We start from the raw sequence: 220,579 nt of genomic DNA, 5'->3' as shown, positions 1-220,579 counted from the left end.
CTGGAGCAGAGATGGATGGCCCGCCTGTCCAATTATGAGTTCACGATCAAATACCGGGCAGGACGCTCCAATACCAACGCGGACCCCCTGTCCAGGATGCCAAACCTACCGGATGGAGGGGAAGATCCAGGAGAACTGGAAGAGGTCGAACTCCCTGCGTTCCACCGTCATGGGGTTACCCAGTATTCCCACCGTGTGAGGGGCCAGCGATCCGCTACGTTCAACCCCTTACCCCACTACAACTGGGCGGAGACGCAAGACCGTGACCCCGCAGTCCGTCTGGTGAAGGAGATGCTGACCCAGGCTGACGCCCGCCTGGACCCAGACGCTCCGGAAGAGACCAAGCAACTGTGGACGGAAAAAAGCAGACTGTTTCTCTACAAGGAGAAGTTGTGCCGCAGAATGGTCAATTCCCGGACACATGAACTGATCTGGCAGGTTGTGGTACCGAGACGGGATGCAGCTATGGTGCTGGAGGCCTACCACAATGGGGCAGGGCACTTCGGATGGAAGAAGCTGGAGTTCCTGCTGCGTGAACGGTTCTACTGGATAGGCATGAGAGGAGCCATTGAGAGATGGTGTAGAGACTGTGGCCCGTGCAATCTAAGAAGGAGGGACCGTGCCAGCCAGAGGACTCCCCTGCAGCCCATCCTCACCAGGCAGCCGCTGGAACTGGTCGCTCTGGACCATGTTAAACTGGCTCCAAGCAGAAGCGGGTATGTCTACGCCCTAACCATCGTGGATCACTACTCCCGGTTCCTGGTGGTGGTCCCTGTCAAAGACTTGACGGCTCAGACAGCAGCCAGAGCCTTCCAGCTGCACTTATGCCGCCCACACGGGTACTCGGACCAAGTGCTGACGGACCAAGGACCAGCCTTCGAAGCGGAGGTCTTCCAAGAGTTCTGCAACCTGTATGGCTGCAAGAAGATAAGAACAACGCCCTATCACCCCCAAACCAATGGACTCTGCGAGAAGATGAACCAGGTGGTGATAGATCTGCTAAAAATATTGCCCCTGGAAGAACGCAGTCTGTGGCCTGAGAAACTGCCCGATCTGGTGGACCTGTATAACCACATCCCGGTAGGTTCCACCAACTGTACCCCGGCTTACCTAATGCGAGCAAGACCTGGTAAGCTGCCTGTTGACCTGGATATGGGAGTCCTGACACCCGAGGACACCTCGCCAGAGGCAGACTGGGATACAGAACGGCAGCAGCAGTACCGGAAAGTACAGGAGAGCGTCGAGCGAAGTCTCTGTCAATCAAGAGAAAGGCAGGAGAGGACTTATAACTAACATGCTCCCGCTGTTCCCCTGGTACCTGGAGAGCAGGTCTTGAAAAGAAAAAGGCGGCTCCGTAAGTTGGACGACCAGTGGGAAAAGGACCCGTACACCGTACTGCCCTCAAGCCACAATAATCCAAAGGTGTACGTCATCAGCAAGGATGGAGGAGAGACCACAGCCACTGTCTCCAGAGACCACCTGAAAAAGTGCCCCGAGAAGTTGCAAAGCACGGATGAAGATCAGGAAGACCCTCAACCGATAGAGGAAAAGGAGGAAATGATCAGCACCGTACTCGGAGACTTTCCCCGGTCCTGGACACAAGTAAACAACGCTATCGTGGTGCCCGTCCTCACCTTTCTCCAGCCAGCCCCTCAAGTGCCTACAGAAGACCAGGTAGAGCTGGAAGAGCAGCCGGCCCAGGAGGCAGAAGAGTCCACACCAGCAGCGCAGGAGGATCAACCCTCTGCTAGTAGTGAGCCTGCCGTGCCCCTAGTGAGCCAAAGAGTATACAGACAGCTGCCCAGCTTACCCATAACACCTCCTACACCCTGTAGTGCAGGACCAGTTAGTGAGCTCCGTAGGTCCACTAGAGTCACTAGAGTACAATCAAAGTTTCTCAACAGGTGCATATTAAATAATAATTAAAGCTCCATAGCTAGCACCTAATGACATTTACTGTAGACAAATCGCCAATCATAGATATACAGCGAAGGGAAAGATACGATCAAAGCTACACAGCAGGTGATTTAATCATAAAATATAGCTTTTATTAAATACCGCATATTATGTGGTGTACTTTTTTCTTAATTATATATTTAATAAAAGCTATATTTTATGATTAAATCACCTGCTGTGTAGCTTTGATCGTATCTTTCCCTTCGCTAGAGTCACTAGAGGTCAGATGCCCGCTCGCTGGAGAATATAAAGTAATGCACTGTAAATTTACCTGTTTCTTGAAGATGTTTACGGTTTTTGTTGTTGCCTGTTATTAATTATGTTTCTCAGTTACCCTGCAGATTTCTATGGACTAACAGGTTATGGACGCTGGATAACCGGAACAATTTTGTAGATAGTTGCACATTGTGCCTCTTGCGAAGACGGCCGCGGAAGAGAAAACCTGTCTGGCGTGGACTCCTTGCGGCCAAAAGTAGCTAGCTTCAGCCTTGCAGCCACGCCCAAGGCCAACGCAAGGGGTTTTCTTTGGACAGGTCCCCTACCTCACTTAAAACTTCACCTTGGGTGATATGGACACCCGGTTACGGAAACGCCATGACCACAAAATGTACTTTTTCATGTTGTCTTGTTATTGTTATACCCTGTATTTATGTTTCTTTAAAAATATGTTTAGTCCCAGAGTACTAAATTTTACTAGGGGGGAATGTGGCACCCCAGGGGTCTGGTTACCACAGTAATAGAAATATTACGTCTGAGAGCAAATGGGAGGTTTCTCTGGTCAGGAGCCCTAAGCATGCGACACTGCCCACCAAGACCTGGGAGGGGAGGAATCTGCCCTTATAAACTGGGTCTGCGGCGGGATTAGGGAGTCAGACCCTGGAGACAGTTCCAGACACAGGGAAAGTGTCAGCAAGGAGCTCTGTAGGAGCAGGAGCGAGTGCCAGGGGCTGGAAGCTAGATAGCTCGCCCTGGATGAAGACATTAAGACCGGACACGGAGTCCGAGGCTGTGGGGACATCCAGGTCCAGCAGCAGAATCCAACCGGCAGGGGATTCCATGTCCTCTGGCCAGAGAAGCCCGGAGGCACGGTCACAAGCAAGGGACCAGCACCGCCATCGTGAAGCGGAGGCTAACAGAAAGCCCCAAGTCACCGGCCGTATGGGTGAGCACCACACGGTATACTCCGGGACGTGGGCTACTTCTACCCGCACACAGCAAGGTAGCCAGGAAAGAGTACAGATAGACGGGGAGGCCTACAACTCCACCTGGCCAGGGGAGATCCTGCTAGCTCTCAGACTGACCAGGCCTCTACTGCTAGCCAGTACTCCCGGGAGGGTCTGCTTTATAACATCAGTAAAGACCCTGAACTGCACTGCACGGACTCTGAGTTATTCCTGCTGCGCTCGTGCACCATCACTCCCATCATCCACACTAACTGCCCTGAGGCTATACTCCTCCCGTGGGGAGTCAACCCGTTATTAGCTGCACACACAACACCGGCCTCAGCGGTCTGCCTTGCAGCGGCGGTCCCCACTGACCGCAATCCACGGGTGGCGTAGTCGGACTATTATCTCACTAATAAGACTGCCACTGAATTGACCACCCTGGGCACGGACCGGGTCAGCGCCACGGAGACTACAACCCCCAGCAATCCGGCTCCGGGTATTCCCTGCACAACACAGGCCCAGGGGGCGAGTCACATGTGCCAGACTTCACCCAGGACATGCAATCCCTCTTGTAGCAGTCACACTACTCCTTGGGATTCATGCCCGTACTTCTAGCACCAATTGTAGGGTTTGGTACTCACTCAGCCGCCTTAGAGGTAGGCACAGGATACTGTTTCTTTAAAAACGTCCAAGGCAGGTTTATTATACCTTCATAAACTGCACTTTTAGAAGTAAACAAAAGACAACCTTGTCCGACACAGTGTAAGAAACAGAAAATAAACAGTCCATACAATTTGGCGGGTTCACCCGCTCGCAGTCAGTGTCCTTTAGCACAAACACTCTGGATGTCTCCACACCTCCAGCCACAGACACTGAATGAGACACTCGGTCTCCATTTTATACACACGCCCTGGGGTGGGAATATGTGAGCAGCCAACCCCCCCCCCCCACGTCCTCTTATGACTGCTCGTAAAAAAACAGCCCTGATACGCCCTATTAACCCTCTCAGCACTATGTGTGCTGGAGCATGCTTTTCCCGGTTTTACATCACTGTAGCTACCAACCTCAGCGATACATATCTCCCCTCAAGGAAATATCGGGCGGCCATCTTACTCGATGTTAAGTTTTAGAAATCTAGCAGAGAAGAAGGATGAAATAGCAGACAGACATTGTGGGATTCTGGTTAGTAGGGAGGAGATATCGGGTCCAGAGAGGTAGATCTGTGTGTCATCAGCATAGAGGTGATAATGAAAGCCGTGAGACTCTATGAGCTGTCCCAGGCCTAAGGTGTGGATGGAGAAGAGCAGGGGTCCTAGAACTGAACCTTGGGGGACACCGACAGATAGGGGGCGAGATGAGGAGGTGGTGTCTGAGTGGGAGACGCTGAATGTCCGGTCTGTTAGGTATGAAGAGATCCAAGATAAGGCCAAGTCTGTGATGCCGAGAGATGAGAGAGTCTGTAGTTAGAGGGAATGGTCCACTGTGTCAAAGGCAGATGACAGGTCTAGGAGGAGGAGGACAGAGTAGTGTCGCTTGGATTTGGCGGTTAGTAGGTCGTTGGTGACTTTAGTCAGTGCAGTTTCAGTAGAATGGTGCGGTCGGAAGCCAGATTGTAAGCGGTCAAAGAGGGAGGGGGAGGAGAGGTGGGAGGACAGTTCAAAGTGGACATTTTGTTCCAGTAGTTTTGATGCATAGGGGAGAAGTGATATGGGGCGGTAGCTAGACAGAGAGGATGGGTCAAGGGAGGGCTTTTTGAGGATGGGTGTGATCGAGGCATGTTTGAAGCATGAGGGGAAGACTTTAGTTGTTAGTTACAGGTTGAAAAGGTGGGTTAGGGTTGGGATGAAGATAGTGGTAAGGTTGGGGATGAGGTGGGATGGGATTGGGTCAAGTTCATAGGTGGTGAGGTGTGATTTGGAGAGTAAAGAGGAAAGTTGATCTTCCGTAATGGTGGAGAAGCTGGTTTTGGAGGAGGAGGATTGAGTAGGTGTGAGGAGGGGCTGGTGGGACTTTAGGCAAAAACTTTGTCTGATGGTGTCAATCTTCTGCTTGAAGAATGAGGCAAAGTCTTCGGTGGAAATGAGAGGAGAGCGAGGAGGTGTTGGGGGGCGGAGGAGAGAATTTAAGGTGTTGAATAGCTGTTTAGGGTTGTGAGACAGGGAAGATATGAAAGATGAGAAGTATGTTTGTTTTGCTGCAGTGAGTGTGAATTTGAAGGTAGTGAGGGACTGTTTGAATGCGATGAAGTGCTCGTTGGAGTGGGACCTTTTCCATCTACCCTCAGCAACGCTGGAGGCCTGTCGCAGTTCTTTGGTTAGGCTGGTATGCCAGGGTTACCTGTTGATTGTGCCAGCTTCGTTATGTGTGAGGGAGGCGACCGAATTGAGAGCTGCAGCTGTTGTGGTGTTATATAAAGTGGCAGCAACATCTGCATCATGTAAGGAACTGATGTCTGTAAGAGGGAGGAGGGATTCAGAGAGTGAGTGTAGGTCAAGGTGTTTAAGATTTATGCGAGGGTATGCAAGTTTGTGGAGTGGGGATTGTTGTTGTTCCAGAGTGTGGTCATCTTTGTGAGTGGCTGCGGAAGACCATTGGGAAAGGCCGAAGGAGTAAGTGAGGGATAGAAGCTTGGATGCAGCTGAGAGAGAAGTGTCAATGGGGATGTTGAAGTCGCCCATGATGATAGTGGGGATGTCAGCAGAAAGGAAATGAAGTAGCCAGGTGGTGAAATAGTCTAGGAAGGTGGTGGCTGGTCCTGGGGAATGGTATATGACAGCCAGTTGGAGGTTGGAGGGGGAGTAGATGTGCACACAGTGCACTTCAAAAGAGGGGAGAGTAACGGAGGGTGCCATTGGGATTTGGATGAATGAGCAGTTATCTGACAGGAGAAAACCTACTCCTCCACCATGCTTGCCAATGGGGCGAGGTGTGTGGGAAAGGTGGAATCCACTGTATGAAAGTGCAGCAGGAGAGGCAGTGTCAGAGGGGGTGAGCAAGGTTTCAGCGATGCCGAGGAAGGAAAGTTTGTTAGTGATGAAAAGATCATGGATGTAGGAAAGTTTGTTGCAGATGGAGCAAGCGTTCCATAGAGCTCCTGTTAGTGGGACTGGGGAAGCGGGGGCTGGGCGGATGTGTTTGAGGTTAGAAGGGTTGTGAGAGTTTGTGATAGATTGTGGATAGGAGGTGGACGTGACTGTGGGAATGTGGCGATGAGGGCCAGGATTTGGGGATATTTCGCCAGCAATGAGGAGGAGCAGAGAAAGTGTTAGTAGGTGAGAGCAGGAGAGGGCATGAGGTGGCTGTCTGTGCTTAGAGACACAGGATTGAATGTTGAGCAATAGTTCTGAGGAGGAGGTGAGATGAATGGGGAGGATGGAGGGAGAGATGAAGAGTTCATTGCTAGGTGTAGGAATTAGGGGTGGTTGTAAAAAGTGAAGGATTATAGGGTGAGTGAAAACAAACGCAAACATTGTTTACAGTGTCCAAGTATCCAGTTACCTTCAGTTCCAATTCAGGTATAATTCATATTTCTCACACTTAAGCAATATACTTAAGACAATGCACTGCAGACTCGTCTATAGCAGACTCCTTGTTCACAATATATGTGCTACAGAATGCGTTCAGGTGTGAACCAGAGGGCAGTGGTCTATGCTCATCTTGAACAGCTGATCAAGGCTAAGCCAGATGTAGGGTTTTCAAGGGCCAAGTAAAAAAGGTTGTAAATATGAGTGGGGGGTAGTAGTTGTTAGTTGAAAAACATACCATGTGTATATAGGAGCAGAGGAAGGAAGAAATCAGCATGGGAAAGTAGAGTCACGTACCATGTATATGTAGGAGCAGAGAAAGGAAGAAATCAGCATGGGAAAGTTGGGTCACGTACCATGTGTATGTAGGAGAAGAGGAAGTAAGAAATCAGCATGGAAAAGTTGGGTCACGTACCTGTAGGAGTAATGGATAAACAGAGATGCTGATTAGAGTGCAATGGTGGCAGATGACACGGTACAGTCTGTATACATCATATTAATCAGGTATAATTCATATTTCTCACACTTAAGCAATACACTTAAGGCAATGCACTGCAGACACATCTATAGCAAACAGATAATTGAGCAGTTACTAGTGCCAGGACTGTACAGACGCAGGGTGTTAGATATGGCCCATGCACATGTCTTGGGTGGTCATCTGGGGGTAGATAAAACCCAGGAAAGGATCTTCCAGAGGTTCTACTGGCCCGGGTCTCACAGAGAGATGGTGAGTTATTGTAGGTCATGTCCCACCTGTCAGCTGACCTCCCCGGTGGCTCACTTCCGTAGCCCTTTAGTGCCTCTGCCTGTCATCGAGATCCCGTTCGAGCGCATTGAGATGGATCTAGTGGGACCCCTGGTCAAGTCCGCCAGAGGACATCAGTACATCCTGGTCGTACTGGACTATGCAACCCGTTATCCGGAGGCCGTACCACTATGAAACTCCTCCTCCAAGTGTATAGCCCGGGAGTTGGTCCATATCTTTTCCAGGACTGGGTTGCCTAAAGAGATTCTAACGGACCAAGAGACTCCGTTTCTGTCAAAGGTGATGAGGGAGTTGTGCAGGATTCTGAAAATCACACAACTCAGGACCTTAGTCTACCACCCACAGACAGATGGCTTGGTGGAGCGGTTTATTATACCTTGAAGGCCATGTTGAAGAAGGACGAAAGAGAAAGACGGCCGGAACTGGCACTGCCTACTGCCGTACCTTCTGTTCTCCATCAGAGAAGTCCCACAGGCCTCTACTGAATTCTCCCCTTTCGAGCTGTTGTATGGCCGACACCCCCGTGGACTCCTGGACATAGCAAAGGAGGCTGAGTCTACACCCTACAGGAGTGTAGTCGAACATGTGGCACAGATGCAAGAGAGGATTGCCGAAGTAAGGCACATTGTGAAAGAATACCTCCTCAAAGCACAAGAGGCACAGTCGAGGGTGTAGAATAGGTTGGCGAGGGTGAGACACTTCAACCCTAGAGGTCGGGTACTGGTGCTGGTACCTACAGTGGAGAGCAAATTCTTGGCTAAGTGGCAGGGCCCCTATGAAGTAGCGGAAAAGGTTGGCGATTTCAATTCTAAAATTCACCAAGTAGGGAGGAGAAAGCCCTACCAGGTGTACCACGTCAATCTGATCAAGCCATGGCGAGATAGGGAGCCTGTGGAAGCTCAATGTTTGGTGGCAAAGTCTGAAGCTGATGTGGAAGAAGTTAAAGTGGCTGAGTCACTGTCACGTGCCCAAAAGCAACAGTGCCGAGAGTTGCTGCAGCGGAACAGAGACCTGTTCTCCAAACTACCAGGTTGTACCCAGATCATAGACCATGAAGTCCTTATGGAGCCTCATGTCCGGGTAAACCTGAAGCCGTATCGGATTCCCGAAGCCCGCCGAGAGGTAATCTCGAAAGAAGTGAAGCGGATGCTAAGTCTGGGAGTCATTGAAGAATCCAGGAGTGGCTGGTCAAATCCCATAGTTTTACTGCCGAAACCAGATGGAGAATGGCGGTTTTGCAACGACTATAGGAAACTGAATGAGGTCTCTAAGTTCTATTCGTACCCAATGCCCAGGGTAGATGAACTAATTGAAAGGCTTGGGCCGGCCAGGTACATTACCACCCTTGACCTCAAAAAAGGGGATTGGCAAATTCCTATGGCCCAAGATGCCAAGGAGAAGACGGCCTTTTCAACTCCAGATGGGAGTTTCCAGTACACCAAGATGCCGTTTGGATTGCAGGGAGCTCGAGCTACCTTCCAGAGAGCCATGGACAGAATCCTAGCTCCCCACAAGAAGTATGCAGCAGCCTACCTGGATGATATCGTGATCTACAGCCAGGATTGGGGAAGCCATCTGAGCAAAGTCCAGGCGATATTCAATGCTCTAAGGAAGGCGGGGGTTTCCATCAACCCAAAGAAATGTGCCATGGGCAAGGAGGAAGCCAAGTATTTGGCTATGTCGTAGGTATAGGCGTGATCAAGCCCCAAATAAATAAAATTGATGCGATCCAGGGTTGGCCACAACCTCTCTCAAAAAAGCAGGTCAGAGCGTTCCTGGGCATCGTGGGCTACTACCGCTGGTTCATCCCCAACTTCGCCATGGTAGCTGGCCCTTTGACAGACCTCCTTAAAGAGACAAAGTCGGCTATGGCTAAGTGGTCTGCAGAAATGGAGACTGCTTTTCAGGAACTAAAGCAAGCCCTGTGTAAACAGCCAGTGCTGGAGGCACCAGATTTCTCAAAGGAGTTTGTGGTCCAGACGGACGCGTCAGATGTCGGACTGGGTGCTGTCCTATCACAAGAGGTGAACGGGGAGGAGCACCCCATAATGTATCTAAGCCAGAAGCTGACATCTTGTGAGAAGAATTACTCCATAGTGGAGAAGGAATGTTTGGCCATTAAGTGGGCCTTGGACACCCTAAGGTACTACCTCTTGGGCAGGAAGTTCAGGCTTGTATCAGACCATGCCCCTCTAAGGTGGATGAGCGAGAAGAAGGGGAATAATGCTCGAATGACCAGGTGGTTCCTAGCCCTTCAGGATTTTAGCTTCCGTGTAGAGCATAGGCCTGGGAAACTGCATGCAAATGCTGACGCATTGTCGAGGGTCCACTGTTTATTAGCGGAAGGTGCAAAGCCCCCTGGCTTTGGGCAGAGGGGGGGTATGTAAGATGGCCTCCGGACAGGTCCTTGATGGGAGATATGTATCACCCAGGTTGGTAGCTTCGGTGATGTAAAACCGGGAAAGCATGCTCCAGCACATTTAGTGCTGAGAAGGTTAATAGGGTGCGTGAGGGCCGATATTTATGAGCAGTCATAAGAGTTGGGCGGGATTGGCTGCGCACATATCCCCGCCCTAGAGCCTGTGTATAAAATGGAGACCGAGTGTCTCATTCGGTGTCTGTGGCTGGAGGTGTGGAGACCTCCAACTTGTCTGTGCTACAGGACACTGACTGTGAGTGGGCGAACCCGCAGCACTGTATGGACTGTTTTCTTGTTTTGTTACTTTGTGCCAGACAAGGCTATGTTTCATTTACTTGGAGAGTGCGGTTTATGAAGTCTGAATAAACCCATCTTGGACATTTTAAAAAAACTGACTCCTGTAAATACCTCAAAAGCGGATGAGTGAGTACCAAACTCCTAAGGCTAAGTGCCCATGTAGCGTTTTTCAAGCGTATATGCTGTGGAATTTCCTCAGCGTAAACGCTTGTTAAACGCTAGGTAATCCGCACCCCATGGTCCCCAAGGGGATTCCGCAAGTTCTATGCCCATGCTGCGGATTTTTCCGCAGCGTTTATGCTGCGCTCAAAAATCCGCAGCATGTTCATTAATTTTGCGGAAGCGCAGCGGAACTCCCGCCATTGACTTGCATTGAGACGCATATAATCCGTGTCTGTACATTTGTACTCACGGATTATATGTGATTCAATGTGCGGATGGTACCCAGTTCTGGAGGAGAGAAGACCATTGTACCTGTAAAAAAAAGAATAAACTAAAAAATAAAGTTTATATTCACCTTCTGACGGCCCCCGGTCTCCTTCCCTGTGCTTGCGGGCAGGACTGTAGGACCTGTGGTGACGTCACAGTCATGTGACCGCAGCCCCTTCAGTGCAGTGTCCCGCGATCAGCTGGCAGACAGGAGCGAGCGCAGCAACACACGCCGGACCATCAGAGGGTAAGTATAGGTTTATTTTTTAATTTTTAAACATTCTTACGGTCACACTATATAAATCCATGCTGGTTGCATGGATTTATATAGTGTGACCAAGTTGTCAAGCACTTTCCAAGTGATGCTAAAATTGTTATGTTCTGCTACCAAAGCTAAGGAAAGAGAGGAGATCTGTCCCTACTATAAGACTCAGCTGAATCCCTACGATGTAACAGGGAACCTGATCCTGCGATCAGACCTGCTAAAGTCCTAATCTAGTCTGTACGGAGACCTATAGATTTGGGGAGGGAATCCCTACAAGTACTAAGGACTGGGAGGAATATGGGACACCTCCTAACAGAAATAGCAGCAGACAGACGAACAAACAAAATAGATAGAACCTAGAGGTCCGTAGACCAAGCAAACTAACAGAGTTAGATACAGAGCACAGGCTAGCTAGAAAGTAGATATACAATGAAGTCCAGCAAAGCCAGAAGGGCGGAGCAGGATTAAATAGGCCAACAAGGTCATGTGACCAGCAAAGGAAAAAAAACCTAACAGCAAGGTTCTAACAGTACCCCCCCTTCTAAGAGGATCCTCCGGATCCCCTAGGACCAGGCTTATCAGGAAATCTCCTGTGAAACGCTCTGATAAGTCTGGACGCGGAAACATCATCTGACCTCACCCAAGAGTTATCCTCGGGTCCGAAACCTTTCCAGGCCACAAGATACTGCAAACTACCTCTATACCGTCTAGAGTCAAGGATGCGAGAAATTTCATATTCCCCGTCCTCCACCACCGGAGGAACAGAGGCAGAGGCGTCACCATCCGACACAACAGCTTTTTTTAACAGAGAGACATGAAAGACCGGATTAATTCTCCAGGAGGTAGGAACCTCCAACCTAACAGCAGATTGGTTGACAACCTGAAGCACCTTAAAGGGCCCTACAAACTTGGGACCCAATTTCTTAGAAGGAATCCTCAACCGCAGATTCCTAGAGGACAACCAAACCATGTCACCAACAGCGAACAAAACCTCCTGTCGTTTCCTATCAAAGTAGTCTTTAGATTTTCTGTTGGCCTCCTGAAGATTACCACGCACATCCGTCCAAACTCTTTCCAAATCACCGGAAAAATTCTCCTCCTCAGGCACGGCAGATCCCAACTTGGAGAACGACCCAAACGACGGATGTCTCCCAGAACAACAAAAAAAAGGCGAACAACCAGCAGAAGAAGATGTATGATTGTTCAGAGCAAATTCGGCAAGTGGCAGAAACTCAGACCACCCCTCTTGATTGTCTGCCACAAAACAACGCAAGAACTGCTCAACATCCTGGTTTTTCCTTTCTGTCTGGCCATTAGATTCAGGATGATATCCGGACGAAAACGACAAATGAATTCCCAACCTGTCACAAAAGGCACGCCAAAAACGAGCCACGAACTGAGGACCCCTATCAGAAACAATGTCAGTAGGAACGCCATGAAGTCTGACAATTTCCTTGACAAAAGCCTTAGCGAGAGTTTTAGCGCAGGGCAGTTTGACGAAGGGAACCAAGTGACACATCTTGCTAAAACGGTCCACGACCACCCAGATGACAGTAAAACCCTCAGAGGGGGGAAGGTCAGTTATAAAGTCCATAGCCAAATGTGTCCAAGGAGCACTGGGGACCTCCAAAGGACAAAGCAACCCCGCAGCAGGAGTATGTGAGGACTTAGATCTAGCACATATAGTACATTGGCGCACCCACTTAATGACTTCCTTCTGCCATCCAGGCCACCAAAAACTGCGACCCACCAGTCTCTTGGTCTCAGAGATTCCGGGATGACCTGCCAACCGAGATTCGTGACACTCAACAAACAAATCTCTCCTAAAGGTCCCAGGCACAAACAACCTCCCATGAGGAGTGTTAGATGGGGCATTCTCCTGAGCTTTAAGAATCTCATCTTCCAAAACGGAGTCTAAAGCAGCTATCACAACACCTTCTTGTAAAATGTTTTCCTCTTTCTCAGCACCGACTATGGGAGAAAAACTGCGAGACAAGGCATCCGCCTTAACATTCTTAGTACCAGGGATGTAAGTAACGGAGAAATTAAACCGCGAGAAAAACAGTGCCCACCTAGCCTGACGGGCATTCAGGCGCTTGGCAGCGTCAAGATATATCAGATTTTTATGATCCGTAAGAACCTGAACGGGAAATTCCGCACCTTCCAAGAAGTGGCGCCAGTGTTCAAATGCGAGTTTAATAGCCAATAATTCCCGATTACCAATATCGTAATTCAATTCAGTCTCCGAAAATTTTTTTGAAAAAAATGCACAGGGATGTAATCCATCCCCGTTATCCTGAGACAATACTGCGCCAACCCCCACAGAGGAAGCATCAACCTCAACCAAAAACGGCTTAGTCACATCAGGCTGCATAAGGATGGGAGCAGAGGTGAACCTCTCCTTGAGATACACAAAAGCTTCAATGGCCTCAGAAGACCACTGAACCGCATCAGCACCTTTCCTGGTGAGATCGGTCAGAGGTTTGACAATACTAGAAAAATTTTTTATGAATTTTCTATAGTAATTGGCGAAACCCAAAAACCTCTGTATTGATTTCAAACCAATAGGCCTAGGCCATTCCTGCACAGCCTGAACCTTAACCGGATCCATCTCAAAACCTTTGCTGGAGATAATGTAGCCCAAAAAACTAATTCTCTGTACAGCGAACTCACATTTCTCCAGCTTAGCAAAAAGCGAATTGTCCATTAATAACTGTAATACCTCACGCACGCTCCGCCAATGAGACTCCAGATCTGGCGAATAAATCAAAATGTCATCCAAATACACAACCACATTTTTACCGATCAAAGGTCTAAGGATGTCATTAATCAGATTCTGAAAAAATGCAGGAGCATTAGTAAGACCAAAAGGCATAACCAGATTCTCAAAATGACCCACAGGAGTGTTAAAAGCAGTCTTCCATTCATCACCCTCCTTCATGCGCAACAGATTGTATGCCCCCTTAAGGTCAATTTTAGAGAACCACTTGGCCCCCAATAACTGGTTAAACAGATCAGGAATCAATGGCAGTGGGTAAGGATTGCGTACCGTAATTTTGTTAATCTCACGAAAATCCAGACAAGGACGTAAACCGCCGTCCTTTTTTTTTACAAAAAAAAATCCAACCGCCACAGGAGACTTAGAGGGCCTAATGTGACCGGCGGCCAAACTTGTCTGTATGTATTCCTCCAAAGCCTTCCTCTCAGGAATAGTAAGGTTAAATAAACGACTTTTAGGAAGAGTCGCTCCAGGGACAAATTCAATAGAACAATCATAGTCTCTATGGGGAGGCAAAACCTGCGATTCCTTCTCAGAAAAAACTCTCCAAAAATCCTGAATAGGAACAGGCAATTCTCCCCTATCCAAAGCTGCAATACGCCCGTTACAACACTTGTCATAACATTTATGGCTCCAGGATTTAATTTCACTGGTAGACCAATCCAGTACAGGATTGTGAAATTTTAACCAGGGCAAACCCAATATTACTGGAGAAGGCAAGTTATTCAACACTACCAAATCCAATTTCTCATGGTGAACACCATTAATAGTGAGAGGAAATTCACTGACCTTGAGAGTAATATTCTTCAAAGGGGAGCCATCCACAGAAACCACAGCAATGGGGGATGATAAAGGTTCAGGTTTTAAATTGAGTTTTTCCACGAATCCCCCATCAATAACATTCAGTGTAGACCCGCAATCAACAAACACCCGAAATTCCATTAATTTTTCCTGAGCAATCGTGGAAGCAGCTAAAAATACACCCTTGGAATTTAAACAGGCAATACGGGCGTGACTGACCATTTTTTTTTCTTTCTTCATACGAAGCTCACAGCCTTTAATCAAATGACCAGATTTTCCACAATAGAAACACAAGCCTTCTGAAAAACGACGGTGTTTTTCTTGAGAGCGAGGTGCCACCGATCCAATCTCCATCGGTTCACCACTGTTAGTACACACATTATCATAACCAGAAACTGACATAGCAGAGGATTTGCTCTCATTAACCCTAGCACGCAGTCTTCTGTCCACCCGTATAGCTAATTGCATAGCCTGTTGCAAATCCTCAGGTGTAGGATAAGCAATTAGCAGGTCTTTAACCTTTTCACTGAGCCCAGCAAGAAATAGACTTTTCAGAGCAGAATCGTTCCACCCTGTTTGAGTGGACCAACGACGAAAATGTGTACAATATTTTTCCATATTACCTGATCCTTGTTTTAAACGTCTCAACTCAGTCTCAGCTGATGCCACACGGTCAGGATCATCATATAATAGTCCTAAAGCAGAAAAAAAACTATCCACTGATCTGAAGCATGTATCACTAGGTTGCAAAGAGAAGGCCCACTCCTGAGGCTCTTTGCGCAAAAGTGACATTATGAACCCTACGCGCTGGGATTCATCCCCAGAGGACTTGGGTCTCAAACGAAAATACAATAAGCAAGCATTTTTAAATGAAAAAAATTCTCGATGTTCACCAAAAAATAAATCCGGCAAACATACCTTAGGCTCCAAGAAATATGCTCCAGGACAGTTACTCACGTGCTGACGGAGCTCGGCCACTTCCAGAGAGAGTCCCTGCAGGTGTTTAGCCAAATCCTGAACCGACACCATGATGGAACAAAAAAAAATCTTTCCTTAGAGAATTTACAGGCTGGACTTACTGTTATGTTCTGCTACCAAAGCTAAGGAAAGAGAGGAGATCTGTCCCTACTATAAGACTCAGCTGAATCCCTACGATGTAACAGGGAACCTGATCCTGCGATCAGACCTGCTAAAGTCCTAATCTAGTCTGTACGGAGACCTATAGATTTGGGGAGGGAATCCCTACAAGTACTAAGGACTGGGAGGAATATGGGACACCTCCTAACAGAAATAGCAGCAGACAGACGAACAAACAAAATAGATAGAACCTAGAGGTCCGTAGACCAAGCAAACTAACAGAGTTAGATACAGAGCACAGGCTAGCTAGAAAGTAGATATACAATGAAGTCCAGCAAAGCCAGAAGGGCGGAGCAGGATTAAATAGGCCAACAAGGTCATGTGACCAGCAAAGGAAAAAAAACCTAACAGCAAGGTTCTAACAAAAATCGCCTGGAAAGCGCTTGTCAATCCGCATGCAGAAACGCATGTGAAGAACGCTTCAAATCCGCATTTACAATCCGCATGCGTTTTTTATGCAAGGGAGATGCGGAAATTCTGCAGAAATTTTCTGCTTCATTTCTGCATCGTGGGCACATAGCCTTACACTACCCTAACAAACCGCTATTCTGCCCTAACAAACATTTACTTCTACTCTAGCAAACACCTGTACTACACTAACAAATAGATGTTCTACCCTAGCAAACGTTAAGGCTGTGTGCCCACGATGCATTTTTTAAGCGTTTCCGCAGCGGCAATTCCGCTGCAGAAATGCTTAAAAAACGCTTGGTAAAAGGTCTGCAATGTTCCCCAATGATAATCCGCATGTGCTGTGCACATGCTGCGAAAATTTACGCTGCAGATTATCATTGCGGAAAAAAACGCAGCACTACCAATTATTTTGCGGAAGCGCAACGTTTTCGCTGCCATTGACTTGCATTAGATCGCATGGATTCCGCTTCACTAGATAAGCACATGCGAATTCCATGCGTTTCAAAGTGCGGATGGTACCCGGGTGTGGAGGACAGGAGACTCTCCTCCTGACCCGGGTACCATAGAACCTGTAAAAAAAGAATAAAATAAAAAATAAATATTATACTTACCTTCTGATGCCGGCAGATCGCGGTGGACTGAAGGACCTGCGCTGACGTCATTTAGTCATGTGACGGGTCACGCGACCGCTGACGTCGGCAGGTCCTTCAGTGTACCGTGAACTGCCGGCAAGCCGAGACGCATAGAATCAAGACTCCGGGGGCCATCGGAAGGTAAGTATAGATTTATTTTTTTAATTTTTAACATTCTTTCGGTCACACTATATAAATCCATGCCGTTTGCATGGATTTATATAGTGTGACCAAGTTGTCAAGCACTTTCCAAGTGATGCTAAAATTGCTTGGAAAAGCGCTTGACAACCCGCATGCAGAAATGTATGTGAAGAACGCTTCACATCCGCATGTCCCTGGCAGGAAAAACGCATGTACAATCCGCATGTACAATCCGCATGTACAATCCACATGTACAATCCCCATGTACAATCCCCATGTACAATCCGCATGTACAATCCGCATGTACAATCCGCATGCATTTTTTCTGCCAGGGAGATGCAGAAACGCTCAGTAAAAAATCCGGAGCATTTCTGCATCGTAAGCACATAGCCTTACTTCTACCCTAACAAACTGCTATGCTACCTTAAACAGCTGTACTACGCTAGGTAATAGCTGTTCTTCCCTAAAAACAGCTGTACTAGCCTAACAAACAGCTGTATTACCCTAATAAACCACTGTTCTAACTTACCAAATAGCTGTTCTACCCTAACAAGCAGTTCAACCCTAAAAACAGCAGTTCTACCATAAAAAAGTGCTGTACTACCCTAACAAACAGCTTTACTATCTTAACAGTTATAACCTAACCAACAGCTGTTCTTTCCTAACAAACCGCTATGCTACCTTAACAAACAGCTGTACTACCCTAGTTAATAGCTGCTCTACCCTAACAAACATTTACTTCTACTCTAGCAAACAGCTGTACTACCTTAACAAACAGCTGTACTACCCTAACAAACAGCTGTACTACCCTAACAAACAGCTGTACTACCCTAGTTAATAGCTCTTCTACCCTAACAAACATTTACTTCTACTCTAGCAAGCAGCTGTACTACCTTAACAAACAGCTGTACTACCTTAACAAACAGCTGTACTACCCTAACAAACAGCTGTACTACCCTAACAAACAGCTGTACTACCCTAACAAACAGCTGTACTACTCTAACAAACAGCTGTACTACCCTAACAAACAGCTGTACTACCCTAACAAACAGCTGTACTACCTTAACAAACAGTTGTACTACCTTAACAAACAGCTGTACTACCCTAACAAACAGCTGTACTACCCTAACAAACAGCTGTACTACCCTAGTTAATAGCTGTTCTACTCTAACAAACATTTACTTCTACTCTAGCAAACAGCTGTACTACCTTAGCAAACAGCTGTACTACCTTAACAAACAGCTGTACTACCCTAACAAACAGCTGTACTACCTTAACAAACAGTTGTACTACCCTAACAAACAGCTGTACTACCCTAACAAACAGCTGTACTACCCTAACAAACAGCTGTACTACTCTAACAAACAGCTGTACTACCCTAACAAACAGTTGTACTACCTTAACAAACAGTTGTACTACCTTAACAAACAGCTGTACTACCCTAACAAACAGCTGTACTACCTTAACAAACAGCTGTACTACCCTAGTTAATAGCTGTTCTACTCTAACAAACATTTACTTCTACTCTAGCAAACAGCTGTACTACCTTAACAAACAGCTGTAGTACCTTAACAAACAGCTGTACTACCCTAACAAACAGCTGTACTACCCTAACAAACAGCTGTACTACCTTAACAAACAGTTGTACTACCTTAACAAACAGCTGTACTACCCTAACAAACCACTGTGCTACCCTAACAAACAGCTGTACTACCCTAACAAACAGCTGCACTACCCTAACAAACACAGCTTTTTCACATATATGTCTCTATTACACTGAGAAACTAAGCTCTGCTAGACTATCATACAGCCCTACTGTATGGACATAGTCATCTCTGATTCACTTAAATACTTTACTTGTGCATCTATAAGCTCAGCTCTGCTGCATTAACAAACTGCCCAACTAAATTGACATAGTCACCTCTGCTACACCAAAAACACATCTCTGTAAGTTGAACTCTGCTACAGTAACAAATATATCTTTGCTACACATATGTCTCTACTACACTGAGTAACTCAGCTCTGCTACACTAACAAACAGCTAGTTTCCAATCCAAATCATAAATTCCCTTCTCGGCACAGACCTGTTCACCATCCATATACTTTTCCTGACACCTCACTGTCAGATACACAGAGAAGGGCTGGGACACATGAGCAGAGCGGCCAGATGTCATGTTGTTTGTGCTGGGAATCTCTGCTGTGAGAGGGGAAAAGAGAGCAGCTTCATTCACCCTCCGGACACAGAGCTGATCACATCTAGTGAAATACTAAGGAAATAAGTAGAAAAAAAACAGAAGAACAATGGAGTATTTCTGGTATAGTTTTATCTTTATTAATTTTATTGGGGGTCTCATGAGTAGAAAAAAGACCTTATATGAACCGGCTGCGGTGACGATCCTGGGGACTATCCATTTGTCAGGTTTATTAATTCCCGTTCAGCAGCATGAGACGTGTTCATTACGCTTTCAGTGCTCTCTGCCGTCTTGTGTCATTGATCTGGAGGTGGTCTGGGCGAAGATCCAAGATCCTTGTACGCCTCGCACTCTTATTGTTTTCTCCTTCAGAACGAATGTGAAGAAGACCCTTTACCTATCCATGGTCACATATGTTTTCCCCCTGTGATGTCTGGCTCCATGAAAAAGAAAGATCATTTAAAGGGTTGAATGAGATTATTTGTTTTCAGAAACAGCGCCACTGTTGTCCATGGCTTTGCCTGATATTGCAGCTCTAAGTGAATTGTAATCAGATGCAATATCAGGCATGGCCAGGCACAAGTGTGGCGCTGCTCATCGAAAATAAATGTTCAAATTATGTAATTCCCAGACTTAAGCCAAATTGATCCCTATAGTAATAAAGGGACTGAGACAATACAGAACAATCCGAGCAGGAAATTCACAATTCAGCCCAACGCTCAGATAAATAAATCCGCCATATACGGCAGTAATTTTCCTGTGGACAGATTGTCATGTTCTGCCTGTGGATTCCCGGTGGGCGGTTGCTGCTGCCCACAATCCAGGCCCAATTTTGGATACTTAGAAGCGTGTCAGACTCTTGGAGCCCATGGGGACCCGGATGTGCCTGAAAATCACTGCTGTGTAGGCGACAGCAGCGACGCAATGTATCCCTACCTCTACTGACTGACCTAGTACAGCATATTCCTACTACAACTCCCAACATGCGAATTCTCCTGGATGCCATGATGAGTTATCATACGGTCAGGTCCAAAGTTTAGGCTTGTGATCAGCAACCTATGGATCTCCTTGCTGCTCATCAGGAACAGCGATGGGAAGCAGTAGCGCTCCCATATAAGCTTCATAGATGTGCCTGTGTGTCAGTCTTCACTGCAGTTCTAGCATTGCATTCATGAACTAGGATCTATAGAGACTTGTAGAGATACAGAACTATCATATATACTAAATTTTTCTTAAAGGGAACACACCAGGCAAAATAGGGACAAGGAGAAAGAATGGAATTGGGCTCAAAGTATCAGCCAGCAGAGCTCCTGATACTTTGCTCTTGCTTTCTTCACTTTGCTTGATGAACATCTGCCACCTGCTGGTCAAGTGTGGAGTTGCAGATTAATTTGTTACAGTTCACAGATGAATATATTTAACCTTTGATAGGAAATGTGCACATGTGGTTAGGGCAATGCGGGGGTTAATGTCTGTATCCATTATTCATGGGGGCTGGTGTAAGATAATGGAGGGGTCGGTATCTGCATTCCTGGTGGTCTAGGGTAGCAAACAAATGGCATCATCTAATGTCATCTATACAGTTCCTCCAATTTCTTGAGACATTCATATGTCACTTGACCGCTGCAGCCAATCAGCAGCCACTGGTCGGCCGGTATGTATTTTGAGGTCTGGGGCCTATATTTAATTAGGGGTCTGGTTCTCCCCGTATTTCTGTGGGTTTCCTCCCACACTCCAGAGACATACTGATAGTGGATGAAGATTATGAGCCCCATTGAGGACAGCGATGATGGCGTCTCTACAGCGCTGAGCAATTCATGTTTTTTTCTTCCATTTTATGTATGGAGTGTTGCCCAAAATAATATGGAGGAAAAAAAATATTATTTCTGAGTGAAACAAAAAATGATTTTCAAGCCTATTATTTTGCCAACCACAAGGTGGCGCCATCGGGCAGGGCAGTATAGTTCGGGCACACCACGTGACCAGCTGCCAACCAGAATTGGTCGTCATTGGGCGCGGCGCTGAGTAGAGGCCCCCTAGCTCCTCCCCCTCGGGCTGTCTGTCTCCTGCCTGCGGGGTCCTCGCAGTGTGAGGGGCGGGGCTGGCGGTGTCATGGCGCTGCACATTGTTCGCTGCTTCCTGCTTGTCCTGCTCCCGGCTGCTCTGTTGGCCAAGAAGGGGGACGTGATAGAGATCACAGACGGCAGCTGGAGGGACATCCTGCAGGGGGAGTGGATGATCAAATTGTAAGCGGCTCTGACCACATGGCGGCGCACTACACGTCCCAGGGAGCAGAGAGGGATGTGTGCGGCTCCTGGGTCGCTGGTAATTGTAGTTCTGCAGACATTAGTCTCTCCCCCGCTGGTAGGTTTTCTGAGATTTGTAGTTCTACAATAACAGCCGCTGACTGTTCCTGCTGTGCTACACCTGCTGGCACTTGTAGTTCTACAGCCAATCCCAGAAAGCTTTGCGGCAGGTGCTGGCTACTGAGAGAACTACAGGTGACCGCAAGGCTAGAACGGTCCTGTAGAACTACAAATCCCAGGAAGCCTAAGGCTAATGTCTGTAGAACTACAAATACCAGGAAGCCACAGACATTGGTAAGATATGCTGGGACTTGTAGTTCTACAACACCAGCCGCCTCCATGGACTCGCTGTCCTGCGCTTCCTGAGGCTTGTAGTTCTTCAGCAGGGATTTTCCCACTTCCTTCCTTTCTGTCCTGCTGTCACTGAGCGGCAGGGTCTTGTCACATCCCCCCCGTGTGTGGCGCCCCCTGTGTGTACCGCGCCCGCCCCCCGGACAGCCCTCCGCAGGATGACTCCTCTCCCTCCTGTCTGTTACAATGTGTCGGTGCAGCTGAGGCTTCGCTCAGTGATTGTCCAGACTGGATACAGTTGTAACAGATCTTCAGCTGTGACCGGTGTTGGGTCCAGACAGGATTTTCAGTCTATAGCCGGCAATAAACAGTTTCCATGATCTCGCAGTGCTCACTGCCCGGAGCAAGGCTGCATTCTCTGGAGCCCCTGTAACCAGTGTTGTTCCCCCGCAGCTACGCCCCCTGGTGTCCGGCCTGCCAGAAGCTGCAGCTGGAGTGGAAGGAGTTTGCAGAATGGGGAGATGATCTCAATGTGAACATCGCCAAGGTGGACGTCACCGCGCAGCCAGGTAATGGCGCTCAATCTGGGGTCGCCGCCTCCTCTCTCTGGCTCCGCGCCGCCCCCTCTCTCTGGCTCCGCGCGCCTGTCTCAACCCGTCAGTGTGCAGACAGGCGGCAGTGACCATGGCGGTGGTCACTGCTGTTGCAGAGGTCCCCCCGCAGTCCCGTGCTGCCCCTTTTGCACATTGCAGGCTTTAGCTCTCCACCTAGTAGAATCCCTTTTAAAGAATTGTGGTCCCAGCGGCCGGAGACCCCCTATCTCCATCTGCGCGATTGTCATCAATAGCCAGAGCGAGGCCCTCCCCTCACACGGACCCCCGCACACTCATCCCACCCTTTTTATCTTCCCAGGTCTGAGCGGCCGCTTTATCATCACCGCGCTGCCGACCATCTATCAGTGAGTATCGGGGTCCTGACGGTGGTGGGGGGGTATACAGGGTGCAGGGGTACAGCCACATGGAGTGCACATTATGGGGGGGTGTATAGGGTTGCAAAAACAAGGCTGCTCTCAGAGGCAGCGCCACCACTGTCCATGGGTCGTGTCCGGTATTGCAACATAAAGGGAATGAGACTGAGCTGCAATACTGCATGCAACCTGAGGACAGGTGAGGCGCTACTTTGGAATGAAGATTTATTCTTCTAGTCTTGAACTTATACCTGTACTGTATACAGTGCCTGACAACTGGCCGACAGCCTGAGAAAAGATGAGGTTCATATACTATAGGGGAGCTGACGCCAGACCCCCTGAATACAGACAGGGTGAATGTGGGTATGATCTCTCTGTATATGTTATTCTTCCTGCTCAGTGACGTCCCCTGTACCTGTCTCGCCAGCACTATTAGTACCGTATTAGATAGGTCAGGTTTCCCGTCATTAAAGGGCACTGCCCGTACGTGTGCCCCGTAGTGTGCAGATATACAGGCCTTAAAGCAAACCCCTTTTAAAATGTGGACCTCACGGACCATCCAGGTGCAGGGCAGGGCGTTGCTTTAAGCCCTGTCATGTCCAGCCATGAACCCAGTTGGGTTTTGGAATAAATCTCAATCAGAACCAACATCCTGAGCAGCCGCATGTTACGGTATTAAAGGGGTTGTGTTATTCCGTGGTGATCATCTGATCGCCTCCGCCCCCATTCTTGCCAGAGAAAGCCAATGCCAGCCGGGCATATTCCCTGCAGTGACCTCTGCTGGAGAAATGTAGTATTACATAGCAGCCATTCAGATGGATGGGCAGGTAAGTAAGATGAAGAAGGCTCAGCAGCTCGTGGAGAGGGGGGGGGGGGCTCTTGTGTTTGTTTGTTTTTTTGTGTGTGTTTTTTTTATATATATATATATATATATATATATATATATATATATTAGTTTAATGCCCCCCACCCCCTAATTCTTATATGGACAGGTGATCATTTTTATGAAGCGACTCCTTTTAAGGTAAAATCTGGAAGCTAAGAGGCCATGATGGATCCCCTGGAATCTCCTTTAGGGGGGCACACTGTGGGACCCATTAGTGGGGGCATTAGCTTTGGGGGGGTCAGGGCGTCTCTGCAGGGACAGGTAGCAGCCGGCGGAGGAGTCTCATCATTTCTTACCTTCTGTCTAGCTGTAAAGATGGCGTCTTCCGGAAGTATCAGGGTCCCCGGACCCATAAGGATTTCATCAGCTTTGTGAATGAGAAGGAGTGGGAGGCCATAGAGGCCGTGTCCTCCTGGCTCAGCCCCGACTCACTGCTGTAAGTAGATAGAAGCATCCAGCCCCCGGGGAGGACCCCCGCTATAATGTAGCTATGGGGTCTCCTGGTAGCGGGGGGCTCGTCCTCCATCCATCTGCCTCGGCCTTGCAATATACTAATATATTGTATCCCCCCGATCTGCTTCCCTGCAGGATGAGCGGCATGTCCACCTTGTTCCAGCTGTCGGTGTGGATCCGGGTAGGTACATTCAGGTGGGGTCCGATGTACCGACATCAGCCGTGGGGGGCCACAAACGTCCCCCTCCTCCACTGGTGTAGAGGGTTTGCTCCAGTGTAACAGTCTGGGCTGGATGCAATTGCAGCAGACTCTCAGCTGGGAGGTCCGTGCGGGTTTACAGCACAAATGCTCCGTTACTGACAGCAAGCGGAGATTCTGAGAGTTATACTTGATGCTGGGAGTTGTAGTTACTCAGCAGCCGGGGGATGTTGGGGGTCCGTCACGTCCTGATGATCCGTTTCTTTGCAGTACTGCCACAACTATTTAGTGGAAGACGTCGGCCTCCCCGTCTGGGGGTCTTACATCATATTTGGCTTCATGACCCTGTTCCTCGGTCTGGTCTTGGGGATGGTAAGTATCCTACAAGATCTGTGACATGGGTATTGTGATTATCTAGGGGGGTCTGAAACCCCCTCTGATTCCACAGGACCCCAACAGTCTGCAGAAAGTAGTATCCGCCGCAGTGCTGCCCCTATCTGTAGTGGTCTGGTATTGCATCAGCACTCATCAGGCAAAGAGCTTTTATGGAGCTCAGGCGGCACAACTAACCCCCAACCCCAGTCTGTCTAGTTACTGGAGACCCCCATGAGATGTTATATGCCTGTATGGCATCATCAGCGGATGCCAGATTGCAGCGGGGGTCTTGCAGAAATAGTGGGCATCACTGTCGTCCACCATGACTGTCCGGGGCTCTAAGGAAAATCATTTCTTCGCTTGGTTGCAGATTCTGGTGTTTGTTGCCGATTATCTGTGTCCGACTAAGAGGCAGCGACCTCAAGGCTTCAGCTACCCAAGTGAGTGCCCACATCCGCTGCCAACGCGCCATCCGCAGGAGAGCGCGCTGCTTGTGTATTTTGGCCTTAAAATAAATTTTTGCAATTGGGTTCCCATAAAAATGTTGCAGCGTTTGGCTGTTACAGGCTCTTTATTTTGCTGCAGAAGGAGTTAACTGAGAATCTGTCAGTGAGATTTGTAACTCCTTTTTTTTCCTTCAGTTTTTTATTTAGCTGCTCTCAACTGATCTACCACCACATCAAAGCTGCGCTCCTGTGTGGTCTGTGGTCGTAAATCGGCTGAAAAGGAGTTCAGAAATAATAAAAAAAAAAAAGTTATGAAATCCCACTGACAGATTCTCAATTAACTCATTCTGCAGTCAAAGGGAAACCAAGAGTGTGTATAAGCCGTACAGTGGAAAAATCTTGGGGGAAACCCAATTGCAAAAATTATTTAGATGCACGATGAAAGTCCATAATTTATTATTATTATTTATTTATTTATTTTATTTTTTAAGATTTCTGGCCTTAAAATAAATTTTGTAATAGAGTTTAATTAAAAATGTTGGAGCGATTGTCTTCTACAGCCGCTGTGTATCACAGTACTTGCAGTCTATGGACGGTGATGCATAGAGGATGCAGAATCCAAACACTCCAGCATTTATAATGAAATCCTATTGGGAAAATCATTTCTGGACAAATATAAAACCTTCTAAGGAATAAAGTCGCCGCCAATAGTTCTCGTATCCCGGGTAAAGTCTGCAGGTTTGGAGTAAATGAGATGGAAATGTCGGCATCTACCCAGTAATATGCAAAGGCATATAGAGAAGGCTCTCCACCTAAAGCATACATAAATGCTACTGTTCCCTGTTATCTGCCATTTATTTAGAGTCATTAGGACAAATAACTAATCGTTGTAAAAGTTTACATCCCCCTTTTTTATTGCAGAAAATCTTACTCCTGAAGCTGCAAGACTCCTAAGAGAGCTGGAGGAAGAGCAGGATGTGGAGGAGGACGGGGAGGAGACGGGGGACGAGCGCGCCAAGGAGAATCTACGGAAAAGAACCGGAAAATCATAGCTTTCTATTGTCATTTGTAGCAGGTAACTCGTCAGATCAGAAGTCACCGCTCCTGATCGTTTACTACATTGTATCTGAGGCGAGGAAATGTGCAGAGGATTGTGTGTGCTAGATACAAGGGAGTAAACCTCCAAGTACTGACTGTAGACTGGATCTCATCAGGGAGCTCCCCCTAGTGGTGACTGCAGACAGAATCTTATCATGTATCTCTGTATACAAGGAGCTCCCCCTAGTGGTGGCTGCAGACAATCATATCATGTATCTCTATATACAGGGAGATCCCCCTAGTGGTGGCTGCAGACAATCATATCATGTATCTCTATATACAGGGAGCTCCCCCTAGTGGTGACTGCAGACAGAATCTTATCATGTATCTCTGTATACAAGGAGCTCCCCCTAGTGGTGGCTGCAGACAGATTCTTATCATGTATCTCTGTATACAGGAAGATACCCCTAGTGGTGGCTACAGACAGAATCTTATCATGTATCTCTGTATACAGGGAGCTCCCCCTAGTGGTGGCTGCAGACAGATTCTTATCATGTATCTCTGTATACAGGGAGCTCCCCCTAGTGGTGGCTGCAGACAGAATCTTATCATGTATCTCTGTATACAGGGAGCTCCCCCTAGTGGTGGCTGCAGACAGATTCTTATCATGTATCTCTGTATACAGGAAGATACCCCTAGTGGTGGGTGCAGACAGAATCTGATACCTCTGCATACATGGCGCTCCCCATAGTGGTGGCTGCAGACAGAATCTTATCATGTATCTCTGTATACAGGGAGCTCCCCCTAGTGGTGGCTGCAGACAGAATCTTATCATGTATCTCTGTATACAGGGAGCTCCCCCTAGTGGTGGCTACAGACAGGATCTTATCATGTATCTCTGTATACAAGGAGCTCCCCCTAGTGGTGACTGCAGACAGGATCTTATCATGTATCTCTGTATACAGGGAGCTCCCCCTAGTGGTGGCTGCAGACAGATTCTTATCATGTATCTCTGTATACAGGAAGATACCCCTAGTGGTGGCTGCAGACAGATTATCATGTATCTCTGTATACAGGGAGCTCCCCCTAGTGGTGGCTGCAGACAGGATCTTATCATGTATCTCTGTATACAAGGAGCTCCCCCTAGTGGTGACTGCAGACAGAATCTTATCATGTATCTCTGTATACAAGGAGCTCCCCCTAGTGGTGGCTGCAGACAGATTCTTATCATGTATCTCTGTATACAGGGAGCTCCCCCTAGTGGTGGCTACAGACAGAATCTTATCATGTATCTCTGTATACAGGGAGCTCCCCCTAGTGGTGGCTGCAGACAGAATCTTATCATGTATCTCTGTATACAGGGAGCTCCCCCTAGTGGTGGCTGCAGACAGAATCTTATCATGTATCTCTGTATACAGGGAGCTCCCCCTAGTGGTGGCTACAGACAGGATCTTATCATGTATCTCTGTATACAGGGAGCTCCCCCTAGTGGTGGCTGCAGACAGGATCTTATCATGTATCTCTGTATACAGGGAGCTCCCCCTAGTGGTGGCTGCAGACAGAATCTTATGTATCTCTATACAGTGAGCTCCCTGCTATAACTATATTATATTCTTTATCTTTAACCTATAAATTGTTTGCTTTCTCAATGTTTTCTGTTTGCAGTCAGATAAGAACGAGTCCCTGGAGCCGGTGATGGAGCGGCAGCGTTTTCCTTTCCATTAGGAGCCGTCTGCTCCCAGTCCCACCTCCTGACCTTGCTCAGCAGCCCTGTGGATGGCGCCCCCTCCTGGCAGGGATCGTCCTTCCTGCGTCTTCCTGATCGGACCCGGTACATGATGGTGGCGGCTCCTGGATGTCTCTGTGTCTTCTGTCTGTATTTATAGCTTTATACGACCCCCGGCAGCCGCCGCGCTCGTCCCGTCTTGTCCTCATTATCGGCTCGCTGAGCTTTCTGAGTATTTCTTGTACATTATTTACCTTTCTCCATGCAACATACATGACAGCTATAGGTGTCTGTGTAGAAATTAACCCCTTACTCCTGCTACACCTTATTCCTTGCTGTGTAGCTGCGCTTCCACCTCTGATGGTCGGCCGTGAAGGATGACCTTCAGTGTAAAGTATTCACACTCCCTGTTAGCCAATCAGCTGAGAGGGGAGCCCTATTTTGCATATAGCGGGGGCTTTGTCCTTTTTGATTTAAGAGGTGATCTAACGGTATGAGTGACCTCTTTATACTCCTCTGGGGAAAAGGATCAGGCATACTGAATATTCAATATGCCCCATCTTTACAAGGGGGTCTTCAACTATCAGCAGACCCCTTCCTGCTGCCCCATTTGTTCCCTGACCTTCTCTGATTATGTGGGGAAGGGACAGAGAATAATTTCCAGGGTAAGTGTAATACATCTTGCCGGTATCTGGGGGGCTCCTAAGTGTCGGTACCCCTATAATTAATATTAAGGGGTCCTCTGTAAGGGGCACGGACCTCCCCGGATACTTTATAGTATTGTTTCATGTTACATTCTGCTTTGTATTCGTGTGCTGACTGTGACTCGTCTGACAATGTTAGGTACACCAAGGGTTAAAGTTATTTATTCCTCCATTCCTTTTATTTACCTGAGCTCTTCACACCAGTAATGTGAACCGACCAATCAGATCGCTGCATTTCACCTGCGCTGCAGAGCGATTGGTTCATTCAGAAACTCTTCTGACTCTGCGTGCACGGTCCTTACACCCGGACCCTCGTCTGACTGTGGGGGGTGGGATCTCGTCTCTGCAGGGTAATTAGACATAAACCAGTGCGCACAGAGTATCAAAGACCCTCAAAGCTGATATTTTGTATTTTTGTAACAGGTTGGATGCAATTAATAAATGGAGTTTTCATTTCGAGAATCTTTTGTTTATTTAAGTTCAGCAACAATGTATAAACGGTCCGGGGAGGGGTCTCGTCTAAAGGCAACGGTCCGGGGAGGGGTCTCGTCTAAAGGCAACGGTCCGGGGAGGGGTCTCGTCTAAAGGCAACGGTCCGGGGAGGGGTCTCGTCTAAAGGCAACAGCCCGGGGAGGGGTCTCGTCTATAGGGAGCCGTCCTGGTAACCGTATATTTTATTGTGAATGGTGGATCCTGTGTGATCTACTGTATAAGAAATGATTGGTGGTCTGAGATTAGACTTCACTAGTATCTGTGACCATTTCACAGGGTTTACCCCAGAGAGCGCTGCTTATAATGTTGGATGAGCTCCTTGTAGCTTATATGTAATATAACATTTCACCACTAGATGGCGGGCTGTACCTGCACTGAGTGCTGTGGCTTGTGTGCATGGAGCGTCCTGCAGTCCTGTGGGCAGTAAAGCGTCAGACCCATTCGCTGTAATCTGGCCATTTTTCATATTTCTTGTTATAAGCCTAAACTTTATAATGGCACCATCACTGAGCCCCCAGCAAATCCAGGTTAACATCCAATGCAAACATTTGGAAGTTCTCCAGCCTGATGGGGTCCTGGGTTCAAATCCCACCAAGGACAGCATCTGCAAGGAGTTTGTATGTTCTCCCCATGTTTGCGTGGGTTTCCTCCGGTTTCCTCCCCCTCTCCAAAGACATACTGATAGGGAATGTAGATTGTGAGCCCCGATGGGGACAGAGATGATATTGTCTGTAAAGCGCTGTAGAATTAATAGCGCTATATAAGTGAGTAAAATAAATAAAAATGTAGTGCAGTGCTAATACAGAAGCCATGAACACTTGGGGTTAGACTGGGCCAATATTATGTGTCTGCTTCTAGGCACAAAATAGGGATTATTGGGATTAAATATGCAAATTGCCTCTTCTGAGATGAAGAGGACTAGAACTCTATAGCGCCACCTGTTGGAAGCAGCGATCCTACAAGTCACAATCAACCCTTTAACGAGTCGTGCAATATGACTTAGGATAATAGCCAAATCAGAATCTCAATTTGCAGACACGGTGTTTCGGGCTGTTTTCCCTCATCAGTGCAAAGTACGAGAACTGGTTTGGCTAGGTGATTAAATGGCATTTATTGTATAGTGCTTATCATATAAATCCAGCTCTGTAAAGAATAGTCACTTTCTATCACCCTACCAAACAGAAACGATTAGGGTCCATTTATCTTTTCAGCTCAATTCAGGGCCACTTTTCCCCCTTCGGTTGTGTCCGGTCCGGCTTCATTCATTAGAATAGGGCTGCAGTGCCAAAATCCGCCACATGATGGCGGTCTGTCCATTCTGCAGAGTCACCAGATCTATAAGATTTTGCATTCTCACTTAATCTCTCCGCATCTACATTAAATTTGCAAAAATACCCAAGGGAAGGAGTCGCCGCAGGAGATAGTGATGGCTCAGCAGCGTCCCGGGCGATTTAATTAGAATAGTAATTTGCTGCACATTTATCTCCGCACACATCGATGCCAAATCAATTCACCGCCTAATTGTAACCAATGGCGAGAAGGGGCAGGAGGTTCATCAATGTGACCGAAAAGACAATTACAGAGGAAGTAGAGCGACATCACCTGTCCTCATTGCTGCGGACAACACCGCTGTGAGTGTTACCGGACCCCCAAGATCTACAGTCTGGGGGATCAAAAAGATCCTATAGCCCCCATTCTCATCATGTATCACTCTACAGGGGTCATCTGCATCAACGCCTGATCACTATATATACATACGTACTGTACATATAAAAATACAGAGAGTCCTGGATGGAGAAGTATAATCCTAGAGTGCTGCCATAATGCGCCAATCTACCGCATACAGTGCCCAGGGACTGACCAAGGGACTGTTACAATGTCGGCCCGTGTAAATTAGTTTTTAATCATGAGGGTGGTTGCAGATCTAAGGTTGAAAAAATGGCAACAAACAGATTGTAACTTAACAGAGGAATTTGGAGTTGTTACTCACCGATCCTGGCTCCAGTGCCGGGTCTTGCTCCTTTCCCATGTGGTTGGCTCCCTCTGGCAAGCACCATTGATGTCATCACCCAATTCCTCTCTAAGGAATTAGGGCTGGCTCATACACCCATGTACGCCTGAGTATCTAGAAGCCATAGTTCTTAGCTTCCACTTGTTTGTCAGGAGTTTGCTTCTTCCAATTGGCTCTGTTTCAGTATAGTGTCTAATCATCTCCTGTTCTGTTCTGCCATCGGTGCTATTTTCAAGCTTAGTTCGCACCTATCACTCTGCATCCAAGATTCCTGATTACTAACTTTTTGCAACTGTTCTCAGCACTGTTCACACTTCAGTCTCTGCTATCAAGGTAATGCATCTGCAAGCAAGTTAACAGTTTACCAATAGAATTCTGCTATTTGTGTGACCTGCTCTGCAAGCAAGTTTTCCAACACTTCACTGCTATCCTGTAGTTAACCATTTCCCTAGATTTCATCCATCCCTGCGCTTAAGCATATACCTGTTGTAAGTTCCAGATTGCCTATATATCCAAAGTTCCTGTGTGTATCCGCATACCTGGCTCTGTTTAATCTGCGCTACCTGCTCGGCTTGTTTGTCTTCTGTCCTGCATATGCTGCTGTGCTGATTCTCACTGATCCACGTGTCCGACAAGACCTACTCTGCGACATCATCGCCTCTGTTCCCTGCCACTCACCAGGACCAACAACTCAGACTCCATCTTACCAGGTAAGTGCCTAACGGGGCAGTAAACTAATAAATATTACACTGATTGGTTTACTAAACATGTCAGTGCAGTGACACTTCCAAGGCATTTCCTAAGACTGGTGGGGGGGGGGGGTCATGCTATAGACTCTTAAAATCCCCCCACCCTCTATATTAGACATACATTTCATACATTAGTAGTAAATGTCATTTCAACTAACTTTGTATCAATCGATAGTACGACAAACAAAAGAGACATAGTATATCTTATGAAAGAAACATGCTACTTTCTCCATTTATGAGCCACTTCAACTCCCCATCCATCCCTTCCTGGCTCCTAAACTGTAAAAAAAAATGCTAGCATCCATCGTGGTCAAAGTAAGAGTGACTGCCAGCTCAACAAGGGATCAGATTAAAGCTGCTTACTGAAGTCTATGTAAAGGAGAGGGGTAGAGACTCACAGAAGATGCTTCTGTTTTCTAGTAAGTGTTTCATCTCACCTCTGTATAATGTGCTCCATGGTGCTGCTACATGTGTTACACAGAGACATGAGCAGGAATCCCACGTGTCTGTGTGTGTGTGATGTAACTGGGAGATATCATAGCACTTGAGTTGGTCTCCACTCACCAGCTCAGAGACAACTGAACATTAAGAGAGAGGGTCTGCAGAGGGGAAAACTGGAGATACAAGATCTATAATGGCCAGAAGTAGTGTTATTCAACCTGTACACACAACTTGTCCTGGTAAGCCCCCTGCACACAGGTCGGCTGCAGTGGATCCTCATGGCACTATTGTCAGCAGCTTTGGTTCCTTTTGGTTCCGAGTCCAGTGAATTGTGGTCATTGGTGTCTATTCATATACAACCCCTGGCAAAAATTATGGAATCACCGGGCTCGGAGGATGTTCATTCAGTTGTTTAATGTTGTTGAAAAATTAGATCACAGACATGGCACAAAACTAAAGTCATTTCAAATGGCAACTTTAGGGCTTTAAGAAACACTAAAATAAATCAAGATTAAAAATGTGGTACTCAGTAAGGGTACTTTTTTTCAGACCAAGCAGAGGGAAAAAATTATGGAATCACTCAATTCTGAGGAAAAAATTATGGAATCATGAAAAACAAACACACAAAAGAACACTCCAATACATCACTAGTATTTTGTTGCACCACCTCTGGCTTTAATAACAGCTTGCAGTCTCTGAGGCATGGACTTAATGAGTGACAAACAGTACTCTTCATCAATCTGGCTCCAACTTTCTCTGATTGCTGTTGCCAGATCAGCTTTGCAGGTTGGAGCCTTGTCATGGACCATTTTCTTCAACTTCCACCAAAGACTTTCAATTGGATTGAGATCCGGACTGTTTGCAGGCTATGACATTGACCTTATGTGTCTTCTTTCAAGGAATGTTTTCACAGTTTTTGCTCTATGGCAGGAGGCAATATCATCTTGAAATGTCATCATCCCCAAACATCCTTTCAATTGATGGGATAAGAAAACTGTCCAAAATATCAATGTAAACTTGGGCATTTATTGAAGATGCAATGACAGCCATCTCCCCAGAGCCTTTACCTGACATGCAGCCCCATATAATCAATGACTGTGGAAATTTGTATGTTCTCTTCATGCAGTCATCTTTATAAATCTCATTGGAACGGCACCAAACAAAAGTTCCAGCATCAGCACGTTGCCCAATGCAGATTCGCGATTCATCACTGAATATGACTTTCATCCAGTCGTCCACGATTGCTTTTCCTTAGCCCATTGTAACCTTGTTTTTTTCTGTTTAGGTGTTAATGATGGCTTTTGTTTAGCTTTTCTGTATGTAAATCCCATTTCCTTTAGGCTGTTTCTTACAGACATTGACTCCAGTTTTCTCCCAGTCGTTCTTCATTTGTTTTGTTGTGCATTTCCTATTTTGGAGACATATTGCTTTAAGTTTCCGGTCTTGACGCGTTGATGTCTTCCTTGGTCTACCAGTATGTTTGCCTTTAACAACTTTCCCATGTTGTTTGTGTTTGGTCCAGATTTTAGACACAGCTGACTGTAAAACAACCAGCATCTTTTGCAACATTGCATGATGATTTACCTTCTTTTAAGAGTTTGATAATCCTCTCCTTTGTTTCAATTGACATCTCTCGTGTTGGAGCCATGATTCATGTCAGTCCACTTGGTGCAACAGCTCTCCAAGGTGTGATCACTCCTTTTTAGATGCAGACTAACGAGCAGATCTAATTTGATGCAGGTGTTAGTTTTGGAAATGAAAATTTACAGGGTGATTCCATAATTTCTTCCTCAGAATTGAGTGATTCCATAATTTTTTTCCCTCTGCTTGGTCTGAAAAAAATTACCCTTACTGAGTACCACATTTTTTAATCTTGATTTCTTTTAGTGTTTCTTAAAGCCATAAAGTTGCCATTTGAAATGACTTTAGTTTTGTGCCATGTCTGTGATCTGCTTTTTTTCAACATTAAACAACTAAATGAACATCCTCCGAGCCCGGTGATTCCATAATTTTTGCCAGGGGTTGTACAATAGAGGGCAATTATGTCAGCTGTCTCTCCTGAGATCCTCATACACAGGAACTCTGTGCTCAGCTGAGCGCTCCTGTTCTCTCCATGAGACAGCCGCTGCCAGGCTCCTCTTCTGTCCCAGAAAACAGAATCGGACATTCCAGAATCCTTCTCTCTTCTGACATCACCTGTCAGAGCGAGAGACCCCCAAACACTGAAGCTTTTCTGATCCCGCTGATTTCAGCAGGTTCGGTTTAGTTGATCTTAATCTAATGTATATTGTGGCCTTAATCTCTGATGGATAATTGTCATTACTATCTTTGACAGTCCGATGGAGTGCTTGCGGTCCCCGGTGGTCCGGTGGAGTGCTTGCAGTCCACGGTGGTCCGGTGGAGTGCTTGCGGTCCACGGTGGTCCGGTGGAGTGCTTGCGGTCCACGGTGGTCCGGTGGAGTGCTTGCGGTCCACGGTGGTCCGGTGGAGTGCTTGCGGTCCACGGTGGTCCGGTGGAGTGCTTGCGGTCCCCGGTGGTCCGGTGGAGTGCTTGCGGTCCCCGGTGGTCCGGTGGAGTGCTTGCGGTCCCCGGTGGTCCGGTGGAGTGCTTGCGGTCCCCGGTGGTCCGGTGGAGTGCTTGCGGTCCCCGGTGGTCCGGTGGAGTGCTTGCGGTCCCCGGTGGTCCGGTGGAGTGCTTGCAGTCCCCGGTGGGTTCAGTAGGGGTTTTACAATTTCTTATAGTCCATTTTAAGATTGGAAAATGTATAATCCCTGGTGGTCCAGTGAGAGGCTTGTAATCTCTGGTGGAACAAGGTGCTTTCTAATTCCCCATGTTCCAGTGTAGCTCCTTTAATCCCTCAGAATTCAGTAGGTTTGCTTGTAACTTATTTGTGTTACTTTAGACCTAGTTATACTGAAAGTTTGTGACATCGGTGTTTATTATCCTTGGCCTCTTTCCTGTGGTTCTTCCGGCACAAGTTTCGCTGAATGTTTCCAGCAAACTCGTATTCTGACAACTTTGATGTTGGTTTTACAAGACCTTTCGAAACTTCTCTTGTTGTTTTTTCTCTTTTCCCATCTTAATTTGTTTCAAGTGATTGAAGTTTTGGCCCTTTTATTTATCAATAGAAAGGGGGGAAATTACTATAATCCGAGAGAGAAGCCTTACCTTTGTTGTGATTTACAAAGACAAGGACGAGGCCTCTCATGTCGTCATTGGCAGACACATCTGAAGCCCCCATCAGGATAAATGTCTGTGCCTGATCCCAAGAAATGCCCCTGTGCTGCTGTCTCTGCAGACCCCCTGCAGACGTCTCTGTTTGTCCTTCACTTGTTACATTGTTTCGGTGACCTGCTACACTCAGTCTTTCCCACTTTATAGCTGTGACCAATTTTAGGTTACAAAAGCTATTTGTGAGACATCAGCAATTAGCATTGAGGCCCCTGTGATAATTGATTTATTGCAGGGGTCTTTGACTCATCCACTAAATGTTATGGGAAGGTGGGATAAAAGACCCCAATAAGTCCTCTTCTGCCAAACCAATTAGAGGGATTGTCACAAATAAACAGGAGGTCGTCACATATCTCTGCTGCTAAAGAGGAAGATAAGGGGTGGTATGTTCCTTTTAATGGGTTCCCTGTTGGCATAGAAATAAAAGGGGGGCTCCTACGATAAACATTTATCTGTGAGTATCCCACCCCTGGGACCCCACTTATCCCAAGAAGATCAGTTCTATCCATAGGATAATAGAGTGTGCAGCAGTCAGACCTTCATCACGCCGAAGAAAAGGGTCCCGCATAAAACACCTGTGTATAGTGAGCTCCCTCTAGTGGTGGCTGTATATAGTGAGCTCCCCCCTAGTGATGGCTGTATAAAGCTGTATATATTGAACGCCCCTGTAACATACCTGGCAGCGTCCTTGCATAGTGGTCCATCTCCCACTGTGCAAGAGCGCGCACTTGATCTCCAGTCCAATCTGCTAGCCTGGCTTCCCTCCATGCTGTCTGTTTGCTTCTCTTTCTGCTGCTTAAGGGCGGCGCCCGATCACTTCCTGTTTCTTGTACCTGCTGCGGGCACACCCCTTGTGCGTCCTCAGCCTATTGCTGTCTGTCACCTGGTATTTAACCCAGCTCCTCCCAGGAAACCCTGCCTGAGCATTGTGTTTCATTCAGTGTGCTCTTTCACTCTGAATGTGCCAGGTCCCCTTCTGTGTTTGCTTGCCTGCCTTTCCTGGAGGCTGTATTTCCAGGCCTGTCTGAACTCGCTCCTTGCCTGTTCGTTCCGCCTTCTAGGGGCCGCATACCTAGACCCGCTCCTGTATCTAGTCTGTCCTGTCTGAACACGCTCCTAGCCTGTTCCTTCCGCCTTCTAGGGGCTGCATACCTAGACCCGCTCCTGTATCTTGCTACAGTGTCTGTTCTTGTCTGAATTCTCTTCTAGCCTGTTTCCTGTTTTTCTCTATGTCCGTACATTTCCTTTTTCTGCAGAGTCTGAACTCGTACCTAACTCCTGTTCGTTGTCACTGTACTTCCGTTTGTGAGTTTGTTGTCCACTCGCTACTTCACTGCAAGTACCTTGTGGGTATCTGGTTCTGCCTTTCCCTTCCTGTCTGTTCCGTGTGAACAGAGCCCTGTCCCCTCTGCCCTGCCTTGCTCGCTGCTCCGGCAGTCTCGCTCTGCTCTGACCCTTTGCTCGCCGCTCCGGCAGTCTCGCTCTGCTCTGACCCTTTGCTCGCCGCTCCGGCAGTCTCGCTCTGCTCTGACCCTTTGCTCGCCGCTCCGGCAGTCTCGCTCTGCTCTGACCCTTTGCTCGCCGCTCCGGCAGTCTCGCTCTGCTCTGACCCTTTGCTCGCCGCTCCGGCAGTCTCGCTCTGCTCTGACCCTTTGCTCGCCGCTCCGGCAGTCTCGCTCTGCTCTGACCCTTTGCTCGCCGCTCCGGCAGTCTCGCTCTGCTCTGACCCTTTGCTCGCCGCTCCGGCAGTCTCGCTCTGCTCTGACCCTTTGCTCGCCGCTCCGGCAGTCTCGCTCTGCTCTGACCCTTTGCTCGCCGCTCCGGCAGTCTCGCTCTGCTCTGACCCTTTGCTCGCCGCTCCGGCAGTCTCGCTCTGCTCTGACCCTTTGCTCGCCGCTCCGGCAGTCTCGCCCTGCTCTGACCCTTTGCTCGCCGCTCCGGCAGTCTCGCCCTGCTCTGACCCTTTGCTCGCCGCTCCGGCAGTCTCGCCCTGCTCTGACCCTTTGCTCGCCGCTCCGGCAGTCTCGCCCTGCTCTGACCCTTTGCTCGCCGCTCCGGCAGTCTCGCCCTGCTCTGACCCTTTGCTCGCCGCTCCGGCAGTCTCGCCCTGCTCTGACCCTTTGCTCGCCGCTCCGGCAGTCTCGCCCTGCTCTGACCCTTTGCTCGCCGCTCTGGGCGGCCTCACTCTGCTGTTTGTCCACCGCATCTGAGGTTCTGTTCCTGAGTCCCAGTCTGTACTGGGTCCTATCCACTCGGTGCTCCAACCTGTCGTACCCGCCAGTACCTCCCTGCCTGCATACCAGTTGTGCTTACCAGCATCCGCCAGTCTGCATACCAGCCGTGTCTGCCTATACCCAGCAGTCTGTGTGCCAGCCTAACCTGCCTGTTCCTGTATTCCCCTGTGTGGGTGAAAAGCCGTGTCCGGGGTCTGTCCTGGAGTAGCACCTGGTCCCTCTGCTCGGTTCTTCCTTGGTGCACTGGCGTCGTATGCCGTCGTGCGACCCTGGTCGGATCGGGTGGATACTTAGTTACACCCCTCCAGGCATTCACTCTCCGGCACGGTCCAGTGGAATCACTACATATACACGCACACGCCACTCAGCCCGGGCGTGTGCATTACAGCCCCCTAGTGGTGGCTGTATAAATCTGTATGTAGTGAGCTCCCCCTAGTGGTGGCTATATAATCTGTATGTAGTGAGCTCCCCCTAGTGGTGGCTATATAATCTGTATGTAGTGAGCTCCCCCTAGTGGTGGCTGTATAAATCTGTATGTAGTGAGCTCCCTCTAGTGGTGGCTGTATAAATCTGTATGTAGTGAGTTCCCTCTAGTGGTGGCTGTATAAATCTGTATGTAGTGAGTTCCCTCTAGTGGTGGCTGTATAAATCTGTATGTAGTGAGCTCCCTCTAGTGGTGGCTGTATAAATCTGTATGTAGTGAGTTCCCTCTAGTGGTGGCTGTATAAATCTGTATGTAGTGAGCTCCCCCCTAGTGGTGGCTGTATAAATCTGTATGTAGTGAGCTCCCCCTAGTGGTGGCTGTATAAATCTGTATGTAGTGCGCTCCCCCTAGTGGTGACTGTGCAATGCTCTATGCAGCTAGTTACTTGTAGTAATGGCAACAAGAAGCCATCCTAATAATGTCACCCTGTCAGTTGGGGTGTTCAGTATTGGGCTGTCCCCCACCTGCATCCCCATAGTAGTCCCTTGCCCTGTGGCTGTGGTCGGTGCCCGGCTGCCTCTGACCCTTGGAGAATTTGACTCCATTTGAAGGGTCCAGTTGATTAGATCTATAGACGAGCATGATGAAATATAAGATTGCTGAATGTAGAAGACAGATGGGATCTCTCCATTGTGCAGACTTGGATCTTGACCATATGTGGTGCTGAGGGATGAGCGCACCTCATTCTGTACAGTGCCAGGGGGCAATGCCCTATGTTATATCATAAGTGAAATATAAGAAGGCCACACATCTGTCCAGTCCTCATACAATGAAGGCTTTGAACTTGTTGCATCACTGTCAAGAAGATTGACTGACCCTAGCACATAGCAGACAGTGTGCGCAGAGCGCTGGCAGTCAGTAGTGTGTGCTGGGCAGGCTCAGAAAGAAGAGTAATCGTGTCTGCGGCAGACGCTCATTGTTGCTTCGCAGCAGAGAAAATGAAATGGTGATTTTTATCAAAACTGCAGCAAGCAGCCCAGTGAGTGACACATTAACTGGAATCAGGGTCTCTGCCCCTACATCATGCTGCTCTCCGATGGGTAGCAAATACCCAGTGACAGATTCCCTTTAAAATCCTATACAGACAAAACTCCTCTCACACCTAATGGTTTGCTACTATTGTATCCAGTCTGGACAATCCTCTGTGAGCTAAACAGTGTGGAATTCAGCCTGATACATTGTATTAGCACCGATACATAGTAACAAAAACACTGCTCTCAGGACCAGAGAGATTTGTGTTGCGCTGATTTAGCTCACAAAGGATTGTCTAGACTGGACGTTATCACTGTGCTGGGAACATTGGGACAACGAGTCCGAAGGCAATGTATTCACCGTAAGAGAAAAAGCCGCTAGAAACGGGATAAAAAATCAGGATTCTATCACATCCCAGGAATCAGACGGAAGACGAGACATAAGAGAACCATAAGATATAACACTGACCTGTATTACCCCATGTTATAGCAGCAGGTACATCCTACAGCGTACAGAGCAGTATTAAAAGATTAGTCTTGTACATAGGAGCAGTATTATAGTAGTTATATTCTTGTACATAGAGAGCAGTATTATAGTAGTTATATTCTTGTACATAGGAGCAGTATTATAGTAGTTATATTCTTGCACATAGGGAGCAGTATTATAGTAGTTATATTCTTGCACATAGGGGCAGTATTATAGTAGTTAAATTCTTGCACATAGGGAGCAGTATTATAGTAGTTATATTCTTGCACATAGGGGGCAGTATTATAGTAGTTATATTCTTGCACATAGGGGGCAGTATTATAGTAGTTATATTCTTGTACATAGGGGGCAGTATTATAGTAGTTATATTCTTGTACATAGGGGGTAGTATTATAGTAGTTATATTCTTGTACATAGGAGCAGTATTATAGTAGTTATATTCTTGTGCATAGGGGGCAGTATTATAGTAGTTATATTCTTGTACATAGAGGCAGTATTATAGTAGTTATATTCTTGTACATAGGGGGTAGTATTATAGTAGTTATATTCTTGTACATAGGGGGCAGTATTATAGTAGTTATATTCTTGTACATAGGGGCAGTATTATAGTAGTTATATTCTTGTACATAGGGGGTAGTATTATAGTAGTTATATTCTTGTACATAGGGGGTAGTATTATAGTAGTTATATTCTTGCACATAGGGAGCAGTATTATAGTAGTTATATTCTTGTACATAGGGGGCAGTATTATAGTAGTTATATTCTTGTACATAGGGGCAGTATTATAGTAGTTATATTCTTGTACATAGGGGGCAGTATTATAGTAGTTATATTCTTGCACATAGGGAGCAGTATTATAGTAGTTATATTCTTGTACATAGGGGGCAGTATTATAGTAGTTATATTCTTGTACATAGGGGCAGTATTATAGTAGTTATATTCTTGTACATAGGGAGCAGTATTATAGTAGTTATATTCTTGTACATAGGGGGCAGTATTATAGTAGTTATATTCTTGTACATAGGGGCAGTATTATAGTAGTTATATTCTTGTACATAGGGGGTAGTATTATAGTAGTTATATTCTTGCACATAGGGGGCAGTATTATAGTAGTTATATTCTTGCACATAGGGGGCAGTATTATAGTAGTTATATTCTTGTACATAGGGGGCAGTATTATAGTAGTTATATTCTTGTACATAGGGGGCAGTATTATAGTAGTTATATTCTTGTACATAGGGGGTAGTATTATAGTAGTTATATTCTTGTACATAGGGGGCAGTATTATAGTAGTTATATTCTTGTACATAGGGAGCAGTATTATAGTAGTTATATTCTTGCACATAGGGAGCAGTATTATAGTAGTTATATTCTTGTACATAGGGGGTAGTATTATAGTAGTTATATTCTTGTACATAGGAGCAGTATTATAGTAGTTATATTCTTGTACATAGGGGGTAGTATTATAGTAGTTATATTCTTGTACATAGGAGCAGTATTATAGTAGTTATATTCTTGTACATAGGGGGCAGTATTATAGTAGTTATATTCTTGTCTATAGGGGCAGTATTATAGTAGTTATATTCTTGTATATAGGGGCAGTATTATAGTAGTTATATTCTTGTACATAGGGGGCGGTATTATAGTAGTTATATTCTTGTACATAGGAGCAGTATTATAGTAGTTATATTCTTGCACATAGGGAGCAGTATTATAGTAGTTATATTCTTGTACATAGGGGCAGTATTATAGTAGTTATATTCTTGTACATAGGGGGCAGTATTATAGTAGTTATATTCTTGTACATAGGGGGCAGTATTATAGTAGTTATATTCTTGTACATAGGGGGCAGTATTATAGTAGTTATATTCTTGTACATAGGGGCAGTATTATAGTAGTTATATTCTTGTAGATAGGGGGCAGTATTATAGTAGTTATATTCTTGTATATAGAGGGCAGTATTATAGTAGTTATATTCTTGTACATAGGAGCAGTATTATAGTAGTTATATTCTTGTATATAGAGGGCAGTATTATAGTAGTTATATTCTTGTACATAGGAGCAGTATTATAGTAGTTATATTCTTGTATATAGAGGGCAGTATTATAGTAGTTATATTCCTGTACATAGGGGGCAGTATTATATTAGTTATATTCTTGTACATAGGGAGCAGTATTATAGTAGTTATATTCTTGTACATAGGGGGCAGTATTATAGTAGTTATATTCTTGTACATAGGGGCAGTATTATAGTAGTTATATTCTTGTACATAGGGGGCAGTATTATAGTAGTTATATTCTTGTGCATAGGAGCAGTATTATAGTAGTTATATTCTTGTACATAGGGAGCAGTATTATAGTAGTTATATTCTTGTACATAGGAGCAGTATTATAGTAGTTATATTCTTGTACATAGGGGGCAGTATTATAGTAGTTATATTCTTGTACATAGGGGCAGTATTATAGTAGTTATATTCTTGTACATAGGGGGCAGTATTATAGTAGCTATATTCTTGTACATAGGAGCAGTATTATAGTAGTTATATTCTTGTATATAGGGGCAGTATTACAGTAGTTATATTCTTGTACATAGGAGCAGTATTATAGTAGTTATATTCTTGTACATAGTAGCAGTATTATAGTAGTTATATTCTTGTACATAGTGGCAGTATTATAGTAGTTATATTCTTGTATATAGGGGCAGTATTATAGTAGTAATATTCCTGTACATAGGAACAGTATTATAGTAGTTATATTCTTGTACATAGGAACAGTATTATAGTAGTTATTTCCTTGCACATAGGAGCAGTATTATAGTAGTTATAGTATTGTATATAGGGTGCAGTATTATAGTAGTTATATTCTTGTACATAGGGGCAGTATTATAGTAGTTATATTCTTGTACATAGGGGGCAATATTATAGTAGTTATATTCTTGTACATAGGAGCAGTATTATAGTAGTTATATTCTTGTATATAGAAGCAGTATTATAGTAGTTATATTCTTGTACATAGGGTCAGTATTATAGTAGTTATATTCTTGTACATAGGAGCAGTATTATAGTAGTTATATTCTTGTACATAGGGGCAGTATTATAGTAGTTATATTCTTGTATATAGAGGGCAGTATTATAGTAGGTATATTCTTGTACATAGAGGGCAGTATTATAGTAGGTATATTCTTGTACATAGAGGGCAGTATTATAGTAGTTATATTCTTGTACATAGGAGCAGTATTATAGTAGTTATATTCTTGTACATAGGAGCAGTATTATAGTAGTTATATTCTTGTACATAGGAGCAGTATTATAGTAGTTATATTCTTGTACATAGGAGCAGTATTATAGTAGTTATATTCTTGTACATAGGAGCAGTATTATAGTAGTTATATTCTTGTACATAGGGGGCAGTATTATAGTAGTTATATTCTTGTACATAGGAGCAGTATTATAGTAGTTATATTCTTGTACATAGGAGCAGTATTATAGTAGTTATATTCTTGTATATAGGAGCAGTATTATAGTAGTTATATTCTTGTACATAGGAGCAGTATTATAGTAGTTATATTCTTGTATATAGAGGGCAGTATTATAGTAGTTATATTCTTGTACATAGGAGCAGTATTATAGTAGTTATATTCTTGTATATAGGAGCAGTATTATAGTAGTTATATTCTTGTACATAGGAACAGTATTATAGTAGTTATATTCTTGTACATAGGGGCAGTATTATAGTAGTTATATTCTTGTACATAGGGGCAGTATTATAGTAGTTATATTCTTGTACATAGGGGCAGTATTATAGTAGCTATATTCTTGTACATAGGAGCAGTATTATAGTAGTTATATTCTTGTACATAGGAGCAGTATTATAGTAGTTATATTCTTGTACATAGGAGCAGTATTATAGTAGTTATATTCTTGTACATAGTAGCAGTATTATAGTAGTTATATTCTTGTACATAGTGGCAGTATTATAGTAGTTATATTCTTGTATATAGGGGCAGTATTATAGTAGTAATATTCCTGTACATAGGAACAGTATTATAGTAGTTATATTCTTGTACATAGGAACAGTATTATAGTAGTTATTTCCTTGCACATAGGAGCAGTATTATAGTAGTTATATTATTGTATATAGGGTGCAGTATTATAGTAGTTATATGCAGTATTATAGTAGTTATATTCTTGTACATAGGGGCAGTATTATAGTAGTTCTATTCTTGTACATAGGGGGCAGTATTATAGTAGTTATATTCTTGTACATAGGAGGCAGCATTATAGTAGTTATATTCTTGTACATAGGGGCAGTATTATAGTAGATTTATTCTTGTACATAGGGGACAGTATTATAGTAGTTATATTCTTGTACATAGGGGGCAGTATTATAGTAGTTATATTCTTGTACATAGGAGCAGTATTATAGTAGTTATATTCTTGTACATAGGGGGCAGTATTATAGTAGTTATATTCTTGTACATAGGAGCAGTATTATAGTAGTTATATTCTTGTATATAGAAGCAGTATTATAGTAGTTATATTCTTGTACATAGGAGCAGTATTATAGTAGTTATATTCTTGTACATAGGGGCAGTATTATAGTAGTTATATTCTTGTATATAGAGGGCAGTATTATAGTAGTTATATTCTTGTACATAGGAGCAGTATTATAGTAGTTATATTCTTGTACATAGGAGCAGTATTATAGTAGTTATATTCTTGTACATAGGAGCAGTATTATAGTAGTTATATTCTTGTATATAGGAGCAGTATTATAGTAGTTATATTCTTGTACATAGGAGCAGTATTATAGTAGTTATATTCTTGTATATAGAGGGCAGTATTATAGTAGTTATATTCTTGTACATAGGAGCAGTATTATAGTAGTTATATTCTTGTATATAGGAGCAGTATTATAGTAGTTATATTCTTGTACATAGGGGCAGTATTATAGTAGTTATATTCTTGTACATAGGGGCAGTATTATAGTAGTTATATTCTTGTACATAGGGGCAGTATTATAGTAGTTATATTCTTGTACATAGGAGCAGTATTATAGTAGTTATATTCTTGTATATAGAAGCAGTATTATAGTAGTTATATTCTTGTACATAGGGTCAGTATTATAGTAGTTATATTCTTGTACATAGGAGCAGTATTATAGTAGTTATATTCTTGTACATAGGAGCAGTATTATAGTAGTTATATTCTTGTATATAGAGGGCAGTATTATAGTAGTTATATTCTTGTACATAGGAGCAGTATTATAGTAGTTATATTCTTGTACATAGGAGCAGTATTATAGTAGTTATATTCTTGTATATAGGAGCAGTATTATAGTAGTTATATTCTTGTACATAGGAGCAGTATTATAGTAGTTATATTCTTGTATATAGAGGGCAGTATTATAGTAGTTATATTCTTGTACATAGGAGCAGTATTATAGTAGTTATATTCTTGTATATAGGAGCAGTATTATAGTAGTTATATTCTTGTACATAGGAACAGTATTATAGTAGTTATATTCTTGTACATAGGGGCAGTATTATAGTAGTTATATTCTTGTACATAGGGGCAGTATTATAGTAGCTATATTCTTGTACATAGGAGCAGTATTATAGTAGTTATATTCTTGTACATAGGAGCAGTATTATAGTAGTTATACTCTTGTACATAGGAGCAGTATTATAGTAGTTATATTCTTATACATAGGGAGCAGTATTATAGTAGTTATATTCTTGTACATAGGAGCAGTATTATAGTAGTTATATTCTTGTACATAGGAGCAGTATTATAGTAGTTATATTCTTGTACATAGGAGCAGTATTATAGTAGTTATCTTCTTGTACATAGGGGGTAGTATTATAGTAGTTATATTCTTGTACATAGGAGCAGTATTATAGTAGTTATACTCTTGTACATAGCAGCAGTATTATAGTGTTAGACCACATCCCGTCATGTCGTGCCTTCTCTTACTATAGACTCTCAGCACAATATCTCGGTTTTACTTCCCAGCATCTGTAGATTTGCTGACTTGCAGCATTATATTTTTATTGTGCAGGTTTTCTGCAGATCCCATCTCACCCGGGCTCTCGGAAGGTCAAGGAAACGAGCAGCTTGTGATTTAGAGGTTAATTAGGACGCTCATTTCATAAGACAGCAGAGCTCTCTGAAATGAGGAGATGCAGTAAAAAAAATAGTAGAAGTTTTCCAGCAGCTGTCAGCGTTATACCCTGCACTGGGGTCTCTGAGACCCCCTAATAATCTGGCGTGTCCTGAGTGTGACCTGGGTCCTCACTAACCACTATTGCCATAATTTCAATTTTTCAAGATGTCTACAATTCCATCCAAAAATGCAGCTGTTTTTCGAGGAACGGTCAGTGTGTCAGAGAGTACGCCCTTAAAGGGGTCTTCGTACCCCTTTAAGGGCGCAGTCATTGGTTTGTGTCGTCATTTTCTGAGACCCGTTTTTATTTTTCCTTCGATGAAACTTGTCATTTTGAGCTTTTAGTTTTTATCGATACCACTTTGGGGTATGGAAAGAGTTTACTTTTCTTTTTCAATTTTTCTTAAAGGTACAGTACACCTTTTTAGGATAACTTTTTTTTTTACAGTCCAGCTGTCATCAGTGCTCTGCTCTGGAGGCGACCGTCTTCAGCAATGGCCTTTAGTGGGATTTTTGACATGAACCACCAAACTATTTTACTATAATATGTTTCTTCATGGGGTTTCCTGTTTGTCGGCTATTTTTGGTGTTGCCTTTTATTTATTAAGTCTCAGTGGGAGCTGGAAGCTGCGGAGGCGAATTCCAACAGTCTGCTATATTAATCTACTTTTTCACTCCCATCCCTGACCCTAATGACCCATCACTGGATGGCGATAATATTAATGGGGTTGTATGGGATGGAAAAAAATGGCTGCTTTTTTTTTTTTCTTTCAGAAACAGTGCCACAACTGTCCATAGAATGTTTCTGGTATTAGAGGTCAGCTGCATTGAAATGAATGGAACTGAACTGCAATACCACATACAACCTGTTGAGAGATTGGGGCGCTGTTTCTAATTTCTGATATTATATCAGAGAATTGACTAAATAGAAACTTCCTAACAATTTCAATTATCATAACATGGAATGACTAATAATGACGTTATTCAAGGTGGATTATCCAGTTTAAAGGGGAGGTTCACCCCTTTTATTTCTCTAAAACTGGGCCCAACCTGGTCTGATAAAAATAATAAATCCCCTTCCCTGACAGCAAGCAGAGATCTTAATATAAAGAGTAACTGAAAGACAAAATTCTGATCCCACTAAGCGGTTAATCGTGGATGCATTTGGCGAATATATGAAAGCAACGTGCGAACCGACAATGACGTCATAGGACCCCGGATCCAGATAATTTCATGTCCTGCATGTAGCAGTGACGCTCAGTGCGGCTCTGTGGTCTGCACTGATTATGGACGCGCGGAGAATTGAGCGTAAATACAGTAATTCTGCTGGGACAAAGCAATGAATCTTCTCCCTGGATCCTCCGCGATAATCACAGGTCTGGACGTCTCTCGCTGCTGCTGACACAAGGCCGAGGTTGTGGCTTCCTGCAGTCTCATGCCGTGCACTCACAAAATAGTGTGTGCTATGGGGGCTAGTGTAGCATCCCCAGCTCCCACCCACCCAATAACAGTGTATCATCCCCAGCTCCCCCCCCCCAATAACAGTGTATCATCCCCAGCTCCCCCCCCCCCAATAACAGTGTATCATCCCCAGCTCCCCCCCAATAACAGTGTATCATCCTCAGCTCCCCCACCAATAACAGTGTATCATCCCCAGCTCCCCCACCCAATAACAGTGTATCATCCCCAGCTCCCCCCCCCAATAACAGTGTATCATCCCCAGCTCCCCCCCCAATAACAGTGTATCATCCCCAGCTCCCCCCCCCAATAACAATGTATCATCCTCAGCTCCCCCACCAATAACAGTGTATCATCCCCAGCTCCCACCCACCCAATAACAGTGTATCATCCCCAGCTTCCCCCCCCCCAATAACAGTGTATCATCCCCAGCTCCCACCCACCCAATAACAGTGTATCATCCCCAGCTCCCACCCACCCAATAACAGTGTATCATCCCCAGCTCCCCCCCCCAATAACAGTGTATCATCCCCAGCTCCCCCCCAATAACAGTGTATCATCCTCAGCTCCCCCACCAATAACAGTGTATCATCCCCAGCTCCCCCACCCAATAACAGTGTATCATCCCCAGCTCCCCCCCCAATAACAGTGTATCATCCCCAGCCCCCCCCCCCAATAACAGTGTATCATCCCCAGATCCCCCCCCAATAACAATGTATCATCCTCAGCTCCCCCACCAATAACAGTGTATCATCCCCAGCTCCCACCCACCCAATAACAGTGTATCATCCCCAGCTCCCACCCACCCAATAACAGTGTATCATCCCCAGCTCCCTCCCACCCAATAACAGTGTATCATCCCCAGCTCCCCCCCCAATAACAGTGTATCATCCCCAGCTCCCCCCCAATAACAATGTATCATCCTCAGCTCCCCCACCCAATAACAGTGTATCATCCCCAGCTCCCACCCACCCAATAACAGTGTATCATCCCCAGCCCCCCCCCCCAATAACAATGTATCATCCCCAGCTCCCCCCCTCCAATAACAGTGTATCATCCCCAGCTTCCCCCACCCAATAACAGTGTATCATCCCCAGCTTCCCCCCCCAATAACAATGTATCATCCTCAGCTCCCCCACCCAATAACAGTGTATCATCCCCAGCCCCCCCCAATAACAGTGTATCATCCCCAGCTCCCCCACCCAATAACAGTGTATCATCCCCAGCTCCCCCCCCAATAACAGTGTATCATCCTCAGCTCCCCCACCAATAACAGTGTATCATCCCCAGCTCCCCCACCCAATAACAGTGTATCATCCCCAGCTCCCCCCCCAATAACAGTGTATCATCCCCAGCTCCCCCCCCAATAACAGTGTATCATCCTCAGCTCCCCCACCAATAACAGTGTATCATCCCCAGCTCCCACCCACCCAATAACAGTGTATCATCCCCAGCTTCCCCCCCCCAATAACAGTGTATCATCCCCAGCTCCCACCCACCCAATAACAGTGTATCATCCCCAGCTCCCACCCACCCAATAACAGTGTATCATCCCCAGCTCCCACCCACCCAATAACAGTGTATCATCCTCAGCTCCCCCCCCAATAACAGTGTATCATCCCCAGCTCCCCCCCCAATAACAGTGTATCATCCCCAGCTCCCCCACCCAATAAGTGTATCATCCCCAGTTCCCCCCCAATAACAGTGTATCATCCCCAGCTCCCCCCCAATAACAGTGTATCATCCCCAGCTCCCCCACCCAATAACAATGTATCATCCTCAGCTCCCCCACCCAATAAAAATGTATCATCCCCAGCCCCCCCCCCCAATAACAGTGTATCATCCTCAGCTCCCCCCCCAATAACAGTGTATCATCCCCAGCTCCCCTCCCAATAACAGTGTATCATCCCCAGCTCCCCCCCCCAATAACAGTGTATCATCCCCAGCCCCCCCCCCAATAACAGTGTATCATCCCCAGCTCCCCCACCCAATAACAATGTATCATCCTCAGCTCCCCCACCCAATAACAGTGTATCATCCCCAGCTCCCCCCCCAATAACAGTGTATCATCCCCAGCTCCCCCCACCCAATAACAATGTATCATCCTCAGCTCCCCCACCCAATAACAGTGTATCATCCCCAGCCCCCCCCAATAACAGTGTATCATCCCCAGCTTCCCCCACCCAATAACAGTGTATCATCCCCAGCCCACCCCCCAATAACAATGTATCATCCTCAGCTCCCCCACCCAATAACAGTGTATCATCCCCAGCTCCCCTCCCCAATAACAGTGTATCATCCCCAGCTCCCCCCCAATAACAATGTATCATCCCCAGCTCCCCCCCAATAACAATGTATCATCCTCAGCTCCCCCCTCCCCAATAAGTGTATCATCCCCAGCTTCCCCCTCCCCAATAACGGTGTATCATCCCCAGCCCCCCCCAATAACGGTGTATCATCCCCAGCTCCCCCCCCAATAACGGTGTATCATCCCCAGCTTACCACCCCAATAACAATGTATCGTCCCCAGCCGCCCCCCCCAATAAGTGTATCATCCCCAGCTCCCCCCCCAATAACAATGTATCATCCCCAGCTCCCCCCCAATAAGTTTATCATCCCCAGCTCCCCACCCAATAACAGTGTATCATCCCCAGCTCCCCCCCCATAACAATGTATCATCCCCAGCTCCCCCCCAATAAGTGTATCATCCCCAGCTCCCCCCCAATAACAGTGTATCATCCCCAGCTCCCCCCCAATAACAGTGTATCATCCCCAGCTCCCCCCCCAATAAGTGTATCATCCCTAGCCCCCCCAATAACAGTGTATCATCCCCAGCTCCCCCCCAATAACAGTGTATCATCCCCAGCTCCCCCCACAATAACAATGTATCATCCCCAGCTCCCCCCCAATAACAGTGTATCATCCCCAGCTCCCCCCCAATAACAATGTATCATCCCCAGCTCCCCCCCAATAAGTTTCATCCCCAGCTCCCCCCCAATAAGTATCATCCCCAGCTCCCCCCAATAAGTGTTTCATCCCCTGCTTCCCCCCCCCAATAACAGTGTATCATCCCCAGCTCCCCCCCATAACAATGTATCATCCCCAGCTCCCCCACAATAACAGTGTATCATCCCCAGCCCCCACCCCCAATAACAGTGTATCATCCCCAGCTCCCCCCCATAACAATGTATCATCCCCAGCTCCCCCACAATAACAGTGCATCATCCCCAGCTCCCCCCCCAATAAGTGTATCATCCCCAGCTCCCCCCCCCAATAACAGTGCATCATCCCCAGCTTACCCCCCCCAATAAGTTTATCATCCCCAGCTCCCCCCCAATAAGTTTATCATCCCCAGCCCCCCCCCCCAATAGCAGTGTATCATCCCCAGCCCCCCCCCCCAATAACGGTGTATCATCCCCAGCTTCCCCTCCCCAATAACAATGTATCATCCCCAGCTCCCCCCAATAAGTGTTTCATCCCCAGCTCTCCCCCCCCCCAATAAGTATCATCCCCAGCTCCCCCCAATAAGTGTTTCATCCCCAGCTTCCCCCTCCCCAATAACAGTGTATCATCCCCAGCTCCCCTCCCCAATAACAGTGTATCATCCCCAGCCCCCCCCCCCAATAACAGTGTATCATCCCCAGCTCTCCCCCCCAATAAGTATCATCCCCAGCTCCCCCCAATAAGTGTTTCATCCCCAGCTCTCCCCCCCAATAAGTATCATCCCCAGCTCCCCCCAATAAGTGTTTCATCCCCAGCTTCCCCCTCCCCAATAACAGTGTATCATCCCCAGCTCCCCCACCCAATAACAGTGTATCATCCTCAGCTCTCCCCCACCCAATAACAGTGTATCATCCCCAGCTCTCCCCCACCCAATAACAGTGTATCATCCCCAGCTCTCCCCCACCCAATAACAGTGTATCATCCCCAGCTCTCCCCCACCCAATAACAGTGTATCATCCCCAGCTCTCCCCCACCCAATAACAGTGTATCATCCCCAGCTCTCCCCCACCCAATAACAGTGTATCATCCCCAGCTCCCCCCAATAACAATGTATCATCCTCAGCCCCCCCCCCATAACAATGTATCATCCTCAGCTCCCCCCAATAACAATGTATCATCCTCAGCCCCCCCCAATAACAATGTATCATCCCCAGCTCCCCCCCAATAACAGTGTAACATCCTCAGCCCCCCCCCCCCAATAACAATGTATCATCCACAGCTCCCCCCCAATAACAATGTTCGGAGTGTGTATCCGGCTGATTGAGCGCTCCCAGGGTCACAAGGAATGATTATCCAAAAAAGGATTTTCTTCTTCAAAAGATTTATTCAAGTTCATAAATATATAAAACAGATATATAAAACAACGCGTTTCGGCTATTAAAATGAAAGATGTATAGCCTTCCTCAGGTCTAGTGTAAGAGAGTCAATAGTAGTGGTTATATAGTCACTACAAAAACCTACCAGCTGCATACCGGTGGGACCAGCTATCCACATTAGACCAGAATTGGTTGATAAGCCTTGGTACAAGATCTGCTAAAGGTGAGCAGTTCATTGTTCTTCTGTTCCCATATATATATTCAAATCTACACTTAGATCTGCGCATGTTTTTTGTTTCTCCCCCCACTAGACCTACAGCCTTGGGGTCGAATATATTGAATCCCCAATAACAATGTATCATCCCCAGCACCCCCCCCCCCAATAACAGTGTATCATCCCCAGCTTCCCCCCAATAACAGTTTATCATCCCCAGCTCCCCCCCCCAATAACAGTGCATCATCCCCAGCTCCCCCCCATAAGTGTATCATCCCCAGCCCCCCCCACTAACAGTGTATCAATCCGAACTCCCCCCCCAATAAGTGTATCATCCTCAGCTCCCCCCCCCCTCCAATAAGTGTATCATCCCCAGCTTCCCCCCCAATAAGTGTTTCATCCCCTGCTTCCCCTCCCCAATAAGTGTATCATCCCCAGCTTCCCCCCAATAAGTGTTTCATCCCCTGCTTCCCCTCCCCAATAAGTGTATCATCCCCAGCTTCCCCCAATAAGTGTTTCATCCTCAGCTTCCCCTTCCCAATAACAATGTATCATCCCCAGCTCCCCCACCCAATAACAGTGTATCATCCCCAGCTTCCCCCTCCCCAATAACAGTGTATCATTCCCAGCTCTCCCCCACCCAATAACAGTGTATCATCCCCAGCTCCCCCCCACCCAATAACAGTGTATCCTCCCAGCTCCCCCCCAATAACAATGTATCATCCTCAGCTCCCCCCGCCAATAAGTGTATCATCCTCAGCTCCCCCCCCAATAAGTGTATCATCCCCAGCTCCCCCCCAATAAGTTTCATCCCCAGCTCCCCCCAATAAGTGTATCATCCCCAGCTCCCCCCAATAAGTGTTTCATCCCCAGCTTCCCCTGCCCAATAACAATGTATCATCCCCAGCTCCCCCCCCAATAACAATGTATCATCCCCAGCTCCCCCACCCAATAACAGTGTATCGTCCTCAGCTCCCCGACCCAATAACAGTGTATCATCCCCAGCTGCCCCCACCCCAATAACAGTGTATCATCCCCAGCTCCCCCTCCCCAATAACAGTGTATCATCCCCAGCTCCCCCTCCCCAATAACAGTGTATCATCCCCAGCCCCCCCAATAACAGTGTATCATCCCCAGCCCCCCCAATAACAGTGTATCATCCCCAGCCCCCCCCAATAACAGTGTATCATCCCCTGCTCCCCCACCCAATAAGTGTATCATCCCCTGCTCCCCAACCCAATAAGTGTATCATCCCCAGCTCTCCCCCACACAATAACAGTGCATCATCCCCAGCTCCCCCCACCCAATAACAGTGTATCATCCCCAGCTCTCCCACCCAATAACAGTGTATCATCCCAGCTCCCCCACCCAATAACAGTGTATCATCCCCAGCTCCCCCACCCAATAACAGTGTATCATCCCCAGCTCCCCCCCCCAATAACAGTGTATCATCCCCAGCTCCCCCCCCAATAACAGTGCATCATCCCCAGCTCCCCTCCCCAATAACAGTGCATCATCCCCAGCCCCCCCCAATAACAGTGTATCATCCCCAGCTCCCCCCCAATAACAGTGTATCATCCCCAGCTCCCCCCCAATAAGTGTATCATCCCCAGCTCCCCCCCAATAACAGTGTATCATCCCCAGCTCCCCCCCAATAACAGTGTATCATCCCCAGCTCCCCCCCAATAACAGTGTATCATCCCCAGCTCCCCCCCAATAAGTGTATCATCCCCAGCTCCCCCCCAATAACAGTGTATCATCCCCAGCTCCCCCCCAATAACAGTGTATCATCCCCAGCTCCCCCAATAACAGTGCATCATCCCCAGCTCCCCCCATAACAGTGTGTTATCCACAGACAGGGCCGCAATCAGGCCTTACTGGCGCATGGTGCCCAGTGAGGAAAGGGGCTTGGTCTGGGCCCCAGGGGCAGGAGGTGGCCGCTCACTCACTAACTGAACGTGCTTCCTCAGACGCACATTCAGTTGAACTCTCTTGACATGCAGGACCCACTTCCTGCTCAGCAATATGGGGGCAGGATGGAGACATGTGGGGCCAGGATGGAGAGGACATGTGGGGCCAGGATGGAGAGGACATGTGGGGCCAGGATGCACATTCAGTTGAACTCTCTTGACATGCAGGACCCACTTCCTGCTCAGCAATATGGGGGCAGGATGGAGACATGTGGGGCCAGGATGGAGAGGACATGTGGGGCCAGGATGGAGAGGACATGTGGGGCCAGGATGGAGAGGACATGTGGGGCCAGGATGGAGAGGACATGTGGGGCCAGGATGAGAGGACATGTGGGGCCAGGATGGAGAGGACATGTGGGGCCAGGATGAGAGGACATGTGGGGCCAGGATGAGAGGACATGTGGGGCCAGGATGAGAGGACATGTGGGGCCAGGATGAGAGGACATGTGGGGCCAGGATGAGAGGACATGTGGGGCCAGGATGAGAGGACATGTGGGGCCAGGATGAGAGGACATGTGGGGCCAGGATGAGAGGACATGTGGGGCCAGGATGAGAGGACATGTGGGGCCAGGATGAGAGGACATGTGGGGCCAGGATGAGAGGACATGTGGGGCCAGGATGAGAGGACATGTGGGGCCAGGATGAGAGGACATGTGGGGCCAGGATGAGAGGACATGTGGGGCCAGGATGAGAGGACATGTGGGGCCAGGATGAGAGGACATGTGGGGCCAGGATGAGAGGACATGTGGGGCCAGGATGAGAGGACATGTGGGGCCAGGATGAGAGGACATGTGGGGCCAGGATGAGAGGACATGTGGGGCCAGGATGAGAGGACATGTGGGGCCAGGATGAGAGGACATGTGGGGCCAGGATGAGAGGACATGTGGGGCCAGGATGAGAGGACATGTGGGGCCAGGATGAGAGGACATGTGGGGCCAGGATGAGAGGACATGTGGGGCCAGGATGAGAGGACATGTGGGGCCAGGATGAGAGGACATGTGGGGCCAGGATGAGAGGACATGTGGGGCCAGGATGAGAGGACATGTGGGGCCAGGATGAGAGGACATGTGGGGCCAGGATGAGAGGACATGTGGGGCCAGGATGAGAGGACATGTGGGGCCAGGATGAGAGGACATGTGGGGCCAGGATGAGAGGACATGTGGGGCCAGGATGAGAGGACATGTGGGGCCAGGATGAGAGGACATGTGGGGCCAGGATGAGAGGACATGTGGGGCCAGGATGAGAGGACATGTGGGGCCAGGATGAGAGGACATGTGGGGCCAGGATGAGAGGACATGTGGGGCCAGGATGAGAGGACATGTGGGGCCAGGATGAGAGGACATGTGGGGCCAGGATGAGAGGACATGTGGGGCCAGGATGAGAGGACATGTGGGGCCAGGATGAGAGGACATGTGGGGCCAGGATGAGAGGACATATGTGGGGCCAGGATGAGAGGACATATGTGGGGCCAGGATGAGAGGACATATGTGGGGCCAGGATGAGAGGACATATGTGGGGCCAGGATGAGAGGACATATGTGGGGCCAGGATGAGAGGACATATGTGGGGCCAGGATGAGAGGACATATGTGGGGCCAGGATGAGAGGACATATGTGGGGCCAGGATGAGAGGACATATGTGGGGCCAGGATGAGAGGACATATGTGGGGCCAGGATGAGAGGACATATGTGGGGCCAGGATGAGAGGACATATGTGGGGCCAGGATGAGAGGACATATGTGGGGCCAGGATGAGAGGACATATGTGGGGCCAGGATGAGAGGACATATGTGGGGCCAGGATGAGAGGACATATGTGGGGCCAGGATGAGAGGACATATGTGGGGCCAGGATGAGAGGACATATGTGGGGCCAGGATGAGAGGACATATGTGGGGCCAGGATGAGAGGACATATGTGGGGCCAGGATGAGAGGACATATGTGGGGCCAGGATGAGAGGACATATGTGGGGCCAGGATGAGAGGACATATGTGGGGCCAGGATGAGAGGACATATGTGGGGCCAGGATGAGAGGACATATGTGGGGCCAGGATGAGAGGACATATGTGGGGCCAGGATGAGAGGACATATGTGGGGCCAGGATGAGAGGACATATGTGGGGCCAGGATGAGAGGACATATGTGGGGCCAGGATGAGAGGACATATGTGGGGCCAGGATGAGAGGACATATGTGGGGCCAGGATGAGAGGACATATGTGGGGCCAGGATGAGAGGACATATGTGGGGCCAGGATGAGAGGACATATGTGGGGCCAGGATGAGAGGACATATGTGGGGCCAGGATGAGAGGACATATGTGGGGCCAGGATGAGAGGACATATGTGGGGCCAGGATGAGAGGACATATGTGGGGCCAGGATGAGAGGACATATGTGGGGCCAGGATGAGAGGACATATGTGGGGCCAGGATGAGAGGACATATGTGGGGCCAGGATGAGAGGACATATGTGGGGCCAGGATGAGAGGACATATGTGGGGCCAGGATGAGAGGACATATGTGGGGCCAGGATGAGAGGACATATGTGGGGCCAGGATGAGAGGACATATGTGGGGCCAGGATGAGAGGACATATGTGGGGCCAGGATGAGAGGACATATGTGGGGCCAGGATGAGAGGACATATGTGGGGCCAGGATGAGAGGACATATGTGGGGCCAGGATGAGAGGACATATGTGGGGCCAGGATGAGAGGACATATGTGGGGCCAGGATGAGAGGACATATGTGGGGCCAGGATGAGAGGACATGTGGGGCCAGGATGAGAGGACATATGTGGGGCCAGGATGAGAGGACATATGTGGGGCCAGGATGAGAGGACATATGTGGGGCCAGGATGAGAGGACATATGTGGGGCCAGGATGAGAGGACATATGTGGGGCCAGGATGAGAGGACATATGTGGGGCCAGGATGAGAGGACATATGTGGGGCCAGGATGAGAGGACATATGTGGGGCCAGGATGAGAGGACATATGTGGGGCCAGGATGAGAGGACATATGTGGGGCCAGGATGAGAGGACATATGTGGGGCCAGGATGAGAGGACATATGTGGGGCCAGGATGAGAGGACATATGTGGGGCCAGGATGAGAGGACATATGTGGGGCCAGGATGAGAGGACATATGTGGGGCCAGGATGAGAGGACATATGTGGGGCCAGGATGAGAGGACATATGTGGGGCCAGGATGAGAGGACATATGTGGGGCCAGGATGAGAGGACATATGTGGGGCCAGGATGAGAGGACATATGTGGGGCCAGGATGAGAGGACATATGTGGGGCCAGGATGAGAGGACATATGTGGGGCCAGGATGAGAGGACATATGTGGGGCCAGGATGAGAGGACATATGTGGGGCCAGGATGAGAGGACATATGTGGGGCCAGGATGAGAGGACATATGTGGGGCCAGGATGAGAGGACATATGTGGGGCCAGGATGAGAGGACATATGTGGGGCCAGGATGAGAGGACATATGTGGGGCCAGGATGAGAGGACATATGTGGGGCCAGGATGAGAGGACATATGTGGGGCCAGGATGAGAGGACATATGTGGGGCCAGGATGAGAGGACATATGTGGGGCCAGGATGAGAGGACATATGTGGGGCCAGGATGAGAGGACATATGTGGGGCCAGGATGAGAGGACATATGTGGGGCCAGGATGAGAGGACATATGTGGGGCCAGGATGAGAGGACATATGTGGGGCCAGGATGAGAGGACATATGTGGGGCCAGGATGAGAGGACATATGTGGGGCCAGGATGAGAGGACATATGTGGGGCCAGGATGAGAGGACATATGTGGGGCCAGGATGAGAGGACATATGTGGGGCCAGGATGAGAGGACATATGTGGGGCCAGGATGAGAGGACATATGTGGGGCCAGGATGAGAGGACATATGTGGGGCCAGGATGAGAGGACATATGTGGGGCCAGGATGAGAGGACATATGTGGGGCCAGGATGAGAGGACATATGTGGGGCCAGGATGAGAGGACATATGTGGGGCCAGGATGAGAGGACATATGTGGGGCCAGGATGAGAGGACATATGTGGGGCCAGGATGAGAGGACATATGTGGGGCCAGGATGAGAGGACATATGTGGGGCCAGGATGAGAGGACATATGTGGGGCCAGGATGAGAGGACATATGTGGGGCCAGGATGAGAGGACATATGTGGGGCCAGGATGAGAGGACATATGTGGGGCCAGGATGAGAGGACATATGTGGGGCCAGGATGAGAGGACATATGTGGGGCCAGGATGAGAGGACATATGTGGGGCCAGGATGAGAGGACATATGTGGGGCCAGGATGAGAGGACATATGTGGGGCCAGGATGAGAGGACATATGTGGGGCCAGGATGAGAGGACATATGTGGGGCCAGGATGAGAGGACATATGTGGGGCCAGGATGAGAGGACATATGTGGGGCCAGGATGAGAGGACATATGTGGGGCCAGGATGAGAGGACATATGTGGGGCCAGGATGAGAGGACATATGTGGGGCCAGGATGAGAGGACATATGTGGGGCCAGGATGAGAGGACATATGTGGGGCCAGGATGAGAGGACATATGTGGGGCCAGGATGAGAGGACATATGTGGGGCCAGGATGAGAGGACATATGTGGGGCCAGGATGAGAGGACATATGTGGGGCCAGGATGAGAGGACATATGTGGGGCCAGGATGAGAGGACATATGTGGGGCCAGGATGAGAGGACATATGTGGGGCCAGGATGAGAGGACATATGTGGGGCCAGGATGAGAGGACATATGTGGGGCCAGGATGAGAGGACATATGTGGGGCCAGGATGAGAGGACATATGTGGGGCCAGGATGAGAGGACATATGTGGGGCCAGGATGAGAGGACATATGTGGGGCCAGGATGAGAGGACATATGTGGGGCCAGGATGAGAGGACATATGTGGGGCCAGGATGAGAGGACATATGTGGGGCCAGGATGAGAGGACATATGTGGGGCCAGGATGAGAGGACATATGTGGGGCCAGGATGAGAGGACATATGTGGGGCCAGGATGAGAGGACATATGTGGGGCCAGGATGAGAGGACATATGTGGGGCCAGGATGAGAGGACATATGTGGGGCCAGGATGAGAGGACATATGTGGGGCCAGGATGAGAGGACATATGTGGGGCCAGGATGAGAGGACATATGTGGGGCCAGGATGAGAGGACATATGTGGGGCCAGGATGAGAGGACATATGTGGGGCCAGGATGAGAGGACATATGTGGGGCCAGGATGAGAGGACATATGTGGGGCCAGGATGAGAGGACATATGTGGGGCCAGGATGAGAGGACATATGTGGGGCCAGGATGAGAGGACATATGTGGGGCCAGGATGAGAGGACATATGTGGGGCCAGGATGAGAGGACATATGTGGGGCCAGGATGAGAGGACATATGTGGGGCCAGGATGAGAGGACATATGTGGGGCCAGGATGAGAGGACATATGTGGGGCCAGGATGAGAGGACATATGTGGGGCCAGGATGAGAGGACATATGTGGGGCCAGGATGAGAGGACATATGTGGGGCCAGGATGAGAGGACATATGTGGGGCCAGGATGAGAGGACATATGTGGGGCCAGGATGAGAGGACATATGTGGGGCCAGGATGAGAGGACATATGTGGGGCCAGGATGAGAGGACATATGTGGGGCCAGGATGAGAGGACATATGTGGGGCCAGGATGAGAGGACATATGTGGGGCCAGGATGAGAGGACATATGTGGGGCCAGGATGAGAGGACATATGTGGGGCCAGGATGAGAGGACATATGTGGGGCCAGGATGAGAGGACATATGTGGGGCCAGGATGAGAGGACATATGTGGGGCCAGGATGAGAGGACATATGTGGGGCCAGGATGAGAGGACATATGTGGGGCCAGGATGAGAGGACATATGTGGGGCCAGGATGAGAGGACATATGTGGGGCCAGGATGAGAGGACATATGTGGGGCCAGGATGAGAGGACATATGTGGGGCCAGGATGAGAGGACATATGTGGGGCCAGGATGAGAGGACATATGTGGGGCCAGGATGAGAGGACATATGTGGGGCCAGGATGAGAGGACATATGTGGGGCCAGGATGAGAGGACATATGTGGGGCCAGGATGAGAGGACATATGTGGGGCCAGGATGAGAGGACATATGTGGGGCCAGGATGAGAGGACATATGTGGGGCCAGGATGAGAGGACATATGTGGGGCCAGGATGAGAGGACATATGTGGGGCCAGGATGAGAGGACATATGTGGGGCCAGGATGAGAGGACATATGTGGGGCCAGGATGAGAGGACATATGTGGGGCCAGGATGAGAGGACATATGTGGGGCCAGGATGAGAGGACATATGTGGGGCCAGGATGAGAGGACATATGTGGGGCCAGGATGAGAGGACATATGTGGGGCCAGGATGAGAGGACATATGTGGGGCCAGGATGAGAGGACATATGTGGGGCCAGGATGAGAGGACATATGTGGGGCCAGGATGAGAGGACATATGTGGGGCCAGGATGAGAGGACATATGTGGGGCCAGGATGAGAGGACATATGTGGGGCCAGGATGAGAGGACATATGTGGGGCCAGGATGAGAGGACATATGTGGGGCCAGGATGAGAGGACATATGTGGGGCCAGGATGAGAGGACATATGTGGGGCCAGGATGAGAGGACATATGTGGGGCCAGGATGAGAGGACATATGTGGGGCCAGGATGAGAGGACATATGTGGGGCCAGGATGAGAGGACATATGTGGGGCCAGGATGAGAGGACATATGTGGGGCCAGGATGAGAGGACATATGTGGGGCCAGGATGAGAGGACATATGTGGGGCCAGGATGAGAGGACATATGTGGGGCCAGGATGAGAGGACATATGTGGGGCCAGGATGAGAGGACATATGTGGGGCCAGGATGAGAGGACATATGTGGGGCCAGGATGAGAGGACATATGTGGGGCCAGGATGAGAGGACATATGTGGGGCCAGGATGAGAGGACATATGTGGGGCCAGGATGAGAGGACATATGTGGGGCCAGGATGAGAGGACATATGTGGGGCCAGGATGAGAGGACATATGTGGGGCCAGGATGAGAGGACATATGTGGGGCCAGGATGAGAGGACATATGTGGGGCCAGGATGAGAGGACATATGTGGGGCCAGGATGAGAGGACATATGTGGGGCCAGGATGAGAGGACATATGTGGGGCCAGGATGAGAGGACATATGTGGGGCCAGGATGAGAGGACATATGTGGGGCCAGGATGAGAGGACATATGTGGGGCCAGGATGAGAGGACATATGTGGGGCCAGGATGAGAGGACATATGTGGGGCCAGGATGAGAGGACATATGTGGGGCCAGGATGAGAGGACATATGTGGGGCCAGGATGAGAGGACATATGTGGGGCCAGGATGAGAGGACATATGTGGGGCCAGGATGAGAGGACATATGTGGGGCCAGGATGAGAGGACATATGTGGGGCCAGGATGAGAGGACATATGTGGGGCCAGGATGAGAGGACATATGTGGGGCCAGGATGAGAGGACATATGTGGGGCCAGGATGAGAGGACATATGTGGGGCCAGGATGAGAGGACATATGTGGGGCCAGGATGAGAGGACATATGTGGGGCCAGGATGAGAGGACATATGTGGGGCCAGGATGAGAGGACATATGTGGGGCCAGGATGAGAGGACATATGTGGGGCCAGGATGAGAGGACATATGTGGGGCCAGGATGAGAGGACATATGTGGGGCCAGGATGAGAGGACATATGTGGGGCCAGGATGAGAGGACATATGTGGGGCCAGGATGAGAGGACATATGTGGGGCCAGGATGAGAGGACATATGTGGGGCCAGGATGAGAGGACATATGTGGGGCCAGGATGAGAGGACATATGTGGGGCCAGGATGTGAGAGGACATATGTGGGGCCAGGATGAGAGGACATATGTGGGGCCAGGATGAGAGGACATATGTGGGGCCAGGATGAGAGGACATATGTGGGGCCAGGATGAGAGGACATATGTGGGGCCAGGATGAGAGGACATATGTGGGGCCAGGATGAGAGGACATATGTGGGGCCAGGATGAGAGGACATATGTGGGGCCAGGATGAGAGGACATATGTGGGGCCAGGATGAGAGGACATATGTGGGGCCAGGATGAGAGGACATATGTGGGGCCAGGATGAGAGGACATATGTGGGGCCAGGATGAGAGGACATATGTGGGGCCAGGATGAGAGGACATATGTGGGGCCAGGATGAGAGGACATATGTGGGGCCAGGATGAGAGGACATATGTGGGGCCAGGATGAGAGGACATATGTGGGGCCAGGATGAGAGGACATATGTGGGGCCAGGATGAGAGGACATATGTGGGGCCAGGATGAGAGGACATATGTGGGGCCAGGATGAGAGGACATATGTGGGGCCAGGATGAGAGGACATATGTGGGGCCAGGATGAGAGGACATATGTGGGGCCAGGATGAGAGGACATATGTGGGGCCAGGATGAGAGGACATATGTGGGGCCAGGATGAGAGGACATATGTGGGGCCAGGATGAGAGGACATATGTGGGGCCAGGATGAGAGGACATATGTGGGGCCAGGATGAGAGGACATATGTGGGGCCAGGATGAGAGGACATATGTGGGGCCAGGATGAGAGGACATATGTGGGGCCAGGATGAGAGGACATATGTGGGGCCAGGATGAGAGGACATATGTGGGGCCAGGATGAGAGGACATATGTGGGGCCAGGATGAGAGGACATATGTGGGGCCAGGATGAGAGGACATATGTGGGGCCAGGATGAGAGGACATATGTGGGGCCAGGATGAGAGGACATATGTGGGGCCAGGATGAGAGGACATATGTGGGGCCAGGATGAGAGGACATATGTGGGGCCAGGATGAGAGGACATATGTGGGGCCAGGATGAGAGGACATATGTGGGGCCAGGATGAGAGGACATATGTGGGGCCAGGATGAGAGGACATATGTGGGGCCAGGATGAGAGGACATATGTGGGGCCAGGATGAGAGGACATATGTGGGGCCAGGATGAGAGGACATATGTGGGGCCAGGATGAGAGGACATATGTGGGGCCAGGATGAGAGGACATATGTGGGGCCAGGATGAGAGGACATATGTGGGGCCAGGATGAGAGGACATATGTGGGGCCAGGATGAGAGGACATATGTGGGGCCAGGATGAGAGGACATATGTGGGGCCAGGATGAGAGGACATATGTGGGGCCAGGATGAGAGGACATATGTGGGGCCAGGATGAGAGGACATATGTGGGGCCAGGATGAGAGGACATATGTGGGGCCAGGATGAGAGGACATATGTGGGGCCAGGATGAGAGGACATATGTGGGGCCAGGATGAGAGGACATATGTGGGGCCAGGATGAGAGGACATATGTGGGGCCAGGATGAGAGGACATATGTGGGGCCAGGATGAGAGGACATATGTGGGGCCAGGATGAGAGGACATATGTGGGGCCAGGATGAGAGGACATATGTGGGGCCAGGATGAGAGGACATATGTGGGGCCAGGATGAGAGGACATATGTGGGGCCAGGATGAGAGGACATATGTGGGGCCAGGATGAGAGGACATATGTGGGGCCAGGATGAGAGGACATATGTGGGGCCAGGATGAGAGGACATATGTGGGGCCAGGATGAGAGGACATATGTGGGGCCAGGATGAGAGGACATATGTGGGGCCAGGATGAGAGGACATATGTGGGGCCAGGATGAGAGGACATATGTGGGGCCAGGATGAGAGGACATATGTGGGGCCAGGATGAGAGGACATATGTGGGGCCAGGATGAGAGGACATATGTGGGGCCAGGATGAGAGGACATATGTGGGGCCAGGATGAGAGGACATATGTGGGGCCAGGATGAGAGGACATATGTGGGGCCAGGATGAGAGGACATATGTGGGGCCAGGATGAGAGGACATATGTGGGGCCAGGATGAGAGGACATATGTGGGGCCAGGATGAGAGGACATATGTGGGGCCAGGATGAGAGGACATATGTGGGGCCAGGATGAGAGGACATATGTGGGGCCAGGATGAGAGGACATATGTGGGGCCAGGATGAGAGGACATATGTGGGGCCAGGATGAGAGGACATATGTGGGGCCAGGATGAGAGGACATATGTGGGGCCAGGATGAGAGGACATATGTGGGGCCAGGATGAGAGGACATATGTGGGGCCAGGATGAGAGGACATATGTGGGGCCAGGATGAGAGGACATATGTGGGGCCAGGATGAGAGGACATATGTGGGGCCAGGATGAGAGGACATATGTGGGGCCAGGATGAGAGGACATATGTGGGGCCAGGATGAGAGGACATATGTGGGGCCAGGATGAGAGGACATATGTGGGGCCAGGATGAGAGGACATATGTGGGGCCAGGATGAGAGGACATATGTGGGGCCAGGATGAGAGGACATATGTGGGGCCAGGATGAGAGGACATATGTGGGGCCAGGATGAGAGGACATATGTGGGGCCAGGATGAGAGGACATATGTGGGGCCAGGATGAGAGGACATATGTGGGGCCAGGATGAGAGGACATATGTGGGGCCAGGATGAGAGGACATATGTGGGGCCAGGATGAGAGGACATATGTGGGGCCAGGATGAGAGGACATATGTGGGGCCAGGATGAGAGGACATATGTGGGGCCAGGATGAGAGGACATATGTGGGGCCAGGATGAGAGGACATATGTGGGGCCAGGATGAGAGGACATATGTGGGGCCAGGATGAGAGGACATATGTGGGGCCAGGATGAGAGGACATATGTGGGGCCAGGATGAGAGGACATATGTGGGGCCAGGATGAGAGGACATATGTGGGGCCAGGATGAGAGGACATATGTGGGGCCAGGATGAGAGGACATATGTGGGGCCAGGATGAGAGGACATATGTGGGGCCAGGATGAGAGGACATATATGGGGGCAGGATGGAGACATGTGTGGGCATGATGAAGACGTGGGGCCAGGAAGAGATGACATATGGAGGAGCATGATGGAGACGTGTGGCCAGGGTGAGAGGAAATACATGGGGCATGATGGAAACGTGGGGTCACTATGGTGATCACTGTATTACCTGTACACTTACACTATACACTTTATACTATGTACATAGCTCCTGTGTATTATAGGACTTATGATAATAGTATTTTGTTTTTTTTATTAATGATCAGTATTTTAGCATTGTCACTATGTGGTGGTATTATGTGGTCCAGTCATGGTATGGCGGTATTTGTCCCTTGTATGTGGTATTATTCTGTCACTATGTGGTGGTAATATGTGGTCTGGTCACAGTGTGGTGGTATTTGTGTCTTGTATGTGGTATTATTCAGTCACTATATAGTGGTAATATGTGATCTGGTCATGGTTTGGTGGTGTTTGTCCCTTGTATGTGGTATTATTCGGTCACTATGTGGTCTGGTCATGGGGTGGCGGTATTTGTCCCTTGTATGTGGTATTATTTGGTCACTGTGTGTTGGTAGTATGTGGTATGGTCATGGTGTGGCAGTATTTCTCCCTTGTATGTGGTATTATTCGATCACTGTGGTCTGGTCATGGTGTGACGGTATTTATCCCATGTATGTGGTATTATTCGGTCACTATGTGGTGGTAATATGTGGTGTGGTCATGGTGTGGCGGTATTTGTCCCTGTGGTCATGGTGTGGTATTATTTGGTCACTACATAGTGGTAATATGTAGTCTGGTCATGGAGTGGCAGTATTTGTTCCTTGTATGTGGTATTATTCGATCACTTTGTGGTGGTAATATGTGGTCTGGTCATAGTGTGATGGTATTATTCGGTCACTATGTGGTGATATGTGATCTAGCCATGGTATGCTGGTATTTGTCTCTTGTATGTGGTATTATTGATCATTTAAAAAAATGTATGTGACACATTCCCTTAAAAAAAATATACATACATGCATGCATGCATGCATACATACATACATACATACATACATACATACATACATACATACATACATACATCTAAAGATTATTGGATATTTTAAGAAATGTTTAAAATGTTTAATAGGTTAGAGTAGGGTCCGGCCAGAAGAGTCTCCTTGTCGTGGTGGCTGAAAAATCTTTTGGCCGAAACAAAAGCTGCATCTATGTACAGGTGTATCTCACTAAATTAGAATATCATCAAAGTTAATTTATTTCAGTTCTTCAATACAAAAAGTGAAACTCCTATATTATATAGAGTCATTACACACAGAGGGATCTATTATATAGAGTCATTACACACAGAGGGATCTATTATATAGAGTCATTACACACAGAGTGATCTATTTCACGTGTTTATTTCTGTTAATGTTGATGATTATGGCTTACAGCCAATGACAACACACAAGTCATTATCTCAGTAAATTAGAATACTTTATAACAACAGCTTGAAAAATGAATTTAAAATCCGGATTGTTCCCCTACTGAAATGTATGTTCAGTAAATGCCCTCAATACTTGGTCGGGGCTCCTTCTGCATCAATTACTGCATCAATGTATTGAAGAACTGAAAAAAAAAACAACTTTTTGATGGTATTCTAATTTAGCGAGAGATGCACCTGTGTGTGATATGGTTCGATGGGAACTGTTAATATGTGATTAGTGAGGTCGTGGTGCAGAAGTGGAGTTTTTTTAAAGAGTGGGCAGTGGGATTGTGGAAGGTTTGAGGGTGGAGGCGGAGCTTGGGTGGAGTCTCAAGGGGGCCCGAAAATTTTGACAGTATGGGGCCCTGAAATTCCTGTTGGCAGCCCTGTCCACAGATCCCCCATAACAGCAGCATCCACAGATCCACCCCCCCCCATAGTGATGTTTCCTCCACAGTCCCTCGTACCCCCCCCCCCATAGCGGTGCGTCACCCACCGATCCCCCATAGCGGTGCGTCACCCACCGATCCCCCCCTAATACCAGGCATCGCTGTCCTTTTCTTGCACCTAGTCCTGCACATGGATCGGCAGAGGGAGCGCAGCTCCGGGATCTGTAATGGCAGCTGGTGACAGACGCCCCCTGAAGTTTCCATCATCCGTTTATACTCTGAGGTCCCGACAGTCCAAATATTTCCAGGATCAGGGCGGTGTAGTGACCGCGGGGAGACGGAGCACCGACGTTTCTCTGAGTTGGAGGAGACGGAGGCGGCCGAAATCTCACTGTGAAAGGAGTTGGGTGAATTTAGAAAGTCCTGGCTTCTTACTCTCAGAAACAGCGCCACTCTTGTATACAGGTCGTGTCTGGTATTGCAGCTGAGCCTCATTCGAGTGAATACTGCAATACCAGGCGCAGTCTATGGACAGACATGGTGCTGTTACCAAAAAAAATCCTTTTTTTTTTAAATAAAAAAAATCCTAAACACCCCCTTTAACGTATTCTCTGAATATTTTATCCAGGATTGTGTAAAAACAGACCAAAAACCCAGACACCATGCCACACTTGTCAGTGGGTTGTGTCAGGTACTGCAGCCCATGTGTGTATTAAAGTTCAGCTCCGCTGCAGTACCACTCACTGCCTGTGGATGGGTGTGGCGCTGTTTATGAAATAGCTATGTTTTGTAGGCAATGTCCATCCAAGACTGTACGGTCACAGGAAGCTTTAGTCACGGACGATGACTTTTCTATATGGAGGATGATATGATCAGGGGCTTATAATCCCAGGAGGAATAATTGCAGTAAATTCTATATATTTTTTGTCTAGTAAATTCAGGGAGTATTTCCTATGAAGACTGCGGCACGTGAATGGCGGCACTACCACGGGGCGGCGTCATCAGGACGGACGAGAAGAGCCAGATCTGCTGATCGGTGGTGACAAGTCCCGGCAGTGATCACCCACGTGAGTCACAATAGACCATCTCCACCCAGGAACAATTTCCGCAGCACATTGAATTGATGATGGCTGTGTAGGTGAGGGCCGGGGCCGGGGCTGGGGCCTGGGATAGGCCTGGGACTGGGGCTGGGGCTGAGGTTGGGTACGGGGCCGGGGTCACTGCACAGCCGCCACTAGGGCAGAAACCTGTCACAGGCGGAGCAGATACTGTGTCCTTATAAAATGGGAACGATTATTGCTCAAGAGAAATTCAGCTCTGCTACATCTGCATGTACTGAACATATAGAATATGGGGGAAAAGGCAGTACAGACAGCGGAGAGGGGGCACTCATACAGGTGGGCCACAAAACCAGTCCAACAGGTGTGGTCAGAGCTCAGCTTACAGTCTACCAGAGCAACCAGTCACTGCGTATTAGGGACTATGTGACTGGGGCACTATATATGGGGGCACACTCTGGCTGGGGCACTGTATATGGGGGCACTCTCTGACTAGGGCACTGTATATGGGGATACACTAAACATAAGTGTGTGGGGGGCTGGGGTAACACCGTGGAAGAAACGTCTGGTCAGGAGGGTAGGTGGGTGGATAACGCTGAGGGTCTCGCTGCTTGCACCCCCTGCAGGAGATGCCGTCCTCTGCTGCTCCTGATCGCTTGTCACATAAAGTACAGAACATTTATAGAACATTTAGCGTTTTACTTTTTGCTCAACTTTGACAGTGTAGGAATCTCCGCAGCGAGGAGCGATCTCCGGAGCAGGGTCCAGCTCGCCGCCTTCTTCTAGCTCCTGTGACTTTACTCCATTCTCTTTCTTCACTTCTGGAAAAGATTGAATTCCAGTCCTAGAAGTAAGAAGAGCAGATGCCACCCAGGGGACACTGGAGGTTCAGTAACGCACCAGTCGCCGGATGTGGCTGCCTCACTCCGCCAAAGATGTCTGTGCAAATCGCATCAGCCGGCGGCCGGGAGGTTTACAGGGCTGGTGCCATTATTATACAGGAGGAATGGAAAAGGACACAAGTCCTCATAACAGTGCGTCCTCCCCAGATCCCCCATAACAGTGCGTCCTCCCCGGGTGCCCCCCGGAGCGCTGCGTCCTCGTCTTCCCCGGGTGCCCCCCGGAGCGCTGCGTCCTCGTCCTCCCCGGGTGCCCCCCGGAGCGCTGCGTCCTCGTCCTCCCCGGGTGCCCCCCGGAGCGCTGCGTCCTCGTCCTCCCCGGGTGCCCCCCGGAGCGCTGCGTCCTCGTCCTCCCCGGGTGCCCCCCGGAGCGCTGCGTCCTCGTCCTCCCCGGGTGCCCCCCGGAGCGCTGCGTCCTCGTCCTCCCCGGGTGCCCCCCGGAGCGCTGCGTCCTCGTCCTCTCCGGGTGCCCCCCGGAGCGCTGCGTCCTCGTCCTCGTCCTCCCCGGGTGCCCCCCGGAGCGCTGCGTCCTCGTCCTCCCCGGGTGCCCCCCGGAGCGCTGCGTCCTCGTCCTCCCCGGGTGCCCCCCGGAGCGCTGCGTCCTCGTCATCCACAGATAGTAACGTCCTGGCGTGATTGTTTAGGTAAATGGCTGCAGCAGCTCAGTGATTGTTCTTCGTCTTTCACCACAGCACGGCTGTAATGTGTGAACGGAGCCAGAAGGCAGAAGCATAGCAGAGCCGAGGTCGTACTCGCTGTTTTGTTTTTTTTTAAGCCTCTTGGCAGAATGTAAATTATACGGAGTTTTCCACCTTGTTAATCTCAGTCTCATAGACTATTTATACTTTATTATATGTTTTTTCCTCATTTGTTGCTCGTCCTCCGACTGTTGTTGATTCTTAGTTTCATCCCTTTAAAAAGTTTTTGCATTGAATATCCGAGGCTTTACCTGGAATTAAAGCGTTTTCCAGCCCGGACCTATGATTGTCCGCAGCGCTGGTAGCTGAATGCTGTAGTTTATTCCATGGTTATTACGGGGCGTTCACTTCATACAGTTTTATACTTTTATTCCATCTGATAATCCGTAATTTTAAAATAAAATGTGGATTAAAGGAATTGTGAACCCTCCATGAGTTGACGTCTCGGGGTTCTGTGCATTTTGGGGTCTCTCGTCCCTTTGAACAAGTTCAGCTACAACTTCTACAACGTCTTGGATGATGAGTGTTGTCATGTGTCGCTTGGGATTAATCCCTCACAATTGTCCCGGGAGCCGCAGGTCAGACAGCGAGATCCCACATAATCGGCGTCTTCTGATCTGATAATCGCTCTCATTATCTTGTCTCTGCTCTTTTCCTTCCATCAAAAGAAAACTTTTCCTTTTTTTTTTACATTTTTATTTCCTTACCAACCTCAAACTCCCCACACTCATCCCTTAAATACTCTGTGCTGCTGGGAACTTTGCTCCTCTCCTCTCAGGCCTCTCATTATTATCTAATTTACCTCCCTGACATCTGCACACTATTTTCCTTAAATACTCTGTGCTGCTAGACCATTTGCTGTCAGCTCGCTGCCCCATACCAGATCCGAGCACTCCTCTGTGTTTCCAGTATACACTGCCCCTATATAGGTCGCCGATTCCTACAGCTCCTGAAATACTTTGTTCTGCTGTTTCCACAGTCTTTCACTCTCCCACTGTTCTCATTTCACACCTTGGAGTTGGAAACTTTCCCTCCTCTAAAATAATTACAGCAGTGTGCAGGTCACCTTCTTTCCACTGGATTAACACACTCCTCCTGAAATGCTCTGTGCTGCTTGAGACGTTATCCATTTTCCCAATTCACAGCCTTTTCTTAAAATCCTCATACAACATGCAGCTTTGGATTTTGTGGGGCATTGTATGGCGGCATTTTACGGCCCTGTTTTAGTATTGAGGCAGTATTTTGTGCACTATATGGCAGTATTATTTAGGTATTTTATAGCCATTTTATTTGGATATTGTGGTGGTCCTTTGTGCAGTATATGGCAGTATTATTTAGGCACTATGCAGCTCTGTACCTCATACAACATGCAGCTCTGGACTCCGGACGGGTCTGCGCTTGCCACAAAATGTTGGATAATGTATGTTAGTTTTATAAAGCCATTTTATGGCGGTATTATTTAGTCATTTTATGGTTCTGTTTGAGTTTTGTGAGTCATTGTATGGCGTTATTATTTAGGAAATACATAGCCCTGTTTTTGTATTGTGACACTATTTTGTGCATTATATGGCAGTATTATTTAGGCACCATATAGCCCTTTTATATGGTTATTGCAGTAGTCTTTTGTGCAGTATATGGCAGCATTATTTTGGTATTATATAAGATAACTATGTTGATAATAAATTGGGTATTGTGGCATTATTTAGAGCATTATATGGGTATCATAAGATGGTATTTTGTGCATTACATGGCGGTACTACTTAGGCACTATGTAGCTTGTATATTGTGGCTGCAGCATTTTATGGCAATATTTTGTGCATTGTATAGCTGTATAATTTAGACACCATATAGCCCTTTTGTTGGGTTATTGCGGTAGCCTTTTGTGCACTGTATGGAGGTATTATTAGGTATTCTACGGCATAGTTATTTTGGTATTGTCATTGTATGAGTATCGCAAGGTGGTATTTTGTGCATTATATGGCGGTGTTATTTAGGCTCTATGTAGCTTTTCTAGCAGAGCCAGGTAGGACAGTGTTAAATCCTAGCACTGCAGGTCTTAATTAAATGCACCTGACTCACTTTGCCTAAGAACCAGGAAATGGGTTCACCTTGTGTCAATCTGCTGGATGAAGCAGAGTCGAGTGTGCTGCTGGTGAGTGAGGAGTCAAGATGTGAGCTGTAGCTGGAAGAGAGACTGCATGGGTCAGCTAGGAAAGCTGAGCAGTCTGTGTGTGGAAGCTGCAGCATGCTAAGTGTGAACTGTGCCTGGAGTTGAACACTTCTGTTTAGTGCTGGAAGCTGCTGGAGCTCAGGCTGAAGGGGAAACCAGGACTGGTGGGGTTGTGGCTTTTCTGTGTATGAAGTTTTCTCCCAGAAAAAGGACAAATCTTTTCGGGTGAGCCCGCACTGACATATATGTGTCTGCTGAATCAATTGATTATTTGCTTTGATACCTTTGTGCCCAGAAGAGGTTGTTTTTTGGTTTTGAATCTCTTGGAGTTTTATTAAAGCAAAAAAACTGCACCTGTTTGGATCAAACGCACTGCCTGTGTGAACGCTACCTAATGCCGACCTGAGAGCGTGGATCCCTACACTGTGTTGTTGTGGCAGTATTTTTTTACATTGTCTTTAGCCCTGCTATTGAGGTGTTATGGCAAAATGTTATCATGTTTCTGACAGTATTATTGTGGCAACATTTTTTTTACCACTGTGATTTGAGTATTGTGGTGATATTGCTTTAAGCATTGTATCATTATTGTATATAATTCGTTGTATGGATCTATTATTTAGTCACTGTACTGTATAGCCTGTTATTTGGGTGTGGCGGTATTATTTAGGTACCATATACCTTGGTTATTTTGCTAACGGGGCAGTGGTTTGCATGCTAAATTGCCGTAGTATTTAGACACCGTATCCCTGTAATTTGTGTATTATATCGGTATTTATTGCATTATATGATAGTACTATTGAGGCTCTGTACAACGGTTATCTGATATTGTGGTGCATTACGTTGAGTGTTGTAGGAGTATTGTAACAGTATTTTGTGCACTGTATGACTTTTTAGATATTACAAATTTCAATCAAAATTATTCGACATCACTGCACATTTGGTTTATTAGCAGTTTACAAACTTTCTGTTTGCAATAAACCAATGAAACAAGAACAATGTAAATTGCTGGACAACGAATATAACAAGTGGTTTCCCAAATTCACCACGATATGCCACCTATACTGACTCCTGCAGCCTCTGATAGTTCACCCCTTCATAATATGCACTTTTAATACTTAGTTGAGCCCTTCTGGCTGTTATGACCTGCTGCAAGCATGATGAATCTCAGCCCATTCCACCTGGGCTGTGGCTTCCAGCTTACTAATATTCTTGGGTTTGTTGCAACCACCTTTTCACATCTCACCAAAGATTTTCTATGGGGTTCAAGGCAAGCGTCTCTGACGACTCCAGAATCTTTCGGGACTTCTGAAAACAAAACTTGGTGGCATTTGAGGTTGGGATCATTGTCCTGTTGCCAAGCTTAATGACGCTCAAACCTACACTTCCTCACAGAAGGCAATATGTTTTCTCCAAGGATTCTCTGAGACTTGACTTCATCTTGCCATTATGACAATAGACATCACCAAACCCCTGCCATACTTCACTATAGATATCACAGAGCCCCCACCATGCTTCACTATAGATATCACAGTGCCCCCACCATACATCACTGTAGGCATCACTGAGCTACCACCATGCTTCACTGCAGGCATTATTGAGCCCCCGCCGTGCTTTACTGTAGGCATCACGGAGCCCCCGCCGTGCTTCACTGTAGGCATCACGGAGCCCCCGCCGTGCTTCACTGTAGGCATCACGGAGCCCCCGCCGTGCTTCACTGTAGGCATCACGGAGCCCCCGCCTTGCTTCACTGTAGGCATCACGTTCTTGCAACATATACTTCATTCTCCCTCCTCCATACATACCTCTGATCCAGAGGCCTGAAAAGTTCTACTTTTGTTCCATCGTTCCACAGAACAGAATCACAGAACTTCTGAGGCTATTTTTATGGTTTTGAGCTTATTGGAGCCGACTGTCCTAGCGCTTTTGGGTCAGTAGAGGTTTACACCTCCTATGGAGACCTTCAGTGTTTAGTCTGTATATAGACTATATAATTTGAGTATTGTGGCGTTTTTTGTGCTTTGTATGATAGTAATATTTGGTCCTATGCAGCCCTGTAATTTGAGTATGTTAAGTCATTTTTGCGCACTGTATGGCAGTAATAATCATTTACTATCTGGCTCTGTAAGAATCACATTATGCTGTCATTATTTAGTGCATTGTATGGTGGTATTATATAGGATGGCTTTGTAAGTTAGATATTGCAGTGGTATGTTGTGCCTTGTATGGCAATATTTAGCCACTGAAAACAAAGTGTTGCCTGGGGGCCACTACAGATCCTGATGTGGCCCTAAATAATGTGTACGATACTACACCGGTGGCATCAATGCTTCTTACGAGGCTAAAATAGTTAATCCGATAGAACATTTCATGGGTTTTGTTCTCAAGTAATATTCTCTTCTATTGCAATTTGCACAAAGTCGCAGGATAATCCCCATTATAAGGAGCCACAGGAATGGGAGTTTTGCTCAGATGCTCCGACACTTACACATTCCTGGTGTCCTTTGAAACCAAATGTGTGTAGCACAAGGTTCGTCACAATAACGGCTCAGAGACTGCGATGTAAATACCGAAGGAGAATGTCGCAGGATCTAACCTGGAAATGTACGTTCTGGAGTCGTCTTGTTGCATAAAGACTTTTACTGATTTCTAAATAGTCATTTAAATTCCCTTATTTCATATTAAAGCTAAAATCTCCCTTTATAGACGTCCTGTAAAATGTCAATATTCTGTTCGCCTGCGACCACCACTAGAGGGCGCTTGTAAGTCCTGCCAATGTAATTTCCCTTTAACATTGAGTCATAGGATTGTGTCATTTTCTCCATACTGATGGTTTCCACAACAGAGCAATGAACAGATCACAGAACCTCCTGCATAGTCAGAAAGTAGGAGTAAGGCTATATTCACATGTCGTCTTTTTTGATGCGAAAAACGCAGCGTTTTACTGCATAAGAGAAACCCAGCAAAGGGAATGAGATTTCTGAAATATTTAGGCACACGCTGCTTTATTTGTTCCTTGCAGATTTGAAGCAATTTCAAATCTCCAGCATGTTAATTTTTCCAGCATTTTTGCATCAATTTTCACCCATTTTAATGAATGGTTAAAAAGCGTGCAAAAAAAAGTTTCAAAAAGGCATGTATTTTACGCAGCCTTTTTCCTGGCAACCCATCAGGAATTGTAGCAGATTTTTCCACTACAAATCCTGAATGTGCACATACCCTAAGGCTGTGTTCACATGCAGCATATTTGTAGAATTATTTTTTTTCATTCAATATCAAAGCTGCATCGGCAAAAGCTCTGAGAATTCAGAGACCTCATGCAGACGCTTGGTGCTCTTTTCTGACTGAATTTGAAAACTGCAGCATTTTTTAAATCTACAGTATGTCGATTTTTTTTTTTTTTTTTTTCAGCATTTTTGCAACGTTTTTTTCACTTGTAGAAAGCAATGAGAAAATGAAGAAAACAAAAAAAAAAGCTACAAAAAATGCAACAAATGTTTTTGTTCCGTTTTGAGTATGTGCACATGTCAAGTACTTGGTGCAGAAATTTCTGCATCTCTCGGCAGGAAAAACGCTGCATAAAATAGTCCCGTGTTTGATGCCTTTTTTGATACGTTTTTTTACACTTGTTTTTGGTGCAGAGTTTTCCCCACTCATTAGTACGGGTGAAATCTGCAGCAAAAACACTGAAAGAATTGACACTGCAGATTTATATCTGCAAGTCACAAGTGTGCACAAGACTTCAGGATTCTCCGTCACTTTGCTGGCATCAGGAAACCCTTCAAGGTTTGTGAAAAATCTGCACTGACTTAATTAAACACTGACTGCATCCAAAAAAACGCTGCAAAAAACTTTGAAAAGCTGAAGTTTTGAACGCAGTGATTTTACTGCTAAGAAAGCAGGTTTTGGCTGCAGAAAAAAAAAACGGTATTTGTGAACATTTTCTAAGTGCTCACTTTCCCTACAGCTCCCCCGCAGGGGAAATGAGGCATTACACCGTTCCTGTTTATGTAATGCATGGACAATCCGGATCGACCAGAGTGAGAGACCATCTTTAATGCCCCTTCCTCTCTGGGTCCTGCATGTAGGATCCCCTTCGATAGATTTTTTTGCACTTGGGATTTCTTTCCTAGACGACTCCTTTACCGTATGAGCGCCCCCCCCCCGCTGCTCAGACTTACGGAGGAGCGGCAGCTCAATAGACTATTGTTGCTGACATATTTAAATAATTACCAATCAGCGAGCCCCCGTATTCTGCCCTCAAACGCTTCCGAGCCCAATCCTAAGCATTTCTGAAGCCGTGCCAAGCTGGGAACACAAAGCCTCCCATTCATTACGGGAATTGTTCTTCTGAGCGCCGTCGTCTGGTAACATGTTACTTATTGACTTTGCAAAAACTGATGAAATTAAAAAAATTCACCTTTTTTTTTTTTTTTTTTTTCTTTTCTTGCAATGAAAAAAACCTAAAACTCAAAAAATAAAAAAAACATAATGAGAAATGGATTTGGGTCTGGTTATTTCTATTATTTCGGCACAAGGAGCGTAGATACCATAGAGGTTGACAATGAGGACCTTGGACAAAGTAGACCCAGCCGTGGATTTTTGGATCCAGAACTTGGCCATCACGAATGAGTTTTGTTATTTTTCGGCCAGGGATCAGCTATCTTATCTGGATTCCTGTCCCAGCACTTTTATTGTTGATTTTCTACCACTCGGCTATGTCAGGTATGTGCAGCCAATAACACCCACAGCTAATTAAAATCCTCCCCCCAACATGCTGAACTAATGAAGCCTTCAATCATGGCCCCCACCCCCAAAGAAGAAAAAATACCCAGTCAGCTACTCCGTCCTCTAATGCCCTTTAACTGGCCCATATTGGATATTTTTCAGCAGATCACTTTATGGTTATAGAGTTTATCCAAAGGGGATCATGTATTTGCTAAATTCTGCTTGCTGTAGAGATAAGCGGCGATGAAGACGACAGAAAACCACTTATCTCCTATGATAATGTATGTAAAGTGCTGTATAAGTGCGTAAAATTAAATAAAAGTGGCATCATTGTGCGAGTACCATTCACTACATTCACTAATATTAAAATGGCGTTATCTAATGACTCTGCCATAGTCTATGCAGCCCACAAAATTGCCACAAGGCGGCGCTGTGCAGATTGTAATCATAGAAGTTGCTGCTCCCCATGGGGTTAATAATGTGACTTTCCTATATAGTTGTAGACTCTGAAGAAAATTTACAAACTCCAGGAAAATGTTACCCTGGATTGTACTCCAACCCAACACCAGGGGGCGCACAGCAGCCTATTGCAATCAGACTGTATGCAGTGAGCTCCCCCTAATGGTGACTGCAGGCGGACAGAATATTATCATGGGATCCTTTGTGCAGGGGATTTAAGGCTTCCTCTGTCTGAATAAATGAGCTCCAGCACTGGATTTGGGGCCTGAAAACTTTGGTGAAAGGGTGGACATAACCTTTAAGAAATAAGAACTAAGTAATCTGCCTTAGGCCACGTCCCCACTATCAGTGTTCGGTCAGTATTTTTTCTCAGGAGTGGGAGCCAAAACCAGGAGTGGGTGATAAATGCAGAATTGGTGACTTGTTTCTATTATACATTTTCTCTGATTGTTCCTCACCTGGTTTTGGCTCCCACTCCTGAGAAAAATACTGACCAAATACTGATAGTGGGGCCGTGGCCTTAGACAAAGAAACTACAAGGAGGTTGTAGAACATCATCTGCAATATATTTGCTACAAAGTTGTCATACGAGTGTAAAAATAAGTCGCAAGTGCTCCAAAAAGTTAAGAGAAGAGATACAAGTTCAGCACTGAACAACCCCGGCTAAATCAATTCAGACCCAATGGAAAATGATGACAGGCTTGTGTTGTAACATTTTATGTCAAGTGACCGCTGCAGCCAATCAAATTTTTCAATACATCATTCTTATTTGTGTTGTTGCAAACGGCAGAAAGTTTGTAAATATCGGAGGCGATTTCACATACAAGCTGATGCGTCCTTTAAACAAAGTTGCAATATATTAATCAAATATTCTAATTAACCTCTAATTAACCTGAGTCGCGCGCGTTATTCCTGCTCCATAATTACAGACGTTGCTGAGGCTTCAGGATTATTCCATCCTCAGGGATGTAACTTATTTTATCCTCTTGGTCCTCGGTTTATGAATCTAAATAATTAAGTTCTCTGACGATATTTTAGTTTTCAATGTAAATTATGTATCATTCCGATAAGGAAGATGTTATTCCTGGAGGAGGAATATGTGGGATATAGGGGAAAGGAGGAACAGGCTTGTGTGTGGTCGTGGTGGCCCCATCCTTCTGGAGGTTGTAGTGGCCCCCGTCGTTCAGCGGGTCGTTGTGGCCCCCGTCGTTCAGCGGGTCGTTGTGGCCCCCGTCGTTCAGCGGGTCGTTGTGGCCCCCGTCGTTCAGCGGGTCCTGGTGGCTCATCCATTTTCATGACTCGCGTACATTTATTGCTTCTTTGGAATGGGCCACTTCCCTCTTGCGCCCCCTATTGGAGCTGTGTGGCTCTACCTATGGTATGCATGCCCTGGAACATAAGTGTCTATCGTTTTTACAACCAGAATATTGAATTCTGTGCTTAGTTTCCCCCATTTGACTTCCACAAATGAAGAAAAAATCAAGTGCAAATGAACCTGTACTTGGCATCAGGGCAGGAGTCCAAATCGGCAGAGTAAAGTGGGTGAAAGTCAGTAGTGATGAATCTATTACATGTATAAAACGGACATTTCTTCTTCCCCCTCCCAGAAATGTCCTATGTGGGGTGGTATTATGTTCCTACATATTTCAGGACATTTACAACCTCTGGCCTCTGTCCCAGAATCAAGCTTGGAGGGAGGAAAGTGAATATATTCGTGGTGATCAGATGCAATCCTGACTTGCCCAATGCCGACCTGCCAGTGTGCGCTGACAGGCAGAAACTTCTTCCAGATTTGGAAGGACATATGGGGTCTGGGTCTGAAGAACGTGTCCCAAATGATACCTGAGGTTCTCCTCCATTCCTGGTGGTGGATGCCCGTGAGAAATGTTATTCTAGTTCTGCGCCATACTGACTCACCGCAGTGTGATGTATTAGTAGTAATATATGCAGTCAACTTTCCCCCGGGCCTCAGAGACTGACTTATTCCGAAATGCTGGATATATTTGTCTCTGTGCTACTACAGGACACCTGAAAATCAAAGTCGTTCCCTATGACGAATCGTTTTGTATATACACATCAGATTGTGTTTTACGTTAATATTAGTCTTATTCATTGTGTTTAAATCAGTACATAAAACTCTACACATCTTATTCGAGGACAGTAGCATCTTCTGGCTCTTATCTGACGGCTCTTTATAGATTGTCAAAAACCTTCATAGTTCCCCAAAAAAATTATTCTAGAGTGAAAAAAGTGTCTGAGGAGGGAGAGGAGGGAAATGCAGCTTCAGGTTCTCCCTTAAGGAGGGAGGGGACAACTGTAGGAAACATCTGATTGGCTCAGAACACAGCATAGCTCTGACATCACAGCAGGGAAACCCTGCCTACTCAGCAGGTGCACGGAGGGATTTTATGCTTTTGAGTCCTCCTGTTCCAGGTAATTAGGAGGTAACCAGCACCAAGAGGGGGCAGTAGGGTGGTAACTGGGATGGTGGGATTTTACGATACGGAGTCCCCCTGTCCCAGGTAATTACGGGGTAACCAGCACCAAGAGGGGGGCGGTAGGGTGGGATTTTACAATACAGAGTCCTCCTGTCCCAGGTAATTAGGGGGTAACCAGCACCAAGAGAGGGGCGGTAGGATGGTAACTTGGATGGTGGGATTTTACGATATGGAGTCCTCCTGTCCCAGGTAATTAGGGGGTAACCAGCACCAAGAGGGGGCAGTAGGGTGGTAACTGGGATGGTGGGATTTTACAATACGGAGTCCTCCTGTCCCAGGTAATTACGGGGTAACCTGCACCAAGAGGGGGGCGGTAGGGTGGTAACTTGGATGGTGGGATTTTGCGATACCAAGTCCTCCTGTCCCAGGTAATTAGGGGGTAACCAGCACCAAGAGGGGGCAGTAGGGTGGTAATTGGGATTTTACGATACAGAGTCCTCCTGTCCCAGGTAATTAGGGGGTAACCAGCACCAAGAGGGGGGCAGTAGAATGGTTACTGGGATGGTGGGATTTTACGATACTGAGTCCTCCTGTCCCAGGTAATTATGGGGTAACCAGCACCAAAAGAGGTCCTAGTTTAGTTTTCCATGAGGCTCTACATACACCCCTACCTTTCATTGATGGCCTCATTTATTGACCCCTCATTCTTCTGATCTGTTTAGGTCATTGCACAATATTTCTCCTCTTGGTATAATTATCCCTCCCAACATATGACCTATTGCCCCCCAACCTCCCTGTTTTTGTCTGCGATGCCCCATGACAGGTGTTTTTCTCTTGTGTAATATTGGACGCTCTTATGAAGAAACCTGCATTCTTGTTCTACGACTAATCCATACATCTCCTTCCTCCGCAGAGATACAAGTCCTAGCTTGATTGTCGCAATGCACTCCTCTCCGAAACGACTCGCGTAGAAAGAGACAAAAAAAAAATCAAAACCCCGAGTGATCTGCAGTCGTGTTGGCTACATTTTCACTGTGCACAGGTGACAGATCGCACATTAGGAGGTGGACAGCGTCATAGGGACCCCCAATATTGGACAGGTGGGAGCACATGAAGGCATCGCATTGGGCTTGTTGAAAAACATTCCATACGCTCTTCTACGTGGGAATGGAACTAAGACTTGCTGACTGTCTCCAGACCACTTAATCCGTCCCGGAGGAAATACTATCCTGATACATAGGGGCCAGGGCCAACTCCTGCCGAAAAGGTAAGGTCACCCCATTCACAGTACTTGTACATCCTGGATTCTTGCATTGCACCTTTATATTGACCACATGTCACACGAGGCGACGGAATTTCTAGCCTTGTAATCGGCAAATCCGTATATACATTTTATTGTCAGTAATGATGGATTTATGACTGATTGACCCGCTGCTGCCAAGGGCACGTTCTAAAAGTCTGATCTGTGGAGGGTTGCCAGCCGGGACTGGCACCAGTATCAGTGGAGGGATGGGTCTCCTAAAACGCTTCCTCTTGAGTCGCTATGATGTGCTAAATGAGTAAGCTTCTTCTTGGCGCAGCGGTGGCACCAGCATTGACCTCTCTGCCCTCCGCTCCTCTCCGGTGCCCATGTGCATCACGTTTTGTGCATCGCTCCATCAATCCCTTGGATTGCAGTGGGCTGGGTGCCCAGTTTTACCAGATGCTGACAACTACTTTGTCACAAAAGGACCCCCTCCCCCCAGATTATCTCCAGTCCTAACATGACCCTTACATGGAGGCAGCAACCTATGGTATTACAACTCCTAGCATTCACTGACAGCCGCAGGAGTTGTAGTCTTACAACAGCTGGAGTTGCCCCACCTATAGACACTTGTTCTGTTTTGCTCACCTGTACCAGAGATTGGGGTGGCACTTTATTTCTGGGGGTCCACAGTCCATGCGGACGCACAAATGAAATAATAATTAATCTGAGTATTAAGATCATTCACCCGTAAATATCATGAATTGTGAATCGCTGTCACTTATACCGGGGGCCGCGGATACAATGTGACCCCAAAGGAGACGCTAAGTCGTCTCTCGCTCGAGCAGCTTACAGTCTAACCCCGGTGTAGGGAACATACGGGCGACACAAGTCTGAGGACTGAACGGTTGTAAAGTCTCCATCTGTAATGATGCAGCCGGCACCGATCTGCTATAAACTACAAACAGCAGAACATCGGGATAAAATCATCATCATCATCATCATCTCTCATCAAAGGATCCGCACCGAACACTCCGCAAGTCACCGGGATTATGGTAAATCATAGTAATGTGAGATCATCAAGTCCTGGCAGGGAAGCAGTCAGGGCATGATTGTATCTGTAGTTCTACAACTGTACAAAGAAGCACATACAGGATCAGTAATGTATGTACACAGTGACTGCACCAGCAGAATAGTGAGTGCAGCTCTGGAGGATAATACAGGATGTAACTCAGAATCAGTAATGTAATGTATGTACACAGTGACTGCACCAGCAGAATAGTGAGTGCAGCTCTGGAGCATAATACAGGAGGTAACTCAGGATCAGTAATGTAATGTATGTACACAATGACTGCACCAGGAGAATAGTGAGTGCAGCTCTGGAGTATAATACAGGATGTAACTCAGAATCAGTAATGTAATGTATATACACAGTGACTGCACCAGCAGAATAGTGAGTGCAGCTCTGGAGTATAATACAGGAGGTAACTCAGGATCAGTACAGGATCAGTAATGTAATGTATGTACACAGTGACTGCACCAGCAGAATAGTGGAGTATAATACAGGATGTAACTCAGGATCAGTAATGTAATGTATGTACACAGTGACTCCACCAGCAGAATAGTGAGTGCAGCTCTGGAGTATAATACAGGATGTAACTCAGGATCAGTAATATATGTACACAGTGACTGCACCAGCAGAATAGTGAGCGCAGCTCTGGAGTATAATACAGGAGGTAACTCAGGATCAGTACAGGATCAGTAATGTAATGTATGTACACAGTGACTGCACCAGCAGAATAGTGAGTGCAGCTCTGGAGTATAATACAGGATGTAACTCAGGATCAGTAATGTAATGTATGTACACAGTGACTGCACCAGCAGAATAGTGAGTGCAGCTCTGGAGTATAATACAGGATGTAACTCAGGATCAGTAATATAATGTATGTACACAGTGACCTATTTTTTTATGTAGATTGTAAATTACATAGTTTTTTTAATTCATACATTATTACAAAATCACAGTCCACATGATATGACCTTGAGGTGACTGTGGACTTGGTGTTATCCTAAATAGTTGCTGCAGAATACAGGATGGAAACTCTTCAGAATGTGCTATTTTTAGACTTTGTATTATTCTTCACAGGAAGAGAAAAGACCCTTTAGGAAAGAGTCTACCAAATTATTTTGTTCTCTGGCAATGGATCCTGTGCCACCACAAACCATAGTAGAAGATGACACGTGCCTCCATCATCACTACCCCCATTATTCCTGTACTATTACATCACTAGGTTTGCTAGTACTGTAGTGTGACATCACTGTGTGTATTATCCCTGTGCTGTGACATCACTGTGTGTATTATCCCTATACTGTGACATCGCTGTGTGTATTATCCCTGTACTGTGTCATCACTGTGTGTATTATCCCTGTACTGTGACATCACTGTGTGTATTATCCCTGTACTGTGACATCACTGTGTGCATTATCCCTGTACTGTGACATCACTGTGTGCATTATCCCTGTACTGTGACATCACTGTGCATTACCCCTGTACTGTGACATCACTGTGCATTACCCCTGTACTGTGACATCACTGTGCATTACCCCTGTACTGTGACATCACTGTGCATTATCCCTGTACTGTGTCATCACTGTGTGTATTATCCCTGTACTGTGTCATCACTGTGTGTATTATCCCTGTAGTGTGACATCACTGTGTGTATTATCCCTGTAGTGTGACATCACTGTGTGTATTATCCCTGTACTGTGTCATCACTGTGTGTATTATCCCTGTACTGTCATCACTGTGTGCATTATCCCTCTACTGTGACATCACTGTGTGCATTATCCCTGTACTGTGACATCACTGTGTGCATTATCCCTGTACTGTGACATCACTGTGCATTACCCCTGTACTGTGACATCACTGTGCATTACCCCTGTACTGTGACATCACTGTGCATTATCCCTGTACTGTGACATCACTGTGCATTATCCCTGTACTGTGTCATCACTGTGTGTATTATCCCTGTAGTGTGACATCACTGTGTATTATCCCTTTACTGTGACATCACTGTGTGTATTATCCCTGTACTGTGTCATCACTGTGTGTATTATCCCTCTACTGTGACATCACTGTGTGCATTATCCCTCTACTGTGACATCACTGTGTGCATTATCCCTCTACTGTGACATCACTGTGTGCATTATCCCTCTACTGTGACATCACTGTGCATTACCCCTGTACTGTGACATCACTGTGCATTACCCCTGTACTGTGACATCACTGTGCATTATCTCTGTACTGTGACATCAGTGTGTATTATCCCTGTACTGACATCACTGTGTATTATCCCTGTACTGTGACATCACTGTGTATTATCCCTGTACTGTGACATCACTGTGTATTATCCCTGTACTGTGACATCACTGTGCATTATCCCTGTACTGTGACATCACAGTGTGTATTACCCCTGTACTGTGACATCACTGTGTGTATTATCCCTGTACTGTGACATCACTGTGCATTATCTCTGTACTGTGACATCAGTGTGTATTATCCCTGTACTGTGACATCACTGTGCATTATCCCTGTACTGTGACATCACAGTGTGTATTACCCCTGTACTGTGACATCACTGTGCATTATCCCTGTACTGTGACATCACTGTGTGTATTATCCCTGTACTGTGACATCACTGTGTGTATTATCTCTGCACTGTGACATCACTGTGTGCATTATCCCTGTACTGTGACATCAGTGTGCATTATCCCTGTACTGTGACATCACTGTGTGCATTATCCCTGTACTGTGACATCACTGTGTGTATTAGCCCTGCACTGTGACATCACTGTGTGTATTATCTCTGCACTGTGACATCACTGTGTGTATTATCTCTGCACTGTGACATCACTGTGTGCATTATCCCTGTACTGTGACATCACTGTGTGCATTATCCCTGTACTGTGACATCACTGTGTGCATTAGCCCTGTACTGTGACATCACTGTGTGTATTATCTCTGTAATGTGACATCACTGTGTGTATTATCCCTGCACTGTGACATCACTGTGTATTATCTCTGCACTGTGACATCACTGTGTGTATTATCCCTGCACTGTGACATCATTGTGTGTATTATCCCTGCACTGTGACATCACTGTGTGCATTAGCCCTGTACTGTGACATCACTGTGTGTATTATCCCTGTACTGTGACATCACTGTGTGTATTATCTCTGCACTGTGACATCACTGTGTGTATTATCCCTGTACTGTGACATCACTGTGTGCATTATCCCTGTACTGTGACACCGCTGTGTGCATTATCCCTGCACTGTGACACCGCTGTGTGCATTATCCCTGTACTGTGACATCACTGTGTATTCACCCTATACTGTGCCATCATTAGATCTGTTCTATGACATCATGTCCCATAGTCTTGCATATTGCTTTGCACCTTTCCTCCTCGGTGCTGTAGTCATGTCGCGCTCGCTCTGACGTTACCGTGGTAGTTAACAGACTTGTTGCAATGTGCAGTTCTAGGGCCGCAGAGGTAGCAGAGTCCTCTGGATCCTGATGCCTGCAGGACCCTCTACCTCACCAGAAGACCCCATTATTATCACTGACACTTGTCAGGCCGCTCTCTCCATGTTGTGAGAGGAGGTCACATGACAGGAAGTAGACGCACACAAGTGTGCTGATGCTACCATAGCAACCCCAGAGCAAGCATCAAGCTTACGTCGTCATATCGGACTGGAGGGAGTTTTTCAGTAGAAAGAAAATTACCACTACATTGATTTTCCAGACATTTTGTTTTCAGTCACAAGAAAACCTTGTAGTCATCAGTTTTTGATGCTCATCAGTGCCGACATTTCTCTCCACACTCTGTAAATGACTGAATTATGGATGACGTGTTGCTGCCAGCGACTTATCTGCCCTGAAAATGTAAGGATCCGGCGTTGAAATTGCAACTACCTGACCCCTCTCTGTTAGTCGGGAGGCCCCCCATAAACATGAGACGGCAGATACAGTTGAAACCAGAAGTTTCCATACACTATATAAAAAGACACATCTGCATGTTTTTCTCTATATCTGACATGAAATCAGAATAAACCTTTCCCGTTTTAGGTCAGTTAACATTACCATTATTTTTAATATCTGCCAAATGCCAGAATAATGAGAGAGAGAGAATGTTTTAAGGCATTTTTATTACTTACTGCGACATCTTAGTTAATTAGAGACACACCTGTGGAGTTATTTAATGCACATCTGAAACACACTGCTTCTTTGTGTAGCATCATGGGAAAGTCTAAAGAAATCAGCCAATATATCAGGAAGAGAATTGAGGACTTGCACAAGTCTGGCTCTTCCTTGTGTACAATATCAAGATACCTGAAGGTGCCTCGTTCATCTGTACAAACAATTATACAAACAGGATGGGAATGTCCAGCCATCATACCGCTCTGGAAGGAGACGGGTTCTGTGTCCCAGAGATGAACGTGCTTTGGTCCAACATGTGCATATCAACCCAAGAACAAAAGCAAAAGACCTTGTGCAGATGATGGTGGAAGCTGGTAAGATTGTGTCAATATCCACAGTGAAACGAGTACTGTATCAACATGGGCTGAAAGGCCACTCTGCCAAGAAGAAGCTATTACTCCAAAATAAGAAACATAAAAAAAGCCAGATTAATGTTTTCAAATGCACACAGGAACAAAGAACTTCATTTTTGGAGACATGTCCTGTGGTCTGATGAAACTAAAATTGAACTTTTTGGGCATAATGACCATCGTTATGTTTGGAGGAAAAAGGGAGATGCTTGGAAGCCTAAGAACACCATCCCAACTGTGAAACACGGGGGTGGCAGCATCATGTTGTGTGGTTGTTTTGCTGCAGGAGGGACTGGTGCACTTCACAAAATAGATGGCATCATGAGAAAAGAAAAAGATTATGTGGCACTACTGAAGCAACATCTCAGCACATCAGCCAGGAAGTTAAAGCTTGGGCGGAAATAGGTCTTCTAAATGGACAGTGACCCGAAGCTTACTGCCAAAATCCAAAATGGTAACTAAGTGGCTTAAGGATAACAAAGTCAATGTTTTGGAGAGGCCATCACAAAGCCCTGATCTCAATCCTATTGAAAATTTATGGGCAAAGCTGAAAAGGCTGCGAGCAAGGCGACCTACAAACCTGGATCAGTTACACCAGTATTGTCAGGAGGAATGGGCCCAAATTCCCACCAACTATTGTGAGAAGCTTGTGGAAGGATATCCCAAACGTTTGACTCAAGTCATTCAGTTTAAGGGCAATGGTACCAAATACTAATGAAATGGATGGAAACTTCTGACTTTGCAGTAAGTAATAAAAATGCCTTAAAACATTCTCTGTCTCTCATTATTCTGGCATTTGGCAAATATTAAAAGTAATAGTAATCCTAATTGACCTAAAACGGGAAAGGTTTATTCTGATTTCATGTCAGATATTGAGAAAAACATGCAGATGTGTCTTTTTATATAGTGTATGGAAACTTCTGGTTTCATCTGTAGGTCCCGCGGGATCAGACGCTTCATCTAAAGCATACATGTCAAACTCCGGCCAAATCTGGCCCACAGGGTGGTTGTATTTGGCCCTTTATACTGTATGGAGGACTATGTGGGGGCCATTATACTGTATGGAGGACTATGTGGGGGCCATTATACTGTATGGAGGACTATGTGGGGGCCATTATACTGTATGGAGGACTATGTGGGGCCCATTACACTGTATGGAGGACTATGTGGGGCCATTATACTGTATGGAGGACTATGTGGGGCCATTATACTGTATGGAGGACTATGTGGGGGCCATTATTCTGTATGGAGGACTATGTGGGTCCATTATATTGTATGGAGGACTATGTGGGGGCCATTATACTGTATGGAAGACTATGTGGGGTCCATTATTCTGTATGGAGGACTATGTGGGGTCCATTATTCTGTATGGAGGACTATGTGGGTCCATTATTCTGTATGGAGGACTATGTGGGGTCCATTATTCTGTATGGAGGACTATGTGGGGCCCATTACACTGTATGGAGGACTATGTGGGGCCATTACACTGTATGGAGGACTATGTGGGGGCCATTATATTGTATGGAGGACTATGTGGGGTCCATTATATTGTATGGAGGACTATGTGGGGGCCATTATACTGTATGGAGGACTATGTGGGGGCCATTATACTGTATACTGGTTGGCCCACGACTTTGTCAAAGTTTTTAATTTTGGCCCTCTGTGGGTGTAAGTTTGACTTCCCCTGATCTAAAGCAGGGTTCCCCAACTCCAGTCCTCAAGGCCCACCAACAGGTCATGTTTTCAGGATTTCCTTAGTATTACACAGGTGATAATTGCATCACCTGCACAGGCAATAATTCCATCACCTGTGCAATACTAAGGAAATCCTGAAAACATGACCTGTTGGTGGGCCTTGAGGACTGGAGTTGGGGAACCCTGATCTAAAGTATATGGTGGACTTAAAGGGAAACGGTTACCACGTTTCTGCTACCTTGTTAGAGCAGCATAATGTAGAGGCAGAGACCCTGATTTCATCAATATGTCATTTACTGGGCTGCCTGCTGCAGATTCAATAAAATCACCGTTTTATCTGCTGTAGATCTGCCATCCTGATCTCTGTATAACTCCTTCCTCCCCATTAATTGGCTGCTTTCTGTGTACATATAGGCATAAAGCAGCCAATCAGTGCTTGGGACGGGGTTATGCAGAGAACACTAATATGGAGGACTAAACTGCAACAGGTTTACTAGTTTGAAAAAAAATGTGATTTTTATCAAAACTACAGCAGGCAGCCCAGTAAGTCACACATCGCTGGAATCGGTCTCTGACTTTACGTTATTCTGCTATCAGATTAGATGGCAAAAACCCAATGACAGATTTTCTTTAAGGGTGGGAATGTGCCCTATAGCAAAATCGGATGGATATCTCTTAGTGGCCACATCAAGCAGAATTTATTCCTCTCTCTTTAAAGTCTCGCACTCAGGTTAATTGACCATTATTCTTCAATACTCATTTAGCTCCTGGGTTTACGATCCAATACCATTGATATCCCAGTGCTCCCCAGTACAGGACCCCCGCATCCCAGTCTGGTGAATCAGCAGCTTTAGTCATTTACTACAATTGCAAATTAATTGAATAAGACATAAAATCCAAAATGATGGTTTACAGAGAAAAAAAAAGTTTTCTTGCATTGGTCGGAAAATGTAAGAATATATTCAAAATAGCCAAGCAAAAGTGAATGGAAAAAGTTGTGTGAGCTCCTCCCACCAGTGAGCTCCTCCCACCCAGCATTGCATCCACCCAGAGCCGAAAGATCGCACCTTGCCTCTTTGTCCTCTATCAGCTCCTCTTATCTTCATTCTAGAGAGATAGCAAGGCTGCCGATCACCCGACAAACGTGGAAAACGCTAGTTCGTCGGGTGAAATGATTATTAAAATTGCTTAAAAAGTAATTTTTCTCAGCAGCACGTCGCACCATGTAACCAGTATTTGCTGCCGAGAGCAAGTACCATCTATTACTGACTGTTCTGTGCACATAGGATATGCGGTCGGTCTGTCTAAGCGTTCTGTTAAACGACCGCCGATCAGCCAACATGAAGATGATCGTCAGCCATTGGCTAGTGTAAACCCCACCTAATTTCACACTGTCTAAGAATTTGACAATTTTGATAAATATTTTGCGTTTCTAATATAGAAAAGAATAGCCTCTCGGCAGCACAGAGTATTTCAGGAGGTAAGTTAATCACGTATGTGATTTTATTAGGATCATAAATATCACAGCGGCACAGAGTATTTCAGAGAAGGGGATGGAGATGGTGAGCCTGCTCAGATGTTGTTGTATATCTTATATAGCATAATTTCGGGACTAAACCTTAAATTACGGAGCAGGCGTCCACAATTTTAGCTATCAGACCCCCAACCATCCAAGTGATGTCATTAATAGATGCAATGGGAAGTCGGCATTAAAGGGGCAGCACCATAAATGCAAGTGATGTATAACTTACTGATCAGTAACTTATACCGCCACCAATAGTGATGGTCTCGCCTGAGCAGCATTGCTCTATTCATTGTCTATGGGACTTGTGCAGTAAGTCCGGCCGTCCTGCATGCAATGATGGATGCACATGCGGGGCCATTGCTTCCTTCCATTATGGCACTGCAGCGCTCTGTTCTTGTGATCCAAGCGATAGGACCCATCCATCTCACAGTTAGCCATTAAATAGGTGACAAAATGTTTAAAGTAGGAATACCCCTTTAATTCACATCTCTGGACATAAGACCATATTCTATATATGGAGCAGAAATCAAAATCTAAAAAAATGGCATTAATATTTAACATTATTACCAGCCCACGCCAGAAAAGCCGCCCCATTACATTACAGCTAATTGCTGTCAAGATTTTAATTTCAATTTGAAAGATGTGGTTTTAATTTCACAAAGAACAGAAGACACAGAGCATCCAAGAATCTGCGAGACGGCACCGGGAGCAAGCCCCAACACCCAGTCCTCCGACTTCTGAAGAGTTAACTATTGACTGCCGCGCTCCCATCTACATGTAATTACCTGCCGCTAGATTACATTAGGATTTATGTTACTACTTGACTGATCTGGAATTCATTTCAGGTTAATGTACAAACAGATTTCTCTCTTCTACTGCAGTTCATGAGATTAAGTCATGGACGAAGGACCATAACCCCCATCGTCTTTTGATATACTGATATTACTGCAGTAAATATATTAACTCTCTCCTCTCCAATTCATCCTGAATGCGGCAGCAAGGTACATCCTTCTGTCCAGCTGCTACATCGATGCCTCCACCCTGTGCCAGACATTGCACTGGCTGCCCACCCCGAAAACAATATAAACTTATCACTCACTGACAAAGCTCTCCATAGTTAAGCACCGCCCTACATCGCCTTCTTTTCTCTGTTGATCACCCTACCCAATATCTAAATCTGAAATCTTCCTTAATCCGGATCTCCAACTTCTTGTGCTGCACCAGTTCGTTTGAATGCGCTACATTGGCACTCAGCTTAACACCTAACATCCAAAGATTTATGTGTGTCCAAAAACACAATTTTTTTTTTTAAGTAGATCTTTTACATTCATGACTTCTTTCCTTCTACCCCTCACCCCTACAAATTTTACTTTGTTCCCCAAAGCTCCTTGCACCCCAATATACTTCATATTTACAGATACGGGCTGGTGACAGCTCATGCAGTTTAGTGTACTACCCCATTTAATTACTTGGACCATACAAAATGAGCAGTTTTTATGTTTTGTGTCCCCCATATTTCCTCATGGATTGTAAGCTCTTGTGACCAGGACCCTCGCTCCTGTTGTTTGAACTAATATCTGATTTTATCAGTACGTGTACCATCAGAGCTGTACGGAGCTTGTAGCCACTCTCTGTTTCGGCTAATATAAAATGTAAGAAAATCAAGGAAAAGAGAACTGACCAGAGTCCAGAATCAAAATAGTATTAAAATTATTGTGTATTTCTAAATCGAGGCAATAATAAAACGAAAGGAAGGGGCGCACGTGCAATGTATCAAAGAAGTATAAAAATATTTTTTTAACAAGAAAATAGGGGGTCACATATCATATAAAAACATGTATACATACTGCATTGTATGTCTGAAGCAGTATATAATTATTGTAAATATACACTGCATTGTGTAATCAAAATAAAAGCAACACATGTATATTGCATTATATATCTATGACATTGTATTTACTGGAGTTATACATCTGACTTACATACAGAGTATAGGGAGTCAAGAAATGGGTAAAGTAATAGTGTGAACTGTACTCACTGCAGCAGAATAATCAGGGGACCCCAGACAGCGTGGCTCCCACCCCGACGCGCGTTTCACAAAGGGTCTTAAAAGGAATTTGTCTGTACATTTTTACACTTGGGATTTAGTGGTATGGTTGTACAGGCACTTGTTCCCTAATAAAAATGATAACTTTGTTGCAGGGATCCTATGTGCCAGTCATGAGAAATCAGGTTTAGAAGCCATTATGCAAATCAGGCTAGAGTGTCAGTATACTAGAAATTAACAGCCCAAGTCCTTTGACAAGGGCACTTCCAGCCTGATTTGTATATAACTTCTATATTAGATTTCCCATGACTGGAACATCGGATGTCTACAAAAAAGGTGTTATTTTTATTAGGGAACGAGCGCCCAAGCAGCTGTACTACTACTTCCATATGTACAGATGTGCTGACAGCTTTCCTTTAAGTCTCAGTAGCCATGTGTAACACAGTCCTACATATTCAGGGGTGGAGTGCGTGGCTGAAGCCCCCCCCATACACATTAGACTAATGTTAGCTGAACCCACTGATATCGACAGGTTCGCTCGACAGTCTAATGTGTATGGGGGCACCGGCCGACTGATGGTCGGAGGGGGGATGTTAATTGTTGGTTTTCTCATGTGTATGGGAGAGTGGGCTGAATGAGCGGCCAAAGTACAAAGTATTGACTGCCATCTAATGTGTTTGGCAGGCCTAAGGCCTATGTGAGCTTGTGAGGGTTAAGAAGAAGTATTATTTGCATGGAATGCCAGGAGCGGACCATACCCAAATTGTGCATGAGTTCTGCGGGCATATGTATAGCCTGAGGAACACTTTGGAACTTTGGGGAATTTTGCAGAAATCCAATTAGAAGGATTCGATCATTGAGTTTTATTTTTTTTTTTTTTTTTTATACTTTTGTACATAAAAAAAATAATTTCCTTCATAGGGAATATAAATATATAGATATTCTTCTTCCCATAATAGCAAATAACTGATCAATTCTGGAGATGTATAGTCCTGATTAGCACTGTAGTCATTTACTAGTGAAGAGGTTTGTCTCCCACCTGACCCCACTCTTCCACCAAGATGAGGAAATCCAGAACTGGTGAACACTCTGACCTACAAATAACATCCCCATCAATGCCATTTTTTTGGATGAAGTCTGGTTGTCTTAAATTGATAGATTGACCTAAAGGTCGGAGCAGTTAATGATAAGACTGAAGATGTCTCCAAGACGCCATTGCAGTTTTACAAGTTGTTCGGGTGAACAATTCACAGCTCATCTTGTCCGTGTGTCTAAAGTCAGTGAAAACAGAGAAATTTACAGGACTCTTTAAAGTAGGGAATGGGGGATGAAATCTCGCCTGTACATAGGACTTTCTTGGCTGGTCAAAAGGAACCAACATAGACTCCCGATAGACAGGACCTATGGAGATCCCATCGATAAGTTATTTAAAGGAGTTGTTCAGGCATACTTTCCTGTCCCATCTGACATTGGGCATGGTGCAACCTTTATAGTAACCATTGGGTAGTATAGTTGTTGAGGTCCCATTAATTAGATGAGACCCTGTGCATGATACTTGCCAGCCATTGGATGATTGCATCGGCACTGTAGCTCCCAACATTCACCGGAGTCTTTCCATTACCGATATCAGATCACATGGGAAAAGATACTCGGACAACCCCTTAAGGAGGAAGATGATTGTCAAGACTAAAGGTGGCCATACACTTGAAGGGGTATTTACACCTTGTACGTGTATATCATGCTATAACCCTAAGCAAGCTGTCGGCTGATCGCTCTTCTTCCCGACACTTCTTGGCTCAGTTCCTGCTGGGAAGATGGCAAGATGGGATAAGCCACATCTAGTGCTTCTTATCTCCCACAAAGAACAAAGGATCGGGCATGCTGAAGTCCCACCGGACCCATCTTTCTTTCCTCAGACATCCTAGTAAGAACATCAAAACTGAAGGCGACTGTGCTAACCATTAAAGGAGTAGCCTCCGAAAACATAGACCCAACTCATGTATCCCATTAGAGCACATGGACATCATAGATGGGGGTTCATCATTCAGCACCCCACTCTGTGAGCCCGGACTGATAGACGATCTGTAAGAGCGACTACCGGTCTGGACAATCACGATTTCTTGGTAGTACATGGACCATTCTTCAGCCATATAGCAGATTCTCTGTCTTTCCAGCAGCTGTTTGCAGAAGGTGCCGGTAGGTGGGAACAGATTGTCAGCAGATTGTCCCAGGAACGGCTTTTTGTCTCTGATGAGAAGTCACCAAATTGGGATATGGTGGGAAAAAATATTTCTAGTGTCTATTACTACAACCAATACTTTTCCAGCTTATTCTACACCTTCTGTATGTGGACAGATAATATTTCTCTATTGTGCGATGATTCCGGAATGAAGAATGAATGCATTATTGGTTGATCTTGGGTGGTTCTCATGGGCTGATTTGCAGCATATGGGCATTCCCGTGATGTGTGCATCATCCAGACATGTCTCACCTTGCTTCATTCATTCCTAGCGTGAGTGGCACGTAGATATGAAGGCATCGCGCTCTCCTTGTAAATAACCCTGGCAGGATACCTAGGTGTGGTCTGTTTATCGGCAGATTCTGCGCATTGATGTAGGCTGGCGAGCTGATACCATAACTTGGCAGAGATCTTGTCACTCATGACTTGGCTTGTGTTGTGCATTCTAGCCTTTTCGATACATCCACTTAATGGTCTTTGTCCTATGTAGTGTAGCCCTCCCATCTCATGGAGGATTCACTCTTCCAAGCAGCACCGGTGGCAGAGCAGTAGCTCGGAGCTGTAGGTTTCACAAGAGCTTGAGGGCCATGGTTGGAGACCATTAGGTAGGAGATGTCATAGCAGAGTTCCCCATCTACGATGTTCTATTTACACAGATACATTTGGGCCCCGTTGGGTTCCAGGGCCCAGGTGCAATTTATACTTCTGCCTCCCGTCATTTACCTAAATCCCTATCACAACACCATTTGGTGCCGATCACTAGGGACTATTTTTTTTATGGGAAAATCATAAATAACATGTCATTCAAAGTACAACTCCAGTTCTACAGCGGTCAGGCTATGCTGGGAGTTGTCGTTCACAAACAGCTGAAGGTTGGAGATATCTTAGAAGATCACATTAGTCGGGGTTCATGACAATCAACTCTCCAAAAGAATGGGCCAAGGGGGACCAGAGGGTTCTCCGTCAGACCCAAGCCTTGACACATCAATAGACCTTGAAGGTCCAACAGAACCAAGAGGCGCAACCTTTAGCTCTAAGGTCCCAATAGAAAATTTGCAACAGGAGATCCCATCTATGGTATAATTTCTACCATTGCAGAGGGACCTTTGGGCTTCAAGGCCAGGTGCAACTGCTACATCTACACTCCCTACAATCCAATGGTGGTGACTTTGGAGCCAATCATTTGTCACTTGGGTTTGTAACCCATTTTCACTGTATAGATTGAGGGTGTAACTCAAAATCATTCCTTCTGGAAAATGCAAACATCCCTTGTCTTAAAGTGACCCACAGATTTAGGCCACGTCCGTCCAGGCCAACCCTGTGATTGTATTTGCATTGACGGCTGTCTCGTTACTTCGCTTTGTCAGCTTAAGTATTCTTCATTGTGAATGACTGCATCTCTGCAGCAATTACACGACTCTCCCCCTCTGCTGGAGACCGACCGCTCGCGTTCATTCATCATCTTTGTTATTAAAAACTCTAAACGCGACTGTAACTGCAATTAAAATTACATTAACGAGGAAGAGAAACGCGTTTACCAGATTTAATTTATTTCCGAGGGGACAGACACATCTCTGATATCACAACATTGTTTGTTGTTTCTTCTGGGAGATGTTCTGATATGCAAGAAGTTTGGAAACTTTTTGGATTCTTGTACCTTTTGGCTGTTCAGGTGCACGTTTCCACATTGCTTGGTACTGTTTGGAAGTGGAGAGATCCATTCATAATGATCTTCAGGTATGTCCGTGTGGGATCACAATGGTTAGGTCTGTGATCTTGGACCTTACATCCTAACGGCAATGGCCCAATTGGGACATATGCACATCATAGAAGGGGTGTCACGGGTGTATCAGGTTTCACAGACAGTCGTTCTGGATCTGGCTGTAGAAAGTCGCTGCGCTTGGCTTTGCAGACACCTTCTTGATCCTTTCATCTCTGTACTTTAGTGGTATCCTTCTTTCGCTAAGACCCAGCAGTGATCTCCACCTTCAGCAGCCGATTGATACACCCTTGCTTGATATATAAAAACTCTGTGTCTCCAGAGAGTCGCCGGTGATGGAGCTGTTTTCCCCTCCTCAAGCCTGGAGTACTGGAAGTCTGCTCGTTTATTTTGGAGTTTCTTGGTGGATTGTTGTCGTCTTCTCTCTGGTATCTTCTCAAACTAAGTGTATCCCTTTGTCTGTTTTCCTTGTTTGTCTTTAAGTGCAGTGGGGTTGACTAGTGCTCACCCCTTCCCCTCCCTACCTAGGGCCTAGCTCTAGGGTCAGTTAGGGATTAGGTATCCTGCTTGGCGATAGGTGCGGAACCTATTTAGGCATTGGAGGGGAGTCGGGGTGTTGTAAGATCTGCCTAGGGGTCTCTTCTCTCCCTTTCCCTGGTTGTTGGGCTTCCCCTCTTCCCATCATCATACACATGGTCCTTTTCTCACCTGGTGTGACAACAGGTCTCCTCTCTCAGGCCCCCTTCAGAACAGTGAGAAAATTTGCAGACTAAAGTCCTCCTTGAATTACAAGAGTGACCATTCATCAAAAGTACTATGTGGGCATTGCAGGGAAAATGCCCAACCAGCCAGTTGTGCCGAATTGATTGTTTCTGATGATATTACCCTGTAGTGCCCAAGTAATCATGTACTTAACGTGCAATGCTGCCATATTGTCCAAATAGTGCTCAAATTATCAAGGGCTCAATGGTAAATTCCCTGGTGGTCCAGGGCATGCTTAACTAATGGGATGCTCCTGGTGGTCCAGTCCATAGTGTTATGTCAGACAATGGAGTCTTGGGCATTTGCCCATTTTTGCTACCAGTTTGGGACCCCATACATGTTAGGTAGCCGATGAATGAACAATGCTTAGGCCGATCGTTTGGCAAGCAGCTTTCTTGCCCTAATCTCCCATACACAGGAGCACTCGCTCGGCCAAGTGTTTCTGCGTTCTCCAAGCAAGTGGCTGCCAAATCTTTGGAGGCAGCTTATCTCAGTGCAAAATTGGACATGCCGGATCCTTAACTTCCCAAAATCATCTGTTGGTGGAGAATTGGGGGGCCTCATGCACGTTAGACTATAGGCCTAACACTTCGATACTGGCGGGATCAGCTGACGTTAGTCTGATGTCTATGGGCTCCTGTAGAACTTGCTCCGATCTTGGGACCATACACTGGGGCAGTAAACCACTGGACACCAATGATGGCTGATAGTAGGGCTTGACTGTCCTCAGATGTAGTCAGTGACCTCTATGAAGCATAAGTCTAGTCCTTTTGAGGACCCACACTTGGGACGATACTTTTGGTCACTGTTGAGGGCAGACCACATCTAAAAAAGACCATGTTCTGGGGTTTTTTGGTACGGGTTGTCTGTAATTTTCTAGCAGATGAAGTCAGCAGTGCTGGTGGCCCGAGCCCAATACACAGTCGTTTGATGTCTTTTTCCTACTATGTCCTTGTCAGGGAAAAATCTCTTCATTAAGCCATAAAGAGATTTTCTTCTGCAAACAAAGTGCTAATCTTTAATGTGATTCTTCACCTCCGCTGCCCCCGCAGATAAGAGAAGAGCAAACACTGGATGGGAAAAAACAGATATCCTATCTGGCTGTCTGCAGAAATGTGCATTTACCCAAGTTACAGTCAAGATAACGGGACACTGGCTGTCCTAAAAGGGCTTGTCTGATGGCTGACATTAGCGGCCAACAGATTTGGTCCCCACACTGCAATCTGCCCAATAATGGGGGATCCCCTGTGCCCACTATACCATGGCCATGCATACTGATATGGGAGTCCTGAATACAGCAGACTAGGGTCAGAGAAACCCTTTTTCAGAGTTTGGACCTGCATTTATTAGACTTTTATGACATCTGTGAATTTGTCAATCATAATAGGTTAATATACCTAATATGTTCGCTATAGCAAAATTGGTGGTTATTTTACAGGAATCATAATCGTTTTGAGCCCAATAAAGTTCTGTGGGGCAATGATGTACATATAACTTTGCCTATTGTAAAAATTAAAGTGGACCCCTAATTGTGGTCCTGAGTTATACCACCTGGGTGTTTCCTATGCCAGAAACTTTCCAGAACTCGTAGGTGAATTTGCCACCTCCTTGAGAACCCAAAGGGGATTGACCCAATCACAGCTGGACCCCCTTTATTCAGGAGCCCCCATAGCCGCTATATGGGCTGCCTCTATGTAGGTCCTTAAGATTAGGGGCATTACGTAAATGCTTCTTGGGGTTAAGAGGAGGACCTAGTTTGGGTGGGTGACCCACCGGTACCTTGCTGTCGGCATACATCATACGGAATAAAGAAACATTTACAGAGGTCATATTGGGTACTGGGTGAGAGTGTGGTGTAGCATAGCTGGGGGTCTCCTGACTCTCTCCCGACAGATGTTGTCAGGGAGAGACTGATCAGAATGTTGGGATTCCAAGAGCCGGTACTCTTGTTCTCCGAGAGGTAAGCGCCCATCATGGAGTCGGTCAGTGGCTTTCTTATAGGAAACACCAGTGTGCTTGGCTGAGCTTTGGGTGTCTATGTACGGGGAGAGATGGGCGTCAGACATAATATCGTCCCGGGAGAGGAGAGCTTTGTATTCCAGGGAGCATAACCAGTTTATGTGCAGCATATAATGACACATTTAGGGTTTGGATACCAAGAATTTAGGGGCAAAAAAGTTGCGTTGCATAGATTTAAAAATTGTAGGGATTCACTTACTCAGGTCGGCATTAGGTAGTGTTCACACAGGAAATGCGGTTTGGTCCAAACAGGTGCAGTTTTTTGCTTTCATAAACCTCCAAGGGATTCAAAACGAAAAACAGCCTCTTCTGGGCACAAAGGTATCACAGCAAATAATCAGTTCATTCAGCAGGCACATGTGTCAGTGTGGGCTCCCCCGAAAAGATTAGTGCTTTCTCCCGAAGCAAACTTCATACACAAGAGGCCTGATCCCACCCGTCTCAGTATCCCCTTCAGCCTGAGATCCAGCAGCTTCCAGCACCAAACAGACGTGTTCAACTGTGGGCACAGTTCACACTGAATAGGCTGCAGCTTTCACACAATATTCTGAAGCTCTAACACACAGACTGCTCAGCTTTCCTAGCTGACCCATGCAATCTCCACTCAGAGACTCCGGCTTGTCTCTCTCAGCTACAGCTCACATTTTGGAAGGTCATTCACCAGCAGCACACTCGACTCTGTTACATCCAGCCGACTGACCCACCTAGTGAACACAGGCACCAGTTCTAGTAAAAAGCTAGACAGATGCATCTAATCAAATCTTGCAGAGGTAGGACTTAACCCTGCCCTACCTGGCTCTGCTGCAGTATAAACAGCAATATTTCACAGCTGAGGGTTCCCTACAGTTGCATGAGAAAAAGATTCATTTTCTTGGTTGCATATACACATTATAGAAATGGCATCATAAATATTCACTTCCGATCCTCAGAGCCATTGATACAGAATTGTGCATAGTCCTATAAACGCAGCATTAATCTACATCCTTATATAGGGATTTACAGATTATTTTTATAGGAAAAATGTATAATTATGGTAAAACCCTAATTTGTCGTCCATGCTGGAACCGGTGACTTTCTTTTGCATTTATGGTGGTTGTGAGTAATACTTTCTTATCTACGTTCAGTCCCCGAAACGCTCTGTTCCTTGCAGAGAGTACAGGGTGACAGAATTATACTCTGTGCTTTGATCCGGTGCATGGTGCATCCCATGATACCTGAGGACAGTGCCAAAATCACAGTCAGACCGGGACTCCATGTATACGATTACATTATCAGACTTAAAGGGCAATCTCAGTCACATGATATTCATGCGCTGATGCACTCAGCAAACGTCTGCAAGTATAAAGTGAGGGGTTTTATTTACAGAAAAAAAAAATCTATTTGCCCTTTTCATGAGCCTATAATTGGTACGGGGCTAAATCTGGGTGTTGGTACCACTCTTATACCGGAAGTGGTTTTTTAATGTGATTGGATGTTTACAGATTGTGGGAGGAGCCAGAATAAAGCTTCAATAAAGAGATTTCCTATAGGAGTAAAGTCGATGATTCACAGGCTGATACTTGAAGGGCTGACAATGCCAGCATTCATTATGTCAGTGTTTAACACATTGGTGGGCCCAATATTAAGATTTTGAGTCTCCCCCACCAGACACTATTTTCATTTTAATTTTATGCTAACGCCTCAAATTCCCTCTACAAATGCCTTAGATGACCTTAATATGTTGGGCATGTTGTCCCTAAGATTTTGCATTCTTCTTTTGCAATCTGTCTATTATCCCGGTTGCAAAGTCTTCAATCTGATAGAAATAGACTATCGAATAATCTTCTAATCCAGCATGGTAGTATTTTCAGTTCCTGACAGATCAGAAAACTTTTCACATTATTGGATTAATTGATATTTGTAATATTACCTGCTGCTCAGCTCAGGTATCTGTCATTTCCCAAAATCCATAAATCCTTCCATGAAATATGTTCCTCAAAGTTTAAAGAACATTTTACTTACAGCAATTTTTACAAAGCCTTGACCTTCTGCCAGACTAATTAGGTCTCCCATAAGGCAAGGTATCTGTAACCTTCTACAGCAGCCCCAGGAAATATTATAAAGAAGGTCAATGCAAATTCCCTGAATATTCCTTTTATTAAACAGCGTCATTTACAAAAACAAGGAAGAGACGTTTGTAAAGGGAAGAAACCTATAGTAAAAACAATGTGATGCAACCTCTACATACATAATACCTCATTCTGAATATCATTAACGATCCTGCTTCAGGGCAAAGCAAAGATTTACAATCTCTAGTATTGTTGCACCCTACTTAATAGGAAAAATGGTAGTCACATTTCAAGCCCAATCAGCTAATGTCCTGACAAAGTTATAACTACTAAAGGAATATAACTGCTATAATACTGCCCTATGTAGGGCAGAGGGGGGGATATGTGACAGTCACTGGTATGGTATATGAGGGGAGGTATGTGTCATTCAGGTTGCTGGCCTGTTTGAAATGAAACCAATAGACTTTCTGCCAACATGTTATATGCTGGAGGTTAACTCTTTTAAATGGTGTGGTTTTATGGGAATGACGTCGAGATGGGAGGGAAGTCATTTCCCTTAAAGGTTTGGGCACCTTCCAATACCAGACATGGAATTCTAGACAGGGCATCGGCGTTACCGTGTAACTTCCCGGGCCTATGCTCTACGTGAAAATTGAAGTCCTGAAGAGCTACAAACCATCTAGTTACCTTGGCATTTTTACCCCTCTTTTTCCCTCAACCATCTCAACGGGGCATGGTCTGACACCAACTTAAACTAAGATACTACCTACTAAGCCGGAAGTTTATCTATGACTCACTTTATGGCTAAACACTCTTTTTCTACTATTGCGTAGTTTTTCTCGCAGGACGAAAGCTTCCGGCTCAGATGGAGAATGGGATGTTCTTCCCCATTTATCTCTTGAGAGAGTACGGCTCCTAGACCAACCTCTGAAGCGTCTATATGGACCACAAACTCTTTGTTGAAGTCTGGTGTGCCAGGACCTGCTGTTTACACAGTGCTGACTAAAACAGTTGAAACGCGGTCTCTATTTCCTCCGTCCACTTCACCTTTGTTGATCTGGTGCCTTTTAGGAGATCCGTCAGTGGCGCGGCCATCATGGCAAAATTTTCGGATAAACTGCCGGTAATATCGCACCATTCCCAGGAACACTTTCACTTGCTTCTTGGAGAGCGGTTTCGGCCAGGTCTGGATTTCCTCCACTTTATTAACTTGTGGCTTTATTTCGCCCCTCCTGATGACAGCCTAAATACTTGGCCTCCTCTTTTCCAACGGCGCATTTTTTTGGATTTATTGTAAATCCCGCCTTCCTTAGAGCATCCAGAACGACTTGTAGTTTAGGTAGATGACTAGCCCAGTCTGGGCTAAAGACTACAATGTCGTCAAAATAGACTGCGGCATACTTGTAATGTGGGCTAAGATCTGATCCATAGCCCTCTGGAAGGAGGCTGGGGCCCACTTTAGTCTGAATGGCATCCAAGTGTATTGAAAGCACCCATCAGGTGTCGAGAAAGCCTTCTTCTCCTTTGCCATCTGGGACATGGGGATCTCCTAGTAGCCCTTTGTCCGGTCAAGAGTGGTAATGTACCTCGCCGGTCCAAGCCTCTCGATGAGTTCGTCGACGCGGGGCATCGGGTACGCGTCACACTTGGACACCTCATTGAGCCGGCACAGTAGTCATTACAAAACTTCCACTCTCCGTTGGGTTTTGGCACGAGGACGATGGGGCTCACCCATCCACTCTTTGACTGTTCTATCACACCGAGGTCTAACATCCTCTTCACCGCGGCAGAGATCACCTTCCGGCGTGCTTCTGGATTCCTGTACGGTTTCTTGTTCACCCTTACATGCGGTTCTGTTAGCACGTCATGTTCTACCACCTGGGTATGCCCCGACACCTCTGAGAACAGGTCCCGATTCTGCTGGAGCAGTTCTCGACACTGTTACTTTTGGGCTGGCGAAAGGGTCTCTGCTATCGTGACATCTTCCACCTGGCCTTCGGGAGCAGCTCCTAGGCAAGTAGTTCCCACAGGTTCCCGATCTCGCCACGGCTTGAGCATGTTTACATGGTGCACCTGGTGTGGCTTTCTTCGGCCAGGCTGGTGGACTCTGTAGTTCACTTCACGGAGCTTCTCTACCACCTCATACGGGCCTTGCCACTTGGCCAGGAACTTGCTTTCAACGGTGGGAATGAGAACCAGGATGTGATCCCCAGGTTGGAACTGTCTCAGTCTTGCATTTCCGGTTATACACCCTCGCCAGGGCTTCCTGTGCCTGGAGGAGATGTTCCTTCACGATGGGCATCACCTTCGCCGATCTCTCCTGTAACTGGGCGACATGTTCGATGATGCTGTGGTGGGGCGTGACCTCGGCCTCCCAGGTTTCCTTGGCGAAGTCTAGGAGACCTCTTGGATGCCATCCATACAGGAGCTCAAATGGAGAGAAGCCAGTGGAGGCTTGAGGAACTTCTCTGACAGAGAAAAGTAGAAATGGGAGCAGGTAGTCCCAGTCTCGCCCATCCTTTTCAACGACCTTCCTGAGCATCTCCTTTTAAGGTCTTATTGAAGCATTCCACTAGGCCGTCCGTCTGCGGATGATAAACTGAGGTCTGAATCTGAAGGACTCTGCATAGCTCCTTCATCACCTTGCTCATGAAGGGGGTTCCTTGGTTTGTCAAAATCTCTTTTGGCAGACCTGTCCGAGCAAAAATATGAACTAGCTCTTGGGCTATACTTTTACTGGACGAGTTCCTTAGGGGTACCGCTTCGAGTACCGGGACGCATAGTTCATGACCACCAGGATGTATTGGTGGCCCCGGGCCAATTTAACTAAGCGACCCACGAGGTCAATGGCAATCCTCTCAAAGAAAACCTCTGACAGGTAGTGGAACTAAGGGATTGCGGAAGTGGGAGGTGGGTGCGGTTATTTGGCAGGTGGGGCAGGATCTACAATAGTTTAAAATCTCCCAGTAACATCCTGGCCAATAGAACCTCCTCATTATTCTCTCCTGGGTTTTCTCAATCCCCCCAGAATATGTGAGTGTGCCATGTTTAATACCCTCCGATGGTATGAACCTGGAACTAACAGCTGTTCCACTACCTCTTCGTTTTTTAGTTTGGTTACCCGGTATAATAGCTCCCCCTGAACTGCAAAGTATGGGTACCTGGTGTCCGCCCCCGGCTCTTGAGCAACACCATTACAAACCGTAACATTATCCCATGCCCCTTTCAAGGTTAAGTCCCAAACTTCAGCTGACCCAAAGTTCTCGCCGGGCACCTCTAATTCAGGGAGGTCGGCCACCTCAGTCACAGTCCCGACCTCATCGCCGACAAGAACTCATCCCACTTCCGATGTCGACCGGGCTATTTCTTTAGGGTCCTGGCTTTTTTTCCATGGGACTCAGTCTGGATCCCTTCTCGCACAAGTCCCAGAACAAGGGAAAATCATGCCCCAAAATGACGGGATGTATCAGGTCCCTGGCCACCCCGACCTCGTGGGATTGGGCACCACAGTCTGTTCCGACTGTCACTCTGGCCACCGGGTAGTTCTTGGCGTCCCCATGTATGCAGCGGATGCGCACAGCTGCCCACAGATTTGGTAGAGATCAGCTGGTGGGTAAGGGTGGCACTGATTAAGGTTACCAGACTCCCGGAGTCCAACAGCCCCAGGACCATCACTCCGTTAACAGATACGGCACATGCCTGCGGGCCCTCACTGGGTTGACAGTCCACACTAAGCATAATATGAACATCGTCTGCCTAGGCTGCATGCAGTCCATTGGCTCAGCAGACGTATGACACTGGACGGCTAAGTGTCCCGGATTACGACACCGCCAACAGATCACATCCTTAACAACAGTCCTTGCGGCACCTTCAGTGGAAGTGGGACGCCCTACAGTTGTGGTTCTGTACCCCTTCCGTGGTGTACCCATCCCCTTTTGGGCACTCCAGTATGGGGAGGTGATTATCAGGTTTCCCTAGGGATTTTTCGACCACTTGGTACCTCTCTACCAGGCCCACGAGGTCGTCCGCATTCCGAGGGTCCCCCTGGGCAACCCAGGTCTGCACCTGCCTGGGTAGGGAATGGATTAACCTGTCTATCACCACTCGTTCAACCATCTGGGCAGGAGTGGAAGACTCTAGCTGTCTCTAGACAAGTCGAACATCTGTGAGCGTGGAGGTTTGTCGTTGGCATACTCCCAGTGGTGGACCCTTTGCGCTCTGACAGACATAGTCACTCCTGAGTGTGCCAATATCTCGGTTTTTAATTTTACGTACTCCTTTGCGTCTTGTAAAGTCAGATCGTAATAGGCCTTCTGCGGCTCCCCGATGAAACATGGCACCAGAACCTCCGCCCACTGCTCCGGAGGCAATCTCTTCCGTTCCTCCAACCTTTCAAAAAACAGTCAGGAACGCCTCAACGTCATCCCCAGGGTCATCTTCCGGCGCTGGCGCTGCTGCTGTGGCTGCTGCTGGCGCTGCTGCTGCGGCTGCTCCCGGCGCTGCTGCTGCGGCTGCTCCCGGCGCTGGCGCTGCTCCCGGCGCTGGCGCTGCTGCTGCGGCTGCTCCCGGCGCTGGCGCTGCTCCCGGCGCTGGCGCTGCTGCTGCGGCTGCTCCCGGCGCTGGCGCTGCTGCTGCGGCTGCTCCCGGCGCTGGCGCTGCTGCTGCGGCTGCTCCCGGCGCTGGCGCTGCTGCTGCGGCTGCTCCCGGCGCTGGCGCTGGCGCTGCGGCTGCTCCCGGCGCTGGCGCTGCTGCTGCTCCCGGCGCTGGCGCTGCTGCTGCTCCCGGAGCTGGCGCTGGCGCTGCGGCTGCTTCCGGCGCTGGCGCTGCTGCTGCGGCTGCTCCCGGCGCTGGCGCTGCAGCTGCTCCCGCTGCTGCATGCTCTGCTGGCTCTTTACCAGGTGCTTAATGAGCTCCCCCATGCTGCCAGACTTCTCTGGCTGGCTGGCTGCCTTTACCCTGGACATCCACCGGTCTCTGTGGCAGGTACACGTGTTCCTGGAATCTTGCCCGCATTCTCCACCAACTGTGGTATGACTCCTCAGTTGGCTGTTTCTGGAAGTAGACTCAGGAACCGTGTTTTCTCTGCAGGCTTTATATGGCATAAATCTCTGCACTCCAGCAAAAAATAAACACAGCCTTACTGGCAAAACAACAAAACGATAAACTATAACACTGTCCATAGCAGTGTGGGTTTCGCCCACACATGTTGTAGTCCCAGCTTTCAGCTCCTCTCTGAGCTGTGGCCTCCCAGTCTAAAATCCTTGCCACTCCAAACCCAACAACAGAAAGAAAAATGTTGACTGAGCATTTAAACCTTGCTTAGCCATACCCTGAAGGGAGGTATGGGGAATGACTTCCCTCCCATCTCTACATCATTCCCATAAAACGACACCATTTAAGAGTTAACCTCCAGCATATAACATGCTAGCAGAAAGTCTAGTGGTTTCAGTTCACAGGCTAGCAACCTGCTTGTCGCATACCTCCCCTCATAAATCATACCAGTGACTCACACTGTTATAATACTGCTCCAATGTACAAAAATATAACTAGTATAATACTGCTCCTATGTACAAGAATATAACTAGTATAATACTGCTCCCTATGTACAAGAATATAACTACTATAATACTGCCCCTGTGTACAAGAATATAACTACTATAATACTGCTCCTATGTACAAGAATATAACTACTATAATACTGCCCCTGTGTACAAGAATATAACTACTATAATACTGCTCCTCTGTACAAGAATATAACTACTATAATACTGCCCCTATGTACAAGAATATAACTACTATAATGCTGCCCCCTATGTACAAGAATATAACTACTATAATACTGCCCCTATGTACAAGAATATAACTACTATAATACTGCTCCCTATGTACAAGAATATAACTACTATAATACTGCTCCTATGTACAAGAATATAACTACTATAATACTGCCCCTATGTACAAGAATATAACTACTATAATACTGCCCCTATGTACAAGAATATAACTACTATAATACTGCCCCTATGTACAAGAATATAACTACTATAATACTGGCCCTATGTACAAGAATATAACTACTATAATACTGCCCCTATGTACAAGAATATAACTACTATAATACTGCCCCTATGTACAAGAATATAACTACTATAATACTGCTCCCTATGTACAAGAATATAACTACTATAATACTGCTCCCTATGTACAAGAATATAACTACTATAATACTGCTCCCTATGTACAAGAATATAACTACTATAATACTGCTCCCTATGTACAAGAATATAACTACTATAATACTGCTCCCTATGTACAAGAATATAACTACTATAATACTGCTCCTATGTACAAGAATATAACTACTATAATACTGCTCCTATGTACAAGAATATAACTACTATAATACTGCCCCTATGTACAAGAATATAACTACTATAATACTGCTCCCTATGTATAAGAATATAACTACTATAATGTTGCCCTCCATGGTTGTACGGATCATCCCCAGTAATACAGTTCTGCAGCACTCTACCCCAATTATCTACATTGCAATATTTATAAACATTAATTATCTGCCTGAAAATTAGAATAAATTGTCTAGTTACTTTAATATGAATGAGGCTGAGTAATACCAGACAGTAATATGGAGCGGCGCCCTTCTAGCCCTATATACTCCTCGTTCTACTATGGTGATGTCACTGGGGTCAGACCCTTACTGATCGCTCACTGATTTCCCATCCTTTATATATTTTAGAATATCTGCATCTCTTTTTTTAATCCCTATTCTTCTTCTCCAATACACAAATTACAATCAGTGAATAGCGGCTGATTGTGCACAATGCCCCGCGGTGCGCTGTGAATACTCCGCTCATTTCTCTCCAGCTCTATGTTCTTTTTGCCAATTTTAAAATAGCTTCTCTCCATGGGAGTAAATATTGTTACATGTGTCAGGACGAGGTCCCCGAAAGTGAATTGTGCGCTGACTACACGGAGACCCTTCACATAACCCCATGACGGGGGCGGCATTTTCCACCAAGCACATATTCAGTACAACATAACGGAGATGGAAAGCCATACATATATTCCATATATCAGGCGAGAATTGCGCACAACTACCTTTTAGAAGCGGGTTTCAATCTAATTGCTATTCCTCACGATCAGGGCAGCGTATTCGGCAATAGTCTTAGGCAGGAGAGGAAAAAATGCTGCAAAGGAGCTTCTAAAATAGAAGTGTTAATAGTTTATCAATTAGCAGAATGCAAAGTGAATAAAGGAAATCTAAATCCCATCAGTATTTGGTGACCGCCCGTCACCTTCATCACTTCTTTTCGTCACTTGCACGCAGTTTTTGAAGGAACTCGGCAGGGGATTGTTCCAAACATCTTGGAGAACTGACCGCAGATCTTGTGTGTATGAGGCTTGTGCAGATCCTTCAGTCTCTTCATGGCTGATGTGAGATCAGGGCTCTGTGGGGCTGGATCATCACTTCCAGGACTCTTCCTTCTTAATGATATTGGCTGTATGATTGGAGTTGTTGCTTGGCTGCAGAATAAAATTGGAGCCAATCAAACGCTTCCCTGATGGATAAGTATCAGCCTGGATTTCTCAGCATTGACGACACCATTAATCCTGACCAAATCCCCAACTCTATTTACTGAAGTGCAGCCACAAACTTGCAGGACCCTCCACCATGCGCCAATCTTCCTAAAACTTCCATGAAACTGTCTTCCACAACCTCACCTTCATAGCAGTGTTTGGCTGTTCCTCACCCAGTTTTAAGCCTCCTTCACACAAAGTTTCAACCTACATATGAAAATGATGATAGTTATCACCTACTTGGTATAAGTGGTCACTCATACACCCGAATACAATCCTGCAAAGTGCCTGACTGTGTGCAAGTGACCGGGAATAATTAAGTCACCAAGTATTGATGGGATTTAGATTTCTCTTTTTTTTGTCCATTCCTTTTGCATTTTGATAATTGTTACAAATAAATTAACACTTCTATATTTGAAGGCTTCTTACTTTGCAGCATTTTTCCACAGTACTGTATGTAAATGGTCAACTTCTTAAAGGGTATGCATACTTTTGCAACCAAGTGTAAATTTGCTCCAATATATTGCATTTAATTCTTTCTTATAGTTTTTTTTTTGCAAATGTTTTTAATTAAAAATCCTTTACCATTTTGTGTGTCCTGTTCTTATGTATCTCCAAGGTAATCTAACTCTGCGGTCTTTTGTGTCTTTCATCCTCTTTTATTGGCTGAAGGTTGGAAGGAGGGGGGCAAAGGTGTTTGCAGGGACAGGCTGCACAGAGATTGTTTATGTTCTACCTCCTGGGAGACGAATAGATTTGCAAAAGAGCTGTATACACATAATGGTATAAAAGCTAATTTATTTTGTATTTCTAAATTTCTCCTTTAATTGTGGGATCTGAAGTTCTGTAGTTTCAATGCAATCAGTGTTTTATCAGCAGGATGTTATCGTTGCCTGACTAGTTCAAACATGCAGGCAAGTCCAGCAAATCTGTGTAACTCCACCCCCACCACTGATTGGCCCCTGACTGACAATGTACACAGGAAGCAACCAATCAGGGGTGTGGGCGGAGTTATTCACAGCTCAGCATTCTGTCCACTGCTACATATACAACAGAAAAAGTAGGGATTCTATCAAAACTACAGAAAGTAGCATAGTAAGTGACACCTCGCAGGAATCAGGGTCTCAGACCTGACATCATGCTGCTCTCAGATTACGTAGCAATAACCTGCTGACAGATTCCCTTTAAATCTTCTGGACCCCAATGCAAAAAAAAGGCTTACCGTGCCCCCAACTACCATATGCGATTTATAATACTGGTGTCGTCTTATGTGGCAGAGGAGCCTTTTGGGACCCAAGTTAAGGTTAAAGGGAATCTGTAAGCAGGTTTTGTTCTGTAATCTGAGAGCAGCATAACATAGGGCAAGAAAGCCTGATTCCAGTGATGTGTCACTTACTAGGCTGTGCTCTGCTGCTTCGGTACAATCAGTGTTTTTCAGCAGGAGATTATCACTACAGGACTAGGTGTCTCGTGCCTCCTAGTCCTGCTTTGTGTAACCCATGCATTACATGGACCAACCATTGACTTCAAAGGAAGCTGTGCAATTCTTCATGTCCCCTGTGGTGGCGCTGGAGTTATGGGCGGATGGTTAGATAAATATGACTGTTATTCTCCAAAAAACAGTGCCACCCCTGTCTACAGTGTTGGGTCTGGAATTGCAGCTCAGCCCCATTAAAGTGAATGGGGCTGAGCTGCAATGTCACATACAACCTGTGGACGAGTGTGGCGCTGTTTTTGATGAGAGCACCTATGTGTTTCCCATCTTGGACATCCGCTAAGCCCCTTTTCCACTTCTGATTCATTGCTTAGAAATGTTTGATGCTGATATAATGAGAGTATTAGTGCTGCTGAACACTCTGGGAGTTGTAGTCCAGTTACGGCTGTGGAGCCACATGATCTGAGCTGTGACTTGATTTGTCACTTGGAGCCTTTTCTTCGTGCAGTCGGTGTGTTGAGCCATGTTCACACCCCTGTCCTGGGGGCTATGCTGAGACCAGTGGTTTGGACCCCATTTCATGCATTATGCTCCCTGGGGCTGCATTCACACGTTGCAGCCCCTTTGCGTTATTTTTGCTGTAAAACTGCAACGTATTTGCATTGAAAATTGCTATAAAACCATAGAAAAAAAATTGCAACATGTGAACGCTGCCTAAATGTCATGAAATGCTGTGCAACATGCCAAGGAGGTAGAGGCACAGCTATGGGAGGACTAAGTTTGGAGGTACCTACTTGGCCACAGAAGGGGCCACTCCGACCCTTAAAGGGGTAGACCAATCTACAAAAAATGTATCTCCTATCCACTGGATAGATCGGTGTGTCTCGCTTTAAATGAGATGAAAATGATCAGAAGTGTCACAAAAACTTTACAACCTGTGTCTGAGTAACCTGATCGCAGGCGCCTCTGGGGTCTTCACTCTGATTTCTCGCTGGGGGTTGTATCCTTTCTCTGAGCTGGATCTTCATGGTTCTCCGATATTGCACTGGTTTTTGGGGGTCTCTGCTTTAGATACAGATAAGTGGTCCCCCCTAATGTGACACAGCTGACACGTGGTATAGACCTGAGCCCTGACCCCAGAAATACATTGTATTATACTCAACAGCTGTATTCATAGTTCTGCTGATTGTTGATGAAACTACTCAACCAGCTTGTTATCTGCTGCACCTTTCAGAAGGCAAATCTACATAGCAAGCTCTCTATAAACACTGAATAAGCTGGGAAGGTAGGAAACCTTCAGCTCTGAAGCCAGAAGAAATGTGAGTGCAGCTCTGGAGGAGCCTTATTAACTCATAGCTTTCAGGTATTTTGGCCCCCCTTAAGTGAGTTGTGGTGGGAACCTTAGAACATATGAAGGTCATGAGTAGGATATAGGTGTAATAGGGGAAAAGGCAGCATGAGGTCACAACCCTGAGGGTAATGTAGTATTAATCCACGGTGAGGAATGTAAATCTACACGGATCATTATAGCGAACAGTGAGGCCTGTGCTAGAATAACAATGCTTCATCTAAAGAAAGACCGGTCCGTAGATCATGTGCAGCTCTGGAGTATAATACCGACTGTAAATCTGGATCCGTACAGGGTCAGTAATGTAATGTATGTACACAGTGACTGCACCAGCAGAATAGTGAGTGCAGCTCTGGAGTAGAATACAGGATGTGACTCAGGATCAGTAATGTAATGTATGTACACAGTGACTGCAGCAGCAGAATAGTGAGTGCAGCTCTGGAGTAGAATACAGGATGTAACTCAGGATCAGTACAGGATCAGTAATGTAATGTATGTACACAGTGACTGCACCAGCAGAATATTGAGTGCAGCTCTGGAGTATAATACAGGATGTAACTCCTTATCAGTAATGTATGTACACAGTGACTGCACCAGCAGAATAGTGAGTGCAGCTCTGGAGTATAATACAGGATGTAACTCCGGATCAGTAATGTATGTACACAGTGACTGCATCAGCAGAATAGTGAGTGCAGCTCTGGAGTATAATACAGGATGTAACTCAGGATCAGTACAGGATCAGTAATGTAATGTATGTACACAGTGACTGCACCAGCAGAATAGTGAGTGCAGCTCTAGAGTATAATATAGGTGATTTCTTATATAAATTATATCTCCGTGCACAGGTGGACAAGGCCAAAAATGTGAGAGATATAAAATGATTGGAATTATTATAGGTTGTTCCCTTTCTTATAAGACAGAATATTGACTGCGTTCAGTGCTGAGCGTGTAGGGTTAAGCTCTGCATCTCTTCGATGTTTGGATCCCTCTGGATGGGGGTGAAGCCTGATTTTGGGATGTAATTTCTGTGACCACCCAGGTTGCCGTATGCTGTTCTGACGTACAGGACGGTTACATGCTTGCTCCTCGTCTGGTGTAAACATTACTGGATTTGGCTGTGGACGGCTCGGCTGCATCCTGCGAGTACTCGCTGCGGCGTATGTTCTCCTAACATGAGGTCGCTGCAGACTGATGTCCATGTTCTAGAATATATTACCAGAATTCTCAGTGGATTTGCCCCCTACACATCAAAGCTGTGTTTTTTGGGGTTGTCCTGAATTAGAAAGGCAATTGTATTTTTTGCGGGTGCGTAGGATGTGTGGAAGCAGTAATGTCCTCAGTGGAGAGACGTCGTCGTCACCATTCAGACTCCACTTGTGAAGGGACCTCCACCATTGTGGACCTGTCATTCCTGAAGACACTAAAGTTATGTAGAAACTAATGGAAATAAAAGAAAACTACTAAAGTTTCCAGCCCACTAAGCCGATACCGATACCAATACTGCCCATTGTGGGGATGACAGCAGGGTTCCATATTGTATACCAGCATATGGCCATTGTCTGTCCCATTCTTCATAGGTATCAATGGCCCTTCCAGTGCTGTGTTTACCCTCCATTAATAAAGCGGAAGGGGCCGGTGTCTGTGGGATTGAAAAGCCCCTGATCCAGAACAATGGGCAAAATTCCAGATGAGTCCGAACACCAGAATTGGGGTCAAATAATAGCAAAAAAGTACAATATGGTACAAATCCTGACATTCAGGCTTTAAAGCGGTGCAGGTCATCTCCCTATGTAGAAGAATATAACTACTATAATATTGCCCCTATGTACAAGAATATAACTATAATCCTGCCTCCTATGTACAAGAATATAACTACTATAATACTGCCCCCTATGTACCATAATATAACTACTATAATACTGCCCCCTATGTACAAGAATATAACTACTATAATACTGCCCCCTATGTACAAGAATATAACTACTATAATACTGCTCCTATGTACAAGAATATAACCACTATAATACTGCCCCTATGTACAAGAATATAACTACTATAATACTGCCCCTATGTACAAGAATATAACTACTATAATACTGCCCCCTATGTGCAAGAATATAACTACTATAATACTGCTCCCTATGTACAAGAATATAACTACTATAATACTGCTCCCTATGTACAAGAATATAACTACTATAATACTGCCCCTATGTACAAGAATATAACTACTATAATACTGCCCCCTATGTGCAAGAATATAACTACTATAATACTGCTCCCTATGTACAAGAATATAACTACTATAATACTGCTCCCTATGTACAAGAATATAACTACTATAATACTGCCCCTATGTACAAGAATATAACTACTATAATACTGCTTCCTATGTACAAGAATATAACTACTATAATACTGCTCCTATATACGAGAATATAACTACTATAATACTGCCCCCTATGTACAAGAATAGAACTACTATAATCCTGCCTCCTATGTACCAGAATATAACTACTATAATACTGCCCCTATGTACAAGAATATAACTACTATAATACTGCCCCTATGTACAAGAATATAACTACTATAATACTGCCCCCTATATACAAGAATATAACTACTATAATCCTGCCTCCTATGTACCAGAATATAACTACTATAATACTGCCCCTATGTACCAGAATATAACTACTATAATACTGTCCCTATGTACAAGAATATAACTACTATAATACTGCCCCTATGTACAAGAATATAACTACTATAATACTGCCCCTATGTACAAGAATATACCTACTATAATACTGCCTCTATGTACAAGAGTATAACTACTATAATACTGCTCCTATATACAAGAATATAACTACTATAACACTGCTCCTATGTACAAGAATATAACTACAATAATACTGCATATATGTACAAGAAAGTAACTACTATAATTCTGCCCCCTATGTACAAGAATATAACTACTATAATACTGCTCCTATGTACAAGAATATAACTACTATAATACTGCCCCCTATGTACCATAATATAACTACTATAATACTGCTCCTATGTACACGAATATAACTACTATAATACTGCCCCTATGTACAAGAATATAACTACTATAATACTGCCCCTATGTACAAGAATATAACTACTATAATACTGCCCCTATGTACAAGAATATAACTACTATAATACTGCCCCCTATGTGCAAGAATATAACTACTATAATACTGCTCCCTATGTACAAGAATATAACTACTATAATACTGCTCCTATATACGAGAATATAACTACTATAATACTGCCTCCTATGTACCAGAATATAACTACTATAATACTGCCTCCTATGTACCAGAATATAACTACTATAATACTGCCCCTATGTACAAGAATATAACTACTATAATACTGCCCCCTATGTACAAGAATATAACTACTATAATACTGCCCCCTATGTACCATAATATAACTACTATAATACTGCTCCTATGTACAAGAATATAACTACTATAATACTGCTCCTATGTACAAGAATATAACTACTATAATACTGCCCCTATGTACAAGAATATAACTACTATAATACTGCCTCCTATGTACCAGAATATAACTACTATAATACTGCCTCCTATGTACCAGAATATAACTACTATAATACTGCCCCTATGTACAAGAATATAACTACTATAATACTGCCCCCTATGTACCATAATATAACTACTATAATACTGCCCCCTATGTACCATAATATAACTACTATAATACTGCTCCTATGTACAAGAATATAACTGCTATAATACTGCTCCTATGTACAAGAATATAACTACTATAATACTGCCGCTATGTACAAGAATATAACTACTATAATACTGCTCCTATGTACAAGAATATAACTACTATAATACTGCCCCTATGTACAAGAATATAACTACTATAATACTGCTCCTATGTACAAGAATATAACTACTATAATACTGCCCTCTATGTACAAGAATATAACTACTATAATACTGCCCTCTATGTACAAGAATATAACTACTATATTCACACCAAAGTAATCATGTAGTTACAATCTATACATACTTCCGGTTGCAGTAATATCACTGTAATGCTGAGATATTTGATTGCTTTTTATGTTTGTTACTAATGGTGTAATGTTTAGAACCTGTGCTCCTGGTTTGGGTGTAACATAAAGGTAATTAATATGAGGATTAGCGCCTTATTAACATATTACTGTTTATGGTCGGAGTAAAGCTCTTTAGTAACCTTTAATGTAATGTAAACAGGGCAAACACTTCAATTAATTGGTGATAATGTTACACAAGATAGTAAAAGTTCCTTCCCAGTGAAGGCGTCAACCAGAGAGGAAGAAATAGAACTGACCGACCGTTCATAAAATACCGTCTAGTGCGCATTAAACATGAAATCTTTGCCAGGATCCAAAGTGTCATCTAGAGATGTAAGCGCCCGCAATGTCAACAGTGCTCTGCAGCCGTATACTCCTCATACTGTATATATACCTGTGCACCTCTATCTGTAAGCGGTCCTGATGTCCTGGGAGGAGAGCGGCAGGTTCCAATTTTAACTGTATCTGACTCTTCAGGGAGCAGATAGAGGTGAACACAATGGAGGCACAGTGAGCCATTAGCTCCCTTCTCCACTGTTTAGCCTATGACCTCTGTGGTGTCTGACGTTCAGCACAGTAGGTACGATGATGACACCACACACACCACAGACCGGAGCGAAGCTGTAGATGTGCTCTGCTTATTGAGGGAATGGATCCATGCAACCATCTGTGTATGTGTGGGCACTATATCATGTGAGAGGGCACCCTGGGGCATCATACTTTGTGTGGAAGGGTGACATTATAGGTGGATTATATTATACGAGGGAGCACAATGAGGCATCGTACTATGTATTGGGGGGGGGTGCAAAATTGTGGGAACAGCATACCTGGTCTGTGGTGGTATCATAATGTTTGGAGGATATCAGATTGTGTGGGGGACATCACAATGTGTGGAGGGCACTTTGTGATCTCCCCCAATGTGTGGAGGGCTCTGTGGGGGATATCACAATGTGTGGCGGCACTGTGGGGGATATAATGTGTGGAGGGCTCTGTGGGGGATATCACAATGTGTGGAGGCTCTGTGGGGGCTCTGTGGGGGATATCGCAATGTGTCGAGGCTCTGTGGGGGATATAATGTGCGGAGGCCACTGTGGGGGATTTCAGAATGTGCGGGGGGCACTGTGGGGGATTTCAGAATGTGCGGGGGGCTCTGTGGGGGATATCAGAATGTGCGGGGGGCACTGTGGGGGATATCACAATGTGTGGAGGCTCTGTGGGGGATATCGCAATGTGTCGAGGCTCTGTGGGGGATATAATGTGCGGAGGCCACTGTGGGGGATTTCAGAATGTGCGGGGGGCACTGTGGGGGATTTCAGAATGTGCGGGGGGCACTGTGGGGGATATCAGAATGTGCGGGGGGCACTGTGGGGGATATCAGAATGTGCGGGGGGCTCTGTGGGGGATATCAGAATGTGCGGGGGGCACTGTGGGGGATATCAGAATGTGCGGGGGGCACTGTGGGGGATATCAGAATGTGCGGGGGGCACTGTGGGGGATATCAGAATGTGCGGGGGGCACTGTGGGGGATATCAGAATGTGCGGGGGGCACTGTGGGGGATATCAGAATGTGCGGGGGGCACTGTGGGGGATATCAGAATGTGCGGGGGGCACTGTGGGGGATATCAGAATGTGCGGGGGGCACTGTGGGGGATATCAGAATGTGCGGGGGGCACTGTGGGGGATATCAGAATGTGCGGGGGGCACTGTGGGGGATATCAGAATGTGCGGGGGGCACTGTGGGGGATATCAGAATGTGCGGGGGGCACTGTGGGGGATATCAGAATGTGCGGGGGGCACTGTGGGGGATATCAGAATGTGCGGGGGGCACTGTGGGGGATATCAGAATGTGCGGGGGGCACTGTGGGGGATATCAGAATGTGCGGGGGGCACTGTGGGGGATATCAGAATGTGCGGGGGGCACTGTGGGGGATATCAGAATGTGCGGGGGGCACTGTGGGGGATATCAGAATGTGCGGGGGGCACGGTGGGGGATATCAGAATGTGCGGGGGGCACGGTGGGGGATATCAGAATGTGTGTGGGGGGCACGGTGGGGGATATCAGAATGTGTGTGGGGGGCACGGTGGGGGATATCAGAATGTGTGTGGGGGGCACGGTGGGGGATATCAGAATGTGTGTGGGGGGCACGGTGGGGGATATCAGAATGTGTGTGGGGGGCACGGTGGGGGATATCACAATGTGTGCGGGCACTGTGGAGGATATAATTGGGGCATATTAGAATGTGTGGGGGGCACTCTTTCCTGTTTTCGTAGTTGGGGCTTTGGTGTAGCCTTGTTTCTGGAGGGAGTCGATGAAGGTAATGGTCAACCAATAATGAGAATTCATCCTAGTGAAATCATTGAGGCATCGAGCACTTTTTGCGTTTTGGGTCACGTACAGATGCCTCGGAGGCAGGAAGGTGACAGGTTCAGTCTAATGACGTTGGACAATGCAACCGATGTGAACTATGAGGGCTCCTAAAATAAAGGAAGGTTGTTCGGGATCATTGGGGCTAATAAAGGCTGGACGCCCGTCCTTCTCCGCGTGTATCCCCATTTTATTACAGACGCCTTTCCCTTTAAACGAGAACACAATGGTGGTTCAGTTCAGCCCGCAGAGCTGAGCCAGCAGCAGGAAGGAATGAATGAATGGTCATAGTCTTAAATGAGAAACACCTGGACGGCCGCGTCATCGGCCCAGCGAACTGCGAGCTTTTTGTTCCCCTGTTGATTTTAAAGAATTCTTTTTAATGACAAATGCCAGCCGTGTGCCTGCAAAGTGACGGCACATTAAAGCCTGGCTCGGGGGTCTATGGCATGTAAGGGTTTACGTAAGGTAGTGACATAGGAGGTTCGCCCTACAGAAATGCATTTTATATGTAAGCGGTTGGGGGGGGGGAAGCGGAAAAACTAAAAACAGAGTAAAATTGGCGAAAAGTTGTGCAGCTTTCACATATGTTCAGAATTGGTTTTGCCCTTCTTTTTGTAGTCAGAAATTCGTTATAATAATGACTTTTTTGTGCTTTTCTTTATTATTTAATTTGCGCCTTTTTATCTTTAGTCGGTTTCGTCTGTCTTTTTTTTTTTTTTTAACTATTTGGGTCAGATATTTTATCCTGTGATTCATCTTTTGAAACTGTTCAAAATGTTATAAAACTTTTGCACAGTTGTATTCTGGTGCCCTACTGGAGTCCAAAATAAGTCTTCTATTAATGTGCCGTATTTAAAAAAAATCATGTGAATTTTTTGCTTTAAAAAAGTGCAAAAAAAAAAAGTTATAATACCAAATAGAAATTGATTTTGTGCAAAAATAACAGTGTGTGTAATTTTGAAGAATTTGATGCAGAAAACGTCAGCGAATAGTGAAGGCGAAAGAGAGAAGTCAGAGAGAAACTATTAATTTTATCACCATTTTCATAGTCGTGGCCAGGACCCCCTCCCCCCCCCCCCATGGTTCCACATCTGTATATAGAAAAGGGGGGAATGTAATGGAGGCGACATCTGCAGTGTCCAATTAGGATGGTCGATCCCTCCCTGGGGCGATTTGGGATCTCTCTGCTCGTGATGCCGCTCACACAGATAATAATACAAAGCATGAATATTGCACATTAGCGGCGCCGAGCGACATGATCATTATCCGGCAGAGTTAATAATATACGGTGGAACTGTCCACACTTCAGCGGTACGGAATAATTACACTCCATATATTAGGCGTTAATGTACTGTCAGCAGATGGTAGATCCCGCGTCTTTAAATCACTTCTTAGCCTCATTCGGGAAAGATTTGGTTGAATTATTAAAAGCAGTTGTTAAATCGAAGGATTAAAGCACATAACATATAACAAACTAATCCTCAGGTATTCTGAACATAGCCGAGCCCGCCTGGCCACGGAGATAGCGGGCAGAGACGGTTTTATAGAAAACGGTGCTCTGGGCCTCCATCGCCAATTAATAATAATAATAATAAGTTTTATTTGTATAGCGCCAACATATTCTGCAGCACTTTACAATTAAATTACCAAATATGCATATAATCAATTTGTACCCACATTTTTACACCAAAATACTGTCCTCAACTGTGTTAAAGGGCTAGTCTGGTGCTTTAATATTGGTAGTCTATCCTTCAAGCACCGCCGGATGGGATCATTTGTGAAGCAGCTCCATCTATTGCATAGTGGCTGCGATCGGGTACTGCACATCCGTCCCTATTCAAATAATCTGCAGTACCCCACTGCAGCCACTATGCAATTGGCGGAGCTGTGCTTTTCCACTCCGCGACTAAGCTCATGTGACCGACATCGGGGACAGCTGATTGGCGGGGTACTACTGGGTGTCACCTCCACTATATGATTTTGGTGACCTATCGTAAGGATAGGCCATCAATATTAAAGTACTGGACAACCCCTTTAATAATACGTCTATGTGGTATAAAAATGTTACTGGTGTTTTAGTTCAGATAATCCAACTCCTAGTACTGCCATACATTGCATCTATAATACCCCATAGTATACCTACTTCTACACAATGTCCCATATTATTGCCACTTTCCAAATAATGCTGCCATATACTACCGAAATAATACCTCTATAAAATATCTACACAGCGCTGCCACATAGTACTCGCATAACACTTCTGTATGTATTTCCTACACAATACTGCTCTGCACTGCCTAAATAATTCCTCTATTTAACATCCAAATAATCCTACCATACAATGCCGTATGATACTTCCATACTGTGTCTGACATTGTCAATCAGTGTTCAAAAAATACTGCTATACTGTCTGAATTAACCCTCCATGTAATCCTACCATACAATGCCAAATAATACTTTCACACAATGCAGCATATTACTGCCATTCAATGCCAAAATTATACTGCAATACACTGCAAAAATATTGCTGGTGCCTAAAAAATAATACATCCATACACTGTCTAAATAATTTTACCATACAATTCCAAATAATACTTCTATACATGGCCAGACAATACTGCTATTCAGATCCCAAAAAGTGTTGCCATATATACAACGCTGCCTATGTAAAGAATCAATAGCATGACCCATACAATATTCCCATTTGGCGGCCAAATCACACTGCACTAAATAATACTGCCATATAGTGTCTAAATAATACTACCGTGAAGTGTACAGATGGGATGGGGAATTAGAGAATTGTATTCGCAGTTTGGTTCCAGTTAGTGTATTTACAGTACGACCATAAAGCTTAGCACTGAATATAAAGGCCCATATCTCAGATACCATATGGCGGATTTACAAAACCCCCAAAAAAAACTGGAATATTCAGGGAAGCAGCAGGAATAAACCAGGAGCCAACAGTGGACACTTTTACTTTGTTTTGTTTTTTTAAACTGGGCCCTTTTACTTTTTTTTTTATGTATTTTTTTTTAAACTATGTACTTTTTTACTTTTATTTTGTTTTCTTTTTATTTTATTTTTGAAGTGGCTACATTTATTTATTTATTTTTTGTTTGTTTTATTTTTTAAACTGGGCACTTTTGACCTGGTGAGAAATCCTTTACAGCTGGATTAGTCTGCAGCCTGTTGACACTGCTCCTAGGAATGCCCGTTCCTAATATTCAGCCGGTGTAAATGCTCTTTAAAAGTAGCAACTTTACACACAGTCTGATTATTTTTGTTTACGGCTCTTCTGCAGTCTTTTGCGTGTCCATGGTTACAGACTACAAACAAATCCCATGTAGTCTAGTCTTGCAGTCATCCCTTACTCTTTGGGCAGTAGGAGAGGTCCGCAGAGGAGCAGTGGCCACAAAGCAGTCGGAGTCATTTTTCGTCAGGACTATTTGCAAAATCGTTTCATTTCAAATGCATTGGGATAATATGAACTGTTTGCAAAAGTGTTCACCCCTTTCATCTAAAACAAACTGACTGGTTGGCTGGCTGTGGACCAACAAGCAATAGACGGACGACCTGTTACAAAGTATCAAATAATTGAAATTTTTCCAATGACTAGGAAAGTGAAGCTTTAATCTGGAACCAGCTGATTTTAGGGAATTGCATTGTGAGCAGTTTCTATCACAAAGATATTAGGCTTCTCCATCACCTCTTGCGGAATTGTAGGTAACTTCCTTACATCCCACCTGAAACTGCAACGTTTCTAGTCTTCCTGTACTTTGTGCCATTATTTGCACATTTTCTACTTGTTAAAGAGAATCTGTCAGCAGGTTTTTGCTTTCTCAGAACAGAATGATGTAGGGGCAGAGACCCTGATTCCAGCGATGTGTCACTTACTAGGCTGCTTGCTGTCATTTTGATAAAATCAGTTTTCTCTGCTGCAGATCTAGCAGTGCTCAGAATGTTAATCCTTGTATAATCCCACCCACACACCTGATTGGCAGATTTGTGTACACTGTGCATAGGCAGAAAGCTTACCAATCAGTGCAGGAGGACTAGGAGGCACGAGACATCTAGTCCTGTAGTGATAATCCTCCTGTTCTACAGGTTGGTACTGTTGTGATCAATGAGTCTAAAATATGGGGGACCCTAAACAGATTGTATATAAAGCTCCGAATATCCCTTTCCTATGCCTGGTAGCCATTATGGCGTAGGGAGGAAGAAAAAAAAGTGAGGAAGTTCCAGGGGCGCTGACTATTTGATTGTGGGGGGCTCTATGTCTAAGTTCTGTGTCTTTATCCAGTAAATTACTGGATATCCAGTAAATTACTGGAGAGAGGAAAGGTGGAAACCTAAAACACAAAATGTATTTGTTTAATACAAAACATAAATATCTGAAAATAAACAATGAACAAGTGTGAAATTCTAGAAAAACAACCCTGAAATGTCTGTAAAATCCTGTTTTTATTGACTTCTTTTGAATTTTCTTTCCTGTAGGAAAAGTAATAAAAATCAACAGGTTTGTTTTGCACTTTTAAGTTATTTATATATATATATATATATATATATATATATATATATATATATATATATATATATATATATATATATATATATATATATATATATATATATATATATATATATATATATATATATATATATATATATATATATATATATATATATATATATATATATATAAAAAAAGAATATTGGGAGCGTTCCTCTAGTGCGGCCAGCCCGAGCAGATGCTTTTAGCTCAGTAAGTTTAAAAAAAAAAAGTAAAGTAAATTCCTACAATTTGTTTTCTCCGGCCTCTCGGGGGACGTTCTTCATTTCCTGAGCAGTGGTTCTCTCCTGCTTTATTCCTCCAGAGCTAGGAATGTTTCCTCACTGGCAGGCAGTGTGGGATTGTGGCTACAACTTAGGAAAACAAAATTCCATTTTATTTGTATTTATTTATTTATTTATTTTTTTTTTAAATTTATTTATTTTTTTTGGGGGGGGGGGTATTTTTTATATTAAAAGGTATGACCATCTAAAAAAAATCCTCTGCAACTTAAAGAATAGGAATATGCACATTAAATGGAGATGAGCAATCATAGTAACGATCGTTCGCCATCATACTATTTCCGAATACAAATTACCGCTGCATATAAATGGACGTATAAAGGTTTATTCACGTGACCGTATGGCGGCCGTAGATTACACTCCGTGTTATGGTTGCAGTTCCCATTAGTTTGCCTTTGAGGCTGTTAGTTCAGGTCAGGAGACCTGGGTTGGTCTCTAGGACATGGAAAGTATATTATGGCCGCTATGGGGTCGTGTTAATGAGCGCTGATCGTCACACTCTATCATTTAATTGGTGCCCATGTAAAAATTAACATAAAAATATTAGAACTGATGGAACATTAGTAAAAAAAAATTCTTGTTTTTTTAAGGCATTGTTCACTTGCGTCTCCGTCCAAAGATCTTGGCTACCCTCGAACCCTGCAGTCTGGGTAGTCCAATATTATAAACAGCACTTGGACCCTTTACAGATTTTGGTTTGTGGTCCGGTTGGTTCTGCCCAATGATAAGTTGATCATAGAGTAGGTGTCCCACCTCTAGCTGTAATATAAAGGGGAACCTGACAGCAAGTGTTCAGTTTCTCTGCAGTGCCTCCACAGGAGATATAGTGTATTACACAGTTGTCATTGAAATCAGTGGACAGGCAATGGTTGCATTGAGACCATGTTAGGCCGCCATACACATTACACTAATGTCGGCTGAACCTGACTCAGCGCCGATATAGTTGATGTCGGGCGAGATAAAGATCCGGCATACCAAATTTTGATCCTTTTGTTCTCTAAGAGGTAAGCTGCCAACGAAGAGGTCTAGAAGCGGCTCTCCGATTCCAATGGATCCTAACGCAAAATATGGACCTGGGCCCCACCTGCATGTTGATCAGATCTATGGACCCTTGTAGAGTTCAAGAATCTATATAAAATTTGTGAATTCCCCCATGTAATAATGTCCCCCGTTATGTCTCCTTCCTGTAATAATGTCCCCCATCCAGGGCCCCTTTCTGGTACCATGTCCCCCCATCCTGGGCCCCTTTCTGGTACCATGTCCCCCCATCCAGGGCCCCTTTCTGGTATCATGTCCCCCCATCCAGGGCCCCTTTCTGGTATCATGTCCCCCCATCCAGGGCCCCTTTCTGGTATCATGTCCCCCCATCCTGGGCCCTTTTCTGGTATCATGTCCCCCCATCCAGGGCCCCTTTCTGGTATCATGTCCCCCCATCCAGGGCCCCTTTCTGGTATCATGTCCCCCCATCCAGGGCCCCTTTCTGGTATCATGTCCCCCCATCCAGGGCCCCTTTCTGGTATCATGTCCCCCCATCCAGGGCCCCTTTCTGGTATCATGTCCCCCCATCCAGGGCCCCTTTCTGGTATCATGTCCCCCCATCCAGGGCCCCTTTCTGGTATCATGTCCCCCCATCCAGGGACCCTTTGTGGTATCATGTCCCCCCATCCAGGGCCCCTTTGTGGTATCATGTCCCCCCATCCAGGGCCCCTTTGTGGTATCATGTCCCCCCATCCTGGGCCCCTTTGTGGTATCATGTCCCCCATCCTGGGCCCCTTTGTGGTATCATGTCCCCCATCCTGGGCCCCTTTGTGGTATCATGTCCCCCCATCCTGGGCCCCTTTGTGGTATCATGTCCCCTCATCCTGGGCCCTTTTCTAGTATCATGTCCCCCCTATCCTGGGCCCCTTTGTGGTGTCATGTCCCCCCTATCCTGGGCCCCTTTGTGGTGTCATGTCCCCCCTATCCTGGGCCCCTTTGTGGTGTCATGTCCCCCCTATCCTGGGCCCCTTTGTGGTGTCATGTCCCCCCTATCCTGGGCCCCTTTGTGGTATCATGTCCCCCCATCCTGGGCCCCTTTGTGGTATCATGTCCCCCCATCCTGGGCCCCTTTGTGGTATCATGTCCCCTCATCCTGGGCCCTTTTCTAGTATCATGTCCCCCCTATCCTGGGCCCCTTTGTGGTGTCATGTCCCCCCTATCCTGGGCCCCTTTGTGGTGTCATGTCCCCCCTATCCTGGGCCCCTTTGTGGTGTCATGTCCCCCCTATCCTGGGCCCCTTTGTGGTGTCATGTCCCCCCTATCCTGGGCCCCTTTGTGGTATCATGTCCCCCCATCCTGGGCCCCTTTGTGGTATCATGTCCCCCCATCCTGGGCCCCTTCCAGAAAGGACACACATCCAGGTGAAATGGGCACTGGCCGGCCACCCTCTAGCACGGACCCAGCCGCGGTTGCAATCATTGCGCCCTTGGCTCTCATGGAAAATACGGGAGCATTCAACTGAGCAAATATTTCCGTGTATGGGAGAGATGGCTTTTGGCCGAACGAATGGCCCAACTATCGTTCAGCTTACAGTTGTCTACATTGTGTGGGGGGCTTAAGAGACATCATTTGCAGCTTCTTACCACTCTACAATATGAAGGTCCGGCGTACGGAGACTTTATTATCTCTAAAGTTCCTATTTTAAAGAAGACCTCTTATTTCACTGGAAGATCTTTATATCCAGAAAACTGAAGTCCACATGTAAGAGTCCATTACTCAATTCGTTGTGCCATCGCATGCATTTTCCATCACAATTCTGGCGAAACGACGTTGCCATAAGTGGATATCATTGTCACCAATTGTTAATGTTTATCAGAAACTAAAAAGCGCAAAAACAGCCTCCGCCTGATAATCCTGCAGCGCATTCTGTCTAGAGATAGAGGACTATCAGAGGAAGAGGAGAACAGAGACTCGGCCGGCTATGATTTCCGCTTCTTTGTGCCTGTGGCTAATCTTCGGGGCACACTGGATATTGTTACAGAGAAGTGGGACTATGGAGACAGTCGGCTGCTGATAGCTGCTCAGCTGCTTCTCATTCCATTCTCAATGCCAGAGAGGTTCCTCTGACCGGAAAAGGCTTCTGTGAAGCATCGTTTCGATGGCCATGTGGCTTCAAGCCTCTGCTGCCTCTCCGGACGTCTAGGTCATGAGCTTCTATGAGCAGCAGCTTTCACCTTCAGTCCAATGGGAGCGTTGGTAACTCTTGTATCCGTTGTTTTTTGAGCTCCTCTGCTGATTCATGACCACATCAAAGTTCAGGCAAAAGAAAGAGCCCGTAGAAGCCAAACGGTGCAAACATTTTCATAAAACCCAATCGCAAAAATTATTTTTTTATCCTTAAATACATGAATTTAAGTTAAAAAAAAAAAAAAAAAAAAAAAGGTCAACTGAGGTGAACAACCCCTTTTAAGATTTTTCATAAAGTTGCATCATATGTCTTAGCCCTGGCATCAAGGCGTGCATTCGGCGAAAAGGGCAAGGAAAGGAGTGTGCTTAAGTTTTTTAAGTTGGCGCATAATTGTAGAGAGGGTTATTTACACGGTGGTCAAGGAGCTTAACGGGAATCTGTCACCAGGTTTTTGTTATGTAATTTGACAGCAGCATGACGTAGGGACAGAGACCCTGATTCCTGCGATGTCACTTATTTTTAGTTGTGATACAATCACAGTTTTGTCTGCTGCACATGTAACAAAGCTCGGAATGCTGAGCAGTGTATAACCCCACCCACACCACTGATTGGCCACTTTCTGTGTACATTGTATCAGTGCTGGGGGCGTGGTTGGACTAGGAGGCAGGAGACACCTAGTCCTGTAGTGATAATCTCCTGCTGATAAAACACTGATTTTATTGAAACAGCAAAACACAGTGATACATCACTGGAATCGGGGTCTCAGCCCTACATTGTGCTGCTCTTGGATTACATAGCACAAAAAAAAATGTCGACAGATTCCCTTTAAAGTTACCCAAGTATTCAGTTTATATAAGGTGGCTAAGTTTTTGTCCCTCCCCACCAGTCACACGGCAGACTGGTATAAGAGCAGCACCAGTACATGTTTCTATGATCAGTGGATGGTGCCACAAGACCAGGTCAGACGAGCTAATGGACGGCCATGTAGACCGCGGCCCCTCGCTGATTAGATTCTTATCCTCCTGTTTTCTCTAGGTAGTGCATCTGGTTCGGAAATGCAGACTAAACATCTGGAAGAGGCCAAGACGCAGGAGAAAAGCAGGAAAGGTCTTATTTCACTGCAACAAATAACACGCTTCCCGGGAATTTATTCCGAACGTTGACTTTTATTTAGAAAACCTGCACGTTCCCCGTGTCAATAAATGAAGGCTCCGACCAGGAAAGATCTGGACCAAATAGGAACGCATTTGTATTTTGCCACCATTTTCATGCGGATGGTCAACAGGGTCTTATGCCGCAGTATGAGAATATTTTTTGACCGTAGTTAACAGTTTTTAGTTTATTTTTAGAGGATAATTAAAGGGATGGTTTAATTTGGGCACAAATAATGAACTACAGGCGGAGCTGTTGGAGAGAACTTTGCTCAGCAGTGCAGGTCCACGGCAAGATGGGCGACCACCTGTAATGGTTTTCACCTATTGGCCAGGTGGGAGGGCAAACTTTTTTGGAAATTGACTGATGTTTTAGTAACTCTAATGGTGCACCAGACTATTGGACCCTGTGATCACCCATAAGAGGTCAGGACTGGGCAGTACGGAGCCTTCTGGGGGGTCCTGCAGCTGATGGCCAGGAGCTGGAGTAGTTGTCCTATCCTTTATGTCTCCAAGGAGCAGTGTAGGACACAAACGAGGGAGGATCAGTGGAAGAATGCATGGAGACTGATTGAGGAAGGGCAAAAAAAACCTTAAAGGTGTTGTCCCCTTCCACACCCCACTGAATATTTTTGTAAAAAAAAAAAAAAAAAAACTCTGCTCCAAAATAATTAAACAATTTCTACTCTTTTTAACTTAACCCTCACTAGCCTCGGCAGACTCCTCTACTGCAGGCAGCCCAAATTTTATCATGCGGCAGTTATCAGAAGGTCTGAATTTTCCAGAACCGTATCAATACCATCCTTGCAATCATGTAACTGTTCGAAAAGGAGCAGTATATGTAAGAGTGATGGTGCTTATTGACAAGTGGACTGTCCTATACAGCTTTGGGGAAGAGTTGGGGGTTTAACTCTGCAGAGCTGTGGTGGGGGGAACTTTAATGTCTCTCTTCTACCAATTGCAATGTTACTACAGTGCATGTATTTGTGTCTTAAAACCCTTTTTGCAGAAATGTTTGCACCGTTTGCCTTCTACAGCCACTGTGTTACACTATGTATCGCTGACTGCAGAATGAGATAACTGAGAGTTCGTCAGGGAGCTCGTTTTGACGGTCTGATAGGAGAGCTGTAACTCTTTTATTTTCCTTTTCTGCGCTCCTTATAGGCTTTGTTTAAATAAAGGGAACACTTAAACAACAGAATATAACTCCAAGTAAATCAAACTTCTGTGAAATCAAACTATCCACTTAGGAAGCAACACTGATTGACAATCAATTTCACATGCTGTTGTGCAAATGGAATAGACAATAGATGGAAATTATTGCCAATTATCAAGACACCGTCAATAAAGGAGTGATTCTGCAGGTGGGGACCACAGACCACATCTCAGTACCAATGCTTTCTGGCTGATGTTTTGGTCACTTTTGAATGTTGGTTGTGCTTTCACACTCGTGGAAGCATGAGACGGACTCTACAACCCACAGAAGTTGCTCAGGTAGTGCAGCTCATCCAGGATGGCACATCAATGCGAGCTGTGGCAAGAAGGTTTGCTGTGTCTGTCAGCGTAGTGTCCAGAGGCTGGAGGCGCGACCAGGAGACAGGCCAGTACACCAGGAGACGTGGAGGGGGCCGTAGGAGGGCAACAACCCAGCAGCAGGACCGCTACCTCCGCCTTTGTGCAAGGAGGAACAGGAGGAGCACTGCCAGAGCCCTGCAAAATGACCTCCAGCAGGCCACAAATGTGCATGTGTCTGCACAAACAGTTAGAAACCGACTCCATGAGGGTGGTATGAGGGCCCGACGTCCACAGATGGGGGTTGTGCTCACAGCCCAACACCGTGCAGGACGCTTGGCATTTGCCACAGAACACCAGGATTGCCAAAGTCGCCACTGGCGCCCTGTGCTCTTCACAGATGAAAGCAGGTTCACACTGAGCACATGTGACAGACGTGACAGAGTCTAAAGACGCCGTGGAGAGCGATCTGCTGCCTGCAACATACTTCAGCATGACCGGTTTGGCAGTGGGTCAGTAATGGTGTGGGGTGGCATTTCTTTGGAGGGCCGCACAGCCCTCCATGTGCTCGCCAGAGGTAGCCTGACTGCCATTAGGTACCGAGATGAGATCCTCAGACCCCTTGTGAGACCATATGCTGGTGCGGTTGGCCCTGGGTTCCTCCTAATGCAGGACAATGCCCGACCTCATGTGGCTGGAGTGTGTCAGCAGTTCCTGCAAGATGAAGGCATTGAAGCTATGGACTGGCCCGCCCATTCCCCAGACCTGAATCCGATTGAGCACATCTGGGACATCATGTCTCGCTCCATGCACCAACGTCACGTTGCACCACAGACTGTCCAGGAGTTGGCGGATGCTTTAGTCCAGGTCTGGGAGGAGATCCCACAGGAGACCATCCGCAACCTCATCAGGAGCATGCCCAGGCGTTGTAGGGAGGTCATACAGGCACGTGGAGGCCACACACAATACTCAGCCTCATCAGGAGCATGCCCAGGTGTTGTAGGGAGGTCATACAGGCACGTGGAGGCCACACACAATACTCAGCCTCATCAGGAGCATACCCATGCGTTGTAGGAAGGTCATACAGGCACGTGGAGGCCACACACAATACTCAGCCTCATCAGGAGCATGCCCATGCGTTGTAGGAAGGTCATACAGGCACGTGGAGGCCACACACAATACTGAGCCTCATCAGGAGCATGCCCAGGTGTTGTAGGGAGGTCATACAGGACGTGGAGGCCACACACAATACTCAGCCTCATCAGGAGCATGCCCAGGCGTTGTAGGGATACAGGCATGTGGAGGCCACACACAATACTGAGCCTCATCAGGAGCATGCCCAGGCGTTGTAGGGAGGTCATACAGGCACGTGGAGGCCACACACAATACTCAGCCTCATCAGGAGCATGCCCAGGCGTTGTAGGAAGGTCATACAGGCACGTGGAGGCCACACACAATACTGAGCCTCATCAGGAGCATGCCCAGGCGTTGTAGGGAGGTCATACAGGCACGTGGAGGCCACACACAATACTCAGCCTCAGGAGCATGCCCAGGTGTTGTAGGGAGGTCATACAGGCACGTGGAGGCCACACACAATACTCAGCCTCATCAGGAGCATGCCCATGCGTTGTAGGAAGGTCATACAGGCACGTGGAGGCCACACACAATACTCAGCCTCATCAGGAGCATGCCCATGCGTTGTAGGAAGGTCATACAGGCACGTGGAGGCCACACACAATACTGAGCCTCATCAGGAGCATGCCCAGGTGTTGTAGGGAGGTCATACAGGACGTGGAGGCCACACACAATACTCAGCCTCATCAGGAGCATGCCCAGGCGTTGTAGGGATACAGGCATGTGGAGGCCACACACAATACTGAGCCTCATCAGGAGCATGCCCAGGCGTTGTAGGGAGGTCATACAGGCACGTGGAGGCCACACACAATACTCAGCCTCATCAGGAGCATGCCCAGGCGTTGTAGGGAGGTCATACAGGACGTGGAGGCCACACACAATACTCAGCCTCATCAGGAGCATGCCCAGGCGTTGTAGGGAGGTCATACAGGAACGTGGAGGCCACACCCAATACTGAGCCTCATCAGGAGCATGCCCAGGCATTGTAGGGAGGTCATACAGGCACGTGGAGGCCGCACACAATACTGAGCCTCATCAGGAGCATGCCCAGGCGTTGTAGGGAGGTCATACAGGACGTGGAGGCCACACACAATACTCAGCCTCATCAGGAGCATGCCCAGGCGTTGTAGGGATACAGGCATGTGGAGGCCACACACAATACTGAGCCTCATCAGGAGCATGCCCAGGCGTTGTAGGGAGGTCATACAGGCACGTGGAGGCCACACCCAATGCTCAGCCTCATCAGGAGCATGCCCAGGCGTTGTAGGGAGGTCATACAGGACGTGGAGGCCACACACAATACTCAGCCTCATCAGGAGCATGCCCAGGCGTTGTAGGGATACAGGCATGTGGAGGCCACACACAATACTGAGCCTCATCAGGAGCATGCCCAGGCGTTGTAGGGAGGTCATACAGGCACGTGGAGGCCACACACAATACTCAGCCTCATCAGGAGCATGCCCAGGCGTTGTAGGGAGGTCATACAGGCACGTGGAGGCCACACACAATACTCAGCCTCATCAGGAGCATGCCCAGGCGTTGTAGGGAGGTCATACAGGAACGTGGAGGCCACACCCAATACTGAGCCTCATCAGGAGCATGCCCAGGCATTGTAGGGAGGTCATACAGGCACGTGGAGGCCGCACACAATACTGAGCCTCATCAGGAGCATGCCCAGGCGTTGTAGGGAGGTCATACAGGACGTGGAGGCCACACACAATACTCAGCCTCATCAGGAGCATGCCCAGGCGTTGTAGGGATACAGGCATGTGGAGGCCACACACAATACTGAGCCTCATCAGGAGCATGCCCAGGCGTTGTAGGGAGGTCATACAGGCACGTGGAGGCCACACACAATACTCAGCCTCATCAGGAGCATGCCCATGCGTTGTAGGAAGGTCATACAGGCACGTGGAGGCCACACACAATACTGAGCCTCATCAGGAGCATGCCCAGGTGTTGTAGGGAGGTCATACAGGACGTGGAGGCCACACACAATACTCAGCCTCATCAGGAGCATGCCCAGGCGTTGTAGGGAGGTCATACAGGACGTGGAGGCCACACACAATACTCAGCCTCATCAGGAGCATGCCCAGGCGTTGTAGGGATACAGGCATGTGGAGGCCACACACAATACTGAGCCTCATCAGGAGCATGCCCAGGCGTTGTAGGGAGGTCATACAGGCACGTGGAGGCCACACACAATACTCAGCCTCATCAGGAGCATGCCCAGGCGTTGTAGGGAGGTCATACAGGACGTGGAGGCCACACACAATACTCAGCCTCATCAGGAGCATGCCCAGGCGTTGTAGGGATACAGGCATGTGGAGGCCACACACAATACTGAGCCTCATCAGGAGCATGCCCAGGCGTTGTAGGGAGGTCATACAGGCACGTGGAGGCCACACACAATACTCAGCCTCATCAGGAGCATGCCCAGGCGTTGTAGGGAGGTCATACAGGCACGTGGAGGCCACACACAATACTCAGCCTCATCAGGAGCATGCCCAGGCGTTGTAGGGAGGTCATACAGGAACGTGGAGGCCACACCCAATACTGAGCCTCATCAGGAGCATGCCCAGGCATTGTAGGGAGGTCATACAGGCACGTGGAGGCCGCACACAATACTGAGCCTCATCAGGAGCATGCCCAGGCGTTGTAGGGAGGTCATACAGGACGTGGAGGCCACACACAATACTCAGCCTCATCAGGAGCATGCCCAGGCGTTGTAGGGATACAGGCATGTGGAGGCCACACACAATACTGAGCCTCATCAGGAGCATGCCCAGGCGTTGTAGGGAGGTCATACAGGCACGTGGAGGCCACACACAATACTCAGCCTCATCAGGAGCATGCCCAGGCGTTGTAGGGAGGTCATACAGGACGTGGAGGCCACACACAATACTCAGCCTCATCAGGAGCATGCCCAGGCGTTGTAGGGATACAGGCATGTGGAGGCCACACACAATACTGAGCCTCATCAGGAGCATGCCCAGGCGTTGTAGGGAGGTCATACAGGCACGTGGAGGCCACACACAATACTCAGCCTCATCAGGAGCATGCCCAGGCGTTGTAGGGAGGTCATACAGGCACGTGGAGGCCACACACAATACTCAGCCTCATCAGGAGCATGCCCAGGCATTGTAGGGAGGTCATACAGGAACGTGGAGGCCACACCCAATACTGAGCCTCATCAGGAGCATGCCCAGGCATTGTAGGGAGGTCATACAGGCACGTGGAGGACACACACAATACTCAGCCTCATCAGGAGCATGCCCAGGCATTGTAGGGAGGTCATACAGGCACGTGGAGGCCACACACAATACTCAGCCTCATCAGGAGCATGCCCAGGCGTTGTAGGGAGGTCATACAGGCACGTGGAGGACACACACAATACTCAGCCTCATCAGGAGCATGCCCAGGCGTTGTAGGGAGGTCATACAGGAACGTGGAGGCCACACCCAATACTGAGCCTCATCAGGAGCATGCCCAGGCATTGTAGGGAGGTCATACAGGCACGTGGAGGACACACCCAATACTGAGCCTCATCAGGAGCATGCCCAGGCATTGTAGGGAGGTCATACAGGCACGTGGAGGACACACACAATACTCAGCCTCATCAGGAGCATGCCCAGGCATTGTAGGGAGGTCATACAGGCACGTGGAGGCCACACACAATACTCAGCCTCATCAGGAGCATGCCCAGGCGTTGTAGGGAGGTCATACAGGCACGTGGAGGACACACACAATACTCAGCCTCATTTTGACTTGTTTTAAGGACATTACATCAAAGTTGGATCAGCCTGTAGTGTGTTTTTCCACTTTAATTTGGGGGGGTGACTCCAAATCCAGGCCTCCATTGGTTAATAAATGTGATTTCCATTGATGATTTTTGTGTGATTTTGTTGTCAGCACATTCAACTTTGTACAGAACAAAGTATTCAATGAGAAGATTTCATCCATTCAGGTCTAGGATGTGTTATTTCAGTGTTCCCTTTATTTTTTTTGAGCAGTGTATATATATTTTTTTATTAAGATGCAATTTGGACAGGTTGCTTGGAGGCCTGGCACCCACTGTGAGTTTATGTGAAGTGCTGCTGTTCTAATATAATATATATATATAAATGGATAACCCCTTCAAAATTGGAGAGCATTTGTAGCTTGGTATCAGGGAAACGGAGTTCCAATCAGTATAAATATATATTAAGAAATTTCTCAGCAGAGACTTTTGGACCTAAAAATTGCTTGATGTTAAAAAGTGGAGATTCCCTTAAATTTCTGTTTTTAGCAGTGTTTCATGTGCTGATGGTAGATCAAATGTGCGCTGTCGTCTGGAGTCCCCACCATCTGCACCATTGACCCTTTCCACTAAATGCCTATAAAGCCTGATTCTTAACGCTTTCTGCAGCACAATAACTTTCTTCTTTAATAAACTGTTGGTGTTACTGGTGATTGTGTACCGTATCCTCTCAGTAATGTGCCGTACGTCTGTGTGACTGCTGCTGAAACTGAAGCTTCCTGTTGGAGATAAAATATTAATGGCTTTGATTTAGCATGTGAAGCACCGGATCACGTTTCAGAGATGAGTCGTCCTTCATCTGCGTGTGCTCCATACATCTCCATACATCTCCGCAGGAGGCTAGTTCTCTTTGATAAGCTCTCCTGTGTCAGTGCTCAAGGAGATGATGTCTCCGCAGTCGTGTCTTGCATATATACTGTATATTATCACAGCTCCGCACAATCCGGAGAGGTTTCCTCTAAGTACGAGATGACTTGAATTTTGCAATTTGCTATTTCACCCTGGCCAAGAGGGATGAATATTCTGATTTAATGGTTTCCATCCACCAGCTGATGCAAAGACTACATCTCCCAGCATGCCTTAAGATTTCTCTGCTGTCAGTGCATGCTGGGAAATCCAACTTGTACAATGCACAGATAACTGAGAGGTCCCATCTTCGTAATATCTACATAACACAAGTATTAATGAGATGACGTCCGTAGCCAGTGACTGGCATGGGCGTGCTCACCCTACATTTAAATAGTCGCTGACGTTTCAATAAACTTTGCATAAATCAATAGTCCAAGCATATATAAGAAACTTTGAAATATATCTTATTAGAGAAATGTCTTTCTCCACCTCCCTCTTTCTCCTGAACTCACCATTCACTCCAAAAAAACTGCTAAAATCCCTCTTGGTTAAAACAAGATGGACTGCCAGCTCACTAAGGGATCAGGATACAGTTACTTATTGAAGTACATGGAAAGGTAAGTGAGATAGAAGAGCAAATCTAAAGACTAATTGTGCTGCTGCTCTTTAGTAAGAGTTTATCTTACCTTAGAGTTGGATTCACAGCCACACTGCTCAGTACTGCTGGGTAATGTCCTCTATACTGCTTCTAGTTCTGCACATGTCAATAAACTTTACATAAATCAATAGTCCAAGCATATATAAGAAACTTTGAAATATATGTTAACAGAGAAATTTGCTTATTTCTCCATGTATAAATCTCTTCTGATCCTCCTCTATTTCCTGAACTCACCATTCACTCCAAAAAACTGCTAAAATCCCCTTGGTTGAAACCGGATGGGCTGACCACTCACTAAGGGATCAGGATACAGTTGCCTATAGAAGTCTATGGAAATGGAGATGGAGGAGTAAAGTGAGAAACATATTGTGCTGCTTCTCTTTAGTGTTTTTCTTACATTGGAGTTGGATTCCCAGCCACAATGCTCATTACTACTGTATAATATCTGCTATTCTCCTGCTAGTTCTGCACAGGTCAATAAACGTTTGCATAAATCAATAGAACAAGCGAATATAAAAACTTTGTAATATATCTTATCAGAGACATACTCCTTTCTCACCCTTCCTATCAATTGAACTCACTATTCACTCTGAAAAACTTCTAAAGTCCCTCTTGGTTAAAACAAGATCAACTGTCCGCTGACTAAGGGATCAGTATGCAGTTACCTATTAAAGTCTATGGAAGCAGGAGGAAGCTTAAAGACTGAAGTGAGAGACCAATTGTGCTGTTGCTCTTTAGTAAGGGCTTATCTCACCCAGAGTTGGATTCACAACTACATTGCTCAGTAGTACTGTATAATGTCCTCTTTGCTGGTGCTAGTTCTGCACATAAAAAATGTGGAAAGTTTGTGGTCTGTATCCGCATCCTTGTTAATTATCACCAGATAAGACCCTATTTTTGTGCTATCTTTTCTACTCCGCTGTTTATATCTAGTTCTGCACATGTCAATACAAACTTTGCATAAATCAACAGGACATAGAATATAAGAATCTTTTTAATTAATCTTATCAGAGAAGTTTCTTTCTCCATTTTCCCCTGTCACATGAACTCATCCTTCACACAGGAAAATTGCTAAAATCCCTCTTGTTTAAAGCAAGAAAGACTAATGGCTCGCTAAGGGATCAGGGTGCCATTGCTTACTGACATATGTGGAAAGGGGATGGAGATATAGAAGCAAATGTATTTATCTATTTCACTCCTGCTTATAGTGCTATTAATTTCTCAGCGCTTTACAGACATTAAGACAAATTGCACTGCTGCTCTTTAGAAAGCGTTTATCTTACCTTAGAGCTGGATTCCCAGCCACACTGCTCAGTACTGTTGTATAATGTCCTCCAAACTGCTGATAGTGCTGCACGTGTCAATAAACTTTGCATAGATCAAAAGAACAAGTCTTAATAAGAAACTTTATAATATATCTTATCAGAGAAATGTCTATACTCCCCCATTCACTCAAACTGCTAAAATCCCTCTTGGTTAAAACAAGATGGGCTGCCAGCTCACTAAGGGATCAGGATGCAGTTGCCTATTATAGTCTAAGGAAACAGGAGGGAGATTAAAGAGCGAAGTGAGAAACAAATTGTGCTGTTGCTCTTTAGTAAGTGTTTATCTCACTCAGAGTTGGATTCACAGCAGTATTGCTCAGTACTGCTGTATAATGTCCTCTATGCTGCTGCTCCTGAACATATGCTACATAGAGACAGGAGAGCTTGAATCTTTCATGTCTGGGTGTGCTGTGTCTTGGAGACATTGTAGTAGCTCGTCTTTAATTTTCAGTCATCTCTGAGCTAGTGGATAGAGACAGATCCTGCAGAGGAGAAAAGTGGTAAGAAAAATCAGCATGTAAGTCATATAATGGACAGAAAGTGTTATTCCTCATGTACAACACACATGACTCTGTACGTTTAAGAGATCAAACGTATTGCAGGGTCCTGTTCGTGCAGTGTCTGCTGCAGTGCATGGAAACCATATGGCTTCTTAGTCAAGAGCCTCATGGCCTCTGAGGCACCATCATACCAGGTCCACAGGGTGTTGTACAAGGTTTTCCCGATGAATATAGCATTGAACAGTCAATGTCAATGGAGGTGAAGCAATAAGATTCCTGTAAGGGACGGAGTCCTCCTGGTCACCGGATCCCACAGAAAATAATATGGCACCCACAGGTATACATATATCTATTGTCATCTGTCTTTGACCATTTTGAAATGAAACCATTAGGGGAACAGGTGAAGAACACGGCTGTCACAGATGGCAATTCACTCTGCAAATAACCTTAAAGGAACAGTAACCCTGATAGAAAGGGGAGTGGTTACCTAGTTCCTATACATGGTAATTCACACTAAACCGCACCCTTCCCAAATCTGTTGTTCCACCCAGGAGGGGAGGAAGGAGGAGAAAAAACTGAGGCCTCCGGGAACGTATTGGAGACTATAGAAGATTTACAGATAGGGGCATTGTCGGTTAAATTGGTAGAAACTGATTGACACGAGGCATGTTTAATGTCTGCGGACAGATCTGTGTCTCCGTCAGGACAGGACTCGGCCGGGAGCACAGAGTAAGCGCTAATCCTTTAAGCTGCAATTACTTTTAATTAAATCTTTCAGTGTTGTCAGCAATTACCCGTTATGAGAAACGCAGTTAATGAGGTCAGTGCACTAAAATCATCGTAAACTGCCCACGACGTCTTCGGGAAGGTGTGAGAATTCGCTCCGGAATGTGTTATTTAGCGGAGCTGGTATTCCGGCGTCCGCTATATTCCCGGCTCGTTAGGATCCTGCCTTATTATAACTGACCATGTGATGTGTCGTTACCCGGCTCTTTGTACCTGAGATGTTATTTCCCTTCGGGTGTCTATTTTCAAACCCTATTCCAAGCTTATGTAAGAGCAGCGGCATGAGGTTATTTATCAGCATCCCCAGGCTGGATGGCTCCTTGTCGGAGCTTTGTGGCCAGATGGCGTCTCCATATACTGCTGTATGGTAGTATATACCTATGGGAGCAAAGCTACAGCTGTGAAGCCCTACAGAAGTCTATAAATGCCCTAATTTGGCTCCTCAGGGGCGGAATGAGGGATAGGCAGAGTAGGCAGCGGCCAAGGGCACCACTGTAAGGGGAAGAACAAATTATGGTTTCAAGAAAAAACAAAAACATTTTATGTTCGAGGAAACAGCTCAACTTTAGGCACTTTCTTTAGTTAAGTGCTTTTTTTTAACTGGTGCAATTTGTATACGGTTAACGACTCCTGACATGTTTTTTTTTTTCTTAACTTTAACGATTCTGGTTCACGTTGTGGAGAGCTCTCATGTTGTCATTCCTCTGTTATTTGTAGAAATTCATTAATAAATTGACAAATTTGTCAAAGGGGCTTGTCCCTACGCACTGATTGGATAATGTCAGGGTGTTTAGGGACACACCCCCAACAGATTACACCCAATTGCCACTTAATTCATATATTTCCAGGAAGAATAACAGAGGAGCAGTACAATACACATCATTTTGTACAACCCCTCCAAATCTCATTACCTTTGCCCCAAGTAATAGCGTTTAATCCAGATGAACTCTTATGGTTTACGCCTGGTTTCTTTACCAAGAGCGAAGATCATTGTTCTGTTATTAAAAGAAAACTCTTAGGAAAAGTGTTTAAACAAGTAAGAATGATAGACCGTATCAGATATATTTAGCGCAGGTTCAGTTTACTTTAGTGTCTCAGTGGGGTGAGCTATAAAGGTACGTACTAAATAAAGAGGCGGCGGAGCGCGGCGTGGGATATAGCAAAGAAAATAGCATCCGCTAAAATATACAATGTAGAAAAAACAGGAGCACGTGGCTCTAAATACAGGGCTGGATCACCCGGGCCCCTGCTGTGCTCAGGGCCCCTTTGACCACCTTTTTCTGTCATTTTGACAAATACATCAAAATAAACCCCAAACCCAGAGAATATTAAAAACTCCAACCCAAAAAGCTTCAAGCACAAAAATACTGTGTATATAGACCTCTTTAGAATTTGTTAAAAATGGCAACAAAATGGCTTCAAAACGCCGCGCAAACCGAGTCTTAAAAAGAATCGACCTATTGTGTAAATCAACTTTTTATCTAAAAATTTTTTTTAAAAAAAAATAATGATTTAAAAAAAAAAAGTTTAAATCAATCACTAATATATCAAAAATGTAAAATCTTGCTATTTTCACAATGGTCACTAAATGTAACAATTTTTAACATTTTAAAGCATGCGGGGTTCAGGGGTCGCCGGGATTCAGGGGTTGCGAGTTTCAGGGGTCGCCAAGATTCAGGGGTCGCTGGGTTGCTGACATGTATATAGACATCTTTAGAATTTGTTAAAAATGGCAACAAAATAGCTTCAAAACGCCGTGCAAACCGAGTCTTAAAAAGAATCAACTTATTGTGTAAATCAACTTTTTATCTAAAATATATTTTTTTAATAAATGGTACCGTAATTTAAAAAAAAAAAAAAAAAAGTTGAAATCAATCACTAATGTATCAAAAATGTAAAATCTTGCTATTTTTTACAATGGTCACTAAATGTAACAATTTTTAACATTTTAAAACATCAACTCTGGGAGGACTGATTGTTTGTTTTTTTTCCATAGTGTCAGAAGCTGCATGGAGATGACGCAGCTGCAAGAAGAGGCAGCCAGATGTCAGACGGCCGCTCTCCACATTGAGAAGGCAGTGCTGGTTTATTACCATCTCTGCCTTCCTGATCACTTCATGCACAGCACTGAACTAGGAAGCTGAATCATCGCTTTCTCCTCCCAACCTATATTACCTGATCGCTGGTGATATAGGTCAGTGATCGAGAAACAATAAAAGTTAGAATTGTTAAACTCAGCCTAAGGGAAAAAAAAACAAATGAAACATTTGCCTAATCATGAACTCTGGAAAATGGGCCGGACTGGTAATAAACTGACACAGCCTGTTCTGTCACTACTCAGTAATCCTCTATCATCATATACAGGATTATAGGTAACACATATATATATATATGACAGGATCCACCATATACAATATGTGATGTCACAGCTCACCTCCTCCCCCTCCTGTCCAAAGACAGATAATGCCTCTATATACAGTAGATAACACATGATCCACCATTCACAATAGGTGATGTCACAGCTCACGTCCTCCTCCTCCTGTACAAAGACAGATAATACCTCTATATACAGTAGATAACACATGATCCACCATTCACAATAGGTGATGTCACAGCTTACCTCCTCCTCCTGTACAATGACTGATAACACCTCTATATACAGTAGATAACACATGATCCACCATTCACAATAGGTGATGTCACAGCTCACCTCCTCCCCCTCCTGTACAATGACTGATCACTCCTCTATATACAGTAGATAACACAGGATCCACCATTCACAATAGGTGATGTCACAGCTCACCCCCTCCTCCTCCTGTACAATAACCTTTGCTCAGGTTGCAGGGCATGCATGCCCACAACATTCTTCCATAGAAGTCCATGAATATCTCCAGTCTATTGTCTACTATGGTCTAGGTGGTTGCCATAAGGTATATCTCTAAATGTTGTTACCAGCAGCTCGGCGGGACTGTTGCCCCCATAATCATATACAGAAAATAAATAAAAATTCCATTAGAAAAATGAAAATATCTGAGAGAATAATAAGTATCACTCTGGGATTTATATGAGCGCAAATAATCTGTAGGCTCCACCTTCCTATTGATCTGGTCCTCCATAAATGATATGTGATTAGGACCTTTGCACGAGATGCCTAAGCAGATGGTAATGGAGACAGTTTTATCTGCTGTTAATTCCAAATAAAGCTGCAAGTTTTATCCGCTTTGTCCGGAGTGCTGGATTCCCTCCTTATTGGATTTAGCCGGGATCTTACGCTGCCGTGCACCTGGGGAGGAGACTCTGCGAGCTCGGCGAGATGACAATCCTTGTTCCCATGTCCTGGATGAATATAGGATTAAAAAAGAACAGTGTTGTAATAATGTAAACGAAGGCTGTGTTCACATGCAGCGGTTTTGCTTCGTTTTTTTTCTGCAGCCGAAGCTTGCTTTCTTGTCAGGAAAAATGCCAATTTTTCATCTTTCTCTGCATTTTTTCGCTGCGTATTTATATTATAAGTTTGTTTTATTCACCAAAAATTGTAAAAAAAAAAAAGTGGCAAAGTTACTTTCTCACTGCTTTCTATGGTTGAAAAAACGCTGAAAGAATTTATTTAAAACATTGCATGTGAACATAGCCTTAAAATGTACCAGTCACTTCAGGTTACTGCTCAGAAAAAGCAGTCAGAAGTGTGTACATGAGAAAAAAAAATGATATTTCTGGCCATTATGTGACTTGTATTCTGCACCAGTTTCCCACTCTGCAGGCTCTATCTATAGTTGTCTCAGAGTTAGTGAGTGGAGCCTTGCTGCTGCTATGATGTCTCCAATAAACAGTACATACAGACATTAGAGATTCCTGCTCTCTTGTCTTTATGTAGCACATGTGCAGAAGCAGCAGCAGCTTGGAGTACATTACTCATCAATACTGAGCAGTGTAACTGTGAATCCAGCTGTGTTGAGATAAACACTTTCTAGACAGTAGAAGCCTGAAAAATATTAAACATCAATACTGAGCAGTATATCTGTGAATCCAGCTATGTGGTGAGATAAACACTTGCTAGAGAGTAGAGGAGGACATTACACATCAATACTGAGCAATGTAGCTCTGAATCCAGCTCTGTTGTGATTTAACCACTTACTAGATAGTATCAACATGGTGGACATTGCACATCAATACTAAGCAGTGTAGCAGTGAATCCAGCTATGATAAGATAAACACTTCTAGAGAGTAGAAGCCTGGAAGACATTGCACATCAATACTGAGCAGTATAGCTGTGAATCCAGCACTGTGGTGAGATAAACACTTACTAGAGAGTAGCGGCTTGTGTGCGTGTCTGCCGCTTTCTCACTCTGCTCCTCCCCATTTCATAGACATTGCAGTACAGCTTGCCTTGCGTAAGACTGATTTTAGCAGTACTTTAGGGTGAATGTTGAGTTCAGGATGAAAGGGGAGAAGAAGAAATGGCTCAAAAGTGGAGAAAAAAGTGTTTTTTTTTTTTAATATTTTCTTGAACTATTGATTTATGCAAAGTCTATTGAAATGACTGGGACAGTGTATTTTATAGAAACAGTCCAGGTAAAAATAATACACTGAGTTATAACTATTTAAATGGGGTTTATGAGAATGAAAAAAGGACCATTGTCAGATATAGCACCCCTCTGGACCATGGCTGTGTCTTGAATTGCAGCTCTGCAAAATTAAAATGAATGCTGTAGTACCAAATGCAGTCTGTAGACAAAGAGGGCGCTGTTTATGGATAAAGAGCAAAAAATATGACATGGGATCTGACAGCTCCTTTAAGTCCACAGTTGTGAAAGGTGTTTACTGTACCTCTCCCATCCGAGCAGTCGTATTCTCTAATTTTTGAGGGTTTGGACACCAGTCAAATAATAAAGCGTAGCTGGCGGCCCGTAGCCGTGTGATTCATTGCGGGATAATACATTTTTTCCAGAGCCGCTGATGCTTCTCCTATTTGAGCGCACTTGGCCTGTCTTCAGAAGCCGAGTAATACATTTCGGGGACTATGCAGTATATGATTTCACTCTAGGACGTCTGCTCGGAGCCGGCAGAATAACTGAGGAAAGGATCTGTCCTTCGGTTGTTACATTTCAGATTTTGGAAGCAAATAATCCGATCTAATAACATCGCTGTGATGAATATTTCACACCTCCAGACATTATATTCAGAGAGAATTGAAAATGCAGGTTCTCCGGGGGCGACTCGTGTTCTGGAGGTAAAAATGTACCACAACCCCCAGCACATAATGCTGAAATATTAATACCTGCTGGTTGTAATAGCTTATAAACTCGACAGTACTCAAAATTATACTTTTGTTTTCTAATTATTTTAAAAGTATAAACCTGAAAATTGTGAGGTGCATTTGTTTTCAACAACTGAGCCAATACTTTGCAGCACCTTCTTCCACATGCTCGCTGTGTCCCCTACATGATACGTGGAAGAAGGTGTTCTGGTCAGATGAGACCGAAGTGGGTTAAGTGCAAAATGCTGTGTGTGGTGGAAAACAAACATTGAACACCAGCCTGAAAACACCATACCCACCATCACACATGGTGGTGGCAATATCATGCTGTGGAGAGGTTTTTCTTCTGCAGGGGCAGGGAAGCTGATCAGAGTTGATGGGAAGATGGACAGTGACCATAAACATACAATACTATGTAGGAACACCTTATGCTGCAATTACTGCTGCAGTCTGTTTGGGTCTCTCTCTACCAGCTTTGCACATCTAGAGATGACCTTTTTGCCCCTTCTTTTTTTGCACACACTCTCTCGCTCAAGGAGATTGGATGGTGATGTCTGTAATTAGCAATTTTCAAGTCTTGCCACAGATTCTCAGTGGAATTTCAGTCTGGACCGTGACTGGGCCGTTCACACAGATGAATATGCTTTGACCTAAACCCTCCATTGTAGCTCTGGCAGAATGGTTAGGATCCTTGTCCTGCAAGAAGGTGAACCTACGGTCCAGTCTTTTGCAGCCTCTAACAGGTTTTCCACCAGTATTGCTCTATATTTAGCTCCATCCATCTTCTCATCAGCTCTGATCAGCTTCCCTGCCCCTGCTGAAGAACGACCTCCCCACAGTGTGATGCTGCCACCGCCATGTTTGATGGTGGGGATGGTGTTTTCAGGGAAATTTGCAGTGTTAGCTTTCCACCATACATAGCGTTTTTCATTGGTCGCTCAGGATTTTATTTAGGAGAATCAGACTACAGGGGGTTGAATACAAATACATTTAGCAATTTTCAGATTTATATTGTTAAAATAATTAGAAAACCATGTATCATTTCTTTTACACTACTTGCTACTAAGTGTTGGTATATCACATAAAATCCCAATAAAATACATTTAAGTTTGTGGGTGTAAAGTGAACAAATGTGGAAAAGTTCACGGGTATAAATACTTTTTCAAAGCACTGTAGATAATAGATAGAACATTCCGATTTAATTTTTTTTGAGGGGATGAGAATAGAAAAAAACCTTCGTAGTTTTTTTGTGTTTTCAATGATTTCCAGCATTTAATGTGATGATTACATTTGCGCTCTAGCACTTCAGAGCAGTGATCGCAGTGATATGACCCGGATCCGGCTGCGGTTGTAACGAGCGCGGCCACCTGGCACGTTACATTGTATTTACTCATTAATGGCTGAACATACGGAGCCGTCGGTTGTGATTCACGATTTTTAGTGTAACGAGAACCTGGAAGTAAATGGGACTGAAATACCTTCATTATTCCGAGGTATTAATAATACAATATATGACTGTGGCATTTCTGAAATATTATCCATGAACTGGTGTATCTAAGCCTGTCACCTGTGATACTGTCTGAGCTGGTGTATCAAAGCATATCAAGTGTGATACATTAAGGTGAGATAGTGTATCTAAGCCTGTCATGTGTGATACTGTACTGCTGCACCATTGTATCTAAGCTCATCATGTGTAATATTGTCTGCTTACGTGGAATATCCTGCGCTGTACCGAAGCCAAACACATGGGTCGCCGTCATACCCAGATCTGGGGCTGGAGGGTGAAAGACATTGGGATCCATGAGCTTCATGTTACATCTCTGGGTATATCTAAGCCTATATTGTGTGATACTGTCTGCTGAGCTAGTGTATCTAAGCATATCAAGTGTGATACTGCTGCCGAGCCAGTGTCTATTAGCCTAAAGTGTGTGATACATTCACTCATGAGACAGTATCTCAGTGTATCATGTAGGATACTGACTGCTCAACCATTGTATCTCATTTCTCACATATGATGCTTTCTGATGAGCCAGTGTATCTAAGCTGATCATGTGCAGTAGTGTTGAATGATATATCTAAGCCTATTGTGTGATACCATCTAACCAACTGATATTACATTTCATGTTCTGAATTTCATTACAAAGCAATCTAATGGGTTGGCAGCTGGTGTATCTAAGCCAATTATGTGTGATACTGCGCTGCAGTACATATGGCTATTTTATATGATACTGAACTGATGTATCTAAGCCTGGTGTGTTTAATGCATTGAAGGTGCATCTGATGCATCATTTATAATACTAAACTAGTGTATCTAAGGCTATCATGTGTGATACTCAACTAGTGTATCTAAGCTTAGGATTAGATACACTAACTAGTGTAGTGTATCTAAGCCTAGGCTTAGATACACTAGTTCAGTATCACACATGATGAGTGTCACACATGATATGCTTAGATACACTAGTTCAGTATCACACACCAGTTGAGTATCACACATGTGTGATACTGAACTAGTGTATCTAAGCCTGTGATGTGTGATACTGAACTAGTGTATCTAAGAATATCATGTGTGATACTGAATGAACCAGTGTATCCAAGCATATCATGTGTGATACTGAACCAGTGTATCCAAGCATATCATGTGTGATACTGAACCAGTGTATCCAAGCATATCATGTGTGATACTGAACCAGTGTATCCAAGCATATCATGTGTGATGCTGAACCAGTGTATCCAAGCATATCATGTGTGATACTGAACCAGTGTATCCAAGCATATCATGTGTGATACTGAAATAGTGTATCTAAGCCTGTCATGTGTGATACTGAGGTGGTGTATCTAAGCCTGTTCTGTGCAATATAGTAATGGTAGATATCAGCCTATCATGTGTGATACTTTGCTAGTGTATCTGAGCCGAACAGGTGGGGTGCAGTCTCGGAGCACCGGCTAGCACTACTCCCCCATCATGTAGTTGTGTACAGAGCCTGGGATGTGCGGAGTCATCAGTACATGGAGCTCGTCCCATGTGTACAGGGCTCTATATGTGGCTCCTGTTTGGCAGGAAATGTAGGAGACTTCCACCCATTGTAAGTAACAGAGGAAGTGACATTACTAATAAATATTTACTGTGCGGCGTCTGCCATAGAGAAATATCTGCAGCGTGAAGACATTGGTGTCATTGCCAAATCCTCAGGAATATTCATCTTGGGAAATCCACACGTGACCGCGCAGTAAAGCTGTTATTTCTCCTTGCTCCGTCCCTCCTGTGCTGGAGCAGAAGTGAGAAGAGTTTACTCTCCAGAAATACGAAGGTTCCTAAAAAGGTGAATAGAAGGCGACCTGAGGCCTCTGCACCATGTCCATAAACACTTTCCAGGAATGCTGCACTGATCCTGACTTACATCCTGTATTATCCTCCAGAGCTGCACTCACTATTCTGCTGGTGCAGTCACTGTGTACATACATTACATTACTGATCCTGTACTGATCCTGAGTTACATCCTGTATTATCCTCCAGAGCTGCACTCACTATTCTGCTGGGGCAGTCACTGTGTACATACATTACATTACTGATCCTGAGTTACATCCTGTATTATACTCCAGAGCAGCACTCACTATTCTGCTGGTGCAGTCACTGTGTACATACATTACATTACTGATCCTGAGTTACATCCTGTAGATCTTTTATTATAAAAATGAAAAACATAACAATAATAATAACAGAAACATAACAAAATTAATAACCAGAAAATAAACAATGTAATGAAACTGGTCCAGCCGCTCCCTCTCCCCTCACACACATATTATACATATATACAGAATAAACAACTTACACTATGACATCTGGTCCGGTTACCAAACAAATAACAATATAATAAGTAAAATAAACAATAGCCGACAAAATTATATACAAACTAATATATACACTTTTTTTTTTATAAATAATATAAAATAAATACTAACTATACAAATATATACAAGACGAAACAAAACCCCCCACACTCGTGCCCACCAGTCCCTCCCCGGCACTGACCTGAGAGCTGGTCCCGCGCCTCATGCCTCAGTCCATGTCCAGCGTCCATAGGCCAGATCAGGCAGTGCCAGTTTTTCACCCAAATAATCAGTGTCCCACAAGATGAACTCACCTCCCCCCTTTTCCCACCACCCAACCTAACACCTACACCCAAACCCATATATACAATATATATAGAAACAAACAATACAATAACCACAACTGACAAAGCCCAAGTTCGGCGCCTGCAGCCCTACATCACTGTCTACTGATCAATAAAACAAAAATCTATGGTGTCAGCAGCAGCCCACCACCAGGAGAGGAGACGACCAGACTAGGGTACACTAAAAGAAAAGCCCCTTCAGAGGAGAGCGGCCTCAGTGTACCCAGTCTCTCATACTCCAGAGAACGCACCTTCACCAGGTCACCGAGTATGGTCCTAAACACATCGTCCACTGGGAGGATTTTCCGTTGCGTCGATACTAAGCACCGTGCGTTCCACGTGTGATACCTAACCACTGCGCTAACTAGAAATAAGGTGCAGCTGTCCCGACCACCCAGGTCCCCGAATGCTCCATAGGCCCATTCCGCATAAGAGAGACCGGCCAGCCGGGGCCAGCCAATGGAGGCGCCCACCCTGTTGTACACCTCTGTGTTAAAGGGACAACGAAGCAGGAAGTGGTCCATGCTTTCAAACATGGTACCACAATGCTCCCGAGGACAGTTCCTGTCCTCAGAGCTACTACACTTCAGATTGTCCCTCACACACAGTTTCCCATGGAAGCAGCGCCAAGCCAAGTCCCAAAACTTCAAGGGGATCCTGAGAGAATTCAAAAGATGCAGACCCACCCCAAGATCCCGACTTGGGCAATCCCTGAGCGCCAAAGGCCTCTGAAAATGGGTCAACAGAACCCTTTTGTCAAGGAGCTTCCTCGGCAGAGTCCTGACCTCCCATATTCCCAGACCCCACCAGCGAAATACATTCAGAACCAGGGTAGCGTAAGCCGGGAGATGTCCATGCGGTGTGCGGAGATCCTTCACTTGCCCTCCTGTCTCCCATTCCTGGAAGAAAGGCTGAAACCATCCCTTGCAGGAGAATACCCACGGAGGAGCCCTCTCTTTCCATAGGTTTGCAATATTGATCTTAATGAAGGTATTCACAAGGAATACCACAGGGTTGACCATACCCAACCCTCCTAGTCTCCTCGTACGGTAAGTAACCTCCCTCTTGACCAGGTTCAGTCTATTCCCCCATAACAGTTGGAAGAACAAACTGTAGACCCAAGTCCAGAGAGACTCCGGCAAGATGCACACACTACCCAGATAGATCAGCAAAGGGAGCAGGTTGGTTTTAATCAGGTTTACCCTTTCCCTTAGGGTCAAAGACCAACCCTTCCATTGGTTCACCTTCTGAGTGGTGATCTCCAGCCTGCTGTCTCAATTTTGTTTGGGGTAGTCCCCCTGGCCAAATTCGATGCCAAGAACTTTTGCAGAGACTTTGGGTCCTGGAAGGGTGTCCGGGAGATCAAAACCAGGATCTCCTCCTCCCAGCCAGAGACTCTCACACTTATCCCTGTTGATCTTGGACCCGGATGCCTCCGAGTAGCGATTTACCTCTGACATCAACCATTCTGCCACCCCATCAGAGGAAACAAAATGGTGATGTCATCGGCATACGCCACCACTCTGAGTGGCTTCCGGTGCTGCCCGATCCCAGCCAACGGTCCACGCTCCACCCTCCTAAGAAGTGGGTCAATCGCAAACACTTACAGCAGCGGGCTCAAGGGACAACCCTGGCTAACACCACATCCAACCTCAAAAGAGCTGCCAATACAACCGTTCACAAGCGGGAAACTCTCTGCCCCAGCGTACAAGGTCTTAAGCCAATCAACAAACCCCCCCGGCAGGCCATACCTCAGAAGGACAGACAAGAGGAACTCATGATTAACCCGATCAAACGCTTTTGCCTGGTCCAATGACAGCATGTACTCCTTCCAGTGGCCAGCCCTACCCTGCTCCACCGCCTCTCGGACACAGAGTACAGCACTAATTGTACTGCGGCCTGGAACAGAGCAATGCTGGGCTCCCAAAAGGAGTCGGGGCACAAATTTCACCAGCCGATTAAACAGCACCTTTGCCAAAACCTTCCTGTCTGCATTGAGAAGTGCTATGGGATGCCAATTCTCCATGCAAGATGGGTCCTTACCCTTTGACAAGATGATCAGGGCAGACCTCCTCATTGACTTTGGCAGAGTGCCCGAGGAAAGACACTCATTGAATACCTCAGTCAAGAGCGTCCTTAAAGGTCTTATAGAATTCAGATGTTAAGCCATCTGGACCGGGAGATTTCTTTAGGGCAAGCCCTGCAATTGCCAACTTAACTTCCTCTTCCCTGATCCTCTCTGTCAAAACGCCAAGAGAGGGGTCTACCCCTGGTTCGGGGACGGCTTCAGCCAGAAAAGCCGACATCTCATCCCAGTCCAGATCCCTCTTCCCCAAGAGGTGCGAGTAGAAGGATCTGACGACCTCCAGGATCCCTGATCTGGATCTTTTCAGGGACCCCGCATTGTCAACCAGTCCTGTAACAACTTTACTATTCACTGACATCTTGCAGTTTCTGTAAGGGTCGGGCGAGCGGTACTTCCCGTAATCCCTCTCAAAAACCAAAGATGCGTGTCTATGATACTGACACCTAATTAGCAAAGATTTCACTCTGGAGATCTCTTCGCGGCTACCTCCAGTTGAGAAAAGATGCTTGAGTTTCCTCCTCAGGCCCTGATACAGGCGGTACCTATCCAGGCTCCTGAGGCTCGAGAGCTGGCGGAAGAATCTCACCACCCTTTTCTTGAACATCTCCCACCACTCTGACTTACTACTACAAAGATCCAGTAAGGGTACCTGGCTCTGAAGAAAATCCTCAAAGGACTGTCTTATCTCTGCTTCTTCCAAGAGAGATGAATTGAGCCTCCAAAAGCCTCTTCCCATCCGGGGGGTCTCTGTAACATTCAGGGAAAACAAAATCAAACCGTGATCGGAGAACTCCACCTCAACAACAGATACTGCTGAAGAGACGGCTTCCTCCTTTAAATAACACCTGTCTATCCTGGATCTACAGTTACCTCTATGATAGGTGAACCCCTCGTGGCCTGCGGTGTGCCGGATGTGGACATCCACCAGACGAGCCTCACTAGCTATACTATTAAGGGCGACGCTATCATAAGTCAGCTTGTCTCTGGAACCTCCTCTATCCCAGGGCCTCGTGACAGTGTTGAAGTCCCCTCCAAAAACGACCTGCCGACTCGTAAAAAGGTAGGGCTTGATCCTCATAAAGAGACACTTCCGGTCCCACTTAGATTGGGGACCATAGATGTTAATGAGCCGAAGCTCCTGTCCCTTCATGAGGACATCTAATATCAGGCACCTCCCCATTTCTAACTCAATAACCCGTCGGCATTCTACCGGTGCGGTAAAAAGGACCACCACTCCGCTATACGGCTCAGCCGCAAGAGACCAATAGGAGGGCCCGAGTCTCCACTCCCTCTTAGCGATAAACACCTCTGCCATATTTGGAAGCCTGGTCTCTTGCAAAAAGAAAATGTCAGCTTCAACCCGGCTGAGAAAATCAAAGGCCGCAAAGCTAGCCATATTTGACTTAATGCTGGCGACATTAATGGACGCCAGTGTCAACGGAGTGGGTACCGCCATCATTGGTGATTGAGTTAGATGGCTTTCTTCTTCCCACTCCCCTTACCCTCTGCCTCAGACGAGGAATCCTTCCCCCTCTTTAATGATACAGACGTGTCCATTCCCACATTTTTCCTTCTTTTTTCGTCCTTGTCTCCGGACTCTGGGCCAGTCCCTCCCCCCAAGGACCTTGCATCCCCAGGAGAAGGAGACTCTGTGCCCCCTGTAAGCTCCGCCGAAGCCGGAACATCACCCTCGGCCTCCTCCTCAGAGGAAGAGATGTTATCAAGGGCTTGGAACCGGTTAGAAAGACCAACCAGAGGGGAGTCAGTTTTACCTTCCTTAGGTACCTTGGTCAGAGCGGGAGAAGATGTTTTATCTCCCTTCTTTCTCTTCTTTTTGGTGCCGAGCTTACGCTTGTCCTCTAGCCACCACTTATTATCCTCATCCATACTTTCATAATGGGAGGATTCTGAGGCAGAGGCAGTTTCCTCCCTGTGGATCCTCCTGACCTCCTCATCCAACTTATCATCCCTCGGGGCCTCAGCAGCAAGACTGGCATCCAGGACAGGGGCTGCCCCGGTAGTCTGGGGCTCGCCCCGCTCCCTCTCCTGTCTGCGCTTGTCTAGACGCCTCAGCTGGGCAGGCGTCTTTTTATTGCTTTTCTTCCCTGGCCCCTCAGCTCCCCCACCCCTGCTAGTCCCCTCCCCAGCAGGATCGGCCTCACGGCTTTCTCCCACCGGGGTCTCGACTGCATTAGCGAAGGAGCGAGGACAACGGCTGAATGGGTGACCTAACTCACCACACAGGTGGCACCTAATCTCCACACAAGAGGCAGCAAGATGGCCGACACCCCCACACAACGCACATTTCTGCACGGTGCAGTTTGCACTGAAGTGTGTGGGGTCGCCGCACCTGTGACAGAGCTTCGGTTGCCCCTGGTAGAAGACCAGGATACGATCCCTACCCAGGAAGGCAGACGATGAAATGTGGGCAACCGTACCACCTGAACGCTTAAGTTTTACCATAAACGTCCAGGCCCCTGACCAGATACCAAACTCGTCGCGGTTTTTCTTTGGCATCTCCACCACCTCAACATACCGACCAAGCCACGTCACGATGTCATAACAAGAAAGCGACTCGTTATGAGTCATCACGGTCACTTTCTTGATTTGGTTTTGGCGAGACACTGCCTGAACGGCAAAGTCTCGCCAGCCGGGCTCATTTTTTTGCCTACTCATAATTCGTTCAGAAGAACTCAAGCCCCTCCGGCCGAACAAAGCTGACATCAAACTCAGGCGTGGAATAGGGATGTATCAAGGCGTAGATGTCAATAGCCTTGAAGCCCATCCTCAGCAGGAGTTCCACAACTTTAGACCTTGGAGGACATGCATCACTGCCCCTCCACCAAAGATGGACCACATTCCTACGCACACTGCCTGGCCCGGCTGTTGGGTGTTAGAACTCTCCGTTTTTTTCTATTTTACTGGTCACGTGACCTTTTTTGCCTATTTATTCCTGCTCCGCCCTTCTGGCCATGCTGGACTTCATTGTAATTTCTACTCTTAAGCTAGCCAGGTGCTTTGTAACCTTTCTCAGTCAGTTTAGCTAGGTCTTTTGACCTCTATGTTCTATGCTGTTTGTTTGTCTTTTTACTGCTACAATTTCTGCTAGGAGGTGTCCATCTTTCTCCCAGTCCCTAGTTCTTGTAGGGATCCTTCCCTCACATCTATAGGTCTTCGTTCAAACTAGCTGAGGACTTTAGCGGGTCTGATCGCAGGATCAGGTTCGCCGTTACATCGTAGGGATCTAGCTTAGTCATATTGTAGGGACAGATCTCCTGTCTTTCCTTAGTGCTTGTAGCCGATCATAACAGTAAGTCCAGCCCAAAAATATCTCTAAGGAAAGACCTCCAGTTTCCATCATGGTGTCGGTTCAGGATTTGGCTCAACGCCTGCAGGGACTCTCTCTGGAGGTGGCCGAGCTCCAACAACACGTGAGTAGCTGTTCTGGAGCGCATTTTGTGGAGCCAAAGGTATGATTGCCTGATTTATTTTTTGGTGAACAACAAGATTTTTTTTCTTTTAAAAATGCTTGTTTATTGTATTTTCGTTTGAGACCCAGATCCTCTGGTGATGAATCACAGCGCATAGGGTTCATAATGTCACTTTTGCGCAAAGAACCTCAGGGATGGGCCTTTTCTCTCCAACCTAGTGATCCGTGCTTTAGATCAGTGGATAGTTTTTTTTCTGCTTTGGGGTTGTTGTATGATGATCCTGATCGTGTCTCATCAGCTGAGACTGAATTGAGACTTTTGAGGCAGGGATCAGGTAATGTGGAAAATTATTGTACTCACTTCCGTCGGTGGTCTGCTCAGGTGGGGTGGAACGATTCAGCTCTGAAAAGTTTGTTTCTTGCTGGGCTAGGTGAAAGGGTTAAGGATCTGCTTAATGCTTATCCTACACCTGGAAACTTGCAGGAGGCAATGCAATTAGCTATACGGGTGGACAGGAGACTGCGTGCAAGGATTAATGAGAGTAAATCCTTTGCTATGTCGGCTCCTAGTCTTGAGAGGGTCTGTACTGACATTGGAGAGCCGATGGAGATTGGGGCGATGTCACCCCGCTCTCAAGAAAAAGACCACAGGTTTTCTGAAGGTTTGTGCTTTTATTGCAGAAAATCTGACCATTTCATTAAGAACTGTGTGCTTCGTATGAACAAAGAAAAAAAAAAAGGTCAGTTACGCCTGTATAGCCTGTTTAAACACTAAGGGGGTATTTCTTTCTGCTACTACTGCAGCTCAGGAAGAATTAATTGAATTTCGGGTATTTGTGGATTGTGGTTCTACTCTGAATGTGATTGATGGGGGATTCTTGGAAAAACTTAAATTAAAACCCCAACCTTTGTCATCCCCTATTGCCGTGGTTTCTGTCGATGGCTCTCCCTTGAAATGTGTTACTCACAAGGTTTATGAATTTCCCCTCACTATTAATGGTATTCACCAAGAAAATTTGGATTTGGTAGTATTAAATAATTTGCCTTCTCCAGTAGTTTTGGGGTTACCCTGGCTAAAATTGCACAATCCTGTACTGGATTGGTCTACTAATGAAATTAAGTCTTGGAGCCCTAAGTGTTATGACAAGTGTTGTAACGGGCGCATTGCTGCTGTGGATAAAGGGGAATTACCTGTACCTATTCAGGATTTTTGGAAAGTTTTTTCTGAGGAGGAGTCGCAAATTTTGCCTCCCCATAGAGACTATGATTGTACCATTGAATTTGTCCCTGGAGCGACTCTTCCTAAAAGTCGTTTATTTAATCTTACTATTCCTGAGAGAAAGGCTTTGAAGGAATACATACAGACGAACTTGGCCGCCGGTCATATCAGACCCTCTAAGTCACCTGTGGCTGTTGGATTTTTTTTTGTTAAAAAAAAGGACGGCGGTTTACGTCCTTGTCTGGACTTTCGCGAGATTAATAAAATTACTGTACGCAATCCCTACCCACTGCCATTGATTCCTGATTTGTTTAACCAGTTAGTGGGGGCCAAGTGGTTCTCTAAAATTGATCTCCGGGGGCATACAATTTGTTGCGAATGAAGGAGGGTGATGAATGGAAGACTGCTTTTAACACTCCTGTGGGTCATTTTGAGAATCTGGTTATGCCTTTTGGTCTTACCAATGCTCCAGCATTTTTTCAGAATCTTATTAATGACATCCTTAGACCTTTGATTGGTAAGAATGTGGTTGTGTATTTGGATGACATTCTGATTTATTCGCCTGATCTGGAGTCTCATTGGCGGAGCGTACGTGAGGTATTACAGTTATTAATTGACAATTCGCTTTTTGCTAAGCTGGAGAAATGTGAGTTCGCTGTACAGAGAATTAGTTTTTTGGGCTACATTATCTCCAGTGAAGGTTTTGAGATGGACCCGGTTAAAGTTCAAGCTGTGCAGGAATGGCCTAGGCCTATTGGTTTGAAATCGATAGAGGTTTTTGGGTTTCGCCAATTATTACAGAAAATTCATTAAAAAATTTTCTATTATTGTTAAACCACTGACCGATCTCACCAGGAAAGGTGCTGATGCGGTTCAGTGGACTACTGAGGCCATTGAAGCTTTTGTGTTTCTAAACGAGAGGTTCACCTCTGCTCCCATCCTTATGCAGCCTGATGTGACTAAGCCGTTTTTGGTTGAGGTTGATGCTTCTTTTGTGGGGGTCGGTGCGTTGTTGCCTCAGGAAAACAAGGATGGATTACATCCCTGTGCCTTTTTTTCAAAAAAATTCTCTGAGACTGAACTTAATTACGATGTCGGTATTCGGGAATTGCTGGCGATTAAACTCGCATTTGAACACTGGCGTCATCTCTTGGAAGGTGCTGAATTTCCCATTCAGGTTTTCACTGATCATAAAAATCTGATCTATCTTGATGCTGCCAAGCACTTGAATGCCCTAGGTGGGCACTTTTTTTTTGCGGTTTAATTTTTCCGTTACTTACATCCCGGGTACCAAGAATGTTAAAGCTGATGCGTTGTCTCGCAGCTTTTCTCCCATGGTCAGTGCTGAGGAGGAGGAGGAGAGCATTTTACAAGAAGGTGTTGTGATTGCTGCATTGGACTCCGTTTTGGAAGATGGGATTCTTATAGCACAGGAGAATGCCCCATCTAACACTCCCCATGGGAGGTTGTTTGTGCCTAGGACCTTTAGGAGAGATTTGTTTGTGGAGTGTCATGAGTCTCGGTTGGCAGGTCATCCAGGAATTTCTGAGACCAAGAGACTGTTGGGTCGCAGTTTTTGGTGGCCTGGATGGTAGAAGGAAGTCATTAAGTGGGTGCGTCAATGTACTGTGTGTGCTAGATCTAAGTCTTCGCATGCTCCTGCTGCGGGGTTGCTTTGCCCTCTGGAGGTTCCTAGTGCACCTTGGACACATCTGGCTATGGACTTTATTACTGACTTTCCCTCCTCTGAGGGTTTCACGGTCATCTGGGTGGTCGTGGATCGTTTTAGCAAGATGTGTCACTTGGTTCCCTTCATCAAACTGCCCTGCGCTAAGACACTCGCTAAGGCCTTTGTCAAGGAAATTGTCAGACTACATGGCGTTCCTACTGACATTGTTTCTGATAGGGGACCTCAGTTCGTGGCTCGTTTTTGGCGTGCCTTTTGTGACAGGTTGGGAGTTCATTTGTCGTTTTCATCTGGATATCATCCTGAGTCTAATGGCCAGACAGAAAGGAAGAACCAGGATGTTGAGCAGTTCTTGCGTTGTTTTGTGGCAGACAATCAAGAGGGGTGGTCTGAGTTTCTGCCACATGCTGAATTTGCTCTGAACAACCATACATCCTCTTCTGCTGGGTGTTCGCCTTTTTTTTGTTGTTCTGGGAGACATCCGTCTTTTGGGTCATTCTCCAAATTGGTATCGGCTGTGCCTGAGGAGGAGAGTTTTTCCGGTGATTTGGAGAGAGTTTGGACGGATGTGCATGGTAATCTTCAGGAGGCTAACAAAAAATCTAAGAGGTACTTTGACAGGAAACGTCAAGAGGTTTTGTTTACGGTTGGTGACATGGTTTGGTTGTCCTCTAAGAATCTGCGGTTGAGGATTCCTTCTAAAAAATTGGGTCCCAAGTTTGTAGGGCCCTTTAAGGTGCTTCAGGTAGTTAACCAATCTGCTGTTAGGTTGGAGATTCCCACCTCCTGGAAGATTAATCCGGTGTTTCATGTTTCTCTATTGAAAAAAGCTGATGTATCAGATAGAGACGCCACTGCCACTGTTCCTCCGGTGGTGGAGGACGGGGAATATGAAATTTCCCGCATCCTTAATTCTAGACGGTATAGGGGGAGTTTGCAGTATCTCGTCGCTTGGAAGGGTTTCGGACCCGAGGATAACTCATGGGTGAGGGCGGATGATGTTTCTGCTTCCAGACTTGTCAGAGCGTTTCACAAGAGGTTTCCTGATAAACCCGGGCCTAGGGGATCCGGAGGATCCTCATAGAAGAGGGGGTACTGTTAGAACTCTCCTGTTAGGTTTTTTCTATTTTGCTTGTCACATGACCGTTTTTGCCTATTTATTCCTGCTCCGCCCTTCTGGCCATGCTGGACTTAATTGCAATTTCTACTCTTAAGCTAGCCAGGTGCTTTGTAACCTTTCTCCGTCAGTTTAGCTAGGTCTTTTGACCTCTATGTTCTATGTTGTTTGTTTGTCTTTTTACTGCTACAATTTCTGCTAGGAGGTGTCCATCTTTCTCCCAGTCCCTAGTTCTTGTAGGGATCCCTCCCTCACATCTATAGGTCTTCGTTCAGACTAGCTGAGGACTTTAGCGGGTCTGATCGCAGGATCAGGTTCCCCGTTACATCGTAGGGATCTAGCTTAGTCATATTGTAGGGACAGATCTCCTGTCTTTCCTTAGTGCTTGTAGCCGATCATAACATTGGGAGGGACCACACTGTATTCCCCCCTTTTTGCTCTCGGAAGCCCCCGAGGCCATGCCTCTCTATCCAGAAGGATAGATCAACCTCTCGACCTTCTACCATTAGTGATCTCTCCCCCTTCTTTAGAGCCTCCAGAAGGCGCCGTTGCAGCATGCCGTCCCCAAAGCCCGGAGACGAGGAGGAGGAGGATGCCCTATTTGCCCCGGCGGTGACACTGGCATAACTCTGGACAGGTGTTGCCACCACCGGGGGGGCAACCGGACCAGTGACTACATCAGCCCCAACAGCATCACCATTACCCACCTCCATCTCACCCTCCACCAAACCAGCAACCACACCACTGGACAATGAATTGGCCTCATTCACACCCACCACCACATTCATTCCTGCTGGACCAGTAACAATGGTGGATGACATTTTGACCTCCGCATCAGGCACAAGGGGTTCAGTCATCTCCATAGAACTGGACGCTACCTCACCCCTGGTCTTATGTGTGCCCGACACATCAGTCGGTAATTTCCGCTGTTTTGCATTTGTAGAGATGCGCCGCTGATCTTTAGCTGTTGTGAGGCGCCGCTGATCTTTAGCATCAGGATCTTCCTGACCAGCGGCGCCAACACAAAATAACACTTTCGTGGGAGAACTGGAACTCTCAACCTCAGCAGCCCCCTCACACTGCCGCCGCTTCTCAACTAAGTGATCAGCGGCAACAGCATTCAGAGGCGCCGAGGCTACCGGAGCTGCCCCCGACACCGGGCTGCTCCCCCCTCCCACTGAGGAGCGCACCACAGCATCGTGGCCTGACGGAACGCCCGCCGCCGGGCCGCCCTCACTGTCCAGCCTCTCGGCTGATGCACCTCCTGCTGCGTCCCCGCTACTACAAGCAGAGACGGAGCTCTGCGCCTCACTACCACTCTGTGTAATCTCCCCGCGCCTTTGCACCGGATCCACAGCAGAACCCGGGCTGGGCTGGGCTGGGCAACGGGGCTTATACAGCGAGCTGAGCCTGCCGCCGACTCAGGGGGTACAGGGAGGGGGGCATTTACATAGCTTACCGCTTCCTGCAGCTTTGGCTTGATCTTCTTAGCCTTTTTGTGGTCCCCAGGTGCCTCTTCTGGTAGGACGTCACCAAGATGGAAGTTTTGGAGGCACACTGGGGACTCCAGGAGCTTTATTTCTGCCATTAGCGCCCCTCCCTGGCCGCTGCTGTCACTGTCCTCCCCAGAGCCTGCAGAACTGCGACCGGATGTCATTGTCGCCTGTCCTGCAGGGAGCTCGCTGCACGTGGCCTGCGGGTGACTTTGCAGGCTGCCAGGTGGGGCTTGCTGATTGTCATCATCACTCTCAACATCCACCTGGCTCTCAGGCTGCAGCCACATCTGCCTTTGCTATCTGTTATCAGCCATTTCTTTGAAGCGGTCTTCATTAACTAGTTTTTCCTTAAAAGGACCACTCTCCTCTCTGATGATAGCTTTCCTTAGTTCCAGCAGATGAATCTCACTGGTGAGCCTCTTTACCTCCGCCTGGAGTTTAGCCTTCCTCGATTTGGAGGCACCTGCAGCTTTGGCGCTTGTGCAGCGCAGCTCCTCCCGAAGCCTCCTGACGAGCTTACTTGCATCTTCATACTCACGGAGGTGGATCATGACCCGGGAGGCATAGGTGGACACAGACTCCCGGGGTCCCTGCAGCCCTCAACCCCCCTCCGTGAGCACTCGGCTTTCCTCCGGAAGGAGCACTATAATGCGCGCTGTCAGGCTTTTCCTCCATGTTGGAAGCCTTGCGGCTTCTAGGAGTCTCCACAGTCCTGGGGGGAGTAGGAGCCACATTGCTGCGACTCCTGGTGGAGCGTCTCACCCCCGAGTCCTCCGATGTGCAGGCCGGTTACTGGTTTCTTCTGCCCCCCGCCGGCCTGGTTCGGGAAGCAGAAGCCTGGGACTTGGCTCCATCACTCATCCCAGGAAACCCACTCCCTCCCTGGGTAGGAGAGAGAGCAGATCCCCAGGTGGAGAGGTGTTGGTTCTCAGGAGAGCTGGAGCACACAGCGGGATCTGCAGCCACCACACCCGCAATCACCACAGTGAGCAACAGCTGATCAGAGCTGCACTCACTGTTCTGCAGGTGCAGTCACTGTGTACATACATTACATTACTGATCCTGTACTGATCCTGAGTTACATCCGGTATTATACTCCAGAGCTACACTCACTATTCTGCTGGTGCAGTCACTGTGTACATACATTACATTACTGATCCTGTACTGATCCTGAGTTACGTCCTGTATTATACCCCAGAGCTGCACTCACTATTCTGCTGGTGCAGTCACTGTGTACATACATTACATTACTGATCCTGTACTGATCCTGAGTTACATCCTGTATTATACTCCAGAGCTGCACTCACTATTCTGCTGGTGCAGTCACTGTGTACATACAGTGGTGGCCAAAAGTATTGGCACCCCTGCAATTCTGTCACATAATACTCAGTTTCTTCCTGAAAATGATTGCAATCACAAATTCTTTGGTCTTATTATCTTCATTTAATTTGTCTTCAATGAAAAAACACAAAAAGAATTGTCCTAAAGCCAAATTGGATATAATTCCACACCAAACCTAAAAAGGGGGTGGACAAAAGTATTGGCACTATTTGAAAAATCATGTGATGCTTCGCTAATTCGTGTAATTAACAGCACCTGTAACTTACCTGTGGCACCTAACAGGTGTTGGCAATAACTAAATCACACTTGCAGCCAGTTAACATGGATTAAAAGTGACTCATCCTCTGTCCTGTGTCCTTGTGTGTACCACATTGAGCATGGAGAAAAGAAAGAAGACCAAAGAACTGTCTGAGGACTTGAGAAACCAAATTGTGAGGAAGCATGAGCAATCTCAAGGCTACAAGTCCATCTCCAAAGACCTGAATGTTCCTGTGTCTATCGTGCGCAGTGTCATCAAGAAGTGTAAAGCCCATGGCACTGTGGCTAACCTCCCTAGATGTGGACGGAAAAGAAAAATTGACGAGAGATTTCAACGCAAGATTGTGCGGATGGTGGATAAAGAACCTCAACTAACATCCAAACAAGTTCAAGCTACCCTGCAGTCCGAGGGTACAACAGTGTCAACCCGTACTATCCGTCGGCGTCTGAATGAAAAGGGACTGTATGGTAGGATACCCAGGAAGACCCCACTTCTTACCCCGAGACAGAAAAAAGCCAGGCTGGAGTTTGCCAAAACTTACCTGAGAAAGCCTAAAACGTTTTGGAATAATGTTCTCTGGTCAGATGAGACAAAAGTAGAGCTTTTTGGGAAAAAGCATCAACATAGAGTGTACAGGAAAAAAAAAGAGGCATTCAAAGAAAAGAACACGGTCCCTACAGTCAAACATGGCGGAGGTTCCCTGATGTTTTGCGGTTGCTTTGCTGCCTCTGGCACTGGACTGCTTGACCGTGTGCATGGCATTATGAAGTCTGAAAACTACCAACAAATTTTGCAGCATAATGTAGGGCCCAGTGTGAGAAAGCTGGGTCTCCCTCAGAGGTCATGGGTCTTCCAGCAGGACAATGACCCAAAACACACGTCCAAAAGCACTATAAAATGGTTTGAGAGAAAGAAAGACTTCTAAGGTGGCCAGCAATGAGTCCAGACCTGAATCCCATAGAACACCTGTGGAGAGATCTCAAAATGGCAGTTTGGAGAAGGCACCCTTCAAATATCAGGGACCTGGAGCAGTTTGCCAAAGAAGAATGGTCTACAATTCCAGCAGAGCATTGTAAGAAACTCATTGATGGTTACCGGAAGCGGTTGTTCACAGTTATTTTAGCTAAAGGTTGTGCAACCAAGTATTAGGCTGAGGGTGCCAATACTTTTGTCTGGCCCATTTTTGGAGTTTTGTGTGAAATGATCAATGATTTGATTTTTGCTTCATTCTCTTTTGTGTTTTTTCCTTGCAAGCAAATTAAATGAAGAGAATAATACCAAAGAATTTGTGATTGCAATCATTTTCAGGAAGAAACTGAGTATTATCTGACAGAATTGCAGGGGTGCCAATACTTTTGGCCACCACTGTACATTACATTACTGATCCTGAGTTACATCCTGTATTATACTCCAGAGCTGCACTCACTATTCTGCTATATGTTGGCTGCTCTGCACAGTGATTCATCAAGCAGGTAATGTTGGGAGATTTCATCTTTGAAGGCTGCAGAACTGTGAATACAGCTCTGGAGTATAAATAAGCTGTACCTCTGTACAGGATCAGTGATACCCATTATATATACAGACGTCTCTTTTGCATTTGTTGATCTCTCTAGTAGGTATCTAATCTTTTAGATACCTCTGTGGTTCGCCCCAGGGGTGTAAACATAAACCTACTCCACTTTTTTTTGCAATCATTTCCAATCCATCAAGTCTCTTGATCAAAGCCGTCACAATGTGTCACCTCTAGAAATCTCCGCGCTGTAGAAAGCGTCTGTGCGGCCATCAGGACTGCAGAGGCCATGAAGGACCTGATGGAGAGAACCCTGCAGAGATGCCGCCGGCTCCCACCATGAGGACAGAGCGCGGTTGTGCTCATGTAGGCGGTGGAAAACCCCATGGCACGTTATTTAGGGATGGTATTTGACCTCTATAAACTATGAAACAATGAAGCCATTTTCATAGATTTTTTTCCCGTGCATTTCATTGTGGTAATGCCAGTCCGGCTGGAATTATGTAAATGAGGGACGACTTAAATAGCAGCTTCTGCTGCCAAAAGTTCACCCACGGGCAGCAGCAGCGGAACGGTGTTCGGGTGTGATCATTAGTCTCTGAGGAATGGGGCATGAATACTGTGCCGATACATGGTGCATCGGTCATATGTAACTATAGGGGGTGCAGAGACCGCAGACGCACCCGGGTTGTAGGGTCCCGCAGCCCCCGATCCCATAAGACACCAGTAATACTAATGACCTATGACTGACGGACCCGGTTACAGATTTTGCGCTGGGATTCTGGGAGTTTTAAGTTACACCCCTGACAATATGTAAAAAAGCAAAATATTCTTTTGTTTTCCTAAGTAATGGAGTCAACCTGTAGAACTAGAAATCTCAGCATGCCTTGAGAACCATACGCAGTGAAGGACGCGGTCATTCATGTAGCTGTTTCTGGGGGCTCTCAGCATCAGAGAGGAGGCTGATCAGGGGCGACGGGGGGGTTATGGACTTTCTTGCTTTTTGAATAAGACTACACCTAACCTTGTAGTGGCTGACAACATAGAACAATAGATTGCAGGTCCTAGGTGATCGCACACACTTTCTTGATGCTTGCGTCCAGACCTTTGTACACCGTGATGGTCGGTGGCTGCACGGTTTTTTTTACCATTGGGCATCTCGCTGGAAGGGATAATGAACGTCTGCACCAAGACGCAGAATCTGTGAAGAGCGAATGTGCACAAAATACACAGATATTACCCATAATACACAGATATTACCCATAATACACAGATATTACACATAATATACACATAATACACATAATATACACATAATACACAGATATTACACATAATATACACATAATACACATAATATACACATAATACACAGATAATACACATAATATCCACATAATACACAGATATTACACATAATACACAGATATTACACATAATATCCACATAATACACAGATATTACACATAATATACACAACACACAGATATTACAGATATACACATAATATACACAATACACAGATATTACACATAATATCCACATAATACACAGATATTACACATAATATACACATAATATCCACATAACATACACATAATACACAGATATTACACTTAATATACACAACACACAGATATTACAGATATACACAATACACAGATATTACAGATATACACAATACACAGATATTACACATAATATACACAATACACAGATATTACAGATATACACATAATATACACATAATACACAGATATTACACATGATGTACACATAATACACAGATATTACTGATATACACATAATACACAGATATTACACATAATACACAGATATAACACATGATGTACACATGTAGACGCGTCGCCGTTCCCCCTGCAGACGCGTCGCCGTTCCCCCTGCAGACGCGTCGCCGTTCCCCCTGCAGACGCGTCGCCGTTCCCCTTGCAGACGCGTCGCCGTTCCCCTTGCAGACGCGTCGCCGTTCCCCCTGCAGACGCGTCGCCGTTCCCCCTGCAGACGCGTCGCCGTTCCCCCTGCAGGCGCGTCGTCGTTACCCCTGTAGACGCGTCGCCGTTCCCCCTGTAGGCGCATCGCCGTTGCCCCGGTAGACACGTCGCTGGTCACTGGTATTTGCTCATAAGAACTGTCCTTCCTGCGGTGTAAATAAGGACAGCGGAGTGCTCCTTAAAATCACAAACCTGTCTATGTAACGTGGTTGGCACCACTTCTGCGGTTGTCATTCACCTCTTCATAGACAATATAACTTGGCAACAATAGTACATAGCTTTCATCTATCCAAGCTAAACAGAGATTAGCCGGGCAGCACATTCCTGTGTGTGGAGCTCTGCGCAGATCACTCAGTCGCAAGAGCTGGGACAACAGTCACATTCGGTGGAGTGCGGTCGGAGTAAACATGTTGTGCGCAGCGTTGTTTACACACCCGATTCATGAAAAGCGCAATGATGTAAAATTATTCATGAAAGCGCTGCAAATACTTTGTGCTTCAACTCTTCGCAATCTTCAAGAACTCTGCTTTCAGTCAGTGAACAAGAACAGTCGTGGCCAGAAGTTTTGAGACTGAATTTTTTTTTTTAGTGGCAATTTACTGTAACTCTAGATTGTTATGAAGAGCAATCAGATGAGTTGGAAAAAATTACAAAGTCATTCTTCCTTGCCATGAAAATTTAACTTAATCACAAAAAAAACATTTCCACTGAACACAAGCCCTGCCAAAAAAATGACCTGCTTACAGGTTAGCTCAGGAGAAAGTGTTAACAAGGACAAGGCAGCTGATATCACTCTCATTCTGACTGAAGTATAAGAGTAGACAGGCTGCTTTAGAAGGGGATTGCCACTTGAAAACATCTTTGTCTGTTAATCATAATTACCTCCAAGAAAACTGGAGCAGTCTTCATTGCTTTGCATTAAAAGAGCTTTACATGTAAGGACATTGCTGCTTGTGAGATTGCCTCTAAATCCACAATTTATTGGATCATCAAGAACTTCTAAGATACTTGTTCAATTGCTTGTGAAGAAGACTTCAGGGTGCCCAAGAATGTCCAGCAAGTGCCAAGACCATCTCCTAAAGAGGATCGGTTCAACTCTAGCGCAGAGCTTGTTCCAGAATGGCAGCAGGCAGATGTCAGTGCATCTATTCGTACAGTAGGGCAAAGGCTTTTGGTGGCTGCCTGGTGTCATGTTGTCATGTAGGGTAGCAAAGAAGCCACTTCTCTCCAGGAAAAACACCAAAGACAGACAAACATTATGCAGGAAGTACAGAAGATTTGACTGCAAAGGACTGGGGAAAAGTTGAAGCCCCTTCAGACTGTTTGAGACGTCTGGAAGAATGATTGTCCGGAGAAGAAAACGTGAGCACTACCATGAGTTCTGTGTCTGCCAACAGTAAAGCTTCCCAAGACCATTCATGTGTGGGGACTTCTCATCCATGGAGGGGGCTCAATCACAATTTTGCCCAAGAACACTGCCATGAATAAAGAACATCCTCTAAGAGCGGCTTCTTCCATCATCCAGGAGCAACTTGGTGATGGTCAATGCTTTTTCCAGCATGATGGAGACAAGGGAAAAGTGATAACTAAGTGGTTCGGGGAACAAAACATTGCAATTTTGGATCTATGGTGAAGAAACTCCACTCCCCAGATCTCAGTCCCATTGAGAACCTGTGGTGAAACCTCAAAAAACGGGAGGACAAACAAAACTGAGATATAGTGATAAACCCCAAGCACTGATGAGACCAGAACGGGCGGTCATCAGTCAGGATCTGCCCAGAATCTGATATCCAGACGCCAGGGCGAAGGGCAGAAGTTCTGAAAAATAAGGGTCCGTGCTGGAAAAATTGAGTCTTTCCATAAATTTCATGTGCAATGACTTATAGTTATGTGCCATTGGTTGCATAGATGTAGGGTTGATCTCTTTTGACCAATAATTGTCATTAAATGATTCAACTGAGCCAAATTAACATGTTGTGAGCGATAAGTAGATGCCATATACCTCAATCTCTGCTTATCTCTGCGAAAAACAAAAGGATCAAACAGGAAAAACAGGACTATGTTTCGCCATACAGGCTCTGTCAGGTGTATGAGCCCAAACGCTACCTGTCATATCTGCATGTGGCCCTCAGGGTAACACCTATTGGGCACCTTCTCTACCCTTCAGCTTACTTATACAGGTACCTGATGAATTTATACCCGAGCGCTATTCTCAGTGAGTATAATTTCGGATATACTCCCATAGCGGGGGGGGGGAGATGCTTATCAAGTGCTGCGCTGTCATTTGCTTGTTGGGCGTTCAGCAGTTTTTACAAAGCACCTGCCACAACACAGGTAATTACCCATTCATATTAATTACTACGTCTCCCGGTCCTGGCAGCAGCGAGAAAACCTTTTATCTTCTTAGCCTAATGAGGCTCTGAAAACTCTTTAATTTTGTAATCTTTGAATTCAGGGCTATGTGCACGCGGCAGCTCGGATTTCCTGCAGGATTTCTGTTGCAGAGATTCACTACACATTTCATCTTTTGCATTGCCAGAATCAAAATTTGGAGAAAAAAAAAAAATGTCCTGCAGTCGATTTTAATTCTGCAGCACCGGACAATTTATGGATGTTCTCTGCAGTGGCAACAATCACATCCACAATGTTGCTACCGGTTATATATCCCAAAATTGAGAATCTACTGTGTGTTCACCCAACGACCACATACCCTAAGTGAACATAATATGGAAGATTGAATTCAGTAGAGACCCTACTTCAGTATTTGCACAAGATAATAATTTGGGGAAAAGGGATTTTGGACGATGCATCCATTCCTGAATCCATCCCCCTCGTTCCTGTACACTTTTGGGTGCCGCCCAGACAATATCCTGATTTTTGGGTTAGCATCTTAGCATTTTTGGGTGCCTCACAGCTTCGAATAGGTTGTCAATGATCGGTGGTGACCCGCCGATTTAGTTGTTCCCGTTGTCGGTGGCCGGAACTGCTCCGTTATAGAGCTGCACAGCGCTGCTCCGTTATAGAGCTGCACAGCGCTGCTCCGTTATAGAGCTGCACAGCGCTGCTCCGTTATAGAGCTGCACAGCGCTGCTCCGTTATAGAGCTGCACAGCTCCATTGCTGTTTAGTGGCTGCGGCCGGGTACTGCACATCCACCTCTTATTCAAATCAATAAGGGGCAGATGTGCAGTTCTGGCCGCAGCCACCATAAATAGAGAAGCTCCATATCTGAGCAGTTCTGGCCACTGCTGACACCAGGAGCAGCAGATCGGCGGAGGTGCCGGGGTTCGCACCCCCATAGATCAAACATTGATAACCTATCCTAAGGATAGGCCATCAATGTTAAAGTCCTGGACAGCCCCTTTTAAGAGTTTCCTCTGTTACTTCTTAAAAGTTGTCAGCTTTTGCTTTTATCTCACGTGTTCGGCCCAGACTCGATAATAAGAAGACCTGATCAGAAAGTATTCCAGGAACTCCCGGTCGGTCTTAAGACTCAGCCATATTTCCCCCATGAGATCAGTGTCTTATGCTATTTCAATTCATAAGACTAATAATAAGCTTCCGTCATTGTTTTGTGTGGAGCATGAAAGGAGTAATTAGGATGAGAGCACTCGTGTTTGGGGCTGGAGGTAGCGGAGAGACAACGTAATTCCCACTTCAATCTGTTCCACCAAAAAAAAAAAAAAAAAAGGTAAAAATGCAATAAATTTTCCCCAAAACTTTTTCTAATCTGTTCAAACTCAGTGAATGTAAAATGTCTTTATGATTTTAAGTGTTGGCAGTGTGAATTGGGCTTCACTTTACCCTTGAAACTGTCTGAAAAAATTTCCCTTAAAAGGTTTATTCTCATCTTCATAAATGGATAAAATTAGAAAGTCCTTGTAAAAAAAACAACTTTGTAATTTACCTCTTATTAAAACTCTCAAGAATGGAGAGATTTTTAATTTTGTTTACTGCCAGTTGCCTTAGTTACCAGCCACCTCTGCAGCCTATCAGCATTGGTTGCTCACCTAGGCAAGGAGTGCAGCACTTACAAGATCTTTTGTGCGCTGAATCCATCTGGATCGCGGTGTTGGAGCCTTGCCGCCACCCGAGATGTCAAAAATCGGGAGCGCCTCCTCCATCGGCCAGCAATTAGGAAGTTGGGGCATAATGCGCTCCTGAACAAAGAAAATAAGACCGCTCCTTTAATGTGGTGTCATGAGTCCAAAATTGTGGGATATTTTTTTACTAATGACCCTTGTCTAGCGCAGATTAACCTGAAACACTGATTTTCATGCAAAATTTGCTCAAGTCGTCCCCCTTTTGTTGCCCGGTTTCCTTTAAAAAGCAAGATTATTTGCAAGTTTGCACTCATGTGGGCATTGACCGAGCAGCTAGCCTTATATCAGGTTGTAAGGTCTTCAAGTTTATTAGTTAATTTTTAGATATTAGATTGAGTGTGGACTGTATTCATTATTAGCCCTTTAAGTGTTGGAAGCCAAACACCAGCCCTGCACTATGCACTTTATTCATGTTGCAATTGGCTTTAGAGCAGTGATCACAGATGATAACCTGGGAGTTTATAAGTCTACACCCCCCCCAGACTGTAGTTATTAATGCTTAGCACCCCGGGGAGACTTTAGCTCCATTACTGATGGTCACATCCCCCGTGTGGCTGATAGGAATTACTGGCATGTGTGGAATTATCCAAGTATTTCTAGGAGGGAGGGGAAGACATTGTCACTTGTCAAAGAATCACAGCTGAGATCTTCTGCCACAAAGTGTCACAGGGAGGAAAAAAGCTTTCTTCTCTTATACTGCAGTTGTAGCAGAGCTGAATTTGTCATCTACTTCTAGGAGGTTGTAATAACGTTTTCTGATAACTCAGAAACATTCAGTCTGAAAACGACCGACAGCAACGTCTGTTACATTTCCTGTAGATATATTTGCACTTTTATGAGGTCACATTTGGTTCTGTAAACGTTTACTTTTTGTGTCAGATATTTGTAAACATAAATATATATGATTTAAATAGTATGAGTCCCAGCTTGAGGGTGCTCTGCTGTCCCCCATGCTTTACACTGCTGCTCTGCTTGCTGTGTATAACCTGCACCCCCAACACAAGCTCAGAAGGAGGTTTGTGAATAGAAAGACTTTTTAAAGAGGATTTTTCACAGGCTTTTTTTATTTTTTTTTATTTTAACTGAGCACGTCCTTCAATTGCAGCTATTCCACTGATTCTGCATCAGTTTTCCTTTTTTTCCGTGTCCCTCCGTTCCAAAGTTATGTCCCTTGTAATGATGGTGCACATATAAAATTATAAGATCGATGACTCTGCCTAGAAAAGAAGAGATTCATTCAAAACCATTAACAATGTTGCTTCTTTTTTCATTTTAGATGCACTGGGACAATATAAAAATAATAGTTGTGAAAGTATACACACCCTTTAAACTGAATGAATCAACAGGATTTCATCCTCCAAACTATTTCTTTGAGCATGTAACTCTTTCACAGACCAGTCCAGCAATACTGTTACATGGCCCGTCCGTTCCCCCGTTACTGAGATATCAGCATTTACATTTATATGCAAATGAGGCTGAAGGGCTATGGTAGATCTGAAACCTCTGTCACTCCAGCTCTATTCTCCTCCCAGTGCTGCTTCCTCCTAAATGACTGATCACCTCTATGCTGTGTGACTTAAGGCAAAGGAGGCTGAAGTCAATCAAGGAGGAGGTGGCGCTGAGCGGAGAATAGAGCTGGAGTGACGGAGGCCTTCAGATTTACAGATAGCTTTTCACCCTCATTCAAACGCTGATTTCTCAGTAAAGGAAGAATGGTCCAGCCATGTAAATGTATTGCTGGACTTGTTTTTGACAGAGCTACAAGAGTGAATTCCTACTGATAAATTCCCTCTTAAACGGGTTGTCCATTGACTTAAAAACTAAAAGAGGCAACTACCTGCCTGTTCTATTCGGTGTCGGTGATTCAGCTGCTCCATATGAACAGAGCAGCTCTTCTTCTTCCACTCTGCCAACGTCATACTGATTGACAGCCGGCTCCCCGCAGTTAGTCAGCAGGGAGCCGGCCGTCAATCAGCATGATGTCAGCAGTCCTGCCCTGTCAACAGAGCAGAGCAGAGTGGAAGAAGAAGAGCTGCTCTGTCGATGTGACATCAGTGGAAGAATCGCCATCAGGAGCGGTCTGTGACCCCTCTGTGCCCGCAGAGATCGGCGCCGGGCACAACCATCTGCCTGCTGGTTCTTAGACCCATAGAAAAAAAATGTAATATTCCTGGATAACCCCTTTTAAAAATGTAATAAATGTAATCCTGAATTTCTGCTCATTTTATCAGTTCTTTTCTGCTTTTTTTAATTGTCTTTTATCTCCCCCCAGTGACAAACAGGAGAGCGGCCGTTCCACTGATACATTGTTATTGTACGAAACCTAAAAGTTGCTTTTTTTTACCTCTCGATGTTTGTTCTTTTCCAATAAAGCAAGTACAAAAAAAAAGAGAGTAGAGAAAAAAAAAGTAGTCGTCATCATCATCATCAGTAGCAGCAGCAGCAGCAGAGCTGAGCTGAGATCTGGGAGGGAGGAAATGGGAGAGAGGAGGGCGGGGGAGGGAGGATCAGGAGGATCTGGGAGGGTGGCAGTGCTCACACTGGTTGAGGCAGCAGATCTGGAGGCGCAGGCTCTGCCTCACTACAACTTTCATTTCTTCTGCTGTTTCTCATGTCTTTGGTGTAAAGCTCTGCTGGCTGCAGCGGGATTATCCCAGGGGGACATGCAGCCAGTCCAGCTCCCAGCCAGGATTACAGTAAGTGACTGAGCAGCATCCCTGCTCTGTACAGCAACTCTGCATGAAGCAGGCGGCATGGACTGTGCATTAGTCTATGAGAAATACATGTCTGTCCATTATTACACTGGATTTATGGAGATGTAGCAGAGCTGGATCTGTCATATCGTGATGAGTTGTAGGACACGATAAACTCCATAGATTGGCACAATGCGGTGTATTGTAACCAGGATGTACAGATGTAGCAGAGCTGAATTTGTTCTTTAACTTTTTTTTTGCTCCAAATCAAAAACTCCACATCTTCAGACCAACATTGGATGTCCAGCGTTTTACAAGGCGGCGTGTTGTGTGTTATACTCATACAGATGTAGCAGAGCTGGATCTGTCATTTAACTCTTTGTGCCCATGCTCTTATAGTGCAGAGTATGCCTGGATTTCCATCATGTTATAAAGCGGCGTGTTGTGTATGTGTCTGGTGTATTCATCAGTCACATTGCGTCGGAGCTGGAGGCGCTGATGTAGCGGAGCTGGAGGCGCTGATGTAGCGGAGCTGGAGGCGCTGATGTAGCGGAGCTGGAGGCGCTGATGTAGCGGAGCTGGAGGCGCTGATGTAGCGGAGCTGGAGGCGCTGATGTAGCGGAGCTGGAGGCACTGATGTAGCGGAGCTGGGCAACGCTGATGTAGCGGAGCTGGGCAACGCTGATGTAGCGGAGCTGGGCAACGCTGATGTAGCGGAGCTGGGCAACGCTGATGTAGCGGAGCTGGGCAACGCTGATGTAGCGGAGCTGGATCTGCCATTAAACTCCTAGATTGAAAATACAGAATTGTGGTGTTTGATCAATGTTGCGATATTGCTATAATTTGTGCCAGATGACAAATTCAGCTCTGCTACATCTGCAGTGCAATACTAGAGTTCCAGCACATTACCAGGCAAAGTGTAAACTAAATGATGTCTTCCTGTTCAGTTCTGGATAAACAGTAACTGTGGGTTTGCTCCATACTGCCAGGCAGTGTGCTTTTGGTTCAGCACCCAGTGTGTGCCATCATACATACCAGTAGGCACAGCACCCAGTGTGTGCCCATCATATATACCCATTGGCGCAGTGCCCAGTGTGTGCCCATCATATATACCCATTGGCGCAGTGCCCAGTGTGTGCCCATCATACATGCCTGTTGGCGCAGCGCCCAGTGTGTGCCAATTATATATACCTGTTGGCGCAGAGCCCAGTGTGTGCCCATCATATATACCCATTGGCGCAGCGCCCAGTGTGTGCCAATTATATATACCTGTTGGTGCAGCGCCCAGTGTGTGCCCATCGTACATATCCGTTGGCGCAGCGCCCAGTGTGTGCCCATCATACCTGTTGGTGCGGCGCCCGTGTGTGTGCCAATAATACCTTATGGCGCGACGCCCAGTGTGTGCCCATCGTACATACCTGTTTGTGCGGCACCCAGTGTGTGCCCATCAGACCTGTTGGCGCGGCGCCCATTGTGTGCCCATCAGACCTGTTGGTGGATGCTGCCTGTCAATAGTCCAGGATGTGAGTTGTTACAATGTGTCAGCTCCGGGACTGTGTGATTAGCAGGACTGTCTGCATTTAGCCCAGGTGTGTAGTAGAAGGCGTCACACATGGCACAAGGTGCCAGTGCGGGGTGTGATTAGTCGCCCGGGTCTCTTGCTTTTCCCCTTTTAACCCTCTGTTTAACATTCCCTGTCAGTATAGGAGAAGCAGCACGACATCCGGCATCTGGTAGCGCGGGGTGTTTGTGCATTATTCATGTGCCAGTATGATACCCGCTTGTGGGCATTACCGCGTCTGGTGATCTGCCTGCAGTGCATGCTGAGAGTTGTAGTATTGCAGTAGTTACATCCATGAGTAATGCAGCGTTTGTTTGTTTTTTCCCATAATTTGTCCCACAAAATCCAGATTTTGTATATTTTCTGCAGTATACGAGGAGATTTCATGATTTTGCACACGGGAAACGTTTGACGCCCAGAGCGGTTACAATCCAGCGGTTTGACGCCGCGGTTCCTGGGTCATTATCCCGGAGCTGAGATCGTACATTTTCCTTCCTGGTAATTATAGGATCGGTTTGTTATTATTGCAGTATGTGACGAGCGTCGGGACGGGGTGATCCTGGGCTCATACACTGGATACAGAGCATCCACATGGAACCACGGCTGCCTTACTTGTTTACTGGCAAAACTGTGTGGACGGAAACCGGCAGCCGAAAACTGCAGCATTTGCAGTAAAACTGCTCGTCAGCAGCGGCCGTGGCCTCAGCCACAACCTCAGCGTTTTCAAAATATATGTGTTATATGGCAAACAGCGCCACTTCTGTCCTCTGGCTGTTTGTGGTATTGCAACTGCAAAGACACTTAAAGCTATATTACTGGCAAAACTGAATCACTGTTTAGGCCTCATTCACACGTATGTGAAAAAAAATGGTAGCAGCGTCATCAGTGTTTTGAATCATTGTGTCATACGTGTGTCCGTTTTTACCATCAGTGTGCGGTCCGTGTGTCCCTTTTTACCATCAGTGTGCGGTCTGTGTGTCTGTTTTTACCATCAGTGTACGGTTCGTGCGTTCCTTTTTACCATCAGTGTACGGTCCGTGTGTCTGTTTTTACCATCAGTGTACGGTCCGTGCGTTCCTTTTTACCATCAGTGTACGGTCTGTGTGTCTGTTTTTACCATCAGTGTACGGTCCGTGTGTCTGTTTTTACCATCAGTGTACGGTCCGTGTGTCTGTTTTTACCATCAGTGTGCAGTCCGTGTGTCCCTTTTTACCATCGGTGTACGGTCCGTGCGTCCCTTTTTACCATCGGTGTACGGTCCCGTGCGTCCGCTTTTTACCATCGGTGTACGGTCTGTGCGTCCGCTTTTTACCATCGGTGTACGGTCTGTGCGTCCGCTTTTTACCATCGGTGTACGGTCCGTGCGTCCGCTTTTTACCATCGGTGTACGGTCCGTGCGTCCGCTTTTTACCATCGGTGTACGGTCCGTGCCTCCGCATTTTACCATCGGTGTACGGTCCGTGCGTCCGCATTTTACCATCGGTGTACGGTCCGTGCGTCCGCATTTTACCATCGGTGTACGGTCCGTGCGTCCGCATTTTACCATCGGTGTACGGTCCGTGCGTCCGCATTTTACCATCGGTGTACGGTCCGTGCGTCCGCATTTTACCATCGGTGTACGGTCCGTGCGTCCGCATTTTACCATCGGTGTACGGTCCGTGCGTCCGCTTTTTACCATCGGTGTACGGTCCGTGCGTCCGCTTTTTACCATCGGTGTACGGTCCGTGCGTCCGCATTTTACCATCGGTGTACGGTCCGTGCGTCCGCATTTTACCATCGGTGTACGGTCCGTGCGTCCGCATTTTACCATCGGTGTACGGTCCGTGCGTCCGCATTTTACCATCGGTGTACGGTCCGTGCGTCCGCATTTTACCATCGGTGTACGGTCCGTGCGTCCGCATTTTACCATCGGTGTACGGTCCGTGCGTCCGCATTTTACCATCGGTGTACGGTCCGTGCGTCCGCATTTTACCATCGGTGTACGGTCCGTGCGTCCGCATTTTACCATCGGTGTACGGTCCGTGCGTCCCTTTTTACCATCGGTGTACGGTCCCGTGCGTCCGCTTTTTACCATCGGTGTACGGTCCGTGCGTCCGCTTTTTACCATCGGTGTACGGTCCGTGCGTCCGCATTTTACCATCGGTGTACGGTCCGTGCGTCCGCATTTTACCATCGGTGTACGGTCCGTGCGTCCGCATTTTACCATCGGTGTACGGTCCGTGCGTCCGCATTTTACCATCGGTGTACGGTCCGTGCGTCCGCATTTTACCATCGGTGTACGGTCCGTGCGTCCGCATTTTACCATCGGTGTACGGTCCGTGCGTCCGCATTTTACCATCGGTGTCATCAGTGTTTTTCACTGATGGATATGTAAATGTTGCACACGGATTCTCTACGTGTTTTTCTCGGACCCGTAGACTTGTGTTGACCCTTTTGATCTGATACCGGAAAAAAAATGGACCTTTCCGTGAGTTTTGCACAGACGCACGGTCCATTAATACAGACATGTGAACAGCCCCATAGATTGTAATGACTACGGACAGAACAAGTACGTGCGGAGCACGGCGTCTGGATGAGGCCGCACACCTGGTTCCGGTGTTGAGGGGATGGTGTGCGGCACGGACGTCTCTCCGGGTGCACGGCTCCTGCACACGGCCAGTTACAGACATGAAGGTCTCCGGAGCGCGGGGACGATGAAAGAAGGATCCGATTCTGAGCAAAAGTGCGAGGGAGAAATGGAGCCTGTGGATTAATGAGCAGATGAGACGGAGGAGCGTGGAGACGTGTTTTAGGGGGTAAAGCTGATGACCCGCATCGTCTGTGCTGTAGGAAAACGCCGCAGGATTTTACCTGAAATGTCTTTTCTTAAGTATTTTTGGATGTCATATATATATATATATATATATATATAATATATATATATATATATATATATATATATATATATAATATATATATTTTAAAATTTTTAGTAGCGACTTCCAAGCGGTAGATATTCACAGCGAGATGTTTTGACATGTTTTATGTTTTGTTAGCGCTTTTTCAGGGGGCGTAGTGGTCCCAAGTGGAATCCGCCTGAAAAAAAAAAGACTTGTGGACACTGACTGTCGGGGGTAGCGGATTCCAGAGAACTGGTGCAGCACAAAACAGCCTGTATCTGTCAATGCAGCATGTGATCCGAGTGGGCCGGTAAATCCGGATCATGGGACCGGCAGAAGATCGGAAGTGTGAGGACTTCTTGTGGATTTCACTGCGGATCAGCAGATCATTCTCAGCAAAAGCTGCAACACCAGAATTTAATGTTGGGGAAATCTGCAACAAATAATTGCTCTTTTCATAGCAAAAAAGGTTGACATGATGGGGAAAATGTAAAAATCTGCATCGCCGAAAAAATCTGCAACATGTGGATGAGACTTATTCACAGCTCCTTCCGTTTCCTGCTACGGTTCCTCCGTGGGTTTTCTGTCTGCAGACAGTCGTCCCCGTTCCTCTCACCTCGTCCTTTGTGAGTTTTTTCTACATAGTACATCAGTGGTGAACAGAGCAACAGTACATTTATCTAGAAATATAGCGTCCCTTTAAGTGTTAAAAGGATAGGTTTTATTGATAATAGTCCCAGACATTAGGGTTTATTACCCAAAAATTAGCCAGAATATTAATGTAACATGAATTAATTAGGGAAATCTAAGACCCCTGCAGCGCCTCCCGCAGGAGAAATTAAGCATTACACAGACTCCTGTTAAAATCAGGCTGCCCATGTAAATGTAGGTCCTACAGAGCAAGAGACGCTCTCCGCTCTCGCCAACAGATAAAGGTCCTCATTTAAAGAGGAAGACGTCCCTAAAAACAGCGCCACCCCTATCTACAGGTTGGATCTGGTATTGCAGAATGATTCCATTGAAGCGAATGTGGCAGAGCTGCTGGTATCAGTCCATATAGATATTGGTACTGATGATGCACTGATAATGGGGGATGAGATGATGGGAGGAGGCAGCTGATGCATTTGGCTTTTCTGGAGGTCATTGATCTGCGGTGGACGTGGTACCGGGGAATGACCAGGTCAGATTGAGGACAACTGTCCTTTTCTAAGGAAAACATTTTCTGGTTTGCTGCATCCTATACACAAAGTGCCTGATGGGGGTAGTTGTAGGTCCTTGGAATTGTCCTCCACAAGATTTATTTTCCTTCAGTTCCCCTGTCCCTTTCTTCTTTCAGTCTTATCCCTTTCATTATCTTGTATGGAGAAATGTCTGAATGGCTTTTATGGCTTGAGAAACAAGTGGCTGATGTTGTGGAGACATCCTGGAACTTATGGTTCCCATACAAGAGACTTTTTTTTTTTTTTTTTTTTTTAACCCTCACCCCTGGTCATGCTTTATATTACAATCGGGAGGCGCTTTGGGCTATTGTTCTGGTCCTATTAGGACAAATCTCCCTTGCACTATGGTAGAGGGGGATGATTTAAGGGTAAACTTGACTTTGCAGACACCGCATCTGTATCAAAAGCCTTTTTCGTTGCAAAGAGATTTAATGCAGCCAGATATGAGCTAGGAGTCAATAGAACAATATTTTTTTGGGGGGGAGGCTCCTTATGTATTTGTTAATTTTTTATTTTTGCTAAAAAAGCATCCTTTTAGGTTTGGTGAAGCTTAAAGGGAATCTATCACTCCCTAAACTATTTGTATGCACATGTATCTTTTTCAAAGCCAAGTCCAGCAATACCTTTATATGGCCGGTCAGTTCCTCCAGTCTTGAGAAATTGGCGTTTCAATGGATATGCAAATGAGGCGGAAGTGCTTTGGGGCTGTGGAAGCACTTCCCAAGCCTCTATCACTCCAGCTCAATTCCACACCTAGAGCTACCTCTCGTGCAACTTCAAGCAAAAGGAGCTGACAGTAGCAAAAGTCAGTCAAGCAAGTAAATTGGAACATTTTGCGTTTAGCGTGAATCTCAAAGAATGCCTGCCGCCGTTTTACGCAAAGCAAGAGATTGAATCAGTCAGAAAATGCTCACATGACCTTAAGCGTGGCCATATGGACTTCCGCCTTATGCTTTGTGCCTATTACATCACGGGGTATAGCGCAGCCAATCAGGAGGGAATATCACAGCCTGTATAAAAGCAGAGGCAGGGAATTCAGCAGCCCTTTTGTGGTGAACTTTGATACTGCGAGGACGTCACAGTTTAGTCAGAGGTAGGTAGGAGAAAAAGAAGGGGAGACCCCTCAGTTATCTGGAGCAGGGTGGGGAGAAGCCGGCCTGGGACTGAATCGGACTAATCAACGGAGGTGCGTAGTCCCTGGCCAACTTTTAAAAATATTTACTCTGAAACTCAGCAGCATTTCAGAGAAAAATGTACCTAGGTGGGGGGGACAAAAAAGGGTAAAAAGGTCTCATTTTGTATAAGGGTCCAGCCATCTTTCATAAAAAGGAGGGTAGTACACATGAAGTTGCCGTCACAGTCACCAGACAATATCTATATGAACAGTTATAGAGTGCACTAGGCTACGAGGCATGCGGGGGATACTGTTGAAAGAAGGCATTAGGTTCTTAGGAATGACATAGAATGAGTAGGAATGTGATGGAAATGCCTAAAGTTGTGGACATTGGGAATTTAACCTGATTGTTTGTGGTAGCACATTCCACAGAACTGACGCAGCACGAGTAAAGTCTTGGAGACAAGTGTGAGGTTTGGAGTATGGATTATGGTTGTCTTAGATCGTTGACAGAAGGAAAAGCACCGTAGACAGAGATAAGACGATATAGAGCAGTATATCACTGTGAGCGTGATAAGTTTCTATGGTGGATGGGCAACCAGTGCAATGACTGGAACAGGGTGGAGGCATTGGTGTAGCAGCTGGACTGTAATATGTGCATGGCTGCTACATTTAGTATAGATTGGAGAGAGAAGAGTAGTGAGAAGAGCACTAAGATGGGAGGCATGCTGTCCAGGAATTAGGATAGTACCAGGATTATGTCGCATTCTAGATGTTGAAGACACGGGGAGCTTCAGCTTGAGAGCGAGCGAGGATGTGATGTTGCATAGTCTGCTTCTCTGTATCCCTGTTATTTCTCTCTCCTATGTGAACGGCTGAGTCGGCGTTTGCCGTGTTCTTTATTTCCCCATGACGTTTATTGCACGGACTGTCGTGTAGCCACAGGGCGATGCTCGGCGGATTACTAAGCGCTGAGTATACCGTCTCACTCACCAAGAATGTCAGTCATTTCCTCTCCTGAAGCTGCTGTCTCGATAAGTTCAATCCAAACCCCATGTTTTCTTCCCTACGTCTGGGATATTGAAACTTTCTTACAGACTCTCCTGAATTTACGACTCGCGCATTAAAAAAGAAACCATTTGGAGCGAAATTACTGACGTTGTCCTTTTATAGGGTTAATGGGAACGTTTTCAAAGGGAGCGAAATCCTAATAGAAGCAATGTGGGTTGTGGAATGATCGTGAAATGCGGGTTTTGATTACATTTCACTAGTTAATACTTTTAGTATTCGCTACTAAACTACGTCGGGTAAAAAAAGTTTTGGCTTAGGACGCAACAACCCTAAGTAATCACCTTGCAATTGTGTGGAATTCTGAGACTTGTAGTTCTTTTCTGGAAAGTGCCCTACACATGGGAGTCAAGTAAATCCCAAAAGCATGCTTATCAATATCTGATGGTAGTAGATGTGCAAGTCCCGTCCTTATTAAACGTTGTTACACCCCAAAAAACGGACATACTTGTACCAGAGTTTGCCCCTTTTGATCTCCAGGACCGTTCTCAAATATACAAAAGTCTTAAAGATCGTGACGCTGGAGTCTGAACAAGTCCTGATGGAAATGCCACTATCTGAGGGCACTTGCTACTGGCAGAAGACCATTTATTGTCATGCCAACTCTACCACCAATAGCCAAAGACGACCATCCAAGGTCCTTCTCAGTCAAAGCATGGATGGGCGTCTCCAACATGAACCCTTCTATGGCTCCAGTCCGTTCTTCCAGTCTACTCCTTAGTGTACCAGCTTGTATGATTACATCTCCTCCCTCTCATGTCCCTCTCAGTCATTATGAACGTCCTCCATCCATCATGCGCTTTCTTCTTCCTATCGGATGCCACCGAGCCTAGCCAGCATGGTGCAGCAATGATGGCTCTCCCATTTCAAGGAATACCGGAATATATGGTTCTATGATGATGTCTTTGAGGAGTAAGGTCCTGGCAGGGTAGTACCTAGATATTTACTATAACAATGTCGGCGGCTATTAGTAGATGACCAAAGTGAAGGGAGGAGTGAGGTGGAGGAGTGTCTGGAGGCGATAGAGGGGAGCAAAGAAAATGGCCAAATGCATCTTTCATGAATTTGTATAGAAGATATAAGAACAAACAAGGTCTCTCTGCTGGTCCATCACTCTCCATGCAAGGTAAAGCCTGTGGGAGTCTTGGCTGCTGGACCCCAACCAGTCAGACATGTTTCACATAGCTATAGGCAGACCTTTTTTTTTTTTTCTCAGCCCATTTGCCTTATGGGTCTGTGTCTCATCTTACAATTTAGCCCCATATTTACTTAGTTGCCTTCTTTACCTTAAAGCAGCAATTTTAGGGGAAATGTTTTTGAATTTTCCTAAAAATATTTAATTTAAAAAAATTGTGTTGCCAACCATAGTGTTATACACCTGTCCTAGGTCTGGGTTCTGCTGCCTATACCCCGGTCCGCTACACTTTCTTGTACTCCATGTTCGGCTTTGCAAGGAGTCTGGCGTGCTCCCATGTGTTGAACTACCCAAGGCCTTTTTAAGGCCTCTCAAGACTCATACCTGGGACTTGTAGTTTGTCTGTGCACAGTTCTGGTCCACATTCTCCAGGACGTCTCCTGGCTGCCTGTGGCTTCCAGTCCTGAGTTACCAGTCTGCAGCTTTTAGTACCTCTGCTAATGATCTGCGGTCTTATGGACATCTCCTATCTGCCTGCGGCTTCCATGGTATTCAGACTTTTTAGTTACTCCGGAGTTCTGTCTGCTACCTGTTCCCAGTCTTCTAGGACCAGAAGTTTCCAAGACGTCTCCTAGCCGCCTGCGGCTTCAATGGTATTTAGACTTTCTTGTTTCTCTGGAGTTTTGTCTATCTGCCTGCCATCTCTGACGCCTCCTGGCTGCTTCTGGCTTCTAGTCCTTCAAGAAGCACTCCTCCACCTCCTTCTCCCATCAAAGTTTTTATCCTCTTAATATATTGCAGTCATCATATTATATAGCACTGTGTACTTACAACTGCTCATTTTGCCTTTCTACCCAGCTAATTCTTCTCTTTTTTTCTTCTCTATGTAGAAACAGGAAGTCTCTTGTCCCTGCATTTATCATTCCCCTCTAAAACTCCTGACTCAGCTGCTCTGCTCCTCTTCCCGTCAGGGACTTTTGCAGCGACTCATGACTCATACAGGGAAAATTGACCTCCTGTTTGTACATAGAGCTTAGAAGGATAGATCTAATGGAAAAGAGAATTATCTGGGTATAAAGGCAAAATGAGCAATTTGTAAGTACACAGAGCTTTATAATATGATGACTGCAATATATTAAGAAGATATAAATTTTGATGGGAGGGGGAGTGCTTCTTTCAGTAACTCTGCAACTTGTCTGTGGTCTCCAAGACATCTCCCGTCTGCCTGCGGCTTCCAGTCCTTCAGTCTCCTGTTTGCCTGTGGACTTCAGTATCTCTGCTAGCTGTCTTCGGTCTCCAGGAAGTCTCCTGGCTGCCTGTGGCTTCTAGTCCCCTAGTTAACTGTCTGTATCCTGCATTACCTTTCTGCTGCGCCGAAGCCGGTGTGCCCACCCGGACCTTGGGCTTAAAGGATCCACCTCAGCTAGTGAACTGCTCCTTGTAACATATAGATGTGAGATAGAGGCAGGAAGTGTGGAGACCTTAGGGTTTGTGCACAGCACAATAGGGTATGCTTACAGATATGTCTTCGGGGTATCAGAGCGGCACCGGAACAAAGAGCTGTCCATCATGGAAGTCCTATAATCTTTAGATACATTGTCTAGATGTCAGTGCTGGGTTTTCCTTCATGACAATGCTTTATCTTATCTTGTTCTCCTTTTTACACCAGCCGGTTAAGATGTCAGGAGACATCTGGTGAAATTACTTTCCTAACATTAAGGCCTTTAGTGCTACATGAAGAATTGGAGGTGGGCAGAAATCTACTCTGTGCCCAGGATCTTCTAATTAATGTTTTGTGGAACCTGGTGTCCCTCAGAACTTGGTTAGGAGCTTCCTGAAATAAGGCATCTGCAGCGGCCAACTTTACAGCAGGAACGGGGTAACGGTAGAGATTGTCCAAGAAGTCCTTTTCAGGGTCCATTTCGAAGGTCTAATAGTTGCCGGATCTTGCAGTTTTCTAATCTTAATCTGATGAATCTATTTCGAATGTGTAAACCATGAAGCGAGCGTCTGGTCTCTTTGGGACACGGAAATGTCTAGATGTCACAATCTTAAAGCCTTAAAAGCTGAAGATCCGGAGGGCGGTTCTCCCACCTCTTGGAAACAGATGAAGACTTGATCGACTTGGTGTTGCTCTTCTGCAAACTCCAACAGTTTTCACAACTTTTTTTAATTGTTCCGAGATATCATGGATGAAAATTGAGACAACTTTGGAAATCTTTACAACTTGTGTTTGGTGTCTACAGCAGTTCCGATTTATGTGTTTTCCATAATACCAGATTATATAACGTTTACAGTCTGATGCTGATAATTGGGGAACGATGCTTCCCAGGAACACTCGTTTCCGATCATAAGGTCTTAACAAACCGGCGATCGCCCAACGAATGAGGCAATGGTTTTTATAGCCAGCTTAAGTCATCGTACTCGGCAGCGCATCGTTCTCGGCAGCTCATCGTTCTCGGCAGCGCATCGTCCTGGATGGAAGTGGAGATTTTTAATTATGATGCTTTATTTTTTCGTTCTAGATACATTGAAACAAAAAATGGTTATAAGGGGGGCACTGCCGTTATATTTCCCAACTGTAACCAGAGTGGGACGCTTTGAGCGGCTGGATATTGGGTTGCGAAGTATCACATCTCCTAGGAGAGTGCGTTGCCTGTGAATGAACAGGGTGTTTTTATTTATTTGTCCCGTAGACATGTAATATATCCAGTACGAGCTGGAAAAAATGAATGTGAAGCCAAATGTGAATTATCTCTAATGTGTAACAGATGCGGAGTTGTCGTTGACTTTTACATTCGGATGATCTCAGCTGTTTTTTGATTTTTTTTTTTTTTTTTTTTTTGTCCATTTCGGGACCCCAGATGGGAAATGCAGACATCTATCTGTGGTTACCAAATCCTCACATTCCTATGGTTTTATTTCCAGCTTGTTTTTTGTGTGTTTTTCTTTTTGTCCTTACGGAGTTCAGCTTTCTACTTTTTGGGTGTCGGCAAAATATTTTCCATGTTTACGAAGAGGTCATCAAGGTCATTGTAGGGTGGTCGTAAGGGTAGAGGTGCGACACTGGATGTGAAGGATCAGGTTGAGGGGTCCATAAACTTTTAATGTCAGCCATAATGGGCAATTTTTTGGCTCATGATTGGTTGTAAATGTCATATGATCATACACAGGTCATGTTGGGAATTTTTTGACTCTACTGGTTAATGGTCGTCCATGTTTGACCTTGGTGGCCAAAGATCGATGATCTTCTGTCTATAGCTCTGAGAAACAGTTTGGGGGTTGTTGATCTAATGGTGGCATACACCATGTGATCTTAGTACAGAACCACTACCAGATATCTGCAGTGAAAATAAAGGATCGGGCATGTTAAAATCCAACATGCCCAACCCTTCTTCCCCCTGTTAACAAGGAAGGGTTGGGACAGCCCCATACTCGACCAGTAAATTTGACCGCCATCTAATTTGTATGGCTACCTTCAGGTATTGAAGGTGTTTTTTTTTTTTTCCAAGGGTATGTTCACACTGCATCATTTTTTGAGCAGGTCCATTAAAAAAATGGTTAAAACTGAAAAAGTATTCCGCTAGGAATACGCTCAATACTTTACAATTCGTCTGACCTGCGAACAGCAAAGTGTATCAGTAAATTAGATTTCTAAGAGCGCTCAGATTATTTTTGGGGGGGCTTCTATATAACCTCGGAGACCCCCTGTATACAGACCCTATGTGTAATGTAACCTGCTGACGGCGGATATTCTCAGCCGCCTGGATATAATGGCGGCGAGTCATCTCGCTTTCTGTCCATCGCCAGCAATTTTCCCGAAGATGTAACAACCATTCGACTGTATCTTACGCCGGTCATTGTGTGGAACAAACAAATGACGAAAATCTGCTCAATCAGTAAGAAAAAAAAAAAGTGTAATCAGCATTTTGGAAAATTTCCTTCCCCCAAATCTCTGATGGAGCTAGAAATCTGTAAAAGGCGGCAGAGAAAATGTCTCTCTGGTGATGTAATAAAATAATAATTATTGGATTTACGCCGATCACGCTGACAATTTTGGTCCAAAATCTATCATCTCTAGTGGGTGTCAGACCCTTAGCCGATGGATAAATCTGGAAGCTCTGAGATAACTGGCACCAGATAATTGGATGCGTTTTGGTTTTTGCTATATAATCTGAGAGCAGCATGATGTAGGGGCCGAGATCCTGATTCCAGCGATGTGTCACTTGCTGTCATTTTAATAGAATCACCGTTTTCTCTGCTGCTGATCCAGCAGAGCTCGGAATGCTGAGCTGTGTATAACTCCGCCCTCACCACTGATTGGCTGCTTTCTGTGTACATTGTATCAGTGCTGGGGGCGGGGTTGGACTAGGAGGCACGAGACACCTAGTCCTGCAGTGATAATCTCCTGCTAATAAAACACTAGTTTTATTGAACCAGCACCACACAGCCTAATAAGTGACACATCGCTGGAATCAAGGTCTCTTCCACTACGTCAGATTACATGGCAAAAACCTGCTGACAGAGTCCCTCTCATTTTAGGATTTTAAGCCTCTGAGCTCTCATTGATATTGTGGGAATAACCCTTTAAGTGAATGGAAATAAATTGCATTTTCTTGACAGGTTAATTAAGATTGTTTGTAATGACTTTCTATAATATTATGGTTAAGACTGGAGAAAACCAATACGGCCGCCATCACGGCTTCCAACTGAGCACATTTATTTAAATCTGGTGTCTGAGATTTGTAGGGGCAGCATTATTGGTTATCACAACTGATCCAAACCTTTTTTTTTAAGGGGGAATATTTCACAGATGCTCTTCCAAGTGCATTGATTTGCCAGATCCTGTGTGCGGCGGTTGGGGGTCTCGTGTGTTCATTCTCCAAGAGATCAGAGAGCTGCGGTGTCGTTTTAGTCCCTGTCTGTGATTGTGAAGCGCGGCGTGCTCACGTGACAATATGGATGTTGTTTTTCAGTCAACAGAAGACATATGTTATAACGAATGAGACTCGTTACCGCGCTGCCAGGACCGATGATAAATCTATGTGTGAAAACGGCAAGACGAGAACAATTCTGTAATTCTGTTACTTGCTTGGAAATACTTGCAGGATGATAGAAAATGTCATTGGGTTTAAAGGGGGCTTCATCTAAAAAAAAATACTTAGGAAAATAAAATCTGTCCATGGTGCGAAATCAGACGCAGAGGTCTCCTTACATGGGGCCGAGGGACCTTTCCGGCCTCCGCATTAGACCCCTAGTACGGAGGGTATAATATGCACCTGCCTCACTGCTAATTCTTAGTGAAGCCCATTAGTGTTGCCACATAGTATGGTGACCCCTTTAATGAATTCCCAGAGTACCCAACAATCACAGAATGATTCCTCACAGCCCCCTCACACAGTAGGATGCCCCCACAGTGCCCACTATACAGTATGCTGTCTCTCACCAAGTATTATTCAGTCTCCACACACAGTAAGATGACCCTAGTATCCACCCTACTCAGTATGATTCCCTCACAGTGCTCCCCAAGCACAGTATGACGCCCCAGAGTACATTCACCACAGACCCTACACACAGTACGGTGCCCCCACAGTGCTCAAATACAGTATTATTCTTCTCCTAGTGCATTCATCTACTGCTTTCCATATACAGTGTGATGACCCCAGTGTCCACCCTACAGTGTGATGACCCCAGTGTCCACCCTACACAGTGTGATGACCCCAGTGTCCACCCTACACAGTGTGATGACCCCAGTGTCCACCCTACACAGTGTGATGACCCCAGTGTCCACCCTACACAGTGTGATGACCCCAGTGTCCACCCTACACAGTGTGATGACCCCAGTGTCCACCCTACACAGTGTGATGACCCCAGTGTCCACCCTACACAGTGTGATGACCCCAGTGTCCACCCTACACAGTGTGATGACCCCAGTGTCCACCCTACACAGTGTGATGACCCCAGTGTCCACCCTACACAGTGTGATGACCCCAGTGTCCACCCTACACAGTGTGATGACCACAGTGTCCACCCTACAGTGTGATGACCCCAGTGTCCACCCTACACAGTGTGATGACCCCAGTGTCCACCCTACACAGTGTGATGACCCCAGTGTCCACCCTACACAGTGTGATGACCCCAGTGTCCACCCTACACAGTGTGATGACCCCAGTGTCCACCCTACACAGTGTGATGACCCCAGTGTCCACCCTACACAGTGTGATGACCCCAGTGTCCACCCTACACAGTGTGATGACCCCAGTGTCCACCCTACACAGTGTGATGACCCCGCAGTGCCCTCCATACAGTATGATGCCTCCACACTTGCATACCAATTGCCCCTGTCCCGCTTCTCTGCTTAGCTGGCATCTGCTGCCAGTCAAGTGACTTGAGAATATGGTGTGACTGAAAGGTCTCAACCCAGACTAAACCATGGAGAAGGAACCTGACTGTTCCCTGCTCCACCATTTTACTCCGCTGAATCAGATGCAGTTGAAGTTGGGACATACACCCCCCACCTCCTGGGACAGCTCCCCAAAGTCAGGACTGTCCTGCAGGATCCGTAAAGGCTGAGAGGTAGGCATAGTGCCAGCCCACATGTCTATTAATCAGGCTCGGCATTGCTCACTGCTTTATTAATCAGATTTTTTAAAAATGCATTTAGTTGGAGAATTTATTTGCAGAAAGTACATTATTCATTGCCATTGGTGATTAATTTCTGCAGTGTTTAGCCTCCAGCTCTAATGCAAATCTACAACCCGCAGCATGTTATAACAGCCGCAGGCGACAGATGCCGTCAAGCATTATAGTGGCCTCATGGCTTTTTCCCCCAGATTTCTGCACATACAAGGTCACATTAATCAATTGTTTTCCCTGAGACTTTACTATTATTCTCACATCAGGGGTCTCAGGATGGATATGACATGTCTTACCCTTGATCAGGATGGCACACGCATTACACCTGTCTGAATGTGGCCTAAATCTGATTACTAATTAAAATTTATGATTAAATGTGCAGCGAAAAATGTAATATATCTAAATCCAGCCTATTCTACCAACAGCCGCCATCAATAGTGCCAGCCCACATGCCCAATACCCGGGCAGGGCAATGCTCGCTGCCTTAGTAATCAGATTTTTTTTTTTTAAGGATGCATTTAGTTAGAGGATAATGTACATTAATCATTGGTAACCGAGTCCCAAAGACAGTCGTCTCCAGCTATTGCAAATCTACAGCCCGCCTGGAAAAAGAATGCTGGGAGCTGTAGTTTTGGCACAGCTGTGGACTATAGGGTAGAAACCGCTTTGGTGACTCCCAGTGTTTCTGTACATTACTTATAGTCCTATCGTTGCCACTTTTCATGCCATCCACTGCTCCTCACCTCAATGGGGTTGTCTCAGGATCCTGTCTTCAGGAGCTCACTGCTCTCCTGACTTCTGCTTGCCGGGGGCGGTGCGCTCCTGATGATTGACAGTCAGTGCCAGTGGCATGGCTAAGTCGCCGGCCCAAAGTCTGCCCTCTCCCATGCTGCAGGCCGGAGCAGGTTTACCTCTGTAATATCGGAGGAGCACAGGGACAGTAATTTTTTGCAAGAGCGTTCTCCTTGCCTAGGAAACCTGCCACCACTGATAAACTGCAGAGGTGGCCAGTAACCTAGGCAACGAACTGTAGACTATAGAATTAAGAATCCCTCCATTCTTGAGAACGCAGAGGATTTTGCAAAGTTGTTTTTGCTTTAATTGGATGAGATGGCCCCTCTAATCAGTGACTAGGACCCAGCTAGACTGCGATGGCGCTGGGTGGGGGGCCGCGGACGACTCTCGTAGGAATGTGAGCGCCTGAGTCAGATCAGGTTACTTAATATGAGATGTGAACATAATTACCAAGTCATGTTCTTCATCACATCCTCAGGTAGAGATGCTCCTGACTCATCAGGACATGGAAACGCGTTGCGTGCAACATCAGGTCGCCGACGGATTAACGGATAATTGAAGGGCAAATGTGACGAGGCGCTGCGATAGTCACCGCTGCGATCGGGTGTAAGGCGCCATTAGTAACTTGTCAAGTATGTCGTCCTAATCTCATGATGGCCGTAGCAATTTGTTCCTCCGGTGTAGCACATTTGTTGGGACTTGTTGCATTTGATAACATCTATTACATGCCCAGCGAGCTCTTCTTCTGCGTGCTAAGCAAAAGTTGGACTGTTTTTCTTGTAGAGTGGGGGATGCGGAGCAATTAAAAATATATATATTTTTTATATATGTATTCGGCACGTAGTTATATGTCATTCTGGGTTTGTGGAGAGCTGGGTAACGACCACTAGGGGCACTATAGTGTGGTTTACTTTACTTTTTGACCCATTTCTGTTACCCCCAAAAAATTCTGCCTAAAAATAGTGATGAAATTGGATGAAGTGCCAGCATGTATCTGTGCACCCTCTGCTGTACGTACGTCATCCCCGAGTCTCCCGAGGCCTGAAGATTTAAGTGTGTTTTTTGTAAAATTCCTAGAACCAATCTTTTTCCGCAGCACAATCACCTTCACAGATGGGGATATAACCTGTATACAGGACATGTGCACTTTCAGTGGTCGGGCCATGTTGGGGGTTGTAGTTGTCCTATGCATAGGGTACATTTGCATTAAGCTCTTGCTGGAAGTTGTAGTGTTTTTCAGCAATTTTAAACGTTTTGGTGATCAGTCCGGACTGACGTCTATAACAAATTCCTTGCACTAAGCACTTTTTTTTTTTTTTTTTCTCCTTGGGGAAAAAAAAAATCTTCTCAACGAGAAAAACTTTTGCGCTTACTCGCTAAATCTGACATGTCTTCAGATCGCAGGCAGCAGTGGAATGGAAGGAAAATGAAAAAACCCTTTTGAGATTTATTCTCGACATATATCCAGCTAATAACATCTGATTATTCACAGCTTGGTAGAAAAATGTCAGTCTGACAGTCAGATGCGAGGTGAAGTTCTCACTCCGCTCCTCGCAGCTCCCCGAGATCTCTCTGCGCAGCCAGATTTATAATACATTATTTAGAGCCGCTCATATATGGAGCAAGAACGTCAGAAGGTGCCGAAAGCAGCGAGACATTGTGGGGAAAAAAGACAACACTAGACTATTGTGGGTGAAGTCCATGAGAACCCTGAATGTTGTGGTATTATCATTGGAGCAGGTGGCTTAGGATAGGTATCGGTGCCATATTGTTGAGAATTGACACAAAAACCCAGTTGGAAGGGCTTTGACCTATGTGACCCCATACCGATTCCTAAAATAAAGTGGTCCTGAGATAGAATCATGTTATACACTATCAGATCGGCTACACTTTTTTTTTGGACGAGTCATGATTACCCCACTCCAATCATTGGTAGACCTTCCAAACCACCTACAACCAAACCCAGCGGGAGCCAACAGGAGATGTTCTAGAGATCCTGTTTGCAGACTGTACTTCTGCTAAACATCTTACTCCATGTAGTGCCGGCGTCCCTGCCCTCTGCTAGGCAGGGACGCTGTTCCCCTCACCGCTCTGCTCCGTGCCCGGCGTCCCTCTCCCGCTCTGCTGGCAGCGCGCGCTCCTTCCCGGCCACTGTGCTTAGGGCGCGCGCGCGCGCCCTCCCTCCCTCTTAAAGGGGCCGCGCGCGCCGTCCTAAGGAGTCCCCGGCCAATGGCCGGAGGACTTTACCATATATAAGGCACCTCCTCCAAAATGGAGGTGCCTGAGCAATGTTGTTGCACCGTTCTACTCTGCTTCAGCCCTCAGGTCCCGTTGCCAGTTACCTGCCAGATTCCTGCCAGCTTGCTGTCCTAATCCTGCCTGATTTCCTGTTACCTGCCTGCCTGCCTGAGGTCCGACGGTCTGCCTTACAACTCCTATCAGTCTGTCTAAGGACCAACTTGCCCGCTCACCTGGGAGCGCACATCAGCTACCTGCCTGCTTGCCTGAGGTCCGACGGTCTGCCTTACAACTCCGGTCAGTCTGTCTATGGACCAGCTTGCCCGCTCACCTGGGAGCGCTTCTCCGCTACCTGCCTGCTTGCCTGCCCGGAGGCTCCGCTGTCACGTGCTGTGACCACCAGCTATTCCAGACTCTTGCCCGCTCACCTGGGAACGCTTCTCCGCTACCTGCCTGCTTGCCTACCTGGAGGCTCCGCCGTCACGTGCTGTGACCACCTGCTATTCCAGAGACTCTCGCTTGCTCACCTGGGAGCACACATCCTCCATCTGCCTTGCTAGCCTACCTGGAGGTTCAGCCATCACAGGTCGTACCTACCCCTTACCTAGAGACTGCCCCGGTCACTTGCCGTGACCTCCAGCCCGTTCTTCCAGAGACTGCCCTGGTCACTTGCCGTGACCTCCAGCCCGTTCTTCCAGAGACTGCCCCGGTCACTTGCCGTGACCTCCAGCCCGTTCTTCCAGAGACTGCCCTGATCACTTGCCGTGACCTCCTGCCCGTACACCCAGAGACTGTCCCGGTCACCTGCTGTGACTGCCTGCCTGGTCGCCACCCGCTCCCTTACAAGGACCGCTCCCTTGTATAGTAGCCCAGAGGTTCCGCCTCCCAGACCCGTTACACTCCAGGTGTAGCTAGACCCTTTCCTAATCCACCCTTGGTTTGCTAAGCCTAGATCAAGTTTAGGGAGATTACCAAGGACATCAAAAGCTCAGAGTCTTGACATCTGCCTAGGTTTGCTTTGGTTTTGTCTCCAACCCTGCCTCCAAGTGGGTGTAGGGAAATATTCAATCTGACTATAATATTATAGCTTTCACGGTTACTGAGAAGGTTTGAATGTTCTTCTTGGCTGAGGGCACTGAACACGAGAAACATTATGTAATGTGGGATGGACGCTCCCTAGCTGCTCGTTCTGGCATCAGGGTCAGGACTGGATCCATCTTCTCGCTGGAGGTTGGGTGTGACCAACAGATGTTCCACTTGTGTGGGAAACCAAAGGACTGCGGATTAGGGGGCTGAAAACTCACAGCATTAGCCACAAGAACCATGACTAATGGGCCTGGCAAAGAATAGTCAAACGTGGCCACATCAGGAAGTATGAGGAGTCCTTTATTCTACCATACCAGGCATTCATAGTCAGGAGGGAAAGCTATAAGGAGCAGTCAAGAAACATCTCTTTAGGTTCCATGCAAGTTTTCTTTTCCAAAGCTAAGATTGTTTAGATGGTGGCTAATGCGGGGGATTTACAGTATGAGGGCAGAGGATGGGGTGTTTTAGAAATTTTGATGATGTACAAGAAGTTTTTAAATGAAGAGCATGGAAGATGATGATGTTTTGCAGCAGAGAGGTGGAAAATTAGGTCATTTTACAGAGAAGGCTTTACAGCAAGTCATTCTTACTAGGACAAAAGTTGGGACAGTTCACAGTAGACGGTCAAAGATGAGCATTGGATGGGAACAGAAGATGAGTGGTTTCACAGTTTAAAGGTAAAGGAAGGGGAGGTCTCACAGTATGAAGGTAAAGGAATGTGGTCTAACAGTATGGAGAGAGAGGACAAGGATGTCTCACAGTATGGAGAGAGAGGAAGGGAAGTTCTAACACTATGGAGAGCGAGGATGAGGAGGTCTCACAGTATGGAGGGAGAGGACAAGGAGGTCTCACATTATGAGGGAGAGAATGAGGAGGTCTCAGTATGGAGGGAGAGGACAAGGAGGTCTCACAGTATGGAAGGAGAGAACAAGGATGTCTCGCAGTATGGAGAGAGAGAGGATGAGGAGGTCTCACAGTATGGAGGGAGAGGACAAGGAGGTCTCACATTATGAGGGAGAGAATGAGGAGGTCCCACAGTATGGAGGGAGAGGACAAGGAGATCTTGCAGTATGAACGTAGAAGAAGGGAAGTTCTAACAATATGGAAGGAGAGGACAAGGATGTCTCACAGTATGGAGAGAGAGGAAGGGAAGTTCTAACACTATGGAGAGCGAGGATGAGGAGGTCTCACAGTATGGAGGGAGAGGAAGGGAAGTTCTAACACTATGGAGAGCGAAGATGAGGAGGTCTCCCAGTATGGAGGGGAGAGGACAAGGAGGTCTCACAGTGTGGAGGGAGAGGAAGGGAAGTTCTAACACTATGGAGAGCGAGGATGAGGAGGTCTCACAGTATGGAGGGAGAGGACAAGGAGGTCTCACATTATGAGGGAAAGAATGAGGAGGTCTCACAGTATGGAGGGAGAGGACAAGTAGATCTTACAGTATGAACATGGAAGGAGAGGACACAGATGTCTCGCAGTATGGAGAGAGAGCGGATGAGGAGGTCTCACAGTATGGAGGGAGAGGACAAGGAGGTCTCAAAGTATGAAGATAGAGAAAGGGGAGGTCTTACAGTATTAGGGTAGAGAATAGGGAGGTCTCACAATATGAAAGGAGAGGATGAAGACGTCTCACTACAGAGGAAGATGATGAGGAAGTCTCACATTATGAAGGGTGAGTATGAGGAGGTCTCACAGTATGAAGGTAAAGTAGGAGGTCTCACAGTATAAAGGTAGAGGACAAAGGGGTCTCATAGTATTAAGGTAGATGATGAAAAGGTCTCACAGTATGAAGGGGGAGGACAAGGAGGTCTTGCAGTATGAAGGCAGAGTATAAGGCGGTCTTAAAGTATGAAAGGAGAGGATGTGGAAGTCTCAGATTATGACAGTAGAGGTGGTGGAGGTCTCAGAGTATGATGGTTGAGGATGATGGGGGAAGTCTCTATCTGAACAGAGAGGATGAGGAGGTCTCACAGTATGAGGGTAGAGGATGAGGAGGTCTCACAGTATGAGGGTAGAGGATGAGGAGCTCTCACAGTATGAGGGTAAAGGATGAGGAGCTCTCACAGTATGAGGGTAAAGGATGAGGAGCTCTCACAGTATGAGGGTAGAGGATGAGGAGCTCTCACAGTATGAGGGTAGAGGATGAGGAGCTCTCACAGTATGAGGGTAGAGGATGAGGAGCTCTCACAGTATGAGGGTAGAGGATGAGGAGCTCTCACAGTATGAGGGTAGAGGATGAGGAGCTCTCACAGTATGAGGGTAGAGGATGAGGAGGTCTCACAGTATGAGGGTAGAGGATGAGGAGGTCTCACAGTATGAGGGTAGAGGATGAGGAGGTCTCACAGTATGAGGGTAGAGGATGAGGATGTTCTATGTACCATGGTGGAGAAAAAGGAGATCCTGCAGTATGAGGAGAGAAGATGTGTACAATTTACCTTATAAGACTTCAGGATAATGATTTATTACCAACCACAGTCTCTTGAATGACTGGTGTAAAGAGCCATCATGATGATCTTTATATGACCACAAATAACCTGCATTACTATAAATCACCCTGTCTGAATACGGCCTAACAGCCTAACACTATCTCTTGGCCATTGCTTGTAAGTCATCCTATATAACTATTGTCTGAGTCATGTCCATTCACACCTTTCTTCCTCCCACAGTCTCATTGCCTCCTGGCAGTTGTACTGTCTGTCACATTGAGCTGCGATAATGCCCTCACAATAGAGTAGTTGGGGGGGGGGGGGTGGCGTCTAGTGGAAACAATAAAGGGTGACATAGCTGTGGATGAGAAATAATGTCCTTGGGTGGTGTGACTTTTACTGGGATGCATAAAAAATTGAGAATACAATCACTCAGAGAAAGCATACATCTGGAATACATAGAGTACAATCCCTTGCAGATGCTTCCAAGCCATCAATACTTGGGGGCCACTATGCCCCATTAGAGGACATCATTACTATAAATGACAAGTCATGATTTAGAAGGAATTGATAAAGATTTGGTTTTGGCACCCCAGACAGGTCAAGCTACACCTTAACCTTCAAGTACGGTGCATTAGACCTTGTGTAATAGTGGTTGGTCAAAGATTTGGAAATTGTATAAAGTTCCTACATCGTTATTGCCATTGGGTTATTAAGGTCGCTTCTATATATAACCATAGGCAGCACCTGTGGTCACAAGATAAGAAGTTTATAATGATGTTGGTCTTTTCTCCTCCAACCATCCCCATCCATCATCCATGGTGCTGACTGAACCTCTTGAGTGGATGTGGCCCCTCCATTTCTGGGCTCCATAGCAGCTCCTATTTCTTGTAGTTCTGCCTATTGGGTATCCTATCAAACTGCTCAAGACCCAATTTGGGACAAAGGCAAATGACCATGACCTAGAGCTAAAAGCCAACACTGGTACGGCCCTAACTGGCAGCCCTAGCAGTGCCATGCTGACCGTGACATCTCTTCAGGGTCAAAGCTTGAGTCCTCAAAGCATTGCCAAAAATATTTCCATAAAAGAAACCAAATCCAACAAGTTAAAAACACCCGGAGTGTTTGCATAACGTTATTGGACACGACTGGGGATCTGAGCTCTGTCTGCCTTTGAACCTTTGATCATGAATATTCGGCGTTCTTTTATGAAGCATTGGCATTCTGGACATATTCATGTGCGGAAAAGATGTCCTGCTACGTTAAAGGACAAAATATCTCTTTGAAGAAGTTAATAAAATAAAGGCTGGAGAAGGCTGCCAATTTCTGAAAAACAGGGTCACCAAAAAGTCATCTAGTTGGGGTTCTGTGGAGGCTTCATGTGTTTGTACGAAAAGAAAGAAAAACACTTAACGATCATAAGCTGAATTATGTCCTTCATATAAGATCACCGGGGCAGAAACCAAGGGTGTAGCTACTATAGAGGCATGAAAAGGAGAACATCTTGGGTTGGATCGATCCACCTTCACCAAGAATGGTGGTAACCAGATGAGGCTACAACTGTCCACATGGGGATGGGACTTGTTTGATGGTCCTACCATTACTTTGCCCAATTACGGGGCCATAAACATGCACTGGACCTCTCCTCTATGATGATGGGATAAGAGGAACCAACATCTCATGGGCTTTCCCACCTTGAGTTTTTGCTGCTGTAGACCTTGACATTGATGCAAAATTACATTCTTCTTCCAAGCAACAAATTTTAATATTTTTGGTACCCATAGATGGGTGGATAGATGATGTAAAAAGTAAACTTAGTGAGGCCAGAAGTGACTACATAGCTCAATGTCAGTGGAGCTTCTCATGTTGAAAAATAACCATGGGAAGTATTGTTATTTCGAAGATCTTGATCCTACTGATGTTTGATTTTTGTTTACATATGTTACATCTCTTTGTATGTTAAAAATCGTAAATTAAAAAAAATAACCCTCTAAATAAGGATCTGCTGGTGATCGACTCGTTTTTTTCCAGAGAAAAGCTGCCCATTTTTCCTGCAGTGGCCACTACAGGAGAAATGTGGTATTACATGATGGCCCTATCAGAATGATAGCTGACCATATAAAACATGATCAATCCAAGTCCTCCAGAACCAGAGCCTCACTTCCAGGTTCTACTAATTAGGCCATATATATATATATAGGGGTCCCCGTACCCCCATTAAAGAGCATTTCCTCCTGAAATAAAATAAATGTGAACAATAAAGTTATTAAATATTTTGCTGGGTGACTTCCAATAGTGGCGTTGTTACAGCTCCCATACGGGATCAGCCGGGTCGACATGGGGATAAAGTGATCTGTTCTGTATTCAGGGGTCTGGTAGTGTTGGGTGGGAGATGTAATGATCACCATTTATTGACTGCCATATTCCTGGATACTTTAATTAACTCTTGGCGTCTCTCTGCAGCGATGATTCCTTGAGGTGAGAAGAACTTGCCAATGATAATGATGATGACGGACTATGGGCGATTGGTCAATGCTGAATATTTGATAGGTCGCAGGGGGCTTGGTGCTGCACAGTGACCTCCCCCTGAAAAAGAAGGCGAAACAAAAAATGAGCAAGCTCGGCTTCCAGAATAACAGAGTCATGCAGGATCGGCGGAGCGTGTGTGTCTTCCTTCCAAGTGATGAGACTCTGAGTATCATCATTAATGTAAGTACCCCCCTGGGGCATAGTGCATTATGGGAACTATTAACACCTGATCGGGTGCCTGTAGTTAACCCTACTTTGTGTATTACAGGTTAAAGCACTTTGTCAGGAGTTACTGGATCAGGTCTGCGATCTCCTCCGGCTGAAAGATTGTCATCTCTTTGGGCTAAGTGTTATCCAAAGTAAGTGACAGCTCAATTCCTAAAAATAATCCTATTAAATGTCGACCGATGGAAAAAAGCACATTAACCGCCTCATTGCTGGGTTACTTTGCAGTCATACAGGTCAGTCCATTCCAGTCTGAACACGTGTAGTCTCCCGATTATACGAGCCGCTGTTATCGCCGCTCGGGATCGCGCCGGCAGCTCTCCCGTCATCCCAGAATGACGACTTCAAATACTTTACACAGATGAGATCTTTACTTCTCACCTTTCGGCTGCCCGCTACAAAGATAGCGGGAAAGTGGGGGGTAATGATGTAGAGGCAGGTAATCGCTGTGGGACTGTTATAGGAGGGTCTCTACTATGGGGTCAGAGGGAGGGCACATTTAATAGATATTACATAGTGCCGCTCCATAGACATCAGTGGTGCCTGTATGCGGATAAGAAGCGCCCCCCGAAAACACAGATGGTGCTGGGTAATGGGATGAAATGGACTTTAGTACATCTAAACCGAAAAATAGCTTAAAGGGTGATGTCCTACTCTTTAAAAAGAGGGCAATAGACTCCCCAATGTTGCATAGGACAAGTATTGCGCCCACTAGTGTCCCCTCCAAAAGTAATAATGACACCTTTCTGACACCCCCTTAAAAAATTAAAGTTAATGTTCAACTATTCCTCTTCAGAGCGGGCGGGCTATGCAGTGATCTGCTGCAAACAGAGCAGTGGGGGGAGGCTCCCGCTGCAACCAGAGCAGTGGGGGGAGGCTCCCGCTGCAACCAGAGCAGTGGGGGGAGGCTCCCGCTGCAACCAGAGCAGTGGGGGGAGGGTCCTGCTGCAACCAGAGCAGTGGGTGGAAGGAAGGCTCCCGCTGCAACCAGAGCAGTGGGTGGAAGGAAGGCTCCCGCTGCAACCAGAGCAGTGGGGGGAGGCTCCCGCTGCAACCAGAGCAATGGGGGGAGGCTCCGGCTGCAACCAGAGCAGTGGGGGGAGGCTCCTGCTGCAACCAGAGCAATGGGGGGAGGCTCCGGCTGCAACCAGAGCAGTGGTGGGAGGGGAGGCTCCGGCTGCAACCAGAGCAGTGGTGGGAGGCTTCGGCTGCAACCAGAGCAGTGGGGGGAGGCTCCTGCTGCAGCCAGTTGTCTTACAACCACATAGCCCCTGAAGGTCTGCAGCCAGCCCTGATACTATGATGGAGCTGCGTACAGCGATGACCCACGTCTTGCCACATTATTAACGCTTCTATCTATATTGAAACGGTGGCGCTCCCAGCCTTCACTTTTCTCCAGTTTTGCTCCTCAATGGCGAATTGTTGATTTAAAGTAACAGCCCAACACGTGGAGTTGAGTGTGATGGATGGGGACAGCTGAGGCCGGCCCTGATGATGCCTCTGCTCCTGCAGGCCTCGCATTCCTCAGCCTTCACATTCCTGAACAAGAGCGAACACCGAGAACTTCAAGAGCTCCGATTTCTTTTAACTGGGCTTCAAAAACTTAAGGCAACAGGGCGGCTAAACAAACAAGAAGGCACAAGTGGGGGGAGAAAAATGACTTTACATTATTCACGCTTTGTGAGTTCTAAGTAAATTTGCAAAGGCACAAAATGTAAAAGGAGCCGTGAACCTCAAAGGGAACCTGTGATCAGAAAATGACCCATGGAATAGAACAGGTGCGATGCCTGCAGATAGGGCGCGTGACCCGAAAGGTATCGGTAGACGGAGCATCAAAGGCCTCACCCGCCTCCTGATGTGGAAATTAGCAGAGCAGGACGACCTCTTTTTAAAAATTGTTGTTTTTCAGAATTTTTTTTTTTTTAATAACTATTTATATTAACATTAAATCTTGAAATCTTGCAGTTTTCACTCTGACCATTAAGCCTGACAATAGTCTGACACTGCCTGTGCTGGAGAGATCGCTCCTCAGCAGGAGTCTCATTATCCTCACAGACAGCATCTAAATAGTGGTCACATAGAGTATATAATATACTATACCCAGACTTAGGTAGCATATATGTATATAATGCGGGTATGTGTTATTGTATTTATTGGTAAAGATTTAGTTTGTGACGATTATTGTTCTCATTTATAGAATTATTATATTTATTAGTTTTTCTTATTGTTTTCTGCTTCCTATTTATTTCCTAATCTTCGGCTTTCTCTCCTGTTCAGACAATGAACATGTGTACATGGAGCTTTCCCAGAAGCTGTATAAGTACTGTCCCAAGGAGTGGAAGAAGGAGGCCAGTAAAGTAAGTCAGGTGGTGGTGGCGGGGGTCTGCGCTTTTTTTGGCCGGGGATCCTGGGGAATGTTGTCGTTGGCATAATCTGGAGGATATGTATTTCACCCTGACGTCAGATGCTTTGTGTGTATATACAGTACAGACCAAAAGTTTGGACACACCTCATTTAAAGATTTTTCTGTATTTTCATGACTTTGAAAATTGTACATTCACACTGAAGGCATCAAAACTATGAATTAACACATGTGGAATTATATACTTAACAAAAAAGTGTGAAACAACTGAAAATATGTCTTATATTCTAGGTTCTTCAAAGTAGCCACCTTTTGCTTTGATGACTGCTTTGCACACTCTTGGCATTCTCTTGATGAGCTTCAAGAGGTAGTCACCGGAATGGTCTTCACTTCACAGGTGTGCCCTGTCAGGTTTAATAAGTGGGATTTCTTGCCTTATAAATGGGGTTGGGACCATCAGTTGTGTTGTGCAGAAGTCTGGTGGATACACAGCTGATAGTCCTACTGAATAGACTGTTAGAATTTGTATTATGGCAAGAAAAAAAGCAGCTAAGTAAAGAAAAACGAGTGGCCATCATTACTTTAAGAAATGAAGGTCAGTCAGTCCGAAAAATTGGGCAAACTTTGAAAGTGTCCCCAAGTGCAGTTGCAAAAACCATCAAGCTCTACAAAGAAACTGGCTCACATGAGGACCGCCCCAGGAAAGGAAGACCAAGAGTCACCTCTGCTTCTGAGGATAAGTTTATCCGAGTCACCAGCCTCAGAAATCGCAGGTTAACAGCAGCTCAGATTACAGACCAGGTCAATGCCACACAGAGTTCTAGCAGCAGACACATCTCTACAACAACTGTTAAGAGGAGACTTTGTGCAGCTGGCCTTCATGGTAAAATAGCTGCTAGGAAACCACTGCTAAGGACAGGCAACAAGCAGAAGAGACTTGTTTGGGCTAAAGAACACAAGGAATGGACATTAGACCAGTGGAAATCTGTGCTTTGGTCTGATGAGTCCAAATTTGAGATCTTTGGTTCCAACCACCGCGTCTTTGTGTGACGCAGAAAAGGTGAACGGATGGACTCTACATGCCTGGTTCCCACCGTGAAGCATGGAGGAGGAGGTGTGATGGTGTGGGGGGGGCTTTGCTGGTGACACTGTTGGGGATTTATTCAAAATTGAAGGCATACTGAGCCAGCATGGCTACCACAGCATCTTGCAGCGGCATGCTATTCCATCCGGTTTGCGTTTAGTTGGACCATCATTTATTTTTCAACAGGACAATGACCCCAAACACCTCCAGGCTGTGTAAGGGCTATTTGACCAAGAAGGAGAGTGATGGGGTGCTACGCCAGATGACCTGGCCTCCACAGTCACCAGACCTGAACCCAATCGAGATGGTTTGGAGTGAGCTGGACCGCCGAGTGAAGGCAAAAGGGCCAACAAGTGCTAAGCATCTCTGGGAACTCCTTCAAGATTGTTGGAAGACCATTTCCGGTGACTACCTCTTGAAGCTCATCAAGAGAATGCCAAGACTGTGCAAAGCAGTCATCAAAGCAAAAGGTGGCTACTTTGAAGAACCTAGAATATAAGACATATTTTCAGTTGTTTCACACTTTTTTGTTAAGTATATAATTCCACATGTGATAATTCATAGTTTTGATGCCTTCAGTGTGAATGTACAATTTTCAAAGTCATGAAAATACAGAAAAATCTTTAAATGAGAAGGCGTGTCCAAACTTTTGGTCTGTACTGTGTATGCATGTGTGTGTATATGTATATGTATATGTGTATATATATATATATATATATATGTGTATATATACAGTACAGACCAAAAGTTTGGACACACCTTCTCATTTAAAGATTTTTCTGTATTTTCATGACTATGAAAATTGTACATTCACAGCGAAAGCATCAAAACTATGAATTAACACATGTGGAATTATATACTTAACAAAAAAGTGTGAAACAACTGAAAATATGTCTTATATTCTAGGTTCTTCAAAGTAGCCACCTTTTGCTTTGATGACTGCTTTGCACACTCTTGGCATTCTCTTGATGAGCTTCAAGAGGTAGTCACTGGAAATGGTCTTCCAACAATCTTGAAGGAGTTCCCAGAGATGCTTAGCACTTGTTGGCCCTTTTGCCTTCACTCTGCGGTCCAGCTCACCCCAAACCATCTCGATTGGGTTCAGGTCTGGTGACTGTGGAGACCAGGTCATCTGGCGTAGTACCCCATCACTCTCCTTCTTGGTCAAATAGCCCTTACACAGCCTGGAGGTGTGTTTGGGATCATTGTCCTGTTGAAAACTAAATGATGGTCCAACTAAACGCAAACCGGATGGAATAGCATGCCACTGCAAGATGCTGTGGTAGCCATGCTGGTTCAGTATGCCTTCAATTTTGAATAAATCCTCAACAGTGTCACCAGCAAAGCACCCCCACACCATCACACCTCCTCCTCCATGCTTCACGGTGGGAACCAGGCATGTAGAGTCCATCCGTTCACCTTTTCTGCGTCGCACAAAGACACGGTGGTTGGAACCAAAGATCTCAAATTTGGACTCATCAGACCAAAGCACAGATTTCCACTGGTCTAATGTCCATTGCTTGTGTTCTTTAGCCCAAACAAGTCTCTTCTGCTTGTTGCCTGTCCTTAGCTGTGGTTTTCTAGCAGCTATTTTACCATGAAGGCCTGCTGCACAAAGTCTCCTCTTAACAGTTGTTGAAGAGATATGTCTGCTGCTAGAACTCTGTGTGGCATTGACCTGGTTTCTAATCTGAGCTGCTGTTAACCTGCGATTTCTGAGGCTGGTGACTCGGATAAACTTATCCTCAGAAGCAGAGGTGACTCTTGGTCTTCGTTTCCTTGGTCGGTCCTCATGTGAGCCAGTTTCTTTGTAGAGCTTGATGGTTTTTGCAACTGCACTTGGGGACACTTTCAAAGTTTTCCCAATTTTTCGGACTGACTAACCTTCATTTCTTAAAGTAATGATGACCACTCGTTTTTCTTTACTTAGCTGCTTTTTTCTTGCCATAATACAAATTCTAACAGTCTATTCAGTAGGACTATCAGCTGTGTATCCACCAGACTTCTGCACAACACAACTGATGGACCCAACCCCATTTATAAGGAAAGAAATACCACTTATTAAACCTGACAGGGCACACCTGTGAAGTGAAAACCATTTCTGGTGACTACCTCTTGAAGCTCATCAAGAGAATGCCAAGAGTGTGCAAATCAGTCATCAAAGCAAAAGGTGGTTACTTTGAAGAACCTAGAATATAAGACATATTTTCAGTTGTTTAACACTTTTTTGTTAAGTATATAATTCCACATGTGTTAATTCATAGTTTTGATGCCTTCAGTGTGAATGTACAATTTTCATAGTCAAGAAAATACAGAAAAATCTTTAAAATAGAAGGTGTGTCCAAACTTTTGGTCTGTACTGTATATAATATATATCTATCCGATATTGTATACAGGTGCACCGATGCAGGCAAAGGAGGGTGCTGTGCAGCTGCAAAACATGCTCCGTCCAGCTATAACATGGGCACACCGCTGCCAACTAAACACTGCAGGCAGGACGGGTATTTAACCCCTTAATAACTTGTGACATATTTTTTCATCACAAGTTGCATTGAGCAGGCTCCGGAGCCAAGTCCGTTCCTTACACAGCACCTGCCTCTACCAGCAGCGACCTAAGTAAGCTCAGATCGCTGCAGTTTAACCAGTTAAATGCCGCTGTCAAGCAATGGCTCGCGCGCAGTCTGGCAGAGACGAGATAGCGAGATGGGTTACAGTGGCAGCCAGGGCCTTCTGAAGACACCCGTCTCTGCCATTTTCTGCGTCACCAAAGCCATGAGCAGGGCTTTATAGGAGGACGTGATTTGCACTATATACTGCAATACCGAAGTATTACTAGATCTCTGGATCACAAAATAGATCATACCGATCACCTTCAGTTATGTCCGCGGCCCCTGACATTTTAGGTGCCGTGATTGTGCCCGGCGCCTCCTAACATGACAGCCCCACTTTATATATGGGGACATGCTGCAGATCCCGCGGGTCGGGTAGGATTGCGCTGTGCGGAGCCGTGTGATTTACACGCCGCAGACATTAGAAACACTTGGCTGTTATTAATCCCGGAGCCGTATAACGCTTGGGCGTCGGGTTTCATATTGTCCCATTACTCGCGGAGAACTAAGTCCGCGCCAACTGTCACCGCCCGTGGGAATGAATCACAAGTGTGGGATCAGCTGTCGCCTCTCCGCGCGCGACGTTGCTGTCTTGTTACACAATTGTCAGATTTTGGTCCTATTACCCGGCCGAGGCTCGCTGCCTGCTGTATCGTAATGTGCCACCCATAATACTATAGACAAGCGTTAGTCAAAGTGGCTCCCGATTTGGGGTCTCAGTGGTTCATGGACTGGAGAAATCTGCGAATAACCTCTAGAGCCACAGTGTTACCCCACAAAGGAGACAGCCACGGTGCCCCAAACCTTGCCATAACCCTGACAACCACGGTGGGCCAAACATTGACAGCCACAGTGGCCCATAAGTTTGACAGCTATGCTGGTCCATAAAATACACAGCAATAGGGTGGCGCATAACCCTGACAGCCACGGAGGCCGAAGCATTAACAGCCACGGTGCCAAGGTTATCAAACTGTGACAGCTTTGGTGGGCCATAAGCTTGATGGCTACAGCACACCATAATTTTTATGTCCATAGTGCACCCTAACTTTGATGCCCATGGTGGCCCATAATCTCAACAGCTGCGGTGCCCTGTAAGAAAGTCAGTAATATTACCCCCACAGCAATGACAACCACATTGCCCCAGTAGCGGAGGTGACCCACCCCGGTGCCTCCCAGTAGCGGAGGTGACCCACCCCGGTGCCTCCCAGTAGCGGAGGTGACCCACCCCGGTGCCTCCCAGTAGCGGAGGTGACCCACCCCGGTGCCTCCCAGTAGCGGAGGTGACCCACCCCGGTGCCTCCCAGTAGCGGAGGTGACCCACCCCGGTGCCTCCCAGTAGCGGAGGTGACCCACCCCGGTGCCTCCCAGTAGCGGAGGTGACCCACCCCGGTGCCTCCCAGTAGCGGAGGTGACCCACCCCGGTGCCTCCCAGTAGCGGAGGTGACCCACCCCGGTGCCTCCCAGTAGCGGAGGTGACCCACCCCGGTGCCTCCCAGTAGCGGAGGTGACCCACCCCGGTGCCTCTCAGTAGCGGAGGTGACCCACCCCGGTGCCTCCTAGTAGCGGAGGCAATGCCCCATATTGAAGCCAGCTAGTGCGCCCATAACAGTCCCAGCCACACTGGTGCCCCTGCAGCACAGTATGTACAGTGGGGAAAAAAAGTATTTATTCAGCCACCAATTGTGCAACTCTCCCACTTAAAAAGATGAGAGAGGCCTGTAATTGACATCATAGGTAGACCTCAACTATGAGACAAAATGAGAAAACAAATCCTGAAAATCACATTGTCTGATTTGGAAAGAAATTTTTTTCAAATTTAGGTGGGAAAATAAGCATTTGGTCAATTACAAAAGTTCATCTCAATACTTTGTTATATATCCTTTGTTGGCAATGACAGGTGAAACATTTTCTGTAAGTCTTCACAAGGTTGGCACAGACTGTTGCTGGTATGTTGGCCCCATTCCTCCATGCAGATCTCCTCTAGAGCAGAGATTTTTTGGGGCTGTCGGTGGGCAACACTGACTTTCAACACCCTACAAAGGTTTTCTATAGGGTTTAGATCTAGAGACTGGCTAGGCCACTCCAGGACCTTGAAATGCTTCTTACGAAGCCACTCCATCATTGCCCTGGCGGTGTGCTTGGGATCATTGTCATGCTGAAAGACCCAGCCACGTTTCATCTTCGATGCCCTTGCTGATAGAAAGAGGTTTGCACTCAAAATCTCACGATACATGGCCCCATTCATTCTTTCATGTACACGGATCAGTCGTCCTGGTCTCTTGGCAGACAAACAGCCCCAAAGCATGATGTTACCACCCCCATGCTTCACAGTAGGTATGGTGTTCTTTGGATGCAACTCAGCATTCTTTCTCCTCCAAACACGATGAGTTGTGTTTCTACCAAACAGTTCTACTTAGGTTTCATCTGACCATATGACATTCTCCCAAGACTCTTCTGGATCATCCAAATGCTCTCTAGCAAACTTCAGACGGGCCCTGACATGTAATGGCTTAAGCAGGGGGACACGTCTGGCACTGCAGGATCTGAGTCCCTGGCGGTGTAGTGTGTTACTGATGGTAGCCTGTGTAACGTTGGTCCCAGCTCTCTGCAGGTCATTCACTAAGTCCCCCGTGTGGTTCGGGGATTTTTGCTCACCGTTCTTGAGATCATTTTGACCCCACGGGGTGAGATCTTGTGTGGAGCCCCAGATCGAGGGAGATTATCAGTGGTTTTGTATGTCTTCCATTTTCTAATTATCGCACCCACAGTTGATTTCTTCACACCAAGCTGCTTGCCTATTGCAGATTCAGTCTTCCAGCCTGGTGCAGGGCTACAATTTTGTTTCTGGTGTCCTTCGACAGCTCTTTGGTCTTCACCATAGTGGAGTTTGGAGTGTGACTGTTTGAGGTTGTGGACAGGTGTCTCTTATGCTGATAACAAGTTCAAACAGCTGCCAGTACTACAGGTAATGAGTGAAGGACAGAGGAGCCTCTTAAAGAAGAAGTTACAGGTCTGGGAGAGCCAGAAATCTTGCTTGTTTGTAATTGACCAAATACTTATTTTCCACCAAAATTTGAAAAAAAATTCTTTCGAAATCAGAGAATGTGATTTTCAGGATTTGTTTTCTCATTTTGTTTCTCATAGTTGATGTTAATTACAGGCCTCTCGCATCTTTTTAAGTGGGAGAACTTGCACAATTGGTGGCTGACTAAATACTTTTTTCCCCACTGTATATACAGTATGTATACGCAGCCATCGTACATGACTCCTCCAGGACTCACCCGCGTGCCGCACTGATGATGACCCTTCTCTTCCAGGGTATTGACCAGTTCGGCCCTCCAATGATCATTCATTTCCGAGTGCAGTACTATGTGGAGAACGGCAGATTAATAAGGTAAGAGCCTCCCTTATATTCTAGTTTTCCCTATTAAAAACCTAAATTATTTTTAAGGGTCCCACAACTTTGTACAATTCATTTTTGTTGAAAGGGTCACCCCATAAAAAGCTGATCACGGGGTGTCCAGCTGCTGCGACTTCTGGCTATCATCTGTATGAGTTTTCCTGCAGCGCCCCCACAGGGGAGATTAAGTATTACACGGTCTCCATTGAAATGATTGGACTGTTTGTGGACGTGCAGGGTCCTAGAGAGCGAGGGAGACATTTTGCAGGCGCTTTCTGCTCTGGATAATGTGTGCCCCTAGGCTGGTGGCTCGATAAGGCCCCTCTTGATCCGTTACATACATGCAGATGTGTCCTGGGTGCGGCGCGGTCACAATGGCGGTTTTGTTATTTAGGCGCCAGCTCCCGCATCTGGATCCCATCAAATAAATGAGATACAGAAAATGTAAAAATTCCAAAGGAGAAAGATAAAAAGAGGGAAATAAATGTGTTACAGGCAGTAAAAGCCTATCCTGCTCCCCCCAGCCACGTGCAGGAAGCTGAGATATGAGGAGCTGATGGGTGGGCGGCTCAGCAGAGCCCAGGGGGACGGGGATGCCAAATGTGGCTCATATATTACATTTGTGTATGGTGTCGCCCTCTAGTGACAGAACGGCGCGGTACTATTACTACTGCCACCTAAGGAAGCAAGTCTTGCTGTCCCAGAGCACCACCAGGGAGGAGGCTTACTTTCTGCTGGCCGCCTTCGCCCTACAAGCCGACCTGGGTAACTTCAAAAGGAACAAGCACTATGGAAAGTACTTTGAACCAGAAGCCTACTTCCCCCCTTGGGTAAGACTGAGGTTTTGCAATTTTTGGGCACTTTGGTTTTTAAGTGACGTCTGATGTAGTTCAGTTTTTTTAGCCTGATAGATTTCGCTAACTCTTGGCATTCTCTGTAAGAAAGTGTTCAGTTTGCCTGCAGCACCCCCAGAGGGCAAAGGAAGTATTGCATCATTCCCACTGACTTGTGTCACACATGGGTGTGCTGGGCCCTCCGAGAGACCCTTATTGTAGCCGCTCTCCGGGGCCCATCCTCCACATTAATCTGTTAGAAAACAGATTTTGAGACGTCTTTGTTATTTGCTTCTTCTTCTCTCTGATCGGAGTCTGTTTTTTTTAGGGTTTTTTTTTATTCACTTTCTGGTTTTGTGTTTTTACAGGTAATTAAAAAGCGGGGGAAAGATTACATATTAAAGCACATTCCCAATATCCACCGCGACCAATTTGCACTGAACGTATCGGAAGCACATCTGATGTATATTAAGGAGGCGGCGAGGCTGGAGGACGTCGCTGTCCATTACTACAGGTTGTACAAGGTGAGCGGCGTTCACACACGGACAAACGGCTGCTGGAAAAACACCGCACAGGACATGGAAGATATTATTGGGAGAGAATTACAGGGAGGTTCATACAGTGAAGGTGCCATAGTGTCCCTGACGTGTAGGTCAACGAGGGCGCCAATACGCAGTACAGAGACTATGCACACAGCGATGTCACAGTACAGGGATAATACACACAGTGATGTCACCGTACAGGGATAATACACACAGTGATGTCACAGTACAGGGATAATACACACAGTGATGTCACCGTACAGGGATAATACACACAGTGATGTCACAGTACAGGGATAATACACACAGTGATGTCACAGTACAGGGATAATACACATAGTGATGTCACAGTGCAGGGATAATGCACACAGTGATGTCACAGTACTGGGATAATACACACAGTGATGTCACAGTACTGGGATAATACACACAGTGATGTCACAGTACAGGGATAATGCACACAGTGATGTCACAGTACAGGGATAATGCACACAGTGATGTCACAGTACAGGGATAATGCACACAGTGATGTCACAGTACAGGGATAATGCACACAGTGATGTCACAGTACAGGGATAATGCACACAGTGATGTCACAGTACAGGGATAATGCACACAGTGATGTCACAGTACAGGGATAATACACACAGTGATGTCACAGTACAGGGATAATACACACAGCGATGTCACAGTACAGGGATAATACACACAGCGATGTCACAGTACAGGGATAATACACAGTGATGTCACAGTACAGGGATAATACACACAGCGATGTCACAGTACAGGGATAATACACACAGTGATGTCACAGTACAGGGATAATGCACACAGTGATGTCACAGTACAGGGATAATGCACACAGTGATGTCACAGTACAGGGATAATACACACAGTGATGTCACAGTACAGGGATAATACACACAGTGATGTCACAGTACAGAGATAATGCACACAGTGATGTCACAGTACAGGGATAATGCACACAGTGATGTCACAGTACAGGGATAATGCGCACAGTGATGTCACAGTACAGGGATAATACGCACAGTGATGTCACAGTACAGGGATAATACACACAGTGATGTCACAGTACAGGGATAATGCACACAGTGATGTCACAGTACAGGGATAATACACAGTGATGTCACAGTACAGGGATAATACACAGTGATGTCACAGTACAGGGATAATACACAGTGATGTCACAGTACAGGGATGGTAACCACAGTGATGTCACAGTACAGGGATAATACACAGTGATGTCACAGTGCAGGGATAATACACACAGTGATGTCACAGTACAGGGATAATGCACACAGTGATGTCACAGTACAGGGATAATAGACACAGCGATGTCACAGTACAGGGATAACGCACACAGTGATGTCACAGTGCAGGGATAATGCACACAGCGATGTCACAGTGCAGGGATATTACACACAGCGATGTCACAGTACAGGGATGATACACACAGCTATGTCACAGTACAGGGATGATACACTCAGTGATGTCACAGTACAGGGATAATGCACACAGTGATGTCACAGTACAGGGATAATACACACAGTGATGTCACAGTACAGGGATAATACACACAGTGATGTCACAGTACAGGGATAACACACACAGTGATGTCACAGTACAGGGATAATACACACAGTGATGTCACAGTACAGGGATAATAGACACAGTGATGTCACAGTACAGGGATAACGCACACAGTGATGTCACCGTACAGGGATAACGCACACAGTGATGTCACAGTGCAGGGATAATGCACACAGTGATGTCACAGTCTAGGGATAATACACACAGTGATGTCACAGTACAGGGATAATACACACAGTGATGTCACAGTACAGGGATAATACACACAGTGATGTCACAGTACAGGGATAATACACACAGTGATGTCACAGTACAGGGATAATACACACAGTGATGTCACAGTACAGGGATAATACACACAGTGATGTCACAGTGCAGGGATAATGCACACAGTGATGTCACAGTGCAGGGATATTACACACAGCGATGTCACAGTACAGGGATAATACACGCATAAAAGGTTGAGCTGAACCACCTCATGAGTCAGGAAGTGTTGTCATGAGGACATACAAGTATAACAATCTGCAGGTATCAGATCTGTACCGTGAAGCCTTAGTAAGCAGCAGACATTGACATTGTACCTGATTCCAGTCTTTCTCTTGTTCTTGGCTAAATTTGCAAAATTCTTACATTTTAGGATAAGAGGGAGGTAGACGCCTCATTGATTCTCGGACTTACGCTAAGAGGAATCCAAATCTTCCAGGTCAGTATAAATCCAAATATAAACACGTACAGAAAGCCTGGTGTACAACCTCAGTTTTAAAGCTTATGGGAATGATGGCAGCAGCACAGAGTATTTCAGGAGAGAAGCAAACCTGTCCACTCATATCAATAAGAGTGACAAAGGGGCTGTGTGTACAAAGGCCATGAGTCGAGGAGGGAAGGAGGAAATCATACACGGGTACTAAGGCCAGGGTCACCAGCAGCACAGAGTATTTTAGAAAAGGAATATACATCCTTCAGTGTAGGTGTGTGGTGACTTTGTAGGGGGAGAACACAAAGTGATGGCAAGGAGCTGGTGTTCCACAGCGCAGAGTATTTCAGGACATATGACTGTGATGTGTAGTTTCTTATTAATTTGGCGTTTCTATAATTTTTCTCTCTTTTCTAGAGTCTGGGCGATGAGAAGCAGCTGCTCTATGATTTCCCCTGGACTAATGTAGGAAAGTTGGTGTTTGTGGTGAGTAAACAGCAGCTGGATGTGTAATGTAATGAGCCGGCGGGGTCATCCATTATGTATGAAGGCTGTGCCCCCCGACAAGGGCGCTGTCAGCACGACACGGCGGCGGGATTACAGCTCATGACAACTTAATGAGGATGTACCTGTTCACACTGGGCCTCCCTCATCTGTGATGTACAGCGGGGGGGGGGCAGCATCTGCGCTCAGGCCTGGTGCCACAGTCACACATTGTGGGGGGGGTAATGACGCTCGTTTCTGGGGTTATGGTGATACATTGTAACAATTGTTTCCGGGTTACAGTGATACATTGTAACAATCGTTTCCTGGGTTACGGTGATACATTGTAACTATGGTTTCCATGGTCACAGTGATACATTGTAACAATTGTTTCCGGGGTCACAGTGATACATTGTAACTATTCTGTCCAGCGTTACAGTGATACATTGTATCAATCTTTTCTGCGGTTATAGTGATACATTGTAACAATCGTTTCCAGGATTACTGTGATCTAGTGTAGCAATCGTTTCTGTGTTTCCGGTGATACATTGTAACTGTGTGACGTGTCTGATACTTCACAGGGAAAGAAGTTTGAGATCCTGCCGGACGGTTTACCCTCGGCCAGGAAGCTGATGTACTACACGGGCTGCTCCTTGCGCTCCCGCCACCTCCTGCAGCTGCTCAGCAATAGTCATCGATTGTATATGAATCTCCAGCCGGTCCTGAGACAAGTCCGGAAACTGGAGGAAAATGAGGGTGAGATGGATCAACAACCGGCGCAGGATAAGCGGCTCCGGCTCATGTGCTGCCGCTGATCATTAGAGTTCATAGTTATATTATCTGCTTCTACATGATACCTGTGCTGTTACTGCCCCTGGTTAAAGGGTTGTCTCTTTCTCAGCATCTCCTTTAATATCAGGGACCTTTCCCCAGGGATCCCTAGCAGACATCCCAAGCCCAGTCGTTGGTATCGACTCTCTGTCCCGGCCCATGGAAGTGGGTGTGGACTTGGGTTTCTCGCTTTTTGACGTCCACATCCCCCTTAATGCCATATTACAGAGACTCTCTATACTTTATAACTTTTGTGAAGGGAAATAAAAAGGATTTCAGAGCAAGGAATAGAAAGCGGCATCCACTGCGCACCGCTCAACCATTTATAGGGTCCGGCCAACAAACACCATTTGGATCGCGAATGATGCATGAAACCATTTTAGCACACCCAAAAAATGAATACAGATTACACAGCAGACCTTCTAAATGCATACAACCCCCAAACATATGCAGACCCCAGAACACACGCGCTAACTAAATACAGACTCAAAGCAATACCCCTTTTAACACACACAAAACTCAGAAGAGACTCCCTAAACACATGCAGTCTTCAAACCAGACCCCTATACAAATACAGGCTGTATGTGTAACCCCCTAAACATCTACAGTTCCAAGACTAGACCCCCTAAACACTTACAGATCCAAGACCAGACCCCCTAAACACTTACAGATCCAAGACCAGACCCCCTAAACACTTACAGATCCAAGACCAGACCCCCTAAACACTTACAGATCCAAGACCAGACCCCCTAAACACTTACAGATCCAAGACTAGACCCCCTAAAGACTTACAGATCCAAAACCAGACCCCCTCAAACCAAACTTTGTGAAGAAAACAGACAGCTTAAAAAAATACTTACCCCTGACTCGACCCCCATATTATAGACCTTAGATCTAACCCTACGCCGTCCCTTTAGGCCTCATGCTAGATGTTCATACACTGAAGAGGTGGAGTGCACAGATATTTGCCAGCTCTTTGGGGAGTCCAGAAAGTCCCCCTACTTTTTCTCCGGAAGTCTCCTGGTCCTTCTTGGAGAGTTCGCAAGTACTCTCACAAGACATAAGACCTCATAAAACTTGGTGTCTTAGTGCCTGCCTCCATTCATTGCCGATCAGCCATGGGCGATGGTACGACACCCTCTCTTACGGCTGCCCCACTCCAGAGTTAGGGGGACGTTTACCACGTGCTCTTACAACCCTACTTGAAGATGATCTCTGTCAAAATGGTAGAAAATGTGAATTGTAATTGATTTTACAGAGAAGAAGCAATACAGGGAGTCGTACATCAGTGACACATTGGATCAGGACATGGATCAGCTGGAGAAGAGGTCGAGGGCAAGTGGAAGCAGCGCAGGAAGCGTGAAACACAAGAGGCTCTCCCGGCACTCCACGGCCAGCCACAGCAGCTCGCATACCTCAGGGATAGAGGCGGACACCAAGCACAGGGACATCGGGGCAGAGGACAGCTTCTCCGGGACATCACTGCACCGCAAGCTGAAGACCTGCAGCTCCATGACCTCTCACAGCAGCTCCCACACCTCGGGGGCCGAGAGTGCCGGCAAGGACAGGCTGGAGGATGACTCGCAAGATGACGGTAATCTACGCTGATAGCCCTGCCACCTCCTTCACATCAGTCACATCCTCACTCCTAACACAGGCCCCAACATAGCGAAACATTGGCTCCAAACTGGAGTGTAGTCAATCTTCCAAAATCTTATTTTGGTAAATTAGCTCAAGTCAAGGTGGGGAGCAAATTACATTTGTATCAATTGATTCTTGAAGACTGAAATAATTTCAACCTATGATTATGATTTGATTGTTACCAAAAGTTGCTGTGAAGCGAGGCTGCAGATCTGCTACATGTGGCAAAGTACAATTCTTTTATTAGGACACATTAAACTGTCCTATAAACACTTTACTGCAGTCATGTGCTCAAAAAGCAATGTAGGAATGCATATCATTAGTATACATTACCAGTATGTCACAGGTGAGAGTGCTGGCCTAGATACGTTGTCTAGTTCACAAACAGGTAATTTATTTATTTACCCATTATTGTTGTGCAGCACTACTGTTCCAGAAAAAAAAATTCAGGAACCGCCATGGGTACCTGACAAACCCCATTATAAGCCTATATGAGATCTGAATGAATCCTGATGTATATCTGAAAATTGCTCAAATCATGATGCTAACGTGACCTGCACCTGCACATTGTATTAATTAAATTAATTCATAAAATAAATATATAAATTGATGCAAAGTAAATCGGCCAGGACGAAGTTAGAAAAAAATAATGATACTCACCTCTCTGTTGCCCTCCCCGTACTTATCACACAATTGGTCCTCCGATCGGCTCGGCTGTCTTCTATCTTCTTTTCAGCCTGGTCTTACATTGACCGGGTCCCTTGTCATCGCGTGGAGCGCAATGAACTTCACTGCCGTGCTTCGCTCCTGCATGACATTGTGGGGCCTAGTGAATGGAATACCAAGCCGGAAAGAAGACGGAACACTTGGTTGGGGGAACTTCTTCCGAAATAAATTGAAAAAATTCCGATTCCAATGAATTCAAATTTTTTTGTAACATTTGATGCCGATTCGACTCTGAACCCTTCCATGGAACGTCATCGGCAGGAATTAACTGCTTTTAGAAATGCCGGAAACTGGCCAATCCCTCCTGTCCATGCACAGGCAAAAAAAGCCGAATTGGGTATGTTCCTGTGGATCGCATGCAGCATTGGCAAAAGACAGATGTGGAATTCTTTACAGAAATGACACGATGCTGATTTTTGCACGGCCTCTTAATTCACGCTGCAGATTTTTCTCCAAGTTGTGTGGATAAAAGTTTCACAAAATCTCATCCACGACGGTATTAATAGATGGTGCTGATTTTCCATCTTAGAGAAAATCTGCAGCGGAAATCGCCCGATGCTGTGGATGTGAAATCACGTCAAGTTATGCTACAGATTATCACTGTGATTTCACCCATTGCAACAAAATCTGCACCATCTGGTGTGTGTTCTGATCCATGTGCACAGAGCCAAAGTATTGTCGGGGAACGACAGACGTCCGTCCGGTAAGTGACCTGCTAGGCGGCTTTTTAGCAAACTTTAATGTCATCTGTGGGGTCTTCTATGTAAATTTCCCAGGTGGGGGGAAGACTTCTTCAATAAACTATCGGGCTTTTTCTCGCAGAGATTGAGATGCTGGTAGACGACCCCAAGGACATGGATCTGCCTCTGGATGTTAGTCCTGACCTGTGTATTTACATCACGGAAGACATGTTGCTCTCGCAGCAAACTAATGGATATTCCGGTGCGTGTGCAATAAGTGGCTTTATTTTTGGAAGGCTCACTAGCCCTTTACTATCACCATCATGAAAGTCCGTCACCCATTAGGTCCCACCGATGCCAAATGAAAGGAATTGCCCCGTAGTTTTACTCTTACCATAGAGTAAATGGAGCTGAGCTGCAATGCCAGACCCAACCAGTGAGCAGGTGTGGCGCTGTTTCTGGAAGAAAGCAGCCACCTATCCAGGACTATGCATTAAATTGTTTTCTTAAAGAATTATTCTTTATAACAAAGTAGATTAAACGTGAATCTACAATGAAAATAAGAGATATCAGGGGCCAATTCCCTAATTTTGGTGGAGTGACGGTCACACATGTATGGCGCCCCCTATTGAAATCAATAAAAGGAACAAGCAAATGTCATCTGACTTATTTGGGAAGTGACCACCTGTTGGGATCCCTATATCAAGGGTCACCGGGGTCTGAGCAGCTCTTCTCTGTGGCTCATGTTCTGGATGCCACAGTAGCCACGTGGTGGCGGTGTATGAATCTGGCGTGGTATTAAAATGGGCCCTCCTTCTCTTTTGTAGGATTAGTAGTGAAAGAAGTAAACTCGTCCACCTCCAGCTCTTCAGAGACCGTAGTGAAGCTCCGGGGTCAGAGCATTGACTCGTTGCCACAGGTGAGTTATGGCGGCCTCCGGCCTCACTGCATACAGCCCCGGTCTCTGCGGCCGTAGAAGATGCGATCTGCAGGTCAACCTCACGTCATACAGCGCTAGACTTAAAGGGTAATCCCACAAATCATCGATCCACGGGATGGGTGATAAGAGGAATGCAACAAATTTATTACTCATGTGCGGGTTTATGGAGCAGGCTCAGGAGCTGCACCTTAAACTGTGGGCGCCAGCTGTGCTGTACAGCCGACACCTGCATGTCACAGCAGCGACCAGAGCTGGCTCTGATCACTGCTGTTTAACCATTTAAATGCCACTTTCAATTTCTGGAAGTGTCACGATCACATAACCTGATTGTTTTAGCTCCGCACCTGGGTGCGGGTGGGTCGCCATGGCCATAGGCTACTTAAAGCCCCCCCATCGCCGCCATCTTTGATCATCATTCATTCTACTGTAGTATATACAGAACAAGTGATCACAGGTTCAAATCCTCTAGGGTGGGGTGTGAATATATAAGGTAAAAATGAAGAAAAAATATTAAAGAAAAGGTAAAAGTAAAAAATATATAAAAGTTTGAACGGCTTCTCTTTTCCCAGTTCAAAAATAAAAGTGCTATTTTTTTTTAACAAATTAACCATATTTGGTATCGCCCTGACCCTATAATATTGATTTATGAAAATATAACATTAATTCTCCCGTACGGTGTAATTTTTTTTTTATTTTGCCATTACAAATGCAATAAAAAAAACTACAGCTCACCAAGCCTAAAAACCAAGTCCTCACACAGCGCCATGGACAGAAAAAAAATTACAGGGCTCTGAAATTGCCACTGGCGGGTCTCTGAAATTGTTATTTTATTTTATTTTTTTAAAAAGTTCTTGTTTTTTTTTTTTTCACCACTAAAATATAATAGAAAAAATAAAAAAATAATTAAAATAATAATAATAAAAACTCACCTGCAGAATCATTATGTCCGGTCATTTTTACTGCATAATGAATGGCATAAAAACTAAACCCAAAAAACAATGTGTTTTTATATATATATACAGTACAGACCAAAAGTTTGGACACACCTTCTCATTTAAAGATTTTTCTGTATTTTCATGACTTTGAAAATTGTACATTCACACTGAAGGCATCAAAACTATGAATTAACACATGTGGAATTATATACTTAACAAAAAAGTGTGAAACAGCTGAAAATATGTCTTATATTCTAGGTTCTTCAAAGTAGCCACCTTTTGCTTTGATGACTGCTTTGCACACTCTTGGCATTCTCTTGATGAGCTTCAAGAGGTAGTCACCGGAAATGGTTTTCACTTCACAGGTGTGCCCTGTCAGGTTTAATAAGTGGAATTTCTTGCCTTATAAATGGGGTTGGGACCGTCAGTTGTGTTGTGCAGAAGTCTGGTGGATACACAGCTGATAGTCCTACTGAATAGACTGTTAGAATTTGTATTATGGCAAGAAAAAAGCAGCTAAGTAAAGAAAAACGAGTGGCCATCATTACTTTAAGAAATGAAGGTCAGTCAGTCCAAAAAATTGGGAAAACTTTGAATGTGTCCCCAAGTGCAGTTGCAAAAACCATCAAGCGCTACAAAGAAACTGGCTCACATGAGGACCGCCCCAGGAAAGGAAGACCAAGAGTCACCTCTGCTTCTGAGGATAAGTTTATCCAAGTCACCAGCCTCAGAAATCGCAGGTTAACAGCCGCTCAGATTAGAGACCAGGTCAATGCCACACAGAGTTCTAGCAGCAGACACATCTCTACAACAATTGTTAAGAGGAGACTTTGTGCAGCAGGCCTTCATGGTAAAATAGCTGCTAGGAAACCACTGCTAAGGACAGGCAGCAAGCAGAAGAGACTTGTTTGGGCTAAAGAACACAAGGAATGGACATTAGACCAGTGGAAATCTGTGCTTTGGTCTGATGAGTCCAAATTTGAGATTTTTGGTTCCAACCACCGTGTCTTTGTGCGACGCAGAAAAGGTGAACGGATGGACTCTACATGCCTGGTTCCCACCGTGAAGCATGGAGGAGGAGGTGTGATGGTGTGGGGGTGCTTTGCTGGTGACACTGTTGGGGATTTATTCAAAATTGAAGGCATACTGAACCAGCATGGCTACCACAGCATCTTGCAGCGGCATGCTATTCCAACCGGTTTGCGTTTAGTTGGACCATCATTTATTTTTCAACAGGACAATGACCCCAAACACACCTCCAGGCTGTGTAAGGGCTATTTGACCAAGAAGGAGAGTGATGGGGAGCTACGCCAGATGACCTGGCCTCCACAGTCACCAGACCTGAACCCAATCGAGATGGTTTGGGGTGAGCTGGACCGCAGAGTGAAGGCAAAAGGGCCAACAAGTGCTAAGCATCTCTGGGAACTCCTTCAAGATTGTTGGAAGACCATTTCCGGTGACTACCTCTTGAAGCTCATCAAGAGAATGCCAAGAGTGTGCAAAGCAGTCATCAAAGCAAAAGGTGGCTACTTTGAAGAACCTAGAATATAAGACATATTTTCAGTTGTTTCACACTTTTTTGTTAAGTATATAATTCCACATGTGTTAATTCATAGTTTTGATGCCTTCAGTGTGAATGTACAATTTTCATAGTCATGAAAATACAGAAAAATCTTTAAATGAGAAGGTGTGTCCAAACTTTTGGTCTGTACTGTGTATATATATATATAATACTTTATAAATAATTTTTTTTTCTCCCAAAATTGGAGGTAAAAAAACCGAAAGCGCGATGAGTCCGTCTCCCTAAACACGATGTTGTTTTCCAGACCAATTGTAGGAAACCAAAGACCTCGACGGATCGGCACAGCCTGAGCTTGGACGACATCCGCCTGTACCAGAAGGACTTCCTGCAGATGGCCGGCCTGTGCCAGGACACGGCCCAGAGCTTCACCTTTGGCTGCGGCCACGACGCAGACAACAGAGGCCTTTACTGTAATGGCTGTCTCGCCCAGCAGTGCGTCACCATGCAGGAGCCCCTCGTGGCCAAGAAAGCCAGCAAATACTTTTCCTTGGACCTTACCCACGATGAAGTCCCGGAGTTTGTAGTGTGAACTGTCCTCTAATATCCCAGGCCTGGATGTCTGCGATCCCCTCCATTATCCTGTGGGAAGATTGGATCTTTCTACCTTTTTTTTTTTATTATTATTTTTTTTTGTTTGTTTTATACTTTTTTATGTTTTGATACTAAAATGAAAGCCGAGGGGACTTTCCTTGTGTACAGCTTAATATTTTGTGTAAAGTCCGCACTGGGCGTCGTATCGGATCAATGCTAGGTACTATTCCTCGCCACACATGCCAAAGAGACGCCTTCTGCGCGGGGGACGGGTGGTCTTCTCACTCCATGGGGGGAAAGGTATTTTTGTAAGAAAAAAGGATGGCACTGGGTTAGTAAGAATATTAGGGGTCTTGTAGGGGCCCATATACTGTTCCGGACCCCTATACAGACCCCAGCATATATTGATAAGTGGATGCCCAATGTTCAGGATTCTGGCTCCGGAGCCACAGAGGGGGAAGTTTTTGGGGGCAGATGAATGCGTTTTTACTGCAAAATCGTGGTAAACCCAAAAAAAGCAGCGTGAGGATGTGACCTCTGGCCATATATTCACACTATGCGATCTGGAATCGCTGATGAAAAGGCTGAAATTTTTCATCAAATATTTTTTGTTATGTTTTTTTTAAAAAAAAAACTGCAGAGCAAACGTATTGTGTGAACATGGGCGTAATAGTAAAATTGTGGGGGGTTTTTGTTGCCCCAAGCAAATAATCGCAGCACAAATCCCATTTTTACCAGAGCAGTTAAAAAAAAAAGAATCTGAATTTTATCGGAATTTAATTTTGCAAGTAAAAAGGGGCGTCCAAACAAGACACTATTTTGCCAGATTTTTTTCAGGGTCAAAAATGGGGTTAAAATAATAATAATAAAAACAATTAAAAAAACAACTTATTTTTGACACTTATGTTGCCTCCATAACTGTTCCCCGATCCTTCATGCCAATTTTTCGGCACTGTGATCTATGATTGAGACCAATCAGAGGCCTCAGAAGACCGGTGCGGAGGATCGGGGAGCTGCGGCAGGAAGAGGTTAAAATAAGTTGTGTATCATTTTTTTTATAATTTTTTTTTTTTTTTTTTTTAACCCCATTTTTTATTTTAAATTCGGACTGAATCGAATTTGAGAGAAATCTGTCCGAATCCCATTTTCGGGAGAAATTTTTGTTGATAAATTGTCCCCGACATCTTAGTCACCTCTTTTATAGTAGTGGCCCCCTCTTACCTGTTGGGCCCCTATACAGGTTGTACATATAGTAGGAGTTGATCCGGCTTCCATATGGATCTCTTTCCTAAAAAAAAAAGTGCCAAAATACTTGCCCATTCAGAGCCATAGGGATTGCAACAGCGCCACCTAGGCAAAAAAAAATCTGCTATAACAAAAGGATTCTGTATAAGGGTGTTTTCTAGGGGTCCGTCTCAGACCTCGATGTCATTGTGCCAAGACGTTTCTCTACATCGGGATTCGCTCCTCATTTATAGCTCTTTAAAATTGTGAACAATAAGGAAAAAAGTATTTGGAATATTTTTCATGGTAATTTTTGGTATTTTCTACCTCTCACCATCCAGCTGCCAAAATCGAAGATCCAGCTTTTCCAGTGACTGCGACATGACACTAGATCTATGCATCGCCCCCTATACTTTGTACGATATATGCAATGCCGAATTTGGTAGTAAAAAAACCCCTGAAAAATTGGGTAATTATCTGGGCTGGAATTTATAGCGACACTTCACCTTTAATGTATATGGTATATATTAGTAGTAAATGTGTCTGTAATAAATCTCCATGATATTTTTTTTACAAGTATTAATTTTTTATTAATTTTAATTGTGAGTGAAACAGAAGAAATGTTAATTGGAAACCGTCAGCAAGCAGGAAACCTATTGATGGATTTTAGTTGTATTTTTATTATAATTATGGCTTGTGTTAACAGTTCATCCAGCGCATCGATACCTGATGGCGGCTAATACTGGCCCATCCGGGTAATCTTATAACCAGGGGCCATTAGGGCCCTAAGGGTACATGACCAGAGGTGATACACGGCCCCTTAGTCACTCACAACATGCCTTTAAGTTTAGCTATAGTATAATTTTCCTAAGTCAAGTCTAGTGGTTTTTAAAGGGCCCCTTACCTTTAATGCCCAGGGGCCCCAATTGGTCACATTTAGCCCTTGATTATGACATATGCTATTGATTAATACAAAAATATCTCGTACTGAAAACAGCAGAGAAGGTAAAATTATTAGTTTTAACTTGGAAACCATCAGTAAGCAGATATTGACTGTTCTTCTTTTCTACAAGATCAGTCACCAACAGCTTACTGATGGTTTCCAAGTTGAAAAACTGCTGTTTTCATTTATTTTTACCAGTTTTTCAACTTGGAAACCATCAACAAGCTGCTGTTCACTGATCTTGTATGCTCTCTTTATAGTCAATGCAGCACATCTGTAATACATCCGCATTACCTTTATTTGCTGTTTTCATTCTTTTTTTTTTTTTTTTTTACCAAAGAAGGGAATGCGGATGTATTACAGATGTGCTGCATTGACTATAAAGAAAGTATACAAGATTGGTGAACAGCAGCTTGTTGATGGTTTCCAAGTTGAAAAACTGGTAAAAAAAAATGAATGAAAACAGCAGAGAAGATAATGAAGGATGTACTACAGTGCTCTGCATAGGCTATAAAGAGAGCACACAAGATCAGTCAACAGCAGCTTGTTGATGGTTTCCAAGTAAAAAAAAACTGCTAAAAATGAATGAAAACAGGGAAGTAGTGAGGATTACAGATGTGCTCCATTGACTATAAAGAGGGCATACAAGATCAGTCAACAGCAGCTTGTTGACGGTTTCCAAGTTGAAAAACTGCTAAAAATGAATGAAAACCGGAAAGTAATGAGGAATTGTTACAGATGTGCTCCATTGACTACAGAGCATACAAGATCAGTCAACAACAGCTTGTTGATGGTTTCTAAGTTGAAAAACTGGCAAAAAAAATGAATGAAAACTGGAGAAAAAGTAATGAGGATGTGTTACAGATACGCCTTGAGTATAAGAAGTGTAATTAAAGGTGAAGTTTCACTTAAAGATGTAGTTCTGTGCCTGTATACATACAGTATATACCGCACTCAGCCATTGTTACCTCCTTTTTTTTTTTTTTCCTTTTGATCCTTCTGTGACTTCTGTGTAACCCGGAGCCCTGCAGTGTTTTAGTATATACTGTAGTTTGCAGATCTCTCGCTTGTAGTATAGATGTATATACTTATGGGTCTTATAGATCCTTATTAAAGTCACCTATCCTACCCCTTTTATATGCAATTAAAGGGATAATATATTTTTCATGTATTGTGCAGACAATCCATTAAATAATATTTGTACAAGAAGACGGACGCAATTTTTTTTCACAAAATCTATCCTGAACCCATCAGGAGACGTTGAGGTAAGAGTCCCAAAGTGTGGTCATTTAAAGGGACACTACATGTGCAAGATATGAATGGTTATTTTAAAGGGACACTAAAACTCTAATCTGAACCCATCTACTGTTCCCTGTTATCAGCCATGAATCCCTCCCCCGTAATCAGTTCTGAGAACCTCCGCATAGTTTGCAGTTTTAGTGGCTCTTTAAAAGATTAGAAAAATATAACTACTTCCATGAACAGCGCCACACTTGTAGACAGGTTGTATGCGGTATTGCCGCTCAGCCCCATTTATTTTCTTGGCAGTTAGCTGCAATACCAGACCCAACCTGTTCACAAGGGTGGCGCTGTTTCTGGGGGGGGAAAAAACCCAACTGTATCATTTATATGTGAGCGGGGGAAGAGTCCATTCATGTTTTTTATTTGACTGTTTTTGGAGTTGTCCATCTTGTGTCTTCAGGCGCAGAGCAGATCTTCTGTTGCTCCTCGTGCCATCTATATGCATTAAATAATTTAAAGGGACCTGTCTCTTTAAATTTAGCTTTGGTTAAAAAATAGTGTCATGCGCTGGGGTGCAGAATTATTTTTTTTAAGTAGCTGCCATTGTTCGGCCCCAGCTGTGCGGCTGCTTGTCGTGCCTGTGTCACCACCAGGGATGGGGGGTAATGGAGTGAGTGTGAACAGTTGCCATTGTTTCGGGACATGCCCCGGAGTCAGCGCCGGCTCCCCAGCTGCTGTTGACGACTTTGTGTCACGTTATATATGTGACAGTTCCATAGAAGAGCACAATGGCTGCGTACGCTCATCGGAAAGCCGTCAGCAGGAAGAAATTATCCTCTGTCTCCACAGTCAAGAACCCACCCAACAAAAAAGAAAAAAAAAAACATGGCTGATTACTTCCAAAAAAACACGGCTGATTACTTCCAAAAAACACCTCCCCTTCTGTCCAATAAAGTGAAGGAAGTGAGCTGCAATACCAGACATGGCCTCTGTATGGGGGTGGCGCTGTTTTTGGGAAAAAAAGTTATATTTTTCTAACTTCTTTAAAAGGATTTTTTTACATCATTTTTACCCTTTTGCCGAATTCATATAAGGTGAGGAGCTGCAGAAGCGTCTTATCTCCCCAGAAAACAAAAGGATCGGGGCGTTGAAATTTAAACAGCCTGTTAACGGAGAGTCGGGAGGTCCCTATGCGTATGCTGGTGTCCAACGCAGGCAAAGGACCCCTCTGCCGCATAAGACCGCAGTGTTATAAACGGCTCCTGGTAATTTGGGGGCATCTTACAGATTTTGCATTGGGGTATTATACACTATAAGCCCCAGAAAGTCCAACCAGCACGAGTCCATTCTGTGCAGGCCGGTCATCTACAGAATCGCATCTAGAAACGAGCTGAATAATCTACGACGTCATCCTGGCGATCTACAAATCAAATCAATTGAAAAAAAAAAATAAATAAACAAATAAAAAAAAACAATATTTTCTTTATAGTCGATTGTATTAAAAAATTTAAAACAAATCCTACCCCCCCCCCATGAGAAAATACATTTTTTATTAATTACTGTATATACTTTACTTTTTTTTTTTTACCATAATTTCATATATTTGCAATTTTTTGGTAATATTTTTCACATTTTTTGTTTTTACTAAAAATAAAAACTTTTTACAAACTTTATACATGTTCAGCCTCAGCGTGTGTGATATAATGCAATATAATAATAATAATAATAATACAAATGGTGGGGTATTGAGAAATGATTGGGCTTGAACATTTCGACTAGCAAGTAAAAAATAAGTCTAATTGCTATGGAAACAAATAATTGTTTCAGCGGAGAAGGAAATTTTGATTAACCCCTTCAGGTGAAGATTGGAATTTCTGCAAAAACTTTCCAAAGGAGTCTTGATTTTTTTTTCAGGATAACGCGCCGCCCTTTAGTCTTGTGTTCTCCAACAAAAAATTCATTGAAATCATCTTTGAAGTTGTCGATCGTCCTCTTTCGTCCGTGTTACAAAATGTAGTGGACGGTCGGCCGCCGCTTAATTCATTCTC

At 45.9% G+C, this 220,579-nt stretch overlaps 2 protein-coding genes across 3 annotated transcripts; both read left to right on the top strand.

Moving 5' to 3' along the window:
* Window positions 1-20,967: 20,967 nt before the first annotated feature.
* TMX1 (thioredoxin related transmembrane protein 1) lies at window positions 20,968-28,768 on the top strand. Its single transcript, XM_073638491.1, has 9 exons — window positions 20,968-21,161; window positions 21,966-22,081; window positions 22,425-22,470; window positions 23,673-23,801; window positions 23,954-23,999; window positions 24,288-24,389; window positions 24,763-24,832; window positions 25,760-25,913; window positions 27,542-28,768. The coding sequence occupies exons 1-8, from the start codon at window positions 21,028-21,030 to the stop codon at window positions 25,888-25,890; spliced, it is 774 nt and encodes a 257-aa protein (XP_073494592.1). The 5' UTR covers window positions 20,968-21,027; the 3' UTR covers window positions 25,891-25,913; window positions 27,542-28,768.
* A 50,037-nt stretch (window positions 28,769-78,805) lies between these two features.
* Window positions 78,806-220,202, top strand: FRMD6 (FERM domain containing 6). Of its 2 annotated transcripts, XM_073638490.1 has the most exons (15): window positions 78,806-78,828; window positions 79,747-80,100; window positions 193,348-193,593; window positions 193,682-193,772; window positions 195,916-195,995; window positions 203,011-203,087; window positions 203,737-203,923; window positions 204,295-204,450; window positions 206,717-206,782; window positions 207,191-207,259; window positions 207,838-208,012; window positions 209,346-209,681; window positions 211,277-211,396; window positions 211,962-212,053; window positions 214,836-220,202. In XM_073638490.1, exons 3-15 carry the CDS (start codon window positions 193,495-193,497, stop codon window positions 215,118-215,120), a joined length of 1,833 nt encoding a protein of 610 aa, XP_073494591.1. In that variant the 5' UTR covers window positions 78,806-78,828; window positions 79,747-80,100; window positions 193,348-193,494; the 3' UTR covers window positions 215,121-220,202. The 2 variants fall into 2 exon arrangements, with proteins under 2 accessions (XP_073494591.1, XP_073494590.1); XM_073638489.1 differs by lacking the exons at window positions 78,806-78,828; window positions 79,747-80,100 and adding an exon at window positions 168,548-168,729.
* Window positions 220,203-220,579: the final 377 nt, after the last annotated feature.

Source organism: Phyllobates terribilis, unplaced genomic scaffold, assembly GCF_046119375.1.
Source record: "Phyllobates terribilis strain yellow unplaced genomic scaffold, ASM4611937v1 Scaffold_7__3_contigs__length_470593459, whole genome shotgun sequence".
NCBI classification, from domain to species: domain Eukaryota; kingdom Metazoa; phylum Chordata; class Amphibia; order Anura; family Dendrobatidae; genus Phyllobates; species Phyllobates terribilis.
Note: the sequence above shows the minus strand (reverse complement) of the source record. Positions and strands in the feature narration are given on the sequence as shown.

What these genes read in the sequence shown, in the direction of transcription:
- TMX1 (XM_073638491.1), top strand. Translation starts at nt 21,028, where the DNA reads ATGGCGCTGCACATTGTTCGCTGCTTCCTGCTTGTCCTGCTCCCGGCT. An exon ending in GGGGAGTGGATGATCAAATT is followed by an intron (nt 21,162 to 21,965) that starts GTAAGCGGCTCT and finishes GTTCCCCCGCAG; the next exon opens with CTACGCCCCCTGGTGTCCGG. An exon ending in AGCTGTCGGTGTGGATCCGG is followed by an intron (nt 24,000 to 24,287) that starts GTAGGTACATTC and finishes GTTTCTTTGCAG; the next exon opens with TACTGCCACAACTATTTAGT.
- FRMD6 (XM_073638490.1), top strand. Translation starts at nt 193,495, where the DNA reads ATGAGCAAGCTCGGCTTCCAGAATAACAGAGTCATGCAGGATCGGCGG. An exon ending in GGATGACTCGCAAGATGACG is followed by an intron (nt 209,682 to 211,276) that starts GTAATCTACGCT and finishes TTTTTCTCGCAG; the next exon opens with AGATTGAGATGCTGGTAGAC. An exon ending in GCATTGACTCGTTGCCACAG is followed by an intron (nt 212,054 to 214,835) that starts GTGAGTTATGGC and finishes GTTGTTTTCCAG; the next exon opens with ACCAATTGTAGGAAACCAAA.